The sequence below is a fragment of the Amia ocellicauda genome, chromosome 16 (genome assembly GCF_036373705.1).
Source record: "Amia ocellicauda isolate fAmiCal2 chromosome 16, fAmiCal2.hap1, whole genome shotgun sequence".
Classification (NCBI taxonomy): Eukaryota; Metazoa; Chordata; class Actinopteri; order Amiiformes; family Amiidae; genus Amia; species Amia ocellicauda.
This window is the reverse complement of record NC_089865.1, coordinates 27,652,522-27,933,265: the sequence shown is the minus strand read 5'-3', so window position 1 is coordinate 27,933,265 and position 280,744 is coordinate 27,652,522. Positions and strand designations below refer to the sequence as shown.

The 280,744-nt window shown below is 43.3% G+C and overlaps 1 protein-coding gene, 97 non-coding genes and 1 pseudogene across 98 annotated transcripts; 47 read left to right on the top strand and 52 right to left on the bottom strand.

The window, feature by feature from the left end:
* Window positions 1-61,562: 61,562 nt before the first annotated feature.
* On the bottom strand, window positions 61,563-61,634 carry trnap-ugg (transfer RNA proline (anticodon UGG)). Its single transcript has one exon. It is a non-coding gene; the product is annotated as a tRNA-Pro (tRNA).
* Window positions 61,635-63,005: 1,371 nt separating this feature from the next.
* On the top strand, window positions 63,006-63,100 carry trnai-uau (transfer RNA isoleucine (anticodon UAU)). The gene is made up of 2 exons: window positions 63,006-63,043; window positions 63,065-63,100. It is a non-coding gene; the product is annotated as a tRNA-Ile (tRNA).
* A 518-nt stretch (window positions 63,101-63,618) lies between these two features.
* trnaw-cca (transfer RNA tryptophan (anticodon CCA)) lies at window positions 63,619-63,690 on the bottom strand. The gene has a single exon. It is a non-coding gene; the product is annotated as a tRNA-Trp (tRNA).
* A 1,414-nt stretch (window positions 63,691-65,104) lies between these two features.
* On the top strand, window positions 65,105-65,199 carry trnai-uau (transfer RNA isoleucine (anticodon UAU)). The gene is made up of 2 exons: window positions 65,105-65,142; window positions 65,164-65,199. It is a non-coding gene; the product is annotated as a tRNA-Ile (tRNA).
* A 518-nt stretch (window positions 65,200-65,717) lies between these two features.
* trnaw-cca (transfer RNA tryptophan (anticodon CCA)) lies at window positions 65,718-65,789 on the bottom strand. Its single transcript has one exon. It is a non-coding gene; the product is annotated as a tRNA-Trp (tRNA).
* A 1,414-nt stretch (window positions 65,790-67,203) lies between these two features.
* Window positions 67,204-67,298, top strand: trnai-uau (transfer RNA isoleucine (anticodon UAU)). Its single transcript has 2 exons — window positions 67,204-67,241; window positions 67,263-67,298. It is a non-coding gene; the product is annotated as a tRNA-Ile (tRNA).
* A 2,004-nt stretch (window positions 67,299-69,302) lies between these two features.
* On the top strand, window positions 69,303-69,397 carry trnai-uau (transfer RNA isoleucine (anticodon UAU)). The gene is made up of 2 exons: window positions 69,303-69,340; window positions 69,362-69,397. It is a non-coding gene; the product is annotated as a tRNA-Ile (tRNA).
* Window positions 69,398-69,914: 517 nt separating this feature from the next.
* Window positions 69,915-69,986, bottom strand: trnaw-cca (transfer RNA tryptophan (anticodon CCA)). The gene has a single exon. It is a non-coding gene; the product is annotated as a tRNA-Trp (tRNA).
* Window positions 69,987-71,400: 1,414 nt separating this feature from the next.
* On the top strand, window positions 71,401-71,495 carry trnai-uau (transfer RNA isoleucine (anticodon UAU)). The gene is made up of 2 exons: window positions 71,401-71,438; window positions 71,460-71,495. It is a non-coding gene; the product is annotated as a tRNA-Ile (tRNA).
* Window positions 71,496-72,012: 517 nt separating this feature from the next.
* On the bottom strand, window positions 72,013-72,084 carry trnaw-cca (transfer RNA tryptophan (anticodon CCA)). Its single transcript has one exon. It is a non-coding gene; the product is annotated as a tRNA-Trp (tRNA).
* A 1,412-nt stretch (window positions 72,085-73,496) lies between these two features.
* On the top strand, window positions 73,497-73,591 carry trnai-uau (transfer RNA isoleucine (anticodon UAU)). Its single transcript has 2 exons — window positions 73,497-73,534; window positions 73,556-73,591. It is a non-coding gene; the product is annotated as a tRNA-Ile (tRNA).
* A 518-nt stretch (window positions 73,592-74,109) lies between these two features.
* On the bottom strand, window positions 74,110-74,181 carry trnaw-cca (transfer RNA tryptophan (anticodon CCA)). Its single transcript has one exon. It is a non-coding gene; the product is annotated as a tRNA-Trp (tRNA).
* A 1,414-nt stretch (window positions 74,182-75,595) lies between these two features.
* trnai-uau (transfer RNA isoleucine (anticodon UAU)) lies at window positions 75,596-75,690 on the top strand. Its single transcript has 2 exons — window positions 75,596-75,633; window positions 75,655-75,690. It is a non-coding gene; the product is annotated as a tRNA-Ile (tRNA).
* Window positions 75,691-76,208: 518 nt separating this feature from the next.
* On the bottom strand, window positions 76,209-76,280 carry trnaw-cca (transfer RNA tryptophan (anticodon CCA)). The gene has a single exon. It is a non-coding gene; the product is annotated as a tRNA-Trp (tRNA).
* A 1,401-nt stretch (window positions 76,281-77,681) lies between these two features.
* trnai-uau (transfer RNA isoleucine (anticodon UAU)) lies at window positions 77,682-77,776 on the top strand. Its single transcript has 2 exons — window positions 77,682-77,719; window positions 77,741-77,776. It is a non-coding gene; the product is annotated as a tRNA-Ile (tRNA).
* A 518-nt stretch (window positions 77,777-78,294) lies between these two features.
* On the bottom strand, window positions 78,295-78,366 carry trnaw-cca (transfer RNA tryptophan (anticodon CCA)). The gene has a single exon. It is a non-coding gene; the product is annotated as a tRNA-Trp (tRNA).
* Window positions 78,367-79,780: 1,414 nt separating this feature from the next.
* On the top strand, window positions 79,781-79,875 carry trnai-uau (transfer RNA isoleucine (anticodon UAU)). The gene is made up of 2 exons: window positions 79,781-79,818; window positions 79,840-79,875. It is a non-coding gene; the product is annotated as a tRNA-Ile (tRNA).
* A 518-nt stretch (window positions 79,876-80,393) lies between these two features.
* On the bottom strand, window positions 80,394-80,465 carry trnaw-cca (transfer RNA tryptophan (anticodon CCA)). Its single transcript has one exon. It is a non-coding gene; the product is annotated as a tRNA-Trp (tRNA).
* A 1,403-nt stretch (window positions 80,466-81,868) lies between these two features.
* On the top strand, window positions 81,869-81,963 carry trnai-uau (transfer RNA isoleucine (anticodon UAU)). Its single transcript has 2 exons — window positions 81,869-81,906; window positions 81,928-81,963. It is a non-coding gene; the product is annotated as a tRNA-Ile (tRNA).
* A 517-nt stretch (window positions 81,964-82,480) lies between these two features.
* trnaw-cca (transfer RNA tryptophan (anticodon CCA)) lies at window positions 82,481-82,552 on the bottom strand. The gene has a single exon. It is a non-coding gene; the product is annotated as a tRNA-Trp (tRNA).
* Window positions 82,553-83,966: 1,414 nt separating this feature from the next.
* On the top strand, window positions 83,967-84,061 carry trnai-uau (transfer RNA isoleucine (anticodon UAU)). The gene is made up of 2 exons: window positions 83,967-84,004; window positions 84,026-84,061. It is a non-coding gene; the product is annotated as a tRNA-Ile (tRNA).
* A 517-nt stretch (window positions 84,062-84,578) lies between these two features.
* On the bottom strand, window positions 84,579-84,650 carry trnaw-cca (transfer RNA tryptophan (anticodon CCA)). The gene has a single exon. It is a non-coding gene; the product is annotated as a tRNA-Trp (tRNA).
* A 2,027-nt stretch (window positions 84,651-86,677) lies between these two features.
* Window positions 86,678-86,749, bottom strand: trnaw-cca (transfer RNA tryptophan (anticodon CCA)). Its single transcript has one exon. It is a non-coding gene; the product is annotated as a tRNA-Trp (tRNA).
* A 1,414-nt stretch (window positions 86,750-88,163) lies between these two features.
* On the top strand, window positions 88,164-88,258 carry trnai-uau (transfer RNA isoleucine (anticodon UAU)). Its single transcript has 2 exons — window positions 88,164-88,201; window positions 88,223-88,258. It is a non-coding gene; the product is annotated as a tRNA-Ile (tRNA).
* A 518-nt stretch (window positions 88,259-88,776) lies between these two features.
* trnaw-cca (transfer RNA tryptophan (anticodon CCA)) lies at window positions 88,777-88,848 on the bottom strand. Its single transcript has one exon. It is a non-coding gene; the product is annotated as a tRNA-Trp (tRNA).
* A 1,414-nt stretch (window positions 88,849-90,262) lies between these two features.
* Window positions 90,263-90,357, top strand: trnai-uau (transfer RNA isoleucine (anticodon UAU)). Its single transcript has 2 exons — window positions 90,263-90,300; window positions 90,322-90,357. It is a non-coding gene; the product is annotated as a tRNA-Ile (tRNA).
* A 518-nt stretch (window positions 90,358-90,875) lies between these two features.
* On the bottom strand, window positions 90,876-90,947 carry trnaw-cca (transfer RNA tryptophan (anticodon CCA)). Its single transcript has one exon. It is a non-coding gene; the product is annotated as a tRNA-Trp (tRNA).
* Window positions 90,948-92,361: 1,414 nt separating this feature from the next.
* Window positions 92,362-92,456, top strand: trnai-uau (transfer RNA isoleucine (anticodon UAU)). The gene is made up of 2 exons: window positions 92,362-92,399; window positions 92,421-92,456. It is a non-coding gene; the product is annotated as a tRNA-Ile (tRNA).
* Window positions 92,457-92,974: 518 nt separating this feature from the next.
* Window positions 92,975-93,046, bottom strand: trnaw-cca (transfer RNA tryptophan (anticodon CCA)). Its single transcript has one exon. It is a non-coding gene; the product is annotated as a tRNA-Trp (tRNA).
* A 2,027-nt stretch (window positions 93,047-95,073) lies between these two features.
* On the bottom strand, window positions 95,074-95,145 carry trnaw-cca (transfer RNA tryptophan (anticodon CCA)). Its single transcript has one exon. It is a non-coding gene; the product is annotated as a tRNA-Trp (tRNA).
* Window positions 95,146-97,172: 2,027 nt separating this feature from the next.
* trnaw-cca (transfer RNA tryptophan (anticodon CCA)) lies at window positions 97,173-97,244 on the bottom strand. Its single transcript has one exon. It is a non-coding gene; the product is annotated as a tRNA-Trp (tRNA).
* A 1,414-nt stretch (window positions 97,245-98,658) lies between these two features.
* trnai-uau (transfer RNA isoleucine (anticodon UAU)) lies at window positions 98,659-98,753 on the top strand. Its single transcript has 2 exons — window positions 98,659-98,696; window positions 98,718-98,753. It is a non-coding gene; the product is annotated as a tRNA-Ile (tRNA).
* A 518-nt stretch (window positions 98,754-99,271) lies between these two features.
* trnaw-cca (transfer RNA tryptophan (anticodon CCA)) lies at window positions 99,272-99,343 on the bottom strand. The gene has a single exon. It is a non-coding gene; the product is annotated as a tRNA-Trp (tRNA).
* A 1,414-nt stretch (window positions 99,344-100,757) lies between these two features.
* Window positions 100,758-100,852, top strand: trnai-uau (transfer RNA isoleucine (anticodon UAU)). Its single transcript has 2 exons — window positions 100,758-100,795; window positions 100,817-100,852. It is a non-coding gene; the product is annotated as a tRNA-Ile (tRNA).
* Window positions 100,853-101,369: 517 nt separating this feature from the next.
* On the bottom strand, window positions 101,370-101,441 carry trnaw-cca (transfer RNA tryptophan (anticodon CCA)). The gene has a single exon. It is a non-coding gene; the product is annotated as a tRNA-Trp (tRNA).
* A 1,414-nt stretch (window positions 101,442-102,855) lies between these two features.
* On the top strand, window positions 102,856-102,950 carry trnai-uau (transfer RNA isoleucine (anticodon UAU)). Its single transcript has 2 exons — window positions 102,856-102,893; window positions 102,915-102,950. It is a non-coding gene; the product is annotated as a tRNA-Ile (tRNA).
* A 518-nt stretch (window positions 102,951-103,468) lies between these two features.
* trnaw-cca (transfer RNA tryptophan (anticodon CCA)) lies at window positions 103,469-103,540 on the bottom strand. Its single transcript has one exon. It is a non-coding gene; the product is annotated as a tRNA-Trp (tRNA).
* Window positions 103,541-104,954: 1,414 nt separating this feature from the next.
* On the top strand, window positions 104,955-105,049 carry trnai-uau (transfer RNA isoleucine (anticodon UAU)). The gene is made up of 2 exons: window positions 104,955-104,992; window positions 105,014-105,049. It is a non-coding gene; the product is annotated as a tRNA-Ile (tRNA).
* A 518-nt stretch (window positions 105,050-105,567) lies between these two features.
* trnaw-cca (transfer RNA tryptophan (anticodon CCA)) lies at window positions 105,568-105,639 on the bottom strand. Its single transcript has one exon. It is a non-coding gene; the product is annotated as a tRNA-Trp (tRNA).
* A 1,414-nt stretch (window positions 105,640-107,053) lies between these two features.
* On the top strand, window positions 107,054-107,148 carry trnai-uau (transfer RNA isoleucine (anticodon UAU)). The gene is made up of 2 exons: window positions 107,054-107,091; window positions 107,113-107,148. It is a non-coding gene; the product is annotated as a tRNA-Ile (tRNA).
* Window positions 107,149-107,666: 518 nt separating this feature from the next.
* trnaw-cca (transfer RNA tryptophan (anticodon CCA)) lies at window positions 107,667-107,738 on the bottom strand. The gene has a single exon. It is a non-coding gene; the product is annotated as a tRNA-Trp (tRNA).
* A 1,414-nt stretch (window positions 107,739-109,152) lies between these two features.
* On the top strand, window positions 109,153-109,247 carry trnai-uau (transfer RNA isoleucine (anticodon UAU)). Its single transcript has 2 exons — window positions 109,153-109,190; window positions 109,212-109,247. It is a non-coding gene; the product is annotated as a tRNA-Ile (tRNA).
* A 518-nt stretch (window positions 109,248-109,765) lies between these two features.
* trnaw-cca (transfer RNA tryptophan (anticodon CCA)) lies at window positions 109,766-109,837 on the bottom strand. The gene has a single exon. It is a non-coding gene; the product is annotated as a tRNA-Trp (tRNA).
* Window positions 109,838-111,864: 2,027 nt separating this feature from the next.
* Window positions 111,865-111,936, bottom strand: trnaw-cca (transfer RNA tryptophan (anticodon CCA)). Its single transcript has one exon. It is a non-coding gene; the product is annotated as a tRNA-Trp (tRNA).
* A 1,414-nt stretch (window positions 111,937-113,350) lies between these two features.
* Window positions 113,351-113,445, top strand: trnai-uau (transfer RNA isoleucine (anticodon UAU)). Its single transcript has 2 exons — window positions 113,351-113,388; window positions 113,410-113,445. It is a non-coding gene; the product is annotated as a tRNA-Ile (tRNA).
* Window positions 113,446-113,962: 517 nt separating this feature from the next.
* Window positions 113,963-114,034, bottom strand: trnaw-cca (transfer RNA tryptophan (anticodon CCA)). Its single transcript has one exon. It is a non-coding gene; the product is annotated as a tRNA-Trp (tRNA).
* A 1,414-nt stretch (window positions 114,035-115,448) lies between these two features.
* Window positions 115,449-115,543, top strand: trnai-uau (transfer RNA isoleucine (anticodon UAU)). The gene is made up of 2 exons: window positions 115,449-115,486; window positions 115,508-115,543. It is a non-coding gene; the product is annotated as a tRNA-Ile (tRNA).
* A 518-nt stretch (window positions 115,544-116,061) lies between these two features.
* trnaw-cca (transfer RNA tryptophan (anticodon CCA)) lies at window positions 116,062-116,133 on the bottom strand. Its single transcript has one exon. It is a non-coding gene; the product is annotated as a tRNA-Trp (tRNA).
* A 1,414-nt stretch (window positions 116,134-117,547) lies between these two features.
* trnai-uau (transfer RNA isoleucine (anticodon UAU)) lies at window positions 117,548-117,642 on the top strand. The gene is made up of 2 exons: window positions 117,548-117,585; window positions 117,607-117,642. It is a non-coding gene; the product is annotated as a tRNA-Ile (tRNA).
* A 517-nt stretch (window positions 117,643-118,159) lies between these two features.
* trnaw-cca (transfer RNA tryptophan (anticodon CCA)) lies at window positions 118,160-118,231 on the bottom strand. Its single transcript has one exon. It is a non-coding gene; the product is annotated as a tRNA-Trp (tRNA).
* A 1,414-nt stretch (window positions 118,232-119,645) lies between these two features.
* Window positions 119,646-119,740, top strand: trnai-uau (transfer RNA isoleucine (anticodon UAU)). Its single transcript has 2 exons — window positions 119,646-119,683; window positions 119,705-119,740. It is a non-coding gene; the product is annotated as a tRNA-Ile (tRNA).
* Window positions 119,741-120,258: 518 nt separating this feature from the next.
* trnaw-cca (transfer RNA tryptophan (anticodon CCA)) lies at window positions 120,259-120,330 on the bottom strand. The gene has a single exon. It is a non-coding gene; the product is annotated as a tRNA-Trp (tRNA).
* A 5,221-nt stretch (window positions 120,331-125,551) lies between these two features.
* trnai-uau (transfer RNA isoleucine (anticodon UAU)) lies at window positions 125,552-125,646 on the top strand. The gene is made up of 2 exons: window positions 125,552-125,589; window positions 125,611-125,646. It is a non-coding gene; the product is annotated as a tRNA-Ile (tRNA).
* A 518-nt stretch (window positions 125,647-126,164) lies between these two features.
* trnaw-cca (transfer RNA tryptophan (anticodon CCA)) lies at window positions 126,165-126,236 on the bottom strand. Its single transcript has one exon. It is a non-coding gene; the product is annotated as a tRNA-Trp (tRNA).
* A 1,414-nt stretch (window positions 126,237-127,650) lies between these two features.
* Window positions 127,651-127,745, top strand: trnai-uau (transfer RNA isoleucine (anticodon UAU)). The gene is made up of 2 exons: window positions 127,651-127,688; window positions 127,710-127,745. It is a non-coding gene; the product is annotated as a tRNA-Ile (tRNA).
* Window positions 127,746-128,263: 518 nt separating this feature from the next.
* Window positions 128,264-128,335, bottom strand: trnaw-cca (transfer RNA tryptophan (anticodon CCA)). Its single transcript has one exon. It is a non-coding gene; the product is annotated as a tRNA-Trp (tRNA).
* A 1,414-nt stretch (window positions 128,336-129,749) lies between these two features.
* Window positions 129,750-129,843, top strand: trnai-uau (transfer RNA isoleucine (anticodon UAU)). The gene is made up of 2 exons: window positions 129,750-129,787; window positions 129,808-129,843. It is a non-coding gene; the product is annotated as a tRNA-Ile (tRNA).
* A 518-nt stretch (window positions 129,844-130,361) lies between these two features.
* Window positions 130,362-130,433, bottom strand: trnaw-cca (transfer RNA tryptophan (anticodon CCA)). The gene has a single exon. It is a non-coding gene; the product is annotated as a tRNA-Trp (tRNA).
* A 1,414-nt stretch (window positions 130,434-131,847) lies between these two features.
* Window positions 131,848-131,942, top strand: trnai-uau (transfer RNA isoleucine (anticodon UAU)). Its single transcript has 2 exons — window positions 131,848-131,885; window positions 131,907-131,942. It is a non-coding gene; the product is annotated as a tRNA-Ile (tRNA).
* Window positions 131,943-132,434: 492 nt separating this feature from the next.
* On the bottom strand, window positions 132,435-132,506 carry trnaw-cca (transfer RNA tryptophan (anticodon CCA)). The gene has a single exon. It is a non-coding gene; the product is annotated as a tRNA-Trp (tRNA).
* A 1,416-nt stretch (window positions 132,507-133,922) lies between these two features.
* Window positions 133,923-134,017, top strand: trnai-uau (transfer RNA isoleucine (anticodon UAU)). The gene is made up of 2 exons: window positions 133,923-133,960; window positions 133,982-134,017. It is a non-coding gene; the product is annotated as a tRNA-Ile (tRNA).
* Window positions 134,018-134,535: 518 nt separating this feature from the next.
* Window positions 134,536-134,607, bottom strand: trnaw-cca (transfer RNA tryptophan (anticodon CCA)). Its single transcript has one exon. It is a non-coding gene; the product is annotated as a tRNA-Trp (tRNA).
* Window positions 134,608-136,021: 1,414 nt separating this feature from the next.
* Window positions 136,022-136,116, top strand: trnai-uau (transfer RNA isoleucine (anticodon UAU)). The gene is made up of 2 exons: window positions 136,022-136,059; window positions 136,081-136,116. It is a non-coding gene; the product is annotated as a tRNA-Ile (tRNA).
* Window positions 136,117-136,634: 518 nt separating this feature from the next.
* trnaw-cca (transfer RNA tryptophan (anticodon CCA)) lies at window positions 136,635-136,706 on the bottom strand. The gene has a single exon. It is a non-coding gene; the product is annotated as a tRNA-Trp (tRNA).
* A 1,414-nt stretch (window positions 136,707-138,120) lies between these two features.
* trnai-uau (transfer RNA isoleucine (anticodon UAU)) lies at window positions 138,121-138,215 on the top strand. Its single transcript has 2 exons — window positions 138,121-138,158; window positions 138,180-138,215. It is a non-coding gene; the product is annotated as a tRNA-Ile (tRNA).
* A 518-nt stretch (window positions 138,216-138,733) lies between these two features.
* trnaw-cca (transfer RNA tryptophan (anticodon CCA)) lies at window positions 138,734-138,805 on the bottom strand. Its single transcript has one exon. It is a non-coding gene; the product is annotated as a tRNA-Trp (tRNA).
* A 1,414-nt stretch (window positions 138,806-140,219) lies between these two features.
* trnai-uau (transfer RNA isoleucine (anticodon UAU)) lies at window positions 140,220-140,314 on the top strand. The gene is made up of 2 exons: window positions 140,220-140,257; window positions 140,279-140,314. It is a non-coding gene; the product is annotated as a tRNA-Ile (tRNA).
* Window positions 140,315-140,832: 518 nt separating this feature from the next.
* trnaw-cca (transfer RNA tryptophan (anticodon CCA)) lies at window positions 140,833-140,904 on the bottom strand. The gene has a single exon. It is a non-coding gene; the product is annotated as a tRNA-Trp (tRNA).
* Window positions 140,905-142,318: 1,414 nt separating this feature from the next.
* Window positions 142,319-142,413, top strand: trnai-uau (transfer RNA isoleucine (anticodon UAU)). The gene is made up of 2 exons: window positions 142,319-142,356; window positions 142,378-142,413. It is a non-coding gene; the product is annotated as a tRNA-Ile (tRNA).
* Window positions 142,414-142,905: 492 nt separating this feature from the next.
* trnaw-cca (transfer RNA tryptophan (anticodon CCA)) lies at window positions 142,906-142,977 on the bottom strand. The gene has a single exon. It is a non-coding gene; the product is annotated as a tRNA-Trp (tRNA).
* Window positions 142,978-144,393: 1,416 nt separating this feature from the next.
* trnai-uau (transfer RNA isoleucine (anticodon UAU)) lies at window positions 144,394-144,488 on the top strand. Its single transcript has 2 exons — window positions 144,394-144,431; window positions 144,453-144,488. It is a non-coding gene; the product is annotated as a tRNA-Ile (tRNA).
* A 518-nt stretch (window positions 144,489-145,006) lies between these two features.
* On the bottom strand, window positions 145,007-145,078 carry trnaw-cca (transfer RNA tryptophan (anticodon CCA)). Its single transcript has one exon. It is a non-coding gene; the product is annotated as a tRNA-Trp (tRNA).
* A 1,414-nt stretch (window positions 145,079-146,492) lies between these two features.
* On the top strand, window positions 146,493-146,587 carry trnai-uau (transfer RNA isoleucine (anticodon UAU)). Its single transcript has 2 exons — window positions 146,493-146,530; window positions 146,552-146,587. It is a non-coding gene; the product is annotated as a tRNA-Ile (tRNA).
* A 518-nt stretch (window positions 146,588-147,105) lies between these two features.
* Window positions 147,106-147,177, bottom strand: trnaw-cca (transfer RNA tryptophan (anticodon CCA)). The gene has a single exon. It is a non-coding gene; the product is annotated as a tRNA-Trp (tRNA).
* A 2,821-nt stretch (window positions 147,178-149,998) lies between these two features.
* On the bottom strand, window positions 149,999-150,070 carry trnaw-cca (transfer RNA tryptophan (anticodon CCA)). Its single transcript has one exon. It is a non-coding gene; the product is annotated as a tRNA-Trp (tRNA).
* Window positions 150,071-151,482: 1,412 nt separating this feature from the next.
* trnai-uau (transfer RNA isoleucine (anticodon UAU)) lies at window positions 151,483-151,577 on the top strand. Its single transcript has 2 exons — window positions 151,483-151,520; window positions 151,542-151,577. It is a non-coding gene; the product is annotated as a tRNA-Ile (tRNA).
* A 518-nt stretch (window positions 151,578-152,095) lies between these two features.
* Window positions 152,096-152,167, bottom strand: trnaw-cca (transfer RNA tryptophan (anticodon CCA)). Its single transcript has one exon. It is a non-coding gene; the product is annotated as a tRNA-Trp (tRNA).
* Window positions 152,168-153,581: 1,414 nt separating this feature from the next.
* On the top strand, window positions 153,582-153,676 carry trnai-uau (transfer RNA isoleucine (anticodon UAU)). The gene is made up of 2 exons: window positions 153,582-153,619; window positions 153,641-153,676. It is a non-coding gene; the product is annotated as a tRNA-Ile (tRNA).
* A 518-nt stretch (window positions 153,677-154,194) lies between these two features.
* trnaw-cca (transfer RNA tryptophan (anticodon CCA)) lies at window positions 154,195-154,266 on the bottom strand. The gene has a single exon. It is a non-coding gene; the product is annotated as a tRNA-Trp (tRNA).
* A 1,413-nt stretch (window positions 154,267-155,679) lies between these two features.
* Window positions 155,680-155,774, top strand: trnai-uau (transfer RNA isoleucine (anticodon UAU)). Its single transcript has 2 exons — window positions 155,680-155,717; window positions 155,739-155,774. It is a non-coding gene; the product is annotated as a tRNA-Ile (tRNA).
* Window positions 155,775-156,292: 518 nt separating this feature from the next.
* On the bottom strand, window positions 156,293-156,364 carry trnaw-cca (transfer RNA tryptophan (anticodon CCA)). Its single transcript has one exon. It is a non-coding gene; the product is annotated as a tRNA-Trp (tRNA).
* A 1,414-nt stretch (window positions 156,365-157,778) lies between these two features.
* trnai-uau (transfer RNA isoleucine (anticodon UAU)) lies at window positions 157,779-157,873 on the top strand. Its single transcript has 2 exons — window positions 157,779-157,816; window positions 157,838-157,873. It is a non-coding gene; the product is annotated as a tRNA-Ile (tRNA).
* Window positions 157,874-158,391: 518 nt separating this feature from the next.
* On the bottom strand, window positions 158,392-158,463 carry trnaw-cca (transfer RNA tryptophan (anticodon CCA)). Its single transcript has one exon. It is a non-coding gene; the product is annotated as a tRNA-Trp (tRNA).
* Window positions 158,464-159,877: 1,414 nt separating this feature from the next.
* On the top strand, window positions 159,878-159,972 carry trnai-uau (transfer RNA isoleucine (anticodon UAU)). The gene is made up of 2 exons: window positions 159,878-159,915; window positions 159,937-159,972. It is a non-coding gene; the product is annotated as a tRNA-Ile (tRNA).
* A 518-nt stretch (window positions 159,973-160,490) lies between these two features.
* Window positions 160,491-160,562, bottom strand: trnaw-cca (transfer RNA tryptophan (anticodon CCA)). Its single transcript has one exon. It is a non-coding gene; the product is annotated as a tRNA-Trp (tRNA).
* A 1,414-nt stretch (window positions 160,563-161,976) lies between these two features.
* Window positions 161,977-162,071, top strand: trnai-uau (transfer RNA isoleucine (anticodon UAU)). Its single transcript has 2 exons — window positions 161,977-162,014; window positions 162,036-162,071. It is a non-coding gene; the product is annotated as a tRNA-Ile (tRNA).
* A 518-nt stretch (window positions 162,072-162,589) lies between these two features.
* trnaw-cca (transfer RNA tryptophan (anticodon CCA)) lies at window positions 162,590-162,661 on the bottom strand. The gene has a single exon. It is a non-coding gene; the product is annotated as a tRNA-Trp (tRNA).
* A 1,414-nt stretch (window positions 162,662-164,075) lies between these two features.
* On the top strand, window positions 164,076-164,170 carry trnai-uau (transfer RNA isoleucine (anticodon UAU)). Its single transcript has 2 exons — window positions 164,076-164,113; window positions 164,135-164,170. It is a non-coding gene; the product is annotated as a tRNA-Ile (tRNA).
* Window positions 164,171-164,688: 518 nt separating this feature from the next.
* On the bottom strand, window positions 164,689-164,760 carry trnaw-cca (transfer RNA tryptophan (anticodon CCA)). The gene has a single exon. It is a non-coding gene; the product is annotated as a tRNA-Trp (tRNA).
* Window positions 164,761-166,174: 1,414 nt separating this feature from the next.
* trnai-uau (transfer RNA isoleucine (anticodon UAU)) lies at window positions 166,175-166,269 on the top strand. Its single transcript has 2 exons — window positions 166,175-166,212; window positions 166,234-166,269. It is a non-coding gene; the product is annotated as a tRNA-Ile (tRNA).
* Window positions 166,270-166,787: 518 nt separating this feature from the next.
* Window positions 166,788-166,859, bottom strand: trnaw-cca (transfer RNA tryptophan (anticodon CCA)). The gene has a single exon. It is a non-coding gene; the product is annotated as a tRNA-Trp (tRNA).
* Window positions 166,860-168,273: 1,414 nt separating this feature from the next.
* Window positions 168,274-168,368, top strand: trnai-uau (transfer RNA isoleucine (anticodon UAU)). The gene is made up of 2 exons: window positions 168,274-168,311; window positions 168,333-168,368. It is a non-coding gene; the product is annotated as a tRNA-Ile (tRNA).
* Window positions 168,369-168,860: 492 nt separating this feature from the next.
* trnaw-cca (transfer RNA tryptophan (anticodon CCA)) lies at window positions 168,861-168,932 on the bottom strand. Its single transcript has one exon. It is a non-coding gene; the product is annotated as a tRNA-Trp (tRNA).
* Window positions 168,933-170,346: 1,414 nt separating this feature from the next.
* On the top strand, window positions 170,347-170,441 carry trnai-uau (transfer RNA isoleucine (anticodon UAU)). Its single transcript has 2 exons — window positions 170,347-170,384; window positions 170,406-170,441. It is a non-coding gene; the product is annotated as a tRNA-Ile (tRNA).
* A 518-nt stretch (window positions 170,442-170,959) lies between these two features.
* Window positions 170,960-171,031, bottom strand: trnaw-cca (transfer RNA tryptophan (anticodon CCA)). Its single transcript has one exon. It is a non-coding gene; the product is annotated as a tRNA-Trp (tRNA).
* A 1,414-nt stretch (window positions 171,032-172,445) lies between these two features.
* Window positions 172,446-172,540, top strand: trnai-uau (transfer RNA isoleucine (anticodon UAU)). Its single transcript has 2 exons — window positions 172,446-172,483; window positions 172,505-172,540. It is a non-coding gene; the product is annotated as a tRNA-Ile (tRNA).
* Window positions 172,541-173,058: 518 nt separating this feature from the next.
* trnaw-cca (transfer RNA tryptophan (anticodon CCA)) lies at window positions 173,059-173,130 on the bottom strand. Its single transcript has one exon. It is a non-coding gene; the product is annotated as a tRNA-Trp (tRNA).
* Window positions 173,131-180,688: 7,558 nt separating this feature from the next.
* Window positions 180,689-193,396, top strand: LOC136711329 (GTPase IMAP family member 4-like). The gene is made up of 3 exons (XM_066687493.1): window positions 180,689-180,793; window positions 192,524-192,653; window positions 192,777-193,396. The coding sequence occupies exons 1-3, from the start codon at window positions 180,689-180,691 to the stop codon at window positions 193,394-193,396; spliced, it is 855 nt and encodes a 284-aa protein (XP_066543590.1).
* A 39,844-nt stretch (window positions 193,397-233,240) lies between these two features.
* LOC136711328 (NACHT, LRR and PYD domains-containing protein 12-like) lies at window positions 233,241-280,133 on the bottom strand (annotated as a pseudogene).
* Window positions 280,134-280,744: the final 611 nt, after the last annotated feature.

Below are 280,744 nucleotides of genomic sequence, written 5' to 3'. Positions count from 1 at the left end.
AATAATAATAATAATAATAATAATAATAATAATAATAATAATAATAATAATAGTAGCTGAAAAAACTTAACACTAAGATGACCTGAGATAATACAAATAGGAGAATAACATAACTGTAAATAACTATAAAATCTATATACAAATGTAGTGCCCTTGGTCTTTTCAAAAAGTTTGTATTGTGTCCTCTTCTTCCTCATCAACAGGATGGACTTATTTTTTCGTTCCTCCCAAAAGGAACTTTAATAATGCTCCTGTGGAAAAAATAAGAAAGCGTTGACTGTAAAGTAGCATGTTTTTATTGTCAATTTACCACAATCAAACAAATAAGTATAGCTAATGATTCTTGCAGAATATGAAGATTTTATTTTTATTTTAGCACAATATTAACAGAAAATTAAGCAGTTGAAAACATTTGTTTTTAAATAAATCTTGATGATGTGTAACGGTATTTTTACATAAATGCTGGGGTGCCAGGCAAGGATTAAACCTTACCAATATAAATTAAAATGTCTCTCATAAAATACAAATAATTACAGGGACTCAGCAGCAAACCTAGGTTTTTACCCACTGAACCACAACACCAGAAAAATAAATAGGACTACAGAGAGGAAAACAATTGTAAACATTTATTATTTTAATTAATCCCCGACAAGTTTTTGTTGTTATTTTCTTCCAAACATAACACAATTTCACAATTACCACTCGCATACACACACTTCCCCACATTGGTTTACATTGATCATCACAAATTACCATCCATCTAAAACGCATAAACATTATACTAAATCACTAATCATCAAACAGATGGTAAAAAAGTTAATATAATATAAATATATACATAAATAGTGAAGAAACCCTGGACGAAAACAGCAGCGCAGGAGCTGTGTTGCAAATAGACAAGAAGTCTTTATTGCAGAAAAACAGAGAGAGTCAGTCTCGAGTTCAAACAGCTTTCTTACAGTTCTTTTCCGGGTTTTGTTTTTTATTCAGTTGTATAGCTGAATAATGTCCAATCAGCAGAGGGCAGTGTCCCGGATGTGCATGTGGATTGGCTCAGTCCTCGCTCCTATACTTCCTCTTCATTCTTTGGAGTGTAGGGTTACCAAGCAGCGGGGGTGACATCAATGTTTCCTCCGCAAAGCATTCTGGGATGCGCAAAGGACTGTGGGGAGAGAGTGGTTCAACGTGTTTTACATATATATATATATATATATATATATATATATATATATATGGTATGGTCAGGTAAAAGTGCAATTGAATTATGTAAAGTGCATACGTGCTGTAAACTGCACAGCAATAGGGCAGTGATACATCAAAAAGAAACAAAACTGGGGAACAAAACAAAATCCCACAGACAGCAAGAGAACAGGCCAGCAGGCAGACAGATACAAAGAAAGGTTAATAGCAGCAGGAGCAAGTGAAGGAACAACAAGACCTTAACAATTTCATTTCAATCTATTTAAATAACATAAACAACTCCCAAACACAAGACTTACTGCTTAAAAATACAAAGTTCATTAGCAGCCGAATTATGAAGCCCTTTGTTTTCATCAGGGTTGGGAGGGTTACTTTTAAAAAGTATACAGTTACAGAATACTGATTGCCTTGTTTTGAAAAGTCAGTAATGTAATGAGAATACGTTTAGATTACTTTTGGAATACTTTTTTTCGTTATTAAAAAACAAAAGCTGCCGAGTTCAAGAAGTGAAACAAACCTCATCTTGATACCCTTACATTTTTTACAAACCGACATAAATCAGACATATCAATGATGTGTTAATTTCAAAGAAGGTGCGTCACGTTCAGTCATTTGAGTTGGTTTCAGTTTTGTGGTAATCACTGTCTGCTAATAAATAAATAAATAAATAAATAAATAACTACAGTTTATTTTGTTCTGTCTGTGAAGATACACGGATCAAGCAACTTGCTATAATAAAGAGGATTTAAACGCCACATATTGTTATCCATGTTATTGTTATCACCAGTTTCAATTCACCAGCACTGAAAACACAATTTGAAATCAATGCAATAGGGCATTATTTTTAAGTATCAACAAGTGAGTAATGGTATGCATCTTGTTTATGCAATTAACAGATTATTGACATTTTACCTTCTTTTAAGTGATATCTATCAGTTTGTTTAAGTTTAAAGGTTTGACATATGAGGATCCCCTGAACGCACACTCTGTAAAGAGCACCGCACCACACGCCACGGGTTAGGAGTTTATTCAGTTCATGTGATTTGTTTTGTTTTACACTATAAACATGTTGCATGTTGTTATTTTGGTATTACATTAAGTCTTTCACTGTTAAGGTCACAGAACCAGCTAGGATGCACAGGAACTATTTGTAATGTATGTGTATGTATATTAAATTAAGATTGGATAACGTATTACTGCAAATACAAACTATCAATGCCGTTTTGCTTATTATGCTTTCATAAAAATATGTAATTATTAAATCGTTTTTATTATAATTGTGATTAAAATTTGTATTTTCTACTCACATGTCAAGCATAATTGTATTACAGTTGCACACATTTAAAGAATAAAATGCTGAAGATGCTTTTTTAATTATTATTATTATTATTATTGTAAGTTTAGTCATTGGAAGCAGATGTTGTCCCGTGGTAGGCAAATCTTGTATTGCACTTTAATATTTGCTCAATTTTCTTTCTTTGGAAGTTAACAATTGCCTGCACTTGCACGAGTTCAATCCCTGCTCACACACAATGTTGCCACAGCGACTACAGTAGAGCTGTGTGTTACTGGCTGGGACATCGCTGACTATATAGCAGCTCCATTCTGCTGCTTGTTGTACAATGGCGCCGAATCAGTCGCTCTTTGGCCAGAGACCGTAAATAGAAACAATGTGGTACAAATACTACACGCGGGCCCCTTCAGATTACCTTACACTTACACTTAATTTAATGTAAATTATGCATAAGTAATCAGTAATCTCTTACTGTTTTTTTAAAAGTATCGGTAATCAGAATACTCATCTGACAGGAGTAGCTTAATGGGAATACAAGTATCAAAATAATGTAATCTGATTCCATAACACCGCTACTTGTATCCCGTTACTCCCCAACCCTGGTTTTCATCCAATGTGCATTTACAGTTTCCGTAGAAAAGGTAGCAGTTGCTCTTATTAGTGTAGGAAAATAAATGGTTAAAAAGTGTATTAGTCCCGCAGCAGATCTTTCACAATAAAAATAGTCCCAAATGAAAAAAAAAAAAAATCTACGATTGCTCTTCAGTGCTGACTGTACAAACCACGGACAAAACTGATCTCCCCCCCTCCGTGAGTTCTAATAAGTATATAAGCAAGCTTCCAATCACCAGATATCGAAGAACAACAAGAAACTCCATTACCAAAGGACAAAACAATTCAGAGTTATTCAAAAGGGAACAAAAAAAATAGACATAGTCTATCAAAGTCTTTCTCGGTCTCTTTGTCTTTTCAATGTAAACTCACTCTGGTCTCTCTAGCCATTGCTTAAATCCATGAAACAGCCCCGGATCCCGTAACTCAACCCCAAACAGGAACTCTGCAACAAGTTCTCGAAGATCTCGATTCAGAAAGTCTTGATGTTTTAATAAATAACAAACTTGAAAAGAAATTCTTTTGATAAATGCCCCAAGTCTTTCCCACTCCGTACAATTCACCCTCCATGACTCTTTAAATAACTTAGTGAAATGAAAGGATGCTGATCTCATAAGATACAGCCAAAATGTTGCAATGGACAAATTGTTTTAATTTATCATTACAGATATTGTTTTATTAGTACTTTCGATTGTCTCAGGACTTTAAACTTGAGTTTTCGTTTTTATCTGGTATCAAATATCAGAAGAAATTATAATTGTTGAATAAAGTTCTATTATCTAGTGACCCCCACACATACAACCCACAGCTGTCAAATCCTCTGAAAACAAGACCGGGTTGATGCGCAAGTTACCACAATACTTTAACTAATACGCATTCAGATTAGTGGTGAAGTTGATCTGCATGAATTAACCTTGAGGCTGTTTTGTTTTATACAGATATAGGTTTATTAAAAATCTAAATAGACAACAAGTATTTGCAAATATAGGGTAGACACAAGCAGGGTGGATAATATTAAAAGTAAGAGTGAGAGGAGATCTATCCAATACTCGAGTTTTGACTCGAGGCACAAAACATGTAAAATAACTATTATGATTACGCTAGCTGTTCCTACAATTTAGATCTCATACACAACTAGGATTTATGTAATTGTGGTTTACCTAATTCTTGATTAGTACACAGAATACACTAACTGTGTGGTTTACGGAGATTCAGTTATGCAGACGGTCGAAAGCGGGGATGGCTGGCAAACTGCGTCGACTTGAAGAAGGTTGCAAAGCTTTCAGGTTTCTGGTGGAGAAGTTCTGGTTCTGGATCCGTTCAGTCTTCCTGGATTTCGTCTCCTTAGTTTCTTCTCCCAGTTGTGCCACTCCAAATTGCTAGTTTTAACTTTCTGTTTTTATAAATTTTAGACAAAGAGATTCTAATCTATTTTTATTATTATTATTATTATTATTATTATTATTATTATTTCTTGGCAGACGCCCTTATCCAGTGCAAACAAAATGCAAAAATACAGTGAAGTACAAGGCATCAATCATTACAAATTCAATTTAGCTAAAACAGCAATTCAAAATAATACATTTGACAAATTCCAATTTACAATTTACACAAGTACTGTAAGTGAGGTCCTACATCCTGGACGGTGAAAGCTAAGTGCTGTCAAGATGTAGGGTCACAGACAAGGGCTACGGGAAAGGGAGCAAGGAGGAAAACAATCAAGAACGCGAGAAGCATAATAAAAACTGTGAAGTGCTATCTAGCTATCTTTCTTTCCAAACTTCTGATTGGTCAGGTTTGGGGTAATCAAATTGAAATTCGAATTGAAGCAGTCTTTGCCATTCCTCTCCCTTGATTCCTACAGAATGTGTACGGGGGAGTGATGGCTTTGAGGAATGTGAAAATAGTTCAGATGTTACCTAGAGTTTCTAACTCTGTATATTGTCAAGTTTTAGTTCTATCAATTACATTTTCAAGTTCCTCAAAGCATGACCTTACAGTTGATACCAAACAAGCCAGGTGTTCTTTCTCGGTAATGTAAAATTTGAGTCTTCTTGGAATTCCGGGGGGGGTCTGATGCCCATGTCAGTGTAGGATCAATTAGGATGTTTGATTAATTCTCTTACCAAATGTTAATGTTGCATTGTATGTGAAATATAAATGGTCCAATGGTTGTTTTAGCTAATGGTCTTTCTTTTAAGACCAAATATGGCTTGATCATGTTTTGGTTCTGAAGTTGAATTACTTAAGTGTCATTAACTTAGTTTTAAGTTACCTTTTATTGTTTGTTATCAAACTGAGGAAGAAGCTGGGTAACACTTCTGTTAGTTCATAAGGTCGTATGAATTACATATCCCCCCTTTCGGAAGGGAAAATAACGTTACCAGTAATGTTGTTTTTGCTTCAGTATACATATTTTGTATAGTGAGATAGAAAAGAGGTGTGTTCCTTGTTAGGGCTAGACTGAACATTATGCAATTTACAGATATGGCAGGATTAAATTAAGGAGATTACATCTTGACGCATGATACTGATACAGAAAAGAAAATAACAATAATAATAATAATAATAATAATAATAATAATAATAATAATAATAAATATAGCTGCAAGCAGCAATGCAGGGGGCCAAGTACACATCTACACAGTACCATTTATGAATTTATACACCTTATGCAATTTAAACATGCCTCAAATTTGATTGGCTCATGGCAACCATCTCGTTTCATCAATCATATGCCTTTAACAAATCTGATGAGGGATCTAGCCAAGGGCCTGTGTACAAAATTCCACATCAATCGTACCTGCGGTTTCAGAGAAGAAGACGTTTGAAAATTATCCAAAATGTGTCACTTAAACCAAACTGGCCACCAGCCCATCTGACATATGTATTCCATATTGCATATGGCATCACTCTACACAGCTGTGTATCACTGTATGTATTGTGTATTGTTTGTATAAGCTTTTGAAAATAATGGCAGAGAAATTATAATAATAATACTATTGAGGCTTCCTGGTGATTCCAGTCAAGAATTGTATGGTTTCAGACTCCTAATCATATAAATCAGATGAAGGCACATTTTGACAAAATCGGTTTTCATGGTCAAGTTCCCCCTCTTGTGGTCAAATATGTTAAAGTACAAGCCAGTATTAATCTCAAAAAATCAACTACCCTGATTTGATTTCAATGTATCATTTTTAATTTAATTTGTTATAATATAAATAGCTCTGGTATCATAATAAATTAGTAAACACTTTATTCTACAAGACTCGTTTGTGTACGTCAATCTAAAAACTTGTATAGCTTAGAACTGCTGCAGGTTTTCAATTAACAGTTAACTTCCAAACCACATTTAGTTGCTTACTTTCTGTTTCATTTGGTTGTCACATTGATTACTGATGTGCACGTTATATATAATTCCAGCTTGTAAAAACAATGTTTTTCATTAAGGGGCAAATATCTCCAATTATTAATATTACGCACCTCAATTAGTAGGTCCGTTTTTTCGAGTGTAGCTCGCACAGTAAACGTCTTATGTTCACCATATAACATGTCACCATAAGTTACGATTTCACGGAGAGAGAAGAGCAAAGTCCTGCCACCCCGTGTTGCATCAGTAACATTATATTAACAGGAAGTCATGCACTCGTTGTGATCTCAGTTTGAAATGACTTTCAATTGAAATCAACAACCCAACTCTACAGATTCAGCAACGTCATTGCTGTGGTACCACTGTTCATGTTCATGTATTTACTTTAATACCTTGCATTGCATTACAGTGTGTTGAGAATCATATTTAAGCATATTTTTTACTTTCACTTTCGGTTTCTCTGTCGTTTTCCTTCACAGTCTCTACAGTTGAAACAACCCTCACTACAAACACATCATCAGTTTACACTATTTGTATTTGCATGCAGAAGTGTCTCTGTGTTTAAAACAATAGTTTCCACTCTAATACTGTTGCAAGTGACTGATAGTGCTTTGTTGCTACGATGTACATGCCCACGATGGCCTCCTCGTTTCTTTTTCTCAGTGCTCTATGTGGTATATGCTGCTACCAGTGGTGACAGTGTGTCATTGCAGGCTTAAAATTGAACAAATTCAAAATCTTTTGTTCATTACTACCATGTTTTTTTATGTAGGAACTTTTCTTTTAGAATATGTATAGAACACAGTCCAAAGATATTGTATACCAAAGCACACATCAGCCAGTTTATGGGTTTATGAGAAATCGAGGCTGAAGTGTTTTCAGCATAATCCAAGATGGTTACCATACTGTGTGATTTATAAATTTTTGGAAATAGACAAATTAAGTATTAACATAAGCGCAGTAGGTACTATAAGTCTCATATCTTAACTCTTTACCATTCCTGAGAAAACGATGTTTGAAAACTGACATTTTTTGTTTGGACTACAATCAAGATGGCTGCCAAACCGTGTTACATGATTACATGCCATTTTGTGGTCGAGTGACCATGCCATAGACTCCTACATCCATGCCAAGTTTGGTGACTTTTTAGACATCGGTTCAAAAGTTATAGGCATTTGAACATATTCTGGTGGAAGAGAAGAAAAAATAAGTATAATAATAATGACCAGTGACCACCACATTGCTTATGGGATCAATCCTGTCAAGTAACAATCAGTCCAATACATTCTAACATAGTTCCATACTGCGCCATATGCATTTATTTGCAACTTGACAATCTCTGAAATTTGATTGGCTCATGGCGACCATCTTGTTTTCTCAATCAACTTGCCTTGAACAAATCTGACAGAGGAGCTAGCCAAGGTCACATGCAGAAAATTTCGTATCAATCGGACTAACCGTTTCTGAGAAGATCTTTGAAGATTCTTGGCCAATCCAATATGGCTGCCAAACCATGTGACTTATCGACTTGTCTTGAACAAATCTGAATATAGGCCATAACATAACTTCACACACCAAGTTTCACATCTGTCCCATCTGCGGTTTCGGGTAAGAAGATTTTTGTAGATTTTCCAAAATGTGTCACTTAAGCCACTATGGCCACCAGACAATGTGACATATGGCCTCCGTATTGCATACGGCATAGCACTACATAGCCATCTATCACTGTATTAAGTTTCATGAGTTTTCGTCCAGCGGTTTGGTTTTTATAGGCTTTTCAGAAAAACGGCGGAAAAATTATGTTAACTAGAAGTTGCATGCAACTTTTAAGGCTTCCATGTTGTATCAGTAGGTTTCAGATTTGAGCAGGCATTTTGTAGTTTAAATGCATGTGTTATTAAATGTGTAATTTTCAATTATAATCCAATGTAGTATAGATTTGAGGTTTTCAATATTTTGTCACTTGAAGTGTGTATTTCAATGTCAGTGAAGTATAATATTAATTTATTGATTGCATGCATCAATTTTGACAGGTACCATTGTATTTTTCACTTAATTCTAGCATATATGTGACGTTTTCATTGTGTCATTCAAGATGCAGACTGCAATTCCCAAGTTTGGCCTCATGATGGAGGTAGAGGTCTACATAAGGAATGTCATGATGTGGCTGACATTAGTTGGTGTACAACAGACAGGTTTTGTGTCCTTTCAGCTTGGCTTAATCAACTTTGGCAGATCTTTCTACTAGTTTAATTACTTACAATTTAAGTTCATTTTGCTATAGTTCTGAATATATTTGCTGTCAAAAGTGACATATTGTAACACAGTTTGGATAGTATTTGAATTGTGCTGATAGGTTTTTCTGGGGTCAATTTCATGCCTTTATACATATGTGTTTTTTGCATTCGGGCTTTGCACCAAAGCTTGAATAAGAAAACGCAACCTGGCGGACAAAGCGTGAGACCGAGCAACTTCTGATGAACAAGCGTAACAGTAGGGCATAAGTTATGCATGTGTATGAAGTGGCATATGCATGTGTCCGTTGGTTTTGGAGAAGAAGATTTTTGTAACATTTCACAATTTTGACACTCATCGCAACATGGCAGCGACACCATGTGACCGACACTTGTAGTTTTCACTGCGTTTGTAGGTATAAGTTGTATAAGTTTTGTGAGTTTTAATGCATGTATGAGCGTTTTAGGGGCATTAGAAGTTTTGGCGGAAGGAAAAATAATAATAATAATAATAATAAGGAACAATCAAGTCAAGCAGAAACACTGAGTAAAGTAATTTAAACTAGGCTGTTCATAATATAGGGACACTTAAAACCTGTTAACATGATGGGAAAACAAGTGAAATAACGGGAACTACTTTTTGTTTTGTACAATAAATGGAAAGCGCTACAAATGATTTAGGATTAATTCTGAAGGAAATAATTAATTTCCAAACGGCCTTGTTTGGTAGTTGATTGCACATTACTGTGTGACTTTTCTGTGTATAATAATTTTTTGTACTTTGTTAAATGAAATTGATTTACTGTTTAGGTGTGGGTGTGCGTCTGTAGGGTTCTTTAACACATGACGAGATTCATACTGTAAGCAACACTGAAGATGATGACAGTCTAGAAACTAATCCAGTAATCTAGTAGAAGAACGGGAACATGAAATAACCCCAAGTGAACAGGACAATGCAGATCTTGGGTCAATTACCACTGTGAAGTGCTAGTAATTGTTTTTATTTAATTTAATTTTTACCTTTTTGCTATTTCTGTTAAAATAAATGTGACCACTTAAAGCTATAAACTTCTGTATACAGGCACACATGCAGGAATATGTTAATCTAATAGTTGCTCATGAATTATAATAATATATCTGTTCAATACTATCATGTTTATTTTAGAGCTTTTACAAAACACTAAAAAGAAACAATATAATCACAATTCAAATATATTTGTAATACTATAAATATGGATTTAATTATAGCCTTAAGAAATGTTTAATTGTTAAAATATATAAATATGTTAATGGGTAAATAGGAATCAATCGTGATAGCTTTGAAAATGAGTGTGATGGTGCTATGATATGAGACGAGTATGATGGCATAGTGTAATTTTCCCATTTCTTGGGGAGAGCCACGAACTGTATAGAATGTAAATGTGCATATTTTTCAATTACAGGAACAGGACATTGAGAATCCTGGCAGAGAACCTTTTCATTCTCTCTGAATCTACACAAGAAAAGTACCTGCAAGAGGTTTGTGTATATTAGTGTGTCTCACCCTATAGTACCCACTGCATAGTGTGTTTTAAATCAGCAATATTTGTAATGGTAATGAAGGACACGTTCCTCTTTCTTCAAAAGAAAAGGATTTGTTTTGGGTCTAATGTAGATTTAAATATGTGGACTTGTATAAAAACACTGTACTGTAATCTCATTATAATAATGTAGCCTTACAGAACTGCACACAAAACCAAGCTTGAATGTGACTTTTTGTATCTCAGTACTGTGGATAATAGTATAGGATGAATATGTGCATGATATAAAATACATTTCCTAAAATATATAATAAATAATAACACTTTCCATGTTTCAGGATGATAAAGTGTATTTGTCTCAACAACAGAAAGGAAGCAGTCTCTGATGGACATTATTCATCTATTGGCTGGTAAAGACACTGTACAAAATCTTGGTACCACTTACAAAAACAGTTTGAAGGTTTAAAAGATTTTGTAGAAATACATCATGTTTGCAATTTCTGTGGATCTTACTTAGGTAAAGAAACCTCTGACAAGTGCACTTACTGTGAGAAAGAGTGGATAGAGCAAAGGAGTCTGAAAGAATTAAACTTTTTCTTTCATTTGCCTTTACATGCACAGATCAAAGCATTTTTAGAGGACCCTGAATTGTCACAAAAGGTAGTAAGAAATAGACATGGCTTCCAGTCACAGACATTCTGTGACATAACATCAGGTAAAAAGTATCAGGTTCGGTCATCACAAAGCACTGTGGAGACTCTGTCAATAATGTTCAGCTGTGATGGCTTGCCTGTGTTCAAGTCCTCATCTTTTTGAGTGCGACCTATACTGTGTGTAATTAATGAGTTTGTGAATGCTTACAACCACAGTTATCATAGAAGTATTAAAATGAGACATGTAGAGGTAGATATTTGGTCTATGGCCCATTTAAAGCCTCAAAGAAACAGATTTACAAGTTCAAAGTAGGCGATGTTGTTAGAGCTTCAAAGCTACGTAAAAGAGTTTCAAATTTTTGTAAAAGGTTATGAGCAAACTTTTTCAGATGAATATTTCACGATTACAGAACGTGTACCTAGAACCCCGCCGGTGTACAGGTTAAACGACTACGACAGGGAGTCTGTAGAAGGTACTTTTTATGAGGAGGAGTTACAAAATATTGTAGTGGGGAATGATAGAGTATTCAGAGTAGAAAAGATTTTGTGGAAAACTGAAAACAGGAAAAAATATGTGTTGGTAAAATTACATTATTAATGAGTGGGTTGGCCTGAAAAGTTTAATAGCTTCCCTTCCGTTTTGGTAAGGTTATAAGCAAACTACATTTTCGACCTGTGAAACATTGTGTACGATACATTATGTTGATCCTAAAGACTATGTGAACTATTACAAAATGCAGGCCGGTAACGGTTTGCCCGGGTTCGCTGGAGCTAATGTGATGTATGGGAGTGGAATAGGTGGACGCTGTCTTTTCAGGATGGCTATGCCTCTTCTCAGGAGAGGCTTTGATATAGCAAAACCGCATCTTAAATTGGCCACGAAACACATCGTAAGCGATGTGATCAGCAGCGCTATGACCAGATCTGCCAACAATGATAATCAGGAGGGTTCAGGTCTAATGGTCCTGGCCAGAGGCTCTCATAAAAGACAACGCCCTCCCGGAGAGTGGTAGCTAACAAAAGACAGAGACTTACTTATTCAGTGGCAGACCGTAGCAGAACTCGCAAGAGTAGGCAGCCGAAAAAGAAGAAGAAGACTGTTAAAATAAAACCTAAAAGAGTCAAGAACTTGTTCGGGATATATATTTTAATCATGTCTTTTATACATAACATGTCGGAAGAATGTGTGAAATCAGAACTGGATCTGTTTACGGTCCCTTACATGCAAACGAGTATCGATAAAAGTATCTATGTGGAGATTCCACCTCTTTCGGCCATTTCAGAAGCCGCCCCTCTGGAATTATTCATAGCTGGTAATGGTGAAGATTATTTAGATTTGAATAATACCCTTATTTTACTCACTTGTAAAATTGTGACTAAAGAAGGCCGGGCTATCGATAGGGAGGCCAAAGTGGGGGTTATCAACTACCCGGTGGCCACCATCTTCTCGCAAGTGGACGTAACCCTGGGGGATAGACTGATATGTCAAAGCAGTAATACATACCCCTATAGAGCGCTGATGGAGTGTATACTTAATTATAGCGAGGATACTCTAAACAAACAGTTCAGCCCCAGGCTGTTTGCCAAAGACACACCGGACGCCATGGATGTCAAGGATCCAGGTGGCACCAACGCGGGTCTGAAAAAAAGAGCAACATTTTCAACAGCAAGTAAAACAATTGAGCTTTTTGGCCATGTTCATTCTGACATATTTTTTCAAGAAAAGCTTATGCTTAAAGGGGTTGATATTAAGATAAAAATGATTCGGAACAAAAAAGAATTTTGTCTGATGAGCTATGATGATGATGATGAAAAATATAAACTCATTATTTTATCGGCCTCTCTGTTTGTTAAAAATGGTGTCCGTTTCACCGGCGGTTAAACTAGGCCACGCTCAGGCTCTAATGACCGCTAATGCCAAGTACCCAATTGAAAGAGTCTATTTGAAAGTGCATAGCATCACGGCAGGAACTCACGTTATGAATCAGGAAAACCTCTTCCTCGGACAGCTCCCAAAACACGTCATTACCGGGCTGGTGGACAATGATGCATTTACAGAGTCTTATGCCAAGAATCCATTTAATTTTAAACATTATAATGCAGAATTTATATCTATGTACGTTGATGGCACGCAGGTCCCCGGCAAACCTTTTCAACACGATTTTGAAAATGGTTGCGCGGTCCGCGAATATTAGTCTAGTTCTCGCTACAGGGAGACATCTGAAGGACCAGCCTCTGCTGATAAACCGCACTGAATACATCAACAGGTACACTTTGTACGCCTTCAACCTAACCCCAGATGAAGAGTGCGGGCAACATTTCTCGCTGGTGAAAACAGGAAACATGAGACTGGAAATACATTTTGAACAACCCCTAGCCGGTACTGTAAATATGGTTGTGTATGCCGTGTTTGACAATATTATAGAAGTGATTCAGAGAAGGAATGTACTCTATTATTATTATTATTATTATTATTATTATTATTATTATTATTATACAGATCTGAAAACTAGAAGGCTGGTTAAGAAAGGCATGGCTATGCTCAAGAGGGGTCTGATAAAACCACCTTTCTCTTCTTTTTAACAGATAACTTCTTGTTAGTGAGGACCTTGATAACAGACTTTAGTTTTTTTAGTTCACCCAGTTGAAAAGCTGTTAAGGGTATGTTGCTCCGTAGAAAGTTTAAGGCGATTTCACATAAAGTTTCTATCAGATCAGAAGGGGCAGCCAACAACACAGCTTTCCTCTGACGAGGATTACCCTCATATAATATCTTTAAAAGCGTTAGGTTTCTCCTTATCCTAGCCGATATTCTATTTTTTATTTCTTCTCTTTAGCACGTAGACTACAGGCCAATCTGGGGGCAGCAAACCTGCTCTGAGTCGATAGTCTTCGGGAGTTTGCACTTTTAAATTCACTAGCAAGTATCCGTAAGGTTTTTTAGTCACATATTTGAATGATTTCAAAAAGAATTTAGATTGTCTGGGGTACATTTGCCGGGCCAAAGTGTTCATCTGCAGCTTATCTCTAGGATTTTTGCAAATAATAATATAATTAGCAATTAAATTGATCATTCAACTCTTTTTACATTGAAAAAATACATTTTGAACTAGATAGATGATTTCTAGTGTGTTAATGGTGTGTATATTTTAGCCGTAGCTAGCCGTTTTCCATGAGATCGTCGATCACTATTAAATTACACTTGTTCCCGGGTAATGCAAAGCGACGCGGGGACACCTTCCACAAATTTAAGATTTTTAATTTTAACCATTAGCTCATCGTACAAAGGCTGCCAACATGAATAACACCAAACTATGTTATCAAGAGTGTTATAGCCGTTGCTGAATTCTCTAAAAGTCTATTAAGAAAAAAGCTTTTAACGGAATTGGAAGGGCCCAATATAATACATGAAAAGGGGTGTTGCAGTCTGTTATTGAACCCCCCGTCAATATCCATAGGGTAACGTATTATAGTCTGGCAAAATAACTCTTTTGTTGTACACTACCCGAAACCTTTTCTGTAGTGGCCTGTTTTCATTTCCTGTTATTATTTCGGACAATCTGATTTCCGGAAGTAATCACCTCTTGAGGTTGAACGCTTTGATCTACAACATAATTTTGAATCAAAGTCATTAGAGACTTGATATTTATCAGTTTCTTGTTAGTGTGATTCAAAGTTATACCTTTCACCTTCATACAGCTCTTTCCTGAAGCTGTTTTATAAGCGTAAGTCTTTGGACCCCCCGAAACAAACTCTATGATGTGATCTTGGGGGTCTAACTCATTTGTTAACTGCCCCAGATAATCTCCATGCGGCTGCATCCAATCGCCCGGTCTGCCGATAAAGACTACAGAGTCTGTATCATGATATAAAGTTCGCTCCTGCAGACGCTCCATTAAACTATACAATTCTAATTAAGCATAAGCCGTTGTAAAAACAGCTATAAAAACTTTGATATTTCCCGGCTTGGTAGGGAAATTTTTAGGGTGTCGCCACTGCACCTGAGCTACATTTAAAAATCTAAAGTGTGACACATCGTGCTCTTTGGAAAACAGAAATTGAAGAAACTGCATTGGTTCTTCAATCAAGGTTGTGTTTATTCTACTAGACCACTCTCCAAATTTACCCCACAGACTATTTAGAATCAGTTGTGATATCTGTCTCTTTGCTGGGTTTACAGTTATATTGCTCGGATCCAACCTGATTCCCTCTTTTTCAAGATATTTCTGAATGTAGCTCTCTTCACTGGTTTCATCAGTACACCATGAAGGGTAGCCGGAAGCCTCCTGCTTCCCTTTAAGATGCGTCATGATGTAATCAGCAAAAAATGTGTCAGATTTTTCAGAGAAATGCCAAACCTCGTACACTTTACCGACTCTGTAACCTTTCTCAATCACTTTATTAAGCTCCACGCTGCACCACACCCCTGTCAGTGACCTCTCATCATCCGCATGTGGGCATTCCACCGTCTGGTTTTCAGTTTCAACGCATGTTCTACATAGTGGAAACATCAATTTTCCTTTAGCTCTATAAGGCAAAACCGGTAAGAAAAGACCTCTGGGTAGATACATCGTTACTTTGATCAAGACAAAATTTTGCTGGAGATAAATGACGGTGGGATGGCCTACGGGGTACATTTTTGTCTTGTTGACAAAGGGGTACATGCTGGTGAAATCATAGTAATCTATTCTCTCCTCAGCCTTTGTCTCTTCATGTAAACAGATCGTGTTAGTGTGCCCTCCAAACAAACCGTCCCTCAGTTCGAGACATTCAGGAAAATCAAAGGTTTTCATGAACGTCCGAACACTACCGTCCTGCTTTTTCATAGCTGTCCATTCATGTTCCCACATCACTTTCAAAGTTAAACTGTAGGTGTTTTTTAGAGTCTCGATTCTTTGTAAGAAATCAAAGTGCATAACACTGCAGATTTGACGAGTGACAGGATTAAAAGTGTTCACGTCAAAGCACCAAGGACAACTGTGGTAAATACAACCGTCAAACTCATAAGCCGTACGCACACCATTTTCCTCTGAAAAATCATCCAGAAAGTAGGGTCCCATTGTAACCTCGCCATAATTCAAAGCATGTCTGATCAAGATGTTATGATTGTTGGACATGTATTCCAACCACTGGATGGAGGCCTTAGAAAAACTCTTTGGTCTGCGCCTGTAATTGTCCGGATTTGTAACGCCTATGATGTTTTTCTGCAAGAAATTGGCTTGAAACATTTTCATACTGAGAGAAGCTATTGTCGTACACTGTAAAGGGTCATGACCCTCCGCCTTTATGACTTCATGCCTGAACCTAACACATGCTTCTCTATGGATCACCACATCGTTTCTACAATAGGCGGCCATGTCCTTTCTGAAATCAAAAATGCCTTCCTTAACCATGTCATACCAATTGAAGAAGTCCTGCCTTTCCAGAGTCATCATGGTTTCATCATGGGTGCTGGGTAGGGTCCTCTATAATTCTGTGTTTCGACCGTGTTAAAAAAGTGTCAGAACCAACCCTTTTCTCGTGTTTCAAAACCCAGCGCTTTAGGTAAAGCGCTCAGTTTGAGCGAATCTATGTAACGCTGGTTGAAATCATGGTCTGTGAAACACATTATTTTATAACCTTGCGCTATGATGTGGTGGGTTACACAGTTTTCCACCAAATATTTCATCAAGAGTCATACCCCCTAGCATTATGTGCTATGAATGTGAAATCTCGATACTTTGGACAGCAATATTTTTTAAAGAAACCCTCAACACATGACTCACCAGCTCGTGATCCAACATGTCTATACAGTGAATATAATTCGCTATATGAATGCGTCCTTCCTGCCTACACTCAAAGTCATAAAATGAATGAAACAGTCTGTCTCTGGTGTTAAGTCAGCGTTACAGAGATGACACTTCAGAGCAGCACACTTGTGGGGTTTATCCTCACTGTGTACTAAGGTGTACTGTCTGTAACACTGGAACAGAATTTTGTTTTATTGCAAGGGCTGATGCTTTGACCCGTACCCCCTCTAGGTATTTTGTGTTTGGAAAAACAGAAAGCGGACCAACAGATCCTTAAACAATCCATACACCGCACTGCGGGAGCTTCACCCTTTCGACATTGCGGATGGTAACACACATTACAATACCCGATGCATGGATGGTTCTTCCGGTCGTTAAAGCCCTTGTAGCAAAAATCACAGACATATGAACAACCCAAAAAAGCCTTCAAATTTCTAATACCGTAGTACTGATTTTCGTGAAGGAAAAGAAACAACATCTGGGGGTGAAACTCTGAGTGAGTTTGAAATGGAACAAACACATAATTAATCTCACAACGGTACCAGACTATGATCTTAAGACCCATCACCTCCTCAAATTTGTGGATATCTGAAAAAGCCACCATCTCCTGTTCTGACAGGCCTGCTGCCTGATGCATTTGCAAAGCATCATGCAAAACCTGCTCTGCAGCTATGTTAGGTTTGAGCAGGCATATTATACTATACGCAAAGCATGTTTTGTTATCCGTATGAACTTCAGACACTATTTGCCCAGGTTTCTGAATTAAGACAACTTGACAATCTCCTACGAATCTCCCTCAGGGTTATGAACAACATTAATGACCAAGACCAGACTTTCATCGGCCAAGATAGAGGCTTGACTCTGAAGCAGGTTTTCAATTTTAGTTAGAAAAGCCTCAACATCTAACTCATCACCCCTCATTATGGTAAAAACACTACTAAATAATGAATCCTCTCTCAGCTCCAACTGCACCACATCCTGGGGTCTAACACGTTCAGTAATTCGGTCAAGCATATTTTGTATAATATCATGCATTGTAACAAATATCTCAGCATAATTGTCGCTGTTGAATAATTCTGCAAAGCTAAATCTGTGAAAAATTTCAAAATTATGGAAGGCTGGTCTGTCTACGTGCTTTACACCCCTGTCATTATTATCAACATTGACATTATGACATCCCCCACCACCACCACCGCAAGTATTTGTTCTGTCGTTACTCCCCCGAACATTGGCTGCTTCTTTGTTAATATTTTGAACATCGCTAAGCTCACGACTAAACCCATTGTCAACACCTGGAGCTTCACTGTTCTGACCCCCTCCATAACCCTTTTGTTGTACATTGTTTAAAGCACACTGAAGATCTTCAAAAGTGTCAACACAATTGTTATGTACACCGTGGTTAGAGGCATAGTCAGTACTATGATCTGTTGGAGCATGACTAGTAATAAGTTGGGATTGTTTTGTTAAATTGTTTGCGTTCGGAAGGGGTAGGTGGTCTAAGGAATCAACCATTTGTAAGAAATCAGAATTTACAGAGGGATACAAGTCTATAGCAGGCGCCGGTCGGTTGTTTATTTCATCCACCAATTCTAATAGCTCGGGGTTAATCGGTACATTTGCTATGGCCTCAGGATCGTTCGTGTCAGGATCATTCTCTCTAGATCTTTTGGACTCCTGCTCGTGAATGTCTGCATCATTGGTCCTTTTATTACTTTCAGACATGTTCAATCCCCGATCCTGTTTATATAGCTTGCTAAGGCATTCATTAAGATTGTTTGACCCTCAATTACCTGTGTTTGGTTATTCAACACTATATGTAGCAACTCAGGCAGGTCCGTAGTTGCCAACTCAACCTGTAGATTGATAGTCTCCCGCAAGGTTATAGTTAGATCTTCTTCTTCACTCGATACGACGCTGACTGGTGATGCAGGCGGTCCAGGCGGTGTTTGGATATGCATCGGGGAGTCCTGGCTCCTAACTTGCGGAGACACCCGGGCGGTTTCTAGGGGGGTGTTGTTGGTGAATAACTGGGGCTACCTTGCTGCGTAATCAGCCGCAGTAATGAACTGTCTGAAATAGACTCCGATGAACCTGAAACACATGAGAACGGATACGTTTAATAACACCCGGTAACACACACACACACACGAAAAAAAAAAATAATAAAAAAATAATAATAATAATAATAAATAACATACATAACATCCTTAATCAAACAATATATTATTATTATTGGATTTATGTTGACATATAGCGTTTAAATGTACTATTCTTAGTTATTCATACAATAATGTGTTATTATAGGCCATTCACAATAAAAATATATACAACTATGTTTAAAAGAATAACTACATCTAGATGGCTGTATTACAATAATAATAAACAACGTTAATAATTGCCTCAATAAAGCGGGTGCTACAAAAACCTTAAAAATAACGGTCTAAGTAAGTACAGTGTAAAATGACAACCACACGAACAATATTACCATTTAATAAATAATCATTTTAAATGTACGGTTGTAAAAACGTATAAACAATGCAAACAGACTGTTTAAATGCAGATGTCTTCTTAGATCTGGCATTCCTGATTCAAGTTCGTAAGCACTTTTGGTGTCTTAAATCGAAACATGTATAAATATGAGTTAATACCATAGGTTAATCTGGGCGCTGCAGCCAGGTTTCTTTCACTTTCAAACGTAGTCCACTACATCTCCCAGCATTCTGTTACTACATCCCTTTAAACACTACAGGTCCCAGCATGCCTCGGGCCCGACCTGCGTGCGCATCATTCTGCTCAGATGGCTCAGCGTAGGCCCTCAGCACAGCACGCCCGGACAACGCCAGACAATAGAAGCATTCATGCACACTGTGTACAATATAACTACGGCTCCATCTCTCGGAGTAATGAAATAAAAGTTTCACTCACCCTCAGAATGCGTTCTTTTCCAAAAATACTTGACACAGGCCGGTCTGGATATGTCATCAGATGAAAACAGAAAATAAAATAAAAATCCTATCGTATAGATCCATAATTTAACATCACACATCCTGGCGAGATATTACATGTATAAAATGAAAAGTATAACCTACTCGGCTCAGCGTATGATGTGCTGGGTCTCTCGTTATCTAATGTCGGGAACAAATCTGAAAGTAAATCTGAAAATAAAAAAAATATGTACATTCATAACGCATATAATTAATACGTTCGACACATTATTAAATTAATCTTACCTGTATTAACTGATTCGCTCGTGTAGAAATCGAGCACATTGTATGAGGCGCTCTGCAATCTTGCAGAAACACACGGGTGCTTGTTGGAAACATTGCGTTATGCCTAATATTTATAAATATTAAAAAAATATATCAATAAATAATACCTAGTGTAAAAGGCTCTTGAGACGTTTGAAAATCAATGATTCCTATAAGCAGAATTTAAACATTTAAATACATTTCAAATATATTTAAAAAATGTATAATATTAATTACATTTCAAATATTATATTTCTTAAATATGTATTTATATGTAACACATTGTATTATAACCTATTTAAACACTTTGCAATTATATTTATTGATTACTTTAATTATACTTACCATCAAAGTTTGAGAAGGTTAGTCTCCAATCCGCATGGTCGTGGCCGGACATCTTGATGGCTCTTATGTTATCTGGACCCATGCGAAACAGCTTGTATGACCAAATGGACTTAATCTCACGCACTGCACCACATTTAAACACTGTGCTTTGCACGTGCTTTTCCAGGTCCCCACTTGGCAAACCCTTTAAATCATGTTAGAATGGTGCCTAGACCCCCACAGTGAAGTTTTATGAAAAATACCAAGTGGGGACATGGGGGGTCCCCAGGTGTGTGACTTTATTGCTCAGTGCTGCCCCTGTAGGCTGGAGCTGGTATTTCAGTCACTAACACGCAAACCTAACACACTCTGCCTGGCAGCTGGGACTCTGTCACTGATGGCCTTGAAACCATGTAGGGCTGAAACTGACTGTCATTCAGAACATTGCACTGACATTTATATTGAGTAGGTACTTTAATCTTTATTATTAGTAGTAAATACATGCATATCATTATTATTAATTATAATTATAATAATTATAATAAATCATCATCATAATAATAATAACATTAATATCATGAACAACAACAACATTAAGAAAAAGGAGTTAAAAAAACTTGAAATTGCATTTGGATCCTAACCCCATTCATCCAGAGCCCATTTACAAACACTATAGTTACAGTAATATTTCAGATTACATGGTATTTATGAAATAAATTGTATATAATAATCTTAATTTCAATAATCTTAATAAGTAAATACATCCGACTCCCGACTGCCACACAAATAGGGTCCAAATCTCTTTCTACTATTGCGTGTTAATTTTTCTCATATTTAAAGTGTTCCATTATTCCGTGGGCTAATTTTGAAAAGGTTTACACACAGAGGTGTGTGATGTCATTGTGTACTATTCAAGTGGGGACTTGTGTCGCTCTGTGCTATTGCAGTGGGGACTCCACTGTAAGGGCTGCTATTAGAAGATGTTATGAGGCCTGTGAGGATGTGGACGATACAATATGATGATCTTTAACATGTTTTTCTTTGTTTTATACTCTGCTAAGTGGGGACTCCATTTAATTAAACTCCTCTGAGAAATATAAACACAATTGCGGATGGGAATACTTCCATAATATATTTCAAAATACATTTCTATTAATTCTGCTTCTGATGTGTTAAATGTTGTCTTGCGTTGTACTTACACACACACACTGGTGTGTGAGTGTCGGTCTGTGCTATCCAAGAGGGGACCCGTGTCATTGGTTACTATCCAACTGGGGACTCTATGATATCAATAGAAGAGATCTAACCAGTAGATCAATCAGAATAATACTAATATTTGGTTGATTTAAACCAGGAGTCTCCAACAGGTCGATTACCAGCAACCAGTAGCTCGTAATTTCAATATACTGCAGTGTTTACTTTTGAGAAGAGTGTGAGACATCTCAAATGAATACATAACAAAACACAAGTCACTACACATTTGAAACATTACTCAAATGTTATGTCAGATTGTTATGACCGTCTTCTTAAAGGGGAACTGAACCCCACATTATTGTGTTTAAATTCTGTTAGCTGTACATATTGCTATAAATATGGCAATGTCGAAAAATAATCTGAAGTGCATATATATTTAGGAAAACCATGACTTCCCAAAAGATCGCCAATTTGCCCGTCAATGGGCTGTAAATATGGGTCTTGACTGATCAACACATTTCTTGATTTTGTTTGGTCTGATAAAAAGTCCAACAAATTCAGGTTGTGTAGCAGGCACTTCACTAGCGGGCACTTCACCTCAGATATGTATCAATTGATTCACGAGACTATGTGCGCTGTGCGGTCTGTAACATACGTTATTATTTATTCCTCGCCAGAGGCACTAGTTATCCATTGGTGACTTGCAGGACAGGTGAGCAAAACAAAAGTGCTAAATACAGTACAAAATTACAAACTGGGCACTCAGTTTCTAAATGACAGAAGTGCAGGTAAAATATACAGTTGGTTATTGAAATCTTTGGGGAAGGGTCTCAGTGTTTTGGGAGATTGCCGGTGTGCGGCACAGTGGGGGGGGTGTGAGGCAGCCGGAGTCTCCGCCTGTCAGCATCAGTGACTGTTTTGCCATAGATTCCGGACATCAATTTCAATGGAAAGATACACTCACCTAAAGGATTATTAGGAACACCATACTAATACTGTGTTTGACCCCCTTTCACCTTCAGAACTGCCTTAATTCTACGTGGCATTGATTCAACAAGGTGCTGAAAGCATTCTTTAGAAATGTTGGCCCATATTGATAGGATAGCATCTTGCAGTTGATGGAGATTTGTGGGATGCACATCCAGGGCACGAAGCTCCCGTTCCACCACATCCCAAAGATGCTCTATTGGGTTGAGATCTGGTGACTGTGGGGGCCAGTTTAGTACAGTGAACTCATTGTCATGTTCAAGAAACCAATTTGAAATGATTCGACCTTTGTGACATGGTGCATTATCCTGCTGAAAGTAGCCATCAGAGGATGGGTACATGGTGGTCATAAAGGGATGGACATGGTCAGAAACAATGCTCAGAAACAATGCTCAGGTAGGCCGTGGCATTTAAACGATGCCCAATTGGCACTAAGGGGCCTAAAGTGTGCCAAGAAAACATCCCCCACACCATTACACCACCACCACCAGCCTGCACAGTGGTAACAAGGCATGATGGATCCATGTTCTCATTCTGTTTACGCCAAATTCTGACTCTACCATTTGAATGTCTCAACAGAAATCGAGACTCATCAGACCAGGCAACATTTTTCCAGTCCTAACTGTCCAATTTTGGTGAGCTTGTGCAAATTGTAGCCTCTTTTTCCTATTTGTAGTGGAGATGAGTGGTACCCGGTGGGGTCTTCTGCTGTTGTAGCCCATCCGCCTCAAGGTTGTATGTGTTGTGGCTTCACAAATGCTTTGCTGCATACCTCGGTTGTAACGAGTGGTTATTTCAGTCAAAGTTGCTCTTCTATCAGCTTGAATCAGTTGGCCCATTCTCCTCTGACCTCTAGCATCAACAAGGCATTTTCGCCCACAGGACTGCCGCATACTGGATGTTCTTCCCTTTTCACACCATTCTTTGTAAACCCTAGAAATGGTTGTGCGTGAAAATCCCAGTAACTGAGCAGATTGTGAAATACTCAGACCGGCCCGTCTGGCACCAACAACCATGCCACGCTCAAAATTGCTTAAATCACCTTTCTTTCCCATTCAGACATTCAGTTTGGAGTTCAGGAGATTGTCTTGACCAGGACCACACCCCTAAATGCATTGAAGCAACTGCCATGTGATTGGTTGATTAGATAATTGCATTAATGATAAATTGAACAGGTGTTCCTAATAATCCTTCAGGTGAGTGTATATATATATATATATATATATAATTTATTTAAAGAGAAACATTAGTGTTGAAATTTGTTTTACATTGTTTTGAATATTGGTATACCTGTACTGCTATACATTATATATTAAAATTATTTGTTTATTCACTTGTTTGTTTATGCATGTATGTAGTCTACGTATGTATAGCCTACTAAATACATTGGTAATGGTAAGAGATGTAAATAATAGTTATTTAACTGTAATAAACATTTATTTTTTGTGATTTCCCGCCCCCCCCCCCCCCCAGTGTTCAATCTTATTTCTATTTAATATACAATGTTATTACTGTTTAAATATATATTTTGAAACAATATTAATAATACATCTTTGAAGCACAGAGAATAACATATTTATTTAACTCCCCACCTGAGTGGAGTCCCTCTGAACAATAGAATGTAACAGCATTGATAGAAAGCATGACGTGGTTCTGTGGGCAGGGTCCAGTCATGTAATCGCAAGAAGTGTTGCTTTAGAATGTTTGTAATTGTCTTCCTGGGGGAAGGTGTGGGATACAGAAACCAGATGGCTTCCTTTGAGAAGTCTAGTCCCACGGTCGTCATTAACAACTGTCAATCAATCACTATGATGCAAGGGTGAAATTCCCACGGGGGATGGGGCGATGTGTCCCCTCCCATGTTAAAAGAAAGCGATTTTGTCCCGCCCAATATTTTAGCTTTTTTGGGGAAAAAAATTACTGCGCATTCCATTCCCGGTTTGCTCCGACAATCTGCTGAGCCGACAGAGCTAAAGTCCTAACTCCATTCCACTTTTTGTGACTCAAAATACATGCTGCCATTGAATCCACCCCATGTTTTTCCCAACGCCTTGCCCCCTACTACACACAAACAGACACACACACACATCCTCAGTCGAGAATCCACCAGAGGAGTTGTCATCAAAACTGAAAAGACCGCAAACCTAAACACTCCGCAAACCCAAACCTTTTACAATTGTTTGTAGAATTTGATCTCAGAGTTACATTAGTTAATCAACATGTCATGTTTTGTCTTCTTGTCTACTAGCATAAGATTACGTGTTATGTTTGAGCAGACATAGTAGCTATTCAATTTTTCTACAGCAAATACCCAAGCAAGAACAACAATTCAAAACATTAGCAGCTAATAACTAATAACTGTGAGACGAGCACAGTCTGTAAAGCAGTGGCCAAGTAGTTTGCATTCGTCTTGGAGGGGGTGGCAGTGAACTGACGACTATTTTTTTGTTTTTTTTTTACTGGTGTAGCCTAAAACAATTTTCGTAATCTAATTCTCAATCTATTGTATTTTGCAGTCGGAGATTGACATGAAAAAAAGAAAGGGTCATGATAGTCACAATTTCTTTGCTAAAAGAACAGTACGTTACAGAAGCAGGCAACATTCCTCTAATCATTGCATCTAATGTACTGCAAGATGGCATATATGTAAATATTGCTGAGGTAAAGGCTACTATGTCTGCCATTTTTTTTTTTTTTTTACAAATTTAGCAGATTGGTCCATCTGAGCCTGTGGCAGGGGCAAGCAGTATAGATGTTAGGGAGGAGACAGCACATGTTTATGTCAGGGACAGGGCAGATGCTGAGGTTAGTGGTGGTAAGGAACAAAACTGTTTTCAGCTTTTTCCCTAATGTGCTCCCTGTCTATTTTGAATTGACCAAATTCATTATATAATTTAGTGTATATTAGACATCATGAAGCAAAACCTCTTTCAATATGCTATCTGTAAGTTATTTTTCACTCCCAGTGGTAACTCCTGTGTTGCATATAATATTATACAATATATTCATTCGTTAATTTGAATATAAAGGTTCAGGTTTCAAACAATTTCTGAACCTGTATGTAGATTGTAGGGAATTAATTTATAAATTACATGCATTTATTTAATTTTAATTAATTAATGAGGGGGTGTGACAATAGTTCTATGCAACACATTGACATAATTTATGCCAGTATATTCACAAAGTATCACAAATTTTAGATTATCACAAACATCAACATTACTTTTACGTAATTTCCCGTAATTATGTAATTTACATAATTTCCCAGTTGTTGACTTCCCCAAACTCCTTAATAATAACAATGTAATGAAACCATTTCACATGCATGTAAATATTCTCACAGGCAAACCAAATTGTCCCCCCCCCAATCTGTGACTCACTATTTCACCCTTGCTGTGGGCTGTTTATCTGTTGGGTGATCCTCTTAGAGAGGAAGTTAGCCTGATAGATCCAATTTGCTCAGTCTGTGTACATGGTATTATTTCTAATGCTAGTATTAACATAAAACACTAACTGAATTTCAGAAATTCTATTATGCTGTTGTAGTATATAGCCTAGTTGAAAACTGTCAATATGAGAGATAAGGAATTGCATACTGATATAATTTGATTTCTTATGTTACAGTTAATGTTACTAATTATCTGATGTGCATAGACTGATACTGGTACAGTTTACCATTTTGAGTTCCACAGCATCCATCTATTTTCAAAACCACTTATCCATGTGGGTCGCGTGAGACACTGGAGCTGATCCCAGCAAGCACAGGGCACAAGGCAGGAATACACCCAGGATGGGACACCAGTCCATCGCTGGGCACACACACAGAACAATTTTAGTGCGGCCAATTAACCTAACCACCATGTCTTTGGATGTCTTTGAAGGAGTACATTGATTGTAAGGAACAACACATTTACTGGAACAAGCCTACTCAAGTTTAAAAACACCACACAGAGGCCTCCAATTATTTTCAATACAGCTTTATTCGGCTGTTGCTCTGTCTTTTTGGAAACAAAAAAATATGATATATGTCCAAAAATGAAAAATAAAACAAAAAAACATAATCATGGACAACAATATACATTTTACTATAGCCTACTCACAACCTATTCATATCCCTGCTTTATTAGGCTACATTCTTTTCAATACAGCTTTATTCACCTGTTGGTCGGGTTGAATAGCTTTAGCCGAGTCCTGCCTCGCATGGTTGTCAACCTCTGTGAATGTTGTTGCTGCCTGTTCCGCACTTTCGTGCCATGCTGCTGTCTGTTGTTCATCACTGTGCTCTGTCGCTGATGCTGCCTGTGCCTGTTCGTTGCAGTCATGTTCTGCCTCTGTTCTGTCATGCTCTCTCGCTGCCTCTGCCTGTTCATTGGCTTGCTCAGTGATGTTATCATCATCTTCGACCGCATCCTCACTAATGTTAAGCCTCTACTTCTGCTCCCCTGTAGGTTGCATCTCCCCTGTACTACTTTTCTTCTTAAAGAAAGAAGAGATATTCGTGGACTTTCTCTTCATTGTCTGCAAATTGACATAGCTACAGTGACTAATTGTAGCTAGTAAGCTAGCGCTAAATCAGCCCATAATGTGAGCCAGTTAGATGCTCCAGCAGTCCTAAGTTCATCAAGTGGTTTGAAAATCATTCTAGAAAGCTACGATAACTATAACTATAGTAAGCTAACACTCTCTATGCTGCAGAGTAACCTTAAGGCATAAACTAGCTAGCTAAGCCACCAATAGCTAGCTAACTAATGTTAGATAGCACTTTACAACATTTTATCATGCTTTTATCATTCTTCTTGTATCACTAATACTTGTATTACTCCCTTTCCTGTAGCCCTTGACTGTGACCTAACATCTTGTCTGCACTTAGCTTTTACTATCCAGGATGTAAGACCTCATTTATTGTATTCACTTGTGTAAATTGGAATTTGTAAAATGTATTATGTAAATCTGAATTTGTAATGTTTGATGCCTTGTACTAAACTGTATTTTTGCACTTTGTATTGCGCTTACGTTTTGTAAGTCACCCTGGATAAGGGCGTCTGCCAAGAAATAAATAATTATACATAACAATATCACTCTTTAAATTACAGGAATACTGTTAAATATAAACAAGCACCATAGTTAATTTAAACCATGGGTTATTATAATGTGTGTCATACTGGAAACAATATAATAGATAGAAACTTGCAAAGGTATTGTGAGCTGTCCCCCAAGAGGTGGAAACAGATTTAAGGTATAAAAACACTTTATTTACAAAAACTCAAAACAAAACCACCAGCACATGGGCCTGAAATACTAAAACACAGGTCCTGGATTTCCACAGTTTCATTAAAAGTCATAACATTTCAAAGTATTTTTTTAAAGCCCTTAAAATTCATTAAAATGAATGTTGTGTCACAGATGGTGACAGCTGGGTTTCACTAATTTATTATTTTTGTATTTATTTTCAATTTTTCACTTTCTTATATATTATACATATTGTTTCCTTATTGTACTGTATTGTTATTGTATGTATTTATTCACTTTACACTTGGTTTGTTTTGCTTTAATCACTTGATTGCTTAATTGCTTTATGATTTGCACATGTTTTTTTATTTTTTATTACCCAGCCAATCACTTGCCCTCCTTTGGGACATACCCCGCACTTTTCCTGGAATCCTCAACCGCACCCCGACCTCTAGGTGGATAAAAGGCTGGTTGGCCCAGCAGAGAGGAGAGGCAGACCAGAGAACAGACGAGGAGAAGAGAGCACAGAAGGGAACAGACCAGAAATGCGCAGCATCGCAATGGCGCGGTGGGAGGTGTTGGTTCTCTCTGGGCAGTAGAAGGGATTGGGCAGCGCATGAGGCAAGGGCAGAGAGAAGAGGCTATGGAAGGGGGTGGGTGACCAGGTGCCCCGCCTGGGGGCCGAGTGGATGGAAGACGGGTGAGCAGAGGTGGGTGTCTGCTCTGACCGCCGCGTGGGAGCTTACGCCAGTGCGGGCGGAAGTTTTGTTTTTTTGCCAATGCACATTTCTGTATTAATTCCAAAAATAAACTAATTATAGAATAATGAAAAACATGTCTTATGAATCACCATGGATTAGTGATTAGGGCTCTGGACTTATAATTGGAAAGTTGTGGGTTCAAATCCTAAGTGGTGTAGTGCTGTTGTACCCTTGAGCAAGGTACTTCACTTAGATTGCTCCAGGAAAATGCCCAGCTGTATAAATGGGTACAAATGTAAGTTGCCCTAGATAAGAGTGTCTGCTAAATGACAAATAATGTAATGTAATATAGGTTTCATATTATGCTTATATGTATTTATGTAAAATTAAGTACTTTGCTGCATGCGCTATGTTAATTTGCAAGTTATGCAAGCAATCTGTGGTTGCAAAAGGGGGAAACACAAGTAACCTCTATAGCCACTTAAAAAGCTACCATGTGGTTGAATATGGTGAAAGTATGAAGAAGCGCAAAACTCCAACATCCACTGGTGCCAGGCCGAAAACGACACCAAGTTTGAACCAAAGCACACTGGTTGCGACATTTTCAAGTGGATGTCCGTACGACAAGAAAAACAAAAGATGGCAGGACATTACGGATTCAATAACTGTACACATTGCTAAGGACATGGTCCCGTTCAGACAGTGGAGAAGGAGGGATTTAAAAACATGCTAAAAACTTTGGATCCCAGGTATGTACTGCCTAGCCGAAAATACTTTAGCGGACAGCCTTGCCAAATATGTACACTGAATGCTGTGAAAGAATAAAGAGGGAGATTCAAAACGTGACACACTTTGCCAGCACAACAGACACAACAGATGTTTGCAAACTGCTTTTTTCCCGGAGGACCATACAGGAGAGTTGCTTGCCCAAGGGCTGAGGGATGCTTTAGAGTTAGGGGACTGAAAGAAGAATGACTTGTGTGTTTTACAACTGACAATGCATCAAACATGGTAAAAGCCATGGAGCTGAACAGCTGGGCAAGACTGCAATGTTTTGGTCACCGTCTTCATCTGGCCATCAGAAAGATTAAATGGTTGTCAAAATATTTTTGCAAATATGCAGCTACTGTTAGTTATTTATTAAATATTAAACAATCTAGCCTAGCATTGCTGGCCAATTGTTGGATTCATAACTGGAGTGTACATCACATTAATTATTTTACTGTAAATAATGTATGTAGATCAATCACAATTACTGAAATTAAAACAAATAATGGAAATTGGTTAAAAAATGTCATGTCATATTTGTGTAATATACCTTTTATTTATTTATTTATTTATTTATTTATTTATTGGCATACACCCTTATCTAGTGGTTTACTTTTTGGTTCTCCTTTCTATTCTCTCATTTGAATATAAGAAAAAAAGCTGAGTTAATATAGTCAATTGTTTTGTTGGTATTTTTAGAGAGAAGCATTAAAGATCCCAGGATTGACCATGCAGTTGCTGTCTGCAAGAGAGTAGTCAGCGTCTTTTCTATGGCCTGGAAAAAGAAAAAAGCTATGAACTTGACTTGCCTGAACACTCACTTGTCACTGAAACTCCAAAAACGTGGGGCTCATGCCAGAAGATGATCCAGAGAGTGCTTGAACAGGAGAAGGCCATAACTCAGGTCCTGGCTACAGACAAGAAAACCAGATACCTTGTGCCTACATGGCAGGACAGTCCTTGAGTCAATCAACAAAGTCCTGGCTCCCCTGCAGGAGTTCACTGACGCCTTGTCTGGAGATTATGTAAGTGTCTCCTACCTGAAGCCTGTACTCCAGCTGTTCAACATCACTGTTTTGACTCTGGAAGAAAATGACCTACCCCTAACAAAAGGACATCAAGAAGACCATCCTTAATTATATTAACGAAAAATACTCAGATCCTACCACAGATGACCTGTTGGACACAGCGTAAAAGGAGGGACAGAGTCTCGGGTTCTGTCCACGTCCACGCAAAACAGGGGGCTCCGGGCAGTCAGGGTTCGGAGTGTCAGTCCTCCGTCTCGGCGGTTAGCTGCTCTGTCGGGGAAGGAGAGGGATTAAATAGGGAAGGCACAGCTGCCGCTGATGTCACAATCGCCTTGGTGCTCACTGCCCACAGCCGTGAGACAACGGCCTGTCACACAACCCCCCCCTAGTAAAGGACCACCTGAAAGGCGGGCCGGGAGAGAGAAGGGAGGGAGAAGAGGAAGGGACAGGGGAAGGGGAGGGAAAGGGCTGGTAGAGGAAGTCTGCATTGAGGTGCTGAGGGCCGGGGCATTGACGCACTCGGAAGTTGAAGTCCTGCAGGGCGAGGTACCAGTGGGTGATGTGGTGGTTGGAGTCTCTCATGCGGTGCAGCCACTGCAGGGGGGCATGGTCCATCTCCAGGGTGAAGGGGCGCCCCAGGAGGTAGTAACGGAGTGTCTCCACAGCCCACTTGATGGCGAGACACTCCTTCTCAATGGTGCTGTACTTACGCTCCTGGGGCGATTTTTTTATTTTTTATTCAAGTAAACAATCGCGTGTTCCTGACCTCCAACACTCTGGGACAGGACCGCGCCCACTCCAACTTCCAAGGCGTCGGTCTGGAGAATAAAAGGGAGAGAGAAGTCAGGGCATTTCAATACAGGGTGTTGGCAGAGGCGGTCCTTAATCGCCTGGAAAGCCACCTGGCACTGCTCCGTCCACTGGACCATATCTGGAGCACCTTTTCGTGTCAGTTCGGTCAGGGGGTAAGCCAGTGTGGCAAAGTCCGGCAGAAACCGGCGATAATACCCGGCAAACCCCAAAAACTGCCGAACTTCCTTTTTGGACTTAGGAGGCAGACAGGAGGCGATAGCGGTCACCTTGTCAATGACTGGCCGTACCTGCCCCCCTCCTAAGAGGTACCCCAGATACTTGGTCTCCCTCCTCCCAACTGTGCACTTGCCTGGTGTAGCGTTATGTTGGGTGTATTTTGATAAGAGCATTTTAGCTCTGAGCTGAAGCACTGATCTAAAGGAGACCTCTCCCCCCCAAAGTTATCAGATTTCCTTAACTCATCAGCTTGGAACTGGTTTACATCAAAGTGACAGTTTTGGGGAGGATGGCACCGAGAAGAGGCCAAATAGTTTGGAATCCTGCTATGAGATGTCTGGAGAAAGGGGCCTGTAGGTAATAAAAACTCTTTGAAGTGGACGAGAGCCGAAATCCCGACATAGAGCTACGAACCCGGGCCAACCGGCATTTCCAAAAGATGGCATGGATTGACATCAGTCATAAATCAAGCCCCCCTCCAATAGGACACTGGGGGCTGAAACCGAAATCCAATCTCAAAAACTCAAGAACCAATCACCTATTGATCTGACAGACTATAAAGAACAGCGCACGGTCTCTCTCTCTTTCTCTCTCTCTCACCTGAACCAGAAACTTGCTGCCACAGCTCAACCTGTAGCTCTGTTGCCCGAACCGGAACCAGAAACCAACCAAGTCTTTGCCGGCAACAGAAGAGTTAAACTGGGAGAAGGAGATTGAGCCGTACGAAGAATTCTTTTAAAGGACTTTATCAAATAAAGAACTTTACAGACTGCGCATGCCCGCCTGTGCCCACCTGATCAGTGGAGTTTTACAGCTGGACAATTGACTGTATACGAAAGTGTTCAGTCATTTAAATAGCTATTTGAGTCTTAAGAAACTTGACCCTTGGAACAAACAGGGCCCTGCTTTCCTCAAAGACTTTGTCTTCAAGTAACTACGGTGGAACCCTGCTTACAAAGAAGATTTTGTGCACAACCTTGGAGCCTTCAAACCAGTGGAAAATCTGTTTGGAAACGACTCTACATTCGCGAAACCCCAACTTCCAGGTGCATCGACTGAGTGGAAGTTCTTGGACAAAGCCGAACCGGACTTCCTTTGTTCCAAACCACACGGACCTCGTGCCGTGTGCTGTTATCTGAGCCCGAAGACAGAGAGGCCTCTCTGCGACGAAATTCAGATAAGTTTAACAGTTTGGAGTTTATGATTCATGACATTTGAGAAATCAATTAGAAATTTTAATCTGTGATTCATAACTCTAGAATGTGTAATATCATTTAGTTTTTTTAAATATAAATGTGTGTTGCATTAAACTGTTTTGTTGATAATTTTAGAAATAAAATCTGTCAACGCCGAGAAATATCTTCTCATTCCTGTTTAACTGTTTAGTTTGAAATTGACACACGTTAATAGACATTAGATTATAGGTGGCCCTGCCTATCCTTAATCATTGAATAATAATCAGTTAAGGGAAATTGTGGTAACAAGTAATGATAGGATCTTTCTCAGCACCTAAACGTAAATGAGACTGATATACACTCACCTAAAGGATTATTAGGAACACCTGTTCAATTTCTCATTAATGCAATTATCTAACCAACCAATCACATGGCAGTTGCTTCAATGCATTTAGGGGTGTGGTCCTGGTCAAGACAATCTCCTGAACTCCAAACTGAATGTCTGAATGGGAAAGAAAGGTGATTTAAGCAATTTTGAGCGTTGGTGCCAGACGGGCCAGTCTGAGTATTTCACAATCTGCTCAGTTACTGGGATTTTCACGCACAACCATTTCTAGGGTTTACAAAGAATGGTGTGAAAAGGGAAAAACATCCAGTATGCGGCAGTCCTGTGGGCGAAAATGCCTTGTTGATGCTAGAGGTCAGAGGAGAATGGGCCGACTGATTCAAGCTGATAGAAGAGCAACTTTGACTGAAATAACCACTCGTTACAACTGAGGTATGCAGCAAAGCATTTGTGAAGCCACAACACGTACAACCTTGAGGCGGATGGGCTACAACAGCAGAAGACCCCACCGGGTACCACTCATCTCCACTACAAATAGGAAAAAGAAGCTACAATTTGCACAAGCTCACCAAAATTGGACAGTTGAAGACTGGAAAAATGTTGCCTGGTCTGATGAGTCTCGATTTCTGTTGAGACATTCAGATGGTAGAGTCAGAATTTGGCGTAAACAGAATGAGAACATGGATCCATCATGCCTTGTTACCACTGTGCAGGCTGGTGGTGGTGGTGTAATGGTGTGGGGTATGTTTTCTTGGCACACTTTAGGCCCCTTAGTGCCAATTGGGCATCGTTTAAATGCCACGGCCTACCTGAGCATTGTTTCTGACCATGTCCATCCCTTTATGACCACCATGTACCCATCCTCTGATGGCTACTTCCAGCAGGATAATGCACCATGTCACAAAGGTCCAATCATTTCAAATTGGTTTCTTGAACATGACAATGAGTTCACTGTACTAAACTGGCCCCCACAGTCACCAGATCTCAACCCAATAGAGCATCTTTGGGATGTGGTGGAACGGGAGCTTCGTGCCCTGGATGTGCATCCCACAAATCTCCAACAACTGCAAGATGCTATCCTATCAATATGGGCCAACATTTCTAAAGAATGCTTTCAGCACCTTGTTGAATCAATGCCACGTAGAATTAAGGCAGTTCTGAAGGCGAAAGGGGGTCAAACACAGTATTAGTATGGTGTTCCTAATAATCCTTTAGGTGAGTGTATATATAACGAGAAGTTACCTGACATAAATACTAACCTGCGTAGTTATTTAATGTCTGACTAACAATACTAATGAGAGACTCACCTTCGTCTTACTAACCAGTATTGTAGTCAATGTGTTTATAACCTTTTTTGTTTAACGACTTGTGTGTTATCATATGTGATCCCATGGTCTTTGATTTGCTGATCTATAGTTGAATTTTAATTAGTTTTTCCCTTTTGTATAATTAGTGTAGTGCTACATTTAGTCTTTGTTTTTGAATAAATTTGACAATTTATATCTTTGGAATTGGTGTCTGCGTCCAATTATTACAGAAATTGAGTTCTACAAGATTCCAGGATTCGTGATAAGGTGATACTATAAATTCACTTCTTTAATTGAAATTTATAAGTGTACCTTACGCTACACCGGGTTTGCCGTGAGCCCCGCCTGCTGAAGGGATTGGAGCACAGCTGCGACCTGGACAAGGTGGCTATTCTAGTCCTTTCTGAAAATCACCACATCATCCAAGTATGCAGAGGCATATTGCTGGTGGGGTCGGAGCACACAGTCCATCAGCCATTGGAAAGTGGCCGGGGCTCCGTGCAGCCCGAAAGGCATAGTGCAGAACTGGTACAAACCCAGAGGAGTGGAGAAAGCGTTTTTCTCTCGGGACGCTGGACTGAGGGGGATCTGCCAGTATCCCTTGGTTAAGTCCAGTGTCGTGAAAAAGTGAGCAGCGCCTAGCCGGTCCAGCAACCCGTCCACACGGGGCATCGGATAGGCATCAAACCTAGACACTGCATTGAGCCTCCTATAATCAATGCAGAATCTAGTGCTGCCATCAGGCTTTGGCACCAAGACTATAGGGCTACACCACTCCAATTGTGATTTCTCAGTGACTCCCAGCTCCAACATCATCTGCACTTCTTCGTTGACAACCTGCTTTTTGTAATAGGGGGTGCAATAGGGTTTGGCACGCACACTGGTGTCCGGTGCCATGTGAATATGGTGTTCAATGAGAGGTGTGAGTCCGGGTCAGTGAGAAAAGACATGCTGGAAGCGGCGCAATAAAGAGCGAACCTGCTGTTTCTGGGTGTTTGTTAATTTAGGATCAATGCGAACCTTGGAAACAGCGGGTTCAGACTCTTCATTTTGGGAGGAACTAGAAGCACATAATGCTTCCTCCTTTCGCCACTTCTTCAGCATGTTAAGATGGTAGATCTGCTTTTCTCGGTCTGGGCGACACACCTCATAATCGACATCCCCTAAGTGGCATGTGACCACAAAGGGTCCCTGCCACTTAGCCAGCAGCTTAGATGTTGAAGTTGGGAGTAACACCAATACCTTGTCCCCCGGGGTGAACAATTGTAACCGGGCTCCCCTGTTGTACAAGCGCTGTTGTCGCTCCTGGGCCTGTAAGAGATGTGACTGTGCAAGTTTCCCCAGTGTCGATAATCGATCTCTCAGGTCCAGGACGTGCTGTACCATAGAGGTCTGGGAGGGGGCTGCAGCTTGTCTGTAGAGGAATCGCCTCTGGGTACCGAGTGGCATAATCCACTATGACCAGCACAAATCGATACCCCGTGGAGCTTTTCTCTAATGGACCGATCAAATCCATCCCAAGACGCTCAAATGGTATCTCCATGAGAGGCAGCGGTACCAGCGGAGCCCGCAGTACCGCACTGGCATTGGTCTTCTGGTCTACCTCTTTTTTGATGCCTGGCCAGAAGAATCGGTCCATTATCCAGTTTAAGGTCTTGTCACGACCCAGTTGACCCACCATAAGTATTTTGTGTGCAGAGAGAAACACAAAGCGCCTGTGCAAACGTGGTACCAGCAATTGTTTTGTGACCGGGTCCCCCCCTCGGTTTTTGGTTACTCTATACAGCAAGTCTTTTTCGATGTGGAACTGGGGATACGAGCGCGCCCTCTGTGCGTTCAGTATGCGACTGTCCACAACTGCGACCTGGTCATATAAGCGACCCAGGGCATCATCCCGGGACTGGTCCAGAGCGAAATCGGAAACCCGGGAGAAGACGGGTGAAGCCGTATAGCTCCTTTAGTGCCTCGCCTGCCGGTGCCCCGGGGAGCCAGGACATCCTGGACCAGCGTCTTGCTACAGCCGGAGTCCAGGAGGGCCTTGACTTCACGTCCCCCAATTCTTACCGGTACCGTGAAGTCTTTTGCTGAACCGGGGTGAGCGGAGGGGCGAGCAGCACAAACTGTGGAGCAATCAGTTTTCGCCAGGGAGCGCTCGGCCGGACTTTGTCCAGGCTGCCTGTGACGCCGGCCCGTCACCGTGGCTGTTCCAGGGGACTGCACACTACCTGGGGAGAGAGAAAAGGAGGGGGCTAAGGAGACAGCCCACCACTTGTAAAAGCCGGACACAAGGAGGGAGTCTCGGGTTCCGGTGGTGTCACTGGTGGCAATGTGGTGACATGCCGCAGAGCTGCACTTAAGCCAGATACAGTAGATAGGCTTGTTTTCAATGCCCATAACCTGTGAAACTAATATGATTGTCGGTTCTATACAAGGAGTTAACAACCTGGTTAAATGAAAGTGGGACATTTTTGTAATTAATAAGCCTAAGCCCCTATTTGAAGCTGTGATCTTGCCCTGGTTGACTTGAATATTTACATTTATTTTGTTGGAATTCTCAAAGTTATTCCGTTTGGTACCATTCAACAGCCTTTGCAATTTGCACATCATGTGAAATAGCTGAAGTTATTTGCATGTTATTTATTTTCAATGTGGTGCCATAACATGCCACAGCGCAGTACTGAAGCCATAAATAGTGGATAGGCTTGTTTTCCTTGACCATAACTGTCACATTAGTGTTCCTGTGTTTAATAAAAATGTAACCAATACCACTACCACACTACCACTAATTAAAATTAGAATTTGTTGCAATCCTTTATATAAAAAATAAACACCTTTAAATACCGTGATACCATCAGAAATTTGAAAAAGAGAGCCACCGCCTGTGTCTCCTGGAGTTTTTCCCTGCTGCCTCCCCCGAGAACTGCACGTTTTGCACAGAAAAATTAACTGCTAGTTTTGCAAGCCTTGGGGCATGTGCATTGTATCTTTATGGACCATATAGTGATTAGTTTTAGCTTATTTTTAGGGTTTTTAGTTAGGATCCTTAGAGTTTCTTTTCTCATTTGTTAAGATTAGGGTAGGGTTTTTAAAGTTATGGCCCGGGCCAGTAAGCCATTTTAAACAGGTTTTAGTTATTAGTAATTGTCCCTTTATTTATTGTATTGTTGTCTTTTATGGATCTGCCTCTGTTTTTATAAATACAATTATGTATTGATTATACCTGGTGTCCTGCTGATGTGCCAAGTTCTAAATGTCCTGTGCAGGGAGGGTGCGGAATGAGATCAGAGTGGCGTAGTCAAAAAATTTAAAATTAGGTGGTGTGTGATTCGACACCTGCCTTATCAGCTGAGAGTCCCAAGGCTGAGAGAGGTCCTTTGGATTGGCTAGATATTAATAGTGACTGTTGAACCCGTCTCAGAAATAATTGGAAAAGTTGTTGAGATAAAGCAAACAGAACTTTATTAACAAGCTAGCTTGGAAGCACAATGTCAGGTAATTCCTTCAGTGAGAACTTAGTTTTTACAAACATGAGTGCAGCTTTATAGGAAGATGATGTAGAACAGGAGTGGGGAACCTTTTTCCTATCAAGGGCTATTTGAGTGTTCACAAATGTATTCATGGACCAAATTAATACATCTACATCAAATACAGATGAAACTTACATTCTAATGCAAGAACAAATCACTTTTTTCTAAACGCACACACTGGAGTCAAAACATAAATATCTATATATATATAACTTTAATATCAAGCTAGCTTGGAAGCACCACGTCAGAAAATTCCTTCAGTGAAAACTTAGTTTTTACAAACATGAGTGGCGCTTTATAGGAAGATAACGTAGAATGTTGTGGCCGTTCATCCAATCAGAAGGTACAAGGCCGAGTCCGGTTACGATCCGTCTTCCCACAGAAAGGTGATGAATCCAAAAAAAAAAAACAGATGTCTGTCTTTGATGTGCACCAGGAAGATGGGATCCCACGGTCATCATTTAACAACTGTCAATCGCTCATTACCAAAACAGTTCCTGCCTATCTGGAGAAACGATTAAGTCCACAAACAGATTTTCAACAAACGGCTGTAGGCTATTTCAGCAATGTGTGATCTTTTATTACTAACAAATGAACCTTGACCTTTTGCTTAGCCTGCTAAAGCTAATTTGTTCAGTCTGTATACAAACTATTTCTAATGCTAGTATTAATATACAACATTGTATAATTATCACAAAACACTTTCTTCAACTTTCCTGTACAGTCTGCACATACAATAAGCAAAAAGCTCAAAAACGTCATACAATAAGATAATGAAACAAGTATAAACATATTGGAATAATGCTCAAAAGCAATATTTTATAGTTCAAAAATAACTATTGCATTTATCAAAACATAATTGTACACTAAAGTAAACATTTTCAACACTGTGTAAACTTTGTTTTAAACATACAAAGCTACAGTGAATAAAATCAGTGTATTTCAATAAACTATTTACTATATATTTAGCCTGACAGCTCGGTACAGTCCACACAGGACACGTTTCTGCACTATCCCTGCATGAGCTCGTACCTCACACCGCATTTTGACAGCCCTCTCCAGGTGACACTTTTACTCCACAAATATATAGCATTGCAATAAATGCTCCTCAGCGGATAATCCCCATGAATCATTATTTTGCGTGCAATGTGCTGCGCTATTGCACTCTGTGCTATGTGTAGTAGCAATCGCGTATTGATCAGTAGAGTAAAAGCACTCGGTGCCATTTGGACCTGGCGTTTCACTCGTAATGTTTTCACAACACTGGCACAAACCCACAAATGATCTGTCATTCCCAGTATTACTGATGCCCCTGAATCAGTTATGTTCATATGCACGGCATGTCCAAAACGAGCTCCCTTCAATCTCCATTTCCAATCCATGTTTATTTGTGGGTAATCACTGTATCCTGTAATCACTTGAGCGCCAGACTGACTCTATTATAAAGGGCAGGCAGGATTATGGCTTATATTTGAGTTGTTATGTATTTTAATGACCGGTGAAAATAACCCGATTTTGGCTATTCTAAGTAAATGTGTTTATAACTTATTTTCATGTTTATGCAGTTAAAACGCAGTAGAGATGTTTATTACATAAGCTCGGTGCGTCTAGTGTTAAGTGTATGTCACAGATTTTTTTTTTTTTTTTCAAATGGTCTCTAGGGCCGGAGCAAACAGCCTCAGGGGCTGAAAACGGCCCGGAGGCTGGACGTTCCCCACCCCTGCCGTAGAATGTTGTGGCCGTTCATCCAATCAAAAGCTTCAAAAGGCGCAAGCTCTGCAAAGTTTGTAGGACACTCTTCTGGAGGGGTGGATTCATCATGGAAGCAGATGTCTTCCTGTTATGGCATACAAACTGCCCACTCACACTTTTCTTTAACAATGGACAATGAGGTTATCAATCAATATAATGTAACATCTTCAGCCTTAAGAGAAGAACAGGAAATCTACAAACCGATACTAAGTAAAATGGCAGAAATATGTGGGCTATACATCCATGGGTTGTTCTCTTATCATAGATAAAGTGGAAGCGGAGAGAATTTCAAGAGGATGCATCTTTAACAACCGCTTTCTTGGTTTTGCTAGCTGGATAAATCCAATTCACTATTATTTCTAATGCTAACATTAGTATAAAACATTATACAGTTAATATGAAACACTTTCTTCAACTTTCCAATACAGGTTCTTCAGTGAGGCTCTGTGACTGGGTCAAAAAAAAATATATATATTTAGAGGGCTGATGACAGATTTATAGTAACGTTCTTTACTTTGGTCAATACTATCTCCCTGTTCTGCAGTTGTGCAAATGCCAGTAAACAAACCCCACTTTGTTCTTTTCAGCAGAATGTCAGCCACGCAGCTAAAATCTGATGCGTCTATTGCAAATTGTTTCCCCATAAATTAATAATTTGTAATTGATTAATACTTATCTAATGCAACAAGTTTGAAATAAATATTAGCCTATGTAAAAAAATAAGGCTGTCAGCTTGATTAAAATAATTGATCTGTTATTCAGTGGACATTAGTTGATTAATCTGTAGATTAATTGGACACTTAATATTATGTGTAAAAGTCTTTATTTGGTTGTGCCAGACAGTTGTAACTGTTGTCTGGGGTGCCAGGCAAATACCAATCTTTCCCATTTATTTTAATTTAAACGGTCACTAGGACACAGTAGTGAAAACCATTGCAACTATACCCATAAAGCCAGGGCGCTGAGGTGAAACTCGCATTAGCAATAATAAACCAGTAATTTGGTTATGTTGTATTTCCAAACATCAACACAGAGCCAGATATTAGTCAAACAGAACATACATCGACCATCATCCGAACAAACGTTCAGGTGCTTGATAAATAGCAGTGTTGCGGTCAGGTCAGATGTTATAAAGCAGGGAACACGTAGGACCAAATAGACAGTGCTCAGAATGAAAGTAATTTAATTCAGTTTCCTATGTAAAAAAAAAACAAAACAAAAAACGCACAGAATGATTTTAACAAACCTATCCCTTCCCAAGAGAAAACAAAAAAAAAAACCTAAAAGCAGGAAAACCAGAGCTACCCTGGTTAATTGACAACAATGCACTCAATGGCATGGCTCTATACTGACCACCTCCTTGGAAGAACCTACCTCCCAACAGGTAAACCATGCCCCTTTGTTTATATATTTTCCTTTTTTTAATACAACTAATTACTACCATTAATAGCATTTTTAAAAGGTGTTTAACTACAACACACTGCATCACACCAAACCAGACATGAGTAGTGTGGTTTTATTGGAGATGGGTTCACTCCATCACAAGCAGCAATACTTAAGACAACAATTAACATATACATACAAGTCAGGATACGTTCAAGTAATTTACAAATTGCCAGGAACAGTACCATTCCATTAAAACTAGCCAAGTATTAAAAGTATTCCACAAGTCCAGTATATGAATGAAAGCACACAATTCAAGCACAATTCCCCAATTGCTTCTTACAGTCCAAGTTATTACTGCCAGTAACCCCACAAAAGAAAGAAATCCGTCAATGCTGAACGCGACAGGACATGCTTCGCCTGTTCGTCACCTGATGCCTGATCCGCCCGTCTCTCGACAACTTACATTCCCTTTACTTCACTGCAGTTCTTACAAAAACCCCTCAGAGCCTGCTAAGCTACAAAACAAATAAAACCTATCAAAAGAAAGAAACGCAGCTTGCGTTAAACACACGCGCCCTGCCCGGAACTTGCCAAAACCCTGACCTATCTGTTACTGAACTCCCAGTGGTTACGTCACTTCCCCTCTTTCTCTTCCTTCCTTTTATACACTGCCGTCAAGATCTTAAAGGCACAGGATGGCTTCGCTACACAGTAATACTTGAATACATTCTAGGCATTGATATTACAGTATATTAACACTGAACGGGAATGGTAAAAAAAATTACTGTATATTAAAAAAATATATATATGAATTATAATCGTCAAACTACATTATAATTGCTACAGCAAATCATGTTTTGCTCACAAATGATATTGTAACTACTCACACTGCCTTCTAAGAAAAGCATCACTTGCAAATTAAACAGAAAATCTTTATTTTGTCTTCAATGTTTACTTCCAAATCCAGTTTGAATCCAAAGCTAAACTGTAGTTTTACCCTTTGTGCACGGATACAGTACTGTAGCTCTCGTGATGTAATATCTTCTGTGATTTGCCTTTACAATGTAACACTAGAAATGTTGAGCTGGTCAGTTTGACTGATTTTAATTTGAATTACTCTGTGTTCCTGAATACATTATGCATACCCATTTAATGACTTTTACTAAATGTATTAAATATGCCAACGTCTGCTTTTTAGCTGCATAAATGCAAATCAAGTTCAAGTCGCGATCTCTACCTCACCTGCTTTAAAAACCACACGCATCGTATAGCATTTCAAGTGTCTTCTTACAACTGTAGTCAAATTGAGTGGACACTGAGAGTGATTATGATACAAATAAACACTTGTTTCATTCGTTTTGACTGTGCAGTGTATGTGTTTAGAAAAAGCACTTTGATGTAATTTATACCAATCATTTTCATGTTTTATCTTCATATTTCTATTTAAATAATCCATATTCCATTTTATGCAAGTTATATTCGATCATTTGCTTTTCATTATAATACCACAGCGTTTTAAGAGCTATCGGTTAAAGTGAGTGTGTTTTGGCTCTTGTAGGTAGTTTGAAATGTTATTTGCTTCTAGTGTAATGTATAATTGCCAGTCATTTTAATGAAAAAACAAACAAATAAAAACTGCTCGATTACAGAAAATATTGATCGTCAATCTTTAATTAGTTGATTTAATAGACCCAATTAATTGAGGCAGCCCTAGTAAAAATACGGTATGGAAATGGCAGTAAGCACCGTGACAGACTCTCGTATTACTGTCTACCGATATTGTCACAACTTTTAATTTAACTATAAAGGACTATTTGTTAATAAAGGAATATTTTGCAATATGTTTTTCTTTTGCAATTATTATAAATTGAATTTTCATTAAATTGCCTAATAGTTTAGCAAAGTGAGATGCAACGAAAATGCCTTAATATTTGCATCCTAGTGGCAATGTTTTCTGTTCATAACAGTGAAATACAAAATGTATTAGACCTATCTAGCTAATTTATACAATCTACGATTTACTTTTCCGCGTTTCCAAACCACACTCAACACAGATGTCTACGTTCGGAAACATACCTGTGCTTTCGAGTTCCATATATTATATACCATATTCCATTCACATATATGTATTTTATAATATATGGTAAAAATATACTTTTACATATCAATTATTGCCGCTTTAGTATATGTAATTTTATAATGAAATATATGGTAAAATATTCTAATTTATATAAGAATAATAAAAAAGTATATTATATAATTTTGGCCCACCTATATCAAAAAACCAAACACCAGTTTCTTCAGAAAAAGAACAAAGGTTCTCTTTGGTGTTCACATATGAAGGTAATTGTGTTTCAACAATAACAAAATCAAACACGAAAAGTGGAAAAAAATATTACTCTGCAAAAGGGTGAAGAGGAAAAATCCTCTCCTTGGAGAATGTCTAGGTCAATTGGTAAGATTTGTATGACACTGTTTTTTTTTCCATTCAATAAAGGAACAGCAATGTATTTACTAAGATTCCTTATAAGAATAATGGCAGATCCTCCTACAGTTGGGATATCAATATGAATAACTTAAAAACTGATATCTAAAAGTAAGAACAGAAAAAGAAAAATGCCACAGGTAAAAGATAAGGTTACTTTGGTGGCTTGTATAAATAGGTTGGATTCAGGCCACATGTGATGCTTTAAGTCAATGGTGTCCAGCTCCAGGCCTTGTGGGCCACAATGTTAAATTATAGTGATTGATTCCCTCATTGTCCATTGTTAAAACTGTGAGATTGGGCAGTTTATAAGCCACAACAGGAAAACACCTGCTTCCATGATGACACCCCTCCTCAGGAAGACAACCACAAACATTCAGAAACCTGATCTCAAGACAACACTCTGGGAAATCTGTGACTGTCCCTGCCCACAGACCCACATGTCATGCATTGTATAAAAGCTGTCCACTTCTGTTGTTCAAAGAGTCCCTACTGAGGTGGAGGCCTGGCATGTTCCAGGCCTGGCATGTTAAATAAATACATGTTATCATCTGTGCATCAAGACTGGATTCTTCACTTTATCAAATAATTTGGTCAATTAACTTACTGAAAGCTGGGTTGTTTCGAAAATCAGAAGACACTGATTTTCGGATTCTGCTTTCCACCTAGCCCTTAGCCCCTCTGTCTCCTCTGTCAGGCCAGTGACTGCTGGGGCTTCTCTCCCACCGCTGGCTGTGATAATCGGGACAGAGAGGGAGGCCCGTGGAGAGGTGTCCCCGGGCCCCCTCCCCCTCCTCTCCCTCACCATCAGTCTCCCCTCCACCGAGACACCGGCACAGGGGTCCGAGCACTGCAGACAGGGGGCAAGATGCTGCTATCCTGGCTCTCAACACCAGGATGGACCAGATCTGCGCCCTACTGGCTGCGCAGGCGGCCCAAGCACCCCCCTCCTCCTCCTCCACCACCTGTCATTCAGACAGTGTCCATGGAGTCTGAGGAGAGCCTGGCTGTCCACTCTGCGGAGGAGGACAGTCAGCAGGCGACCTGGGGAGATGACATCATCTCCATCAGCCCTCATGGGGGATCTAATCTGGAAGTGGATCTGAGGGAGGATGTAGTATCCCCCCCTCCTCCCCCTACAGGTTAGGATCTCATCCCTGCTGCGACAGGCCATCAGGCTGAGCTCTGGGCAGTCGCCCAGCGGGCTGTGGAGTCCCTCCAGCTTCCCTGGCCAGTGGACCCCGCCCCCCCACCCTCCAGGTTTGAGAGAGGGGAGCGGTCGCAGCAGCCCACACGGGCCCTCCCGCTACTGCCTGACCTCCTAGAGGAGCTACAATCCTCCTGGGACCACCCGTCGACGGCCCCCACCCAAGCACGGGCAGGCGAGGTCTACGCCAGGATCCAGGGTGCACAGGAAGCAGGCCTGCTGGCACGCCGTCAACTCTGGCTTTCCCAAGCGAGGCGAATCCCGGACACAGGCAGAACTCGGCTGATGGATGCCCCCATCTCGCCCGGGTTCACATTTGGACTGTCCGTGGAGGGCATGTTGGCACGCTCCCTTCAGGTGAGAGAGCAGTCGCTACAGCTAGCCTGTGTACCCCCAAGCAGCACCTCTGGGCCAGGCCCGCAAACAAACTGCAAGGCCTAGAAGGCCAGCCCCCTGGCAGCAGCAGCCCCACCCTCCTGCTGACCTGCGCCAGTGACTCACCAGCAGGCAGGCACCTATCCAGGCCTGCCGCAGTAGAGCCAGACCTAATGCCAGGAACCGTGGCAAGAGGACGGGCAGCGGACCTCCGCCCCATCCACCTCCCGCGCCGCGACCCTGAAGCATTCTGGCAGCCTCTGGCCCACCCATACACCCCCCAGCAACTCTCCAATTGGCACCTCCGCACCCAGGACTCCTGGATGCTCCAAATTATAACAGTTGGATACTCCCTACAGTTCCAGACCCATCCACCCCCCTTCAGAGGTGTGGTGTGAACGCGAGTGAGGGACCCGTTGCAGTGTGCGGCGCGATCTGCGAAGTGCCCACTCCGGGCCAGCACGAGAGATTCTATTCCCCATACTTCCTTGTGCCCAAGAAAGATGACGGTTTCCGCCCCATCTTGGATCTGAGGTACCTGAATCGTTGCCTCAAGGTGTTGCGTTTCAAGATGCTCACCCTGCGTGCCATGTCTCAGGCTATCAAGCCTGGAGACTGGTTCACCTTGGTTGATTTGAAAGATGCCTACTTTCACATCCCCATCGCACAGGCGCACAGGAAGTTTCTCCACTTCGACTTTGAAGGCCAAGTGTTCGAGTTCACTGTTCTCTCATTCGGCCTGTCTCTAGCCCCTCGCACTTTCTCCAAGTGCATGGATGCCTAAATTATCTAGACAACTGGCTGGTCTGTTCGAACTCCAGGGAGGAGGCTCAGAGTCACACGAGCCTGATCCTTGACCGCCTCTCAGAGTTGGGCCTTCAGGTCAACAGAGAGAATAGCTGTCTTGTGCCAACTTAGCAGGAATATAGCATGGACCAAAACAGAAGAAGAAGCTATGTAACATGTGGTACAGAAGAAAGAAAATAACACCAAGGACTGAAAGGTTTTGGAGAAAAAGTTATATAAACTAGATTCTGATTTTCATAAGAACTAGACTTAAATGTGAGGTCTTAAAAATGTGAGTAATACCTTTCACATTTTGTTTTGTACTTTACAATGCAGGGATAGTGTTTTTTTTGTTTTTGTTTGTTTGTTTGTTTTAAATAAGGCTTCAAAAATATAAAGGTGTACTTAAATCTTGAATATCAGGCTGTTCAAGCTTTATGATAAATAAATAATAATAAATACATGATTTACTACTTAATTGTAGGTATAACCATTTATGTGATTTACCAGGATTTTATTTATTTATTTTAAACTTGCCACACAATGACTATTGCACCTAGCCTTAAGGTAATAGTTTAATACTGAATGCTTGCTTTTTAAAACTTCTGTGTAAGCATAATTCAGGTTGAACTACATAATACCATGTTGACATTGATTAACATACATACTGATTAATTATAACTAAATTTAACTTTACTAATTTCCTAGGGACAGGAATACAGTACCATGGTAATTGTGTGGTAAATAAAGATCATTTTAATTTCTGAAACATATTGTAATTCTGTAAAATGTCCTTCACAAACGTTGTTTATTTTTTTCTTCAACAGGAAAGCTGAATGTGCAGAACAGGGAAAAGATCCCCTGCAATGTACAGTGAGGGAAACAAGTATTTGATCCCTGCTGATTTTGTATGTTTGCCCACTGACAAAGAAATGATCAGTCTATAATTTTAATGCGTTGAAATGCGTTTTTCTGGATTTTTTTGTTGTTATTCTGTCCCTCACTGCTAAAATACACCTACCATTAAAATTATAGACTGATCATTTCTTTGTCAGTGGGAAAACGTACAAAATCACCAGGGGATCAAATACTTTTTTTTCCCTCACTGTATATATATCTTCTGTGGAAGGGACAGGACTAAAAAATGATCGGTCCAAATGCAATGATGGGATGTCCTTCCTGTCTGTCAATCTATATTTGCATACCATACTTGTTCACGCAGACAATCACACGTCATCAGCGCGGGTTCCTTGATGCTGTGCAGAGTGAGCGCGAGAATGGAAGGCGAGCCGCAGCTGCCTTATGTTCCTCCTGAACCACCAGTAAAAGGAAATAAAAAAAAGCCTGTGTTAGAAACTTCTACAACGAAAAAACGTCTGGATCAAGAGCGTACTAAAACCAGAATTAACATTGGCGTTGCTTTTCCATGCTGGAGGCAACTGCAGGACTCAAAGGGTCTGAAATTACGCAATGGTTGCTGTTTTTCTTTTGGACAGGTAATTACATGGTTTGATTGGTTTTTGATATATTTTGTTAATGTAATAAAGTATTTAGCTCATGTAGTTTGTGTACCTTTACAAATTATCTCAACGCTAACAGCAGCTACGGTGTAAAATTAAACTATTTTAATGTTTTCAAAGTTATGAAAACACTGCAACATCCACACCTTTGGTGCATGGATTCATAAGGCCACCACCAACAACTGTTTCGACTATTTTATCAGACATGAGACATGAGGTAATCTGAAACCATTGCGATCGATTCCACCAACACGTCTCTCCTCCTGGTGCTTATGCTGCCTTCACATGCTATCGGAATTATGGTAAATACGAGTTTCCGACTGGGAAGTTAAACATGAACACCCCCTCAAGTCATAATTACCAGTGGGAAACTCTGAGATAATTTTGATACCCGAGTTTCAACTTTCAACATGGCGGAGAAGAGGACAGGTTCAGTAATGTAAGGTATGTAATTATTTATTTTTAACATTGCAACTATTATTATCTGTTGTTTGTGTACATGATTTTAATCTGTAATCTATATACATTTAACTTGATATAGAACAATGTTATTAATCGTTCTATCCATAGCAAATGCATTAGTGCAGTTCAAGGTTATTAACGGATGTTAGCTAGCGTTAACCTTGTACACAGTGTCACTGAAATACAACATTAATTTATTTTGTTGCTAGTTTATGCAAGTGAGTCCATGATTTTCTGGGACCAGGAAATGACACAGCCTGTCACCCAAACCCTGTACCTACCAGCAGAAAGGAGATGCAACCTGTAGAACCGTCTCAGAAATAAGTGGAGAAGTCGTGGAGATTTAATCGAGCCGCTCGGAAGCCCCACGTCAGGAATAATTCCTTCAGTGAGACTTAATGTTTACAAACATGAGTGCAGCTTTATAGGAAAAATTACGTAACATCTTATGGCCGTTCATCCAATCAGAATATATAGGTCTGGGTCCCTTTACGATCTGTCCTCCCGTGAAGAGGTGATGGATCCAAAGCAGATGTCCGTCTTTGATGTGCACTAGGAAGATGCGATCCCACGGTCGTCATTTACCTAGTGTCAATCGTTCTTTAACAGAAACAATTCCTGCCTATCTGGAGAAACGATTAAGTCATAAACAAATTCTCAGCAGACATCTGTAGGCTATTTCGGCACTGTGTGATCTTTCATTACTGACAGGAGATTCTAACAAACCAACCTTGTTGACCCTTTACTTGTCCTGCTAAATCTAATCTGCTCAGTCTGTATACAAACTACTTCTAATGCTAGTATTAATATAAAACATTATATATTTATCACAAAACATCCTATACAGAGTCTTCACAACCCTTTATGCTGATGCAGACTTCTCCACTTCTCTCCACATTGCAAATTGCACATTGTAAATGTATTTTGGTGGCAAGTCTGCCTATTTTGATCATTTATAAACATGATAGTGAGTAGCCAAGTTGAGAACCATTCTAATGGTCTTCCAATTTTCATGTGAATTTTAATTAAACATTTGGATCATGTTTTAAATTTTTTAGCATTTGTCTACACCAAATAAAAATTGCAAAAACATGCCTGAATGTCATCTTTTAAATGTTTCATCAAAATTACATCAATGATGTAATTCATAAGCATTACACCATTGTTGTTGATTTACAAACATTTCTGCAAGAAACAAAAACACATCTACTTCACCCAGAATAACAGTCCTTTCTTTTGTCCATCCAGGTGAGAGCAGTAGTAGAAAAGAGTGTACCCTGCTTCAAAACCAAGCTTTCAGTAGAGATCAGATTCTCTTCTTAATTTACCTCATGCGGCAGCATTTGATGAAGGATCATTCAGATCTCCTTCAAGACCTAGCTGAACTAAATTCCAGAGTAAAAATGGCTAGAGGGCAAAATAAATTGTTTTGGCAGGAAATTGCAACAAAGTTGAGCAAACAGTTCCAGCAGAAATTTGATATGGAGAAAGTCACTGGAAAGTGGTCAACGCTGCAGGCTGCCTATAAGAAGGCCAAGGATAACAATGCTTCAACAGGGAAAGGCTCAATGAAGTTCCAGTCCTACAAAGAAATGAATGAAATTATTGGGGGGAATCATGATATTGATTTCCCTGTTGTAGGCACTGCAAAGGGAGTAGTAGTTTGGCGCCCAGAGGTCATATATCAATGCACCTCTACAACAGCAGCCCTATTTTCAGACCTCTCTGCTGATCAGAGAATCAGAGAGTCCCTCAAGTCCCTCACCTTTGTCGCTACCAACCACTGACAACCACCCTCAGCCTCAAGCGCAAAAGGAAGGCCCCAGAAGACAAAGCACAATTAATAGGTTTTCTCAGAGAGTGTGAGGAAGCAACTCAGCAGAGGCATGATCAAATCATGGCTCAAATAAAATTAACACATGCCCTCTTCAAAGGGCTGATGCAGTCATTCCAAAACAAATGAATATGTGGAAATACTGAAATATCAGTTCTCAAGTTTATGAAAGAGATGTTTTTAATATAAAGACTATCTTTTTATTATAGACTTTGTTTTTTTAATAAAGAGACTTGAAATAATACTGAGACTTTATAAAGATGTTGCAAAGATGTTTTTTATACAATTGTAATACAATTGTTCTAGGTTTTTATACCAGACACTTCACTGTTGAAATGTTATTGTCATGGGAGACTTTGTTCAGTTACAAGGTTTGCATTAAAAGTGAAAAAATCTTCGACTTTATTTTTTGACCTTATCAGATCTTATCTGACTTTATAACCTTTATATTACAACATTTAAAAAAAACAAAAACAATGGCACATATGTCTGTACAACATATAATGTTTGTTAAAAGAAAAAACTGCAGAAAGCCATTCTGAGCAAATGTGAGGTAAGGAACACATACAGCAGTTGTACAACATACAGTCTAACTTTTAAGATTATCCACATGGAACAAAATTATTATGTGCATAATGGTTGTTGTATAGTCGAAGTAGAATAAAAGAATATGTAATCACAAAATGATCAATTGCAAACCAAACTTAAACATATCAAATACATTACAATCCATTAAGATAATCAAACAAATTGAGGTATGAGTATAATTTGCTTCTGTCTGTGTAGTAGAAAATTGAGACTTCAGTCATTCTCATCCTCTTCCCTTGGGCACCCAGGTGGATGCTCTTCACACGTATTGTCGTACCCCTCAATGCACACGTATAATGCATGAGCAGCCACAATGATTTTCACAACTATGTCCACCCAAGAGTTTTGATGTTTTCTCCATTTACATTTCAGCCGGCCAAATGCCTGCTCAACTACTACCCTATCTCTGCTGATCAATGCACAAGTCATCATCCCTCAAGGTACCATTGTCACGTTTTGGTATGACTATGAAAAGGAAGCTGTTGCTGATGTAGGCACTGTCTCCAAGCAGTTGGTAATCCCCCAGCTTCCGTCTCCATGTAGCATGGAATGCTGATACCCTGAGCATATGGGCATCGTGCACTCCTGGAGGCCCAGCAAAGATGTCTATGAACCTTCCCAAGTCATCAACAATGCCCTGTAGCAGCACAGAGTAGTAGGCCTTGTGATTCATATAATCACCCTGCCTGACAGGTGGTCGCTGTATTCTGAAGTGACAACCATTGATGGCACCAACTATGCCATCAATGCCACACACTTGTTTGAACAGGGCTGCCTGGGCAACTTTCTGACATTCATTAGGCCAGGTGATGAACTGCTCAGCAATGGCACATGTGTGGTTAATCATTTCAGTCACTACATTATGAGCTGCTCCTTGACTAACATTACATTTATCAGAAAGCTCCTGAAAGGAGTTCTGGTTTGCCACATACCACAGAAGCATTACCTCTTTCTTCGCTAATGGAATCCTTGCAGGACCTCCTTGTGGATGGTCATTGGTCACCCCATGTTCTCTCAGTTTCCTGGAAAAGAAGTGGAACTGCTCTCTGGTCAATTGCAGGTGACTCTTGAATGTGATGTCCTCCATGTCTAAAATCGTCATCCAGGCTGTTCCAGTTTTTAATACAGGTAGTTGGACACACTCCTGGCTACTTAGTCTGAGTATGACAGCCCTACAGAAAACATAATCCAAGTTAGGTTATGCCCATAGGGTACACAAACAAACATGTGAAATGACAATGCTGCACCCCTTCTATAGGTTAGGTTACAAAAATACACGTGTGCTTAGCATAAGTAAAACATCCATCCATGTGGGTCACTGGAGCCGATCCTGGCAAGCATAGGGCACAAAGCAGGAACACACCCAGGATGGGACACCAGTCCATCCCTGGGCACACACACACACAGGGCAATTTAGTGTGGCAAATTAACCTAACCTGCATGTCTGTGGACAGTGGGAGGAAACTGGACTACCCAGAGGAAACCCACGCAGACACGGGGAGAACATATAAACTCCACACAGACAGACACCCTAAGCTGAGACTCAAACACAGGACCCCTGGAGTTCTTAGGCAACAGCGCAAACCACCGTGCCACCATGCCACCCGTTAAGTAAAACAGTTCACGGTAAAACTTTGTTTATTAAATATTAACATTATATCAGACATGGAATGCCAACCGCTGCCTTTCATACACTGATACATTAGCTGATAACGTTAGCTGATTTATGAGTTGATTCATTCTCTTTAAAAAAAAATCCTGGGCACTGGTTTAGATTAGGCTATTCAGTCTAAGATATTTACATTCATTACTTACCTTTTGCATTTTGTTGCATCCATTTCCTCCTCTAGCAGGTGTATAATGCAATAAAAAAAGGATTTCCCCAATACGATGGTGACAAATCTTGCGTCCGCCATTTTTAATATTGCTCAATACAACAGAAGCCCTTGAACATGATGTACTCGTAATCTCGACTTCACAAGTGGGAAATCGGATCTTCCGACTAGCACGTGAAGGCAGCATTAGACTCTGCTCTGTGTGTGTGTTCATGTGTGATAGAGGAGGCATGGCTTTGGAGACACCTCTGAAGTGAGGGCGGGCTCTATGCTTTCAAAGCTAGTTTGCTAATTGCTAGCCTCTCTGGATTACACACCCTAGCTTTAATTGTAAGTCACCCTGGACAAGGTAAGCGGTTTTGTAAGAGCCATAGTTCAAGAAAAATTGTATTTTATAAATCAGTATTATTATATAGGTGTATACTGGTGAATGTTAAAAATGTATACTGTATATTTAGATAATTTAGGAACCATGTCATTTGAGCATGTCATTGACAGCAAAACAGAGAGTAGTCAAGACAAGTTGTACTACTTGGAACAGTACACCAGTGGAGAACCACAGGACCTTGTCCACAGCTGTGAACACATGGCTCCAGACAGAGGTTATAGAGAAGTAAGGCAGCTACTTCAGAAGCATTATGGTGATGAGCTGAAGATAGCCAGTGCTTATATTGATAAAGCCTTAAAGTGGCATCAGATCAAGTCAGATGATGGGAAAGCGTTGCACACATATGCGCTCTTCCTGATTGGATGTCGCAACACTATGGAGGATATCGAGTACATGGATGAAATGGACAATCCAACAAACATGCGAATTGTCTTCTCAAAACTTCCGTACAAGATGAGAGAGAAGTAGAGAGCGACAGCCTTTGATAATCAAGACAGACGGGGAAGAAGAGCCAGGTTTACGGACTTGGTGAGCTTCATCGAAAGGCAAGCTAAAGTTGCTATGGACCCGCTGTTTGGAGACATACAGGATTCCAGCAGAGCTAGTGAAGGAAAAGGGAAAGAAAAGACTGCTGACATAAAAACTTTAAAGAAAAAGAAGGGAAGCTGTTTTGTCACCAGCATCACTCCAGCTGGAGAAGAAAAAACACAAGAATCACCTTCAAAAAAGAGTAGCCAAGCTAAGCCTGTGAATGCTTTCCAGAAACCTTGTTTATTCTGCCAGAAGAATCATGCACTTGACTCTTGCAGTAATGTCAGAGAACAGCCACAGAAAGACAGAATTGAGTTTCTGAAAAAGAATGGTCTTTGTTTTGGATGTCTTAGACAAGGGCACCTTAGCAAGGATTGCAAGAAGAGAATGACATGTCAAGAGTGTTCTCTGAGGCACCAAAGCATGTTGCATGTCATTAAAGAAGACAGTGTCATCTCCAAGAAGAGTGAAGAGAACAACATTGAAGAGAAGACAGTCTCAAGCGCTCTTGTGTCACTCGAACATGAAATATGTGGATATAATGGGGCCGGAGAAGGTGAATGCATTCTCGCCATTGTGCCAGTGAAGATTAAGTCCAAGAGAAGTGAGAAGACTGTGGAAACATTAATGAGACAGCTGAACGTCAGGGGCAGGAAGATTGAATACCTTCTTCGAACAATGGGCCAGAAGAAGCCAATACACAGCTACATCCTGTCACATCTGGAAGTGTGTGGACTTGAAGGGAGACTACATTAAGCTACCAAAGGTCTTCACACACAGTGAAATTCCTGTGAAGAAAGAAAACATACCACTGCAGAAGGATATTGAGAGATGGGCTTAACTGAAACAAGTACACCTTCCACACATAGTAGCTGAGGTTGGCCTGCTTATAGGAACCTATGCACACAAGGCTATGGAACCGTGGCAGGTGATAAACAGTGAAGGAGACGGGCCCTACGCAATCAAGACCGCCCTCGGCTGGGTAGTGAATGGACCTGTGAGAAGAGAAGATGACGTTAAGTCAGTCCAAGGAAGACGGTGAAGCTACATGGCTAACCGTATCTCTTTCTCAAACATTGAAGAGCTGTTAATTTAGCAGTACAGCAAAGACTTCTCAGAACGCAGCACTGAAGAGAAACCAGAGATGTCACAAGAAGATCACCAATTCATGAGATCTGTGACAAACTCGGCAGAGCTTGTTAATGGGCACTACTGTATTGGCTTGCCATTGAGAAGTGAGACAGTAAAGATGCCGAACAACCGCTGCATTGCAGAGCAACGTGTTATCAGTCTCAAGAGAAAGTTCATCAAGAACTCAGAATTTCATGAGGACTACAAAGGTTTCATGAAGAACATCATAACTAAAGGTTACACTGTGAAAGTACCCCAAGAACAATTGAAACGAGAAGACAGAAGAGTGTGATATATTCCTCACCATGGAGTTTACCATCAGAAGAAATAGAAGATCCGTGTAGTCTTCAATTGCACTGCAACCTATCAGGGAACCTCGCTGAACGATCTCACCAACACACTCATTGGTGTGCTGACCAGATTCAGAGAAGAGCCTGTGGCTATGATGGCGGACATTGAGTCGATGTTTTACCAGGTCAAAGTTCCGGATGAAGATGCTGATCTACTACATTTCCTGTGGTGGCCGGATGGCGACCTGAGTCAAGCCATAGTGGAGTACAGAATGGTTGTGCACCTGTTTGGAACCACATCATCCCCCAGTTGTGCATCCTATGCACTGAGAAGAACAGCTAGGGATGGAAGAGACAAGACAACACCAGAAGTGGTTGGCACAGTGTTCAGAAACTTCTATGTTGATGATTGTTTGAAGTCTGTGTCATCAGAGGACCATGCAGTTGCTTTGGCAAGGGATCTTAGAACTTTGTGTTTCAGTGGAGGATTCCATTTGATAAAGTGGATGAGCAACAGCAGAATTGTCTTATTATCCATCCCAGAAAAGAAAGAGCCACAGAAGTCAAAGATCTAGGCCTGAGCCACAACAGTCTTCCCATGGAGAGAGCTCTTGGTGTACAGTGGTGTACCGAAACGGATATGTTTAAGTTCAAGATGCACATACAGGATAAACCAATCACAAGACGAGGAATTCTCTACATTGTCAGTTCTATTTATGACCCTCTTGGTTTTTGACTAATACCATGGAGTGTGGCGCTGACGTGTCTTTCCAGAACGGTAACCCCTCCCCGAGTGAGACAGCAGGGAGAGCATGGTCCGGCAGGACCACAAACAACTCAAAAGAGTTGAGAATACTCTGGCTGAGAGCGGCGCGCAGCAAGGCTCCGAAAACCAAAGCGGAGCGGGACACTGGAGAACATGCTATCAGCAGCTCTGGCACCGCACATCGCTGTTCTTCCTCCCTCTGAGGGAGAGAACAACAAGCGACAATCATACCCCTACGCCAACGAGCCAACTGAAGGAGCGGCTTCACAACCTCTCCTTGGCAAGGGCGTACCTGTTTGAGGCAGACCGGGAAACCTACGCTCTTTGACTAATACCATGGACTGTGGCGCTGACGTGTCTTTCCAGAACGGTAACCCCTCCCCGAGTGAGACAGCAGGGAGAGCATGGTCCGGCAGGACCGCAAACAACTCAAAAGAGTTGAGAATACCCTGGCCGAGAGCGGCGCATAGCGAGGCACAGAAAACCAAAACGGAGCGGGACACCGGAGAACATGCTATCAGCAGCTCTGGCACCGCACATAGCTGTTCTACCTCCCTCTGAGGGAGAGAACAACAAGCGACAATCATACCCCTATGCCAACGAGCCAACTGAAGGAGCGGCTTCACAACCTCTCCTTGGCAAGGGCGTACCTGCTTGAGGCAGACCGGGAAACCTACGCTCTTTGACTAATACCATGGACTGTGGCTCTGACGTGTCTTTCCAGAACGGTAACCCCTCCCCGAATGAGACAGCAGGGAGAGCATGGTCCGGCAGGACCGCAAACAACTCAAAAGAGTTGAGAATACCCTGGCCTAGAGCGGCGCGCAGCGAGGCACCGAAAACCAAAACGGAGCGGGACACTGGAGAACATGCTATCAGCAGCTCTGGCACCGCACATAGCTGTTCTACCTCCCTCTGAGGGAGAGAACAACAAGCGACAATCATACCCCTACGCCAACGAGCCAACTGACGGAGCGGCTTCAGAACCTCTCCTTGGCAAGGGCGTACCTGCTTGAGGCAGACCGGGAAACCTACGCTCTTTGACAAATACCATGGACTGTGGCGCTGACGTGTCTTTCCAGAACGGTGTAGCGTAAGGTACACTTATAAAATTCAATTAAAGAAGTGAATTTATTGTATCACCTTATCACGAATCCTGGAATCTTGTAGAACTCAATTTCTGTAATAATTGGATGCAGACACCAATTTCAAAGATATAAATTGTCAAATTTATTCAAAAACAAAGACTAAATGTAGCACTACACTAATTATAGAAAAGGGAAAAATTTATTAAAATTCCACTCAAGATCAACAAATTAAAGACAAATCACTTCCGTGACCAAATCAAAGACCATGGAATCGCATATGATAACACACAAATCGTTCAACAAAAAAGGTTATAAACATATTGACTACAATACCGGTTAGTAAGACGAAGGTGAGTCTCTCATTAGTATTGTTAGTCAGACATTAAATAACTACGCAGGTTAGTATTTATGTCAGGTAACTTCTCGTTATATATATATCAGTCTCATTTACGTTTAGGTGCCGAGAAAGATCCTATCATTACTTGTTACCACAATTTCCCTTAACTGATTATTATTCAATGATTAAGGATAGGCAGGGCCACCAATAATCTAATGTCTATTAACTTATGTCAATTTCAGACTAAACAGTTAAACAGGAATGAGAAGATATTTCTCGTCGTTGACAGATTTTATTTCAAAAATTATCAACAAAACAGTTTAATGCAACACACATTTATATTTAAGAAAACTAAATGATATTACACATTCTAGACTTATGAATCACAGATTAACATTTCTAATTGATTTCTCAAATGTCATGAATCACAAACTCCAAACTGTTAAACTTATCTGAACTTCGTCGCAGAGAGGCCTCTCTGGCTTCAGACTCAGATAACAGCACACGGCACGAGGTCCGTGTGGTTGGAACAAAGGCAGTCCGGTTCGGCTTTGTCCAAGAACTTCCACTCAGTCGATGCACCAGGAAGTTGGGGTTTCGTGAATGTAGAGTCTTTTCCATACAGATTTTCCACTGGTTTGAAGGCTCCAAGGTTGTGCACAAAATCTTCTTTGCAAGCAGGGTTTCCACCATAGTTACTTGAAGACAAAGTCTTTGAGGAAAGCAGGTCCCTGTTTGTTCCAAGGGTCAAGTTTCTTAAGACTCAATAGCTATTTCAATGACTGACACTTTCGTATACAGTCGACTTAGTCAATTGTCCAGCTGTAAAACTCCACTGATCAGGTGGGCACAGGCGGGCATGCGCTGTCTGTAAAGTTCTTTATTTAATAAAGTCCTTTAAAAGAATTCTTCGTACGGCTCAATCTCCTTCTCCCAGTTTAACTCTTCTGTTGCTGGCAAAGACTTGGTTGGTTTCTGGTTCCGGTTCGGGCAACAGAGCTACAGGTTGAGCTGTGGCAGCGAGTTTCTGGTTCAGGTGAGAGAGAGAGAGAGAAAGGCCGTGCGCTGTTCTTTATAGTCTGTCAGATCAATAGGTGATTGGTTCTTGAGTTTTTGAGATTGGATTTCGGTTTCAGCCCCCAGTGTCCTATTGGAGGGGGCTTGATTTATGACTGATGTCAATCCATGCCATCTTTTGGAAATGCCGGTTGGCCCGGGTTCGTCGGGATTTCGGCTCTCGTCCACTTCAAAGAGTTTTTATCACCTACAGGCCCCTTTCTCCAGACATCTCATAGCAGGATTCCAAACTATTTGGCCTCTTCTCGGTGCCATCCTCCCCAAAACTGTCACTTCGACGCAAACCAGTTCCAAGCTGATGAGCTAAGGAAATCTGATAAATTTGGGGGGGAGAGGTCTTCTTTAGATCAGTGCTTCAGCTCAGAGCCCAAATGCTCTTATCAAAATACACCCAACATAACGCTACAACGGTAACCCCTCCCTGAGTGAGACAGCAGGGAGAGCATGGTCCGGCAGGACCGCAAACAACTCAAAAGAGTTGAGAATACCCTGGCCGAGAGCGGCGCGCAGCGAGTCACCGGAGAACATGCTATCAGCAGCTCTGGCACCGCACACAGCTGTTCTACCTCCCTCTGAGGGAGAGATCAACAAGCAACAATCATACCCCCACACCAACAAGCCAACCGAAGGAGCGACGTTACAAGTCCTCCATGGCAAGGGCATACCTGCTTGAGGCAGACTTGGAAACTGTTAAGGTACAACCACTTCACCAGAAGGAAGCCCTTCAGGTTCCCTGGACTAGGATAACCCAGCGCCATCAGTGCAGGATGGTGGATCCTCCGCAGGAGACGAGCTCGGTTTATTTCTGACACAGCACACAGTTTTATACATGTCAGAAGTCCGTTTCAGGGCAGGACATATTACAGATTTAGTTGCTAGGCAGACATGGAATGTGTCCAATATTATAACCCCTAAAACACTCGACAGTTTCGGTTGACATATCTGCACGGTTTGCCTTACTTTTGTTTCTAGTTTTCTAAAACCTAATCTAATCTATGATTGTTTCACTTCCTTTCCATTCTTACTTGTCTCCTTTAAAAATATTTTATATTACTTGAGCTCACTAATTCTATATGTGTAATCTTATACTTCTGTGGTACTTCTTACCCTTTTACCCGCATCCTAAACCCATATTCTACTTTAACTTGTATATCAGGTATTATATGCTATAACAATAACTAAACATTTTTTTTTTACATTTTGTTTACATTCTCCTGCTTTCACAAGCTGTTGGGGCTGCACCAGGCTCCCTTCTAGACTTTCATTTCCTTTAATTTGACATTACAGAGCTTGTCCATAACATGATGTTTAACAAACAAATTCTGGTTCTTCTTGTGAGGACACCATGACTATTTATTTATTACTATTATTGGCATTTTGTTTATTCATTGTAAATTTTGTATTACATTTTTCTTATAATAGAATCATATTATTTCATTCTTATTTCTGATGCCTGAGGCACTCTGTATAGAGTCAAACATCCTTGTGGTCAGAGCCTCATAATTCGGTATAAATCTGTTGTTACATTTTTAATTATAAATATAAATATAAGATAATTCAGATATCCAATCTGTGGCATGTGGTATTGACCCTGCAGTGTCTCAAACAGCCCTTACAACTTATTTATGATGGTATTTATTTATTCATGAAGTTTCTTATTATTTAGATTAAATGTCAAATAATCCCACTTGATTATTTTACTACCTCAGTTTTTCTTGATCCATTGTGATCAAGGTCATCTCAAAATTCGTATTATTCTGACAAAGACTTATGGAAACTTTGTCAGTTTTATCTTATGTTTCCTTGATTCCACCAATCCTGGTACTCCAACAGAGACAATTATTATTATATATTTTTTTCCATTTGTCTTTGGGACATTTGACTTAGACCAGATTGTATTTTGCAGTTTTCTTTTTTCTAATGAATGGATAAGTTAGCTAGCTTTAGTTTCTCATTTCTTATTCACATTCATATTCAACTCCAGCACCCCATCATTTTTAGGAAGAGAGTCATTCATTGTGGATCTGGGCCAGCTTTTCTGCCAGCAAAAGTGCATATTCTGCCCGGAGCACTGATAAATCAGAGGAGAGCGCAGGTGGTCTCCCCTGCATCCTAACCCAAGGTGTGGGAAAGGGAATCCCAAACACAGCCTCATAGGCCAATATCCCAGTAGTCTTACTGGGAGTCAGGCGTATTCCAGCCAACACCAGTGGCAACATCACATCCCAGTCCTTAATTTGAGTTCCAGATATTGCTTTAGTCAATTTTCTTTTTAATAGTTTGGTTCACTCGTTCCACCACCCCAGAAGACTGTGGGTGGTAGGGAATGTGGAATTCCTAGGATTCAAAGATTTGAACAAAACAGTATCACCAGTTACATAGGGGTGTGTTGGTAAACCATCTTATTTTCTTTAGCCATAAGTCAGGCTTTTGTCTTTATTACACGTGCAAAAATCCTATCTCGTAGTACCATTAATCATTCCCACCGATACTCAGGTACTGCTTATTCACTTCCAATCATAACAGTCTCGACACATAAAGATAAACAAGAAGAGTGACATACTTACAAACACATAGATTTCCTGCTTCAGATGCCACACATCAGCACAGCGCAATATTACAGTACCATATGTTGGTACTCCATGCTCCGAAGAGCCCTCTAGTCCATGTATTCAGTTGCTCTCAGTTACAGCACTAAAGCACAGAGTCTACTTACTCATCTATTACCTAAATGTAACAGCCCTCTAGTCCAATATACATCAGTTAGTCAGCAGCTCTTAGTTACAGCACTAGGGCATTTAGAGTCTACTGCCTAACTGGAACAGCCCTCTAGTCCATCATGTTTTGGATACAAGTAGTGAGCAGTTCTTAGGGTACAGCACAAAGGTGAAAAGAGAATACTCACCAAATGTATCCCGGACGAGCCCCCAAATTGTTAAGGTACAGTCACTTCACCAGAAGTAAACCCTTCATGTTCCCTGGACTAGGATAACCCCTGGACTAGGATAACCCAGCGCCGTCAGTGCAGGATGGTGGATCCTCCGCAGGAGACGAGCTCGGGAAGAAAAAAGTCACCGACACAATGCCAGATCGTTTGTCTTCAGTTTATTTCTGCCACAGTACACAGTTTTATACATGTCAGAAGTCCGTTTCGGGGCAGGACATATTAAAGATTGAGTTGCTAGGCAGACATGGAATGTGTCCAATATTATAACCCCTAACACACTCGACAGTTTCGGTTGACATATCTGCAGGGTTTGCCTAGCAGTAGATGACGTGGGACTCTATCTTATTTCTGGTTTGTCTGAAGAGCAGCATGTATATTGTTAATGTTGTCAGCTCTGTTCCTCAAAATATAATATAAATATAGGGAGATTGTGGTTTGACATTTCCAAAATAGAGGTGAGGGGATGGCCGTGAGTTCAAGTGTCCTAGACTTTCACAGAAATAGTTATGCGCGAGTATGTTATTTATGTTATTTCTGCAATAATGACAAATTTCAGCCCCCCTTGCCACGGCAACATTTCCAGTGAGATATGACAATGTTAACTCTGCAACTTCTGTAAAAGGCTAATCCTACAATAAGAATACAATACAATTAGTTACATGGTTACAGTAGGTAAAATAATCAGTATGCCTACCAGACTTAATTATCCCCAACAGTTAGTATATCAATATGTTATATAAAAATCATTGTACTCTGTTCTCCCAACATGCAGAGTATTATACAGTAGGTGTATACAATACATAGGGGGCAATTTTACCCCAACAGAAACCTACGCTCTTTGACAAGTACCATGGACTGTGGTGCTGACGTGTATATCCAGAACGGTAACCGCTCCCACAGTGAGACAGCACGGAGAGCATGGTCTAGCAGGACCGCAAACAACTCAAAAGAATGCCTCTCCTTTGGTGCAGCTCAGGTGTACACGTTCAGCAAAGGTCTCCATAACAAGCCGGAAAACCAAATTTCTTCCCTCTCCTCCACAATACACTACATGTGCTCCTCCTCCTCAACATCAACAACAACAACAATAACAACAAAAACCTTGTATAATAATATAATTTGTTTCAAAGAGAAGAAAACACTGGAAAACAGCATCTGAGGTCAAAAGCCCTGCATTTACGCAGACTTCCACAGAGAGCGACCTGCCCAGGGACCCCAGAACAGAGAAGGAGCAGGCAAGACGGGCTTGTCCGGGAGTTGAACCCGGGACCTCTCGCACCCAAAGCGAGAATCATACCCCTAGATCAACGAGCCACGGGAAGCCTGTCCGCACCTCTCAGGAGTTGAAAATCTCCTGGATCTCTCAAGAGTTGAGAATACCCTGGCCGAGAGCGCCGCGCAGAAAGCCACCGAAAGCCAAAACGGAGCGGGACACTGGAGAACATGTTATCAGCAGCTCTGGCACCATACATAGCTGTTCTACCACCCTCTGAGGGAGAGAACAACAAGCGACAATCATACCCCTACGCCAACGAGCCAACTGAAGGAGTGGCTTCACAACCTCTCCTTGGCAAGGGCGTACCTGCTTGAGGCAGACCGGGAAACCTACGCTCTTTGACTAATACCATGGACTGTGGCGCTGACGTGTCTTTCCAGAACGGTAACCCCTCCCCGAATGAGACAGCAGGGAGAGCATGGTCCGGCAGGACCGCAAACAACTCAAAAGAGTTGAGAATACCCTGGCCGAGAGCGGCGCGCAGCGAGGCACCGAAAATCAAAACGGAGCGGGACACCAGAGAACATGCTATCAGCAGCTCTGGCACCGCACATAGCTGTTTTACCTCCCTCTGAGGGAGAGAGGGAAACAACCCCAAGGAGACTCCTGTTGCCAGCCACGACACCACAAAGCTTCGCGCCCTGGGGCTCAAACTGTCATTTCTACACTCTCAAAGCACTGGGAAGTCCGTTTCATTGATTTTCATGTCATAACTTTAAACCCACGCATGACCCAATGTCCGGATGAAGCTGGTTCAGTTACTTCCACGTTTTGCCTCTTTTGTAAAATGCAAAGTGAATCGAATGAAAATGAAAAGATTGTTTGAACGTTTCATCTGTGTTGCTGAGGAATTCAAGAAGCAGCAAGATTGGACTCGCAGCGATGGAGATGGAGGTTTTGGAATCACTGTCACTCCAGTGGAAAGCCTGAAAAGCGCTACTTTGCAGCAGTGCCAGTCGTGTAGTGGTATCATACAAGATTCCCATTCTTGTGACTCGCGTTCGATTCCCGGCTGACGCACCCGACATGCTGCGCTTCCCCTCTTGTTTCCCCACACTGGTACTTGAATCGTGTGGTTAGGTCCATACCTTACTCATAAATTGAGTATGGAAAGATGGCCTGGATTTTGAACAGTCTATGTATGGCTTCGTGTCAAGGTGAAGAGCTGACTTGTGAATTTCTGTGACTGTTCATCCCATTAACTTTCATCCATTTTCTAGCACACAGTTTCTCAGGAAAGTCAATCTTGTCCACATATCTTTCCTTCACAAATTGGGCTAATGTGGAACACTAGGAACACTGGCATTCGAAATGGTAATCATGGATGCATGTCAATCTACCAACTTCTCTTGGCTTTCTTCTGACTCAGTGGGACGCGGCTATACATCCTTTCTTGGACCAGTTTTCTGGCTCTAGTGGCGCAATCGGTTAGCGCACGGTACTTATAGAGCAGTACGCAGCCTGTGTCATGCTGAGGTTGTGAGTTCAAGCCTCACCTAGAGCAGTTAGCTTTTCTGCCTGGTGTTCAATTCCATGTAATGCTACCCCAGGAAAGGTAATGGTATTGTGAAATGAAAAAGCTGCTATGTTGCATGGAGAAGCTCCCTCCGCAGTCATGAACAAGAAAGTGCATCCAACGGTTGCTTTCGCAAACATCTATGCTTTGCCAAATGGAAAAATTATGTCATTCTGGCACGCAATGCTGGCTTCACATTCATGTGGAATTTGACTTTGGTTGGCAGATCAACGGCAGCGTTGGTGGTATAGTGGCAAGCATAGCTGCCTTCCCAGCAGTTGACCTGGCTTCCATTCCCGGCCAATGCACAACCTTTAGTTGCACATTCGCAGCGGACAGGTGGCAGCAATAGTTCAAAGTGCATGGCTACGTAGATCCCTTTGTTCCTTATGGCAAGTGTGAGTCTGGCAAAATCAGTGACATTTAGGTGCTTTGTGAATTTACGTTGCCGCTTGTGGACTTTTTATTGGAACTCTGGCGTTGGGCCTTCCCGTTGTACAAAACACTGACCCCGACGTGAATCAAACACGCACCCTTCTGATCTGGAGTCAGACGCGCTACCGTTGCGCCACGAGGTCTCAGGGCGAAAGAGTGTCCCGTAAAACAGTGGTGTTCAAAGTATGTTGATGTCCAAAGTTTGTGTGTGTTCTGTTGGGTTAGGCAGTGGAATGCTTTGATTACTACTACTAGCGAGATAGTCGCTCTATCCACGAAGCAACACTTAGCATAGCAGAGCCTATAGCTCGCTGTTAGTCCGTGTACCTCATAGGTATCACACCTGGCATCAGTGCCCAATAATTCCCTTGCTTTGACAACTGTCTGTCTATGACTTCACCTACAGACGTGGACAAGACGTGGGTTTTAGATCGTATGTGCGTCAACATGAAGTTCGAGAGGTTCACGGTGCCGTAAACAAAACGCTCTAGCCTTTCGAGGGCACTCCAATTGGACCAGCTGTGGGTGCTTGCCATCTCGTCGTTTCTTTCACTTCTCACTTTGCATGCATACACATTTCTCTGAGAATGACGGCACAGAGTGCGTATAAGCCCTAAACGAGAACGAGTGATTAATCCCAGGCTCCCGATTTCTTCACTACTTCCTAAGTTAAAAGACGGCCTGGAGATGCCAAGGATTGAACGCGGGGACTTCATACATGCACTCTACCACTGAGTTACATCCCCACCGGCGAGAGGCTGCTCGCAAACCTTGTATCTCCTTCCAAAAAAAACACTCAAACTGTCATTTCTACACTCTCAAAGCACTGGGAAGTCCGTTTCATTGATTTTCATGTCGTAACTTTAAACCCACGCATGACCCAATGTCCGGATGAAGCTGGTTCAGTTACTTCCACGTTTTGCCTCTTTTGTAAAATGCAAAGTGAATCGAATGAAAATGAAAAGATTGTTTAAACGTTTCATCTGTGTTGCTGAGGAATTCAAGAAGCAGCAAGATTGGACTCACAGCGATTGAGATGGAGGTTTTGGAATCACTGTCACTCCAGTGGAAAGCCTGAAATGCGCTACTTTGCAGCAGTGCCAGTCGTGTAGTGGTATCATACAAGATTCCCATTCTTGTGACTCGCGTTCGATTCCCGGCTGGTGCACCCGACATGCTGCGCTTCCCCTCTTGTTTCCCCACACTGGTACTTGAATCGTGTGGTTAGGTCCATATCTTACTCATAAATTGAGTATGGAAAGATGGCCTGGATTTTGAAAAGTCTATGTATGGCTTCGTGTCAAGGTGAAAAGCTGACTTGTGAATTTCTGTGACTGTTCATCCCATTAACTTTCATCCATTTTCTAGCACACAGTTTCTCAGGAAAGTCAATCTTGTCCACATATCTTTCCTTCACAAATTGGGCTAATGTGGAACACTAGGAACACTGACATTCGAAATTGTAAACATGGATGCATGTCAATCTACCAACTTCCCTTGGCTTGCTTGTGACTCAGTGGGACGCGGCTATACAACCTTTCTTGGACCAGTTTTCTGGCTCTAGTGGCGCAATCGGTTAGCGCACGGTACTTATAGAGCAGTATGCAGCCTGTGTCATGCTGAGGTTGTGAGTTCAAGCCTCACCTAGAGCAGTTAGCTTTTCTGCCTGGTGTTCAATTCCATGTAATGCTACCCCAGGAAAGGTAATGGTATTGTGAAATGAAAAAGCTGCTATGTTGCATGGAGAAGCTCCCTCCGCAGTCATGAACAGGAAAGTGCATCCAACGGTTGCTTTCGCAAACATCTATGCTTTGCCAAATGGAAAAATGATGTCATTCTGGCACGCAATGCTGGCTTCACATTCATGTGGAATTTGACTTTGGTTGGCAGATCAACGGCAGCGTTGGTGGTATAGTGGCAAGCATAGCTGCCTTCCCAGCAGTTGACCTGGCTTCAATTCCCGGCCAATGCAAAACCTTTAGTTGCACATTCGCAGCGGACAGGTGGCAGCAATAGTTCAAAGTGCATGGCTACGTAGATCCCTTTGTTCCTTATGGCAAGTGTGAGTCTGGCAAAATCAGTGACATTTAGGTGCTTTGTGAATTTACGTTGCCGCTTGTGGACTTTTTATTGGAACTCTGGCGTTGGGCCTTCCCGTTGTACAAAACACTGACCCCGACGTGAATCAAACACGCACCCTTCTGATCTGGAGTCAGACGCACTACCGTTGCGCCACGAGGTCTCAGGGCGAAAGAGTGTCCCGTAAAACAGTGGTGTTCAAAGTATGTTGATGTCCAAAGTTTGTGTGTGTTCTGTTGGGTTAGGCAGTGGAATGCTTTGATTACTACTACTAGCGAGATAGTCGCTCTATCCACGAAGCAACACTTAGCATAGCAGAGCCTATAGCTCGCTGTTAGTCCGTGTACCTCATAGGTATCACACCTGGCATCAGTGCCCAATAATTCCCTTGCTTTGACAACTGTCTGTCTATGACTTCACCTACAGACGTGGACAAGACGTGGGTTTTAGATCGTATGTGCGTCAACATGAAGTTCGAGAGGTTCACGGTGCCGTAAACAAAACGCTCTAGCCTTTCGAGGGCACTCCAATTGGACCAGCTGTGGGTGCTTGCCATCTCGTCGTTTCTTTCACTTCTCACTTTGCATGCATACACATTTCTCTGAGAATGACGGCACAGAGTGCGTATAAGCCCTAAACGAGAACGAGTGATTAATCCCAGGCTCCCGATTTCTTCACTACTTCCTAAGTTTAAAGACGGCCTGGAGATGCCAAGGATTGAACGCGGGGACTTCATACATGCACTCTACCACTGAGTTACATCCCCACCGGCGAGAGGCTGCTCGCAAACCTTGTATCTCCTTCCAAAAAAAACACTCAAACTGTCATTTCTACACTCTGAAAGCACTGGGAAGTCCGTTTCATTGATTTTCATGTCGTAACTTTCAACCCACGCATGACCCAATGTCCGGATGAAGCTGGTTCAGTTACTTCCACGTTTTGCCTCTTTTGTAAAATGCAAAGTGAATCGAATGAAAATGAAAAGATTGTTTGAACGTTTCATCTGTGTTGCTGAGGAATTCAAGAAGCAGCAAGATTGGACTCACAGCGATTGAGATGGAGGTTTTGGAATCACTGTCACTCCAGTGGAAAGCCTGAAATGCGCTACTTTGCAGCAGTGCCAGTCGTGTAGTGGTATCATACAAGATTCCCATTCTTGTGACTCGCGTTCGATTCCCGGCTGGTGCACCCGACATGCTGCGCTTCCCCTCTTGTTTCCCCACACTGGTACTTGAATCGTGTGGTTAGGTCCATATCTTACTCATAAATTGAGTATGGAAAGATGGCCTGGATTTTGAAAAGTCTATGTATGGCTTCGTGTCAAGGTGAAAAGCTGACTTGTGAATTTCTGTGACTGTTCATCCCATTAACTTTCATCCATTTTCTAGCACACAGTTTCTCAGGAAAGTCAATCTTGTCCACATATCTTTCCTTCACAAATTGGGCTAATGTGGAACACTAGGAACACTGACATTCGAAATTGTAAACATGGATGCATGTCAATCTACCAACTTCCCTTGGCTTTCTTGTGACTCAGTGGGACGCGGCTATACAACCTTTCTTGGACCAGTTTTCTGGCTCTAGTGGCGCAATCGGTTAGCGCACGGTACTTATAGAGCAGTACGCAGCCTGTGTCATGCTGAGGTTGTGAGTTCAAGCCTCACCTAGAGCAGTTAGCTTTTCTGCCTGGTGTTCAATTCCATGTAATGCTACCCCAGGAAAGGTAATGGTATTGTGAAATGAAAAAGCTGCTATGTTGCATGGAGAAGCTCCCTCCGCAGTCATGAACAGGAAAGTGCATCCAACGGTTGCTTTCGCAAACATCTATGCTTTGCCAAATGGAAAAATGATGTCATTCTGGCACGCAATGCTGGCTTCACATTCATGTGGAATTTGACTTTGGTTGGCAGATCAACGGCAGCGTTGGTGGTATAGTGGCAAACATAGCTGCCTTCCCAGCAGTTGACCTGGCTTCGATTCCCGGCCAATGCAAAACCTTTAGTTGCACATTCGCAGCGGACAGGTGGCAGCAATAGTTCAATGTGCATGGCAACGTAGATCCCTTTGTTCCTAATGGCAAGTGTGAGTCTGGCAAAATCAGTGACATTTAGGTGCTTTGTGAATTTACGTTGCCGCTTGTGGACTTTTTATTGGAACTCTGGCGTTGGGCCTTCCCGTTGTACAAAACACTGAACCCGACGTGAATTGACCATGCACCCTTCTGATCTGGAGTCAGACGCGCTACCGTTGCGCCACGAGGTCTCAGGGTGAAAGAGTGTCCCGTGAAACAGTGGTGTTCAAAGTATGTTGATGTCCAAAGTTTGTGTGTGTTCTGTTGGGTTAGGCAGTGGAATGCTTTGATTACTACTACTAGCGAGATAGTCGCTCTATCCACGAAGCAACACTCAGCATAGCAGAGCCTATAGCTCGCTGTTAGTCCGTGTACCTCATAGGTATCACACCTGGCATCAGTGCCCAATAATTCCCTTGCTTTGACAACTGTCTGTCTATGACTTCACCTACAGACGTGGACAAGACGTGGGTTTTAGATCGTATGTGTGTCAACATGAAGTTCGAGAGGTTCACGGTGCCGTAAACAAAACGCTCTAGCCTTTCGAGGGCACTCCAATTGGACCAGCTGTGGGTGCTTGCCATCTCGTCGTTTCTTTCACTTTTCACTTTGCATGCATACACATTTCTCTGAGAATGACGGCACAGACTGCGTATAAGCCCTAAACGAGAACGAGTGATTAATCCCAGGCTCCCGATTTCTTCACTACTTCCTAAGTTAAAAGACGGCCTGGAGATGCCAAGGATTGAACGCGGGGACCTCATACATGCACTCTACCACTGAGTTATGTCCCCACCGGCGAAAGGCTGCTCGCAAACCTTGTATCTCCTTCCAAAAAAAACACTCAAACTGTCATTTCTACACTCTGAAAGCACTGGGAAGTCCGTTTCATTGATTTTCATGTCGTAACTTTCAACCCACACATGACCCAATGTCCGGATGAAGCTGGTTCAGTTACTTCCACGTTTTGCCTCTTTTGTAAAATGCAAAGTGAATCGAATGAAAATGAAAAGATTGTTTGAACGTTTCATCTGTGTTGCTGAGGAATTCAAGAAGCAGCAAGATTGGACTCACAGCGATTGAGATGGAGGTTTTGGAATCACTGTCACTCCAGTGGAAAGCCTGAAATGCGCTACTTTGCAGCAGTGCCAGTCGTGTAGTGGTATCATACAAGATTCCCATTCTTGTGACTCGCGTTAGATTCCCGGCTGGTGCACCCGACATGCTGCGCTTCCCCTCTTGTTTCCCCACACTGGTACTTGAATCGTGTGGTTAGGTCCATATCTTACTCATAAATTGAGTATGGAAAGATGGCCTGGATTTTGAAAAGTCTATGTATGGCTTCGTGTCAAGGTGAAAAGCTGACTTGTGAATTTCTGTGACTGTTCATCCCATTAACTTTCATCCATTTTCCAGCACACAGTTTCTCAGGAAAGTCAATCTTGTCCACATATCTTTCCTTCACAAATTGGGCTAATGTGGAACACTAGGAACACTGACATTCGAAATTGTAAACATGGATGCATGTCAATCTACCAACTTCCCTTGGCTTTCTTGTGACTCAGTGGGACGCGGCTATACAACCTTTCTTGGACGAGTTTTCTGGCTCTAGTGGCGCAATCGGTTAGCGCACGGTACTTATAGAGCAGTACGCAGCCTGTGTCATGCTGAGGTTGTGAGTTCAAGCCTCACCTAGAGCAGTTAGCTTTTCTGCCTGGTGTTCAATTCCATGTAATGCTACCCCAGGAAAGGTAATGTTATTGTGAAATGAAAAAGCTGCTATGTTGCATGGAGAAGCTCCCTCTGCAGTCATGAACAGGAAAGTGCATCCAACGGTTGCTTTCGCAAACATCTATGCTTTGCCAAATGGAAAAATGATGTCATTCTGGCACGCAATGCTGGCTTCACATTCATGTGGAATTTGACTTTGTTGGCTAATCAACGGCAGTGTTGGTGGTATAGTGGCAAGCATAGCTGCCTTCCCAGCAGTTGACCTGGCTTCAATTCCCGGCCAATGCAAAACCTTTAGTTGCACATTCGCAGCGGACAGGTGGCAGCAATAGTTCAAAGTGCATGGCTACGTAGATCCCTTTGTTCCTAATGGAAAGTGTGAGTCTGGCAAAATCAGTGACATTTAGGTGCTTTGTGAATTTACGTTGCCGCTTGTGGACTTTTTATTGGAACTCTGGCGTTGGGCCTTCCCGTTGTACAAAACACTGACCCCGACGTGAATCGAACACGCACCCTTCTGATCTGGAGTCAGACGCGCTACCGTTGCGCCACGAGGTCTCAGGGTGAAAGAGTGTCCCGTGAAACAGTGGTGTTCAAAGTATGTTGATGTCCAAAGTTTGTGTGTGTTCTGTTGGGTTAGGCAGTGGAATGCTTTGATTACTACTACTAGCGAGATAGTCGCTCTATCCACGAAGCAACACTCAGCATAGCAGAGCCTATAGCTCGCTGTTAGTCCGTGTACCTCATAGGTATCACACCTGGCATCAGTGCCCAATAATTCCCTTGCTTTGACAACTGTCTGTCTATGACTTCACCTACAGACGTGGACAAGACGTGGGTTTTAGATCGTATGTGCGTCAACATGAAGTTCGAGAGGTTCACGGTGCCGTAAACAAAACGCTCTAGCCTTTCGAGGGCACTCCAATTGGACCAGCTGTGGGTGCTTGCCATCTCGTCGTTTCTTTCACTTTTCACTTTGCATGCATACACATTTCTCTGAGAATGACGGCACAGAGTGCGTATAAGCCCTAAACGAGAACGAGTGATTAATCCCAGGCTCCCGATTTCTTCACTACTTCCTAAGTTAAAAGACGGCCTGGAGATGCCAAGGATTGAACGCGGGGACCTCATACATGCACTCTACCACTGAGTTACATCCCCACCGGCGAGAGGCTGCTCGCAAACCTTGTATCTCCTTCCAAAAAAAACACTCAAACTGTCATTTCTACACTCTGAAAGCACTGGGAAGTCCGTTTCATTGATTTTCATGTCGTAACTTTCAACCCACGCATGACCCAATGTCCGGATGAAGCTGGTTCAGTTACTTCCACGTTTTGCCTCTTTTGTAAAATGCAAAGTGAATCGAATGAAATTGAAAAGATTGTTTGAACGTTTCATCTGTGTTGCTGAGGAATTCAAGAAGCAGCAAGATTGGACTCACAGCGATTGAGATGGAGGTTTTGGAATCACTGTCACTCCAGTGGAAAGCCTGAAATGCGCTACTTTGCAGCAGTGCCAGTCGTGTAGTGGTATCATACAAGATTCCCATTCTTGTGACTCGCGTTCGATTCCCGGCTGGTGCACCCGACATGCTGCGCTTCCCCTCTTGTTTCCCCACACTGGTACTTGAATCGTGTGGTTAGGTCCATATCTTACTCATAAATTGAGTATGGAAAGATGGCCTGGATTTTGAAAAGTCTATGTATGGCTTTGTGTCAAGGTGAAAAGCTGACTTGTGAATTTCTGTGACTGTTCATCCCATTAACTTTCATCCATTTTCTAGCACACAGTTTCTCAGGAAAGTCAATCTTGTCCACATATCTTTCCTTCACAAATTGGGCTAATGTGGAACACTAGGAACACTGACATTCGAAATTGTAAACATGGATGCATGTCAATCTACCAACTTCCCTTGGCTTTCTTGTGACTCAGTGGGACGCGGCTATACAACCTTTCTTGGACAAGTTTTCTGGCTCTAGTGGCGCAATCGGTTAGCGCACGGTACTTATAGAGCAGTACGCAGCCTGTGTCATGCTGAGGTTGTGAGTTCAAGCCTCACCTAGAGCAGTTAGCTTTTCTGCCTGGTGTTCAATTCCATGTAATGCTACCCCAGGAAAGGTAATGGTATTGTGAAATGAAAAAGCTGCTATGTTGCATGGAGAAGCTCCCTCCGCAGTCATGAACAGGAAAGTGCATCCAACGGTTGCTTTCGCAAACATCTATGCTTTGCCAAATGGAAAAATGATGTCATTCTGGCACGCAATGCTGGCTTCACATTCATGTGGAATTTGACTTTGTTGGCTAATCAACGGCAGTGTTGGTGGTATAGTGGCAAGCATAGCTGCCTTCCCAGCAGTTGACCTGGCTTCAATTCCCGGCCAATGCAAAACCTTTAGTTGCACATTCGCAGCGGACAGGTGGCAGCAATAGTTCAAAGTGCATGGCTACGTAGATCCCTTTGTTCCTAATGGAAAGTGTGAGTCTGGCAAAATCAGTGACATTTAGGTGCTTTGTGAATTTACGTTGCCGCTTGTGGACTTTTTATTGGAACTCTGGCGTTGGGCCTTCCCGTTGTACAAAACACTGACCCCGACGTGAATCGAACACGCACCCTTCTGATCTGGAGTCAGACGCGCTACCATTGCGCCACGAGGTCTCAGGGCGAAAGAGTGTCCCGTGAAACAGTGGTGTTCAAAGTATGTTGATGTCCAAAGTTTGTGTGTGTTCTGTTGGGTTAGGCAGTGGAATGCTTTGATTACTACTACTAGCGAGATAGTCGCTCTATCCACGAAGCAACACTCAGCATAGCAGAGCCTATAGCTCGCTGTTAGTCCGTGTACCTCATAGGTATCACACCTGGCATCAGTGCCCAATAATTCCCTTGCTTTGACAACTGTCTGTCTATGACTTCACCTACAGACGTGGACAAGACGTGGGTTTTAGATCGTATGTGCGTCAACATGAAGTTCGAGAGGTTCACGGTGCCGTAAACAAAACGCTCTAGCCTTTCGAGGGCACTCCAATTGGACCAGCTGTGGGTGCTTGCCATCTCGTCGTATCTTTCACTTTTCACTTTGCATGCATACACATGTCTCTGAGAATGACGGCACAGAGTGCGTATAAGCCCTAAACGAGAACGAGTGATTAATCCCAAGCTCCCGATTTCTTCACTACTTCCTAAGTTAAAAGACGGCCTGGAGATGTCAAGGATTGAACGCGGGGACCTCATATATGCACTCTACCACAGAGCTACATCCCCACCGGTGAGAGGCTGCTCGCAAACCTTGTATCTCCTTCCAATAAAAACACTCAAACTGTCATTTCTACACTCTGAAAGCACTGGGAAGTCCGTTTCATTGATTTTCATGTCGTAACTTTAAACCCACGCATCACCCAATGTCTGGATGAAGCTGGTTCAGTTACTTCCACGTTTTGCCTCTTTTGTAAAATGCAAAGTGAATCGAATGAAAATGAAAAGATTGTTTGAACGTTTCATCTGTGTTGCTGAGGAATTCAAGAAGCAGCAAGATTGGACTCACAGCGATGGAGATGGAGGTTTTGGAATCACTGTCACTCCAGTGGAAAGCCTAAAAAGCGCTACTTTGCAGCAGTGCCAGTCGTGTAGTGGTATCATACAAGATTCCCATTCTTGTGACTCGCGTTCGATTCCCAGCTGGTGCACCCGACATGCTGCGCTTCCCCTCGTTTCCCCACACTGGTACTTGAATCGTGTGGTTAGGTCCATACCTTACTCATAAATTGAGTATGGAAAGATGGCCTGGATTTTGAACAGTATATGTATGGCTTCGTGTCAAGGTGAAGAGCTGACTTGTGAATTTCTGTGACTGTCCATCCCATTAACTTTCATCCATTTTCTAGCACACAGTTTCTCAGGAAAGTCAATCTTGTCCACATATCTTTCCTTCACAAATTGGGCTAATGTGGAACACTAGGAACACTGGCATTCGAAATGGTAATCATGGATGCATGTCAATCTACCAACTTCTCTTGGCTTTCCTCTGACTCAGTGGGACGCAACTATACATCCTTTCTTGGGCTAGTTTTCCGGCTCTAGTGGCGCAATCGGTTAGCGCACGGTACTTATAGAGCAGTACGCAGCCCGTGTCATGCCGAGGTTGTGAGTTCAAGCCTCACCTAGAGCAGTTAGCTTTTCTGCCTGGTGTTCAATTCCATGTAATGCTACCCCAGGAAAGGTAATGGTATTGTGAAATGAAAAAGCTGCTATGTTGCATGGAGAAGCTCCCTCCGCAGTCACGAACAGGAAAGTGCATCCAACGGTTGCTTTCGCAAACATCTATGCTTTGCCAAATGGAAAAATGATGTCATTCTGGCACGCAATGCTGGCTTCACATTCATGTGGAATTTGACTTTGGTTGGCAGATCAACGGCAGCGTTGGTGGTATAGTGGCAAGCATAGCTGCCTTCCCAGCAGTTGACCTGGCTTTGATTCCCGGCCAATGCAAAACCTTTAGTTGCACATTCGCTGCGCACAGGTGGCAGCAATAGTTCAAAGTGCATGGCTACGTAGATCCCTTTGTTCCTAATGGCAAGTGTGAGTCTGGCAAAATCAGTGACATTTAGGTGCTTTGTGAATTTACGTTGCCGCTTGTGGACTTTTTATTGGAACTCTGGCGTTGGGCCTTCCCGTTGTACAAAACACTGACCCCGACGTGAATCGAACACGCACCCTTCTGATCTGGAGTCAGACGCGCTACCGTTGCGCCACAAGGTCTCAGGGCGAAAGAGTGTACCGTGAAACAGTGGTGTTCAAAGTATGTTGATGTCCAAAGTTTGTGTGTGTTCTGTTGGGTTAGGCAGTGGAATGCTTTGATTACTACTACTAGCGAGATAGTCGCTCTATCCACGAAGCAACACTCAGCATAGCAGAGCCTATAGCTCGCTGTTAGTCCGTGTACCTCATAGGTATCACACCTGGCATCAGTGCCCAATAATTCCGTTGCTTTGACAACTGTGTGTCTATGACTTCACCTACAGACGTGGACAAGACGTGGGTTTTAGATCGTATGTGCGTCAACATGAAGTTCGAGAGGTTCACGGTGCCGTAAACAAAACGCTCTAGCCTTTCGAGGGCACTCCAATTGGACCAGCTGTGGGTGCTTGCCATCTCGTCGTATCTTTCACTTTTCACTTTGCATGCATACACATGTCTCTGAGAATGACGGCACAGAGTGCGTATAAGCCCTAAACGAGAACGAGTGATTAATCCCAGGCTCCCGATTTCTTCACTACTTCCTAAGTTAAAAGACGGCCTGGAGATGCCAAGGATTGAACGCGGGGACCTCATACATGCACTCTACCACAGAGCTACATCCCCACCGGCGAGAGGCTGCTCGCAAACCTTGTATCTCCTTCCAAAAAAAACACTCAAACTGTCATTTCTACACTCTCAAAGCACTGGGAAGTCCGTTTCATTGATTTTCATGTCGTAACTTTAAACCCACGCATGACCCAATGTCCGGATGAAGCTGGTTCAGTTACTTCCACGTTTTGCCTCTTTTGTAAAATGCAAAGTGAATCGAATGAAAATGAAAAGATTGTTTGAACGTTTCATCTGTGTTGCTGAGGAATTCAAGAAGCAGCAAGATTGGACTCGCAGCGATGGAGATGGAGGTTTTGGAATCACTGTCACTCCAGTGGAAAGCCTGAAAAGCGCTACTTTGCAGCAGTGCCAGTCGTGTAGTGGTATCGTACAAGATTCCCATTCTTGTGACTCGCGTTCGATTCCCAGCTGGTGCACCCGACATGCTGCGCTTCCCCTCTTGTTTCCCCACACTGGTACTTGAATCGTGTGGTTAGGTCCATACCTTACTCATAAATTGAGTATGGAAAGATGGCCTGGATTTTGAACAGTCTATGAATGGCTTCGTGTCAAGGTGAAGAGCTGACTTGTGAATTTCTGTGACTGTTCATCCCATTAACTTTCATCCATTTTCTAGCACACAGTTTCTCAGGAAAGTCAATCTTGTCCACATATCTTTCCTTCACAAATTGGGCTAATGTGGAACACAAGGAACACTGGCATTCGACATGGTAAACATGGATGCATGTCAATCTACCAACTTCCCTTGGCTTTCTTGTGACTCAGTGGGACGCGACTATACATCCTTTCTTGGACCAGTTTTCTGGCTCTAGTGGCGCAATCGGTTAGCGCACGGTACTTATAGAGCAGTACGCAGCCCGTGTCATGCCGAGGTTGTGAGTTCAAGCCTCACCTAGAGCAGTTAGCTTTTCTGTCTGGTGTTCAATTCCATGTAATGCTACCCCAGGAAAGGTAATGGTATTGTGAAATGAAAAAGCTGCTATGTTGCATGGAGAAGCTCCCTCCGCAGTCATGAACAGGAATGTGCATCCAACGGTTGCTTTCGCAAACATCTATGCTTTGCCAAATGGAAAAATGATGTCATTCTGGCACGCAATGCTGGCTTCACATTCATGTGGAATTTGACTTTGGTTGGCAGATCAACGGCAGCGTTGGTGGTATAGTGGCAAGCATAGCTGCCTTCCCAGCAGTTGACCTGGCTTCGATTCCCGGCCAATGCAAAACCTTTAGTTGCACATTCGCAGCGGACAGGTGGCAGCAATAGTTCAAAGTGCATGGCTACGTAGATCCCTTTGTTCCTAATGGCAAGTGTGAGTCTGGCAAAATCAGTGACATTAAGCTGCTTTGTGAATTTACGTTGCCGCTTGTGGACTTTTTATTGGAACTCTGGCGTTGAGCCATCCCGTTGTACAAAACACTGACCCCGAAGTGAATCAAACACGCACCCTTCTGATCTGGAGTCAGACGCGCTACCGTTGCGCCACGAGGTCTCAGGGTGAAAGAGTGTCCCGTGAAACAGTGGTGTTCAAAGTATGTTGATGTCCAAAGTTTGTGTGTGTTCTGTTGGGTTAGGCAGTGGAATGCTTTGATTACTACTACTAGCGAGATAGTCGCTCTATCCACGAAGCAACACTCAGCATAGCAGAGCCTATAGCTCGCTGTTAGTCCGTGTACCTCATAGGTATCACACCTGGCATCAGTGCCCAATAATTCCCTTGCTTTGACAACTGTCTGTCTATGACTTCACCTACAGACGTGGATTTTAGATCGTATGTGCGTCAACATGAAGTTCGAGAGGTTCACGGTGCCGTAAACAAACCGCTCTAGCCTTTCGAGGGCACTCCAATTGGACCAGCTGTGGGTGCTTGCCATCTCGTCGTTTCTTTCACTTTTCACTTTGCATGCATACACATTTCTCTGAGAATGACGGCACAGAGTGCGTATAAGCCCTAAACGAGAACGAGTGATTAATCCCAAGCTCCCGATTTCTTCACTACTTCCTAAGTTAAAAGACGGCCTGGAGATGCCAAGGATTGAACGCGGGGACCTCATACATGCACTCTACCACAGAGCTACATCCCCACCGGTGAGAGGCTGCTCGCAAACCTTGTATCTCCTTCCAATAAAAACACTCAAACTGTCATTTCTACACTCTGAAAGCACTGGGAAGTCCGTTTCATTGATTTTCATGTCGTAACTTTAAACCCACGCATGACCCAATGTCTGGATGAAGCTGGTTCAGTTACTTCCACGTTTTGCCTCTTTTGTAAAATGCAAAGTGAATCGAATGAAAATGAAAAGATTGTTTGAACGTTTCATCTGTGTTGCTGAGGAATTCAAGAAGCAGCAAGATTGGACTCACAGCGATGGAGATGGAGGTTTTGGAATCACTGTCACTCCAGTGGAAAGCCTAAAAAGCGCTACTTTGCAGCAGTGCCAGTCGTGTAGTGGTATCATACAAGATTCCCATTCTTGTGACTCGCGTTCGATTCCCAGCTGGTGCACCCGACATGCTGCGCTTCCCCTCGTTTCCCCACACTGGTACTTGAATCGTGTGGTTAGGTCCATACCTTACTCATAAATTGAGTATGGAAAGATGGCCTGGATTTTGAACAGTATATGTATGGCTTCGTGTCAAGGTGAAGAGCTGACTTGTGAATTTCTGTGACTGTCCATCCCATTAACTTTCATCCATTTTCTAGCACACAGTTTCTCAGGAAAGTCAATCTTGTCCACATATCTTTCCTTCACAAATTGGGCTAATGTGGAACACTAGGAACACTGGCATTCGAAATGGTAATCATGGATGCATGTCAATCTACCAACTTCTCTTGGCTTTCCTCTGACTCAGTGGGACGCAACTATACATCCTTTCTTGGGCTAGTTTTCCGGCTCTAGTGGCGCAATCGGTTAGCGCACGGTACTTATAGAGCAGTACGCAGCCCGTGTCATGCCGAGGTTGTGAGTTCAAGCCTCACCTAGAGCAGTTAGCTTTTCTGCCTGGTGTTCAATTCCATGTAATGCTACCCCAGGAAAGGTAATGGTATTGTGAAATGAAAAAGCTGCTATGTTGCATGGAGAAGCTCCCTCCGCAGTCACGAACAGGAAAGTGCATCCAACGGTTGCTTTCGCAAACATCTATGCTTTGCCAAATGGAAAAATGATGTCATTCTGGCACGCAATGCTGGCTTCACATTCATGTGGAATTTGACTTTGGTTGGCAGATCAACGGCAGCGTTGGTGGTATAGTGGCAAGCATAGCTGCCTTCCCAGCAGTTGACCTGGCTTCGATTCCCGGCCAATGCAAAACCTTTAGTTGCACATTCGCTGCGCACAGGTGGCAGCAATAGTTCAAAGTGCATGGCTACGTAGATCCCTTTGTTCCTAATGGCAAGTGTGAGTCTGGCAAAATCAGTGACATTTAGGTGCTTTGTGAATTTACGTTGCCGCTTGTGGACTTTTTATTGGAACTCTGGCGTTGGGCCTTCCCGTTGTACAAAACACTGACCCCGACGTGAATCGAACACGCACCCTTCTGATCTGGAGTCAGACGCGCTACCGTTGCGCCACGAGGTCTCAGGGCGAAAGAGTGTACCGTGAAACAGTGGTGTTCAAAGTATGTTGATGTCCAAAGTTTGTGTGTGTTCTGTTGGGTTAGGCAGTGGAATGCTTTGATTACTACTACTAGCGAGATAGTCGCTCTATCCACGAAGCAACACTCAGCATAGCAGAGCCTATAGCTCGCTGTTAGTCCGTGTACCTCATAGGTATCACACCTGGCATCAGTGCCCAATAATTCCGTTGCTTTGACAACTGTGTGTCTATGACTTCACCTACAGACGTGGACAAGACGTGGGTTTTAGATCGTATGTGCGTCAACATGAAGTTCGAGAGGTTCACGGTGCCGTAAACAAAACGCTCTAGCCTTTCGAGGGCACTCCAATTGGACCAGCTGTGGGTGCTTGCCATCTCGTCGTATCTTTCACTTTTCACTTTGCATGCATACACATGTCTCTGAGAATGACGGCACAGAGTGCGTATAAGCCCTAAACGAGAACGAGTGATTAATCCCAGGCTCCCGATTTCTTCACTACTTCCTAAGTTAAAAGACGGCCTGGAGATGCCAAGGATTGAACGCGGGGACCTCATACATGCACTCTACCACAGAGCTACATCCCCACCGGCGAGAGGCTGCTCGCAAACCTTGTATCTCCTTCCAAAAAAAACACTCAAACTGTCATTTCTACACTCTCAAAGCACTGGGAAGTCCGTTTCATTGATTTTCATGTCGTAACTTTAAACCCACGCATGACCCAATGTCCGGATGAAGCTGGTTCAGTTACTTCCACGTTTTGCCTCTTTTGTAAAATGCAAAGTGAATCGAATGAAAATGAAAAGATTGTTTGAACGTTTCATCTGTGTTGCTGAGGAATTCAAGAAGCAGCAAGATTGGACTCGCAGCGATGGAGATGGAGGTTTTGGAATCACTGTCACTCCAGTGGAAAGCCTGAAAAGCGCTACTTTGCAGCAGTGCCAGTCGTGTAGTGGTATCGTACAAGATTCCCATTCTTGTGACTCGCGTTCGATTCCCAGCTGGTGCACCCTACATGCTGCGCTTCCCCTCTTGTTTCCCCACACTGGTACTTGAATCGTGTGGTTAGGTCCATACCTTACTCATAAATTGAGTATGGAAAGATGGCCTGGATTTTGAACAGTCTATGAATGGCTTCGTGTCAAGGTGAAGAGCTGACTTGTGAATTTCTGTGACTGTTCATCCCATTAACTTTCATCCATTTTCTAGCACACAGTTTCTCAGGAAAGTCAATCTTGTCCACATATCTTTCCTTCACAAATTGGGCTAATGTGGAACACAAGGAACACTGGCATTCGACATGGTAAACATGGATGCATGTCAATCTACCAACTTCCCTTGGCTTTCTTGTGACTCAGTGGGACGCGACTATACATCCTTTCTTGGACCAGTTTTCTGGCTCTAGTGGCGCAATCGGTTAGCGCACGGTACTTATAGAGCAGTACGCAGCCCGTGTCATGCCGAGGTTGTGAGTTCAAGCCTCACCTAGAGCAGTTAGCTTTTCTGTCTGGTGTTCAATTCCATGTAATGCTACCCCAGGAAAGGTAATGGTATTGTGAAATGAAAAAGCTGCTATGTTGCATGGAGAAGCTCCCTCCGCAGTCATGAACAGGAAAGTGCATCCAACGGTTGCTTTCGCAAACATCTATGCTTTGCCAAATGGAAAAATGATGTCATTCTGGCACGCAATGCTGGCTTCACATTCATGTGGAATTTGACTTTGGTTGGCAGATCAACGGCAGCGTTGGTGGTATAGTGGCAAGCATAGCTGCCTTCCCAGCAGTTGACCTGGCTTCGATTCCCCGCCAATGCAAAACCTTTAGTTGCACATTCGCAGCGGACAGGTGGCAGCAATAGTTCAAAGTGCATGGCTACGTAGATCCCTTTGTTCCTAATGGCAAGTGTGAGTCTGGCAAAATCAGTGACATTAAGCTGCTTTGTGAATTTACGTTGCCGCTTGTGGACTTTTTATTGGAACTCTGGCGTTGAGCCATCCCGTTGTACAAAACACTGACCCCGAAGTGAATCAAACACGCACCCTTCTGATCTGGAGTCAGACGCGCTACCGTTGCGCCACGAGGTCTCAGGGTGAAAGAGTGTCCCGTGAAACAGTGGTGTTCAAAGTATGTTGATGTCCAAAGTTTGTGTGTGTTCTGTTGGGTTAGGCAGTGGAATGCTTTGATTACTACTACTAGCGAGATAGTCGCTCTATCCACGAAGCAACACTCAGCATAGCAGAGCCTATAGCTCGCTGTTAGTCCGTGTACCTCATAGGTATCACACCTGGCATCAGTGCCCAATAATTCCCTTGCTTTGACAACTGTCTGTCTATGACTTCACCTACAGACGTGGATTTTAGATCGTATGTGCGTCAACATGAAGTTCGAGAGGTTCACGGTGCCGTAAACAAACCGCTCTAGCCTTTCGAGGGCACTCCAATTGGACCAGCTGTGGGTGCTTGCCATCTCGTCGTTTCTTTCACTTTTCACTTTGCATGCATACACATTTCTCTGAGAATGACGGCACAGAGTGCGTATAAGCCCTAAACGAGAACGAGTGATTAATCCCAAGCTCCCGATTTCTTCACTACTTCCTAAGTTAAAAGACGGCCTGGAGATGCCAAGGATTGAACGCGGGGACCTCATACATGCACTCTACCACAGAGCTACATCCCCACCGGTGAGAGGCTGCTCGCAAACCTTGTATCTCCTTCCAATAAAAACACTCAAACTGTCATTTCTACACTCTGAAAGCACTGGGAAGTCCGTTTCATTGATTTTCATGTCGTAACTTTAAACCCACGCATGACCCAATGTCTGGATGAAGCTGGTTCAGTTACTTCCACGTTTTGCCTCTTTTGTAAAATGCAAAGTGAATCGAATGAAAATGAAAAGATTGTTTGAACGTTTCATCTGTGTTGCTGAGGAATTCAAGAAGCAGCAAGATTGGACTCACAGCGATGGAGATGGAGGTTTTGGAATCACTGTCACTCCAGTGGAAAGCCTAAAAAGCGCTACTTTGCAGCAGTGCCAGTCGTGTAGTGGTATCATACAAGATTCCCATTCTTGTGACTCGCGTTCGATTCCCAGCTGGTGCACCCGACATGCTGCGCTTCCCCTCTTGTTTCCCCACACTGGTACTTGAATCGTGTGGTTAGGTCCATACCTTACTCATAAATTGAGTATGGAAAGATGGCCTGGATTTTGAACAGTCTATGTATGGCTTCGTGTCAAGGTGAAGAGCTGACTTGTGAATTTCTGTGACTGGTCATCCCATTAACTTTCATCCATTTTCTAGCACACAGTTTCTCAGGAAAGTCAATGTTGTCCACATATCTTTCCTTCACAAATTGGGCTAATGTGGAACACTAGGAACACTGTAATTCGAAATGGTAAACATGGATGCATGTCAATCTACCAACTTCTCTTGGCTTTCTTGTGACTCAGTGGGTCGCGGCTATACATCCTTTCTTGAACAAGTTTTCTGGCTCTAGTGGCGCAATCGGTTAGCGCACAGTACTTATAGAGCAGTACGCAGCCCGTGTCATGCCGAGGTTGTGAGTTCAAGCCTCACCTAGAGCAGTTATCTTTTCTGCCTGGTGTTCAATTCCATGTAATGCTACCCCAGGAAAGGTAATGGTATTGTGAAATGAAAAAGCTGCTATGTTGCATGGAGAAGCTCCCTCCGCAGTCATGAACAGGAAAGTGCATCCAACGGTTGCTTTCGCAAACATCTATGCTTTGCCAAGTGGGAAAATGAAGTGATTCTGGCACGCAATGCTGGCTTCACATTCATGTGGAATTTGACTTTGTTGGCTAATCAACGGCAGTGTTGGTGGTATAGTGGCAAGCATAGCTGCCTTCCCAGCAGTTGACCTGGCTTCGATTCCCGGCCAATGCAAAACCTTTAGTTGCACATTCGCAGCGGACAGGTGGCAGCAATAGTTCAAAGTGCATGGCTACGTAGATCCCTTTGTTCCTAATGGCAAGTGTGAGTCTGGCAAAATCAGTGACATTAAGCTGCTTTGTGAATTTACGTTGCCGCTTGTGGACTTTTTATTGGAACTCTGGCGTTGAGCCATCCCGTTGTACAAAACACTGACCCCGACGTGAATCGAACACGCACCCTTCTGATCTGGAGTCAGACACGCTACCGTTGCGCCACGAGGTCTCAGGGTGAAAGAGTGTCCCGTGAAACAGTGGTGTTCAAAGTATGTTGATGTCCAATGTTTGTGTGTGTTCTGTTGGGTTAGGCAGTGGAATGCTTTGATTACTACTACTAGCGAGATAGTCTCTCTATCCACGAAGCAACACTCAGCATAGCAGAGCCTATAGCTCGCTGTTAGTCCGTGTACCTCATAGGTATCACACCTGGCATCAGTGCCCAATAATTCCCTTGCTTTGACAACTGTCTGTCTATGACTTCACCTACAGACGTGGACAAGACGTGGGTTTTAGATCGTATGTGCGTCAACATGAAGTTCGAGAGGTTCACGGTGCCGTAAACAAACCGCTCTAGCCTTTCGAGGGCACTCCAATTGGACCAGCTGTGGGTGCTTGCCATCTCGTCGTTTCTTTCACTTTTCACTTTGCATGCATACACATTTCTCTGAGAATGACGGCACAGAGTGCGTATAAGCCCTAAACGAGAACGAGTGATTAATCCCAAGCTCCCGATTTCTTCACTACTTCCTAAGTTAAAAGACGGCCTGGAGATGCCAAGGATTGAACGCGGGGACCTCATACATGCACTCTACCACAGAGCTACATCCCCACCGGTGAGAGGCTGCTCGCAAACCTTGTATCTCCTTCCAATAAAAACACTCAAACTGTCATTTCTACACTCTGAAAGCACTGGGAAGTCCGTTTCATTGATTTTCATGTCGTAACTTTAAACCCACGCATGACCCAATGTCTGGATGAAGCTGGTTCAGTTACTTCCACGTTTTGCCTCTTTTGTAAAATGCAAAGTGAATCGAATGAAAATGAAAAGATTGTTTGAACGTTTCATCTGTGTTGCTGAGGAATTCAAGAAGCAGCAAGATTGGACTCACAGCGATGGAGATGGAGGTTTTGGAATCACTGTCACTCCAGTGGAAAGCCTAAAAAGCGCTACTTTGCAGCAGTGCCAGTCGTGTAGTGGTATCATACAAGATTCCCATTCTTGTGACTCGCGTTCGATTCCCAGCTGGTGCACCCGACATGCTGCGCTTCCCCTCTTGTTTCCCCACACTGGTACTTGAATCGTGTGGTTAGGTCCATACCTTACTCATAAATTGAGTATGGAAAGATGGCCTGGATTTTGAACAGTCTATGTATGGCTTCGTGTCAAGGTGAAGAGCTGACTTGTGAATTTCTGTGACTGTTCATCCCATTAACTTTCATCCATTTTCTAGCACACAGTTTCTCAGGAAAGTCAATCTTGTCCACATATCTTTCCTTCACAAATTGGGCTAATGTGGAACACTAGGAACACTGTAATTCGAAATGGTAAACATGGATGCATGTCAATCTACCAACTTCTCTTGGCTTTCTTGTGACTCAGTGGGTCGCGGCTATACATCCTTTCTTGAACAAGTTTTCTGGCTCTAGTGGCGCAATCGGTTAGCGCACGGTACTTATAGAGCAGTACGCAGCCCGTGTCATGCTGAGGTTGTGAGTTCAAGCCTCACCTAGAGCAGTTATCTTTTCTGCCTGGTGTTCAATTCCATGTAATGCTACCCCAGGAAAGGTAATGGTATTGTGAAATGAAAAAGCTGCTATGTTGCATGGAGAAGCTCCCTCCGCAGTCATGAACAGGAAAGTGCATCCAACGGTTGCTTTCGCAAACATCTATGCTTTGCCAAGTGGGAAAATGAAGTGATTCTGGCACGCAATGCTGGCTTCACATTCATGTGGAATTTGACTTTGTTGGCTAATCAACGGCAGTGTTGGTGGTATAGTGGCAAGCATAGCTGCCTTCCCAGCAGTTGACCTGGCTTCGATTCCCGGCCAATGCAAAACCTTTAGTTGCACATTCGCAGCGGACAGGTGGCAGCAATAGTTCAAAGTGCATGGCTACGTAGATCCCTTTGTTCCTAATGGCAAGTGTGAGTCTGGCAAAATCAGTGACATTAAGCTGCTTTGTGAATTTACGTTGCCGCTTGTGGACTTTTTATTGGAACTCTGGCGTTGAGCCATCCCGTTGTACAAAACACTGACCCCGACGTGACTCGAACACGCACCCTTCTGATCTGGAGTCAGACACGCTACCGTTGCGCCACGAGGTCTCAGGGTGATAGAGTGTCCCGTGAAACAGTGGTGTTCAAAGTATGTTGATGTCCAATGTTTGTGTGTGTTCTGTTGGGTTAGGCAGTGGAATGCTTTGATTACTACTACTAGCGAGATAGTCTCTCTATCCACGAAGCAACACTCAGCATAGCAGAGCCTATAGCTCGCTGTTAGTCCGTGTACCTCATAGGTATCACACCTGGCATCAGTGCCCAATAATTCCCTTGCTTTGACAACTGTCTGTCTATGACTTCACCTACAGACGTGGACAAGACGTGGGTTTTAGATCTTATGTGCGTCAACATGAAGTTCGAGAGGTTCACGGTGCCGTAAACAAAACGCTCTAGCCTTTCGAGGGCACTCCAATTGGACCAGCTGTGGGTGCTTGCCATGTCGTCGTTTCTTTCACTTTTCACTTTGCATGCATACACATGTCTCTGAGAATGACGGCACAGAGTGCGTATAAGCCCTAAACGAGAACGAGTGATTAATCCCAGGCTCCCGATTTCTTCACTACTTCCTAAGTTAAAAGACGGCCTGGAGATGCCAAGGATTGAACGCGGGGACCTCATACATGCACTCTACCACAGAGCTACATCCCCACCGGTGAGAGGCTGCTCGCAAACCTTGTATCTCCTTCCAATAAAAACACTCAAACTGTCATTTCTACACTCTGAAAGCACTGGGAAGTCCGTTTCATTGATTTTCATGTCGTAACTTTAAACCCACGCATGACCCAATGTCTGGATGAAGCTGGTTCAGTTACTTCCACGTTTTGCCTCTTTTGTAAAATGCAAAGTGAATCGAATGAAAATGAAAAGATTGTTTGAACGTTTCATCTGTGTTGATGAGGAATTCAAGAAGCAGCAAGATTGGACTCACAGCGATGGAGATGGAGGTTTTGGAATCACTGTCACTCCAGTGGAAAGCCTAAAAAGCGCTACTTTGCAGCAGTGCCAGTCGTGTAGTGGTATCATACAAGATTCCCATTCTTGTGACTCGCGTTCGATTCCCAGCTGGTGCACCCGACATGCTGCGCTTCCCCTCTTGTTTCCCCACACTGGTACTTGAATCGTGTGGTTAGGTCCATACCTTACTCATAAATTGAGTATGGAAAGATGGCCTGGATTTTGAACAGTATATGTATGGCTTCGTGTCAAGGTGAAGAGCTGACTTGTGAATTTCTGTGACTGTTCATCCCATTAACTTTCATCCATTTTCTAGCACACAGTTTCTCAGGAAAGTCAATCTTGTCCACATATCTTTCCTTCACAAATTGGGCTAATGTGGAACACTAGGAACACTGGCATTCGAAATGGTAATCATGGATGCATGTCAATCTACCAACTTCTCTTGGCTTTCTTCTGACTCAGTGGGACGCAACTATACATCCTTTCTTGGACCAGTTTTCTGGCTCTAGTGGCGCAATCGGTTAGCGCACGGTACTTATAGAGCAGTACGCAGCCCGTGTCATGCTGAGGTTGTGAGTTCATGCCTCACTCACAGCAGTTAGCTTTTCTGCCTGGTGTTCAATTCCATGTAATGCTACCCCAGGAAAGGTAATGGTATTGTGAAATGAAAAAGCTGCTATGTTGCATGGAGAAGCTCCCTCCGCAGTCATGAACAGGAAAGTGCATCCAACGGTTGCTTTCGCAAACATCTATGCTTTGCCAAATGGAAAAATGATGTCATTCTGGCACGCAATGCTGGCTTCACATTCATGTGGAATTTGACTTAGGTTGGCAGATCAAGGGCAGCGTTGGTGGTATAGTGGCCAGCATAGCTGCCTTCCCAGCAGTTGACCTGGCTTCGATTCCCGGCCAATGCAAAACCTTTAGTTGCACATTCGCAGCGGACAGGTGGCAGCAATAGTTCAAAGTGCATGGTTACGTAGATCCCTTTGTTCCTAATGGCAAGTGTGAGTCTGGCAAAATCAGTGACATTTAGGTGCTTTGTGAATTTACGTTGCTGCTTGTGGACTTTTTATTGGAACTCTGGCGTTGGGCCTTCCCGTTGTACAAAACACTGACCCCGACGTGAATCGAACACGCACCCTTCTGATCTGGAGTCAGACGCGCTACCGTTGCGCCACAAGGTCTCAGGGCGAAAGAGTGTACCGTGAAACAGTGGTGTTCAAAGTATGTTGATGTCCAAAGTTTGTGTGTGTTCTGTTGGGTTAGGCAGTGGAATGCTTTGATTACTACTACTAGCGAGATAGTCGCTCTATCCACGAAGCAACACTCAGCATAGCAGAGCCTATAGCTCGCTGTTAGTCCGTGTACCTCATAGGTATCACACCTGGCATCAGTGCCCAATAATTCCCTTGCTTTGACAACTGTCTGTCTATGACTTCACCTACAGACGTGGACAAGACGTGGGTTTTAGATCGTATGTGCGTCAACATGAAGTTCGAGAGGTTCACGGTGCCGTAAACAAAACGCTCTAGCCTTTCGAGGGCACTCCAATTGGACCAGCTGTGGGTGCTTGCCATCTCGTCGTATCTTTCACTTTTCACTTTGCATGCATACACATGTCTCTGAGAATGACGGCACAGAGTGCGTATAAGCCCTAAACGAGAACGAGTGATTAATCCCAGGCTCCCGATTTCTTCACTACTTCCTAAGTTAAAAGACGGCCTGGAGATGCCAAGGATTGAACGCGGGGACCTCATACATGCACTCTACCACAGAGCTACATCCCCACCGGCGAGAGGCTGCTCGCAAACCTTGTATCTCCTTCCAAAAAAAACACTCAAACTGTCATTTCTACACTCTCAAAGCACTGGGAAGACCGTTTCATTGATTTTCATGTCGTAACTTTAAACCCACGCATGACCCAATGTCCGGATGAAGCTGGTTCAGTTACTTCCACGTTTTGCCTCTTTTGTAAAATGCAAAGTGAATCGAATGAAAATGAAAAGATTGTTTGAACGTTTCATCTGTGTTGCTGAGGAATTCAAGAAGCAGCAAGATTGGACTCGCAGCAATGGAGATGGAGGTTTTGGAATCACTGTCACTCCAGTGGAAAGCCTGAAAAGCACTACTTTGCAGCAGTGCCAGTCGTGTAGTGGTATCGTACAAGATTCCCATTCTTGTGACTCGCGTTCGATTCCCGGCTGGTGCACCCGACATGCTGCGCTTCCCCTCTTGTTTCCCCACACTGGTACTTGAATCGTGTGGTTAGGTCCATATCTTACTCATAAATTGAGTATGGAAAGATGGCCTGGATTTTGAAAAGTCTATGTATGGCTTCGTGTCAAGGTGAAAAGCTGACTTGTGAATTTCTGTGACTGTTCATCCCATTAACTTTCATCCATTTTCTAGCACACAGTTTCTCAGGAAAGTCAATCTTGTCCACATATCTTTCCTTCACAAATTGGGCTAATGTGGAACACTAGGAACACTGACATTCGAAATTGTAAACATGGATGCATGTCAATCTACCAACTTCCCTTGGCTTTCTTGTGACTCAGTGGGACGCGGCTATACAACCTTTCTTGGACCAGTTTTCTGGCTCTAGTGGCGCAATCGGTTAGCGCACGGTACTTATAGAGCAGTACGCAGCCTGTGTCATGCCGAGGTTGTGAGTTCAAGCCTCACCTAGAGCAGTTAGCTTTTCTGCCTGGTGTTCAATTCCATGTAATGCTACCCCAGGAAAGGTAATGGTATTGTGAAATGAAAAAGCTGCTATGTTGCATGGAGAAGCTCCCTCCGCAGTCATGAACAGGAAAGTGCATCCAACGGTTGCTTTCACAAACATCTATGCTTTGCCAAATGGAAAAATGATGTCATTCTGGCACGCAATGCTGGCTTCACATTCATGTGGAATTTGACTTTGGTTGGCAGATCAACGGCAGCGTTGGTGGTATAGTGGCAAGCATAGCTGCCTTCCCAGCAGTTGACCTGGCTTCGATTCCCGGCCAATGCAAAACCTTTAGTTGCACATTCGCAGCGGACAGGTGGCAGCAATAGTTCAAAGTGCATGGTTACGTAGATCCCTTTGTTCCTAATGGCAAGTGTGAGTCTGGCAAAATCAGTGACATTTAGGTGCTTTGTGAATTTACGTTGCTGCTTGTGGACTTTTTATTGGAACTCTGGCGTTGGGCCTTCCCGTTGTACAAAACACTGACCCCGACGTGAATCGAACACGCACCCTTCTGATCTGGAGTCAGACGCGCTACCGTTGCGCCACAAGGTCTCAGGGCGAAAGAGTGTACCGTGAAACAGTGGTGTTCAAAGTATGTTGATGTCCAAAGTTTGTGTGTGTTCTGTTGGGTTAGGCAGTGGAATGCTTTGATTACTACTACTAGCGAGATAGTCGCTCTATCCACGAAGCAACACTCAGCATAGCAGAGCCTATAGCTCGCTGTTAGTCCGTGTACCTCATAGGTATCACACCTGGCATCAGTGCCCAATAATTCCCTTGCTTTGACAACTGTCTGTCTATGACTTCACCTACAGACGTGGACAAGACGTGGGTTTTAGATCGTATGTGCGTCAACATGAAGTTCGAGAGGTTCACGGTGCCGTAAACAAAACGCTCTAGCCTTTCGAGGGCACTCCAATTGGACCAGCTGTGGGTGCTTGCCATCTCGTCGTATCTTTCACTTTTCACTTTGCATGCATACACATGTCTCTGAGAATGACGGCACAGAGTGCGTATAAGCCCTAAACGAGAACGAGTGATTAATCCCAGGCTCCCGATTTCTTCACTACTTCCTAAGTTAAAAGACGGCCTGGAGATGCCAAGGATTGAACGCGGGGACCTCATACATGCACTCTACCACAGAGCTACATCCCCACCGGCGAGAGGCTGCTCGCAAACCTTGTATCTCCTTCCAAAAAAAACACTCAAACTGTCATTTCTACACTCTCAAAGCACTGGGAAGACCGTTTCATTGATTTTCATGTCGTAACTTTAAACCCACGCATGACCCAATGTCCGGATGAAGCTGGTTCAGTTACTTCCACGTTTTGCCTCTTTTGTAAAATGCAAAGTGAATCGAATGAAAATGAAAAGATTGTTTGAACGTTTCATCTGTGTTGCTGAGGAATTCAAGAAGCAGCAAGATTGGACTCGCAGCAATGGAGATGGAGGTTTTGGAATCACTGTCACTCCAGTGGAAAGCCTGAAAAGCACTACTTTGCAGCAGTGCCAGTCGTGTAGTGGTATCGTACAAGATTCCCATTCTTGTGACTCGCGTTCGATTCCCAGCTGGTGCACCCTACATGCTGCGCTTCCCCTCTTGTTTCCCCACACTGGTACTTGAATCGTGTGGTTAGGTCCATACCTTACTCATAAATTGAGTATGGAAAGATGGCCTGGATTTTGAACAGTCTATGAATGGCTTCGTGTCAAGGTGAAGAGCTGACTTGTGAATTTCTGTGACTGTTCATCCCATTAACTTTCATCCATTTTCTAGCACACAGTTTCTCAGGAAAGTCAATCTTGTCCACATATCTTTCCTTCACAAATTGGGCTAATGTGGAACACTAGGAACACTGTAATTCGAAATGGTAAACATGGATGCATGTCAATCTACCAACTTCTCTTGGCTTTCTTGTGACTCAGTGGGACGCGGCTATACATCCTTTCTTGAACAAGTTTTCTGGCTCTAGTGGCGCAATCGGATAACGCACGGTACTTATAGAGCAGTACGCAGCCCGTGTCATGCCGAGGTTGTGAGTTCAAGCCTCACCTAGAGCAGTTAGCTTTTCTGCCTGGTGTTCAATTCCATGTAATGCTACCCCAGGAAAGGTAATGGTATTGTGAAATGAAAAAGCTGCTATGTTGCATGGAGAAGCTCCCTCCGCAGTCATGAACAGGAAAGTGCATCCAACGGTTGCTTTCGCAAACATCTATGCTTTGCCAAATGGAAAAATGATGTCATTCTGGCACGCAATGCTGGCTTCACATTCATGTGGAATTTGACTTTGGTTGGCAGATCAACGGCAGCGTTGGTGGTATAGTGGCAAGCATAGCTGCCTTCCCAGCAGTTGACCTGGCTTCGATTCCCGGCCAATGCAAAACCTTTAGTTGCACATTCGCAGCGGACAGGTGGCAGCAATAGTTCAAAGTGCATGGCTACGTAGATCCCTTTGTTCCTAATGGAAAGTGTGAGTCTGGCAAAATCAGTGACATTTAGGTGCTTTGTGAATTTACGTTGCCGCTTGTGGACTTTTTATTGGAACTCTGGCGTTGGGCCTTCCCGTTGTACAAAACACTGACCCCGACGTGAATCGAACACGCACCCTTCTGATCTGGAGTCAGACGCGCTACCGTTGCGCCACGAGGTCTCAGGGCGAAAGAGTGTCCCGTGATACAGTGGTGTTCAAAGTATGTTGATGTCCAAAGTTTGTGTGTGTTCTGTTGGGTTAGGCAGTGGAATGCTTTGATTACTACTACTAGCGAGATAGTCGCTCTATCCACGAAGCAACACTCAGCATAGCAGAGCCTATAGCTCGCTGTTAGTCCGTGTACCTCATAGGTATCACACCTGGCATCAGTGCCCAATAATTCCCTTGCTTTGACAACTGTCTGTCTATGACTTCACCTACAGACGTGGACAAGACGTGGGTTTTAGATCGTATGTGCGTCAACATGAAGTTCGAGAGGTTCACGGTGCCGTAAACAAAACGCTCTAGCCTTTCGAGGGCACTCCAATTGGACCAGCTGTGGGTGCTTGCCATCTCGTCGTTTCTTTCACTTTTCACTTTGCATGCATACACATGTCTCTGAGAATGACGGCACAGAGTGCGTATAAGCCCTGAACGAGAACGAGTGATTAATCCCAGGCTCCCGATTTCTTCACTACTTCCTAAGTTAAAAGACGGCCTGGAGATGCCAAGGATTGAACGCGGGGACCTCATACATGCACTCTACCACAGAGCTACATCCCCACCGGTGAGAGGCTGCTCGCAAACCTTGTATCTCCTTCCAATAAAAACACTCAAACTGTCATTTCTACACTCTGAAAGCACTGGGAAGTCCGTTTCATTGATTTTCATGTCGTAACTTTAAACCCACGCATGACCCAATGTCTGGATGAAGCTGGTTCAGTTACTTCCACGTTTTGCCTCTTTTGTAAAATGCAAAGTGAATCGAATGAAAATGAAAAGATTGTTTGAACGTTTCATCTGTGTTGCTGAGGAATTCAAGAAGCAGCAAGATTGGACTCACAGCGATGGAGATGGAGGTTTTGGAATCACTGTCACTCCAGTGGAAAGCCTAAAAAGCGCTACTTTGCAGCAGTGCCAGTCGTGTAGTGGTATCATACAAGATTCCCATTCTTGTGACTCGCGTTCGATTCCCAGCTGGTGCACCCGACATGCTGCGCTTCCCCTCTTGTTTCCCCACACTGGTACTTGAATCGTGTGGTTAGGTCCATACCTTACTCATAAATTGAGTATGGAAAGATGGCCTGGATTTTGAACAGTATATGTATGGCTTCGTGTCAAGGTGAAGAGCTGACTTGTGAATTTCTGTGACTGTTCATCCCATTAACTTTCATCCATTTTCTAGCACACAGTTTCTCAGGAAAGTCAATCTTGTCCACATATCTTTCCTTCACAAATTGGGCTAATGTGGAACACTAGGAACACTGGCATTCGAAATGGTAATCATGGATGCATGTCAATCTACCAACTTCTCTTGGCTTTCTTCTGACTCAGTGGGACGCAACTATACATCCTTTCTTGGGCCAGCTTTCTGGCTCTAGTGGCGCAATCGGTTAGCGCACGGTACTTATAGAGCAGTACGCAGCCCGTGTCATGCCGAGGTTGTGAGTTCAAGCCTCACCTAGAGCAGTTAGCTTTTCTGCCTGGTGTTCAATTCCATGTAATGCTACCCCAGGAAAGGTAATGGTATTGTGAAATGAAAAAGCTGCTATGTTGCATGGAGAAGCTCCCTCCGCAGTCATGAACAGGAAAGTGCATCCAACGGTTGCTTTCGCAAACATCTATGCTTTGCCAAATGGAAAAATGATGTCATTCTGGCACGCAATGCTGGCTTCACATTCATGTGGAATTTGACTTTGGTTGGCAGATCAACGGCAGCGTTGGTGGTATAGTGGCAAGCATAGCTGCCTTCCCAGCAGTTGACCTGGCTTCGATTCCCGGCCAATGCAAAACCTTTAGTTGCACATTCGCAGCGGACAGGTGGCAGCAATAGTTCAAAGTGCATGGCTACGTAGATCCCTTTGTTCCTAATGGAAAGTGTGAGTCTGGCAAAATCAGTGACATTTAGGTGCTTTGTGAATTTACGTTGCCGCTTGTGGACTTTTTATTGGAACTTTGGCGTTGGGCCTTCCCGTTGTACAAAACACTGACCCCGACGTGAATCGAACACGCACCCTTCTGATCTGGAGTCAGACGCGCTACCGTTGCGCCACGAGGTCTCAGGGCGAAAGAGTGTCCCGTGAAACAGTGGTGTTCAAAGTATGTTGATGTCCAAAGTTTGTGTGTGTTCTGTTGGGTTAGGCAGTGGAATGCTTTGATTACTACTACTAGCGAGATAGTCGCTCTATCCACGAAGCAACACTCAGCATAGCAGAGCCTATAGCTCGCTGTTAGTCCGTGTACCTCATAGGTATCACACCTGGCATCAGTGCCCAATAATTCCCTTGCTTTGACAACTGTCTGTCTATGACTTCACCTACAGACGTGGACAAGACGTGGGTTTTAGATCGTATGTGCGTCAACATGAAGTTCGAGAGGTTCACGGTGCCGTAAACAAAACGCTCTAGCCTTTCGAGGGCACTCCAATTGGACCAGCTGTGGGTGCTTGCCATCTCGTCGTTTCTTTCACTTTTCACTTTGCATGCATACACATGTCTCTGAGAATGACGGCACAGAGTGCGTATAAGCCCTGAACGAGAACGAGTGATTAATCCCAGGCTCCCGATTTCTTCACTACTTCCTAAGTTAAAAGACGGCCTGGAGATGCCAAGGATTGAACGCGGGGACCTCATACATGCACTCTACCACAGAGCTACATCCCCACCGGTGAGAGGCTGCTCGCAAACCTTGTATCTCCTTCCAATAAAAACACTCAAACTGTCATTTCTACACTCTGAAAGCACTGGGAAGTCCGTTTCATTGATTTTCATGTCGTAACTTTAAACCCACGCATGACCCAATGTCTGGATGAAGCTGGTTCAGTTACTTCCACGTTTTGCCTCTTTTGTAAAATGCAAAGTGAATCGAATGAAAATGAAAAGATTGTTTGAACGTTTCATCTGTGTTGCTGAGGAATTCAAGAAGCAGCAAGATTGGACTCACAGCGATGGAGATGGAGGTTTTGGAATCACTGTCACTCCAGTGGAAAGCCTAAAAAGCGCTACTTTGCAGCAGTGCCAGTCGTGTAGTGGTATCATACAAGATTCCCATTCTTGTGACTCGCGTTCGATTCCCAGCTGGTGCACCCGACATGCTGCGCTTCCCCTCTTGTTTCCCCACACTGGTACTTGAATCGTGTGGTTAGGTCCATACCTTACTCATAAATTGAGTATGGAAAGATGGCCTGGATTTTGAACAGTATATGTATGGCTTCGTGTCAAGGTGAAGAGCTGACTTGTGAATTTCTGTGACTGTTCATCCCATTAACTTTCATCCATTTTCTAGCACACAGTTTCTCAGGAAAGTCAATCTTGTCCACATATCTTTCCTTCACAAATTGGGCTAATGTGGAACACTAGGAACACTGGCATTCGAAATGGTAATCATGGATGCATGTCAATCTACCAACTTCTCTTGGCTTTCTTCTGACTCAGTGGGACGCAACTATACATCCTTTCTTGGGCCAGCTTTCTGGCTCTAGTGGCGCAATCGGTTAGCGCATGGTACTTATAGAGCAGTACGCAGCCCGTGTCATGCTGAGGTTGTGAGTTCATGCCTCACTCACAGCAGTTAGCTTTTCTGCCTGGTGTTCAATTCCATGTAATGCTACCCCAGGAAAGGTAATGGTATTGTGAAATGAAAAAGCTGCTATGTTGCATGGAGAAGCTCCCTCCGCAGTCATGAACAGGAAAGTGCATCCAACGGTTGCTTTCGCAAACATCTATGCTTTGCCAAATGGAAAAATGATGTCATTCTGGCACGCAATGCTGGCTTCACATTCATGTGGAATTTGATTTTGGTTGGCAGATCAACGGCAGCGTTGGTGGTATAGTGGCAAGCATAGCTGCCTTCCCAGCAGTTGACCTGGCTTCGATTCCCGGCCAATGCAAAACCTTTAGTTGCACATTCGCAGCGGACAGGTGGCAGCAATAGTTCAAAGTGCATGGCTACGTAGATCCCTTTGTTCCTAATGGCAAGTGTGAGTCTGGCAAAATCAGTGACATTTAGGTGCTTTGTGAATTTACGATGCCGCTTGTGGACTTTTTATTGGAACTCTGGCGTTGGGCCTTCCCGTTGTACAAAACACTGACCCCGACGTGAATCGAACACGCACCCTTCTGATCTGGAGTCAGACGCGCTACCGTTGCGCCACGAGGTCTCAGGGTGAGAGAGTGTCCCGTGAAGCAGTGGTGTTCAAAGTATGTTGATGTCCAAAGTTTGTGTGTGTTCTGTTGGGTTAGGCAGTGGAATGCTTTGATTACTACTACTAGCGAGATAGTCGCTCTATCCACGAAGCAACACTCAGCATAGCAGAGCCTATAGCTCGCTGTTAGTCCGTGTACCTCATAGGTATCACACCTGGCATCAGTGCCCAATAATTCCCTTGCTTTGACAACTGTCTGTCTATGACTTCACCTACAGACGTGGACAAGACGTGGGTTTTAGATCGTATGTGTTTCAACATGAAGTTCGAGAGGTTCACGGTGCCGTAAACAAAACGCTCTAGCCTTTCGAGGGCACTCCAATTGGACCAGCTGTGGGTGCTTGCCATCTCGTCATTTCTTTCACTTTTCACTTTGCATGCATACACATGTCTCTGAGAATGACGGCACAGACTGCGTATAAGCCCTAAACGAGAACGAGTGATTAATCCCAGGCTCCCGATTTCTTCACTACTTCCTAAGTTAAAAGACGGCCTGGAGATGCCAAGGATTGAACGCGGGGACCTCATACATGCACTCTACCACAGAGCTACATCCCCACCGGTGAGAGGCTGCTCGCAAACCTTGTATCTCCTTCCAAAAAAAACACTCAAACTGTTATTTCTACACTCTCAAAGCACTGGGAAGTCCGTTTCATTGATTTTCATGTCGTAACTTTAAACCCACGCATGACCCAATGTCCGGATGAAGCTGGTTCAGTTACTTCCACGTTTTGCCTCTTTTGTAAAATGCAAAGTGAATCGAATGAAAATGAAAAGATTGTTTGAACGTTTCATCTGTGTTGCTGAGGAATTCAAGAAGCAGCAAGATTGGACTCGCAGCGATGGAGATGGAGGTTTTGGAATCACTGTCACTCCAGTGGAAAGCCTGAAAAGCGCTACTTTGCAGCAGTGCCAGTCGTGTAGTGGTATCATACAAGATTCCCATTCTTGTGACTCGCGTTCGATTCCCGGCTGACGCACCCGACATGCTGCGCTTCCCCTCTTGTTTCCCCACACTGGTACTTGAATCGTGTGGTTAGGTCCATACCTTACTCATAAATTGAGTATGGAAAGATGGCCTGGATTTTGAACAGTCTATGTATGGCTTCGTGTCAAGGTGAAGAGCTGACTTGTGAATTTCTGTGACTGTTCATCCCATTAACTTTCATCCATTTTCTAGCACACAGTTTCTCAGGAAAGTCAATCTTGTCCACATATCTTTCCTTCACAAATTGGGCTAATGTGGAACACTAGGAACACTGGCATTCGACATGGTAAACATGGATGCATGTCAATCTACCAACTTCCCTTGGCTTTCTTGTGACTCAGTGGGATGCGGCTATACATCCTTTCTTGGACGAGTTTTCTGGATCTAATGGCGCAATCGGTTAGCGCAAGTTACTTATAGAGCAGTACGCAGCCCGTGTCATGCCGAGGTTGTGAGTTCAAGCCTCACCTAGAGCAGTTAGATTTTCTGCCTGGTGTTCAATTCCATGTAATGCTACCCCAGGAAAGGTAATGGTATTGTGAAATGAAAAAGCTGCTATGTTGCATGGAGAAGCTCCCTCCGCAGTCATGAACAGGAAAGTGCATCCAACGGTTGCTTTCGCAAACATCTATGCTTTGCCAAATTGAAAAATGATGTCATTCTGGCACGCAATGCTGGCTTCACATTCATGTGGAATTTGGCTTTGGTTGGCAGATCAACGGCAGCGTTGGTGGTATAGTGGCAAGCATAGCTGCCTTCCCAGCAGTTGACCTGGCTTCGATTCCCGGCCAATGCAAAACCTTTAGTTGCACATTCGCAGTGGACAGGTGGCAGCAATAGTTCAAAGTGCATGGCTACGTAGATCCCTTTGTTCCTAATGGCAAGTGTGAGTCTGGCAAAATCAGTGACATTTAGGTGCTTTGTGAATTTACGTTGCCGTTTGTGGACTTTTTATTGGAACTCTGGCGTTGGGCCTTCCCGTTGTACAAAACACTGACCCCGACGTGAATCGAACACGCACCCTTCTGATCTGGAGTCAGACGCGCTACCGTTGCGCCACGAGGTCTCAGGGCGAAAGAGTGTCCCATGAAACAGTGGTGTTCAAAGTATGTTGATGTCCAAAGTTTGTGTGTGTTCTGTTGGGTTAGGCAGTGGAATGCTTTGATTACTACTACTAGCGAGATAGTCGCTCTATCCACGAAGCAACACTCAGCATAGCAGTGCCTATAGCTCGCTGTTAGTCCGTGTACCTCATAGGTATCACACCTGGCATCAGTGCCCAATAATTCCCTTGCTTTGACAACTGTCTGTCTATGACTTCACCTACAGACGTGGACAAGACGTGGGTTTTAGATCGTATGTGCGTCAACATGAAGTTCGAGAGGTTCACGGTGCCGTAAACAAAACGCTCTAGCCTTTCGAGGGCACTCCAATTGGACCAGCTGTGGGTGCTTGCCATCTCGTCGTTTCTTTCACTTTTCACTTTGCATGCATACACATGTCTCTGAGAATGACGGCACAGAGTGCGTATAAGCCCTAAACGAGAACGAGTGATTAATCCCAGGCTCCCGATTTCTTCACTACTTCCTAAGTTAAAAGACGGCCTGGAGATGCCAAGGATTGAACGCGGGGACCTCATACATGCACTCTACCACAGAGCTACATCCCCACCGGCGAGAGGCTGCTCGCAAACCTTGTATCTCCTTCCAAAAAAAACACTCAAACTGTCATTTCTACACTCTCAAAGCACTGGGAAGTCCGTTTCATTGATTTTCATGTCGTAACTTTAAACCCACGCATGACCCAATGTCCGGATGAAGCTGGTTCAGTTACTTCCACGTTTTGCCTCTTTTGTAAAATGCAAAGTGAATCGAATGAAAATGAAAAGATTGTTTGAACGTTTCATCTGTGTTGCTGAGGAATTCAAGAAGCAGCAAGATTGGACTCGCAGCGATGGAGATGGAGGTTTTGGAATCACTGTCACTCCAGTGGAAAGCCTGAAAAGCACTACTTTGCAGCAGTGCCAGTCGTGTAGTGGTATCATACAAGATTCCCATTCTTGTGACTCGCGTTCGATTCCCAGCTGGTGCACCCTACATGCTGCGCTTCCCCTCTTGTTTCCCCACACTGGTACTTGAATCGTGTGGTTAGGTCCATACCTTACTCATAAATTGAGTATGGAAAGATGGCCTGGATTTTGAACAGTCTATGAATGGCTTCGTGTCAAGGTGAAGAGCTGACTTGTGAATTTCTGTGACTGTTCATCCCATTACCTTTCATCCATTTTCTAGCACACAGTTTCTCAGGAAAGTCAATCTTGTCCACATATCTTTCCTTCACAAATTGGGCTAATGTGGAACACTAGGAACACTGGCATTCGACATGGTAAACATGGATGCATGTCAATCTACCAACTTCCCTTGGCTTTCTTGTGACTCAGTGGGACGCGACTATACATCCTTTCTTGAACCAGTTTTCTGGCTCTAGTGGCGCAATCGGTTAGCGCACGGTACTTATAGAGCAGTACGCAGCCCGTGTCATGCCGAGGTTGTGAGTTCAAGCCTCACCTAGAGCAGTTAGCTTTTCTGCCTGGTGTTCAATTCCATGTAATGCTACCCCAGGAAAGGTAATGGTATTGTGAAATGAAAAAGCTGCTATGTTGCATGGAGAAGCTCCCTCCTCAGTCATGATCAGGAAAGTGCATCCAACGGTTGCTTTCGCAAACATCTATGCTTTGCCAAATGGAAAAATGATGTCATTCTGGCACGCAATGCTGGCTTCACATTCATGTGGAATTTGACTTTGGTTGGCAGATCAACGGCAGCGTTGGTGGTATAGTGGCAAGCATAGCTGCTTTCCCAGCAGTTGACCTGGCTTCGATTCCCGGCCAATGCAAAACCTTTAATTGCACATTCGCAGTGGACAGGTGGCAGCAATAGTTCAAAGTGCATGGCTACGTAGATCCCTTTATTCCTAATGGCAAGTGTGAGTCTGGCAAAATCAGTGACATTTAGGTGCTTTGTGAATTTACGTTGCCGCTTGTGGACTTTTTATTGGAACTCTGGCGTTGGGCCTTCCCGTTGTACAAAACACTGACCCCGACGTGAATCGAACACGCACCCTTCTGATCTGGAGTCAGACGCGCTACCGTTGCGCCACGAGGTCTCAGGGCGAAAGAGTGTCCCATGAAACAGTGGTGTTCAAAGTATGTTGATGTCCAAAGTTTGTGTGTGTTCTGTTGGGTTAGGCAGTGGAATGCTTTGATTACTACTACTAGCGAGATAGTCGCTCTATCCACGAAGCAACACTCAGCATAGCAGTGCCTATAGCTCGCTGTTAGTCCGTGTACCTCATAGGTATCACACCTGGCATCAGTGCCCAATAATTCCCTTGCTTTGACAACTGTCTGTCTATGACTTCACCTACAGACGTGGACAAGACGTGGGTTTTAGATCGTATGTGCGTCAACATGAAGTTCGAGAGGTTCACGGTGCCGTAAACAAAACGCTCTAGCCTTTCGAGGGCACTCCAATTGGACCAGCTGTGGGTGCTTGCCATCTCGTCGTTTCTTTCACTTTTCACTTTGCATGCATACACATGTCTCTGAGAATGACGGCACAGAGTGCGTATAAGCCCTAAACGAGAACGAGTGATTAATCCCAGGCTCCCGATTTCTTCACTACTTCCTAAGTTAAAAGACGGCCTGGAGATGCCAAGGATTGAACGCGGGGACCTCATACATGCACTCTACCACAGAGCTACATCCCCACCGGCGAGAGGCTGCTCGCAAACCTTGTATCTCCTTCCAAAAAAAACACTCAAACTGTCATTTCTACACTCTCAAAGCACTGGGAAGTCCGTTTCATTGATTTTCATGTCGTAACTTTAAACCCACGCATGACCCAATGTCCGGATGAAGCTGGTTCAGTTACTTCCACGTTTTGCCTCTTTTGTAAAATGCAAAGTGAATCGAATGAAAATGAAAAGATTGTTTGAACGTTTCATCTGTGTTGCTGAGGAATTCAAGAAGCAGCAAGATTGGACTCGCAGCGATGGAGATGGAGGTTTTGGAATCACTGTCACTCCAGTGGAAAGCCTGAAAAGCGCTACTTTGCAGCAGTGCCAGTCGTGTAGTGGTATCATACAAGATTCCCATTCTTGTGACTCGCGTTCGATTCCCGGCTGGTGCACCCGACATGCTGCGCTTCCCCTCTTGTTTCCCCACACTGGTACTTGAATCGTGTGGTTAGGTCCATACCTTACTCATAAATTGAGTATGGAAAGATGGCCTGGATTTTGAACAGTCTATGTATGGCTTCGTGTCAAGGTGAAGAGCTGACTTGTGAATTTCTGTGACTGTTCATCCCATTAACTTTCATCCATTTTCTAGCACACAGTTTCTCAGGAAAGTCAATCTTGTCCACATATCTTTCCTTCACAAATTGGGCTAATGTGGAACACTAGGAACACTGTAATTCGAAATGGTAAACATGGATGCATGTCAATCTACCAACTTCTCTTGGCTTTCTTGTGACTCAGTAAGACGCGGCTATACATCCTTTCTTGAACAAGTTTTCTGGCTCTAGTGGCGCAATCGGTTAGCGCACGGTACTTATAGAGCAGTACGCAGCCCGTGTCATGCCGAGGTTGTGAGTTCAAGCCTCACCTAGAGCAGTTATCTTTTCTGCCTGGTGTTCAATTCCATGTAATGCTTCCCCAGGAAAGGTAATGGTATTGTGAAATGAAAAAGCTGCTATGTTGCATGGAGAAGCTCCCTCCGCAGTCATGAACAGGAAAGTGCATCCAACGGTTGCTTTCGCAAACATCTATGCTTTGCCAAGTGGGAAAATGAAGTCATTCTGGCACGCAATGCTGGCTTCACATTCATGTGGAATTTGACTTTGTTGGCAGATCAACGGCAGTGTTGGTGGTATAGTGGCAAGCATAGCTGCCTTCCCAGGAGTTGACCTGGCTTCGATTCCCGGCCAATGCAAAACCTTTAGTTGCACATTCGCAGCGGACAGGTGGCAGCAATAGTTCAAAGTGCATGGCTACGTAGATCCCTTTGTTCCTAATGGCAAGTGTGAGTCTGGCAAAATCAGTGACATTAAGCTGCTTTGTGAATTTACGTTGCCGCTTGTGGACTTTTTATTGGAACTCTGGCGTTGAGCCATCCCGTTGTACAAAACACTGACCCCGACGTGAATCAAACACACACCCTTCTGATCTGGAGTCAGACACGCTACCGTTGCGCCACGAGGTCTCAGGGTGAAAGAGTGTCCCGTGAAACAGTGGTGTTCAAAGTATGTTGATGTCCAAAGTTTGTGTGTGTTCTGTTGGGTTAGGCAGTGGAATGCTTTGATTACTACTACTAGCGAGATAGTCGCTCTATCCACGAAGCAACACTCAGCATAGCAGAGCCTATAGCTCGCTGTTAGTCCGTGTACCTCATAGGTATCACACCTGGCATCAGTGCCCAATAATTCCCTTGCTTTGACAACTGTCTGTCTATGACTTCACCTACAGACGTGGACAAGACGTGGGTTTTAGATCGTATGTGCGTCAACATGAAGTTCGAGAGGTTCACGGTGCCGTAAACAAAACGCTCTAGCCTTTCGAGGGCACTCCAATTGGACCAGCTGTGGGTGCTTGCCATCTCGTCGTATCTTTCACTTTTCACTTTGCATGCATACACATGTCTCTGAGAATGACGGCACAGAGTGCGTATAAGCCCTAAACGAGAACGAGTGATTAATCCCAGGCTCCCGATTTCTTCACTACTTCCTAAGTTAAAAGACGGCCTGGAGATGCCAAGGATTGAACGCGGGGACCTCATACATGCACTCTACCACAGAGCTACATCCCCACCGGCGAGAGGCTGCTCGCAAACCTTGTATCTCCTTCCAAAAAAAACACTCAAACTGTCATTTCTACACTCTCAAAGCACTGGGAAGTCCGTTTCATTGATTTTCATGTCGTAACTTTAAACCCACGCATGACCCAATGTCCGGATGAAGCTGGTTCAGTTACTTCCACGTTTTGCCTCTTTTGTAAAATGCAAAGTGAATCGAATGAAAATGAAAAGATTGTTTGAACGTTTCATCTGTGTTGCTGAGGAATTCAAGAAGCAGCAAGATTGGACTCGCAGCGATGGAGATGGAGGTTTTGGAATCACTGTCACTCCAGTGGAAAGCCTGAAAAGCACTACTTTGCAGCAGTGCCAGTCGTGTAGTGGTATCATACAAGATTCCCATTCTTGTGACTCGCGTTCGATTCCCAGCTGGTGCACCCTACATGCTGCGCTTCCCCTCTTGTTTCCCCACACTGGTACTTGAATCGTGTGGTTAGGTCCATACCTTACTCATAAATTGAGTATGGAAAGATGGCCTGGATTTTGAACAGTCTATGAATGGCTTCGTGTCAAGGTGAAGAGCTGACTTGTGAATTTCTGTGACTGTTCATCCCATTACCTTTCATCCATTTTCTAGCACACAGTTTCTCAGGAAAGTCAATCTTGTCCACATATCTTTCCTTCACAAATTGGGCTAATGTGGAACACTAGGAACACTGGCATTCGACATGGTAAACATGGATGCATGTCAATCTACCAACTTCCCTTGGCTTTCTTGTGACTCAGTGGGACGCGACTATACATCCTTTCTTGAACCAGTTTTCTGGCTCTAGTGGCGCAATCGGTTAGCGCACGGTACTTATAGAGCAGTACGCAGCCCGTGTCATGCCGAGGTTGTGAGTTCAAGCCTCACCTAGAGCAGTTAGCTTTTCTGCCTGGTGTTCAATTCCATGTAATGCTACCCCAGGAAAGGTAATGGTATTGTGAAATGAAAAAGCTGCTATGTTGCATGGAGAAGCTCCCTCCTCAGTCATGATCAGGAAAGTGCATCCAACGGTTGCTTTCGCAAACATCTATGCTTTGCCAAATGGAAAAATGATGTCATTCTGGCACGCAATGCTGGCTTCACATTCATGTGGAATTTGACTTTGGTTGGCAGATCAACGGCAGCGTTGGTGGTATAGTGGCAAGCATAGCTGCCTTCCCAGCAGTTGACCTGGCTTCGATTCCCGGCCAATGCAAAACCTTTAGTTGCACATTCGCAGCGGACAGGTGGCAGCAATAGTTCAAAGTGCATGGTTACGTAGATCCCTTTGTTCCTAATGGCAAGTGTGAGTCTGGCAAAATCAGTGACATTTAGGTGCTTTGTGAATTTACGTTGCTGCTTGTGGACTTTTTATTGGAACTCTGGCGTTGGGCCTTCCCGTTGTACAAAACACTGACCCCGACGTGAATCGAACACGCACCCTTCTGATCTGGAGTCAGACGCGCTACCGTTGCGCCACAAGGTCTCAGGGCGAAAGAGTGTACCGTGAAACAGTGGTGTTCAAAGTATGTTGATGTCCAAAGTTTGTGTGTGTTCTGTTGGGTTAGGCAGTGGAATGCTTTGATTACTACTACTAGCGAGATAGTCGCTCTATCCACGAAGCAACACTCAGCATAGCAGAGCCTATAGCTCGCTGTTAGTCCGTGTACCTCATAGGTATCACACCTGGCATCAGTGCCCAATAATTCCCTTGCTTTGACAACTGTCTGTCTATGACTTCACCTACAGACGTGGACAAGACGTGGGTTTTAGATCGTATGTGCGTCAACATGAAGTTCGAGAGGTTCACGGTGCCGTAAACAAAACGCTCTAGCCTTTCGAGGGCACTCCAATTGGACCAGCTGTGGGTGCTTGCCATCTCGTCGTATCTTTCACTTTTCACTTTGCATGCATACACATGTCTCTGAGAATGACGGCACAGAGTGCGTATAAGCCCTAAACGAGAACGAGTGATTAATCCCAGGCTCCCGATTTCTTCACTACTTCCTAAGTTAAAAGACGGCCTGGAGATGCCAAGGATTGAACGCGGGGACCTCATACATGCACTCTACCACAGAGCTACATCCCCACCGGCGAGAGGCTGCTCGCAAACCTTGTATCTCCTTCCAAAAAAAACACTCAAACTGTCATTTCTACACTCTCAAAGCACTGGGAAGACCGTTTCATTGATTTTCATGTCGTAACTTTAAACCCACGCATGACCCAATGTCCGGATGAAGCTGGTTCAGTTACTTCCACGTTTTGCCTCTTTTGTAAAATGCAAAGTGAATCGAATGAAAATGAAAAGATTGTTTGAACGTTTCATCTGTGTTGCTGAGGAATTCAAGAAGCAGCAAGATTGGACTCGCAGCAATGGAGATGGAGGTTTTGGAATCACTGTCACTCCAGTGGAAAGCCTGAAAAGCACTACTTTGCAGCAGTGCCAGTCGTGTAGTGGTATCGTACAAGATTCCCATTCTTGTGACTCGCGTTCGATTCCCAGCTGGTGCACCCTACATGCTGCGCTTCCCCTCTTGTTTCCCCACACTGGTACTTGAATCGTGTGGTTAGGTCCATACCTTACTCATAAATTGAGTATGGAAAGATGGCCTGGATTTTGAACAGTCTATGAATGGCTTCGTGTCAAGGTGAAGAGCTGACTTGTGAATTTCTGTGACTGTTCATCCCATTAACTTTCATCCATTTTCTAGCACACAGTTTCTCAGGAAAGTCAATCTTGTCCACATATCTTTCCTTCACAAATTGGGCTAATGTGGAACACAAGGAACACTGGCATTCGACATGGTAAACATGGATGCATGTCAATCTACCAACTTCCCTTGGCTTTCTTGTGACTCAGTGGGACGCGACTATACATCCTTTCTTGGACCAGTTTTCTGGCTCTAGTGGCGCAATCGGTTAGCGCACGGTACTTATAGAGCAGTACGCAGCCTGTGTCATGCCGAGGTTGTGAGTTCAAGCCTCACCTAGAGCAGTTAGCTTTTCTGCCTGGTGTTCAATTCCATGTAATGCTACCCCAGGAAAGGTAATGGTATTGTGAAATGAAAAAGCTGCTATGTTGCATGGAGAAGCTCCCTCCGCAGTCATGAACAGGAAAGTGCATCCAACGGTTGCTTTCACAAACATCTATGCTTTGCCAAATGGAAAAATGATGTCATTCTGGCACGCAATGCTGGCTTCACATTCATGTGGAATTTGACTTTGGTTGGCAGATCAACGGCAGCGTTGGTGGTATAGTGGCAAGCATAGCTGCCTTCCCAGCAGTTGACCTGGCTTCGATTCCCGGCCAATGCAAAACCTTTAGTTGCACATTCGCAGCGGACAGGTGGCAGCAATAGTTCAAAGTGCATGGTTACGTAGATCCCTTTGTTCCTAATGGCAAGTGTGAGTCTGGCAAAATCAGTGACATTTAGGTGCTTTGTGAATTTACGTTGCTGCTTGTGGACTTTTTATTGGAACTCTGGCGTTGGGCCTTCCCGTTGTACAAAACACTGACCCCGACGTGAATCGAACACGCACCCTTCTGATCTGGAGTCAGACGCGCTACCGTTGCGCCACAAGGTCTCAGGGCGAAAGAGTGTACCGTGAAACAGTGGTGTTCAAAGTATGTTGATGTCCAAAGTTTGTGTGTGTTCTGTTGGGTTAGGCAGTGGAATGCTTTGATTACTACTACTAGCGAGATAGTCGCTCTATCCACGAAGCAACACTCAGCATAGCAGAGCCTATAGCTCGCTGTTAGTCCGTGTACCTCATAGGTATCACACCTGGCATCAGTGCCCAATAATTCCCTTGCTTTGACAACTGTCTGTCTATGACTTCACCTACAGACGTGGACAAGACGTGGGTTTTAGATCGTATGTGCGTCAACATGAAGTTCGAGAGGTTCACGGTGCCGTAAACAAAACGCTCTAGCCTTTCGAGGGCACTCCAATTGGACCAGCTGTGGGTGCTTGCCATCTCGTCGTATCTTTCACTTTTCACTTTGCATGCATACACATGTCTCTGAGAATGACGGCACAGAGTGCGTATAAGCCCTAAACGAGAACGAGTGATTAATCCCAGGCTCCCGATTTCTTCACTACTTCCTAAGTTAAAAGACGGCCTGGAGATGCCAAGGATTGAACGCGGGGACCTCATACATGCACTCTACCACAGAGCTACATCCCCACCGGCGAGAGGCTGCTCGCAAACCTTGTATCTCCTTCCAAAAAAAACACTCAAACTGTCATTTCTACACTCTCAAAGCACTGGGAAGACCGTTTCATTGATTTTCATGTCGTAACTTTAAACCCACGCATGACCCAATGTCCGGATGAAGCTGGTTCAGTTACTTCCACGTTTTGCCTCTTTTGTAAAATGCAAAGTGAATCGAATGAAAATGAAAAGATTGTTTGAACGTTTCATCTGTGTTGCTGAGGAATTCAAGAAGCAGCAAGATTGGACTCGCAGCAATGGAGATGGAGGTTTTGGAATCACTGTCACTCCAGTGGAAAGCCTGAAAAGCACTACTTTGCAGCAGTGCCAGTCGTGTAGTGGTATCGTACAAGATTCCCATTCTTGTGACTCGCGTTCGATTCCCAGCTGGTGCACCCTACATGCTGCGCTTCCCCTCTTGTTTCCCCACACTGGTACTTGAATCGTGTGGTTAGGTCCATACCTTACTCATAAATTGAGTATGGAAAGATGGCCTGGATTTTGAACAGTCTATGAATGGCTTCGTGTCAAGGTGAAGAGCTGACTTGTGAATTTCTGTGACTGTTCATCCCATTAACTTTCATCCATTTTCTAGCACACAGTTTCTCAGGAAAGTCAATCTTGTCCACATATCTTTCCTTCACAAATTGGGCTAATGTGGAACACTAGGAACACTGTAATTCGAAATGGTAAACATGGATGCATGTCAATCTACCAACTTCTCTTGGCTTTCTTGTGACTCAGTGGGACGCGGCTATACATCCTTTCTTGAACAAGTTTTCTGGCTCTAGTGGCGCAATCGGATAGCGCACGGTACTTATAGAGCAGTACGCAGCCCGTGTCATGCCGAGGTTGTGAGTTCAAGCCTCACCTAGAGCAGTTAGCTTTTCTGCCTGGTGTTCAATTCCATGTAATGCTACCCCAGGAAAGGTAATGGTATTGTGAAATGAAAAAGCTGCTATGTTGCATGGAGAAGCTCCCTCCGCAGTCATGAACAGGAAAGTGCATCCAACGGTTGCTTTCGCAAACATCTATGCTTTGCCAAATGGAAAAATGATGTCATTCTGGCACGCAATGCTGGCTTCACATTCATGTGGAATTTGACTTTGGTTGGCAGATCAACGGCAGCGTTGGTGGTATAGTGGCAAGCATAGCTGCCTTCCCAGCAGTTGACCTGGCTTCGATTCCCGGCCAATGCAAAACCTTTAGTTGCACATTCGCAGCGGACAGGTGGCAGCAATAGTTCAAAGTGCATGGCTACGTAGATCCCTTTGTTCCTAATGGAAAGTGTGAGTCTGGCAAAATCAGTGACATTTAGGTGCTTTGTGAATTTACGTTGCCGCTTGTGGACTTTTTATTGGAACTCTGGCGTTGGGCCTTCCCGTTGTACAAAACACTGACCCCGACGTGAATCGAACACGCACCCTTCTGACCTGGAGTCAGACGCGCTACCGTTGCGCCACGAGGTCTCAGGGCGAAAGAGTGTCCCGTGATACAGTGGTGTTCAAAGTATGTTGATGTCCAAAGTTTGTGTGTGTTCTGTTGGGTTAGGCAGTGGAATGCTTTGATTACTACTACTAGCGAGATAGTCGCTCTATCCACGAAGCAACACTCAGCATAGCAGAGCCTATAGCTCGCTGTTAGTCCGTGTACCTCATAGGTATCACACCTGGCATCAGTGCCCAATAATTCCCTTGCTTTGACAACTGTCTGTCTATGACTTCACCTACAGACGTGGACAAGACGTGGGTTTTAGATCGTATGTGCGTCAACATGAAGTTCGAGAGGTTCACGGTGCCGTAAACAAAACGCTCTAGCCTTTCGAGGGCACTCCAATTGGACCAGCTGTGGGTGCTTGCCATCTCGTCGTTTCTTTCACTTTTCACTTTGCATGCATACACATGTCTCTGAGAATGACGGCACAGAGTGCGTATAAGCCCTGAACGAGAACGAGTGATTAATCCCAGGCTCCCGATTTCTTCACTACTTCCTAAGTTAAAAGACGGCCTGGAGATGCCAAGGATTGAACGCGGGGACCTCATACATGCACTCTACCACAGAGCTACATCCCCACCGGTGAGAGGCTGCTCGCAAACCTTGTATCTCCTTCCAATAAAAACACTCAAACTGTCATTTCTACACTCTGAAAGCACTGGGAAGTCCGTTTCATTGATTTTCATGTCGTAACTTTAAACCCACGCATGACCCAATGTCTGGATGAAGCTGGTTCAGTTACTTCCACGTTTTGCCTCTTTTGTAAAATGCAAAGTGAATCGAATGAAAATGAAAAGATTGTTTGAACGTTTCATCTGTGTTGCTGAGGAATTCAAGAAGCAGCAAGATTGGACTCACAGCGATGGAGATGGAGGTTTTGGAATCACTGTCACTCCAGTGGAAAGCCTAAAAAGCGCTACTTTGCAGCAGTGCCAGTCGTGTAGTGGTATCATACAAGATTCCCATTCTTGTGACTCGCGTTCGATTCCCAGCTGGTGCACCCGACATGCTGCGCTTCCCCTCTTGTTTCCCCACACTGGTACTTGAATCGTGTGGTTAGGTCCATACCTTACTCATAAATTGAGTATGGAAAGATGGCCTGGATTTTGAACAGTATATGTATGGCTTCGTGTCAAGGTGAAGAGCTGACTTGTGAATTTCTGTGACTGTTCATCCCATTAACTTTCATCCATTTTCTAGCACACAGTTTCTCAGGAAAGTCAATCTTGTCCACATATCTTTCCTTCACAAATTGGGCTAATGTGGAACACTAGGAACACTGGCATTCGAAATGGTAATCATGGATGCATGTCAATCTACCAACTTCTCTTGGCTTTCTTCTGACTCAGTGGGACGCAACTATACATCCTTTCTTGGGCCAGCTTTCTGGCTCTAGTGGCGCAATCGGTTAGCGCACGGTACTTATAGAGCAGTACGCAGCCCGTGTCATGCTGAGGTTGTGAGTTCAAGCCTCACCTAGAGCAGTTAGCTTTTCTGCCTGGTGTTCAATTCCATGTAATGCTACCCCAGGAAAGGTAATGGTATTGTGAAATGAAAAAGCTGCTATGTTGCATGGAGAAGCTCCCTCCGCAGTCATGAACAGGAAAGTGCATCCAACGGTTGCTTTCGCAAACATCTATGCTTTGCCAAATGGAAAAATGATGTCATTCTGGCACGCAATGCTGGCTTCACATTCATGTGGAATTTGACTTTGGTTGGCAGATCAACGGCAGCGTTGGTGGTATAGTGGCAAGCATAGCTGCCTTCCCAGCAGTTGACCTGGCTTCGATTCCCGGCCAATGCAAAACCTTTAGTTGCACATTCGCAGCGGACAGGTGGCAGCAATAGTTCAAAGTGCATGGCTACGTAGATCCCTTTGTTCCTAATGGAAAGTGTGAGTCTGGCAAAATCAGTGACATTTAGGTGCTTTGTGAATTTACGTTGCCGCTTGTGGACTTTTTATTGGAACTTTGGCGTTGGGCCTTCCCGTTGTACAAAACACTGACCCCGACGTGAATCGAACACGCACCCTTCTGATCTGGAGTCAGACGCGCTACCGTTGCGCCACGAGGTCTCAGGGCGAAAGAGTGTCCCGTGAAACAGTGGTGTTCAAAGTATGTTGATGTCCAAAGTTTGTGTGTGTTCTGTTGGGTTAGGCAGTGGAATGCTTTGATTACTACTACTAGCGAGATAGTCGCTCTATCCACGAAGCAACACTCAGCATAGCAGAGCCTATAGCTCGCTGTTAGTCCGTGTACCTCATAGGTATCACACCTGGCATCAGTGCCCAATAATTCCCTTGCTTTGACAACTGTCTGTCTATGACTTCACCTACAGACGTGGACAAGACGTGGGTTTTAGATCGTATGTGCGTCAACATGAAGTTCGAGAGGTTCACGGTGCCGTAAACAAAACGCTCTAGCCTTTCGAGGGCACTCCAATTGGACCAGCTGTGGGTGCTTGCCATCTCGTCGTTTCTTTCACTTTTCACTTTGCATGCATACACATGTCTCTGAGAATGACGGCACAGAGTGCGTATAAGCCCTGAACGAGAACGAGTGATTAATCCCAGGCTCCCGATTTCTTCACTACTTCCTAAGTTAAAAGACGGCCTGGAGATGCCAAGGATTGAACGCGGGGACCTCATACATGCACTCTACCACAGAGCTACATCCCCACCGGTGAGAGGCTGCTCGCAAACCTTGTATCTCCTTCCAATAAAAACACTCAAACTGTCATTTCTACACTCTGAAAGCACTGGGAAGTCCGTTTCATTGATTTTCATGTCGTAACTTTAAACCCACGCATGACCCAATGTCTGGATGAAGCTGGTTCAGTTACTTCCACGTTTTGCCTCTTTTGTAAAATGCAAAGTGAATCGAATGAAAATGAAAAGATTGTTTGAACGTTTCATCTGTGTTGCTGAGGAATTCAAGAAGCAGCAAGATTGGACTCACAGCGATGGAGATGGAGGTTTTGGAATCACTGTCACTCCAGTGGAAAGCCTAAAAAGCGCTACTTTGCAGCAGTGCCAGTCGTGTAGTGGTATCATACAAGATTCCCATTCTTGTGACTCGCGTTCGATTCCCAGCTGGTGCACCCGACATGCTGCGCTTCCCCTCTTGTTTCCCCACACTGGTACTTGAATCGTGTGGTTAGGTCCATACCTTACTCATAAATTGAGTATGGAAAGATGGCCTGGATTTTGAACAGTATATGTATGGCTTCGTGTCAAGGTGAAGAGCTGACTTGTGAATTTCTGTGACTGTTCATCCCATTAACTTTCATCCATTTTCTAGCACACAGTTTCTCAGGAAAGTCAATCTTGTCCACATATCTTTCCTTCACAAATTGGGCTAATGTGGAACACTAGGAACACTGGCATTCGAAATGGTAATCATGGATGCATGTCAATCTACCAACTTCTCTTGGCTTTCTTCTGACTCAGTGGGACGCAACTATACATCCTTTCTTGGGCCAGCTTTCTGGCTCTAGTGGCGCAATCGGTTAGCGCATGGTACTTATAGAGCAGTACGCAGCCCGTGTCATGCTGAGGTTGTGAGTTCATGCCTCACTCACAGCAGTTAGCTTTTCTGCCTGGTGTTCAATTCCATGTAATGCTACCCCAGGAAAGGTAATGGTATTGTGAAATGAAAAAGCTGCTATGTTGCATGGAGAAGCTCCCTCCGCAGTCATGAACAGGAAAGTGCATCCAACGGTTGCTTTCGCAAACATCTATGCTTTGCCAAATTGAAAAATGATGTCATTCTGGCACGCAATGCTGGCTTCACATTCATGTGGAATTTGGCTTTGGTTGGCAGATCAACGGCAGCGTTGGTGGTATAGTGGCAAGCATAGCTGCCTTCCCAGCAGTTGACCTGGCTTCGATTCCCGGCCAATGCAAAACCTTTAGTTGCACATTCGCAGTGGACAGGTGGCAGCAATAGTTCAAAGTGCATGGCTACGTAGATCCCTTTGTTCCTAATGGCAAGTGTGAGTCTGGCAAAATCAGTGACATTTAGGTGCTTTGTGAATTTACGTTGCCGCCTGTGGACTTTTTATTGGAACTCTGGCGTTGGGCCTTCCCGTTGTACAAAACACTGACCCCGACGTGAATCGAACACGCACCCTTCTGATCTGGAGTCAGACGCGCTACCGTTGCGCCACGAGGTCTCAGGGCGAAAGAGTGTCCCATGAAACAGTGGTGTTCAAAGTATGTTGATGTCCAAAGTTTGTGTGTGTTCTGTTGGGTTAGGCAGTGGAATGCTTTGATTACTACTACTAGCGAGATAGTCGCTCTATCCACGAAGCAACACTCAGCATAGCAGTGCCTATAGCTCGCTGTTAGTCCGTGTACCTCATAGGTATCACACCTGGCATCAGTGCCCAATAATTCCCTTGCTTTGACAACTGTCTGTCTATGACTTCACCTACAGACGTGGACAAGACGTGGGTTTTAGATCGTATGTGCGTCAACATGAAGTTCGAGAGGTTCACGGTGCCGTAAACAAAACGCTCTAGCCTTTCGAGGGCACTCCAATTGGACCAGCTGTGGGTGCTTGCCATCTCGTCGTTTCTTTCACTTTTCACTTTGCATGCATACACATGTCTCTGAGAATGACGGCACAGAGTGCGTATAAGCCCTAAACGAGAACGAGTGATTAATCCCAGGCTCCCGATTTCTTCACTACTTCCTAAGTTAAAAGACGGCCTGGAGATGCCAAGGATTGAACGCGGGGACCTCATACATGCACTCTACCACAGAGCTACATCCCCACCGGCGAGAGGCTGCTCTCAAACCTTGTATCTCCTTCCAAAAAAAACACTCAAACTGTCATTTCTACACTCTCAAAGCACTGGGAAGTCCGTTTCATTGATTTTCATGTCGTAACTTTAAACCCACGCATGACCCAATGTCCGGATGAAGCTGGTTCAGTTACTTCCACGTTTTGCCTCTTTTGTAAAATGCAAAGTGAATCGAATGAAAATGAAAAGATTGTTTGAACGTTTCATCTGTGTTGCTGAGGAATTCAAGAAGCAGCAAGATTGGACTCGCAGCGATGGAGATGGAGGTTTTGGAATCACTGTCACTCCAGTGGAAAGCCTGAAAAGCGCTACTTTGCAGCAGTGCCAGTCGTGTAGTGGTATCATACAAGATTCCCATTCTTGTGACTCGCGTTCGATTCCCGGCTGGTGCACCCGACATGCTGCGCTTCCCCTCTTGTTTCCCCACACTGGTACTTGAATCGTGTGGTTAGGTCCATACCTTACTCATAAATTGAGTATGGAAAGATGGCCTGGATTTTGAACAGTCTATGTATGGCTTCGTGTCAAGGTGAAGAGCTGACTTGTGAATTTCTGTGACTGTTCATCCCATTAACTTTCATCCATTTTCTAGCACACAGTTTCTCAGGAAAGTCAATCTTGTCCACATATCTTTCCTTCACAAATTGGGCTAATGTGGAACACTAGGAACACTGTAATTCGAAATGGTAAACATGGATGCATGTCAATCTACCAACTTCTCTTGGCTTTCTTGTGACTCAGTGGGACGCGGCTATACATCCTTTCTTGAACAAGTTTTCTGGCTCTAGTGGCGCAATCGGTTAGCGCACGGTACTTATAGAGCAGTACGCAGCCCGTGTCATGCCGAGGTTGTGAGTTCAAGCCTCACCTAGAGCAGTTATCTTTTCTGCCTGGTGTTCAATTCCATGTAATGCTTCCCCAGGAAAGGTAATGGTATTGTGAAATGAAAAAGCTGCTATGTTGCATGGAGAAGCTCCCTCCGCAGTCATGAACAGGAAAGTGCATCCAACGGTTGCTTTCGCAAACATCTATGCTTTGCCAAGTGGGAAAATGAAGTCATTCTGGCACGCAATGCTGGCTTCACATTCATGTGGAATTTGACTTTGTTGGCAGATCAACGGCAGTGTTGGTGGTATAGTGGCAAGCATAGCTGCCTTCCCAGGAGTTGACCTGGCTTCGATTCCCGGCCAATGCAAAACCTTTAGTTGCACATTCGCAGCGGACAGGTGGCAGCAATAGTTCAAAGTGCATGGCTACGTAGATCCCTTTGTTCCTAATGGCAAGTGTGAGTCTGGCAAAATCAGTGACATTAAGCTGCTTTGTGAATTTACGTTGCCGCTTGTGGACTTTTTATTGGAACTCTGGCGTTGAGCCATCCCGTTGTACAAAACACTGACCCCGACGTGAATCAAACACACACCCTTCTGATCTGGAGTCAGACACGCTACCGTTGCGCCACGAGGTCTCAGGGTGAAAGAGTGTCCCGTGAAACAGTGGTGTTCAAAGTATGTTGATGTCCAAAGTTTGTGTGTGTTCTGTTGGGTTAGGCAGTGGAATGCTTTGATTACTACTACTAGCGAGATAGTCGCTCTATCCACGAAGCAACACTCAGCATAGCAGAGCCTATAGCTCGCTGTTAGTCCGTGTACCTCATAGGTATCACACCTGGCATCAGTGCCCAATAATTCCCTTGCTTTGACAACTGTCTGTCTATGACTTCACCTACAGACGTGGACAAGACGTGGGTTTTAGATCGTATGTGCGTCAACATGAAGTTCGAGAGGTTCACGGTGCCGTAAACAAAACGCTCTAGCCTTTCGAGGGCACTCCAATTGGACCAGCTGTGGGTGCTTGCCATCTCGTCGTATCTTTCACTTTTCACTTTGCATGCATACACATGTCTCTGAGAATGACGGCACAGAGTGCGTATAAGCCCTAAACGAGAACGAGTGATTAATCCCAGGCTCCCGATTTCTTCACTACTTCCTAAGTTAAAAGACGGCCTGGAGATGCCAAGGATTGAACGCGGGGACCTCATACATGCACTCTACCACAGAGCTACATCCCCACCGGCGAGAGGCTGCTCGCAAACCTTGTATCTCCTTCCAAAAAAAACACTCAAACTGTCATTTCTACACTCTCAAAGCACTGGGAAGTCCGTTTCATTGATTTTCATGTCGTAACTTTAAACCCACGCATGACCCAATGTCCGGATGAAGCTGGTTCAGTTACTTCCACGTTTTGCCTCTTTTGTAAAATGCAAAGTGAATCGAATGAAAATGAAAAGATTGTTTGAACGTTTCATCTGTGTTGCTGAGGAATTCAAGAAGCAGCAAGATTGGACTCGCAGCGATGGAGATGGAGGTTTTGGAATCACTGTCACTCCAGTGGAAAGCCTGAAAAGCACTACTTTGCAGCAGTGCCAGTCGTGTAGTGGTATCATACAAGATTCCCATTCTTGTGACTCGCGTTCGATTCCCAGCTGGTGCACCCTACATGCTGCGCTTCCCCTCTTGTTTCCCCACACTGGTACTTGAATCGTGTGGTTAGGTCCATACCTTACTCATAAATTGAGTATGGAAAGATGGCCTGGATTTTGAACAGTCTATGAATGGCTTCGTGTCAAGGTGAAGAGCTGACTTGTGAATTTCTGTGACTGTTCATCCCATTACCTTTCATCCATTTTCTAGCACACAGTTTCTCAGGAAAGTCAATCTTGTCCACATATCTTTCCTTCACAAATTGGGCTAATGTGGAACACTAGGAACACTGGCATTCGACATGGTAAACATGGATGCATGTCAATCTACCAACTTCTCTTGGCTTTCTTGTGACTCAGTGGGACGCGACTATACATCCTTTCTTGAACCAGTTTTCTGGCTCTAGTGGCGCAATCGGTTAGCGCACGGTACTTATAGAGCAGTACGCAGCCCGTGTCATGCCGAGGTTGTGAGTTCAAGCCTCACCTAGAGCAGTTAGCTTTTCTGCCTGGTGTTCAATTCCATGTAATGCTACCCCAGGAAAGGTAATGGTATTGTGAAATGAAAAAGCTGCTATGTTGCATGGAGAAGCTCCCTCCTCAGTCATGATCAGGAAAGTGCATCCAACGGTTGCTTTCGCAAACATCTATGCTTTGCCAAATGGAAAAATGATGTCATTCTGGCACGCAATGCTGGCTTCACATTCATGTGGAATTTGACTTTGGTTGGCAGATCAACGGCAGCGTTGGTGGTATAGTGGCAAGCATAGCTGCTTTCCCAGCAGTTGACCTGGCTTCGATTCCCGGCCAATGCAAAACCTTTAGTTGCACATTCGCAGTGGACAGGTGGCAGCAATAGTTCAAAGTGCATGGCTACGTAGATCCCTTTATTCCTAATGGCAAGTGTGAGTCTGGCAAAATCAGTGACATTTAGGTGCTTTGTGAATTTACGTTGCCGCTTGTGGACTTTTTATTGGAACTCTGGCGTTGGGCCTTCCCGTTGTACAAAACACTGACCCCGACGTGAATCGAACACGCACCCTTCTGATCTGGAGTCAGACGCGCTACCGTTGCGCCACGAGGTCTCAGGGCGAAAGAGTGTCCCATGAAACAGTGGTGTTCAAAGTATGTTGATGTCCAAAGTTTGTGTGTGTTCTGTTGGGTTAGGCAGTGGAATGCTTTGATTACTACTACTAGCGAGATAGTCGCTCTATCCACGAAGCAACACTCAGCATAGCAGTGCCTATAGCTCGCTGTTAGTCCGTGTACCTCATAGGTATCACACCTGGCATCAGTGCCCAATAATTCCCTTGCTTTGACAACTGTCTGTCTATGACTTCACCTACAGACGTGGACAAGACGTGGGTTTTAGATCGTATGTGCGTCAACATGAAGTTCGAGAGGTTCACGGTGCCGTAAACAAAACGCTCTAGCCTTTCGAGGGCACTCCAATTGGACCAGCTGTGGGTGCTTGCCATCTCGTCGTTTCTTTCACTTTTCACTTTGCATGCATACACATGTCTCTGAGAATGACGGCACAGAGTGCGTATAAGCCCTAAACGAGAACGAGTGATTAATCCCAGGCTCCCGATTTCTTCACTACTTCCTAAGTTAAAAGACGGCCTGGAGATGCCAAGGATTGAACGCGGGGACCTCATACATGCACTCTACCACAGAGCTACATCCCCACCGGCGAGAGGCTGCTCGCAAACCTTGTATCTCCTTCCAAAAAAAACACTCAAACTGTCATTTCTACACTCTCAAAGCACTGGGAAGTCCGTTTCATTGATTTTCATGTCGTAACTTTAAACCCACGCATGACCCAATGTCCGGATGAAGCTGGTTCAGTTACTTCCACGTTTTGCCTCTTTTGTAAAATGCAAAGTGAATCGAATGAAAATGAAAAGATTGTTTGAACGTTTCATCTGTGTTGCTGAGGAATTCAAGAAGCAGCAAGATTGGACTCGCAGCGATGGAGATGGAGGTTTTGGAATCACTGTCACTCCAGTGGAAAGCCTGAAAAGCGCTACTTTGCAGCAGTGCCAGTCGTGTAGTGGTATCATACAAGATTCCCATTCTTGTGACTCGCGTTCGATTCCCGGCTGGTGCACCCGACATGCTGCGCTTCCCCTCTTGTTTCCCCACACTGGTACTTGAATCGTGTGGTTAGGTCCATACCTTACTCATAAATTGAGTATGGAAAGATGGCCTGGATTTTGAACAGTCTATGTATGGCTTCGTGTCAAGGTGAAGAGCTGACTTGTGAATTTCTGTGACTGTTCATCCCATTAACTTTCATCCATTTTCTAGCACACAGTTTCTCAGGAAAGTCAATCTTGTCCACATATCTTTCCTTCACAAATTGGGCTAATGTGGAACACTAGGAACACTGTAATTCGAAATGGTAAACATGGATGCATGTCAATCTACCAACTTCTCTTGGCTTTCTTGTGACTCAGTGGGACGCGGCTATACATCCTTTCTTGAACAAGTTTTCTGGCTCTAGTGGCGCAATCGGTTAGCGCACGGTACTTATAGAGCAGTACGCAGCCCGTGTCATGCTGAGGTTGTGAGTTCAAGCCTCACCTAGAGCAGTTATCTTTTCTGCCTGGTGTTCAATTCCATGTAATGCTTCCCCAGGAAAGGTAATGGTATTGTGAAATGAAAAAGCTGCTATGTTGCATGGAGAAGCTCCCTCCGCAGTCATGAACAGGAAAGTGCATCCAACGGTTGCTTTCGCAAACATCTATGCTTTGCCAAGTGGGAAAATGAAGTCATTCTGGCACGCAATGCTGGCTTCACATTCATGTGGAATTTGACTTTGTTGGCAGATCAACGGCAGTGTTGGTGGTATAGTGGCAAGCATAGCTGCCTTCCCAGGAGTTGACCTGGCTTCGATTCCCGGCCAATGCAAAACCTTTAGTTGCACATTCGCAGCGGACAGGTGGCAGCAATAGTTCAAAGTGCATGGCTACGTAGATCCCTTTGTTCCTAATGGCAAGTGTGAGTCTGGCAAAATCAGTGACATTAAGCTGCTTTGTGAATTTACGTTGCCGCTTGTGGACTTTTTATTGGAACTCTGGCGTTGAGCCATCCCGTTGTACAAAACACTGACCCCGACGTGAATCAAACACACACCCTTCTGATCTGGAGTCAGACACGCAACCGTTGCGCCACGAGGTCTCAGGGTGAAAGAGTGTCCCGTGAAACAGTGGTGTTCAAAGTATGTTGATGTCCAAAGTTTGTGTGTGTTCTGTTGGGTTAGGCAGTGGAATGCTTTGATTACTACTACTAGCGAGATAGTCGCTCTATCCACGAAGCAACACTCAGCATAGCAGAGCCTATAGCTCGCTGTTAGTCCGTGTACCTCATAGGTATCACACCTGGCATCAGTGCCCAATAATTCCCTTGCTTTGACAACTGTCTGTCTATGACTTCACCTACAGACGTGGACAAGACGTGGGTTTTAGATCGTATGTGCGTCAACATGAAGTTCGAGAGGTTCACGGTGCCGTAAACAAAACGCTCTAGCCTTTCGAGGGCACTCCAATTGGACCAGCTGTGGGTGCTTGCCATCTCGTCGTATCTTTCACTTTTCACTTTGCATGCATACACATGTCTCTGAGAATGACGGCACAGAGTGCGTATAAGCCCTAAACGAGAACGAGTGATTAATCCCAGGCTCCCGATTTCTTCACTACTTCCTAAGTTAAAAGACGGCCTGGAGATGCCAAGGATTGAACGCGGGGACCTCATACATGCACTCTACCACAGAGCTACATCCCCACCGGCGAGAGGCTGCTCGCAAACCTTGTATCTCCTTCCAAAAAAAACACTCAAACTGTCATTTCTACACTCTCAAAGCACTGGGAAGTCCGTTTCATTGATTTTCATGTCGTAACTTTAAACCCACGCATGACCCAATGTCCGGATGAAGCTGGTTCAGTTACTTCCACGTTTTGCCTCTTTTGTAAAATGCAAAGTGAATCGAATGAAAATGAAAAGATTGTTTGAACGTTTCATCTGTGTTGCTGAGGAATTCAAGAAGCAGCAAGATTGGACTCGCAGCGATGGAGATGGAGGTTTTGGAATCACTGTCACTCCAGTGGAAAGCCTGAAAAGCACTACTTTGCAGCAGTGCCAGTCGTGTAGTGGTATCATACAAGATTCCCATTCTTGTGACTCGCGTTCGATTCCCAGCTGGTGCACCCTACATGCTGCGCTTCCCCTCTTGTTTCCCCACACTGGTACTTGAATCGTGTGGTTAGGTCCATACCTTACTCATAAATTGAGTATGGAAAGATGGCCTGGATTTTGAACAGTCTATGAATGGCTTCGTGTCAAGGTGAAGAGCTGACTTGTGAATTTCTGTGACTGTTCATCCCATTACCTTTCATCCATTTTCTAGCACACAGTTTCTCAGGAAAGTCAATCTTGTCCACATATCTTTCCTTCACAAATTGGGCTAATGTGGAACACTAGGAACACTGGCATTCGACATGGTAAACATGGATGCATGTCAATCTACCAACTTCCCTTGGCTTTCTTGTGACTCAGTGGGACGCGACTATACATCCTTTCTTGAACCAGTTTTCTGGCTCTAGTGGCGCAATCGGTTAGCGCACGGTACTTATAGAGCAGTACGCAGCCTGTGTCATGCCGAGGTTGTGAGTTCAAGCCTCACCTAGAGCAGTTAGCTTTTCTGCCTGGTGTTCAATTCCATGTAATGCTACCCCAGGAAAGGTAATGGTATTGTGAAATGAAAAAGCTGCTATGTTGCATGGAGAAGCTCCCTCCTCAGTCATGATCAGGAAAGTGCATCCAACGGTTGCTTTCGCAAACATCTATGCTTTGCCAAATGGAAAAATGATGTCATTCTGGCACGCAATGCTGGCTTCACATTCATGTGGAATTTGACTTTGGTTGGCAGATCAACGGCAGCGTTGGTGGTATAGTGGCAAGCATAGCTGCCTTCCCAGCAGTTGACCTGGCTTCGATTCCCGGCCAATGCAAAACCTTTAGTTGCACATTCGCAGTGGACAGGTGGCAGCAATAGTTCAAAGTGCATGGCTACGTAGATCCCTTTGTTCCTAATGGCAAGTGTGAGTCTGGCAAAATCAGTGACATTTAGGTGCTTTGTGAATTTACGTTGCCGCTTGTGGACTTTTTATTGGAACTCTGGCGTTGGGCCTTCCCGTTGTACAAAACACTGACCCCGACGTGAATCGAACACGCACCCTTCTGATCTGGAGTCAGACGCGCTACCATTGCGCCACGAGGTCTCAGGGCGAAAGAGTGTCCCGTGAAACAGTGGTGTTCAAAGTATGTTGATGTCCAAAGTTTGTGTGTGTTCTGTTGGGTTAGGCAGTGGAATGCTTTGATTACTACTACTAGCGAGATAGTCGCTCTATCCACGAAGCAACACTCAGCATAGCAGAGCCTATAGCTCGCTGTTAGTCCGTGTACCTCATAGGTATCACACCTGGCATCAGTGCCCAATAATTCCCTTGCTTTGACAACTGTCTGTCTATGACTTCACCTACAGACGTGGACAAGACGTGGGTTTTAGATCGTATGTGTTTCAACATGAAGTTCGAGAGGTTCACGGTGCCGTAAACAAAACGCTCTAGCCTTTCGAGGGCACTCCAATTGGACCAGCTGTGGGTGCTTGCCATCTCGTCGTTTCTTTCACTTTTCACTTTGCATGCATACACATGTCTCTGAGAATGACGGCACAGAGTGCGTATAAGCCCTAAACGAGAACGAGTGATTAATCCCAGGCTCCCGATTTCTTCACTACTTCCTAAGTTAAAAGACGGCCTGGAGATGCCAAGGATTGAACGCGGGGACCTCATACATGCACTCTACCACAGAGCTACATCCCCACCGGCGAGAGGCTGCTCGCAAACCTTGTATCTCCTTCCAAAAAAAACACTCAAACTGTCATTTCTACACTCTCAAAGCACTGGGAAGTCCGTTTCATTGATTTTCATGTCGTAACTTTAAACCCACGCATGACCCAATGTCCGGATGAAGCTGGTTCAGTTACTTCCACGTTTTGCCTCTTTTGTAAAATGCAAAGTGAATCGAATGAAAATGAAAAGATTGTTTGAACGTTTCATCTGTGTTGCTGAGGAATTCAAGAAGCAGCAAGATTGGACTCGCAGCGATGGAGATGGAGGTTTTGGAATCACTGTCACTCCAGTGGAAAGCCTGAAAAGCGCTACTTTGCAGCAGTGCCAGTCGTGTAGTGGTATCATACAAGATTCCCATTCTTGTGACTCGCGTTCGATTCCCGGCTGACGCACCCGACATGCTGCGCTTCCCCTCTTGTTTCCCCACACTGGTACTTGAATCGTGTGGTTAGGTCCATACCTTACTCATAAATTGAGTATGGAAAGATGGCCTGGATTTTGAACAGTCTATGTATGGCTTCGTGTCAAGGTGAAGAGCTGACTTGTGAATTTCTGTGACTGTTCATCCCATTAACTTTCATCCATTTTCTAGCACACAGTTTCTCAGGAAAGTCAATGTTGTCCACATATCTTTCCTTCACAAATTGGGCTAATGTGGAACACTAGGAACACTGGCAAAAGTTTGTGTCCAAAGTTTGTGTGTGTTCTGTTGGGTTAGGCAGTGGAATGCTTTGATTACTACTACTAGCGAGATAGTCGCTCTATCCACGAAGCAACACTCAGCATAGCAGAGCCTATAGCTCGCTGTTAGTCCGTGTACCTCATAGGTATCACACCTGGCATCAGTGCCCAATAATTCCCTTGCTTTGACAACTGTCTGTCTATGACTTCACCTACAGACGTGGACAAGACGTGGGTTTTAGATCGTATGTGTTTCAACATGAAGTTCGAGAGGTTCACGGTGCCGTAAACAAAACGCTCTAGCCTTTCGAGGGCACTCCAATTGGACCAGCTGTGGGTGCTTGCCATCACGTCGTTTCTTTCACTTTTCACTTTGCATGCATACACATGTCTCTGAGAATGACGGCACAGAGTGCGTATAAGCCCTAAACGAGAACGAGTGATTAATCCCAGGCTCCCGATTTCTTCACTACTTCCTAAGTTAAAAGACGGCCTGGAGATGCCAAGGATTGAACGCGGGGACCTCATACATGCACTCTACCACAGAGCTACATCCCCACCGGCGAGAGGCTGCTCGCAAACCTTGTATCTCCTTCCAAAAAAAACACTCAAACTGTCATTTCTACACTCTCAAAGCACTGGGAAGTCCGTTTCATTGATTTTCATGTCGTAACTTTAAACCCACGCATGACCCAATGTCCGGATGAAGCTGGTTCAGTTACTTCCACGTTTTGCCTCTTTTGTAAAATGCAAAGTGAATCGAATGAAAATGAAAAGATTGTTTGAACGTTTCATCTGTGTTGCTGAGGAATTCAAGAAGCAGCAAGATTGGACTCGCAGCGATGGAGATGGAGGTTTTGGAATCACTGTCACTCCAGTGGAAAGCCTGAAAAGCGCTACTTTGCAGCAGTGCCAGTCGTGTAGTGGTATCATACAAGATTCCCATTCTTGTGACTCGCGTTCGATTCCCGGCTGACGCACCCGACATGCTGCGCTTCCCCTCTTGTTTCCCCACACTGGTACTTGAATCGTGTGGTTAGGTCCATACCTTACTCATAAATTGAGTATGGAAAGATGACCTGGATTTTGAACAGTCTATGTATGGCTTCGTGTCAAGGTGAAGAGCTGACTTGTGAATTTCTGTGACTGTTCATCCCATTAACTTTCATCCATTTTCTAGCACACAGTTTCTCAGGAAAGTCAATCTTGTCCACATATCTTTCCTTCACAAATTGGGCTAATGTGGAACACTAGGAACACTGGCAAAAGTTTGTGTCCAAAGTTTGTGTGTGTTCTGTTGGGTTAGGCAGTGGAATGCTTTGATTACTACTACTAGCGAGATAGTCGCTCTATCCACGAAGCAACACTCAGCATAGCAGAGCCTATAGCTCGCTGTTAGTCCGTGTACCTCATAGGTATCACACCTGGCATCAGTGCCCAATAATTCCCTTGCTTTGACAACTGTCTGTCTATGACTTCACCTACAGACGTTGACAAGACGTGGGATTTAGATCGTATGTGCGTCAACATGAAGTTCGAGAGGTTCATGGTGCCGTAAACAAAACGCTCTAGCCTTTCGAGGGCACTCCAATTGGACCAGCTGTGGGTGCTTGCCATCTCGTCGTATCTTTCACTTTTCACTTTGCATGCATACACATGTCTCTGAGAATGACGGCACAGACTGCGTATAAGCCCTAAACGAGAACGAGTGATTAATCCCAGGCTCCCGATTTCTTCACTACTTCCTAAGTTAAAAGACGGCCTGGAGATGCCAAGGATTGAACGCGGGGACTTCATACATGCACTCTACCACTGAGTTACATCCCCACCGGCGAGAGGCTGCTCGCAAACCTTGTATCTCCTTCCAAAAAAAACACTCAAACTGTCATTTCTACACTCTCAAAGCACTGGGAAGTCCGTTTCATTGATTTTCATGTCGTAACTTTAAACCCACGCATGACCCAATGTCCGGATGAAGCTGGTTCAGTTACTTCCACGTTTTGCCTCTTTTGTAAAATGCAAAGTGAATCGAATGAAAATGAAAAGATTGTTTGAACGTTTCATCTGTGTTGCTGAGGAATTCAAGAAGCAGCAAGATTGGACTCGCAGCGATGGAGATGGAGGTTTTGGAATCACTGTCACTCCAGTGGAAAGCCTGAAAAGCGCTACTTTGCAGCAGTGCCAGTCGTGTAGTGGTATCATACAAGATTCCCATTCTTGTGACTCGCGTTCGATTCCCGGCTGACGCACCCGACATGCTGCGCTTCCCCTCTTGTTTCCCCACACTGGTACTTGAATCGTGTGGTTAGGTCCATACCTTACTCATAAATTGAGTATGGAAAGATGACCTGGATTTTGAACAGTCTATGTATGGCTTCGTGTCAAGGTGAAGAGCTGACTTGTGAATTTCTGTGACTGTTCATCCCATTAACTTTCATCCATTTTCTAGCACACAGTTTCTCAGGAAAGTCAATCTTGTCCACATATCTTTCCTTCACAAATTGGGCTAATGTGGAACACTAGGAACACTGGCAAAAGTTTGTGTCCAAAGTTTGTGTGTGTTCTGTTGGGTTAGGCAGTGGAATGCTTTGATTACTACTACTAGCGAGATAGTCGCTCTATCCACGAAGCAACACTCAGCATAGCAGAGCCTATAGCTCGCTGTTAGTCCGTGTACCTCATAGGTATCACACCTGGCATCAGTGCCCAATAATTCCCTTGCTTTGACAACTGTCTGTCTATGACTTCACCTACAGACGTGGACAAGACGTGGGTTTTAGATCGTATGTGCGTCAACATGAAGTTCGAGAGGTTCACGGTGCCGTAAACAAAACGCTCTAGCCTTTCGAGCGCACTCCAATTGGACCAGCTGTGGGTGCTTGCCATCTCGTCGTTTCTTTCATTTTTCACTTTGCATGCATACACATGTCTCTGAGAATGACGGCACAGAGTGCGTATAAGCCCTAAACGAGAACGAGTGATTAATCCCAGGCTCCCGATTTCTTCACTACTTCCTAAGTTAAAAGACGGCCTGGAGATGCCAAGGATTGAACGCGGGGACCTCATACATGCACTCTACCACAGAGCTACATCCCCACCAGCGAGAGGCTGCTCGCAAACCTTGTATCTCCTTCCAAAAAAAACACTCAAACTTTCATTTCTACACTCTCAAAGCACTGGGAAGTCCGTTTCATTGATTTTCATGTCGTAACTTTAAACCCACGCATGACCCAATGTCCGGATGAAGCTGGTTCAGTTACTTCCACGTTTTGCCTCTTTTGTAAAATGCAAAGTGAATCGAATGAAAATGAAAAGATTGTTTAAACGTTTCATCTGTGTTGCTGAGGAACTCAAGAAGCAGCAAGATTGGACTTGCAGCGATGGAGATGGAGGTTTTGGAATCACTGTCACTCCAGTGGAAAGCCTGAAAAGCGCTACTTTGCAGCAGTGCCAGTCGTGTAGTGGTATCATACAAGATTCCCATTCTTGTGACTCGCGTTCGATTCCCGGCTGGTGCACCCGACATGCTGCGCTTCCCCTCTTGTTTCCCCACACTGGTACTTGAATCGTGTGGTTAGGTCCATATCTTACTCATAAATTGAGTATGGAAAGATGGCCTGGATTTTGAAAAGTCTATGTATGGCTTCGTGTCAAGGTGAAAAGCTGACTTGTGAATTTCTGTGACTGTTCATCCCATTAACTTTCATCCATTTTCTAGCACACAGTTTCTCAGGAAAGTCAATCTTGTCCACATATCTTTCCTTCACAAATTGGGCTAATGTGGAACACTAGGAACACTGACATTCGAAATTGTAAACATGGATGCATGTCAATCTACCAACTTCCCTTGGCTTTCTTGTGACTCAGTGGGACGCGGCTATACAACCTTTCTTGGACCAGTTTTCTGGCTCTAGTGGCGCAATCGGTTAGCGCACGGTACTTATAGAGCAGTACGCAGCCTGTGTCATGCCGAGGTTGTGAGTTCAAGCCTCACCTAGAGCAGTTAGCTTTTCTGCCTGGTGTTCAATTCCATGTAATGCTACCCCAGGAAAGGTAATGGTATTGTGAAATGAAAAAGCTGCTATGTTGCATGGAGAAGCTCCCTCCGCAGTCATGAACAGGAAAGTGCATCCAACGGTTGCTTTCGCAAAGATCTATGCTTTGCCAAATGGAAAAATGATGTCATTCTGGCACGCAATGCTGGCTTCACATTCATGTGGAATTTGACTTTGGTTGGCAGATCAACGGCAGCGTTGGTGGTATAGTGGCAAGCATAGCTGCCTTCCCAGCAGTTGACCTGACTTCGATTCCCGGCCAATGCAAAACCTTTAGTTGCACATTCGCAGCGGACAGGTGGCAGCAATAGTTCAAAGTGCATGGCTACGTAGATCCCTTTGTTCCTTATGGCAAGTGTGAGTCTGGCAAAATCAGTGACATTTAGGTGCTTTGTGAATTTACGTTGCCGCTTGTGGACTTTTTATTGGAACTCTGGCGTTGGGCCTTCCCGTTGTACAAAACACTGACCCCGACATGAATCAAACACGCACCCTTCTGATCTGGAGTCAGACGCGCTACCGTTGCGCCACGAGGTCTCAGGGCGAAAGAGTGTCCCGTAAAACAGTGGTGTTCAAAGTATGTTGATGTCCAAAGTTTGTGTGTGTTCTGTTGGGTTAGGCAGTGGAATGCTTTGATTACTACTACTAGCGAGATAGTCGCTCTATCCACGAAGCAACACTCAGCATAGCAGAGCCTATAGCTCGCTGTTAGTCCGTGTACCTCATAGGTATCACACCTGGCATCAGTGCCCAATAATTCCCTTGCTTTGACAACTGTCTGTCTATGACTTCACCTACAGACGTGGACAAGACGTGGGTTTTAGATCGTATGTGCGTCAACATGAAGTTCGAGAGGTTCACGGTGCCGTAAACAAAACGCTCTAGCCTTTCGAGGGCACTCCAATTGGACCAGCTGTGGGTGCTTGCCATCTCGTCGTTTCTTTCACTTCTCACTTTGCATGCATACACATTTCTCTGAGAATGACGGCACAGAGTGCGTATAAGCCCTAAACGAGAACGAGTGATTAATCCCAGGCTCCCGATTTCTTCACTACTTCCTAAGTTAAAAGACGGCCTGGAGATGCCAAGGATTGAACGCGGGGACTTCATACATGCACTCTACCACTGAGTTACATCCCCACCGGCGAGAGGCTGCTCGCAAACCTTGTATCTCCTTCCAAAAAAAACACTCAAACTGTCATTTCTACACTCTGAAAGCACTGGGAAGTCCGTTTCATTGATTTTCATGTCGTAACTTTAAACCCACGCATGACCCAATGTCCGGATGAAGCTGGTTCAGTTACTTCCACGTTTTGCCTCTTTTGTAAAATGCAAAGTGAATCGAATGAAAATGAAAAGATTGTTTGAACGTTTCATCTGTGTTGCTGAGGAATTCAAGAAGCAGCAAGATTGGACTCACAGCGATTGAGATGGAGGTTTTGGAATCACTGTCACTCCAGTGGAAAGCCTGAAAAGCGCTACTTTGCAGCAGTGCTAGTCGTGTAGTGGTATCATACAAGATTCCCATTCTTGTGACTCGCGTTCGATTCCCGGCTGGTGCACCCGACATGCTGCGCTTCCCCTCTTGTTTCCCCACACTGGTACTTGAATCGTGTGGTTAGGTCCATATCTTACTCATAAATTGAGTATGGAAAGATGGCCTGGATTTTGAAAAGTCTATGTATGGCTTCGTGTCAAGGTGAAGAGCTGACTTGTGAATTTCTGTGACTGTTCATCCCATTAACTTTCATCCATTTTCTAGCACACAGTTTCTCAGGAAAGTCAATCTTGTCCACATATCTTTCCTTCACAAATTGGGCTAATGTGGAACACTAGGAACACTGGCATTCGACATGGTAAACATGGATGCATGTCAATCTACCAACTTCCCTTGGCTTTCTTGTGACTCAGTGGGACGCGGCTATACATCCTCTCTTGGACCAGTTTTCTGGCTCTAGTGGCGCAATCGGTTAGCGCACGGAACTTATAGAGCAGTATGCAGCCTGTGTCATGCCGAGGTTGTGAGTTCAAGCCTCACCTAGAGCAGTTAGCTTTTCTGCCTGGTGTTCAATTCCATGTAATGCTACCCCAGGAAAGGTAATGGTATTGTGAAATGAAAAAGCTGCTATGTTGCATGGAGAAGCTCCCTCCGCAGTCATGAACAGGAAAGTGCATCCAACGGTTGCTTTCGCAAACATCTATGCTTTGCCAAATGGAAAAATGATGTCATTCTGGCACGCAATGCTGGCTTCACATTCATGTGGAATTTGACTTTGGTTGGCAGATCAACGGCAGCGTTGGTGGTATAGTGGCAAGCATAGCTGCCTTCCCAGCAGTTGACCTGACTTCGATTCCCGGCCAATGCAAAACCTTTAGTTGCACATTCGCAGCGGACAGGTGGCAGCAATAGTTCAAAGTGCATGGCTACGTAGATCCCTTTGTTCCTAATGGCAAGTGTGAGTCTGGCAAAATCAGTGACATTTAGGTGCTTTGTGAATTTACCTTGCCGCTTGTGGACTTTTTATTGGAACTCTGGCGTTGGGCCTTCCCGTTGTACAAAACACTGAACCCGACGTGAATCGACCACGCACCCTTCTGATCTGGAGTCAGACGCGCTACCGTTGCGCCACGAGGTCTCAGGGTGAAAGAGTGTCCCGTGAAACAGTGGTGTTCAAAGTATGTTGATGTCCAAAGTTTGTGTGTGTTCTGTTGGGTTAGGCAGTGGAATGCTTTGATTACTACTACTAGCGAGATAGTCGCTCTATCCACGAAGCAACACTCAGCATAGCAGAGCCTATAGCTCGCTGTTAGTCCGTGTACCTCATAGGTATCACACCTGGCATCAGTGCCCAATAATTCCCTTGCTTTGACAACTGTCTGTCTATGACTTCACCTACAGACGTGGACAAGCGGTGGGTTTTAGATCGTATGTGTGTCAACATGAAGTTCGAGAGGTTCACGGTGCCGTAAACAAAACGCTCTAGCCTTTCGAGGGCACTCCAATTGGACCAGCTGTGGGTGCTTGCCATCTCGTCGTTTCTTTCACTTTTCACTTTGCATGCATACACATTTCTCTGAGAATGACGGCACAGAGTGCGTATAAGCCCTAAACGAGAACGAGTGATTAATCCCAGGCTCCCGATTTCTTCACTACTTCCTAAGTTAAAAGACGGCCTGGAGATGCCAAGGATTGAACGCGGGGACCTCATACATGCACTCTACCACTGAGTTACATCCCCACCGGCGAGAGGCTGCTCGCAAACCTTGTATCTCCTTCCAAAAAAAACACTCAAACTGTCATTTCTACACTCTGAAAGCACTGGGAAGTCCGTTTCATTGATTTTCATGTCGTAACTTTCAACCCACGCATGACCCAATGTCCGGATGAAGCTGGTTCAGTTACTTCCACGTTTTGCCTCTTTTGTAAAATGCAAAGTGAATCGAATGAAAATGAAAAGATTGTTTGAACGTTTCATCTGTGTTGCTGAGGAATTCAAGAAGCAGCAAGATTGGACTCACAGCGATTGAGATGGAGGTTTTGGAATCACTGTCACTCCAGTGGAAAGCCTGAAATGCGCTACTTTGCAGCAGTGCCAGTCGTGTAGTGGTATCATACAAGATTCCCATTCTTGTGACTCGCGTTCGATTCCCGGCTGGTGCACCCGACATGCTGCGCTTCCCCTCTTGTTTCCCCACACTGGTACTTGAATCGTGTGGTTAGGTCCATATCTTACTCATAAATTGAGTATGGAAAGATGGCCTGGATTTTGAAAAGTCTATGTATGGCTTCGTGTCAAGGTGAAGAGCTGACTTGTGAATTTCTGTGACTGTTCATCCCATTAACTTTCATCCATTTTCTAGCACACAGTTTCTCAGGAAAGTCAATCTTGTCCACATATCTTTCCTTCACAAATTGGGCTAATGTGGAACACTAGGAACACTGGCATTCGACATGGTAAACATGGATGCATGTCAATCTACCAACTTCCCTTGGCTTTCTTGTGACTCAGTGGGACGCGGCTATACATCCTTTCTTGGACCAGTTTTCTGGCTCTAGTGGCGCAATCGGTTAGCGCACGGTACTTATAGAGCAGTACGCATCCGTGTCATGCCGAGGTTGTGAGTTCAAGCCTCACCTAGAGCAGTTAGCTTTTCTGCCTGGTGTTCAATTCCATGTTATGCTACCCCAGGAAAGGTAATGGTATTGTGAAATGAAAAAGCTGCTATGTTGCATGGAGAAGCTCCCTCCGCAGTCATGAACATGAAAGTGCATCCAACGGTTGCTTTCGCAAACATCTATGCTTTGCCAAATGGAAAAATGATGTCATTCTGGCACGCAATGCTGGCTTCACATTCATGTGGAATTTGACTTTGGTTGGCAGATCAACGGCAGCGTCGGTGGTATAGTGGCAAGCATAGCTGCCTTCCCAGCAGTTGACCTGGCTTCGATTCCCGGCCAATGCAAAACCTTTAGTTGCACATTCGCAGCGGACAGGTGGCAGCAATAGTTCAAAGTGCATGGCTACGTAGATCCCTTTGTTCCTAATGGCAAGTGTGAGTCTGGCAAAATCAGTGACATTTAGGTGCTTTGTGAATTTACGTTGCCGCTTGTGGACTTTTTATTGGAACTCTGGCGTTGGGCCTTCCCGTTGTACAAAACACTGACCCCAACGTGAATCGAACACGCACCCTTCTGATCTGGAGTCAGACGCGCTACCGTTGCGCCACGAGGTCTCAGGGCGAAAGAGTGTCCCGTGAAACAGTGGTGTTCAAAGTATGTTGATGTCCAAAGTTTGTGTGTGTTCTGTTGGGTTAGGCAGTGGAATGCTTTGATTACTACTACTAGCGAGATAGTCGCTCTATCCACGAAGCAACACTCAGCATAGCAGAGCCTATAGCTCGCTGTTAGTCCGTGTACCTCATAGGTATCACACCTGGCATCAGTGCCCAATAATTCCCTTGCTTTGACAACTGTCTGTCTATGACTTCACCTACAGACGTGGACAAGACGTGGGTTTTAGATCGTATGTGCGTCAACATGAAGTTCGAGAGGTTCACGGTGCCGTAAACAAAACGCTCTAGCCTTTCGAGGGTACTCCAATTGGACCAGCTGTGGATGCTTGCCATCTCGTCGTTTCTTTCACTTTTCACTTTGCATGCATACACATGTCTCTGAGAATGACGGCACAGACTGCGTATAAGCCCTAAACGAGAACGAGTGATTAATCCCAGGCTCCCGATTTCTTCACTACTTCCTAATTTAAAAGACGGCCTGGAGATGCCAAGGATTGAACGCGGGGACCTCATACATGCACTCTACCACAGAGCTACATCCCCACCGGCGAGAGGCTGCTCGCAAACCTTGTATCTCCTTCCAAAAAAAACACTCAAACTGTCATTTCTACACTCTCAAAGCACTGGGAAGTCCGTTTCATTGATTTTCATGTCGTAACTTTAAACCCACGCATGACCCAATGTCCGGATGAAGCTGGTTCAGTTACTTCCACGTTTTGCCTCTTTTGTAAAATGCAAAGTGAATCGAATGAAAATGAAAAGATTATTTGAACGTTTCATCTGTGTTGCTGAGGAATTCAAGAAGCAGCAAGATTGGACTCGCAGCGATGGAGATGGAGGTTTTGGAATCACTGTCACTCCAGTGGAAAGCCTGAAAAGCACTACTTTGCAGCAGTGCCAGTCGTGTAGTGGTATCATACAAGATTCCCATTCTTGTGACTCGCGTTCGATTCCCAGCTGGTGCACCCGACATGCTGCGCTTCCCCTCTTGTTTCCCCACACTGGTACTTGAATCGTGTGGTTAGGTCCATACCTTACTCATAAATTGAGTATGGAAAGATGGCCTGGATTTTGAACAGTCTATGTATGGCTTCGTGTCAAGGTGAAGAGCTGACTTGTGAATTTCTGTGACTGTTCATCCCATTAACTTTCATCCATTTTCTAGCACACAGTTTCTCAGGAAAGTCAATCTTGTCCACATATCTTTCCTTCACAAATTGGGCTAATGTGGAACACAAGGAACACTGGCATTCGACATGGTAAACATGGATGCATGTCAATCTACCAACTTCCCTTGGCTTTCTTGTGACTCAGTGGGACGCGACTATACATCCTTTCTTGGACCAGTTTTCTGGCTCTAGTGGCGCAATCGGTTAGCGCACGGTACTTATAGAGCAGTACGCAGCCCGTGTCATGCCGAGGTTGTGAGTTCAAGCCTCACCTAGAGCAGTTAGATTTTCTGCCTGGTGTTCAATTCCATGTAATGCTACCCCAGGAAAGGTAATGGTATTGTGAAATGAAAAAGCTGCTATGTTGCATGGAGAAGCTCCCTCCGCAGTCATGAACAGGAAAGTGCATCCAACGGTTGCTTTCGCAAACATCTATGCTTTGCCAAATGGAAAAATGATGTCATTCTGGCACGCAATGCTGGCTTCACATTCATGTGGAATTTGACTTTGGTTGGCAGATCAACGGCAGCGTTGGTGGTATAGTGGCAAGCATAGCTGCCTTCCCAGCAGTTGACCTGGCTTCGATTCCCGGCCAATGCAAAACCTTTAGTTGCACATTCGCAGCGGACAGGTGGCAGCAATAGTTCAAAGTGCATGGCTACGTGTGAGTCTGGCAAAATCAGTGACATTTAGGTGCTTTGTGAATTTACGTTGCCGCTTGTGGACTTTTTATTGGAACTCTGGCGTTGGGCCTTCCCGTTGTACAAAACACTGACCCCGACGTGAATCGAACACGCACCCTTCTGATCTGGAGTCAGACGCGCTACCGTTGCGCCACGAGGTCTCAGGGCGAAAGAGTGTCCCGTGAAACAGTGGTGTTCAAAGTATGTTGATGTCCAAAGTTTGTGTGTGTTCTGTTGGGTTAGGCAGTGGAATGCTTTGATTACTACTACTAGCGAGATAGTCGCTCTATCCACGAAGCAACACTCAGCATAGCAGAGCCTATAGCTCGCTGTTAGTCCGTGTACCTCATAGGTATCACACCTGGCATCAGTGCCCAATAATTCCCTTGCTTTGACAACTGTCTGTCTATGACTTCACCTACAGACGTGGACAAGACGTGGGTTTTAGATCGTATGTGCGTCAACATGAAGTTCGAGAGGTTCACGGTGCCGTAAACAAAACGCTCTAGCCTTTCGAGGGCACTCCAATTGGACCAGCTGTGGGTGCTTGCCATCTAGTCGTTTCTACCACTTTTCACTTTGCATGCATACACATGTCTCTGAGAATGACGGCACAGAGTGCGTATAAGCCCTAAACGAGAACGAGTGATTAATCCCAGGCTCCCGATTTCTTCACTACTTCCTAATTTAAAAGACGGCCTGGAGATGCCAAGGATTGAACGCGGGGACTTCATACATGCACTCTACCACTGAGTTACATCCCCACCGGCGAGAGGCTGCTCGCAAACCTTGTATCTCCTTCCAAAAAAAACACTCAAACTGTCATTTCTACACTCTGAAAGCACTGGGAAGTCCGTTTCATTGATTTTCATGTCGTAACTTTAAACCCACGCATGACCCAATGTCCGGATGAAGCTGGTTCAGTTACTTCCACGTTTTTCCTCTTTTGTAAAATGCAAAGTGAATCGAATGAAAATGAAAAGATTGTTTGAACGTTTCATCTGTGTTGCTGAGGAATTCAAGAAGCAGCAAGATTGGACTCGCAGCGATTGAGATGGAGGTTTTGGAATCACTGTCACTCCAGTGGAAAGCCTGAAAAGCGCTACTTTGCAGCAGTGCCAGTCGTGTAGTGGTATCATACAAGATTCCCATTCTTGTGACTCGCGTTTGATTCCCGGCTGGTGCACCCGACATGCTGCGCTTCCCCTCTTGTTTCCCCACACACCCCTACTTGAATCGTGTGGTTAGGTCCAAATCTTACTCATAAATTGAGTATGGAAAGATGGCCTGGATTTTGAAAAGTCTATGTATGGCTTCGTGTCAAGGTGAAGAGCTGACTTGTGAATTTCTGTGACTGTTCATCCCATTAACTTTCATCCATTTTCTAGCACACAGTTTCTCAGGAAAGTCAATCTTGTCCACATATCTTTCCTTCACAAATTGGGCTAATGTGGAACACTAGGAACACTGGCATTCGACATGGTAAACATGGATGCATGTCAATCTACCAACTTCCCTTGGCTTTCTTGTGACTCAGTGGGACGCGGCTATACATCCTTTCTTGAGCAAGTTTTCTGGCTCTAGTGGCGCAATCGGTTAGCGCACGGTACTTATAGAGCAGTACGCAGCCCGTGTCATGCCGAGGTTGTGAGTTCAAGCCTCACCTAGAGCAGTTATCTTTTCTGCCTGGTGTTCAATTCCATGTAATGCTTCCCCAAGAAAGGTAATGGTATTGTGAAATGAAAAAGCTGCTATGTTTCATGGAGAAGCTCCCTCCGCAGTCATGAACAGGAAAGTGCATCCAACGGTTGCTTTCGCAAACATCTATGCTTTGCCAAGTGGGAAAATGAAGTCATTCTGGCACGCAATGCTGGCTTCACATTCATGTGGAATTTGACTTTGGTTGGCAGATCAACGGCAGTGTTGGTGGTATAGTGGCAAGCATAGCTGCCTTCCCAGCAGTTGACCTGGCTTCGATTCCCGGCCAATGCAAAACCTTTAGTTGCACATTCGCAGCGGACAGGTGGCAGCAATAGTTCAAAGTGCATGGCTACGTAGATCCCTTTGTTCCTAATGGCAAGTGTGAGTCTGGCAAAATCAGTGACATTTAGGTGCTTTGTGAATTTACGTTGCCGCTTGTGGACTTTTTATTGGAACTCTGGCGTTGGGCCTTCCCGTTGTACAAAACACTGACCCCGACGTGAATCGAACACGCACCCTTCTGATCTGGAGTCAGACGCGCTACCGTTGCGCCACGAGGTCTCAGGGTGAAAGAGTGTCCCGTGAAACAGTGGTGTTCAAAGTATGTTGATGTCCAAAGTTTGTGTGTGTTCTGTTGGGTTAGGCAGTGGAATGCTTTGATTACTACTACTAGCGAGATAGTCGCTCTATCCACGAAGCAACACTCAGCATAGCAGAGCCTATAGCTCGCTGTTAGTCCGTGTACCTCATAGGTATCACACCTGGCATCAGTGCCCAATAATTCCCTTGCTTTGACAACTGTCTGTCTATGACTTCACCTACAGACGTGGACAAGACGTGGGTTTTAGATCGTGTGTGCGTCAACATGAAGTTCGAGAGGTTCACGGTGCCGTAAACAAAACGCTCTAGCCTTTCGAGGGCACTCCAATTGGACCAGCTGTGGGTGCTTGCCATCTCGTCGTTTCTTTCACTTTTCACTTTGCATGCATACACATGTCTCTGAGAATGACGGCACAGAGTGCGTATAAGCCCTAAACGACAACGAGTGATTAATCCCAGGCTCCCGATTTCTTCACTACTTCCTAAGTTAAAAGACGGCCTGGAGATGCCAAGGATTGAACGCGGGGACCTCATACATGCACTCTACCACAGAGCTACATCCCCACCGGCGAGAGGCTGCTCGCAAACCTTGTATCTCCTTCCAAAAAAAACACTCAAACTGTCATTTCTACACTCTCAAAGCACTGGGAAGTCCGTTTCATTGATTTTCATGTCGTAACTTTAAACCCACGCATGACCCAATGTCCGGATGAAGCTGGTTCAGTTACTTCCACGTTTTGCCTCTTTTGTAAAATGCAAAGTGAATCGAATGAAAATGAAAAGATTGTTTGAACGTTTCATCTGTGTTGCTGAGGAATTCAAGAAGCAGCAAGATTGGACTCGCAGCGATGGAGATGGAGGTTTTGGAATCACTGTCACTCCAGTGGAAAGCCTGAAAAGCGCTACTTTGCAGCAGTGCCAGTCGTGTAGTGGTATCATACAAGATTCCCATTCTTCTGACTCGCGTTCGATTCCCGGCTGGTGCACCCGACATGCTGCGCTTCCCCTCTTGTTTCCCCACACTGGTACTTGAATCGTGTGGTTAGGTCCATATCTTACTCATAAATTGAGTATGGAAAGATGGCCTGGATTTTGAAAAGTCTATGTATGGCTTCGTGTCAAGGTGAAAAGCTGACTTGTGAATTTCTGTGACTGTTCATCCCATTAACTTTCATCCATTTTCTAGCACACAGTTTCTCAGGAAAGTCAATCTTGTCCACATATCTTTCCTTCACAAATTGGGCTAATGTGGAACACTAGGAACACTGACATTCGAAATTGTAAACATGGATGCATGTCAATCTACCAACTTCCCTTGGCTTTCTTGTGACTCAGTGGGACGCGGCTATACATCCTTTCTTGGACCAGTTTTCTGGCTCTAGTGGCGCAATCGGTTAGCGCACGGTACTTATAGAGCAGTACGCAGCCTGTGTCATGCCGAGGTTGTGAGTTCAAGCCTCACCTAGAGCAGTTAGCTTTTCTGCCTGGTGTTCAATTCCATGTAATGCTACCCCAGGAAAGGTAATGGTATTGTGAAATGAAAAAGCTGCTATGTTGCATGGAGAAGCTCCCTCCGCAGTCATGAACAGGAAAGTGCATCCAACGGTTGCTTTCGCAAACATCTATGCTTTGCCAAATGGAAAAATGATGTCATTCTGGCACGCAATGCTGGCTTCACATTCATGTGGAATTTGACTTTGGTTGGCAGATCAACGGCAGCGTTGGTGGTATAGTGGCAAGCATAGCTGCCTTCCCAGCAGTTGACCTGACTTCGATTCCCGGCCAATGCAAAACCTTTAGTTGCACATTCGCAGCGGACAGGTGGCAGCAATAGTTCAAAGTGCATGGCTACGTAGATCCCTTTGTTCCTAATGGCAAGTGTGAGTCTGGCAAAATCAGTGACATTTAGGTGCTTTGTGAATTTACCTTGCCGCTTGTGGACTTTTTATTGGAACTCTGGCGTTGGGCCTTCCCGTTGTACAAAACACTGAACCCGACGTGAATCGACCACGCACCCTTCTGATCTGGAGTCAGACGCGCTACCGTTGCGCCACGAGGTCTCAGGGTGAAAGAGTGTCCCGTGAAACAGTGGTGTTCAAAGTATGTTGATGTCCAAAGTTTGTGTGTGTTCTGTTGGGTTAGGCAGTGGAATGCTTTGATTACTACTACTAGCGAGATAGTCGCTCTATCCACGAAGCAACACTCAGCATAGCAGAGCCTATAGCTCGCTGTTAGTCCGTGTACCTCATAGGTATCACACCTGGCATCAGTGCCCAATAATTCCCTTGCTTTGACAACTGTCTGTCTATGACTTCACCTACAGACGTGGACAAGACGTGGGTTTTAGATCGTATGTGTGTCAACATGAAGTTCGAGAGGTTCACGGTGCCGTAAACAAAACGCTCTAGCCTTTCGAGGGCACTCCAATTGGACCAGCTGTGGGTGCTTGCCATCTCGTCGTTTCTTTCACTTTTCACTTTGCATGCATACACATTTCTCTGAGAATGATGGCACAGAGTGCGTATAAGCCCTAAACGAGAACGAGTGATTAATCCCAGGCTCCCGATTTCTTCACTACTTCCTAAGTTAAAAGACGGCCTGGAGATGCCAAGGATTGAACGCGGGGACCTCATACATGCACTCTACCACTGAGTTACATCCCCACCGGCGAGAGGCTGCTCGCAAACCTTGTATCTCCTTCCAAAAAAAACACTCAAACTGTCATTTCTACACTCTGAAAGCACTGGGAAGTCCGTTTCATTGATTTTCATGTCGTAACTTTCAACCCACGCATGACCCAATGTCCGGATGAAGCTGGTTCAGTTACTTCCACGTTTTGCCTCTTTTGTAAAATGCAAAGTGAATCGAATGAAAATGAAAAGATTGTTTGAACGTTTCATCTGTGTTGCTGAGGAATTCAAGAAGCAGCAAGATTGGACTCACAGCGATTGAGATGGAGGTTTTGGAATCACTGTCACTCCAGTGGAAAGCCTGAAATGCGCTACTTTGCAGCAGTGCCAGTCGTGTAGTGGTATCATACAAGATTCCCATTCTTGTGACTCGCGTTCGATTCCCGGCTGGTGCACCCGACATGCTGCGCTTCCCCTCTTGTTTCCCCACACTGGTACTTGAATCGTGTGGTTAGGTCCATATCTTACTCATAAATTGAGTATGGAAAGATGGCCTGGATTTTGAAAAGTCTATGTATGGCTTCGTGTCAAGGTGAAAAGCTGACTTGTGAATTTCTGTGACTGTTCATCCCATTAACTTTCATCCATTTTCTAGCACACAGTTTCTCAGGAAAGTCAATCTTGTCCACATATCTTTCCTTCACAAATTGGGCTAATGTGGAACACTAGGAACACTGACATTCGAAATTGTAAACATGGATGCATGTCAATCTACCAACTTCCCTTGGCTTTCTTGTGACTCAGTGGGACGCGGCTATACATCCTTTCTTGGACCAGTTTTCTGGCTCTAGTGGCGCAATCGGTTAGCGCACGGTACTTATAGAGCAGTACGCAGCCTGTGTCATGCCGAGGTTGTGAGTTCAAGCCTCACCTAGAGCAGTTAGCTTTTCTGCCTGGTGTTCAATTCCATGTAATGCTACCCCAGGAAAGGTAATGGTATTGTGAAATGAAAAAGCTGCTATGTTGCATGGAGAAGCTCCCTCCGCAGTCATGAACAGGAAAGTGCATCCAACGGTTGCTTTCGCAAACATCTATGCTTTGCCAAATGGAAAAATGATGTCATTCTGGCACGCAATGCTGGCTTCACATTCATGTGGAATTTGACTTTGGTTGGCAGATCAACGGCAGCGTTGGTGGTATAGTGGCAAGCATAGCTGCCTTCCCAGCAGTTGACCTGACTTCGATTCCCGGCCAATGCAAAACCTTTAGTTGCACATTCGCAGCGGACAGGTGGCAGCAATAGTTCAAAGTGCATGGCTACGTAGATCCCTTTGTTCCTAATGGCAAGTGTGAGTCTGGCAAAATCAGTGACATTTAGGTGCTTTGTGAATTTACCTTGCCGCTTGTGGACTTTTTATTGGAACTCTGGCGTTGGGCCTTCCCGTTGTACAAAACACTGAACCCGACGTGAATCGACCACGCACCCTTCTGATCTGGAGTCAGACGCGCTACCGTTGCGCCACGAGGTCTCAGGGTGAAAGAGTGTCCCGTGAAACAGTGGTGTTCAAAGTATGTTGATGTCCAAAGTTTGTGTGTGTTCTGTTGGGTTAGGCAGTGGAATGCTTTGATTACTACTACTAGCGAGATAGTCGCTCTATCCACGAAGCAACACTCAGCATAGCAGAGCCTATAGCTCGCTGTTAGTCCGTGTACCTCATAGGTATCACACCTGGCATCAGTGCCCAATAATTCCCTTGCTTTGACAACTGTCTGTCTATGACTTCACCTACAGACGTGGACAAGCGGTGGGTTTTAGATCGTATGTGTGTCAACATGAAGTTCGAGAGGTTCACGGTGCCGTAAACAAAACGCTCTAGCCTTTCGAGGGCACTCCAATTGGACCAGCTGTGGGTGCTTGCCATCTCGTCGTTTCTTTCACTTTTCACTTTGCATGCATACACATTTCTCTGAGAATGACGGCACAGAGTGCGTATAAGCCCTAAACGAGAACGAGTGATTAATCCCAGGCTCCCGATTTCTTCACTACTTCCTAAGTTAAAAGACGGCCTGGAGATGCCAAGGATTGAACGCGGGGACCTCATACATGCACTCTACCACTGAGTTACATCCCCACCGGCGAGAGGCTGCTCGCAAACCTTGTATCTCCTTCCAAAAAAAACACTCAAACTGTCATTTCTACACTCTGAAAGCACTGGGAAGTCCGTTTCATTGATTTTCATGTCGTAACTTTCAACCCACGCATGACCCAATGTCCGGATGAAGCTGGTTCAGTTACTTCCACGTTTTGCCTCTTTTGTAAAATGCAAAGTGAATCGAATGAAAATGAAAAGATTGTTTGAACGTTTCATCTGTGTTGCTGAGGAATTCAAGAAGCAGCAAGATTGGACTCACAGCGATTGAGATGGAGGTTTTGGAATCACTGTCACTCCAGTGGAAAGCCTGAAATGCGCTACTTTGCAGCAGTTCCAGTCGTGTAGTGGTATCATACAAGATTCCCATTCTTGTGACTCGCGTTCGATTCCCGGCTGGTGCACCCGACATGCTGCGCTTCCCCTCTTGTTTCCCCACACTGGTACTTGAATCGTGTGGTTAGGTCCATATCTTACTCATAAATTGAGTATGGAAAGATGGCCTGGATTTTGAAAAGTCTATGTATGGCTTCGTGTCAAGGTGAAAAGCTGACTTGTGAATTTCTGTGACTGTTCATCCCATTAACTTTCATCCATTTTCTAGCACACAGTTTCTCAGGAAAGTCAATCTTGTCCACATATCTTTCCTTCACAAATTGGGCTAATGTGGAACACTAGGAACACTGACATTCGAAATTGTAAACATGGATGCATGTCAATCTACCAACTTCCCTTGGCTTTCTTGTGACTCAGTGGGACGCGGCAATACATCCTTTCTTGGACGAGTTTTCTGGCTCTAGTGGCGCAATCGGTTAGCGCACGGTACTTATAGAGCAGTACGCAGCCTGTGTCATGCCGAGGTTGTGAGTTCAAGCCTCACCTAGAGCAGTTAGCTTTTCTGCCTGGTGTTCAATTTCATGTAATGCTACCCCAGGAAAGGTAATGGTATTGTGAAATGAAAAAGCTGCTATGTTGCATGGAGAAGCTCCCTCCGCAGTCATGAACAGGAAAGTGCATCCAACGGTTGCTTTCGCAAACATCTATGCTTTGCCAAATGGAAAAATGATGTCATTCTGGCACGCAATGCTGGCTTCACATTCATGTGGAATTTGACTTTGGTTGGCAGATCAACGGCAGCGTTGGTGGTATAGTGGCAAGCATAGCTGCCTTCCCAGCAGTTGACCTGACTTCGATTCCCGGCCAATGCAAAACCTTTAGTTGCACATTCGCAGCGGACAGGTGGCAGCAATAGTTCAAAGTGCATGGCTACGTAGATCCCTTTGTTCCTAATGGCAAGTGTGAGTCTGGCAAAATCAGTGACATTTAGGTGCTTTGTGAATTTACCTTGCCGCTTGTGGACTTTTTATTGGAACTCTGGCGTTGGGCCTTCCCGTTGTACAAAACACTGAACCCGACGTGAATCGACCACGCACCCTTCTGATCTGGAGTCAGACGCGCTACCGTTGCGCCACGAGGTCTCAGGGTGAAAGAGTGTCCCGTGAAACAGTGGTGTTCAAAGTATGTTGATGTCCAAAGTTTGTGTGTGTTCTGTTGGGTTAGGCAGTGGAATGCTTTGATTTCTACTACTAGCGAGATAGTCGCTCTATCCACGAAGCAACACTCAGCATAGCAGAGCCTATAGCTCGCTGTTAGTCCGTGTACCTCATAGGTATCACACCTGGCATCAGTGCCCAATAATTCCCTTGCTTTGACAACTGTCTGTCTATGACTTCACCTACAGACGTGGACAAGACGTGGGTTTTAGATCGTATGTGCGTCAACATGAAGTTCGAGAGGTTCACGGTGCCGTAAACAAAACGCTCTAGCCTTTCGAGGGTACTCCAATTGGACCAGCTGTGGATGCTTGCCATCTCGTCGTTTCTTTCACTTTTCACTTTGCATGCATACACATGTCTCTGAGAATGACGGCACAGACTGCGTATAAGCCCTAAACGAGAACGAGTGATTAATCCCAGGCTCCCGATTTCTTCACTACTTCCTAATTTAAAAGACGGCCTGGAGATGCCAAGGATTGAACGCGGGGACCTCATACATGCACTCTACCACAGAGCTACATCCCCACCGGCGAGAGGCTGCTCGCAAACCTTGTATCTCCTTCCAAAAAAAACACTCAAACTGTCATTTCTACACTCTCAAAGCACTGGGAAGTCCGTTTCATTGATTTTCATGTCGTAACTTTAAACCCACGCATGACCCAATGTCCGGATGAAGCTGGTTCAGTTACTTCCACGTTTTGCCTCTTTTGTAAAATGCAAAGTGAATCGAATGAAAATGAAAAGATTATTTGAACGTTTCATCTGTGTTGCTGAGGAATTCAAGAAGCAGCAAGATTGGACTCGCAGCGATGGAGATGGAGGTTTTGGAATCACTGTCACTCCAGTGGAAAGCCTGAAAAGCACTACTTTGCAGCAGTGCCAGTCGTGTAGTGGTATCATACAAGATTCCCATTCTTGTGACTCGCGTTCGATTCCCAGCTGGTGCACCCGACATGCTGCGCTTCCCCTCTTGTTTCCCCACACTGGTACTTGAATCGTGTGGTTAGGTCCATACCTTACTCATAAATTGAGTATGGAAAGATGGCCTGGATTTTGAACAGTCTATGTATGGCTTCGTGTCAAGGTGAAGAGCTGACTTGTGAATTTCTGTGACTGTTCATCCCATTAACTTTCATCCATTTTCTAGCACACAGTTTCTCAGGAAAGTCAATCTTGTCCACATATCTTTCCTTCACAAATTGGGCTAATGTGGAACACAAGGAACACTGGCATTCGACATGGTAAACATGGATGCATGTCAATCTACCAACTTCCCTTGGCTTTCTTGTGACTCAGTGGGACGCGACTATACATCCTTTCTTGGACCAGTTTTCTGGCTCTAGTGGCACAATCGGTTAGCGCACGGTACTTATAGAGCAGTACGCAGCCCGTGTCATGCCGAGGTTGTGAGTTCAAGCCTCACCTAGAGCAGTTAGATTTTCTGCCTGGTGTTCAATTCCATGTAATGCTACCCCAGGAAAGGTAATGGTATTGTGAAATGAAAAAGCTGCTATGTTGCATGGAGAAGCTCCCTCCGCAGTCATGAACAGGAAAGTGCATCCAACGGTTGCTTTCGCAAACATCTATGCTTTGCCAAATGGAAAAATGATGTCATTCTGGCACGCAATGCTGGCTTCACATTCATGTGGAATTTGACTTTGGTTGGCAGATCAACGGCAGCGTTGGTGGTATAGTGGCAAGCATAGCTGCCTTCCCAGCAGTTGACCTGGCTTCGATTCCCGGCCAATGCAAAACCTTTAGTTGCACATTCGCAGCGGACAGGTGGCAGCAATAGTTCAAAGTGCATGGCTACGTGTGAGTCTGGCAAAATCAGTGACATTTAGGTGCTTTGTGAATTTACGTTGCCGCTTGTGGACTTTTTATTGGAACTCTGGCGTTGGGCCTTCCCGTTGTACAAAACACTGACCCCGACGTGAATCGAACACGCACCCTTCTGATCTGGAGTCAGACGCGCTACCGTTGCGCCACGAGGTCTCAGGGAGAAAGAGTGTCCCGTGAAACAGTGGTGTTGAAAGTATGTTGATGTCCAAAGTTTGTGTGTGTTCTGTTGGGTTAGGCAGTGGAATGCTTTGATTACTACTACTAGCGAGATAGTCGCTCTATCCACGAAGCAACACTCAGCATAGCAGAGCCTATAGCTCGCTGTTAGTCCGTGTACCTCATAGGTATCACACCTGGCATCAGTGCCCAATAATTCCCTTGCTTTGACAACTGTCTGTCTATGACTTCACCTACAGACGTGGACAAGACGTGGGTTTTAGATCGTATGTGTGTCAACATGAAGTTCGAGAGGTTCACGGTGCCGTAAACAAAACGCTCTAGCCTTTCGAGGGCACTCCAATTGGACCAGCTGTGGGTGCTTGCCATCTCGTCGTTTCTTTCACTTTTCACTTTGCATGCATACACATTTCTCTGAGAATGACGGCATAGACTGCGTATAAGCCCTAAACGAGAACGAGTGATTAATCCCAGGCTCCCGATTTCTTCACTACTTCCTAAGTTAAAAGACGGCCTGGAGATGCCAAGGATTGAACGCGGGGACTTCATACATGCACTCTACCACTGAGTTACATCCCCACCGGCGAGAGGCTGCTCGCAAACCTTGTATCTCCTTCCAAAAAAAACACTCAAACTGTCATTTCTACACTCTGAAAGCACTGGGAAGTCCGTTTCATTGATTTTCATGTCGTAACTTTAAACCCACGCATGACCCAATGTCCGGATGAAGCTGGTTCAGTTACTTCCATGTTTTGCCTCTTTTGTAAAATGCAAAGTGAATCGAATGAAAATGAAAAGATTGTTTGAACGTTTCATCTGTGTTGCTGAGGAATTCAAGAAGCAGCAAGATTGGACTCACAGCGATTGAGATGGAGGTTTTGGAATCACTGTCACTCCAGTGGAAAGCCTGAAAAGCGCTACGTTGCAGCAGTGCCAGTCGTGTAGTGGTATCATACAAGATTCCCATTCTTGTGACTCGCGTTTGATTCCCGGCTGGTGCACCCGACATGCTGCGCTTCCCCTCTTGTTTCCCCACACACCCCTACTTGAATCGTGTGGTTAGGTCCAAATCTTACTCATAAATTGAGTATGGAAAGATGGCCTGGATTTTGAAAAGTCTATGTATGGCTTCGTGTCAAGGTGAAGAGCTGACTTGTGAATTTCTGTGACTGTTCATCCCATTAACTTTCATCCATTTTCTAGCACACAGTTTCTCAGGAAAGTCAATCTTGTCCACATATCTTTCCTTCACAAATTGGGCTAATGTGGAACACTAGGAACACTGGCATTCGACATGGTAAACATGGATGCATGTCAATCTACCAACTTCCCTTGGCTTTCTTGTGACTCAGTGGGACGCGGCTATACATCCTTTCTTGGACCAGTTTTCTGGCTCTAGTGGCGCAATCGGTTAGCGCACGGTACTTATAGAGCAGTACGCAGCCCGTGTCATGCCGAGGTTGTGAGTTCAAGCCTCACCCAGAGCAGTTAGCTTTTCTGCCTGGTGTTCAATTCCATGTAATGCTACCCCAGGAAAGGTAATGGTATTGTGAAATGAAAAAGCTGCTATGTTGCATGGAGAAGCTCCCTCCGCAGTCATGAACAGGAAAGTGCATCCAACGGTTGCTTTCACAAACATCTATGCTTTGCCAAATGGAAAAATGATGTCATTCTGGCACGCAATGCTGGCTTCACATTCATGTGGAATTTGACTTTGGTTGGCAGATCAACGGCAACGTTGGTGGTATAGTGGCAAGCATAGCTGCCTTCCCAGCAGTTGACCTGGCTTTGATTCCCGGCCAATGCAAAACCTTTCGTTGCACATTCGCAGCGGACAGGTGGCAGCAATAGTTCAATGTGCATGGCTACGTAGATCCCTTTGTTCCTAATGGCAAGTGTGAGTCTGGCAAAATCATTGACATTTAGGTGCTTTGTGAATTTACGTTGCCGCTTGTGGACTTTTTATTGGAACTCTGGCGTTGGGCCTTCCCGTTGTACAAAACACTGACCCCGACGTGAATCGAACACGCACCCTTCTGATCTGGAGTCAGACGCGCTACCGTTGCGCCACGAGGTCTCAGGGTGAAAGAGTGTCCCGTGAAACAGTGGTGTTGAAAGTATGTTGATGTCCAAAGTTTGTGTGTGTTCTGTTGGGTTAGGCAGTGGAATGCTTTGATTACTACTACTAGCGAGATAGTCGCTCTATCCACGAAGCAACACTCAGCATAGCAGAGCCTATAGCTCGCTGTTAGTCCGTGTACCTCATAGGTATCACACCTGGCATCAGTGCCCAATAATTCCCTTGCTTTGACAACTGTCTGTCTATGACTTCACCTACAGACGTGGACAAGACGTGGGTTTTAGATCGTGTGTGCGTCAACATGAAGTTCGAGAGGTTCACGGTGCCGTAAACAAAACGCTCTAGCCTTTCGAGGGCACTCCAATTGGACCAGCTGTGGGTGCTTGCCATCTCGTCGTTTCTTTCACTTTTCACTTTGCATGCATACACATGTCTCTGAGAATGACGGCACAGAGTGCGTATAAGCCCTAAACGAGAACGAGTGATTAATCCCAGGCTCCCGATTTCTTCACTACTTCCTAAGTTAAAAGACGGCCTGGAGATGCCAAGGATTGAACGCGGGGACCTCATACATGCACTCTACCACAGAGCTACATCCCCACCGGCGAGAGGCTGCTCGCAAACCTTGTATCTCCTTCCAAAAAAAACACTCAAACTGTCATTTCTACACTCTCAAAGCACTGGGAAGTCCGTTTCATTGATTTTCATGTCGTAACTTTAAACCCACGCATGACCCAATGTCCGGATGAAGCTGGTTCAGTTACTTCCACGTTTTGCCTCTTTTGTAAAATGCAAAGTGAATCGAATGAAAATGAAAAGATTGTTTGAACGTTTCATCTGTGTTGCTGAGGAATTCAAGAAGCAGCAAGATTGGACTCGCAGCGATGGAGATGGAGGTTTTGGAATCACTGTCACTCCAGTGGAAAGCCTGAAAAGCGCTACTTTGCAGCAGTGCCAGTCGTGTAGTGGTATCATACAAGATTCCCATTCTTGTGACTCGCGTTCGATTCCCGGCTGGTGCACCCGACATGCTGCGCTTCCCCTCTTGTTTCCCCACACTGGTACTTGAATCGTGTGGTTAGGTCCATACCTTACTCATAAATTGAGTATGGAAAGATGGCCTGGATTTTGAACAGTCTATGTATGGCTTCGTGTCAAGGTGAAGAGCTGACTTGTGAATTTCTGTGACTGTTCATCCCATTAACTTTCATCCATTTTCTAGCACACAGTTTCTCAGGAAAGTCAATCTTGTCCACATATCTTTCCTTCACAAATTGGGCTAATGTGGAACACTAGGAACACTGTAATTCGAAATGGTAAACATGGATGCATGTCAATCTACCAACTTCTCTTGGCTTTCTTGTGACTCAGTGGGACGCGGCTATACATCCTTTCTTGAGCAAGTTTTCTGGCTCTAGTGGCGCAATCGGTTAGCGCACGGTACTTATAGAGCAGTACGCAGCCCGTGTCATGCCGAGGTTGTGAGTTCAAGCCTCACCTAGAGCAGTTATCTTTTCTGCCTGGTGTTCAATTCCATGTAATGCTTCCCCAGGAAAGGTAATGGTATTGTGAAATGAAAAAGCTGCTATGTTGCATGGAGAAGCTCCCTCCGCAGTCATGAACAGGAAAGTGCATCCAACGGTTGCTTTCGCAAACATCTATGCTTTGCCAAGTGGGAAAATGAAGTCATTCTGGCACGCAATGCTGGCTTCACATTCATGTGGAATTTGACTTTGGTTGGCAGATCAACGGCAGTGTTGGTGTTATAGTGGCAAGCATAGCTGCCTTCCCAGCAGTTGACCTGGCTTCGATTCCCGGCCAATGCAAAACCTTTAGTTGCACATTCGCAGCGGACAGGTGGCAGCAATAGTTCAAAGTGCATGGCTACGTAGATCCCTTTGTTCCTAATGGCAAGTGTGAGTCTGGCAAAATCAGTGACATTTAGGTGCTTTGTGAATTTACGTTGCCGCTTGTGGACTTTTTATTGGAACTCTGGCGTTGGGCCTTCCCGTTGTACAAAACACTGACCCCGACGTGAATCGAACACGCACCCTTCTGATCTGGAGTCAGACGCGCTACCGTTGCGCCACGAGGTCTCAGGGCGAAAGAGTGTCCCGTGAAACAGTGGTGTTCAAAGTATGTTGATGTCCAAAGTTTGTGTGTGTTCTGTTGGGTTAGGCAGTGGAATGCTTTGATTACTACTACTAGCGAGATAGTCGCTCTATCCACGAAGCAACACTCAGCATAGCAGAGCCTATAGCTCGCTGTTAGTCCGTGTACCTCATAGGTATCACACCTGGCATCAGTGCCCAATAATTCCCTTGCTTTGACAACTGTCTGTCTATGACTTCACCTACAGACGTGGACAAGACGTGGGTTTTAGATCGTATGTGCGTCAACATGAAGTTCGAGAGGTTCACGGTGCCGTAAACAAAACGCTCTAGCCTTTCGAGGGCACTCCAATTGGACCAGCTGTGGGTGCTTGCCATCTCGTCGTTTCTTTCACTTTTCACTTTGCATGCATACACATGTCTCTGAGAATGACGGCACAGAGTGCGTATAAGCCCTAAACGAGAACGAGTGATTAATCCCAGGCTCCCGATTTCTTCACTACTTCCTAATTTAAAAGACGGCCTGGAGATGCCAAGGATTGAACGCGGGGACCTCATACATGCACTCTACCACAGAGCTACATCCCCACCGGCGAGAGGCTGCTCGCAAACCTTGTATCTCCTTCCAAAAAAAACACTCAAACTGTCATTTCTACACTCTCAAAGCACTGGGAAGTCCGTTTCATTGATTTTCATGTCGTAACTTTAAACCCACGCATGACCCAATGTCCGGATGAAGCTGGTTCAGTTACTTCCACGTTTTGCCTCTTTTGTAAAATGCAAAGTGAATCGACTGAAAATGAAAAGATTGTTTGAACGTTTCATCTGTATTGCTGAGGATTTCAAGAAGCAGCAAGATTGGACTCGCAGCGATGGAGATGGAGGTTTTGGAATCACTGTCACTCCAGTGGAAAGCCTGAAAAGCGCTACTTTGCAGCAGTGCCAGTTGTGTAGTGGTATCGTACAAGATTCCCATTCTTGTGACTCGCGTTCGATTCCCGGCTGGTGCACCCGACATGCTGCGCTTCCCCTCTTGTTTCCCCACACTGGTACTTGAATCGTGTGGTTAGGTCCATACCTTACTCATAAATTGAGTATGGAAAGATGGCCTGGATTTTGAACAGTCTATGTATGGCTTCGTGTCAAGGTGAAGAGCTGACTTGTGAATTTCTGTGACTGTTCATCCCATTAACTTTCATCCATTTTCTAGCACACAGTTTCTCAGGAAAGTCAATCTTGTCCACATATCTTTCCTTCACAAATTGGGCTAATGTGGAACACTAGGAACACTGGCAAAAGTTTGTGTCCAAAGTTTGTGTGTGTTCTGTTGGGTTAGGCAGTGGAATGCTTTGATTACTACTACTAGCGAGATAGTCGCTCTATCCACGAAGCAACACTCAGCATAGCAGAGCCTATAGCTCGCTGTTAGTCCGTGTACCTCATAGGTATCACACCTGGCATCAGTGCCCAATAATTCCCTTGCTTTGACAACTGTCTGTCTATGACTTCACCTACAGACGTGGACAAGACGTGGGTTTTAGATCGTATGTGCGTCAACATGAAGTTCGAGAGGTTCACGGTGCCGTAAACAAAACGCTCTAGCCTTTCGAGGGCACTCCAATTGGACCAGCTGTGGGTGCTTGCCATCTCGTCGTCTCTTTCATTTTTCACTTTGCATGCATACACATGTCTCTGAGAATGACGGCACAGAGTGCGTATAAGCCCTAAACGAGAACGAGTGATTAATCCCAGGATCACGATTTCGTCACAACTTCCTAAGTTAAAAGACGGCCTGGAGATGCCAAGGATTGAACGCGGGGACCTCATACATGCACTCTACCACAGAGCTACATCCCCACCGGCGAGAGGCTGCTCGCAAACCTTGTATCTCCTTCCAAAAAAAACACTCAAACTGTCATTTCTACACTCTCAAAGCACTGGGAAGTCCGTTTCATTGATTTTCATGTCGTAACTTTAAACCCACGCATGACCCAATGTCCGGATGAAGCTGGTTCAGTTACTTCCACGTTTTGCCTCTTTTGTAAAATGCAAAGTGAATCGAATGAAAATGAAAAGATTGTTTGAACGTTTCATCTGTGTTGCTGAGGAATTCAAGAAGCTGCAAGATTGGACTCGCAGCGATGGAGATGGAGGTTTTGGAATCACTGTCACTCCAGTGGAAAGCCTGAAAAGCGCTACTTTGCAGCAGTGCCAGTCGTGTAGTGGTATCATACAAGATTCCCATTCTTGTGACTCGCGTTCGATTCCCGGCTGGTGCACCCGACATGCTGCGCTTCCCCTCTTGTATCCCCACACTGGTACTTGAATCGTGTGGTTAGGTCTATACCTTACTCATAAATTGAGTATGGAAAGATGGCCTGGATTTTGAACAGTCTATGTATGGCTTCGTGTCAAGGTGAAGAGCTGACTTGTGAATTTCTGTGACTGTTCATCCCATTAACTTTCATCCATTTTCTAGCACACAGTTTCTCAGGAAAGTCAATCTTGTCCACATATCTTTCCTTCACAAATTGGGCTAATGTGGAACACTAGGAACACTGGCATTCGAAATGGTAATTATGGATGCATGTCAATCTACCAACTTCTCAAACCTTTAGTTGCACATTCGCAGCGGACAGGTGGCAGCAATAGTTCAAAGTGCATGGCTACGTAGATCCCTTTGTTCCTAATGGCAAGTGTGAGTCTGGCAAAATCAGTGACATTTAGGTGCTTTGTGAATTTACGTTGCCACTTGTGGACTTTTTATTGGAACTCTGGCTTTGGGCCTTCCCGTTGTACAAAACACTGACCCCGACGTGAATCGAACACGCACCCTTCTGATCTGGAGTCAGACGCGCTACCGTTGCGCCACGAGGTCGCAGGGCGAAAGAGTGTCCCGTGAAACAGTGGTGTTCAAAGTATGTTGATGTCCAAAGTTTGTGTGTGTTCTGTTGGGTTAGGCAGTGGAATGTTTTGATTACTACTACTAGCGAGATAGTCGCTCTATCCACGAAGCAACACTCAGCATAGCAGAGCCTATAGCTCGCTGTTAGTCCGTGTACCTTATAGGTATCACACCTGGCATCAGTGCCCAATAATTCCCTTGCTTTGACAACTGTCTGTCTATGACTTCACCTACAGACGTGGACAAGACGTGGGTTTTAGATCGTATGTGCGTCAACATGAAGTTCGAGAGGTTCACGGTGCCGTAAACAAAACGCTCTAGCCTTTCGAGGGCACTCCAATTGGACCAGCTGTGGGTGCTTGCCATCTCGTCGTTTCTTTCACTTTTCACTTTGCATGCATACACATGTCTCTGAGAATGACGGCACAGAGTGCGTATAAGCCCTAAACGAGAACGAGTGATTAATCCCAGGCTCCCGATTTCTTCACTACTTCCTAAGTTAAAAGACGGCCTGGAGTTGCCAAGGATTGAACGCGGGGACCTCATACATGCACTCTACCACAGAGCTACATCCCCACCGGCGAGAGTTTGCTCGCAAACCTTGTATCTCCTTCCAAAAAAAACACTCAAACTGTCATTTCTACACTCTCAAAGCACTGGGAAGTCCGTTTCATTGATTTTCATGTCGTAACTTTCAACCCACGCATGACCCAATGTCCGGATGAAGCTGGTTCAGTTACTTCCACGTTTTGCCTCTTTTGTAAAATGCAAAGTGAATCGAATGAAAATGAAAAGATTGTTTGAACGTTTCATCTGTGTTGCTGAGGAATTCAAGAAGCAGCAAGATTGGACTCGCAGCGATGGAGATGGAGGTTTTGGAATCACTGTCACTCCAGTGGAAAGCCTGAAAAGCGCTACTTTGCAGCAGTGCCAGTCGTGTAGTGGTATCATACAAGATTCCCATTCTTGTGACTCGCGTTCGATTCCCGGCTGGTGCACCCGACATGCTGCGCTTCCCCTCGTGTTTCCCCACACTGGTACTTGAATCGTGTGGTTAGGTCCATACCTTACTCATAAATTGAGTATGGAAAGATGGCCTGGATTTTGAACAGTCTATGTATGGCTTCGTGTCAAGGTGAAGAGCTGACTTGTGAATTTCTGTGACTGTTCATCCCATTAACTTTCATCCATTTTCTAGCACAGTTTCTCAGGAAAGTCAATCTTGTCCACATATCTTTCCTTCACAAATTGGGCTAATGTGGAACACTAGGAACACTGGCATTCGACATGGTAAACATGGATGCATGTCAATCTACCAACTTCCCTTGGCTTTCTTGTGACTCAGTGGGACGCGGCTATACATCCTTTCTTGAACCAGTTTTCTGGCTCTAGTGGCGCAATCGGTTAGCGCACGGTACTTATAGAGCAGTACGCAGCCCGTGTCATGCCGAGGTTGTGAGTTCAAGCCTCACCTAGAGCAGTTAGCTTTTCTGCCTGGTGTTCAATTCCATGTAATGCTACCCCAGGAAAGGTAATGGTATTGTGAAATGAAAAAGCTGCTATGTTGCATGGAGAAGCTCCCTCCGCAGTCATGAACAGGAAAGTGCATCCAACGGTTGCTTTCGCAAACATCTATGCTTTGCCAAATGGAAAAATGATGTCATTCTGGCACGCAATGCTGGCTTCACATTCATGTGGAATTTGACTTTGGTTGGCAGATCAACGGCAGCGTTGGTGGTATAGTGGCAAGCATAGCTGCCTTCCCAGCAGTTGACCTGGCTTCGATTCCCGGCCAATGCAAAACCTTTAGTTGCACATTCGCAGCAGACAGGTGGCAGCAATAGTTCAAAGTGCATGGCTACGTAGATCCCTTTGTTCCTAATGGCAAGTGTGAGTCTGGCAAAATCAGTGTCATTTAGGTGCTTTGTGAATTTACGTTGCCGCTTGTGGACTTTTTATTGGAACTCTGGCGTTGGGCCTTCCCGTTGTACAAAACACTGACCCCGACGTGAATCGAACACGCACCCTTCTGATCTGGAGTCAGACGCGCTACCGTTGCGCCACGAGGTCTCAGGACGAAAGAGTGTCCCGTGAAACAGTGGTGTTCAAAGTATGTTGATGTCCAAAGTTTGTGTGTGTTCTGTTGGGTTAGGCAGTGGAATGCTTTGATTACTACTACTAGCGAGATAGTCGCTCTATCCAAGATGCAACACTCAGCATAGCAGAGCCTATAGCTCGCTGTTAGTCCGTGTACCTCATAGGTATCACACCTGGCATCAGTGCCCAATAATTCCCTTGCTTTGACAACTGTCTGTCTATGACTTCACCTACAGACGTGGACAAGACGTGGGTTTTAGATCGTATGTGCGTCAACATGAAGTTCGAGAGGTTCACGGTGCCGTAAACAAAACGCTCTAGCCTTTCGAGGGCACTCCAATTGGACCAGCTGTGGGTGCTTGCCATCTCGTCGTTTCTTTCACTTTTCACTTTGCATGCATACACATGTCTCTGAGAATGACGGCACAGAGTGCGTATAAGCCCTAAACGAGAACGAGTGATTAATCCCAGGCTCCCGATTTCTTCACTACTTCCTAAGTTAAAAGACGGCCTGGAGATGCCAAGGATTGAACGCGGGGACCTCATACATGCACTCTACCACAGAGCTACATCCCCACCGGCGAGAGGCTGCTCGCAAACCTTGTATCTCCTTCCAAAAAAAACACTCAAACTGTCATTTCTACACTCTCAAAGCACTGGGAAGTCCGTTTCATTGATTTTCATGTCGTAACTTTAAACCCACGCATGACCCAATGTCCGGATGAAGCTGGTTCAGTTACTTCCACGTTTTGCCTCTTTTGTAAAATGCAAAGTGAATCGAATGAAAATGAAAAGATTGTTTGAACGTTTCATCTGTGTTGCTGAGGAATTCAAGAAGCAGCAAGATTGGACTCGCAGCGATGGAGATGGAGGTTTTGGAATCACTGTCACTCCAGTGGAAAGCCTGAAAAGCGCTACTTTGCAGCAGTGCCAGTCGTGTAGTGGTATCATACAAGATTCCCATTCTTGTGACTCGCGTTCGATTCCCGGCTGGTGCACCCGACATGCTGCGCTTCCCCTCTTGTTTCACCACACTGGTACTTGAATCGTGTGGTTAGGTCCATACCTTACTCATAAATTGAGTATGGAAAGATGGCCTGGATTTTGAACAGTCTATGTATGGCTTCGTGTCAAGGTGAAGAGCTGACTTGTGAATTTCTGTGACTGTTCATCCCATTAACTTTCATCCATTTTCTAGCACACAGTTTCTCAGGAAAGTCAATCTTGTCCACATATCTTTCCTTCACAAATTGGGCTAATGTGGAACACTAGGAACACTGGCATTCGACATGGTAAACATGGATGCATGTCAATCTACCAACTTCCCTTGGCTTTCTTGTGACTCAGTGGGACGCGGCTATACATCCTTTCTTGGACCAGTTTTCTGGCTCTAGTGGCGCAATCGGTTAGCGCACGGTACTTATAGAGCAGTACGCAGCCTGTGTCATGCCGAGGTTGTGAGTTCAAGCCTCACCTAGAGCAGTTAGCTTTTCTGCCTGGTGTTCAATTCCATGTAATGCTACCCCAGGAAAGGTAATGGTATTGTGAAATGAAAAAGCTGCTATGTTGCATGGAGAAGCTCCCTCCGCAGTCATGAACAGGAAAGTGCATCCAACGGTTGCTTTCGCAAACATCTATGCTTTGCCAAATGGAAAAATGATGTCATTCTGGAACGCAATGCTGGCTTCACATTCATGTGGAATTTGACTTTGGTTGGCAGATCAACGGCAGCGTTGGTGGTATAGTGGCAAGCATAGCTGCCTTCCCAGCAGTTGACCTGGCTTTGATTCCCGGCCAATGCAAAACCTTTAGTTGCACATTCGCTGCGCACAGGTGGCAGCAATAGTTCAAAGTGCATGGCTACGTAGATCCCTTTGTTCCTAATGGCAAGTGTGAGTCTGGCAAAATCAGTGACATTTAGGTGCTTTGTGAATTTACGTTGCCGCTTGTGGACTTTTTATTGGAACTCTGGCGTTGGGCCTTCCCGTTGTACAAAACACTGACCCCGACGTGAATCGAACACGCACCCTTCTGATCTGGAGTCAGACGCGCTACCGTTGCGCCACGAGGTCTCAGAGCAAAAGAGTGTCCCGTAAAACAGTGGTGTTCAAAGTATGTTGATGTCCAAAGTTTGTGTGTGTTCTGTTGGGTTAGGCAGTGGAATGCTTTGATTACTACTACTAGCGAGATAGTCGCTCTATCCACGAAGCAACACTCAGCATAGCAGAGCCTATAGCTCGCTGTTAGTCCGTGTACCTCATAGGTATCACACCTGGCATCAGTGCCCAATAATTCCCTTGCTTTGACAACTGTCTGTCTATGACTTCACCTACAGACGTGGACAAGACGTGGGTTTTAGATCGTATGTGCGTCAACATGAAGTTCGAGAGGTTCACGGTGCCGTAAACAAAACGCTCTAGCCTTTCGAGGGCACTCCAATTGGACCAGCTGTGGGTGCTTGCCATCTCGTCGTTTCTTTCACTTTTCACTTTGCATGCATACACATGTCTCTGAGAATGACGGCACAGAGTGCGTATAAGCCCTAAACGAGAACGAGTGATTAATCCCAGGCTCCCGATTTCTTCACTACTTCCTATGTTAAAAGACGGCCTGGAGATGCCAAAATTGAACGCGGGGACCTCATACATGCACTCTACCACAGAGCTACATCCCCACCGGCGAGAGGCTGCTCGCAAACCTTGTATCTCCTTCCAAAAAAAACACTCAAACTGTCATTTCTACACTCTCAAAGCACTGGGAAGTCCGTTTCATTGATTTTCATGTCGTAACTTTAAACCCACGCATGACCCAATGTCCGGATGAAGCTGGTTCAGTTACTTCCACGTTTTGCCTCTTTTGTAAAATGCAAAGTGAATCGAATGAAAATGAAAAGATTGTTTGAACGTTTCATCTGTGTTGCTGAGGAATTCAAGAAGCAGCAAGATTGGACTCGCAGCGATGGAGATGGAGGTTTTGGAATCACTGTCACTCCAGTGGAAAGCCTGAAAAGCGCTACTTTGCAGCAGTGCCAGTCGTGTAGTGGTATCATACAAGATTCCCATTCTTGTGACTCGCGTTCGATTCCCGGCTGGTGCACCCGACATGCTGCGCTTCCCCTCTTGTTTCACCACACTGGTACTTGAATCGTGTGGTTAGGTCCATACCTTACTCATAAATTGAGTATGGAAAGATGGCCTGGATTTTGAACAGTCTATGTATGGCTTCGTGTCAAGGTGAAGAGCTGACTTGTGAATTTCTGTGACTGTTCATCCCATTAACTTTCATCCATTTTCTAGCACACAGTTTCTCAGGAAAGTCAATCTTGTCCACATATCTTTCCTTCACAAATTGGGCTAATGTGGAACACTAGGAACACTGGCATTCGACATGGTAAACATGGATGCATGTCAATCTACCAACTTCCCTTGGCTTTCTTGTGACTCAGTGGGACGCGGCTATACATCCTTTCTTGGACCAGTTTTCTGGCTCTAGTGGCGCAATCGGTTAGCGCACGGTACTTATAGAGCAGTACGCAGCTCTTGTCATGCTGAGGTTGTGAGTTCAAGCCTCACCTAGAGCAGTTAGCTTTTCTGCCTGGTGTTCAATTCCATGTAATGCTACCCCAGGAAAGGTAATGGTATTGTGAAATGAAAAAGCTGCTATGTTGCATGGAGAAGCTCCCTCCGCAGTCATGAACAGGAAAGTGCATCCAACGGTTGCTTTCGCAAACATCTATGCTTTGCCAAATGGAAAAATGATGTCATTCTGGCACGCAATGCTGGCTTCACATTCATGTGGAATTTGACTTTGGTTGGCAGATCAACGGCAGCGTTGGTGGTATAGTGGCAAGCATAGCTGCCTTCCCAGCAGTTGACCTGGCTTCGATTCCCGGCCAATGCAAAACCTTTAGTTGCACATTCGCAGCAGACAGGTGGCAGCAATAGTTCAAAGTGCATGGCTACGTAGATCCCTTTGTTCCTAATGGCAAGTGTGAGTCTGGCAAAATCAGTGTCATTTAGGTGCTTTGTGAATTTACGTTGCCGCTTGTGGACTTTTTATTGGAACTCTGGCGTTGGGCCTTCCCGTTGTACAAAACACTGACCCCGACGTGAATCGAACACGCACCCTTCTGATCTGGAGTCAGACGCGCTACCGTTGCGCCACGAGGTCTCAGGACGAAAGAGTGTCCCGTGAAACAGTGGTGTTCAAAGTATGTTGATGTCCAAAGTTTGTGTGTGTTCTGTTGGGTTAGGCAGTGGAATGCTTTGATTACTACTACTAGCGAGATAGTCGCTCTATCCAAGATGCAACACTCAGCATAGCAGAGCCTATAGCTCGCTGTTAGTCCGTGTACCTCATAGGTATCACACCTGGCATCAGTGCCCAATAATTCCCTTGCTTTGACAACTGTCTGTCTATGACTTCACCTACAGACGTGGACAAGACGTGGGTTTTAGATCGTATGTGCGTCAACATGAAGTTCGAGAGGTTCACGGTGCCGTAAACAAAACGCTCTAGCCTTTCGAGGGCACTCCAATTGGACCAGCTGTGGGTGCTTGCCATCTCGTCGTTTCTTTCACTTTTCACTTTGCATGCATACACATGTCTCTGAGAATGACGGCACAGAGTGCGTATAAGCCCTAAACGAGAACGAGTGATTAATCCCAGGCTCCCGATTTCTTCACTACTTCCTAAGTTAAAAGACGGCCTGGAGATGCCAAGGATTGAACGCGGGGACCTCATACATGCACTCTACCACAGAGCTACATCCCCACCGGCGAGAGGCTGCTCGCAAACCTTGTATCTCCTTCCAAAAAAAACACTCAAACTGTCATTTCTACACTCTCAAAGCACTGGGAAGTCCGTTTCATTGATTTTCATGTCGTAACTTTAAACCCACGCATGACCCAATGTCCGGATGAAGCTGGTTCAGTTACTTCCACGTTTTGCCTCTTTTGTAAAATGCAAAGTGAATCGAATGAAAATGAAAAGATTGTTTGAACGTTTCATCTGTGTTGCTGAGGAATTCAAGAAGCAGCAAGATTGGACTCGCAGCGATGGAGATGGAGGTTTTGGAATCACTGTCACTCCAGTGGAAAGCCTGAAAAGCGCTACTTTGCAGCAGTGCCAGTCGTGTAGTGGTATCATACAAGATTCCCATTCTTGTGACTCGCGTTTGATTCCCGGCTGGTGCACCCGACATGCTGCGCTTCCCCTCTTGTTTCACCACACTGGTACTTGAATCGTGTGGTTAGGTCCATACCTTACTCATAAATTGAGTATGGAAAGATGGCCTGGATTTTGAACAGTCTATGTATGGCTTCGTGTCAAGGTGAAGAGCTGACTTGTGAATTTCTGTGACTGTTCATCCCATTAACTTTCATCCATTTTCTAGCACACAGTTTCTCAGGAAAGTCAATCTTGTCCACATATCTTTCCTTCACAAATTGGGCTAATGTGGAACACTAGGAACACTGGCATTCGACATGGTAAACATGGATGCATGTCAATCTACCAACTTCCCTTGGCTTTCTTGTGACTCAGTGGGACGCGGCTATACATCCTTTCTTGGACCAGTTTTCTGGCTCTAGTGGCGCAATCGGTTAGCGCACGGTACTTATAGAGCAGTACGCAGCCCGTGTCATGCCGAGGTTGTGAGTTCAAGCCTCACCTAGAGCAGTTAGCTTTTCTGCCTGGTGTTCAATTCCATGTAATGCTACCCCAGGAAAGGTAATGGTATTGTGAAATGAAAAAGCTGCTATGTTGCATGGAGAAGCTCCCTCCGCAGTCATGAACAGGAAAGTGCATCCAACGGTTGCTTTCACAAACATCTATGCTTTGCCAAATGGAAAAATGATGTCATTCTGGCACGCAATGCTGGCTTCACATTCATGTGGAATTTGACTTTGGTTGGCAGATCAACGGCAACGTTGGTGGTATAGTGGCAAGCATAGCTGCCTTCCCAGCAGTTGACCTGGCTTCGATTCCCGGCCAATGCAAAACCTTTCGTTGCACATTCGCAGCGGACAGGTGGCAGCAATAGTTCAATGTGCATGGCTACGTAGATCCCTTTGTTCCTAATGGCAAGTGTGAGTCTGGCAAAATCATTGACATTTAGGTGCTTTGTGAATCTACGTTGCCGCTTGTGGACTTTTTATTGGAACTCTGGCGTTGGGCCTTCCCGTTGTACAAAACCATGACCCCGACGTGAATCGAACACGCACCCTTCTGATCTGGAGTCAGACGCGCTACCGTTGCACCACGAGGTCTCAGGGCGAAAGAGTGTCCCGTGAAACAGTGGTGTTCAAAGTATGTTGATGTCCAAAGTTTGTGTGTGTTCTGTTGGGTTAGGCAGTGGAATGCTTTGATTACTACTACTAGCGAGATAGTCGCTCTATCCACGAAGCAACACTCAGCATAGCAGAGCCTATAGCTCGCTGTTAGTCCGTGTACCTCATAGGTATCACACCTGGCATCAGTGCCCAATAATTCCCTTGCTTTGACAACTGTCTGTCTATGACTTCACCTACAGACGTGGACAAGACGTGGGTTTTAGATCGTATGTGCGTCAACATGAAGTTCGAGAGGTTCACGGTGCCGTAAACAAAACGCTCTAGCCTTTCGAGGGCACTCCAATTGGACCAGCTGTGGGTGCTTGCCATCTCGTCGTTTCTTTCACTTTTCACTTTGCATGCATACACATGTCTCTGAGAATGACGGCACAGAGTGCGTATAAGCCCTAAACGAGAACGAGTGATTAATCCCAGGCTCCCGATTTCTTCACTACTTCCTAAGTTAAAAGACGGCCTGGAGATGCCAAGGATTGAACGCGGGGACCTCATACATGCACTCTACCACAGAGCTACATCCCCACCGGCGAGAGGCTGCTCGCAAACCTTGTATCTCCTTCCAAAAAAAACACTCAAACTGTCATTTCTACACTCTCAAAGCACTGGGAAGTCCGTTTCATTGATTTTCATGTCGTAACTTTAAACCCACGCATGACCCAATGTCCGGATGAAGCTGGTTCAGTTACTTCCACGTTTTGCCTCTTTTGTAAAATGCAAAGTGAATCGAATGAAAATGAAAAGATTGTTTGAACGTTTCATCTGTGTTGCTGAGGAATTCAAGAAGCAGCAAGATTGGACTCGCAGCGATGGAGATGGAGGTTTTGGAATCACTGTCACTCCAGTGGAAAGCCTGAAAAGCGCTACTTTGCAGCAGTGCCAGTCGTGTAGTGGTATCATACAAGATTCCCATTCTTGTGACTCGCGTTCGATTCCCGGCTGGTGCACCCGACATGCTGCGCTTCCCCTCTTGTTTCCCCACACTGGTACTTGAATCGTGTGGTTAGGTCCATACCTTACTCATAAATTGAGTATGGAAAGATGGCCTGGATTTTGAACAGTCTATGTATGGCTTCGTGTCAAGGTGAAGAGCTGACTTGTGAATTTCTGTGACTGTTCATCCCATTAACTTTCATCCATTTTCTAGTACACAGTTTCTCAGGAAAGTCAATCTTGTCCACATATCTTTCCTTCACAAATTGGGCTAATGTGGAACACTAGGAACACTGTAATTCGAAATTGTAAACATGGATGCATGTCAATCTACCAACTTCCCTTGGCTTTCTTGTGACTCAGTGGGACGCGGCTATACATCCTTTCTTGGACCAGTTTTCTGGCTCTAGTGGCGCAATCGGTTAGCGCACGGTACTTATAGAGCAGTACGCAGCCTGTGTCATGCCGAGGTTGTGAGTTCAAGCCTCACCTAGAGCAGTTAGCTTTTCTGCCTGGTGTTCAATTCCATGTAATGCTACCCCAGGAAAGGTAATGGTATTGTGAAATGAAAAAGCTGCTATGTTGCATGGAGAAGCTCCCTCCGCAGTCATGAACAGGAAAGTGCATCCAACGGTTGCTTTCGCAAACATCTATGCTTTGCCAAATGGAAAAATGATGTCATTCTGGCACACAATGCTGGCTTCACATTCATGTGGAATTTGACTTTGGTTGGCAGATCAACGGCAGCGTTGGTGGTATAGTGGCAAGCATAGCTGCCTTCCCAGCAGTTGACCTGACTTCAATTCCCGGCCAATGCAAAACCTTTAGTTGCACATTCGCAGCGGACAGGTGGCAGCAATAGTTCAAAGTGCATGGCTACGTAGATCCCTTTGTTCCTAATGGCAAGTGTGAGTCTGGCAAAATCAGTGACATTTAGGTGCTTTGTGAATTTACCTTGCCGCTTGTGGACTTTTTATTGGAACTCTGGCGTTGGGCCTTCCCGTTGTACAAAACACTGAACCCGACGTGAATCGACCACGCACCCTTCTGATCTGGAGTCAGACGCGCTACCGTTGCGCCACGAGGTCTCAGGGTGAAAGAGTGTCCCGTGAAACAGTGGTGTTCAAAGTATGTTGATGTCCAAAGTTTGTGTGTGTTCTGTTGGGTTAGGCAGTGGAATGCTTTGATTACTACTACTAGCGAGATAGTCGCTCTATCCACGAAGCAACACTCAGCATAGCAGAGCCTATAGCTCGCTGTTAGTCCGTGTACCTCATAGGTATCACACCTGGCATCAGTGCCCAATAATTCCCTTGCTTTGACAACTGTCTGTCTATGACTTCACCTACAGACGTGGACAAGCGGTGGGTTTTAGATCGTATGTGTGTCAACATGAAGTTCGAGAGGTTCACGGTGCCGTAAACAAAACGCTCTAGCCTTTCGAGGGCACTCCAATTGGACCAGCTGTGGGTGCTTGCCATCTCGTCGTTTCTTTCACTTTTCACTTTGCATGCATACACATTTCTCTGAGAATGACGGCACAGAGTGCGTATAAGCCCTAAACGAGAACGAGTGATTAATCCCAGGCTCCCGATTTCTTCACTACTTCCTAAGTTAAAAGACGGCCTGGAGATGCCAAGGATTGAACGCGGGGACCTCATACATGCACTCTACCACTGAGTTACATCCCCACCGGCGAGAGGCTGCTCGCAAACCTTGTATCTCCTTCCAAAAAAAACACTCAAACTGTCATTTCTACACTCTGAAAGCACTGGGAAGTCCGTTTCATTGATTTTCATGTCGTAACTTTCAACCCACGCATGACCCAATGTCCGGATGAAGCTGGTTCAGTTACTTCCACGTTTTGCCTCTTTTGTAAAATGCAAAGTGAATCGAATGAAAATGAAAAGATTGTTTGAACGTTTCATCTGTGTTGCTGAGGAATTCAAGAAGCAGCAAGATTGGACTCACAGCGATTGAGATGGAGGTTTTGGAATCACTGTCACTCCAGTGGAAAGCCTGAAATGCGCTACTTTGCAGCAGTGCCAGTCGTGTAGTGGTATCATACAAGATTCCCATTCTTGTGACTCGCGTTCGATTCCCGGCTGGTGCACCCGACATGCTGCGCTTCCCCTCTTGTTTCCCCACACTGGTACTTGAATCGTGTGGTTAGGTCCATATCTTACTCATAAATTGAGTATGGAAAGATGGCCTGGATTTTGAAAAGTCTATGTATGGCTTCGTGTCAAGGTGAAAAGCTGACTTGTGAATTTCTGTGACTGTTCATCCCATTAACTTTCATCCATTTTCTAGCACACAGTTTCTCAGGAAAGTCAATCTTGTCCACATATCTTTCCTTCACAAATTGGGCTAATGTGGAACACTAGGAACACTGACATTCGAAATTGTAAACATGGATGCATGTCAATCTACCAACTTCCCTTGGCTTTCTTGTGACTCAGTGGGACGCGGCTATACATCCTTTCTTGGACGAGTTTTCTGGCTCTAGTGGCGCAATCGGTTAGCGCACGGTACTTATAGAGCAGTACGCAGCCTGTGTCATGCCGAGGTTGTGAGTTCAAGCCTCACCTAGAGCAGTTAGCTTTTCTGCCTGGTGTTCAATTCCATGTAATGCTACCCCAGGAAAGGTAATGGTATTGTGAAATGAAAAAGCTGCTATGTTGCATGGAGAAGCTCCCTCCGCAGTCATGAACAGGAAAGTGCATCCAACGGTTGCTTTCGCAAACATCTATGCTTTGCCAAATGGAAAAATGATGTCATTCTGGCACGCAATGCTGGCTTCACATTCATGTGGAATTTGACTTTGGTTGGCAGATCAACGGCAGCGTTGGTGGTATAGTGGCAAGCATAGCTGCCTTCCCAGCAGTTGACCTGACTTCGATTCCCGGCCAATGCAAAACCTTTAGTTGCACATTCGCAGCGGACAGGTGGCAGCAATAGTTCAAAGTGCATGGCTACGTAGATCCCTTTGTTCCTAATGGCAAGTGTGAGTCTGGCAAAATCAGTGACATTTAGGTGCTTTGTGAATTTACCTTGCCGCTTGTGGACTTTTTATTGGAACTCTGGCGTTGGGCCTTCCCGTTGTACAAAACACTGAACCCGACGTGAATCGACCACGCACCCTTCTGATCTGGAGTCAGACGCGCTACCGTTGCGCCACGAGGTCTCAGGGTGAAAGAGTGTCCCGTGAAACAGTGGTGTTCAAAGTATGTTGATGTCCAAAGTTTGTGTGTGTTCTGTTGGGTTAGGCAGTGGAATGCTTTGATTACTACTACTAGCGAGATAGTCGCTCTATCCACGAAGCAACACTCAGCATAGCAGAGCCTATAGCTCGCTGTTAGTCCGTGTACCTCATAGGTATCACACCTGGCATCAGTGCCCAATAATTCCCTTGCTTTGACAACTGTCTGTCTATGACTTCACCTACAGACGTGGACAAGCGGTGGGTTTTAGATCGTATGTGTGTCAACATGAAGTTCGAGAGGTTCACGGTGCCGTAAACAAAACGCTCTAGCCTTTCGAGGGCACTCCAATTGGACCAGCTGTGGGTGCTTGCCATCTCGTCGTTTCTTTCACTTTTCACTTTGCATGCATACACATTTCTCTGAGAATGACGGCACAGAGTGCGTATAAGCCCTAAACGAGAACGAGTGATTAATCCCAGGCTCCCGATTTCTTCACTACTTCCTAAGTTAAAAGACGGCCTGGAGATGCCAAGGATTGAACGCGGGGACCTCATACATGCACTCTACCACTGAGTTACATCCCCACCGGCGAGAGGCTGCTCGCAAACCTTGTATCTCCTTCCAAAAAAAACACTCAAACTGTCATTTCTACACTCTGAAAGCACTGGGAAGTCCGTTTCATTGATTTTCATGTCGTAACTTTCAACCCACGCATGACCCAATGTCCGGATGAAGCTGGTTCAGTTACTTCCACGTTTTGCCTCTTTTGTAAAATGCAAAGTGAATCGAATGAAAATGAAAAGATTGTTTGAACGTTTCATCTGTGTTGCTGAGGAATTCAAGAAGCAGCAAGATTGGACTCACAGCGATTGAGATGGAGGTTTTGGAATCACTGTCACTCCAGTGGAAAGCCTGAAATGCGCTACTTTGCAGCAGTGCCAGTCGTGTAGTGGTATCATACAAGATTCCCATTCTTGTGACTCGCGTTCGATTCCCGGCTGGTGCACCCGACATGCTGCGCTTCCCCTCTTGTTTCCCCACACTGGTACTTGAATCGTGTGGTTAGGTCCATATCTTACTCATAAATTGAGTATGGAAAGATGGCCTGGATTTTGAAAAGTCTATGTATGGCTTCGTGTCAAGGTGAAAAGCTGACTTGTGAATTTCTGTGACTGTTCATCCCATTAACTTTCATCCATTTTCTAGCACACAGTTTCTCAGGAAAGTCAATCTTGTCCACATATCTTTCCTTCACAAATTGGGCTAATGTGGAACACTAGGAACACTGACATTCGAAATTGTAAACATGGATGCATGTCAATCTACCAACTTCCCTTGGCTTTCTTGTGACTCAGTGGGACGCGGCAATACATCCTTTCTTGGACGAGTTTTCTGGCTCTAGTGGCGCAATCGGTTAGCGCACGGTACTTATAGAGCAGTACGCAGCCTGTGTCATGCCGAGGTTGTGAGTTCAAGCCTCACCTAGAGCAGTTAGCTTTTCTGCCTGGTGTTCAATTTCATGTAATGCTACCCCAGGAAAGGTAATGGTATTGTGAAATGAAAAAGCTGCTATGTTGCATGGAGAAGCTCCCTCCGCAGTCATGAACAGGAAAGTGCATCCAACGGTTGCTTTCGCAAACATCTATGCTTTGCCAAATGGAAAAATGATGTCATTCTGGCACGCAATGCTGGCTTCACATTCATGTGGAATTTGACTTTGGTTGGCAGATCAACGGCAGCGTTGGTGGTATAGTGGCAAGCATAGCTGCCTTCCCAGCAGTTGACCTGACTTCGATTCCCGGCCAATGCAAAACCTTTAGTTGCACATTCGCAGCGGACAGGTGGCAGCAATAGTTCAAAGTGCATGGCTACGTAGATCCCTTTGTTCCTAATGGCAAGTGTGAGTCTGGCAAAATCAGTGACATTTAGGTGCTTTGTGAATTTACCTTGCCGCTTGTGGACTTTTTATTGGAACTCTGGCGTTGGGCCTTCCCGTTGTACAAAACACTGAACCCGACGTGAATCGACCACGCACCCTTCTGATCTGGAGTCAGACGCGCTACCGTTGCGCCACGAGGTCTCAGGGTGAAAGAGTGTCCCGTGAAACAGTGGTGTTCAAAGTATGTTGATGTCCAAAGTTTGTGTGTGTTCTGTTGGGTTAGGCAGTGGAATGCTTTGATTACTACTACTAGCGAGATAGTCGCTCTATCCACGAAGCAACACTCAGCATAGCAGAGCCTATAGCTCGCTGTTAGTCCGTGTACCTCATAGGTATCACACCTGGCATCAGTGCCCAATAATTCCCTTGCTTTGACAACTGTCTGTCTATGACTTCACCTACAGACGTGGACAAGACGTGGGTTTTAGATCGTATGTGCGTCAACATGAAGTTCGAGAGGTTCACGGTGCCGTAAACAAAACGCTCTAGCCTTTCGAGGGCACTCCAATTGGACCAGCTGTGGGTGCTTGCCATCTCGTCGTTTCTTTCACTTTTCACTTTGCATGCATACACATTTCTCTGAGAATGACGGCACAGAGTGCGTATAAGCCCTAAACGAGAACGAGTGATTAATCCCAGGCTCCCGATTTCTTCACTACTTCCTAAGTTAAAAGACGGCCTGGAGATGCCAAGGATTGAACGCGGGGACCTCATACATGCACTCTACCACTGAGTTACATCCCCACCGGCGAGAGGCTGCTAAAAAACCTTGTATCTCCTTCCAAAAAAAACACTCAAACTGTCATTTCTACACTCTGAAAGCACTGGGAAGTCCGTTTCATTGATTTTCATGTCGTAACTTTAAACCCACGCATGACCCAAAGTCCGGATGAAGCTGGTTCAGTTACTTCCACGTTTTTCCTCTTTTGTAAAATGCAAAGTGAATCGAATGAAAATGAAAAGATTGTTTGAACGTTTCATCTGTGTTGCTGAGGAATTCAAGAAGCAGCAAGATTGGACTCACAGCGATTGAGATGGAGGTTTTGGAATCACTGTCACTCCAGTGGAAAGCCTGAAAAGCGCTACTTTGCAGCAGTGCCAGTCGTGTAGTGGTATCATACAAGATTCCCATTCTTGTGACTCGCGTTCGATTCCCGGCTGGTGCACCCGACATGCTGCGCTTCCCCTCTTGTTTCCCCACACTGGTACTTGAATCGTGTGGTTAGGTCCATATCTTACTCATAAATTGAGTATGGAAAGATGGCCTGGATTTTGAAAAGTCTATGTATGGCTTCGTGTCAAGGTGAAGAGCTGACTTGTGAATTTCTGTGACTGTTCATCCCATTAACTTTCATCCATTTTCTAGCACACAGTTTCTCAGGAAAGTCAATCTTGTCCACATATCTTTCCTTCACAAATTGGGCTAATGTGGAACACTAGGAACACTGGCATTCGACATGGTAAACATGGATGCATGTCAATCTACCAACTTCCCTTGGCTTTCTTGTGACTCAGTGGGACGCGGCTATACATCCTTTCTTGCACCAGTTTTCTGGCTCTAGTGGCGCAATCGGTTAGCGCACGGTACTTATAGAGCAGTACGCAGCCCGTGTCATGCCGAGGTTGTGAGTTCAAGCCTCACCTAGAGCAGTTAGCTTTTCTGCCTGGTGTTCAATTCCATGTTATGCTACCCCAGGAAAGGTAATGGTATTGTGAAATGAAAAAGCTGCTATGTTGCATGGAGAAGCTCCCTCCGCAGTCATGAACATGAAAGTGCATCCAACGGTTGCTTTCGCAAACATCTATGCTTTGCCAAATGGAAAAATGATGTCATTCTGGCACGCAATGCTGGCTTCACATTCATGTGGAATTTGACTTTGGTTGGCAGATCAACGGCAGCGTCGGTGGTATAGTGGCAAGCATAGCTGCCTTCCCAGCAGTTGACCTGGCTTCGATTCCCGGCCAATGCAAAACCTTTAGTTGCACATTCGCAGCGGACAGGTGGCAGCAATAGTTCAAAGTGCATGGCTACGTAGATCCCTTTGTTCCTAATGGCAAGTGTGAGTCTGGCAAAATCAGTGACATTTAGGTGCTTTGTGAATTTACGTTGCCGCTTGTGGACTTTTTATTGGAACTCTGGCGTTGGGCCTTCCCGTTGTACAAAACACTGACCCCGACGTGAATCGAACACGCACCCTTCTGATCTGGAGTCAGACGCGCTACCGTTGCGCCACGAGGTCTCAGGGCGAAAGAGTGTCCCGTGAAACAGTGGTGTTCAAAGTATGTTGATGTCCAAAGTTTGTGTGTGTTCTGTTGGGTTAGGCAGTGGAATGCTTTGATTACTACTACTAGCGAGATAGTCGCTCTATCCACGAAGCAACACTCAGCATAGCAGAGCCTATAGCTCGCTGTTAGTCCGTGTACCTCATAGGTATCACACCTGGCATCAGTGCCCAATAATTCCCTTGCTTTGACAACTGTCTGTCTATGACTTCACCTACAGACGTGGACAAGACGTGGGTTTTAGATCGTATGTGCGTCAACATGAAGTTCGAGAGGTTCACGGTGCCGTAAACAAAACGCTCTAGCCTTTCGAGGGTACTCCAATTGGACCAGCTGTGGATGCTTGCCATCTCGTCGTTTCTTTCACTTTTCACTTTGCATGCATACACATGTCTCTGAGAATGACGGCACAGACTGCGTATAAGCCCTAAACGAGAACGAGTGATTAATCCCAGGCTCCCGATTTCTTCACTACTTCCTAATTTAAAAGACGGCCTGGAGATGCCAAGGATTGAACGCGGGGACCTCATACATGCACTCTACCACAGAGCTACATCCCCACCGGCGAGAGGCTGCTCGCAAACCTTGTATCTCCTTCCAAAAAAAACACTCAAACTGTCATTTCTACACTCTCAAAGCACTGGGAAGTCCGTTTCATTGATTTTCATGTCGTAACTTTAAACCCACGCATGACCCAATGTCCGGATGAAGCTGGTTCAGTTACTTCCACGTTTTGCCTCTTTTGTAAAATGCAAAGTGAATCGAATGAAAATGAAAAGATTATTTGAACGTTTCATCTGTGTTGCTGAGGAATTCAAGAAGCAGCAAGATTGGACTCGCAGCGATGGAGATGGAGGTTTTGGAATCACTGTCACTCCAGTGGAAAGCCTGAAAAGCACTACTTTGCAGCAGTGCCAGTCGTGTAGTGGTATCATACAAGATTCCCATTCTTGTGACTCGCGTTCGATTCCCAGCTGGTGCACCCGACATGCTGCGCTTCCCCTCTTGTTTCCCCACACTGGTACTTGAATCGTGTGGTTAGGTCCATACCTTACTCATAAATTGAGTATGGAAAGATGGCCTGGATTTTGAACAGTCTATGTATGGCTTCGTGTCAAGGTGAAGAGCTGACTTGTGAATTTCTGTGACTGTTCATCCCATTAACTTTCATCCATTTTCTAGCACACAGTTTCTCAGGAAAGTCAATCTTGTCCACATATCTTTCCTTCACAAATTGGGCTAATGTGGAACACTAGGAACACTGGCATTCGACATGGTAAACATGGATGCATGTCAATCTACCAACTTCCCTTGGCTTTCTTGTGACTCAGTGGGACGCGGCTATACATCCTTTCTTGGACCAGTTTTCTGGCTCTAGTGGCGCAATCGGTTAGCGCACGGTACTTATAGAGCAGTACGCAGCCCGTGTCATGCCGAGGTTGTGAGTTCAAGCCTCACCTAGAGCAGTTAGATTTTCTGCCTGGTGTTCAATTCCATGTAATGCTACCCCAGGAAAGGTAATGGTATTGTGAAATGAAAAAGCTGCTATGTTGCATGGAGAAGCTCCCTCCGCAGTCATGAACAGGAAAGTGCATCCAACGGTTGCTTTCGCAAACATCTATGCTTTGCCAAATGGAAAAATGATGTCATTCTGGCACGCAATGCTGGCTTCACATTCATGTGGAATTTGACTTTGGTTGGCAGATCAACGGCAGCGTTGGTGGTATAGTGGCAAGCATAGCTGCCTTCCCAGCAGTTGACCTGGCTTCGATTCCCGGCCAATGCAAAACCTTTAGTTGCACATTCGCAGCGGACAGGTGGCAGCAATAGTTCAAAGTGCATGGCTACGTGTGAGTCTGGCAAAATCAGTGACATTTAGGTGCTTTGTGAATTTACGTTGCCGCTTGTGGACTTTTTATTGGAACTCTGGCGTTGGGCCTTCCCGTTGTACAAAACACTGACCCCGACGTGAATCGAACACGCACCCTTCTGATCTGGAGTCAGACGCGCTACCGTTGCGCCACGAGGTCTCAGGGTGAAAGAGTGTCCCGTGAAACAGTGGTGTTCAAAGTATGTTGATGTCCAAAGTTTGTGTGTGTTCTGTTGGGTTAGGCAGTGGAATGCTTTGATTACTACTACTAGCGAGATAGTCGCTCTATCCACGAAGCAACACTCAGCATAGCAGAGCCTATAGCTCGCTGTTAGTCCGTGTACCTCATAGGTATCACACCTGGCATCAGTGCCCAATAATTCCCTTGCTTTGACAACTGTCTGTCTATGACTTCACCTACAGACGTGGACAAGACGTGGGTTTTAGATCGTGTGTGCGTCAACATGAAGTTCGAGAGGTTCACGGTGCCGTAAACAAAACGCTCTAGCCTTTCGAGGGCACTCCAATTGGACCAGCTGTGGGTGCTTGCCATCTCGTCGTTTCTTTCACTTTTCACTTTGCATGCATACACATGTCTCTGAGAATGACGGCACAGAGTGCGTATAAGCCCTAAACGAGAACGAGTGATTAATCCCAGGCTCCCGATTTCTTCACTACTTCCTAAGTTAAAAGACGGCCTGGAGATGCCAAGGATTGAACGCGGGGACCTCATACATGCACTCTACCACAGAGCTACATCCCCACCGGCGAGAGGCTGCTCGCAAACCTTGTATCTCCTTCCAAAAAAAACACTCAAACTGTCATTTCTACACTCTCAAAGCACTGGGAAGTCCGTTTCATTGATTTTCATGTCGTAACTTTAAACCCACGCATGACCCAATGTCCGGATGAAGCTGGTTCAGTTACTTCCACGTTTTGCCTCTTTTGTAAAATGCAAAGTGAATCGAATGAAAATGAAAAGATTGTTTGAACGTTTCATCTGTGTTGCTGAGGAATTCAAGAAGCAGCAAGATTGGACTCGCAGCGATGGAGATGGAGGTTTTGGAATCACTGTCACTCCAGTGGAAAGCCTGAAAAGCGCTACTTTGCAGCAGTGCCAGTCGTGTAGTGGTATCATACAAGATTCCCATTCTTGTGACTCGCGTTCGATTCCCGGCTGGTGCACCCGACATGCTGCGCTTCCCCTCTTGTTTCCCCACACTGGTACTTGAATCGTGTGGTTAGGTCCATACCTTACTCATAAATTGAGTATGGAAAGATGGCCTGGATTTTGAACAGTCTATGTATGGCTTCGTGTCAAGGTGAAGAGCTGACTTGTGAATTTCTGTGACTGTTCATCCCATTAACTTTCATCCATTTTCTAGCACACAGTTTCTCAGGAAAGTCAATCTTGTCCACATATCTTTCCTTCACAAATTGGGCTAATGTGGAACACTAGGAACACTGTAATTCGAAATGGTAAACATGGATGCATGTCAATCTACCAACTTCTCTTGGCTTTCTTGTGACTCAGTGGGACGCGGCTATACATCCTTTCTTGAGCAAGTTTTCTGGCTCTAGTGGCGCAATCGGTTAGCGCACGGTACTTATAGAGCAGTACGCAGCCCGTGTCATGCCGAGGTTGTGAGTTCAAGCCTCACCTAGAGCAGTTATCTTTTCTGCCTGGTGTTCAATTCCATGTAATGCTTCCCCAGGAAAGGTAATGGTATTGTGAAATGAAAAAGCTGCTATGTTGCATGGAGAAGCTCCCTCCGCAGTCATGAACAGGAAAGTGCATCCAACGGTTGCTTTCGCAAACATCTATGCTTTGCCAAGTGGGAAAATGAAGTCATTCTGGCACGCAATGCTGGCTTCACATTCATGTGGAATTTGACTTTGGTTGGCAGATCAACGGCAGCGTTGGTGTTATAGTGGCAAGCATAGCTGCCTTCCCAGCAGTTGACCTGGCTTCGATTCCCGGCCAATGCAAAACCTTTAGTTGCACATTCGCAGCGGACAGGTGGCAGCAATAGTTCAAAGTGCATGGCTACGTAGATCCCTTTGTTCCTAATGGCAAGTGTGAGTCTGGCAAAATCAGTGACATTTAGGTGCTTTGTGAATTTACGTTGCCGCTTGTGGACTTTTTATTGGAACTCTGGCGTTGGGCCTTCCCGTTGTACAAAACACTGACCCCGACGTGAATCGAACACGCACCCTTCTGATCTGGAGTCAGACGCGCTACCGTTGCGCCACGAGGTCTCAGGGCGAAAGAGTGTCCCGTGAAACAGTGGTGTTCAAAGTATGTTGATGTCCAAAGTTTGTGTGTGTTCTGTTGGGTTAGGCAGTGGAATGCTTTGATTACTACTACTAGCGAGATAGTCGCTCTATCCAAGATGCAACACTCAGCATAGCAGAGCCTATAGCTCGCTGTTAGTCCGTGTACCTCATAGGTATCACACCTGGCATCAGTGCCCAATAATTCCCTTGCTTTGACAACTGTCTGTCTATGACTTCACCTACAGACGTGGACAAGACGTGGGTTTTAGATCGTATGTGCGTCAACATGAAGTTCGAGAGGTTCACGGTGCCGTAAACAAAACGCTCTAGCCTTTCGAGGGCACTCCAATTGGACCAGCTGTGGGTGCTTGCCATCTCGTCGTTTCTTTCACTTTTCACTTTGCATGCATACACATGTCTCTGAGAATGACGGCACAGAGTGCGTATAAGCCCTAAACGAGAACGAGTGATTAATCCCAGGCTCCCGATTTCTTCACTACTTCCTAAGTTAAAAGACGGCCTGGAGATGCCAAGGATTGAACGCGGGGACCTCATACATGCACTCTACCACAGAGCTACATCCCCACCAGCGAGAGGCTGCTCGCAAACCTTGTATCTCCTTCCAAAAAAAACACTCAAACTGTCATTTCTACACTCTCAAAGCACTGGGAAGTCCGTTTCATTGATTTTCATGTCGTAACTTTAAACCCACGCATGACCCAATGTCCGGATGAAGCTGGTTCAGTTACTTCCACGTTTTGCCTCTTTTGTAAAATGCAAAGTGAATCGAATGAAAATGAAAAGATTGTTTGAACGTTTCATCTGTGTTGCTGAGGAATTCAAGAAGCAGCAAGATTGGACTCGCAGCGATGGAGATGGAGGTTTTGGAATCACTGTCACTCCAGTGGAAAGCCTGAAAAGCGCTACTTTGCAGCAGTGCCAGTTGTGTAGTGGTATCATACAAGATTCCCATTCTTGTGACTCGCGTTCGATTCCCGGCTGGTGCACCCGACATGCTGCGCTTCCCCTCTTGTTTCACCACACTGGTACTTGAATCGTGTGGTTAGGTCCATACCTTACTCATAAATTGAGTATGGAAAGATGGCCTGGATTTTGAACAGTCTATGTATGGCTTCGTGTCAAGGTGAAGAGCTGACTTGTGAATTTCTGTGACTGTTCATCCCATTAACTTTCATCCGTTTTCTAGCACACAGTTTCTCAGGAAAGTCAATCTTGTCCACATATCTTTCCTTCACAAATTGGGCTAATGTGGAACACTAGGAACACTGGCATTCGACATGGTAAACATGGATGCATGTCAATCTACCAACTTCCCTTGGCTTTCTTGTGACTCAGTGGGACGCGGCTATACATCCTTTCTTGGACCAGTTTTCTGGCTCTAGTGGCGCAATCGGTTAGCGCACGGTACTTATAGAGCAGTACGCAGCCCGTGTCATGCCGAGGTTGTGAGTTCAAGCCTCACCTAGAGCAGTTAGCTTTTCTGCCTGGTGTTCAATTCCATGTAATGCTACCCCAGGAAAGGTAATGGTATTGTGAAATGAAAAAGCTGCTATGTTGCATGGAGAAGCTCCCTCCGCAGTCATGAACAGGAAAGTGCATCCAACGGTTGCTTTCGCAAACATCTATGCTTTGCCAAATGGAAAAATGATGTCATTCTGGAACGCAATGCTGGCTTCACATTCATGTGGAATTTGACTTTGGTTGGCAGATCAACGGCAGCGTTGGTGGTATAGTGGCAAGCATAGCTGCCTTCCCAGCAGTTGACCTGGCTTTGATTCCCGGCCAATGCAAAACCTTTAGTTGCACATTCGCTGCGCACAGGTGGCAGCAATAGTTCAAAGTGCATGGCTACGTAGATCCCTTTGTTCCTAATGGCAAGTGTGAGTCTGGCAAAATCAGTGACATTTAGGTGCTTTGTGAATTTACGTTGCCGCTTGTGGACTTTTTATTGGAACTCTGGCGTTGGGCCTTCCCGTTGTACAAAACACTGACCCCGACGTGAATCGAACACGCACCCTTCTGATCTGGAGTCAGACGCGCTACCGTTGCGCCACGAGGTCTCAGGGCAAAAGAGTGTCCCGTAAAACAGTGGTGTTCAAAGTATGTTGATGTCCAAAGTTTGTGTGTGTTCTGTTGGGTTAGGCAGTGGAATGCTTTGATTACTACTACTAGCGAGATAGTCGCTCTATCCACGAAGCAACACTCAGCATAGCAGAGCCTATAGCTCGCTGTTAGTCCGTGTACCTCATAGGTATCACACCTGGCATCAGTGCCCAATAATTCCCTTGCTTTGACAACTGTCTGTCTATGACTTCACCTACAGACGTGGACAAGACGTGGGTTTTAGATCGTATGTGCGTCAACATGAAGTTCGAGAGGTTCACGGTGCCGTAAACAAAACGCTCTAGCCTTTCGAGGGCACTCCAATTGGACCAGCTGTGGGTGCTTGCCATCTCGTCGTTTCTTTCACTTTTCACTTTGCATGCATACACATGTCTCTGAGAATGACGGCACAGAGTGCGTATAAGCCCTAAACGAGAACGAGTGATTAATCCCAGGCTCCCGATTTCTTCACTACTTCCTATGTTAAAAGACGGCCTGGAGATGCCAAAATTGAACGCGGGGACCTCATACATGCACTCTACCACAGAGCTACATCCCCACCGGCGAGAGGCTGCTCGCAAACCTTGTATCTCCTTCCAAAAAAAACACTCAAACTGTCATTTCTACACTCTCAAAGCACTGGGAAGTCCGTTTCATTGATTTTCATGTCGTAACTTTAAACCCACGCATGACCCAATGTCCGGATGAAGCTGGTTCAGTTACTTCCACGTTTTGCCTCTTTTGTAAAATGCAAAGTGAATCGAATGAAAATGAAAAGATTGTTTGAACGTTTCATCTGTGTTGCTGCGGAATTCAAGAAGCAACAAGATTGGACTCACAGCGATGGCACCGAAAACCAAAACAGAGCGGTACACCGGAGAACATGCTATCAGCAGCTCTGGCACCGCACATAGCCCAACCCAGGGCTTAGTTATGGAGACGGTGTGCGACTCCGTATCCTGGCCTGTTCCCTTTTACTGTCTGGGGTCGGCTTTGCAGCCCACCGAGATGCAGTTTTTAGGGCCTCTATTTGTTGCCTGAGATACTCATTTTCAACGTCACGTGATCTGAGTTCTCCCCTAAGCTCCTGATTACTCTCTTTGTTTCTTCACTGTCCCTTTTAAAATGTCTGACCTCGCCTTCAAGTATCTCCATTTTTAAAGTACCCTTATATTTCTCCATGACGGTTTTGTGAAGACGCGCTTCCAAAACATCACGATCCTTGACAGCTATCCTCTTATTTTCCGCTGCTTTATCCCTGTCATTTTGCAGATCTTTTACTTGACTCACAATTGTTTTAAATTATTCTTGACATTCTCTTAATTCATTTCTTAATTGCTCCCTTTGTTCAATTAAATCCTCTCTTTCAGCATCCAGTATAATTACTTGATTTCCACAAGCCTCTAGTCTTCCTTCGAGTTCTAAAGCCATTCCATGCAGTTCGGCTCTTTCGTCTTTCACTTTCGCATACTTTTCTCCTAGCTTTTTCAATTTTTCAAATTTACTTATGCTCAAATCCACTAGCCTTGAGCTCGCAAGCGCTAAGCTAGACATAACCTTCACAACATCTATCGCCTCTTCTTTTTCGAGTTGTGTCGTAGTGTCATTCAACAACTGAGTTCGACGCGACTCTACTTCATCGAAGTCCAAACCGCCTAGGCTTTCAATGTATTCGGAGATCTCAATCCCTGATACTTTCATAATCAATGCTTCACATGGGGACATTTGGGTCGTCATTGTTTTTGGTTATTCAGTAACAACCCAACCAAACAGTAAGAGATTAATCACTTAATGACTCTAATGCCAAAACTTAGAATATCAACAATTTACCACAAGTAACTAAATAGACTTAACCTTTTGTGACTTTGGAAAACATACACATACCACGTGGGCAGTTCTAGAGTGCCCTCTAGAGTACAAACAGTGTATCGTGCCTACAAAAGTTTTCTTGTTTCAAAACATTGGAATCTGGATTTCTGGACAAAGCTATCCAATAAATATTACAGAAACTAGTTCATTTCAGTCTAAGATTCCTCACACGTTGCACCAATTATGTAGCGTAAGGTACACTTATACAATTCAATTAAAGAAGTGAATTTATAGTATCACCTTATCACGAATCCTGGAATCTTGTAGAACTCAATTTCTGTAATAATTGGACGCAGACACCAATTCCAAAGATATAAATTGTCAAATTTATTCAAAACAAAGACTAAATGTAGCACTACACTAATTATACAAACGGGAAAAATTAATTAAAATTCAACTCTAGATCAACAAATCAAAGACAAATCACTTCCGTGACCAAATCAAAGACCATGGGATCGCATATGATAACACACAAATCGTTCAACAAAAAAGGTTATAAACACATTGACTACAAAACCGGTTAGTAAGACGAAGGTGAGTCTCTCATTAGTATTGTTAGTCAGACATTAAATAACTACGCAGGTTAGTATTTATGTCAGGTAACTTCTCGTTATATATATATCAGTCTCATTTACGTTTAGGTGCCGAGAAAGATCCTATCATTACTTGTTACCACAATTTCCCTTAACTGATTATTATTCAATGTTTAAGGATAGGCAGGGCCACCAATAATCTAATGTCTATTAACTTGTGTCAATTTCAGACTAAACAGTTAAACAGGAATGAGAAGATTTTTCTCGGCGTTGACAGATTTTATTTCTAAAATTATCAACAAAACAGTTTAATGCAACACACATTTATATTTAAGAAAACTAAATGATATTACACATTCTAGACTTATGAATCACAGATTAACATTTCTAATTGATTTCTCAAATGTCATGAATCACAAACTCCAAACTGTTAAACTTATCTGAACTTCGTCGCAGAGAGGCCTCTCTGGCTTCGGGCTCAGATAACAGCACACGGCACGAGGTCCGTGTGGTTGGAACAAAGGCAGTCCGGTTCGGCTTTGTCCAAGAACTTCCACTCAGTCGATGCACCTGGAAATTGGGGTTTCGCGAATGTAGAGTCTTTTCCAAACAGATTTTCCACTGGTTTGAAGGCTCCAAGGTTGTGCACAAAATCTTCTTTGTAAGCAGGGTTTCCACCGTAGTTACTTGAAGACAAAGTCTTTGAGGAAAGCAGGTCCCTGTTTGTTCCAAGGGTCAAGTTTCTTAAGACTCAATAGCTATTTAAATGACTGACACTTTCGTATACAGTCGACTTAGTCAATTGTCCAGCTGTAAAACTCCACTGATCAGGTGGGCACAGGCGGGCATGCGCAGTCTGTAAAGTTCTTTATTTAATAAAGTCCTTTAAAAGAATTCTTCGTACGGCTCAATCTCCTTCTCCCAGTTTAACTCTTCTGTTGCTGGCAAAGATTTGGTTGGTTTCTGGTTCCGGTTTGGGCAACAGAGCTACAGGTTGAGCTGTGGCAGCGAGTTTCTGGTTCAGGTGAGAGAGAAAGAGAGAGAGAGACAGGCCGTGCGCTGTTCTTTATAGTCTGTCAGATCAATAGGTGATTGGTTCTTGAGTTTTTGAGATTGGATTTCGGTTTCAGCCCCCAGTGTCCTATTGGAGTGGGCTTGATTTATGACTGATGTCAATGCATGCCATCTTTTGGAAATGCCAGTTGGCCCGGGTTCGTAGCTCTATGTCGGGATTTCGGCTCTCGTCCACTTCAAAGAGTTTTTATCACCTACAGGCCCCTTTCTCCAGACATCTCATAGCAGGATTCCAAACTATTTGGCCTCTTCTCGGTGCCATCCTCACCAAAACTGTCACTTTGACGCAAACTAGTTCCAAGCTGATGAGCTAAGGAAATCTGATAACTTTGGGGGGGAGAGGTCTTCTTTAGATCAGTGCTTCAGCTCAGAGCCCAAATGCTCTTATCAAAATACACCCAACATAACGCTACAACGGTAACCCCTCCCCGAGTGAGACAGCAGGGAGAGCATGGTCCGGCAGGACCGCAAACAACTCAAAAGAGTTGAGAATACCCTGGCCGAGAGCGGCACGCAGCGAGGCACCGAAAACCAAATCTGAGCGGGACACCGGAGAACATGCTATCAGCAGCTCTGGCACCGCACATAGCTGTTCTACCTCCCTCTGAGGGAGATATCAACAAGCGACAATCATACCCCTACGCCAACAAGCCAACCGAAGGAGCGACGTTACAAGTCCTCCATGGCAAGGGCGTACCTGCTTGAAGCAGACTGGGAAACTGTTAAGGTACAACCACTTCACCAGAAGTAAGCCCTTCAGGTTCCCTGGACTAGGATAACCCAGCACCGTCAGTGCAGGATGGTGGATCCTCCGCAGGAGATGAGCTCGGTTTATTTCTGCTACAGCACACAGTTTTATACATGTCAGAAGTCCGTTTCAGGGCAGGACATATTACAGATTTAGTTGCTAGGCAGACATGGAATGTGTCCAATATTATAACCCCTAACACACTCGACAGTTTCGGTTGACATATCTGCACGGTTTGCCTAGCAGTAGATGACGTGGGACTCTATCTTATTTCTGGTTTGTCTGAAGAGCAGCATGTATATTGTTTATGTTGTCAGCTCTGAGCTGTTCCTCAAAATATAATATAAATATAGGGAGATTGTGGTTTGACATTTCCAAAATAGAGGTGAGGGGATGGCCGTGAGTTCAAGTGTCTAGACTTTCACGGAAATAGTTATGCGCGAGTATGTTATTTATGTTATTTCTGCAATAATGACAAATTTCAGCCCCCCTTGCCACGGCAACGTTTCCAGTGAGATATGACAATGTTAACTCTGCAACTTCTGTTAAAGGCTAATCCTACAATAAGAATACAATACAATGAGTTACATGGTTACAGTAGGTTAAATAATCAGTATGCCTACCAGACTTAACTATCCCCAACAGTTAGTATATCAATATGTTATAGAAAAATCATTGTACTCTGTTCTTCCAACATGCAGAGTATTATACAGTGGGTATATACAATACATAGGGGGCAATTTACCCCAACAGTTGCCCTCTTTAATGAAACATGAACATGTTACATTAATTCTGTAAATTTGCGTTAGATATAAAAAGACATTTTGGACATGTTAATCACAAAGTAAGCCCTCTTGATCAGATGCTGTAAACACAGCAGTTTCCACCACCTCTGAGGCTTTATTTCCTTGTCATACATTTGATCTTTTAGAGGCACAGTTCTCATTCCATGGTCCCAGTCGGTAATTTGAAGAAACTACTTCTTCTTGAAGTAGTATTGTCCTTAAGGGTATCCCAAAATTTGTTAATGTCTCTGGTGATTGTTCCTTCATTGTGGTCCATCGGCGCTCATCAAGTGGCCGGCAAGACCGAGACGATTTCCAGTGTTCATTACGTGTTATTTCTTCATTGTTTCAGCAGTTGAGCCCGGTGGGCATCGAAGCGCTTAGGGTTCAGAGTGTCTATGGATGAAGACACCAAGTGAGCCAAACACGCACATATACAGGGACCAAGGCACAATAAGAGCAAAATTATAATTATGCAGGGTACAGCAACACTTGATCAACACAAAACAAACAGAGAAAAATGAATATTCCAAGAATAAAAGCAGTCCTCGGGCCTATAAGAGCACCAAGGTTTCCTAGGGAGCCACTTATCCAGCTCCACAGAGACCACTCCGGGGTCTGGTGAATTTTAGTTACTTAGTTACTTCTCTACGAATGTGATCTGTAAGATCATGAATCTCTTCAGAGTTGTCAGGTATATAGGTACAAATTCTTTACCAATGAGCGCACACACCCTCCACTTGCTATCAGAGAGAAATCTTTTAAAACAACTTAGTGCATATGGCAACCATTTCAGCTGTTACGTTATCAACAGAGTCAGCAGTTTTATCATACATCTTCAACTGTGAGAGGGACGGGGATCATGATATATTCAAGTCTTTTAGTAAACTGATAGGACAGTTGGAGATCGGTGTTCTCTCTCGTCAGGGAGGTGGAGCAGCTGTTATTTGTCCGCTGTTATTTGCCCGCCGTGGGACAGTGGTTGAGTTGCTGGCATTCAATCGAGCTGGATCGCTCCAGTAGAGCTGTCAGTGCAATGATCAGAAGGGTGAGGCCGACCCCAGCCATCATCAGGATTCAGTGCTGTTTCTCGATTGGGGTTATAGGTGTTTGTTCTGGTCAGGTGGCTTTGTCGTTTCACCGTTCATTCTACCAGTGAAGCTTATATTGAGAGACCTATGTAGAGAGAAGCGAGGCTGGGACGAAGACATCCAAGATGCCTGAAGACCTGAAGCAGCTTTTCAGCTTTAATGTTAGCAGATGTATCAAGCCTACAAGTTTTGGCACCACAAAGACGGCACAGCTACATCACTTTTCTGATGCCAGTGAGGACGGCTATGGAACAGCAACCTACCTCCTGCTGATGAATAAAAAAGGCAAGAAGCATTGTTCCTTTCTGATGGGAAAATACAGAGTAGCGCCACTGAAACAGTTCACTATTCCCAGAATGGAGTTGACAGCAGCAGTCTTTGCAGTCAAAGTTGACAAAATGCTGAGGCAAGAGCTACAAGTTCCATTTGAAGAGTCTACCTTCTGGACAGATTGTACTGCAGTTTTGAAGTACATAGAGAATGAAACCACACGTTTCAAGACTTTTGTGGTCAACAGAATTGCTATTATCTGTGAGGCTACAGAACCAAACCAGTGGAGGTATGTCAACACCTCAGTGAACCCAGCAGATCAGGCCTTCAAAGGTTTGAAAGCTGAACACTTCATTAACAGTGAAAACTTGATACAGGGACCGAGTTTCCTGTTGAAAGAAGAAAGTGAATGGCCAAAAAGACCAGATCAACTGAGTCAAGTTCCAGAGGATGACGTCGGGATCAAAAAATCTGTCACAATCAATCTCATTAATAAAGAGGAGAATTCTGATGCACTAAACAAACTAATCAATTACTACTCAAAATGGCATCAGCTGAAGAAAGCAGTTGCATGGTTTCTCCAACTGAAAGAAATGTTGTCTCACCTGAGTGGTAAAAGAAAAGAGTTTCAAGTTACAATCAGTCAGTCTGAGAGTGACCCTGACAAACAGAAAGCTTTGCTCCAGCAGCAAATGCAGAAATATAAAGTAACACTAGATAAGAAGCCGCTTACAGTGGAAAACTTGGCCCAAGCTGCAACTGAGCTAATCTGCTTCAGCCAGAGACTAAAGTATCCAGAAGAAATCAAAGTCTTGCAGAAAAAGAACACGCATGTTAAGAGAAGTAGCCATATCTACAAGTTGGATCCTATTCTGCAAGATGGAATACTGAGAGTAGGTGGATGGCTAAGTGGATCTGCTATGCCAGAAGAGACTAAACACCCAGTTATTCTGTCTAAAGATCTTTGTGTTCCCACTCTCATTCTTCAACATATCCACAGAGAAGTTGGACATAGTGGACGGAATCATATGCTCACAAAGCTACGGCAGAAGTACTGGATTCCTCAAGCTAATTCGGCAGTGAGAAGAATTCACTCAGAATGCATAGTCTACAAAAGACTTCATGCCAGAGCTGGAAAGCAGAAAATGGCAGACCTGCCAGAGGACCGTCTGTTACCAGACAAACCCCCCTTTACAAATATCGGAGTAGATTACTTTGGACCCTTCGAAGTCAAGAGAGGACGCAGCCTGGTGAAGAGATACGGTGTTCTTTTCACCTGTCTGACTATTAGAGCAGTTCACCTTGAAGTTGCTCACTCTTTAGATACTGATTATTTTATTAACGCTCTGCATCACTTCATCAGCAGAAGAGGACAGGTGACCATCATGCGTTCTGACAATGGCACTAATTTTGTCGGAGCAGAGAGGGAGCTGCATGAAGCTATTGAGGATTTGAATCAGACCAAGATACATGAAGTCATGACACAAAAAGGAGTGAAGTGGATTTTCAACCCACCCACTGCTTCTCACCATGGAGGAGTATGGGAAAGACAAATTCGCACTGTAAGGAAGATATTAGGTTCAGTGCTCAAGCAACAAACATTGGATGACGAGAATCTTCAGACGATCCTGTGTGAAGTTGAATCCATCATCAATGATTGACCGATCACTAAGACATCAGATGACCCCAATGACCTTGAAGCTTTGACACCTAATCATCTGTTGTTACTGAAAACACAACCAGTTATTCCTCCAGGTGTGATTAAGAAGGAAGATCAATACATGCAACATAGATGGAGACAAGTTCAATACATCGCTGATCTATTCTGGACAAGATGAACACGTGAATACTTACCTATTCTACAAGAATGTCAGAAATGGTCCAGACCACAGAGGAACCTCGAGCCAGGAGACATTGTTCTGATTGTGGACGATTCCGCTCCTTGGAATTCTTGGATGATGGGAAAAGTCATCAAAACCATGCCAGACTCTAGCGGTACAGTCTGCCGCGTCACTGTGAAAACTAAGCTCAGCAACCTGGAGAGACCAATCACTAAACTCTGTCTGCTACAAGAGGCAGCATGATCACTGAAAAAAAAGAAAAAAAAGACATTGAAGAGATGTTGTCAACAAGTGAAAAAGGAAAACAAGGACTATTAGTTATTAGTTTAAGTTTTTGTATTGTTGTTTATGTCTCTAGTCTGAGTTTTGAGTATAATTGTTATGCTTCCCGCCTAACCAATTAGGGGCCGGAAATGTAAGAGCCATAATTCAAGAAAAAAATTATTTTCTAAATCAGTATTATTATATAGGTGTATACTGGTGAATGTTAAAAATGTATACTGTATATTTAGATAATTTAGGAACACTCTATTAAATGCTCCATTAGTTTAGTCTGCCTGACGTCATATGCCTTGTCATCAGTGTTGAATTATTAGGAAAGAAGGAGTCTATGGAACAATACAGTTTTTGACCATGTGAAAACATTTTTTTTATATTGTCTTTATTTTCAAGTAAACAGTCAAACGAAGAACCTTGTAGATTATTTTTTATTCGCGTCAGACTCATTGCTTCACATAGACAACTGTGATTGCATTTTGTAAGAAAGCTGCTCCACTACAGGTTTACAAACAACTAATAACCATTATTAGATTAACAATACTTTTATAAAGGAAACAAACAGCTCCGTTGCGACTATAGGATTAGATGCATTATAATCAGAAAGACAAAATTATTAGACTTGCATAATTATAAACAGAAGACCAAATACACTATAGATGACTCGTTTTATGTTTGCACTCGCATAATGTGCGGCTCCTTTTTAAAACAGTTGTGTGACTTAAATGAAAAACAAAGTTGGATAAAACGCAATAGTTTTACATATGAACAACACACATATCATTGTCAAGGCAGAAACACTGCATTTACATGTAAAAATAATTACAATCAGTGTATAGGTTACATAAACATGAACAAAACGAATAATAAAATAAACTTCACACAATAAACTGTGTAAACTGGTGTATACATCAGAATACACATATCTTAACAGATGTATAAAACATAAATAACCAGTTAAAACTGAAATATGGCATTATGCATGTGAAAGCACTTAAAAATTACTCAATGCTGAAAATGCGCATTTCAACACAAGAATGCCTTACACTAATACAAAAATGATTAGCATTCATGATCAACACGATTATAACTTTCGCAATACATTCATTACAAAGCCCAGATTTTCGGCAGTATTATATTCAGTATAGACCACATCAACTGGAAGTTTGACAGTTGGAGAAGTATTTATAATTTATTAATCTTGAGGAGTTTACAGCTGAAACACCATGTATGTATTTAACTCAAATATTTAGTAACATGTAAGAACACACATACGCAGAAACAGCTCTGGAAAAAATTAAGAAACCGCTAAACATTGATTTCTGAACTTGGAGTGGTCTCAATTTTTCCAGACCTGTATTTTGAATTGCATTTAAGTGGCGGTTCTAGTGTTAAAAAAAGCTAAAAGTAGGAGGGTTTTGATTTAACTCTTCTATTGGCGTTATTGCATTTGCTATGAACCAACAAGTCTTGTAGATTTTTACTCGTTTGATAGGCAGGTATAATTTTGTTGAGTTTTTTTTGTTGCTGGTTCTCCTGTTTTTTCTGTTTTTTTTTTTTTTTTCGATGTGATTGTTGGAAAATTGGAATTAGGTGGTTATTAAGGGGCTGAATTGTTTTGTTATCTTTAGTTTTCAAAATTATAAGTATCTTTTATGTTGTTCTTAGTGATGTATTTGTGATCCTGCAACCTTTGTAAAATGCTTTTGATTTAAACTTCTGAGTCTAGGTAAACAGGGTGTTCAAGTAGCTTATAGCGTTCTGTATTGTGTAATTATCTATTGGTTATGAGATCTAAAATATTAGGATCTAGTTGTGTGTTTGGTTCCCAATTAGATTTTGTTAAAAAAAGGAATAGTTTCTTCTCTTCATTTTCAAAAAAATCAGCAATTTTTTATGGTAGATCTGGACATCTGCTTTCAAGCCAATTGAATAGGATATTTCGGGGGTTGGTATAAATGATAACCCCTTACTCAAAAGATTAACTTGATACAAATTTAACTTATAATTTTTAGAAAGATTTAAAATATGGGATTAGTCTGTTTAAAGTTTGGTGCAAATGTTTCAATATTTTATTTGCAGTTTCAAATGTCCAATGTATCTGATCTGATCATGTTTGAAAGTGTCTTGGATCAATAGTGTTGCTATAGGAAAGAGTGCTTTGTTGACTAATAGGTTCTAAGTTTTCAGAAACGTGTATAACTGGTATTTTAATTTGTGCATTGGGAAATGTATCAATGGCTTTTTTATACATTTTTGGCAAATGTTTAAGAGCCGTTTCTCTTACTTTTTGGTCCCTATTATTTATGCCAAATGATAAAACCACATGTTGTGTATCAGTATTTACTTGCATTTGTTCAAGGAGATTAGTCACATGAGAAAATGTGGCTCCAGGAAAGCACTCAATATGTAATTGGGGATTTGTGTGTTGCACAAATACACTAAGATTAGAATCCCCCAGGAAGAGTACAGGTTTGGAGTAGGGGTGTAAGATAATATCGCTTCACGTGACTATCGAGATATTATGTTTGGCGAGACTGCATCGATTCTCAAAAACAAAACACTATATTGATATATATATTTTTTTCATACAAGATTCATGTCAGTGGTTTTTTTTTGGGTTTATACCCCGACCGCTAGATACTAGCAGTCTTATGATAATACTATTGATGTTGATACAGAACAATGGAAAAATAACTACTTTTATCTGTCTTCACAGGGGACAACAATTAATATTTCTCACATTCATCCCACAGGTCCCCTACACAAATGCCATGACACACCAAATGACACATTGTCCCCTCTCGCATTGGCCTCCGCTCTTAGTGGAGCAGCCCAGATACCGTCCTCATGACCACTGATACCAGTGTCTGTGTGGATGGACAGGAAGGGGGGCGGGGCAGAGTGCGAATTATACAATGACAATCAGGGGGGTCAGCAGTGTAAAGCAGTGGTGGGCAACCTAAATTAATCAGTGGGCCGCAAGTGCTAGCTGGGGGTGAGTTGTGCTGACGGTGTTTCGTTTAGGGATGCGGGGTATTCCGACAGTGTTTCCATCACGCAAGCGCTAGGGCTGCACGGTTAATCGAATTTTGATCGAAATTGTGATATGGACATGTGCAATATCCATATCACAATGGTCTGCGATTTTCACCCTTGCACCCTCCATTAATACAACCAAAGCTAAACCCTATTACGGTGCCTGCATCCAATGAAATGCGGTAGACTCGGTTCGCACTCTAGTGGCTGACCAATCACGAGCCGACTCTTTTACTCACTACATGCCAGCCACGTACACTTCGACAAATGTACATGCTGTTGCTGTGAGGAAAGAAAATACTTCCGAATGGAAAAATTAGTGCTGCTGAGGAGAGCGTTAATTTAGTGCCAAAGAAGGGTGCATCTTCTGTAGTATGGGAGTATTTTGGATTCAAATCAATGGATGTCACTCAAAGAAACGTGTTGTGCAAAACATGCCATCGTGCTGTGGCGACAACCAGAGGAAATACGACGGATTTGTTTAATCATTTGAAAAACAACCATCGTACAATTGCATGGTTAAAAAAGTGACAGACAGCAGTAAAGCACATCAGTCAGTGCCAGCCAAACAGAAATTACTAAGTGATGCATTTTCAAGTGTCACGCCTTATGAATAAACATCCAAAAGACACGAAGAAATAACAGCAGCTATAACACATATATAATCACATAGCCAATTACATGGTACCTATTTACACAGTAGGCAAGGAAGGTTTCAAGAAGCTGATTAACAAACTGGACAGAAGATACAATATTCTATCACATAATTATTTCTCTCAAGTCGCAATCCCTAACTTATAAGACAAAACAAAACAACAGGTTGAAACAGAACTTCAACAAGTTGGTTATTACGCTACAACTACAGACATTTGGTCTAGTGGAACAACCGAACCCTACATTAGTTTCACTGCGCATTTTATTGATGAAGAGTTTCAACTTCAAAGTCGTTGCCTCCAAACCTCATACTTTCCCGAGGATCATACGGGAGAAAATATTGCTATGGGTTTGAGAGAGGCTTTAACCAAGTGGGTCCTGAATGAAGAGAAACAAGTCTGCATAACTACTGACAACAGTACAAACGTAGTAAAGGCAATCAAATTGAATGGGTGGACGAGACTACAATGTTTTGGACACAGGCTACACCTTGCCATCTGTAAGTGTTTTAAAAGCAGTTTGAATTATTATTTCACGGTGGCTTTCCTTTGCAGAACATGTAATCGATCTAAACATTGTATTGAAATTTTACATTATACTTTTTTACATGTTTGAACAACTTAAGATTATTACAGCTGTATACTTTTAAGACCCAGTTTAAAACAGGAAGCACATTTATGTGTATTAGTTTGCCTAGTAACATTTTTTCAATTAGGCTATTCTACCAAAAAAGGTTTTCTTTTTTAAAAATAATAATAACCAGGAGTTTGTAAAGATAATTATGTTCAATAAAACAATGTTGGAAAATAAGACTAATTTTGTTTTTATGCCGTTTTCATTAATTTTGTATGATCTTATTGTAGAAGGGTGTTTATCAACTCTGTTTTCATAAACGTTGTACCTAAATGTGTAAAAACCGCAATTCATTATCGTAATTATTATTATTATTATTATTATTATTATTATTATTATTATTATTATTTCTTGGCAGATGCCCTTATCCAGGGCGACTTACAACATAAGTGCAAAACAAAGTGCAAAAATAGTTAAGTACAAGGCATCAATCATTACAAATTCAATTTAACTAAAACATAGTAATTCAATATACATTTTACAAATTCCAATTTACAATTTACACAAGTACAGTAAGTGAGGTCCTACATCCTGGACAGTAAAAGCTAAGTGCTGTCAAGATGTAGGGTCACAGTCAAGAGCTACGGGAAAGGGAGCAAGAAGGAAAACAATCAAAAGCACAAGGAGCATAATCAAACTGTGAAGTGCTATCTAGCAGGGATAGAGGACTAATATTACAAGTACTGTCGGAAAAGATGCGTCTTGAGTAAGCGCCGAAATGAGATCAAGGACTCTGCTGTTTTGACTTCGGTGGGCAGGAGCGGCTCTGGAGGAAGGAGAGTGGAGAGGAGGCAGAGTTAGTCTTCTGGCACTGGAGGAGCGCAGTGGTCTGGAGGGGATGTATGGAGAGACGAGTGACTGAAGGTAGCTTGGTGCAGTGTGGTCAAGACAGCGGTAGGTGAGGGTCAAAGTCTTGAACTGAATGTGTGCCGCTATTGGGAGCCAGTGGAGGGAGCAGAGCAGTGGAGTAGCGTGTGTGAATCGTGGCAGAGAGAGCATTGGACTCAAGCAGAACCATATTATGGTGAAAGTAATATTACATTATTTGTCATTTAGCTGATGCCCTTATCCAGAGCAACTTACATTTGTACCCATTTATACAGCTGGACATTTTACTGGAGCAATCTAAGTGAAGTACCTTGCTCAAGGGTACAGCACTGCCCCACCCAGGATTTGGGCCCACAACCTTCCAGTTATGAGTCCTTAGCCACTACTCCACAGTAGAAAGATAGATATAGAAACTAACTCTGTTTATTCCAACAGGAGGGTGGCAATATCCAGGTGTCTCAATTATTTAAATTATAGAAGGTATATAACTCCATAATTCCTTTTCAGGTGCTGAAAATAACATAATTGTATATTTCAGGAAAATAGGAGAAAGGTCTGAAGAAAACGTTAAAAGCAAAATCTGATACATTGATAAAGGAATTGCTATTTATGAAAAAAATGAAAGTGAAAATATAGGTCCATAAATATTTGAACAGTGACAGAATTGTCATCATTTTGGAAACAATCAATATGTGCTTTAAGTGTAGACTTTCATCTTTAATTTGAGGGTAGTTACATCTTGACTGTTTCCTTTCAAATCCATTGTGGTGGCGTACAAACCCAAAATGACAATTGTGTCTCTGTCCAATTATTTATGGTCCTAAGTGTATATGAAAAGCTCAATAAATAATAAGCACGTTGTAAAAGAGTAAATATCAATCCTTCTTGAATAATTTAAAAAATGTATAGAAATCTATAGGTTTGGTGAAAGGACACAGTTCTGAGCAGTAGATGTTTGACTAGGCCCCCACCACGGCCTGATGTATGGACCATTGGAGAAGTGGATTCAAGGTAGAGCTGCTGCAGAGAGAGGCACTTAAGACAGGGCCAGGAGGGCATCATTGAAGAGAGAGGGACAAGCCCCTCAGCAGTGTTACTGGGTCACTCAGCTCTGCCCGGTTGAATGTTTACCACAGTAATTTCACAATGTTCCTATGGTTTTAGCATGGTTATACCACGTGTTTGCTGCTTTGCTATGGCTTTTCATGGTAACACAATATCACATCATGGTTTATATCACAGTTAAATTCTTTATGAATGGATTCAACACAAGTTTACAAAAAAGAAAAACAGCAATCCATGTACATACTACATTACCATTCTAGTCACAGCCACAAGCAAAGCAATTACCTGTATTACACAATATTATCAAATACAGTAAAGTGCTGTATTCCATAAGATCTAAAAATATTAAAAGGTTTATGCTCAACACACTTAGAACATTGAACAGAATTAAATATATTCTAAAGAGAAAATACATTATTAATCCAGCTAGGAGAGAAATCAGCAGCATAAACTACAACAGCTACACCTGCTATTATTTCTTCTGTAGTGGTCCATAACTGCTACTACTACTAATAATTCTGTAGTAGAACAGTACTGGTACTACTAACAATACGTCTGTAATAAGTAAGTTAACAGCAGATAAACTACCCTAAATAATCAGCTCCGCTCTCGTTAACAGCAATGTTGGACTGTGGACAGGGAGCAGCAGCAGCAGGTCTGCACATCTGGAGGAAACAATTAAATGCCTGCCTCACAGCTGATATCTGAACTCCTCTGGGTTGCTGCAGGGATGTATTACTGAGCCTCTGGAGATCTGGAGCCACATTGAGGACCACCTAAGGACAGTGTGTTTGAAGGGTAGGGTGAACCCCATAAAAACAGAGAGAGAAGAGACATTTGTTCTCTGGAGGGAAAACAGAACAATAGTGAGAAAAAATACATAAAAGACATAAAGAAAAGATTGATTGAGAGATTGCAAGCATTGGCAATTCCTCTTCCCTTGTTGGTGGGTTATTGGTCTATGTTTCTGTATTCTTAATCAGTAAATTAAATAGACATAAATATATATATAGACAGGTGACAAATTAAAGCAAAACCAATATAAAGTGTCTCAGGAAGGTGTTGGGCCACCAAGAGCTGCCAGAACAGCTTCAGTGCTCTTGGCACAGATTCTACGAGTCTCTGGACTCTACTGGAGGGATGGAACACCATTCTTCCAAAAGATATTCCCTCATTTGGGGTTTTGATGATTGTGGTGAAGAGCGCTTTTTAAATACATTGGTCCAAAATCTCCCATAGGTGTTCAATTGGGTTGAGATCTGGTGACTGCAAAGGCCATAGCATATGATTCACATCATTTCCATACTCATCAAACCATTCAGTGAGCCCTTGTGCCCTGTGGATGGGGGCATTGTCATCCTGGAAGAGATCACTCCCATCAGGATAGAAATGTTTCACTATAGCATAAAGGTGATCACTCAGATTAACTTTGTAATGATTTGCAGTGACCCTTCCCTCTAAGGGGACAAGTGAACCCACACCATGCAAGGAAAATGCCCCCCACAGCATAACAGAGCCTCCGGACCCCTCACTGTAGGGGTCAAGCAGTCAGGCCTTTACCATTCTCTTGGTGTTGCCACACATGCACTCGCCCACTTGGTGAGAACATTAGCCAGTTGAGCGTCTTTGTGACTGAAGCTCCTGCCATTCGTGCCCCAATAATGACCCCTCTTTCAAAGTCAATTTTAATTCCTTTTCTTTTTCCATCTTGATCCAAAATCGAGGTCAACTGGGCCTGCTCAGCATTTTTATACATTCCACAGAGCATGATAGGATGTTAATTGCTCAATTGTATCTTGCAGTACACCTGTTTGGATGTTCCTCCACTCATTTATTCAGGTTTTTCCTTTAATTTATCACCCGTCTGTATATATATATATATATATATATATATATATATATATATATATATATATATACAGTGAGGGAAAAAAGTATTTGATCCCCTGCTGATTTTGTACGTTTGCCCACTGACAAAGAAATGATCAGTCTATAATTTTAATGGTAGGTGTATTTTAACAGTGAGAGACACAATAACAACAAAAAAATCCAGAAAAACACATTTCAAAAAAGTTATAAATTGATTTGCAAGTTAATGAGGGAAATACATATTTGATCCCCTATCAATCAGCAAGATTTCTGGCTCCCAGGTGTCTTTTATACAGGTAACAAGCTGAGATTAGGAGCACACCTGTCCACAGAAGCAATCAATCAATCAGATTCCAAACTCTCCACCATGGCCAAGACCAAAGAGCTGTCCAAGGATGTCAGGGACAAGATTGTAGACCTACACAAGGCTGGAATGGGCTACAAGACCATCGCCAAGCAGCTTGGTGAGAAGGTGACAACAGTTGGTGCGATTATTTGCAAATGGAAGAAACACAAAATAACTGTCAGTCTCCCTCGGTCTGGGGCTCCATGCAAGATCTCACCTTATTGAGTTTCAATGATCATGAGAACAGTGAGGAATCAGCCCAGAACTACACGGGAGGATCTTGTTAATGATCTCAAGGCAGCTGGGACCATAGTCACCAAGAAAATAATTGGTAACACACTACGCCTTGAAGAACTGAAATCCTGCAGCGCCTGCAAGGCCCTCCTGCTCAAGAAAGCACATGTACAGGCCCATCTGAAGTTTTCCAACATCTGAATGATTCAGAGGAGAACTGGGTGAAAGTGTTGTGGTCAGATGAGACCAAAATCAAGCTCTTTGGCATCAACTCAACTCGCCGTGTTTGGAGGAGGAGGAATGACCCCAAGAACACCATCCCCACCGTCAAACATGGAGTTGGAAACATTATGCTTTGGGGGGGGGTTTCTGCTAAGGGGACAGGACAACTGCACCGCATCAAAGGGACGATGGACGGGGCCATGTACCATCAAATCTTGGGTGAGAACCTCCTTCCCTCAGCCAGGGCATTGAAAATGGGTCGTGGATGGGTATTACATCTGCAAAGAGGAGTGGGACAAAATCCCTCCTGGGATGTTTGCAAACCTGGTGGCCAACTGCAAGAAACGTCTGACCTCTGTGATTGCCAACTAGGGATTTGCCACCAAGAACTAAGTCGAAGGGGTCAAATACTTATTTCCCTCATTAACATGCAAATCAATTTATAACTCTTTTGAAATGCGTTTTTCTGGATTTTTTTGTTGTTATTCTGTCTCTCACTGCTAAAATACACCTACCATTAAAATTATAGACTGAACATTTCTTTGTCAGTGGGTAAACGTACAAAATCAGCAGGGGATCAAATACTTTTTTCCCTCACTGTATAATAATAATAATTCTTCTCTCTGTAAACACAGTCGGGCTTTTAAATGTATCCCAATCAGAGCAGTTTAAGATTTAGATGAACAGATTTACTTCCATAAAAAAAAATGAAATTGTTTCCACTGATTTACAACACTAGTCAACAACAACAGTCAAACATACATCATCAAAACATGTAATGGATCAGTCTAGCTGAAATTGTATATATATATATATATATATATATATACACATACACACACACACACACACACACACATCAGCCGTAACATTAGGACCACCTGCCTAATATTGTGTAAGTCCCCCTTTTGACGCCAAAACAGCCTTGACCCGTCATGGCATGGACTCCACTAGACCTCTGAAGGTGTGCTGTGGTATCTGGCACCAAGATGTTAGCAGCAGATCCTTTAAGTTGCGAGATGGGGCCTCCATGGATCAGACTTGTTTGTCCAGCACATCCCACAGATGCTCGATTGGATTGAGACCAGGCCACCTTCTTCCATTGCTCCGTGGTCCAGTTCTGATTCTCATATGCCCATTGTAGGCGCTTTTGGCAGTGGACAGGGGTCAGCATGGGCACCCTGACTGGTCTGTGGCTACGCAGACCCATACGCAACAAACTGCAATGCACTGTGTGTTCTGATACCTTTCTATCAGAACCAGCATTAACTTTTTCAGCAATTTGAGATACAGTAGCTCGTCTGTTGGATCAGACCACACGGGCCAGCCTTCGCTCCCCATATGCATCAATGAGCCTTGGCCGCCCATGACCCTGTCACCGGTTCACCGCTTTTCCTTCCTTGAACCACTTTTGATAGGTACTAACCACTGCAGACCGGGAACACCCCACAAGAGCTGCAGTTTTGGAGATGCTCTGAGCCAGTCGTCTAGTCATCACAATTTGGCCCTTGTCAAAGTCGCTCAGATCTTTACGCTTGCCCATTTTTCCTGCTTCTAGAACATCAACTTTGAGGACACAATGTTCACTTGCTGCCTAATATATCCCACCCACTGACAGGTGCCATGATAACGAGATTATCAGTGTTATTCACTTCACCTCTCAGTGCTCATAATGTTATGGCTGATATATATGGTGTATATATATAATGTCAGGTCTGCTCTCCGTACTTCCCCGATCATCCTCATCACCTGAATACTAACCAGTCTCCCTCTCTCAATAAGCAATCATCCAATTAACATTACTACATACCATGTGCACTTGTCCCAACAACCCTCTGCACTCATTGGATCTACCTTTCCCTACCAGCACCACTGACTCTGATTTAATTTCTAAAGAAGGATAAAACCTGTATTTCTTCTTTCTGATGGAGGAGAGACAGACTGCTTCCTATGTGCCAAACTGTCTCTCATAGCTGAGGATTGTGCTGCTGGGGGGGAGAGTGGATGGTAAGAGTTCATCAGGAAACACCATCCTGGGAAGAGAGGAGTTTAAGACCGGGAGAGGGACCGAGACTGTAATTGAGGAGTGCAAGAAGAGCCAAGGTGAAGTAGCTGGGAGGAAGGTCACTGTGGTCGACACACCGGGCTGGGCTTGGAATTCTGTATGGGACACTCCAGAGTGTGTTGAACAGGAGATTGTGCACAGTGTGTCTCTGTGTCCCCCAGGACCTCATGCTATCCTCCTGGTGTTTCCTGTGGGTTTTATCAAGGAGACACATAGGAAATCAGTGGAGGAACACATGAAGCTTCTCAGTCAGAAAGTCTGGAGAAACACAATATTGCTGTTTACCTGGGGGGACCTACTGGGAGACACAACCATTGAGCAGCACATTGAAAAATGGGAGGCCCTCCAGTGGCTTGTAGAGAAATGTGGGAATAGGTATCATGTTCTCAGAGGTGATTGCACTCAGGTCACAGAGCTCCTGGAGAAAATAGAGGAGATGGTGGAAGTAAATGACGAGAACTACTTCAGTATTGAGATATACCAATATTGGGAAAAACAGATCAGGAAGGAAGTGAAGGAGATACTGAAGGAAAAAAAGCAACAGATCTTACGAGAGCAGGAGGAGTTGAAGACAAAGCACCAGATTGAGCTGAAGGAGAGGGAGAGAATGAGAGAGGAAATACAGAAACTAAATGGGAAGATAAGGAAGCTGCAAGAGAGAGTAGAGGAGATGCAGGATAGGCTGGGTAATGAGAATGATGAACAGAGCAGGAGAGAGCTAGAGGGAGAGCTGAGGAAAGAGCAGCAGAAGAGAGATAGGCTGGAGAGGAAGAGGAAGTAGCAAGAGAAAAAACTGAGGGAGCTAGAGGAGAGACAGAGAGCAGAGATAAGGGCAGTCAGGCAGCGCTACAGGGTGAAGGCCAGGGAAGAGGTAGAGAGATGCAGGGAGCGGGTGCAGCACTATATTAAGTCTGCAGCAGTAGCACTGGGCACAGCGATAGGGGCCATAGCAGGAGCACTAAGAGAACCATTAGGAGCGGCAGCAGGAACTGTTGTAGGAGCTGTAGCAGGAGCTCATGTAGGAGCTGTAGTGGGAGGACAGCAGCTGTGAGAGCTCATTCCTACACACTCTGTGTAAAATGGACACAGCTGTACAGACCTCTACAAAGACATCCCCCCATGTCAAGTGGACACAGTGGAAGTTAAAGATCCCCCCTGTAAGAATATGGGCATTGTATTTTTTTTCAGATACACTGATTGGCAAAGAATGGCCCTGGACCAACCCCCACCCCCCCAATGGCTTTAGGATTAATTGACCAAGCCAACCCCTCTTGCTTTATTATGCTGTAAATTGGCAAATTGGAGGTAAATGTGTTTGTTTGGGTTATTTGAAAATAAATCTTCAATGCTAATTGGGTACTTTGGTATGAGGCCTTACAGTATAAAAGACGAGGTTTAGAGGAAGTCACACTACTGATCAATCTGATGCTTAGACTAGTAAGTAAATGTGTTCATGATACCAGGAATCTTAGTATATAACAAGGGGTTAATAGTATATTACTGCTATTGTATCTTGGTAAGAACATTAAATGATTATCCTTTGAGTTTGAGGAGTGTTGGTTTCTCAAAGTGTATCACGTACAAATCTAATAAGAAATCATTTTCGTGGTTAATATTATTTCTTACACCCCTCTCTGTGTATTGTTTTATGTGTAGTGGTCTCAGCCCACTGCACGTTTTTCCACATTGCTTACTTTGATTATATACACGTATTTCACATTTGCATGGTTTAATTTGTGTTCTCCCCGCCAGTGCAGTGTTTAATTGAATAATTGAATAGAGTATTTAAAGCCCCTGTGTCCAGTTACAGGGTGGCCACTCCCGGGACAGTGCAGGTGAGAGGACGGACAGAGCAGAGGCAGTGGGGAGCGAGTTGCAAGTACGGAAAAAGGAAAACATGTTCTAGTTTTAATAATCCTCATTGCTGACTTTGTATTTTAATTGATTTTAAAGAACATAATAAACCATCTATATTAAAAAAACATCTGGCTGCTCTTTCCCACAAAGCCACTCCCCGCAGTGGGGTTGTTTCCCAACACACAAACCACACAATTTTCTCAGATGAAAAATAATGTATTGTCAATACTGTCTTTTTTGTTTAATGCAGCAGTCCAGAAGACTTCCCATGTAGTGCTGAAGTAAGGTCTGTTACCACGATCCTTTGCGAGAAGTGGTGTAGAAAATGGATGGATGGGTAAAGTCTCTGCACTATGGCATGGGAGACCTGGGTTTGCATTCCGCTGTAGCCATTCATGAGCGAGTGCTGTGAGAATAAAAGTCTCATTATAACTTAGAATCCTCATAGCTTATTAAACAGGAATATACAAGAGGGCATTTTTTTCATGTTATACTGATATATTTTTGTATCATTGTGCTATTTTTGTTTCAGTATTTAGTATTGTTATGCTATTAAGTGTATGTTTGTATACACAGCTCTGAAGTCACATGGAATAAGACGAAAGTCTGAACATAGACTAAATGGTCAGATTCCAAGTCTGCATGACGTGAACTCACCCCATGTAAACAAGTCGATAGAATGATGCCTGGTAGTTCTATAGTTTCTATAGGAAGCCTGATTACTTACAACCATGTAGCCAGAGTTATCGATAAAAAGGGGTGAGATTTAAAAAATGAAAAGAATGCCATGGGCAACTGTAGGGTTTAATTAAAGGCTGTTTCGGAATCAGTGTAGGACATTAAGAAGTATTCAATCTAAATCAAACGAGACAGTAAGTGATCAGGTTTTAGTTATTAGCTACTGAATTGATACATACTTTATCTGTTATGTATGATGTAATTAATAGCTCTATTGGGGTTTATGTAACTTGTAAGTTAGTACTGTATCTGTTATGTATTATTTATTATAGCGCTATTTGTTCTTAGCACTGCTTAAGTAGTGATTTCCAAAACAAAACTTGTTGATGACAATCTTTTGTCATGACCTTATTGTTTGTGATGAAAAGTGTGTGGCAAATTCACGGGATACCTTGGGCCCCATTTAAGAATTGTTTTTAAAACGAATAGTGTACATTGTTAAAGCCAGACAGTCATGTTGGTATTTTTGGCACAGAACCTCCACTGAAAAACAACAACAACAACATTGAAACTAAAATAAATATTTTAAATAATTATATGTAATCTAAAAATTGTATTTCAAATGCTCCTTTTAAAGTTGGGATTTTAAGTCAGAAACTGTAACAATGAAACAATTTGCACATCCTTCTTTTAAATCTTTATTTTATTCAGTTCGTGTTGTGTATGTATTAATATTTATTAATACTACCTTTATATTGTTTTTGTGTAGTAACTAGGTCTACTGTTTGGTTGAACAATACAACTAAAGACTCCTCCTTTTTCAGAACAAAGCCCCCTGAATTCCGCGAATCTGTCAGTGTTCCGCAACTTGGATTTCATAGTGCCCTACACACCCCATCTACACATCTATCTATTTACAAATGGTAATTTCATTCAGCCTCATGACACATTCGAGCCTCCGTAACTCTGCCAGCTTCAGTCAGTGAAAGGCATCAAAGTGAAGAAGTTCTAGAAGGTAAGAAAATGTCTTTCATTCTCTCATGGCAGACAGTGATGTGTAAGGTGACACTAAAATGGAGGGGCCCCTAAACTGAGCTTTGATTGGGGCCACAAAATTGACAAACCCGCCCCTGCCCAGGTGCTACATATGATTTTGCTTGATGCTGACCAAGTTCACCCCAATTCTTTCTTGTAATATGACTAATGACTAATGGATATCTCCATGCTGGCAATAGTTTCTTGTTAAATAACTTGGTAATAGTAGCTTGACCATTGGCTTGAAATATCCTCTTTAGACGGTTGGTGTCATGCATTTACGCCACACTTCTCCAGATTACCACCAGAGGTCATCATCCTCAGAATTCTGAACAAAACTCCAAACATCAAATTTCTCACGACCATGTGCACATGTTCCAACATTCCCCGTCTCTCATTGGTCCAGCCCTTCCATCCACTGATTACTGCCTTCCTTTTTAGCCTTCTTGTGTACCAGTCCCTTGCTTTTGTCCTTTGACCTTCGACCCTTGTATTCTCCTGACCAGTCTGTATGCCCAATCTCTTGACGATCTGCCAGTTCCCTTGAGCATACTGCTTTACCCCTTTTGTTCCTGTTTGCCAGCCCTTGAATTCTTGTCCGACCTGACCTCTTTCCTGCACTCTGCACCTGAGTTCATTACCCCTGGCATTCTCTACATGACAGCTGGGCCCTCTTTTTTATATAGATTGAATATATTAACTAAGTATACATGTAATTGGTTTTAGTAGGGAAAATGTGTTTTCCTGCATGATATTAAAAAAATACATCAGACCAATGAAACATAGGATTTCCAGGTGCAAATCACTCCTTTACCTTCCCTTTCTTGCAATGCAATGTGTAATTTCTAATATGATAATATAGAACAAACACCCATAAAAGTACTCAAAGTAACGTACTGTAATGAGATTAAAAGGAAAACCTGCATTTAAAGCCAGATTAAATAGTCAACTCTTAGTTTAGCTGTGTGTATGTGTTTTCAGATTTACAGATCACAAGATTTTAAATGACCCTTTGCAAATTGTACTGGAATTATCAAGTTACTTCTTTTTACCATATGATCGCGCACTGTAACATACATTACACTAGTTTGTATGAATTGGCTATTGCACAGTAGTGAGTAAGATTAAGTGATTTAATGTTAGTATTCTGCAGTTAAATGTCAGAATACACAAAGTGATTGCTACAGATTGCAGATTACTTTATTTTCCACTGTGGATAAATCTTCTCTGTTCAAAGAAAAGAGAAAAAAATAACTATCTTCACAGTGTTTCACCAAGCCGTGGTCACAGTAACACATCATGGTTTTTCCATGGATGTTCCAATCCCCGACTGTGCATCCCATGATTATCTCTTTCAAATGTTTTGTCGGCTATCTACAACTCCTAATTTGCATCCGGTCCCACCCCGCATTGTTCCAAAAAAAGAACCACAAAATGAAAGCATGTCACCGCACCATGACCATCCAACATTCCCCAGGTTTCTACCCCTTCTCCAACTTAAAATCCATTAGTCCCTCCAGTCAGTGACTCCAGTGCTGTCCTTGCCACTACATTCACACAAGAATAATCAGGTAAACCTCAGGTAATTTGTTTAGCTTCACTTTTACTTATGTCATTGTTAAGTTCGGTCAATTGTGGTGTTCTGTCTGTACATTTAAAGTCCAGTGACCCCCATCTGACCAAATGTTTAACACTGTCTGAATTTAACATTGTTTTCAGTTTTTACTGACAGGAATTAGACATTTCTGAATTTCCGATTTGTCTCTCAAGCATGTAAATTATGCAGGGCAATATGCAGGTCTTTTAATCAAACACCAGACTTCTTCCATAAAACTGTTTTGTTCAGCTCACAAGCACAACCCTACCTTCTGGTACCAAATAAAAAATCTAATCACCACGGCCAACAGGTATTCACAAACACACCCACAATTTCAATGAACATTTATGTAAGTACCCTCATTGTACATACTTGCACATTTGCAGCTACTGTGGGGATAGCTGTGGAAGAAACTCAGACTTCAATCAGGTTGGAACGTTCATTGCAATGCCTTTTTTACACACAGCATGGGGAGGAACAGGGAATCAAAGAGATTCCAAAGTTGCTCTGACTCCATACAGAAAGTCAGAGGCTTTTATACACACACAAGTCAAAGATCTGGTTATAATTAACAAGTCATTACAATGTTATCTTAAAAGCTAGCAAAACATTGTTAAAAAAAGAAGATATATCATTATAGGTAACAGTTCACAGGTCAAACATGGTTTAGGGAGCAGACACTCAAATCATACTGTTTGACGTCGTCTACAAGATGCTCATCATAAATAACAAACAGAGGTCAAACTACCTTCTGGCCTGACACTTGGCTTGACCTTATCTTTCTTAAGTATACACGTAGTAAGCCTTGTAAGAAAGGAATTTCTAACTTTCCTTCCACATAGCCATGCTGTTACCACCCCTCATCTCAAAAAATTCTGCCAATTGTTTTAAATAAATCCTAAATAGCGTCTATAAACTCCAACACATGTTACAAAATGATCCCACTATCTTAGCAACAACCCTAATCACACTTTGTAGACCACTCTGTATCAAAGTTTTCATGCAGAAGTAATCATCCCTCATACACGGTTTTTGACCGTCACCACATCCCCCACCCCCCCGTTCTCACGGTTTTTGACCATCGCTCCCCCCCTTTCCTGCTCTAATGGTATTTGACCGTTGCCACGCTACCACCAGACCCACCCCCCCCCACCCCCGTCGCCGCCACCCACTCTCACATCTAGCCTGCCTTGTCACCCATCCGCTCTCATATACACTTTGCATTCCAACACCTTCTGATTTACAAATTAAGCACTGCAGCCTCCCAAATGTGATCTCCTCTTTCTGTCTAAAATGCACAACATGTATAATACCCCAGGGCATGTCTTTCATTAAACATTTACTTAATTTCAGGAAAACAGTAGAAAACCTATAACAGTGGTTCCCAAACTGTGGGGCACAAGACCATTTATGGGGGGGGGCGTGGGTAAAGAGCTGAATGGGTAAAAAGTCTAGACGAGACACACGAAATCCACAAGGGGATCCGACAACTGTTCATTGAAATCCCTGTTGAAATCACATTAGATAAACTGATTCCTTTTGCATAGACCTATCTCTGGTGAAATGACTTTTCCCACATTTTCCCACACATTAAAAATAAACTATGGTCATGAAAATCGGTGTAAATCGGTTCTTGGTTTTTGGGTTATGCCATATCCAGTCATGGCCAATCAGAATATAGGATTGAAGTTCACCGTCTGTGGGCTACTTATTGGTAATTTCACACACAGCAGTTTGTGAGATGATAATTACGATAAAATAAATAGATATCAGATCTAAAACTGTACTCTGACATGCATACCTTTAATTTCAAACACCCACCCATGCTTGCAATAATACACCTTTTTGTCCACATTCTTCCATGACTCAATACATCACATCCAGCCACGGATGACTTTGAGTGAACCCCTCTTTCTGACAGCGTCTTAGCACTCCATGTCCAGGTCCTGGTTTAGCACTCATCTCATTCACTTTCTACAGAGATGTAATCGCTTACCTCTTCGCTACATGACGTACTCGTTCCGAATCAGCACCGCTACAACAGCTGCTCTGAATAACGTCATCAAAATCCTACGACCCTGGACTCTTCCACCTATGAACTTTACTTAAGCCATCAAAGATGTTATTGTCACGAGAGATGACAGGCTGATTATATAATTATTTATTTGGTTGTGGTATAATTTCTGGGTTAATTTTGACCTTATTATTGGTTTTGTATTGTAACTTGGGATTTTGCTTTAACTGTGCAAGTCTGAAGTCTTTCATGTGTATTCTGATATTTAATTGTATAATTTTGTGTGTGTTTCTTTTACTAATTAAACCTTGATTCCCCCTGGAGCACACCTTCAACTCATGAGGTCATTGCCTGACAACTGGCTTCCCCCAGCCTAGTATTTCACCTGGTTGCAATTTCCCTATATAAAGTTGGGGTTTTATATCAAGTTGCAGTAGGAGTACAGAGCTGGTAAGGGAAGGAGCGTGCACTGTAAATAAGGAACAGGAAGCCCCCAGATTAATGCAGCATGAATGGACTTTAGACATCCATACAAAGCTAAGTATTGTATTGCTAGCTGCGTTCAGATGTTTTTTTTACCTTTAAATAAGGATTCATGTATTTATGTAAGGGACCCAGAGTGATGTGCAAAGCAGTTATTGACATCAGCTCTTGCTGTTTCAGTTTCGATGTTTGGCACGGTATCTGAAACAGATACAAGTATTTTGAAATTTGTGGGGAAATGGGTGAAAATAAATTAAGTAAAGCACTTGTTCCCTGGGAATAAAATACAATACTACAGTACAGCATAACTTAGTCCATTAAATGTTTGATTTCTGCTGCAACAAATCTGCCCAGATGCTGCTGGAAGGAGGTGGAGTTGCATAAACAGATACCAGGAGGTATTTTGTATAGGACAAGTGGTTTGCCTGGACTGGGGGCTGGACTTTTTGGCAGGGACAGTGGACAATGGGATAAGCATAGGCTCATTTTCCTTGTAATTGTTCAGCATAAGCTATGGGAGTAAATGTTGAATTGGTTTAGTTTGGAATAATTTTAGAGGTTTCAGGTTTCACTTTTTAAGCGTTTCCTTATTTTTTTCGATTTATTACAGGTTGCTGCAGCAACCTGGAAAATAGGGAAACAAAATCTAAGAATTGTTTATGTGTGTTGTCCATTGTGGGGGCTTGCCGAAGCTGGGATGGGGAACTTGAGGGTTGAGGGTCCCCTCCTCAAAAATCAAAGAACTGGTATTTTCTAGGTATTAGTATAAGGTGAGGCCAACTGTGATGCATTTTTTTTTTTGGCATAACAGCAGAATACTGGACCCACCCACAGGACCATTTCATTAGGGGATGGTTCTGCCTCTCAACAAGTAAGCCCTGTGGCTCTTGGAGGGCTGAATTTCAGGCAGATTTGCAGCAGGAGCTCCGAGATCAGAATAAAGCACAGGGGATGACATGGAGGAAGGAGGCCCCTCGAGCTGCACAAAGCCGGGAAACACATGACTTAAGAGGAGAGGTTGAAGATGGCAAGTATCGGCATTCAGCTAGCTTCCACTGGGATGACTCAGTGCGGCCTATTTGCATCCACTGGAGGGCGGTGGAGTTGCTTCAGTGTGGTGAAGCTGGCCAAATTGGCCGCAATTGCCCCTTGAATCAAAGAAGGGAGCCTCCTTTAAACTCCTACCAGGGGCCCAGAGGGAGGTAAAGGAGGTTGGGATAAAGCTGACATTAATTGGCAAGTATCTGGGAGTTGTGGTGTCTGTGGAAGGGGTTGACCTGGGACTGTATCCAATAACTATTTTCAGAATCCTTCTTTCAGAAGGACCTAGGACCAGTAGCAATGAGGAATTGGGAAGAGATCCCCTGACACTAAAGGCTGCCAATGGCTTACAGATGCCATATTTAGGGATTTTTAAATTGATTGAGTAACTATCCCCAAGAAAGGGGTGGTAATTAAGGGTCAAGGCATTCTAGGAATTAATGTTATAGGTGCGACTGGAAGAGGTTGTTCGAGGGGCAGGATCGGCGTTGGGCAAAGATCTGGGGAGGAGCCCGATCTAAGGGGTGAGGGTCCTGGGATCAGGCCTTTGCCATGGAATGTATGTGAGGGATGGTCTGAATAAAGTGTCAGCCTAGTATTCAGAGCCTGGCCAACAGTGCATGAATTTCCGTATGTCAGAGAAAGAAAGTGTCATGATCTGTGACAAGGATAAAGCAAGGACAGGTGCTTGTAAAGATGTTGAATCTCTGCCCATACCCACTGGATATTCCCCATCACCAATCATTAGCAGTTATGTGTATTTAGCCCCAATGCGTTTACTCAGAACACAATCCAATTTTACGGTTCTGCAATCCGGACTTTATTGAAGTAAATGTAAGCCAAATGGAGTGGGCAAAGGGGGATGGATTGACATTGGACCAGCAGAGACACCTTAAGAAGTTGTTGTGTTAGGAGAGTCTTTGCTATTCATGATTAGGATTTTGGCAAGACAGATGCAGTCTACCATTATATTCTTACAGGGACTGCTCCATACTTCCCGGAGCACTATTGCCCAGTGTTTCCTACAATATATCAGAAGCTACGGGGGCTCCTGCAACAGATGAAAGACCAGGGTGTTTTTCAGAGTTGTAGTCCTTGGGCAGCACAAGTGGTCCTAGAGAGGAAGATGGGTCATGGAGATTCATTGTGGATTACCAGTAAGGATGCCTACCCCCTTCCCACGACTGAAGAATCCCTCACAAGTCTGACCAGGGCTGACTGGTACTCTCCAGCATAAAAGATGATGGCCTTTGCTACAATTCTTGGCCTCTTTGAGATATGCAATGCAGCAGCTACACAAGTGCAGCGAGGTCAGGAGCGAGTAATTGAATATGAAAGCCACAGTCTGCACCACCCAGACTGTAAGGACCAGAACTATAGCTCCTGGTGTAAAATCCTTTATAGTCTTTACAGATAACAATCCCCTAGTGTATTTGGACACTTCCCGGCTGGGAGCTGTTGCGAATTGCAATTATGAGATCAAGCTCTGGCCTAGGCGAAGTAATATTAATGCGAACATTCTTTCTAGGTTGCCTGGGGAACAAGAGAGGACTGGTTCTGTTTTTGTGCAGTCTTCCTCTCCCAGTAGAAGGTCGAAGGAGTGGCCAAGTCTGTGTCTGAGTGTAGGGGTCCTGAGGCCATGCCGCCCAGGTTCCCAGGGGGAGGATCAAGTGCTACAGATTATAGTGCCAAGGGGAAGAGGAGTAACCCAGATGATGATGTGGAAAATGATAGGAAAAAAGGTTATCCAGATTATGATTCTTCAGACTCCAACCCCTCCTAGGTGACATCCAGACTTGCATGCAAAGCATTCTATCAACCAACCAGTTAGTTCAATAGATGAGAGGATGATTGCATCAAAGACAAGATCCTATATGAAACAATACATGAAGTACAAGCCAGCAAAATGGGGATACAAACTATTTGTCCTTCCTGACTCCAGTAATGTATTTACATCTTCAGCATTTACACCAGGAAACATGAAAGTGAAACAAGAAAGGGTTTGAGTTATGAGTCTGTCTTTTCACTCATGTAAACATCCTATTTGGGAAAAGGTTACAAACTTTATTGTGATAATTTCTACACAAGTTCAGTAGTTTTTGAAGACCTACATTAAAAACACTTTGCAGCCTGTGATAAGAGAAACCTGAAAAGGATTCCCGAAGACTAAGGTAAATGCTTTTGTAACCAGGTTGAAATTATTATTTTTTTTTGTTGTTGAAACTTCACCAAATCCTGATAAATATTGAATAATATGTGTTTTATTAAGTTCATAACATGTTTTGTACGGTTTAGAGTATATTCAAACTGAAGTGTTAATACCTGTACTGTTGCTTTAAGAGGTCTCAGTATTACGACGTCAACTCTGCGCCTCTCTCAGTTCGCGCTTTGCTCACTGAGAGGAGGTAATGATTTTTCCGCTGGTTATCATTAAGAGTTTATTTCGTTTTGTAGATAATATAATATAACCATATGCAGTTATAAAGTGAATGCTAGTCTTAAGAGTGTAAACATGCAGCCGTGTTGTCAAAATGTAAGCCCTGTAAATACACTTTTACAAGTTATACGGGAGACACATGTTTTTCAGTGCTACGGGGTTTCCTGTGTGTTTATTTGCTAATAGGAGACTGACGAACTACGTGTGTGGAAGAGACTGCAGGTTAAAGAATATTTTTCTGTTTCTTTACTGATTTGTACAGGTATGTTTATTCAGTTAGTTCATTATTTACACAAATATTTTACTGGTTGTGTTTAACATTCTGAAAACCATATGTAATCAAATGTATTGGAAATGTATTTTATTTCATTTTATTTTTAAAGTCATCTAAATCACTCTTGTGTTAACGTAGGAACTATGTTAACTTAGATTGCCTATGTAAGTGTAAATTAGCGGAGTTCGCGCTTTGCTCACTGAGAGGAGATACCACCGCCATACGGCTTGCATTAAAGGAGCAACCAGTAGCTGTTTATAGTCCGGGTCCTTCCTTCCGTCAGCACAGTCACAATCACAGAACACAACGCAGATCACGTAGACGTCAACGGATGTGCATTTAGCCAGATATACGGCAGACCACGCACACCCGTTACAATGGTGCCGTGACCTTTCAAGGATTGGTCTAAAGATCGACGTCAGCTCGTTCACCGAGGGAGGCTGTTATCACTTTGGGTACTCAGGTATTTCTCTGGACTGTGCCAAGTATTTCACTGGACTTTTTTTTTTTTTTATAGTTAAACCCACGAATTGGGCTATTTCAGCGAAGACCGGACATAAAAAGGAGAAAAAAAAAATATTGGCCAATATAACAACATCTATGAGACTGAATGATATGATTGTTCAACTTTGTTATTTGATGCTCTTTGATTTTTGCCACATTGTTGCTGATTCTATTTGATTTTGTTTTTCTCAGTTTCATTTGTGTGCAGAGTGACTGAAACATGGCAGAAGGTAAAACATATTCAGTTGAGAGTGAAGGTGATGATGCCGAACGTGCTTCCTTTGAGTGCCAGTTTGGTGTGGGTAGGGGGTTTCTCCATCGACCTCTAGAGACCAGAACACCAGGGCCTAGTGTTGCAGAGTTAGGCTCTCCACGATTTGCCTCTACCCGCTATGTAGATCATGTCAGGTCAAGGCAGGGTGAGCAGAGCCCAGACTTAGGTTCATTAATTACACAGTTAGCTGAACAGCTAGGCAAGTCAATTACAGCTCAGCTACAATCTGACAGGGCCTCACATAGCACCACAACACCCACCCCTATACAGCCTACAGAGACGACGCTACCTAATGTTAGTGTCATCATGCGGTCAGATGCAAGGGAGCCACCTATATTCAGAGGTGACGGCTCAGACAAGTTTACAGTTCACGAATGGGAAAATCTAATGTCTTTGTACTTAACGAAGCGAGCAGTCCCAGTCTCTGAGCATTCGCAAGAAATCCTGGCAAGGCTTATGGGCAAAGCAGGGGATGTGGTAAGGATAAAGCTGCGGAATGACAAATCTATTGACCACACTGCCAATCCTCACATAATCTTTGACATTCTGAAACAATACTTTAGCGAACTAACGTACTCAAGCATGCCTCTAGCGGATTTCTATAATACACTGCCCATGCCAGGTGAAGACGCTATGGAGTATTGGATCAGGCTGAATAAGACAGTGGATGTAGCAGTTGAGTGCCTAAAGAGACAGGGCCGTAGCATCGATGACCCAGGCCATGAAGTCAGCATGATGTTTATTAAACACTGTCCTGATGAGTCTCTCGCAGGTGTTTTCAAGTTCAAGTCTGCAGAGAAATGGTCGGCCTGTGAAATCCAAGAGAGGCTTGATGAGCACATGCAGGGTGAGAAGGCTCGAGCTGCAGCTGTTAAGCCACCTGAGTCAAGCACAGCAGTGCACAAAGTTCACTCCCAGTGTCAGGTGCCTGTGACTGACTCACATGTTCCGCACATCGCTGTTCCTGTAACTTCCCCGAATATTGCTGGTGTCGACAATGATTGCATGAAGAGCTTGGTAAGCTTGTTAGACCGACTAGTCACACAACAGACACAAGTGCCAGCTAAATTCGTCACTCAAGCGGCTGTGCCACATTTCTCCCAGAGGGCATGTAGGGTCTGTGGGACTCCTGATCATTCAACACTGTCTCACTGCAGACGGGAAAACAGATGTCTGAAGTGTTTATCCCCTGGTCACTGGAAAAGGGACTGTCAGCGGACCAACCAACGCAACCGCTTTCAGCCTGGCGACGGTGCTGGTGGGCAAAATCAGCAGTTAAACTAGGAGACCCACACCCGGGGAGGGGCGGTGTGGGTAACGTAGATGAATCCCTCTTTGACACCTGCGACCTGGCAAACCTATATGCGGATAGTTGCGCTGCTGCACCTAAGGGGTCTCGTGTAGTCATCCAAGCTGCTCAGAAGATCCAAGCCTTTGGCGAGCTGTTCTACACACCTGTCCTTGTCAATCACAATGTGCAACTTACAGGCATGTTAGACTCTGGCTCGATGGCATGTAGCATCAGTGAACACGCAGTTGAGAGACTCAGCTCTGCCGGTGTCTTACCTGAGAAACAGCACCCTGAAGAGAACATTGTCCTGATTGGCTGTGGTGGCTTGCAGGCTCGACCTGAGGGCTTTTATGACTTGGAGATGCAGATTTACGGTGTTCGCATTGTTGTACCCACCTTGGTTGTGCCCGGTCAGCATGACGATCTCATCTTGGGTTCCAATGTCATTAAACATCTGATACGGGTCCTGAAAAGTGACGACGGTTACTGGGATATTGCATCCAGACATGACCATCAGTCTGAACCTGAGGTTGATCGCTTCTTGTCGATGTTCACCAATGTCGAACGCTGGAGAGGGATTGCAGCCCCGGAAAAAATAGGCACTGTCAAGCTCACCCAGGCGGTGACACTCCTACCCAGACATGAACACTTGGTTTGGGGCAGACTCCCTGCTAATGTACCTATGTCACCTGGCAGCACAGTTGTTGTAGAACCGACCAGTTCGAAGGCCGTGCCACGAGGTGTGCTCGTAGGTCGTCTTGTCACACCTCTCTGGGGTGATGGGTGGGTGCCAATGACAGTTGTGAACCCTTCTGAGAAAGCGATCACCCTAAAGAGGAATTGCAAATTGGCGGATGTATCTCCATGCTTGGCAATCGAAGACCTAGATGCTTTCCAGGGTCTACAGGTTGCAGAGAAACCAAAGGACACAGAGCAACAACAATCACAGGCATTTAAGCAACGGCCTAATAGAGATAAACAACCAGATGCAGAGAATCCAGGAACTAACATCTCTTTCAGTGCCTGTCCTGATACTCCGCTGACAAAGAGTTTGGTTGAGTTAGGCCTTGGCGACATTGACATAAGCTCATGTCAGGTTAGTGAAGCCTGTAGGTCTCAGCTAACGCAGCTGCTAACCGAATACCAGGACATCTTCTCCAAGCACCCACTGGACTGTGGTGAAGTCCAGGGGTATACGCACCGCATTCATCTCATTGATGATCGGCCTTTTCGCTTACCATACAGGAGAGTTCCCCCAGCCCATTACCAGAAATTGAGGCAGGTTCTCACTGATATGGAGGAGAGAGGGATTATCAGGAAGTCGTCAAGTGAATATGCTTCGCCACTGGTGATGGTGTGGAAGAAGGACGGTGGGTTGCGTATTTGCACCGACTTCAGGTGGTTGAATGCCAGGTCTTTAAAGGACGCCCATCCATTGCCACACCAGTCTGACTGCTTGGCTGCCCTTGGTGGCAACTGCCTCTTCAGTACAATGGACCTCACCTCTGGCTTTTTCAACATTCCGATGCACGAAGACGACAAGAAATACACAGCTTTCACGACTCCCCTTGGACTGCATGAATACAACCGCATGCCACAGGGGCTGTGTAACAGTCCGGCATCCTTCATGAGGATGATGACTGGGATCTTTGGGGACATGAACTTCACGAAACTCCTGTGTTATCTTGATGATCTTTTAGTCTTCGCACCATCAGAGGAAGAGGCTCTGTCCAGGCTCCACACAGTGTTTCAGAGGTTACGGGAGAACAACTTAAAACTGGCCCCTAAGAAGTGCCATCTGTTGCAAAAACAAGTCGGCTTCCTTGGTCATGTCATCAACGGTGGGGGTGTGTCCGTTGACCCCACCAAGGTGGAGGTAATTTCTAAAATGAAAGTTCAAGATCTGATGGAGAATGATGAGTGCACGCCCTCTGTTCGGAGGATTAAATCATTCCTTGGCATGGTGTTTTATTATCAGCACTTCATCCCAAACTGTTCCTCCATTGCAAAACCTTTGTTTGCACTAACGGCAGGGCAAAAGAGACGAGGAAAGTTGGCGAAGGACAGGAAGTCTCTCGGTGTTTATCGCAAGCTTACTCCTGCAGATTGGTCTGTGGAATGTGAGGTCGCCTTTGACCAGTTGAAAACCATGCTGTTGGAATGTGTCGTACTTGCCCACCCAGACTTCGATGAACCATTTATCTTGTCAGTTGACGCGTCATTGGACGGGCTTGGTGCGGTGCTGTCTCAAGTGCCCCAAGGGGAATCCAAGGCCAGACCTATTGCTTTTGCGAGCAAGACACTCAGTGCATCACAGCGGAAATATCCTGCCCATAGACTGGAGTTCATGGCTTTGAAGTGGAGTGTATGCGATAAGTTTAGCCACTGGCTGAAGGGGCATAGCTTCACTGTTTGGACGGATAATAATCCACTTACTTACCTTCTAACTAAGCCAAAGCTTGACGCGTGTGAAATCCGCTGGGTGTCTAAACTTGCATCGTACAACTTTGATCTTAAACACCTGCCTGGAAGGAGAAATGTGGTGGCCGATGCCCTGAGCCGTGACCCTTTTTCAAAATCCATTGGACGGAGGCTGCTGAAGGAGCCGTATTCCAATCTGATTCAGGTAGCCAATGCCGTGGAGGAGGATTCTGTGCAGGATGTTTTCAGGGTCAGCTGCCAGTCCCAGACCCACAGATCTATAAACAACTCTGTGTGTAATGCGGCCGAGATCAGAGCTCTTTGTCAGGCACACTGTGACTGGGTGGATGCGGCAGAGTTCAGAGCACTCTGTTTAGCCCAACACGTTCAGCAGCTATCAAGTGGTCTGGATCTTTTGCCAGTGCTCTCTGCCCAGGAGCTACAGTTGAGTCAGCAGCAAGACATTGTCATCTCTCAGGTTTTACCCTTCATTGCCACCAGGAGGCGACCATCTAGGCGAGAAAGGCATGGTACTGACTCAAATGTACTCAGGTTGTTCAAACAATGGGACAAGCTGGAAGTCCGTGATGGTGTTTTGTATAGGGTGACAAGGGACCCTGTTTCCAAGCAGAAAAGATCCCAGTACGTGTTGCCTCAGGGTCTAAAGGATAAAGCGTTGTCAGGCATCCACGATTTGGCAGGTCATCAGGGTCAAGATCGTACTCTTTCACTTGCGAGACAGCGCTTTTATTGGCCTGATATGGAGAAAGATGTACGGGCGTATGTCAGATGTTGCCAAAGATGTGTGGTTGGAAAAACACCGGAACCTGCTGCTCGTGCACCCCTGGAAAGCATCAAGAGCTCTGCTCCAATGGAGTTGGTGTGCATGGATTTTTGGTCGGCAGAAGACAGCAAGCAGCGATCTGTGGACGTTCTAGTTGTCACCGACCACTTCACCAAACTCGCTCATGCATTCCCATGTCCCAATCAAACAGCAAAGCAGGTCGCAAAGAAGCTCTGGGATAATGTGTTCTGCGTTTATGGTTTCCCTGAAAGGATACATACTGATCAGGGCGCCAATTTCAAGAGCAGTTTGATTGCAGAGCTACTCCGGCTGGCTGGTGTTGCGAAATCCCATACAACAGCCTACCACCCAATGGGCAATGGGGGGACAGAGCGATTCAACCGCACTTTGGGCAGTATGCTCCGTACTCTTCCCCTCAAAGAAAAGCACCAGTGGCCTCAACAGATCCAGACCCTCACGTTCGCTTATAACGCCACTGTTCATGAGACTACAGGCTACGCGCCCTTTTTCCTCATGTTTGGGCGTGTCCCTAGACTGCCAGTTGACGTCATGTTCAAACAGGGGTTGAATGACCCTGGAGTCGTTGACTATGACTCGTATGGCAAGTCTCTGCTTTCCTCCCTGCAAAGTGCTATGGAGATCGCCCAGAAACACTCATCAGCCGAGCAGCAACACCAGGCCCAGCAATACAACAGACGTGTCAAGGGTACTTCCCTGTCTGTAGGTGATCGTGTTCTGGTGGCAAATAAGACAGAACGTGGGAAGAGAAAGTTGGCCGACAAGTGGGAGGATGGGGTATACACAGTTGTGGGTGCGAATCCCAGCATCCATGTCTACAAAATACAAGATACAAATGGACACACAAGAGTTGTGCATAGGAATCTGTTACTTGAGGTCAACTTCCTGCCACTCCCTGGGATGTGTCAAGATGAATCTGAACATGCTGGTGACGTGTCATTGGAAAGTGAGGAGTCTGATCAGGAAGATTGCGACTCTGGTGATGAAACAGCTATTATGGTCGGAGTGATGCCTCAGGAAGACACTGCACAGGATTTGTCATGCTCTGGGGATGAGACGGAGCCTGCAGTCTTGTCGCCTGGAGACTGTCCCGAGTCTAAGTTGTCTGAATCACAAGAACTAGTCCCACCCGGTCTAGTTCCTAGTCCTGCTAGGGTCATTGTTGACAGTCCATCCACTGCACCTGCACCACATGTTGACACCTCAGTTCGCACTGACTCACACTCACACAGTGGATCGAATAGCCACATTAGGACACGTGCAGGGAGACTGGTGAAGTCAGTTAACAGATTGATAGAATCAATGATTCAGAAACCATTCCAAAAGGGTCCAAATATTTTATTTAGTGACTATTGAGCTTTAACATATGTTTAAAATGCGTATGCGCTGAGATTTTTGGTTTAGTGCAAAATTTGAGTGATATTATGTGTACAAATGTCTACAGGATAATATTTTCTGAGGTCAAGTGTTGTGTGGCGTACTAGGCGTCACATTAATCTAGGGGAATTTAGAGACCTGATCAACCTCTTTCTTTCATGAACCTTGTATTTGAGGTAACTTTTAAGTTAACTGTGGACTAGGTCTACCTTTTCACTTGTGCCAGTTTGTGTCAGTAGTAGACATTTCCTCCTGTAAGACATTCCTCAATCAGGATGTTGGTGAATTTCAGGAGGGGTGAATGTAACCAGGTTGAAATTATTATTTTTTTTTGTTGTTGAAACTTCACCAAATCCTGATAAATATTGAATAATATGTGTTTTATTAAGTTCATAACATGTTTTGTACGGTTTAGAGTATATTCAAACTGAAGTGTTAATACCTGTACTGTTGCTTTAAGAGGTCTCAGTATTACGACGTCAACTCTGCGCCTCTCTCAGTTCGCGCTTTGCTCACTGAGAGGAGGTAATGATTTTTCCGCTGGTTATCATTAAGAGTTTATTTCGTTTTGTAGATAATATAATATAACCATATGCAGTTATAAAGTGAATGCTAGTCTTAAGAGTGTAAACATGCAGCCGTGTTGTCAAAATGTAAGCCCTGTAAATACACTTTTACAAGTTATACGGGAGACACATGTTTTTCAGTGCTACGGGGTTTCCTGTGTGTTTATTTGCTAATAGGAGACTGACGAACTACGTGTGTGGAAGAGACTGCAGGTTAAAGAATATTTTTCTGTTTCTTTACTGATTTGTACAGGTATGTTTATTCAGTTAGTTCATTATTTACACAAATATTTTACTGGTTGTGTTTAACATTCTGAAAACCATATGTAATCAAATGTATTGGAAATGTATTTTATTTCATTTTATTTTTAAAGTCATCTAAATCACTCTTGTGTTAACGTAGGAACTATGTTAACTTAGATTGCCTATGTAAGTGTAAATTAGCGGAGTTCGCGCTTTGCTCACTGAGAGGAGATACCACCGCCATACGGCTTGCATTAAAGGAGCAACCAGTAGCTGTTTATAGTCCGGGTCCTTCCTTCCGTCAGCACAGTCACAATCACAGAACACAACGCAGATCACGTAGACGTCAACGGATGTGCATTTAGCCAGATATACGGCAGACCACGCACACCCGTTACACTTTGACAAAGAAATCTGAAAGAGGCAGCTTCAGGTGGAGGGGGTTGGCAGAGAACAAGTATATCAATACCCACTGCTATAAAGGACTACAACAAATGCATGGCTGGGGTGGATTTGGCAGACCAGATGATCACCTACTATAATGTGTCATATATTAAAAAATGGTACAATACTTGACATTCAAGTTGCACAAAGCATTTGATCAACTTCATGGAATAACACCAGAAAGGCAGAAGGACTTCCCTGCACCACTACAGGAACTGTGTGAAGAGGAAACCCCTGGGTGTACAGAAACTGCATATTCTTGAACTGATTAAAGATGTGGAGTCTGGTGCTATGAAAGCCACTGAGGGCAGAAGACACTGTGCTCTATGCAAAAAGAAAACCCAATGATGCTGACTGTAGCCCCATTCACACAAACTTATGCCACCTATTTGCTGGCTTATGATGCGACCCCACACAATGCTTATTTTTACATGACCATGAACCGAGAGCCAAGTCTCATACTTGATTCACTGGTTCAAATGATCTGTGACCACTGGGTCCAGTGACCATACCTCAAAAACACACAAACATACAACCTGATGACCTGGTCACAGTCCAAAAACACACCCTAGATTGACTTATAATTTATGTTTCCCTCCTGACTATTTGTTCTTGGTCCTGAATATGAACCTAAACAGTGCCCTGCTTAGAACCAATAAGAGAATAAACACAATGGAAGGAAACTAGGAAATGTTCGAACTATAACAAAACACGTGCAGAACATCAGTCCATGTTCCTTCACCCGAATCCACAGGCTTTCTATTGCATGTCGTTCCCAAGAATACAGTGCTAATTCTGGCTTTCTCTTTTTTTGTGTGTGAAAGGGTACAAGCTGGCATTTTGTTGGCTTTCAAAGCCAGTGTGAATGGAGGTGCAATCGAAAAAAGGCAGGCAAACGTTGCTTGCATTTTGCTCGCATTTCAGTGCGAATGGGGCTTGTGTTGTGTCACTGTGCCTCATCATAGATGGGAACTGTTTAAAGGCTGATATCCTTTCGTCTGACTCAAGTTTTACTTTTGTATAGTTGTTTGTTAGTCTAAACACAGAAAAGCTTCAAAATTAATTACATTAAATTAATTACAGTAATGTATGATTGTCAAATTATTAAAACAATATAGTTGTAGCTAGTTTTACAGTGAGGGGAAAAAGTATTTGATCCCCTGCTGATTTTGTACGTTTGCCCACTGAAAAAGAAATGATCAGTCTATCATTTTAATGGTAGGTGTATTTTAACAGTGAGAGACAGAATAACAACAACAAAATCCAGAAAAACGCATTTCAAAAAAGTTATGAATTGATTTGCACGTTAATGAGGGAAATACGTATTTGATCCCCTATCAATCAGCAAGATTTCTGGCTCCCAGGTGTCTTTTATACATGTAACAAGCTGAGATTAGGAGCACTCTCTTAAAGGGAGTGCTCCTAATCTCAGCTCGTTACCTGTATAAAAGACACCTGTCCACAGATGCAATCAATCAATCAGATTCTAAACACTCCACCATGGCCAAGACCAAAGAGCTGTCCAAGGATGTCAGGGACAAGATTGTAGACCTACACAAGGCTGGAATGGGCTACAAGACCATCGCCAAGCAGCTTGGTGAGAAGGTGACAACAGTTGGTGCGATTATTCGCAAATGGAAGAAACACAAAATAACTGTCAGTCTCCCTCGGTCTGGGGCTCCATGCAAGATCTCACCTTGTGGAGTTTCAATGATCATGAGAACGGTGAGGAATCAGCCCAGAACTACACGGGAGGATCTTGTTAATGATCTCAAGGCAGCTGGGATCATAGTCACCAAGAGAACAATTGGTAACACACTACGCCGTGAAGGACTGAAATCCTTCAGCATCCGCAAGGTCCCCCTGCTCAAGAAAGCACATGTACAGGCCCGTCTAAAGTTTGCCAATGAACATCTGAATGATTCAGAGGAGAATTGGGTGAACGTGTTGTGGTCAGATGAGACCAAAATCGAGCTCTTTGGCATCAACTCAACTCGCCGTGTTTGGAAGAGGAGGAATGACGCCAAGAACACCCCCACCGTCAAACATGGAGGTGGAAACATTATGCTTTGGGGGTGTTTTTCTGCTAAGGGGACAGGACAACTTCACCGCATCAAAGGGACGATGGACGGGGCCATGTACCATCAAATCTTGGGTGAGAACCTCCTTTCCTCAGCCAGGGCATTGAAAATGGGTCGTGGATGGGTATTCCAGCATGACAATGACCCAAAACACATAGCCAAGGCAACAAAGGAGTGGCTCAAGAAGAAGCACATTAAGGTCCTGGAGTGGCCTAGCCAGTCTCCAGACCTTAATCCCATAGAAAATCTGTGGAGGGAGCTGAAGGTTCGAGTTGCCAAAAGTCAGCCTCGAAACCTTAATGACTTGGAGAGGATCTGCAAAGAGGAGTGGGACAAAATCCCTCCTGAGATGTGTGCACACCTGGTGGCCAACTACAAGAAACGTCTGACCTCTGTGATTGCCAACAAGGGTTTTGCCACCAAGTATACTTTTTTCCCTCACTGTATATGCCTATTATTTAGTTGGACAAATGTGTTTTGTGGACTACTGTAGTTACTGTATTACCTTCATATATATTTGTTATGCGTTTTGCTGCCATTTCTTATATACACTTAACATGTAAAATGTAAATATCCTGTGTTTTATCTATACAAAACGAACCGAGCTCTCTTGATCTGAGCGATCTGAGTCCTGAGAAAACATGGAAGTTTCCAAACGAACTGAGCACATTTGTACACAAGGCAAGTGTGAACAGCCAGCACAATGATACATTGTTTCAAAGCAAACAAACCGAACCCAGTGTGAATAGGAGGTCAGAGGTAACCCATAGTCTTACACCTTGTTTACATTGTTCAGAAAGTCTATGATGAGAGTTGGTTGAGTAGTGTGGTCTGCAAGGATGAACCATTTTAGTATTTGGTGTAGAGGTGGACATTAATAAAGTAAAAGTCATTACTGTATAATTTGTATTTTAGCTATTATTAATTTCTTGGCATACACTCTTATACAGGGCAACTTACAAAATACAAAAGTGCAATAATACAATGCAAAATTCAAGTAAAATAAAATACAAGTATAGTTTAAAATGTACAGAAGTGCAGAAGTTATCGTCATGTATGTAACTGTGGTTACATACATGATGTTGATTCTGTTTGCCCCAGCAGGCTCCATCTGCTGGGCTGGCTCCTGCTCCATCTCTCCCTCTTCCCACCTCCTCCTCCTCACTGGACCACAGATTGTGGTCCTTTGACCTGGCGTCCATTATATAAAACTTATCACTGGTGTTCTGTGAGTGGCACATGTGCCTCAGGACCTTCGCCCTCTCCTTCTGAGAGGGAGCAGTTCCTGCAGCTGGCCCGAGTGTACCCAGTGGCACCTCAGGTTCAGCAACGCAGGCCATCTGCGGCAGCTTGCCGGCGGGGAGGCCCCCCGACCGCGGCTCCCAGGCCACAGCCCAGGCCACAGCCCAGGCCACAGGCCGGACCACAGTCCAGGTCACAGCCTGCCGATCTCCGCCAGCGCCTCACTGGTAGGCAGGCGCCCCCCCAGTCACACCGCCCTGGCCCCCGGCGGCCCACGGCAGCTCATGGTAGGAGGGGACCCGGCCCGACCCCACCTCCTCCACCACCCAAGCCCCACCCCTGAGGCGTTCCAGCAGCCTCTGACCCACCCTTACACCCCCCAGCAACTCTCCAATTGGCAACTCTGCACCCAAGACTCTTGGGTGCTCCAAATTATATCAGTTGGCTACTCCCTGCAATTGCAGACCAGGGCGTGGTGTGGACACGAGTGAGGGACCCGTTGCAGTGTCCTGGAGAAGCGAGCAATCCGCGAAGTGGATCCGCCACCTCAAGGTGCTGCGCTTCAAGATGCTCAACCTGCACACCATGTCCCAGGCCATCAAGCCCGGCGACTGGTTCACTATGGTGGATCTGAAAGATGCTTACTTTCACATCCCCATTGCGCAGGCGCACAGGAAGTTTCTCCGCTTCGCCTTCGAGGGCCGAGTGTTCGAGTTTGCTGTTCTCCTCTTCGGACTGTCGCTAGCGCCACGCACTTTTTCCAAGTGCATGGACGTCATGCTACCCCTCTTGCGTTGCCAGGAGGTCCGCATCCTCAATTATCTAGACCACTGGCTGGTTTGTTCTCGGACCTTATTTTAGGCCGCCTCTCCGAATTGGGCCTTCGGGTCAATCGAGACAAGAGCCACCTGACGCCAACTCAGCATGCACAGTTCCTCGGACTGTGCCTCAATTCCGTTGCCATGCTCGCCACGCTGGCGCCAGAGAGAGTTACCTCAATACACACGAGTCTCTCCCTCTTCCGACTGAGAGCTCGTGTCAGGGTGTCCTAGCGGACATCTGCATCACAGACCCTCCCCCTTGGCCTCCTCCAGTTGAGGCCATTACAGTGGTGCTTCGGGTCTCTCAGGATGCACTCTCCGGCGTGACACGGCGTGCTTGATCACAGCGAGGGTGCATCCTGAGAGACCCGAAGCACCACTGCAACGGCCTCAACTGGAGGAGGCTGAGGGGGGCGGGGTCTGTGATGCAGCCGCTAGGACACCCTGACACGAGCTCTCAGAGGACCATAGTCACGCTCTACCGGGGACTGTCTGCAATCAGCATACACAAAGCGGGGCTACAGAGGTCAACTCTTATGCCCTCCGCTTACAATAGCAAGGCTGGCTGCTCTACTAGTGCATCTAGGAGCGAGGTCGTATATCAACTTTCACAAAATATGGCGTGGGCAATCAAGCAACTTGTGCACCTTCCGCACATTAATGTGGCAGTGAACCCCTGATCCTGCAGGAGCGGGGGCCACAGACCCACTGAACAACGCATAGCTGGCTAGTTCACTGAGTAGCCACACCTGGACATAACACTATACACAGCGTAGCAGCAGGAACATTCATGCTGCCTCCACGTAGCACAGGAAAATCACGTTCACTGAACGGTACAGAGTATCCAGCTCCACTGTGCTGTCATAAACACATCGTGGGGTGCAGGAAGCAAATCATGCACCACCACGTGACATGGGAGCAGTTGTCACCTATTAGCGCCTCTGATGCAGGACAACAGCTGGCTGTACAATGACCATCAAACCATAACATTGCGGTGTGCAGGAAACCATTCATGCACTCTTCGCATAACATGGGAGCATTTATCCGCTTGCTCCACTAGTCCAGCTAGGAGCGAGGCCACACCAGCTCTACAGCAGCAGTCCCCTTGCTCCATGGCATACACAGCCAGAACGGGCCACAGACCTGTTGACCAAGGAACTATATACATAGCGAGGCAGTGAAACTCGAGCGCCATCAGCTGCTGCACAGGTCAGACGGAGCCACAGTCCTGCTGTTTAAAACATTTTATATATATATGCAGAGCGGGGTATAGGCCAGACGCATGCACCACCGCGACACAATGCATAATGAACAAACTATATACAGGGAGGCCTCGTAAGGCAACATGCCTGTAGGCCGCATGACAGACTCTTTGAACACATCAACAGGGCTGTCAGTAAATCCAGGAGCAGCTCGCATGGGTGCTCGACTGGAAGGCATAGTCCCATGGAAGGGAAGACACGGTTCACTAGCTCCCTCAGGATGCACTTACAGGGGCAGACTGGGAGAGAAAAAGGCAGGAGCCAGAGCCCGTAGGCTACTGGTGCTCGACTGCAGCCAACACCGGGTTCCCAATGGAAGGGACCAGTCCCGTCACGTCCAACCTGTAGAACCGAGCAAATGTAAGCGGCGAGCCCCAAGCTGCAGCCGCACAAATGTCTGCCAAGGGGGCGCCTTGAAAAAGGCCCCAAGATGTGGCACGCCTCGAGTCGAGTGGGTCCTGGTGGACTCGTAGGCCATGGTAATGGTGTCCACAATCCAATGCGAGAGGCGTTGCTTTGAAAGCGCCTGGCCCTATGTCCACACTCCATAAGACACAAACAGCTGCGTCGATCCCTAGGGTTCCTGATAGCACCTCTCTGATAGGGGGCGGGGCCTGTGATGCAGTGACTGGTTCCGTGGCCTGAGACAGCTGGGCCAGATAAAGGGCCAGCAGGCTTTCAGTGTTACAATGGGGTTAATGCTTTCAGCTTTCGGGTTAAGGAGACCAGCGCAGCGAAGGTGGAGTTCACTCGGGGGGAAGTCCACCAGGCCCGCATCAGTCGCACCCTGGGTTTTGGCATAGGCCTCCCCCGCCGGACGGTCCCAGGTGGCTCTCAGGTCATCCAGGAGGTCCGGCAGCAGTGGGAGGGCCCGTGTGGGCTGCTGCGGCCGGTACTCCCTCTCGAACCTGGAGCATGGGGGGGTCGGGTCAGAGGGCCAGGGGATCTGCAAGCAGTCCACGGCCCTCTGGATCACCACCCAAAACTCCCGGTCCTGACTTACAGGAACAGGGGAAGTGTTGTTGCTCAATGGAGTGGGGTGGGACGAGGCCGGTTCCCCCTCCATGAGCTCCGCCTCTGACTTCAAACCCATGTGTGGGCTGAGTAATAAGCGGTCCTCCTCCCAGATTACCTGTCTGCTGTCCTTGTCCATAGACAGGGCAGAGAGGCTCCCCTCAGTGTCCCGTGGTACATGGGGGGGTCAGGGTCTGGGCTGCTGTTTGCGCTGCCTGTGCAGACAGGAGGGCGCAGATGTGGTCCATCCTGCTATTCAGGGCAAGGATGGCCTCATCTCTGACTTTCTGTGAAGCCGGTTCTCCATCACCGAAGGAGTGGCGGAGAGGGGGTTAACGACGACTCAGAAGAGGGGGAGGGAGATGGTGGACGTCGCTCAGCTGGTCTTCCCTGTCGTTCACGTGCTTGTGCGGGGGCGCACATGCACACGGCCATAGCAGCGCGCCCTGCGGGCACTGCAGGCAGGAGAGGCGCGGCTGCCATGGTGGGGCGAAGCTGCGGTGTCAGGTGCAGTAGCGGCAGCCAGTGCGGCAGCCGGCGCGGCAGCCGGCGCAGCAGCGGAAGCAGGAGGAGACGCAAGCGCGGAGGGCGCGGCTGTCTCCATCACTGCAGCTCTGGAGGATAAAATGGAGGGGCTCGAGGAGAGGCAAAGATCCTGCGCCCCCGAGTCCCCCCCGTCACTCGCTCACCATAGCAGACCCGGAAGTTGCAGCCAAATTGCGCCCACTGTCGGTGCCCAGACAGACGGGGCATAAGATTTCCCCACTCCAGGCAGGCAAGGTGCGCAAGTGGCACAGTGGCGGGGACGAGCGGAGCTCATCGCCGAGTGCCGAGCACACGCGCACGTGCACAGGGAAACACAGAGGCGCCGGTCAGTGTTTTCACCGTGGGCACACAACAACTGAAATGCCTCTGCAACAAGTGGAGCACCTAGCAGGCCCGCCGCTGTAAGTGCGTCTCCACCCGCCAACACTTATATACACGGGGCCGCTGCGCCACCAACCACACGCAACCTTGCTGTTGCCGGACTGAACACACTGTATACCAAGCACCAGGAGCTGGATACAAGCGCCGCGTAGGCCCGTAGGCTTAACCACACCGTGTGTGCCGGGGTTTCCGGGGACACCGGGTGATGCGGAGTCCGGGGACTGAGGGGGCCGAGGGTAGTAGACCACCAGCCGTAGCGGGATCTAAAACCAAGGCCTACACACACAGACTGGGAGGGCTAGCAGTGCTCGTTCTCAGTGAACTGAGAGAGCAAGATCTCCTACTGCTGCAGCTGCACTTAGCCAGTATTTTAGATGTTGAAGTTGGGAGTAACAACACCAATACCTTTACCCCCGGGGTGAACGATTGTAACCCCTGTTGTACAAGCGCTGTTGCCGCTCCTGGGCCTGTAAGAGATTCGACTGTGTGAGTTTCCCGAGTGCCGATAGTCGATCTCTCAGGTCCAGAATGTGCTGCACCATAGAGGTGCAAGATTTCTGGCTCCCAGGTGTCTTTTATACAGGTAACGAGCTGAGATTAGGAGCACTCTCTTAAAAGGAGTGCTCCTAATCTCAGCTCGTTACCCGTATAATAAACACCTGTCCACAGAAGCAATCAATCAATCAGATTCCAAACTCTCCACCATGGCCAAGAACAAAAGAGCTGTCCAAGGATGTCAGGGACAAGATTGTAGACCTACACAAGGCTGGAATGGGCTACAAGACCATCGCCAAGCAGCTTGGTGAGAAGGTGACAACAGTTGGTGCGATTATTCGCAAATGGAAGAAACACAAAATAACTGTCAGTCTCCCTCGGTCTGGGGCTCCTTTCTGCTAAGGGGACAGGAAAACTGCACCGCATTAAAGGGATGATGGACGGGGCCATGTACTGTCAAATCTTGGGTGAGAACCTCCTTCCCTCAGCCAGAGCATTGAAAATGGGTCGTGGATGGGTATTCCAGCATGACAGTGACCCAAAACACACAGCCGGACATTGGGGCATCCATGGGTTTAAAGTTATGAAATGAATATGCTTTGAAAATATGAAATGAAAATCATAAAGTGCTTTGAGATTCTAGAAATGACAGTGCATGCTATGCATGTATGAGGTCCTGAGTTCAATCCTTGGCATCTCCATGCTGTCCTCTAACGGAGCGAGCCTGCACGCTATTTCAATGGACGGACTTAGGAAGTACTGAAGAAATTGGGAGCCTTGGATTAATCACTTACTCTTGTTTAGGACTGATAGGCACTCTGTGCCAACATTCTCAGAGACACACCCTGTATATGCATCCAACATGAAAAGAAGCAGGACTCATGTAGACAGAAGCACAGAATTAACCCTGAATGCAAGAATGTTACAACTGTGTTATATATTTACAGTGAATCCCTACCACCTCTAAACTAGTGACTAGTTCATGGGAACACATTTAAAGGTTGCATTTCACCCCAACACATACAGGTGTGATCCTGGGAGGGAGGTTCTAGAGAATCGTCTTTCTAAAATCCAGCTGGGTCTTAATATAATATAATGTGCATTGAGAGTACTGCTGTTTCTCTTGTGTGAATGAGTGTCTTTAATGAGAACTGGATTGACCTGGATGAGGCTAGAAGCAGTGTTAGAGAGGAAGAGGGATGTGGAGGACAGGCTTGTCTTGCATGGCATGGTTGAAGGAACACAACCGTGATTCAGGAAGGGTTTCAGGCCAAGATTGGAAGATATTTCATAAGAAAGTTTACAAACGAGAGGGGGCCATTCGACCCATCGTGCTCATTTGGTGTTCATTAATATCTAAGTGATCCAAGGATCCTATCCAGACTATTTTTAAATGTTCCCAAACTTTCAGCTTCAACCACATCGCTGGGTAGTTTATTCCAGGTTGTGACTACTCTCTGTGTAAAGAAGTGTCTCCTGTTTTCCGTTTTGAATGCCTTGAAGCCCAATTTCCATTTGTGTCCCTGGGTGCGTGTGTCCCTGCTGATCTGGAAAAGCTCCTCTGGTTTGATGTGGTCGATGCCTTTCATGATTTTGAAGACTTGGATCAAGTCCCCACGTAGTCTCCTCTGTTCCAGGGTGAAAAGGTTCAGTTCCTCAGTCTCTCAGTAGGACTTTCCCTTCAGACCTGGAATAAGTCTGGTTGCTCTCCTCTGAACTGCCTTTAAAGCAGCAATATCCTTCTTGAAGTGTGGTGCCCAGAACTGTACACAGTATTCCAGATGAGGTCTAACTAGTGCATTGTACAGTCTTAACATACTTCCCTTGTTTTAAATTCTACACTTTTGACAATATACCCTAGCATTCTGTTTGCCTTTTTTATTGCTTCCCCACATTGCTTGGATGGAGAAAGTGAGGAGTCCACATAGACTCCTAGGTCTTTCTCATGCGATACTTCATCTAGTTCTATTCCTCCCATAGTGTAATTATAGTGGACATTTTTGTTACCTGCATGTATTACCTTGCACTTGTCCACATTGAATTTCATCTGCCAGGTGTCAGCCCACAACTGAATATTATCTAAGTCCCTCTGAATAGCCTGTGCTGCCAAGATTGTATCTGCTGAACCATCTATTTTAGTATCATCTGCAAATTTGACAAGTTTGCTAACTATCCCAGAGTCCAGATCATTAATATAGATTAGAAAAAGCAAAGGCCCTAGTACTGATCCCTGCGGAACTCCACTGATAACTTCACTCCAGCTAGAGGCAACTCCTCTATTTGACACCCTCTGTTTCCTATACATCAACCAGTTCATAATCCGTCTACTTACATCACCCTGAATGCCTACAGCTTCCAATCTGAGGATCAGTCTTTGGTGTGGAACCTTATCAAAAGCTTTCTGGAAATCTAAGTATATCATATCATATGCTTTCACGTGATCTACAGCTGCAGTTGCATGTTCAAAATGTTTTAATAAATTAGTAAGACATGATCTGCCTCGTCTAAACCCATGTTGACTATCTCCAAGAATATGGTTTTCATTGAGATGCTCCTCTATTTTCTGTCTAATCATTATTTCCAACATTTTACAGGTGATGCAGGTGAGACTGATTGGTATGTAATTTCCTGGTTCAGTTTTGTCCCAATTCTTGTGGATTGGTATGACATTTGCTGTCTTCCAGTCAGTGGGCACATCCCCTGTTTTAAGTGTCATTTGGAATAATCAAGTTAGCGGCCTATAAATAATTCCCCTCATTTCTTTAAGTACTGTTGGAAATATCCCATCTGCCCCAGGTGATTTGTTTGTTTTTAATTCTGCTAGTCCCTTTAGTACCTCCTACTCATTTATCCAGATCTCTCTTAGGGTTTGACTGGACTGATTGTCAACCTGTGGCATGTGTTCTGTTTTTTCTTTTGTAAAAACCTCTGTGAAATACTCATTTAGAATATTTGCTACATCTTGTTTGTTTTCCAAGATACCTCCATTTTTGCCCTTTTTGTTTCTATTATTGTTTCATGGATTTTAAGAAAAAACAGCGAACAGTCTAATTTCATTTGAAAGCTGTTAGTGAGGTCTGGGGTTGGAAAATGAAGCATATGAACATGTAAGAAGTGATGTTAGCTGTTTACTGGCCTCTGTCAATTATTACTTTAGTTTCTTCACGTGAAGACCTGCAAACCCATGAAGACCATGAAGGTTAAAAAAAAAAAAAACTCTAGTATAATTTTGTTATTATAATATCACTATTTTGAAATATGTAAAATAATAAATACAGAAGTTATGTCATTCTTTCTTCATTTAATTATAAGACAAAAACAAGCAAACCAGCTAGCTAAGCTCTGTGTTAAAACATTCAGAGACTTACAGTCTTAAGATATTAGTAATACAACAAAGAGCACTGGCTTCTAAATTTACTCTACCTCCCTCCTCTTCAAATGAAACCCACTCTGTTTTCATGTGGGTGCATTAGGCTGTTGGACCGGTCCACATATACATGTTCAACAGGTAAAGCCCAACTCTCACAATTTTATAATAATGTATATTATGTGTATTTAATGTATACAGTATAATTGTAAGTACCACCTTAACAATTGTATAAACACTCCTAATATATGGACTCCTTTTCCAATGTAGCCATTAAGGCATTAAGCATACATTATTAATTGTACAAAAGGGTGGAGAATAAATAATACATATTACTTTATTGACACTTTCATTATTATTAAGAAATATATATTTTTTGTTTTCCATATATGAAATGCAAACTTCAATAGGGTTTGATTGATTAACAGACATAATTTTTTCCCCAAAAAACAGAAAATACATGATGTGCTTTTTAATGTTTACTGTTTTCTGTGATGGTGATGTTGGTGATATAATGCTAACTATTGTCACACATATGTCAGAACATACCAATAAATCATGCAAAATATAATATCTCTATACAAACATAGGAAAACATGTTCGACTGCATGACAGTGTACACTAATGGTAGTTTGTTTCGTTATTTAATTTGATTTTAAAGGTAGTAATGTCAAACTTTAAAAAATGAAAAATGAAATAAGTTTTGAGCAATCAATCAATTGCAGAACTGCACACCCAGACTTTTGGTAGATATACATTTAAATCACAATGTAATGTCATGCTTTTTTTCAAATTAATTTTAGTTGATTTAACATTGTTGCAGTATATGTCAAGACCCCACACAATGCCTCTCATTACAGGACAATGAACCGAGAGCCGAGTCTCATACTGGGTTCACTGGTTCAAGTGATCTCTGACCGCTCTGTGATATCCCCATGGTACATACTGTAATGACCCCATATACGTATTGAAATGTGTACATTTTTGAATGCGCTTCTATTAGTAATTTGTGACACCTTTACCTGGCCCGCCCTTTTTTCTGTACAGTGCTTTGTGGAATAGTGAGTAGATGGACAGAGGAGCTAAGATTAATACGGATATAGCATTGTCTGTCCATTTGTGCAATGTAATATCTCAGTGTATTACAACTGGACAAAGAATATTAATAGCAAAGGTGTGTGACCTTGGCATCCTGCCAAAAAAAAAAAAAAACAGCTTTATTGCCTCGAAATAAGTTTGGTTAATTTTTATTTTCGCAACCTCCTCTTATGGAGCCCGAACTCCACAAATGGCACCCGAACGACTTGAATTCTCTCAGAAAATAAGCAAAGAAAAAGACTGTATTCTGCGACTACATTTACTTTTTTCTCTTCACTGGAATTGTGGAGGAGAAAAAACTGAGCATTATAACGTTTCAGCATTGTCCGAGTTAAACTACGATATTATTTTGTCTTAAGTGAAATTGGAAGATATAACAAAATAGTAGGCTAATATTTACTAGCGTTGCTTTTGTCTTTGGTGAAGATTTTTTTTTCTCTCCTCTGGGACTTTGCTTGAAACGAAAGTAAAAAGTAAATTAACAATCCAGGACATTAAGGATACAGACTGTACAGTGCCTGCCTGACTCTGTGGTTATGGCCGTTGCTCCCAATTCCAAGAGCAGAAGACGCAGCATCTTTTCAAGAATGCCTGTCACTTGGTCGAATTAAGTGGTCAAATCTTACAATACAAATAATTACAATAATAATTAAAACAAATAATAAAAATAACAATTAAACACAAATAATAATAATAATTAAAATAAAAAATAAAAGTTAACGGAATACATGCCAATACCCTGTTGTTAAGATGCATTTATATGTATTAATCTTTTTAATTTTTGCAATGTAACAATAACTTGTTTATTACTGTTGATCATCTGGTCTATATAATACTTGTTTTTTTGTTCTGAGTACTAGTGAATGTTGATGGGATAATCATTGCAATTGTTAAAGATTGTTATTGACGTTCACCTGTGACTATGGAGAGACATTATGGTGGCAATCAGGCATTTAGTGATGATGACTTGGATTGCTCCAGGACTGCAGACTCCACTGTTAATTAGTTGGAATGAGGGAACTGCATTCCCTACAGCTTCAAGTTGCTTCATTGCAGACTAGCTTTACAATGTAATCTTTTGCGACACTTGGAGATGAGGTCAGGTTTGTCTCCACCGTCACCCACTTCATTTATCCCACCAGTAACAAACTCCAGCTACACACATTCCAAGTGCCAGTCAGGAAAGTGTTTGTGCAGCTCTGAGTTCTTTCCTACACCAGTCTAAAATGGAACCTGAGATGTTTGATGGTGATGTTACTGTCCAACCAGATGAATGGCTCCAATCTGTGATTTCATACAAGAATTCTATGGGCCTATCTGATGCACAGCTTTTCATGGAGATGCCCAGCACTGGCAGAGCCAGAGGGGTGTCTGGGGTGGTACTGGAACTTTGGCTCCATTAACAGACAGTTAATCAGATAAGAGAGATTGGTTCCCAATTTAGCCTAACATTATGTTTACATCTGTGCTAGTAATATATGCATATACAGTGCAGTGTCGTAAGTTACAGTATACAAATGTTTAGCTAATGTGGGGTAACTAGTAGGCTACAGCTGTCAGTGTTCAACAAGTTAACATTTAGCAATATGAAATCCATTAACTCAGTTAGATTTTCGTACTTGAACTCAAAACGAACAATTGTTATTATAAATCTGTTAACATTACTCAAAAGATTACCACAATTCGCAGATAGCCTCTTTGGTATCGTAAAGGTGTAAGAAATTATAGCTAACTAAGTTACTTACTGCAGAGTAGGGATAGCCATGATCTAACTAGTAACTTAGGCTGGTAGTTGATTTTAAGGTACAGTTATGATAATGGGGATTTGTAATTAAGATTGAGATTGCACTAAAATGTGGATAATTGGATGCTTAGATGTAACCATAGACTTATTTTTGCATAGGGTCAATTAAACATGAAAAGAAAGGGAGAGATATCAGACTTATTTTTAAAGAAGCACAAACAGGCAGATCAGGTGCAAACAGACCCCAGCCCTTGCATCACCACCAGACCCCACAGCAGCTCCCTACCTGAGGCTAGTCAGAGTCAGTGTGGTCAGACTTCACAAGGACCCAGTCTACCACCACCAGGTCAGAGCATCTACCAGGCAGTCAGTCACATGCCCAGTTCAGAATTTAAGTTGAGCTTCAGCTTGTAATAGATGATTTTGTCAGATTAAGCCTCACTTTAAAATGTTGGTTGCTGATTCATGTGTGTTCTTGTTTTGATGGCTGTGGCATTTTTATTGTAATTACACACTAATGGTTCTTGTGTTATTTTAATGTAATAGATGTATCAAGGGATGACACAGAGACCTCTGGCTCCGAGCAAGACAGTGGGCCAGAGCTGCAAGGAGATGTCATCGAGCCCCTCCCAACTGCAACAAGCACCAGATATGCTGTTCCAAAAGGACCCAATGGTAGGCCAGGCCTATACTTTAAACTACACATTTTAGTTAGCAGCTGTTAGTATCTAATCTTGTGGATCCCTTAATTATACATTTCCATAGAGATTTAATGTGTATTTCAGACATTTCAAGATCCAGAGAAGAGGGTCCTGTACAGCCGTGTTTGAAAACATTTCCCAGAGCTCACCATGGTACTAGGAAAAGGGCTTTCAACAGCTCCTGGTATAAGGACAATTCATGGCTTGAATATTCTGTAAATCAAGATTTGACTTGTTTCGCCTGTAGGCATTTTTCTCTGCCCAATACACCTGAATCTGCCTTCACATCACAGTGAGGTTTTTGTAACTGGAAAAAGGCACTGTTTAAAGATTCTGGGTTTAAGCTCCCTTCGAAGGCAGAGCATCATATCAATGCTATGTATGCTTGGAATCAGCATAAAAGTGCTATTGACAGCAACTCATCAATGTTAGATGTCATAAATGAGGACTGGAAAAAGAAAGTGGAGGAAAACTGTACTTACATTAAAACAATTGCAGATGTGTTCCTATTAACTGCCACTCAAAATATAGTGCAGAGAGGTCATCGAGAGTCTGATGACTCACAACAAGGGAAATTTTTGACAATCTTAGAAGAAATAGCAAAGCATGACCCTCTCACAGAGAAAAGGATGAATGCATGTGGCAATACTAAGTACACAAGCCACCAAATACAGAACGAAGTTCTTGAGGGCTTAGGTGAGATGGTACAAAGTGAAACAATAAGAGAAGTAAAAGAAAGTGAAGTTTTTAGAGTAATTGCAGATGAAACCAAAGATTTAAAGAAAAAATAACAAATGTCTTTAGTTGTGAGGTACTATTACAGCGGGGCCATCCACGAAAGCTTTTTATACATTCAGTCAGCTGAAAGCTTAGATGCAGAAGTTCTCACAAAAATGAAAATTGGTTGCCTTGAAAAACATGGTCTGGACTACAGAAATAATCTTGTGGGGCAAGGCTATGACGGTTCATCCGTCATGAGCGGAAAGCACTGTGGTGCATCTGTGCGGATTAAAAACAGTGCAAGATTTCCATTTTATGTGCACTGTAATGCACATTGTTTGAATTTGGTTATTGACAATGCTGTAAAATCAGTGCCTGAGGCAGTTAACTTTTTGCTCTCCTGCAGAAGCTTTAAAACTTCGTATCTAGCTTGTATGTTCATCTCATGTGGCTTGCAGTTCAGAAAGAGCTGTATCCACAGCAGCAGCCCAGGGAACTACAGAGACTTACGGATGTAAGGTGGGCATGCAGATACATGGCATGCCGTAATCTGAGGGACAGGCTTCCAGCGGTTCTGAGAGAGCTACAGGATATCGCACTTGATTATAGTGGTGAAATATCAGTGGAGGCAAGGGGCCTTCTTTCTCAGATAGATTTACATTTCATAGGGCTTTTGGTTACCTTTTTGTAACTCTCTTGATCTAGCAAAGGCTGTGGATCTTGTAGGTGCCCTTACAGACACATTACAGGACTACAGAAGTGAGGGTTACTTTGGAGAACTATGGAAAGAGGTTGAAGAGATTGCAGACCACTGCAAAATAAGTGTACAAACAGAATGTAAAAGACAACCTAAAACAAGCTTAAGTTTTCACGACTCATTGATGATGAGCACTGTAGGATAGAAAATGTGTGACCAAAGTGATGGTGAGCGCTTCCAAAGAGCTATCTTTTATCAGGTGCTTGACAGTCCTACAGCTGAGCTGCAGAGACATTTTTCAAAGAAGAATTGCGAGATAATGCAAGGGGTCCAGTCTCTCAACCCAAAGAGTACAACATTCTTGAATGAGGAGCCTATGTTTGCCTTTTGCTCAGACCTTTGAGTCAGATTTAGAGGACCTCAAACATGAGGTTTATCAAACCAAGCGGCTTCTTGATAGGAGAGAGAAAAGTGGAAGGGACAGACCGTCTGCTCTCCTTGACTATGTTGTGTTTCTAGAACCTTATAAAGAGGTCTTCCATGAGCTATTTCGACTTTGTAAGATTTCTGTTTTTACACCAGTCAGCAGTGCTTCTTGCGAGAGAAGCTTCTCAGTTTTAAAACTGATTAAAACCCACCTTAGGACAACAATGGTTGATGACAGGTTAAGTCACCTCGGATTTCTCAGTGTTGAGTCAAGGAGGGCACACTCCCTCAACATGGATTACTTTGTGAAACATTTTTCCAGTTCTCACCAGAAGAACAGAATTATGCTGTTTTAAATCTACCTACAATAATTTGGCACTTAGGTGGTCCCTCTGGTCATGATTAAAACCTGCTGTAAATCATACGACCTTATTTTGGCAAATATATACAGAAATGCATATACCTTCCTAACTGAGAAATTTAGGCTTGTGTTAAAGGACTTAAGGAGACAGCTTTGTGTTTTACGACAGGCCTATGCTCACCAAAGTACGACAGATAACACATCCATGCTGGAAGACCTCCCCAACTGACAAATGGGATGCCATACCCCATCTCCACAGAGACCAGCACCACATTGCAATTGAAGATTTATTTTGTGAAACACAGACATTCAAGGTACTTTATATATTCCATAGACCAGGGCAACAATGGACTTTTGCACTGATATTGTAAGTCGCCCTGGATAAGGGCATCTGCCAAGAAATAAAAATAATAATAATAATAATAATAATAATAATAATAATAATAATAATAATTATAACAAACCCAAATACAAACTACATGCTGCTAACAGAAGTGTTACCCAGCTTCTTCCTCAGTTTGATAACAAACAATAAAAGGTGACTTAAAACTAAGTTAATGACACTTAAGTAATTCTACCTCAGAACCAAAACATGCTCAAGCCATGTTTAGTCTTAAAAGAAAGACCATTAGCTAAAACAACCATTGGACCATTTATATTTCACATGCAATGCAAAATTAACATTTGGTTAGAGAATTATTCACACATCCTAATTGATCCTCCACTGACATGGGCATCAGACCAGCCCCCCCATATATCGTATTTTTGATATCAAGAATTGTATTTTTGATATCAGAAATTGTATTCTTGATATCAGAAATTGTATTTTGGATATCAAAAAAGCATACTAATTAACACCCGGTTCCTATTTTTGATATCAAAAACTATAACATGGAAAGCAGCCGAAACCAGATGCTAATTAGTATGCATTTTTTATATCAAAAATATAACCGGATGTTAATTAATATGCATTTTTGATATCAAAAATACAACCGGATGCTATTTAGTATTTTACTAAACTAAATATTTTACATGTTTTGTGCCTCGAGTCAAATTTCGAGTATTGGATAGATCTCTCACTCTCACTTTTAATATTATCCACCCTGCTTGTCTCTATCCTATCTTTAAAAATACATGTAGTCTATTTACATTTTTAATATGTATAAAACGAAACAGCCTCAAGGTTAATTCATGCAGATCAACCTCAGCGCTAATCTGAATTCGTATTAGTAAAGTACTGTGATAAGTTGCGCATCAACCCAGCCTTGTTTTCAGAGGATCTGACCACTGTGGGTTGTATGTGTGGGGGTCACTAGATAATAGGACTTTATTCAGCAATTATTATTTCTGCTGATATTTGATACCAGATAAAAATGAAAACTCCAGTTTAAAATCCTAGCCCAATCGAAAGTACTTACTAATAAAACAATAACTGTAATGATAAATTAAAACAATTTGTCAATTGCAACATTTTGGCTGTATCTTATGAGATCAGCATCCTTTCATTTCATGAAACTATTTACACTGCACTGTGTACTAGCTAGTACACTGACATTCTAAAATGGTAAATCCAAAGGGTATCATAAGAACATAAGAAAGTTTACAATCGAGAGGAGGCCATTCGACCCATTGTGCTTGTTTGGTGTTAATTAATAACTGAGTGATCCAAGGATCCTATCCAGTCTGATTTTAAATGTTCCCAGATGTTCAGCTTCAACCACATTGCTGGGTAGTTTATTCCAGATTGTGACTACTCTCTGTGTGAAAAAGTGTCTCCTGTTTTCCATTTTGAATGCCTTGAAGCCCAATTTCCATTTGCGTGTGTCCCTGCTGATCTGCAAAAGCTCCTCTGGTTTGATGTGGTCGATGCCTTTCATGATTTTGAAGAATTTAATCAAGTCCCCACGTAGTCTCCTCTGTTCCAGGGTGAAAAGGTTCAGCTCCCTCAGTTTCTCAGTAGGACTTTCATTTCAGACCTGGAATAAGTCTGGTTGCTCTCCTCTGAACTGCCTCTAGAGCAGCGATATCTTTCTTGAAGTGTGGAGCCCAGAACTGTCCACAGTATCCAGATGAGCTCTAACTAGTGCATTGTACAGTCTTAACATTACTGCCCTTGTTCTCAATTCTACACTTTTGACAATATACCCTAGCATTCTGTTTTACTTTTGTATTGCTTCCCCACATTTTGTGGATGCAGAAAGTGAGGAGTCCACATAGACTCCTAGGTCTTTCTCATGCGTTACTTCATCTAGTTCTATTCCTCCCATAGTGTAATTATAGTGGACATTTTTGTTACCTGCATTTAATACCTTGCACTTGTCCACATTGAATTTCATCTGCCAGGTGTCGCCCACAACTGAATATTATCTAAGTCCCTTTGAATAACCCGTGCTGTCGAGATTGTATCTGCTGAGCCACCTATTTTAGTATCATCTGCAAATCTGCAAAAAGTTGCTAACTATCCCAGAGTCCAGATCATTAATATAGATTATCATGTCACACAGATTTAATTTGGTCTTGATCAGGCCAATTCCAAAACTTTTCTTTGCTATTAATTAACATAATATATATGAGCATAAATATGATACTGTTTTGTAATATTAATGGGCACCAATTTTTTTTTTTTTCATGTCCATTTCTGCTTGATACCTGGTATGTCAAATTGCAGTGTGTTTTTTTATAAATTTACTTTTTTGTAAATAAACTATGCAATTTATGTAACACACAAATGCTATCTTATCTCCTTGGTGCTTGAGCTTTATTTTCTGAAAAAATGTTGGATGTTCAACACTTATAGACACAGATTATATATTCATGAAAACAGAGTGACCCAAGTCTCTCCAGTATGTGAGTACAGTACAGTGTGTGTGTGTGTGTGTGTGTGTGTGTGTGTGTGTGTGTGTGTGTGTGTGTGTGAGAGAGAGAGAGAGAGAGAGAGAGAGAGAGAGAGAAAGAAATTGAGCTGCAGTTCCGAGGCAGAGACACTGACTATTCATAATATGTTAAAGAATTCTAGTGAAGTAACCCTTTTGCCACATTGAAGAACTCCAGGTTAAGTGAATTATCACTTCTACCTCTAATAAGCAATCATAGGATTCATTCATGCTCCTTAGATGCCAGGTTAGGGTTACACACTAATTTTCTGTCATGGTCTATAGACCCCCTGAAGTAGCCTTGGCCACCGCATATATAAAACTCTAGTTCCGCCACTGATGCCCAGACTTTTGGGGAAAGAACCTAAGAAATAGTTTACAGCTATGAAACCCCATTTGTCTTCTTGGTCTCAATTTTCTGAGCTGGTTCACCATGTTTTCTTACCTACTGATAATTAATGCTCTGTAAATGTAAGCAATAAACACTTTATTAACCCCTTCCTTCCCAATTAATAGTTGATTTATCAAATACTTTTTATTGTAGATGTGGAATAATTTGGGATAGGAGCATCAATAATAGTATGTAAAAGTATGCAGCTTAGTAATTGCAGGTACATTCATATTTGTAGTGATAGTATGTAAGTTAGTATAAGTAAATGTAAGTTGTTGTTAATTTTACTACTACTACTACTACTACTACTACTACTAATAGTAATAATAATAATAATAATAATAATTAGTAGTAGCAGTAGTAGTAGTAGTAGTAGCAGTAGCTGTTAGAAAAAGAGATTTAATAGAGGCCAGTTTAAATGTATTAACAGGTAGTGTCGGTACTTGGAGGTTGAATGGCGCATGAGCTTCACATGATTCGTATAGGAAATGGTGCCACATGTACCTAGAGAGCCTAAAACTATTTTAAGAAAATGTAAAATGTGCTTTAAACATACCATTACTTTTCAAAGTGCATACGTTCACAGTTATAGGCACTTCCTAATACTATGAATAAAGGATTGATATGTTCTAACATAAACAATATGATTACAACATGCATATAATCACTTATTGTGAATATCATTTATAAAAGAAAAGACAGGCATCTATCAGTACTACATTCAAAAGAGTAAGCATTTAAAGTTATATTAAGTATCATATTAAGCTCTATTAACATTCAGCGCAATGGGTTATAATCAGTGGTGTTTCCAGACAATGTGAAACGGGGTGGGCCAGGGGGGTCCAGTACATATTCTTGGGGTGGCACAGCGTTTGGGGTGTTGGGAAGGGGGGTGTTGATGAAATGCAGCCAATGTGGGGGCACTATAATATGTATTGTAGCAGGTTGGGGGGCCTGTCACAAAAAGGGCTTGTATGTAGGCGGGGTCTGGTCTTGAAACTCACAGTAGGGAGGCAGGCAGAGGATACAAAACACGCTTGCTGTAGTTTTATTTATTTATTTATTTAGTTTTATTGCTCCCCTCAATGGCAGGCACAGTGTCAAAGCTAACAAAACAAAACCTACTAACTAAACATAAATGGTCCCTAACTACAAACAAAACACTAATAACAATAATAACAGTAAATGCCTGGGTCGGCAGACAGAAGTATAACAGGGTAAGGCAGGTTCCTAATAAAAGTCCGTAATTAAAGTTCGTTACCAGTGGGAGGTTGTCAGACAGTCCGGGGTTCAAGAGGGAGAATGGTCCAGGTCCAGAAAAAGGGTTTCAAGCCAGTGAATCCGTCAAATATACACGTCACCCTTCTTTCTCCTGCTTTTCCACTCTCTTCTATTCTCTTCTCTTCTCTTGTGGGGTGTTCCCAGTCTGCAGAGGTCAGTACCTATCAAAAGTGGTCCAAGGAGGGAAAAGCGGTGAACCGGCAACAGGGTCATGGACGGCCAAGGCTCATTGATGCACGTGGGAACCGAAGGCTGGCCCGTGTGGTCCGATCCAACAGACGAGCTACTGTAGCTCAAATTGCTGAAAAAGTGAATGCTGGTTCTGATAGAAAGGTGTCAGAACACACAGTGCATCGCAGTTTGTTGAGTATGGGGCTGCGTAGCCACAGACCAGTCAGGGTGCCCATGCTGACCCCTGTCCACTGCCGAAAGTGCCTACAATGGGCAAGTGAGCATCAGAACTGGACCACGGAGCAATGGAAGAAGGCGGCCTGGTCTGATGAATCACGAGTTCAAGGTGTTGACTTGGCCTCCAAATTCCCCAGATCTCAATCCAATTGAGCATCTGTGGGATGTGCTGGACAAAGAAGTCTGATCCATAGAGGCCCGACCTCACAACTTACAAGACTTAAAGGATCTGCTGCTAACATCTTGGTGCCAGATACCACAGCACACCTTCAGAGGTCTAGTGGAGTCCATTACAAAGTTTGTAATCAAAGTTCGTTACTGGTGGGAGGTTGTCAGACAGTCCGGAGTTCAAGAGGGGGCGTGGTCCAGGTCCAGAAAAAGGGTCTCAAGCCAGTAAATTCGTCAACTATCAACTTCACGCTTCTTTCTCCTGCTCTTCTGCTCTTCCACTCTTTCGCTCTCTTCTCTCTCTGACTTCTTCTCACCCTCCTGTGCACCTTGCTACCCCAGCAAAGAATGCACACCCTGGTTCGTTTCCTGCTTCATTTTATAGGGGAAATGGTGTGCGGGGCTATGGCCATCAGGGGCCCTGCTGGCTTCTGGGGTTTGGAGTCTTGGAGGAGAGGTTTTGTAGTCTCCTCCACTGAAAGACCTGCCCTGACCCCAGCCTTGCCTCTCACACTGCCACATATCCTCCACCTCAAGAGTGAAGCCAGGGGCACACACGATGACGGCCACACCAAGGCCAAGCCCCCCTCCAAGACACAAGGGGCGGGCGGGCCGAAGAGCCAGATGGGGTCTCCATCTGCTGGGTCATCCTCACGGTGGATGTGCCATTCCCTCATGTCCTGTCCTTCTCCGTTTCACGCCCATCTGATTCTCGAGGTGGACTGGCATGTCCCCAGTTTCACTGGAGGTGTCTCCCCTGTTGCTGCCTGGTCCCTCCAAGAACCAGGCTTGTCTGGCGGAGACCTCTCCGCTGCCACAGTATCACTTGGCTCCCCCCCAGTCTCTGGTCCAGCCTGGAGACACACCATCTCCTTTGCTGCGGCCAGTAACTCAGGTCAAGGACAGGAACTCTGGTTGTCCAGGAGACCTGATGGAGGAAGCACAACACAAGAGTCTCACCCTCTGGTTTCTGTGACTCCTCTGTCTTCTGGGTTCCCGACTGAGTTAACTGCAGCTTCTGCGGCTGCTGTTCCTGTTGCGGCTGCTCCGACTGCTCTGGCTGCTCCAGCTGCTCTCCAGATTCAGGGCCTGGTATAATGCAGGGGAAAACAGGTGGTGCCTTCTCCTGGGTTATAGGCACCTCCTGTTCTGGTGTGGCCTCTGAGGAGACAGACAGCAACTCCCTCCTGAAGTCATCTTCTCCTGGTAGCTCCTCAGTGCTCAGGGGCAGACTCTCTTCTGCCAGACACGGTGGCAGATACTCTCACCCTTGGAGTGGGACGAGCAAGGCAGCACCTCTTCCTCATCTTCAGGACTCTTGGGTTCCTCCCTCCGGGGCTCTGAACACTCGGGCTCCTCTCTCTCAGACACTGGACACTCGGGTTCCTCCCTCCGGGGCTCTGAACACTCGGGTTCCTCCCTCTCGGACACGGGACACTCAGGTTCCTCCCTCCAGGGTTCTGAACACTCTCGCTCCTCCCTCTCGGACACTGGACACTCGGGTTCCTCCCTCCGGGGTTCTGAACACTTAGGTTCCTCCCTCTCGGAGACAGGACACTTGATTTCCTCCCTCTCAGACACGGGACACTCGGGTTCCTCCCTCTCAGACACTGGATACTCGGGTTTCTCACTCCGGGGGTCCGGCGGCAGGAACACCTCGGCCCTCTGTGGCTCCGGCAGCAGGAACACTTCAGCCCTCTGTGGCTCTGGGTCTTGGCAGGAACTTGGCAGGGAGAGCATATTTTTACTGACATTTTGTAGCGCAAAGTTGTGACAAGTGAATAATATAGAATAATAACACTACAATAATCCGCATTAAAGCCCCGTATACACAAATGTAATATAGTATAATTATTATTAGTAGTAGAAGTGGTAGTATTAGTATAATACAGTATTATATGTGAAAATCAAATAATATACAATGTGAGGACTGCAATGGGTTATCCCAGTACTGAGCAAGGCACAGGAGAACAGCAGAGACAGGGAGGTAGAATCGAACTCTGAGAACCATGACCACTGATTGGGATGTAACCAATGCTGATTGGCTACTGACCTTCAGCTTTGAAGGTCCCTGAGCGAGAATATGTTCCACCATTGAAGTCGATGGGATTTGTGGGGTTTTTAATCGATCATAACTGAGTAAATATCGATCCTAGCCATACAAAAAGCAGAAGCAACCTGAACGGTATCAGGATGAATAAGTGTGTGAAGTATGGTATGTGTAGGGTAAGAACTGTAGAAGTAACAGTCTGGATGAACGGAAGAATAAGAATAATACAGATTTTGTAAGAGAACAATGCTCTGCATGTTTTCACATGCAGACTAATAAAACTCCCAAACCAGGGCAGCACTTCACTCCATCAGGGCATGTTCCAGCAGGACTTTAAGTAGTTAAGACAATTAATCACTGAGAGCTTGGTTACAATGGAAACCAGAAAAACCTTTATCTCTTTAGGACAAGGGTGAGACTCCCCTGGCCTATAGTAACTCTATGTTTCTGGACTTGCCATTTTCACTACACCCAGAATGCCACACTGCCTTTTCAGAGCTGTGCCGTAGGAGTAGGATGGTACCGGGCTTGGCCCAGAGGTGATCCAGCTCAAACACTGACTGTACTGTGCTCACTGATGTGTGCTGCCACATAACGCAGTGTGATCTGCAATTAACGTTTTAAGAATACAAACCAATGAATCTTTCAGAAAAATATGGTGATGGGGCAATCGAACGTGCATAAAATGTTATTTTTTAATGATTTTCTTGACTTTTCTACATTGATTTCCAGCAAAGCAGCACCAGAGTCAGCACTCCCAATCTCTGATTTCTGGTACATAGAATGAGCTGGACATGAAAAGCTCACTCCTCAGAATATGTTTCTACTTAAATTAACTTAATTAGCATAATTCATACAGATTTTAGAACCTTACAAAGCAAACAATAATAAAAAAAGAATTGTCCTTTCACAATGTTGGATTACACATTGATTCTCTGATGTATATTTATATGCAAATAAAACAACTGACAGGGATAATTCCCCATTTATCTTCAGTTTATTTGAGAGTCCTTGTAGTAAGGAAAAGTATCTGATGGAATTTGGGATAGAAAATGTTATTAAATGAAAGTATCAAATGCATTTGTACCAGTTTCACTACGTGGTTTCTCTGATTTTTCTCCTTTCTCCTTTTCACAGTAAATATAGAGAGAATAAAAGCAGATCTTTAAGTTATATTGTATTCTGAGTCACTCATTATTCCAAATTAGATTTAGTAAATAATATTACCTTTATCACACACACAGACAGACACAGAAAAACACAGATACACACAGATACACACACACACCACTCTCACATGCATACGGGGTAATATAAAGCGACCAGTCAACTTAAGCAGACATTATTTTTGGGATGTGGGAGGAAGCTGGAGAACCTGGAGAAACACACACAACCACTGGGAAAATGTTTTAAATGATACAAAATTAAAAAAAAAATGGATGAGGTAGGAAGGGTGAGAAAGAGAGAGAGAGAGAAAAGAAAGAGGGGGGGTGAGAGAAGGGGTCACAGTTCTGTGTGAAGGTCCTCCTCTGTCTGATCACTGGAGCAGAGAAGACAGACAGGAGTTCCAGACAGAGGCTCTTACAGGACACACCAGGCTACTCTAGCTGGCACAGGGACACACTGGAGTCATAGTCAACCCTAAACCCTGGGTAGAGGGGCTCAGTGAATGTGTTGTGGAAGGTGTGCAGGAGGGTCAGTGTGCCAGAGGAGACGCTGTAAAACGACAGAGTGCCGGCTGGCCAGTCCAGATACACTCCTACTCTGTGGGGAGGGGGGACAGGTATGGCAGTGTAATTGTTTTTGTGCCAGGCTGAGCAACTGGAACCCCTGCAAAGCAAACTCCAGGACACTTTATTGCGTCCAAGGCCACAGCGATCTCCCAGTCCTTTCCTGGCGATTCCTTTATATGTGACTCCTATAGCAGCTCCACCCCCACTCCACTCAGCCTCCCAGTAAGAGTGGCTAGTCAGAGCCTCGCTGCACAGCACTTGGTCCCAGTAGTGAAATCTCTCTGGGTGATCAGGGTGTGGCTGCTCCTCTCTGCTCCGTGTGACTTTTCTGTTCCCCTCAGACAGAGACAGCCATCTGCATGCTGTATTGAGGTCCAGTGTGAGTTGACAGGCATCTGTTTACAAGAGGAAGAAGAGAAAACATATTCATTAGAATCAACTAAATAACAATGAGGAGTATAATAATAATAATAATAATAATAATAATAATAATAATAATAATAATAATAATAATAATAATAAGTATAACTAAATATTAATAGGATACAAAAGTCATAAACTCTAACTAAAAGAAAACTCATAACTAAAAAAAATGTGGGCGTAGTAGACACTCTTCTTGACATTCAGTTTCATGACAGCAGTTTCCTGGCTTCCTCCAGCTAGACAACAAGTGAATACTAAAGACAGTTCTAGGTGAGCATAGAGAGACAACTATATAATCACCCCAAAACAAAATGAGAGATACTATTGTGGTGAATCTGGGGATTTTGGTTTCTTTTTGTGCTTAGTATTTCTATTGCATGTTTTTATTATTTTAAATGAATATGGGCTACTGAATTATTTTGTCTCTTCTGTCAGTTCTTTCATTCCAATCCTTACTGAGGCTGAAAACAGCTAATGTACACTCAGCACTGTAAAACTGTCTGTAAATGTTCTGTTTGTAGGATTGTATTTGATGTTACCTTTTGCTCTGTTCTTAATTGTACTGTAAATGTTATGAAAACGTATAAGACCCAAAGCTCTTTTGAATTGCATTGGGACAGTGGGGAGGTATGGGATATCTCTATTTGTTTTGGTCACATTTGCCGTGTAGTCATGCCAATTACACATGAGAGAGGAAGGAAGAAACATGAGAGTGAGAAACTGGGAGAAAGAAGAGAGACAGAGGGAGAGAGATGAGTGGGGAGAGAAGACAGAGAGGAAAGGAAGGCAGATGGAGAGGGGGAAGGGGCAATGGGAGGGGAGGTATAGATAAGGAGTGGAGTAAGAGGAAGAGATGGGCGAAGAGAGTAGTAGGCGGAAGGGTAGAGAAAGTGGCAAGGAAGAGAGGATAGAATGCAGAATGAGAAAAATGTGAGCTTTGGAGGGAGGGATGAGAAGAGCGAAAAGTTGCAGGGATAGGAAGAGAGGGGAAAAAAGGAGAAGGAGGCAAGTAGGAAATAGTAACACAATGAGTAATATAGTCAGTAAAATAATTGAAAAGTAATACACAGGTATTACACACAGCATCTGTAAAGATTTCTGACACTGGCTTTTTGGTGGTATTTTGTTGCCAGCAAGGTCTGTGTGAAAGGGTTTATACCGGCATTTTGACACCAGCAATTTTCCATCTCAGGACCTAGTCTAAAATCTAGCAACGAGTCTGTGTGAATGGAGCAGGAAAACGAATGCCGGCATATTACGCGTCACGTCCTTATGTTGTCGACACGTTGTCAGCTAACTGACGTAACCAATCAGAATAGGGGCACATTTTCGTGTTTTGACCACAACCCAACCTGGTTAAGCAACCTTTGACCAAGAACTTGTGATCGTGACCTCAACAAAAAACGGACAGGTCGCTAAAAAGAGGTTGAAAATAATGTAGTTGCTGTAAATTGAGTGAGTGTTATTGATGAACTAACAGGTTGGTAATGTATGTAATGCTAACTATTGTCACACATATGTCAGAAGTTATATACCATTAAATCATGCAGAATATCTCTCTATATATAGGAAAACGTGTTAGACTGCATTACAGTGTACCCAACTGAAGTTTGTTTTGAGCTATTTAATTTTCTTGCAGTAATGTCAAACTTTTAAAAATGAAAAATAAAATAGGTTGTTTCGAGCATTCAATCAATTGCAGATCTGCACACCCACACTTTTGGTATAGATATACAGTAGATTAACACACAATATAATGTCATGTTTTTTATTTGGGGCTGTAGACTGCATGTGATCAGCGATGGAGACAGACAGATGAAAGAGAGAGATGGCAGAGGAGCTGGGGTGCTGAGAGAGGAGGAAAGAGAAGATCGAGAACAGATGGTGAGTGAAAATTCTATTACTTTTCATCCCACTCTATTCTCAATCTCTCTATGAAAACACATAGTTTGGAATTAATTGGATTCCTCAGTCCAAACAGACTTACATGTCAGGGGTCCTGGTTTGACCCTGATCTCCCCACTGTGGTCGACCCTGTAAGAAACCATAACAAGGACCAGTGACACTCCTGCACACAGCCTGTCTATGAAGTGTGATGTAATTCATGAGCCTCCCTCTCCAGAGGGAGTCATTTCCCGGGCCGTTTCCCTGGTGTACTAAATGAATCAGTAAATCCGTGAACATCATTCCACTTTCTAGTCCATCTGAGTCAGCTTGGATTAGCCTGATTTTACAGTATGTCAATGTACAATCCTGTTTACTCTCAGTTGTGGCTGAATGTGCATTGAATCAGATCAAAAAAATAAATCCTCATAATGTACTCAAAACTCCCCTTCACAAATAAGGAAATTCAGAGGAGTTAAGTTCAGTATCACATTTTCCCATTACGAAGTGTAGGACACTCTTGGGAGACAGAGACGGCTGGCATCTATGTGCCTGTGACCAACACGGGACAGATAGTGTCTTCAGTGTGTCTGAAGTATAACTCACCAGGTCAGTGACTGAGCTGGGGGCAGGACTGGTGGACTAGAAGAGGAGTTTATTTCCTCTGAGTTACTTGGCCTGAGGAAGTGAACCCAGCCTGAGCCTGATGAGCCTACAGATATACATTTCTGCCTATGTTGTGGTGCAGTGGTAGGAGGAACCTGGTCAGCCATCTTACCCCCTCCTACCACTACACTGCAGTATTCATGTGCTGTGTTACAGAGGAACAGTGACACAGGGCTGTTCTCGTTTTACTTTGAGGAAAGTGGACTATTTTTTACTATTATAAGAGTGCACTATAAGACGGCTAATGTCCTTATACCTTATGTCATTGAACAGTTGTTAACGGAGAAATACTAAATGTGTTCCTGGATGGACTGGCCTCATCTCTTCACCTCTCTACTTCTTAGACAAACACTGGTCTCCTGTGAGACTAGAAATGGTATTAAATCCAAGCTGTGATTTTGTATAATCTCCAGATGTGCTAGTTTTCTTTGGTCAATATGATGGCTTTATCAGACTATAGCAGCCTGCTCTAATACTCACACTTGCAGTCTGATTGTTAAGAGGATAGGGAATTATATGAGACAAGTACAGAGCAGTGACAGACAACAGGTCTGAGCAGTACTGATGTGAGTAGAGGGAGAGAAGGTTAGAGCAGGAGAGAGGAGCCAAGCTGAGAAACCACTGTCTCTCCTTGTGAGTTACTGCATATTGACACAAACACACACCCTGCACTTACAGCAGTTTCTCCAGTTTACAGTTGGGATCCTCCAGTAGAGCAGAGAGCAGCACCACTCCTGAGTCCCCTGGGTAATTGTAGCTCAGATCCAGCTCTGTCAGAGATGAGGGGTTTGAGCGCAGAGCTGAGGCCAGGGCTGTGCAGCCTTCCTCTGAGACTCGACAGAGAGACAGCCTGCAGGGAGAAGGAGACACTCTCTCACTCTCTCAGCTCTGCAGTGACCACAGATCACTCAGGCAGTCTGGCAGGTGGAAAGACTTATGATTTATCTCAGCAGATAATTTCATGATCAGTCTATTTACTGAGTACTCTTTGTGGATCTGTCTTCACACTCAGCCTAGTCTGGCTGTTCTTACATTAGGTTCAATAGCCTAGCTACACTGTTCCTAACTGGAACTATCACTACAGTCACCCTGCCAGGTTTGAGGATCAAGGGGAAATGCTATTAAGGCTCATTTGTGTTTGCAAATCTCACTCTTTCATTGGCCAAACACATTAACGAAAATCAAACTACTCTGAGGGTAAGTGGACAAAATGTATTTGCATACAGTACTTCAGTTAAACAGCAGCAATATTGTGAATTAATTAAATATTATAATTTATTCTTATAATATATGACCAGAAACATGATGAATGAAACAAAAATTGTGTCAGTCTCTTCTCACTGCAGAATAGCACTGCAATGCAGCATCACACACTGCTGTGGCTCTACAGGTTGTGGTTGAAGCGACAATTTGGGAACATTCAAAAATAGACTGGATAGGAACCTTGGATCACTAACTTATTAATGGACAACAACTGAGCACAATGGGTCGAATGGCCTCCTCTCGATTGTAAACTTTCTTATGTTCTTATGTGCAGTGTTCATTGATGTACCTGTAGCTTCAGCTGAGCTCAATTAGCTTAAAAATATTGCATACGAAGTGCGACACGCATAGATGAGATCCGTCAACTTCGAGGCCAGATACTTATACTTATGCTTAAAACAATAGGTTGTGAATGCAACCCAGGTTATCTAAAAAAATAAATCATTGCCGAAAAGGGGAGGGGTTACTGTATAAGCTATACGTCGCAAGGGAGGAGGGCAGCGGACTGATGAGAAAGCCTGCCCTGAAGCAGAACCTGCTAGGGCCCCTCAAGGACACATCTGGGCTGCCCAGGAGCAAATACCTCAGTCATGCTCTACTGGGAAGTAATTCAGAGAGGGGAAGGTCAACAGCACCTACTCCCTCACCCAAGGTTAGTTACAACAAAATCTATACACAAAGCAGTGGCAACAAGAGGCCAGCTCTTGTGCCCCTCCGCTTAACACAGGAGCTGTCACTACCTGCGCAACTATCCCAGCTAGAAACAGGGCAATAAGTTAATTGTGCGTAACAAACTAACTATATACAAAGCGGGGGCAACAGGAGGCCAGCTCATGCGCCCCTATGCTTAACACAGGAGCGGTCACTACCTGTGCAACTACCATAGCTAGACATGGGGCAACACAAGCTCTACTGTGTACCAATGGAATATAGATACATATGCATACAACGGGCTAGACAGGGCGCACCTGAATAGCCACTGCTGGACAATGAATTAACTATATGCAGGGTGGCCCAGCAAGGCACCTGCGTGGCCACTTGAACAGGGTCTGGAGACAGTGCTCTACAGGAAACTATTCACAAAAACCAGGAACAGCTCTAGTGGGTGCCTGACTGGAGGGCATAGTCTGGTGGAAGGGAAAACCGTTCTTTCAAGCTCCACCCGAGGCTGAACCTACCAGAATTCACTGACATAGGAGGGCAAACATGTAGATAGTAGATCAGGAACTACTGAGGCTCAACTGACACCAAAACCAGGTTCCCAATATAGTAGGCTGGTCCTGTCACATCCAACCTATAGAAGATACACACCTCTTGTGTAAGAATGCACATGTAGACATTGTGGCCACCCCCAGGGTTCCGGAGTGGTCTCAGATAGAGAACATAGAGGGCATTGGGTGGGCTCTCTTCTGGACTACCAGTAGAGGAGGCGCCATACTGAAGCCAGTGTCCACAGTAGCTGGCGATATGCCAGGCAGCAGCCTGGGTGACCGGAGACCTCCCTGCCTGTAGATATAGGCAATAACCATTGTGTTGTCCGTCCTGACTAGAGCTGGCAGTAAAAGCTGGAGTCTGAGAAATGCTGCTCAAGTTGTAGAGTGTTCATGTGGAGGATGCGTGGCATTCTGCTTGGAGACGCAGGATCTCAAAGACCTGGTCTACCCTGGTGGTGAGAAAGTCCAGTACTACGTGGCGCAATCTGCGCTGTTCCCTGTGGCCCATGTGTCGGAGGCGAGGGTGAAGAGGAGGGGGTCTGGGGCAGTTGGAATGGGAGTGGAAGAACTCTGTAACACAGAGGTGCTCAGGGAGAGGCAGAAGCCTTGAGTCACCAAGGGTCCACCGTCACTGGTGGAGGCACACTCCGGGCTCCTGGCTCAAGGGTGAAAAGGTTCAGTTCACTGGAATAAGTCTGGTTGCTCTCCTCTGAACTGCATCTAGAGCAGCGATATCTTTCTTGAAGTGTGCAGCCCAGAACTGTAGACAGTATCCAGATGAGCTCTTAACATTACTGCCCTTGTTCTCAATTCTACACTTTTGACAATATACCCTAGCATTCTGTTTGCCTTTTTTATTGCTTCCCCACATTTTGTGGATGCAGAAAGTGAGGAGTCCACATAGACTCCTAGGTCTTTCTCATGCGTTACTTCTTCTAGTCCTATTCCTCCCATAGTGTAATTATAGTGGACATTTTTGTTACCTGCATGTAATACCTTGCACTTGTCCACATTGAAGGGCCACACTTACAAATAGCAGAGACTCTGGCTGTGGGACTCCAGCGAGAAGAAGACTACGAGGAGATGCCGCACTTCGACACCAGGCAGCTATAACTATCTATCCGATTCCTGTCCCACTCTCTCCTGCCTCTTCCTTGCAACCACCTCCCTAATCCCTCTAACCTCATCACTCTGCCTCTCCCCTCCTCCTCCCTCCCCTCTATTCCCCTCACAGGAGGTCTGTAAAATTGCCAATCAGCTTCCAACAAGGCCGACTTCATTTCCACTTTCAACTCCCACCTTTCTCTGGATTTCCTTGCTCTCACCGAGACATGGATCTCCCCTGATCTGCCCTATCCTCTCTATTTGTTCTGTCCTACTCCCTTCGTCCTACCAGGGCAGCAAGGAGGGACAGGGCTGCTGCTCTCCCCTTCTCTCCTCTTCTCTGTCCCCCCTTTCTCTCCTTGATCTCAACTATCAGCTTTGAATTCCATGCAGAAGAACTAACCTCTCCCTCTCACCTCTTCCTTTTAGTTATCTACTGCCCTCCTGCTCCATTCGTTGCCTTCCTGGACAAACTCGACTTCCTCCTCTCCTCCCTCCCCTCACTCTCCTCACCTACCATCTTCATGGGAGACTTCAACATCCACCTCTCCAACCCCTCCCACTCTGCTGGAATTCTTCCCCTCCTCCACCTCCTCCTCCTTAAATTTTTCTCTCTCCACATCTCCCCCAATCACAGGGTAGGGGGCCAGCTTGAGGCTGCTCCCCTTCTATGCTCTCTGTGACACCCCTGGACATCTTGACCACCACTTCAACTCTTTCTCCCTTTCTCACCTCTTTTCTTACCTCTCTCCTCTTAGGTCACAAATTCATGACGTGTGCCCTGGACCCTCTCCCCACTCGCCTCCTCCAAGTGCCTGCTCTTGATCTACTCCCCTTCATCTCCTCACTCCTCAATTCCTTACTCCTCTCTGGCTGTTTCCCCTCTGCTTTTAAACAAGCTGCTGTGATCTCACTCCTCAAGAAACCTACCCTTGACCCTACCTCTACTCAGAACTATCACCCTGTCTACCTACTCCCCTTCCTCTCATGGACCCTCGAGTGAGCTGTCCACCGTCAGCTCTCTGCATTTCTTGCCCATCACTCACTCCTTGATCTTCTGCAATCCGGCTTCCGCACAGCTCACTCCACTGAGACTGCTCTCCTGGCAGTTACTGACTCCCTCAGCTGTGCTCAGGTGGCCTCCCTCTCCTCAGTCCTCATCCATCTCTCTGCAGCATTTGACACTGTCGATCACTCCATCCTCTTCTCCTGCCTCGCTGACTTTGCTCTGAAACTGCTCTCGCCTGGTTCTCCTCCTACCTCAATGACCGGACCTACCAAGTGACATGGCGAGTTTCCTCATTCACTCCCCAACCTCTCCTCACAGACGTACCCTAAGGTTCCATCCTGGACCCCTCCTGTTCTCTCTCTACACTTGCTCCCTGGGCCCCCTCATCGCATCCCATGGTTTCTCTTACCATGAAGATGATGCCAGATCTTCCTGTTTTTTCCCTCCTCTGACCCTCTCATCCCCTCAAGCTCAACCTCTCCAAATCTGATCTCCTCTTTTTCCCCCCTCTTCCTCACCTTCTGCTAACCTGTCCATCTCAATCCCCTTGGAATCTACGACATTCACTGACCCTCACCTTCTGCTGTCTGGACATGACCCTTGTCTCTCCATACATCCCCTCCAGACCCCTGCGCTCTTCCTTTGCCAGAAGACTAACTCCTCCTCCACTCCCCTTCCTCAAGAGCCGCTCCTCCTCATCCCTGGCCCCTAAGTGGTGGAACGACCTTCCCATTGAAGTCAAAACAGCAGAGTCCCTGACCTCCTTCTGGCGATTACTCAAGAAACATATTTTCAGACTGAACTTCTAATTTAGTAATTTATTCTTCTGTAAAATTGCACTTATACAAAGTTTTGTCATACTTCTTGCTTTGCATTACTAGTACTGTTTTTTTTTCTCCCTATGCCGCCTTTCAGTTAGCTCTTAACATTGACTTAACATCTTGTCTGCACTTATCAGCTTTTAAAATCTAGGATGTAAGACTTACATATTATTTACAGTATATCTCCTATACACTTGTGTACATTGGAATTTGTAAATTGCATCATGTTTTGAACTGTACTGTATTATTGCACTTTGTATTGCTCTTGTTTTGTAAGTTGCCCTGGATAAGGGTGTATGCTAATATATAAATAATAATAATAATCTTGATGATTCCAAGTCGAAATGGCAAAGAGGAAGTCCCTGTGTGCAAGTCACATTATATACAAGCAGGAAGCTAGAAGTTGCTGTTTGAGAGACACACACATGGGCCTGTCGGCAGCTTGGATAGAAAAATGTTTTGATGAGGTTCCATGGAAATGAGGTAAACCCCTCCCCCTTTGGGCAATGCTTTCGATTTGAAAGATAACATTACTTTCATTCCCTCCATCATAGGTGTATGTTTTCTACACAGTTTTGGTACACTGCAAGAAATGCACCTCCAAATTTAAGTTAAATTTGAGAGAAAATTACTTAAGTGAAATTATCTGCCAGTGCAGTGAGAAAATGTCACTTTTTTTAAATAAGAAGAAATGCCCAACCAACTAGAAAACCCCAAAATCTTGGAATAAGTAAGAAGGGACCGATTTTAAGCATTTCTACATTTCAAGATTTAGTGAGAAGATGCCAATTAAAAAAAAAAAAAACATGAATTAATCTCTTGAATTCCCAGACACCATTCTCCAAAAAGCCTCTCTCATTTTTAAGTAGCTTATTATACCTGTACAATGTCCTATTTTAAGGTGTTATATCCAAGTGAAATTTCATGATAAACTTTCTCAAAACAAGCTAAATAAACTTACTATTAGTATCAAAAGTCTAATTGACATTTGTGACAGTTTTCTGTCACATTCAGGTAGGAACGGTTGTGTGAAAAACTGTGATTTTGGTGCCTCCTGCTATTCTTGGCCTCATCTAGCACATAAAGCATTTAATTCACAGGACTGAAATGAGACTATAAAAATCTTAATTTTCAGACCCACTAATCATATTTGCTGAAAATGTTTAGTTTATATTTGTATAACTAAGTTATTATTGACGGTATCCATCATAACTTTGTACTTGGAAACTACATTACTAATTGTCTTTATGAATTCATTTTGGAACCATATTTTTATTTGCAGACTGATCAAGGTGCCACTGAAAACTATCTCAGATCCTTATCAGGGCAAATTTGATAGATCTTCAGAGATGGCTTCATAGGCAATCATTTGGGGGGGATTCAGCTTTTTAATATTGAGACAAGACAATATAAGTATGTGAGTGGTTGATGATTTTGTTTTCTCAGGTGTTTCAAAATCTGGATGACATTTAGCACATTTTGTGTCCTTGACAATGATTTTATTCTGGAAATCATAGATTGATTTTCATGTGTAGATTTTGAAAATCCATTTAGTAATTTAAAATGTATTTTATTTTTGCAAATTTTCATTTTTTTCTTTGTGCACTCAAATAACAAAACAAAACAAACAAACAAACAAAATCTGCAAGCTTAAACCCCTCATTTGGGCGACTGGTAGAACTAATTAATGAGAAGTGCCACTTTGTGAAACCAACACACAAGTGAATGTTGGATCAATATGTTCCATACAGATGTGAAAGAGTATGATTTGTTATTTGTTTAATCAGATTCTCTTAATCTATTATTAGAATTTAGATGAAGATCAGATCACATTTTAGGTCAAATTAATGCAGGGATACAGAACATTATAATGGGTTCACAAATGTTTTCTGAGCACTGTATTTAGTTTATTTATTTGCTCCTTATGTGCTGATCTACATTATGAGCTCAGTGTTTCTCACCCTAGTCTCTGTAGTTTACAGTTGGGATCCTCCAGCCCAGCAGAGAGCAGCTTCACTCCTGAATCCCCCAGGTCATTGTCTCTCAGCTCCAGCTCTCTCAACTGAGAGTGGTCTGGCCTGAGAGCTGAGGCCAGAACTGCACACGACCCCTCTGTGAGATTACAGCTGCCCAGCCTGTATAGAGAGATAAAAAAAAGTATGAAGAACTGCATTTTTCTCCCTGTGTGAACAAGGTCACTATCTCACAGTCTTAGTCTCACAGTACTGTGCTACAGATACCTAACAAACAGAGTCTGATAAGACAGATAAGAAAGGGATTTGGGCATCATACATGATAAAAGCCCCCCTTATATTAAACATTACGTATGCCTTCATTTTTCCCTGATTTAGCCATATATGGGTCTTCTTGAGTAGTTGTCAGGCAGAAACCGAGCCAGACTGTACTTTATAACTTCTTTATAACTTCTCTAAGACTGTTTTTGAGATTTCCTCTCGAACACTTCTTCTGTGCGGCTGCTCGTAATAAATTCCTCTTGATTGAAAATACATCTCTCGATTATTTGGACTCTTCAAGGAGATACAGACGTGGCCAAATGGCATTACAATATGTGTCTATATGTGAATTCCTACAAGAGAAGTTTAAAAATGTTAAACTTAAAATGGTAAAGACAGAGTGGGATCCTGACTGGACCCCCAGGTAAAAACAAGATAAAAACCGACATTTCTATAATTCTTTGTCTGAATAATAAGAATTTAGAGAAGAAATTGATCACTATGGATCAAGAAAACATAAAGGTAGTGAAATAATTGAAAAAGATAATTTTACATCTTATTTTAAATAATAACAAGCTTCATAAATAAATAAATAAATAAATAACATAATAAATAAATAAATTATAAGAGCTGTTTGAGAAACTGCAGGGTCCACAAAACACGCCACTAATCTAATATCTGAATTATCTTTGGATTTCAATGTGTATGTGCTTTGTGAGTTTATGTATTTATATAGTCTGAAGGTTATGTAAGGTAAATGTCTGTTTTGTATGCACTGTATTTTTAATATTGTGCATAGTCCAGAAAAAGTAACCAATAATTTCAGAATTATATTTTAATTATGCAGTTATTGATGTTTTAACAACAGATTAATGAGGATCTAAACATTTAACTGTACAGAGTGCATACGACATCAGAAATAAGTAAGAAAATATTTTAAGAATAATGTTAAAGTAATACAAATACAATGAATATATTAATAATAATAATAATAATAATAATAATAATAATAATAATAATAAATAGTCATGATGTCCACTAAGACTCAGAAGGACAAAGATTTGTTTGTTAAAAATCATATTATGGACAAATCCCTGGCCCCTAAGTGGTGGAACGACCTTCCCACTGAAGTCAAAACAGCAGAGTCCCTGACCTCCTTCTGGCGATTACTCAAGAAACATATTTTCAGACTGAACTTCTAATTTAGTAATTTATTCTTCTGTAAAATTGCACTTATACAAAGTTTTGTCATACTTCTTGCTTTGCATTACTAGTACTGTTTTTTTTTCTCCCTATGCCGCCTTTCAGTTAGCTCTTAACATTGACTTAACATCTTGTCTGCACTTATCAGCTTTTAAAATCTAGGATGTAAGACTTACATATTATTTACAGTATATCTCCTATACACTTGTGAACTTTGGAATTTGTAAATTGCATCATGTTTTGAACTGTACTGTATTATTGCACTTTGTATTGCTCTTGTTTTGTAAGTTGCCCTGGATAAGGGTGTATGCTAATATATAAATAATAATAATAATCTTGATGATTCCAAGTCGAAATGGCAAAGAGGAAGTCCCTGTGTGCAAGTCACATTATATACAAGCAGGAAGCTAGAAGTTGCTGTTTGAGAGACACACACATGGGCCTGTCGGCAGCTTGGATAGAAAAATGTTTTGATGAGGTTCCATGGAAATGAGGTAAACCCCTCCCCCTTTGGGCAATGCTTTCGATTTGAAAGATAACATTACTTTCATTCCCTCCATCATAGGTGTATGTTTTCTACACAGTTTTGGTACACTGCAAGAAATGCACCTCCAAATTTAAGTAAAATTTGAGAGAAAATTACTTAAGTGAAATTATCTGCCAGTGCAGTGAGAAAATGTCACTTTTTTTAAATAAGAAGAAATGCCCAACCAACTAGAAAACCCCAAAATCTTGAAATAAGTAAGAAGGGACCGATTTTAAGCATTTCTACATTTCAAGATTTAGTGAGAAGATGCCAATTAAAAAAAAAAAAAAACATGAATTAATCTCTTGAATTCCCAGACATCATTCTCCAAAAAGCCTCTCTCATTTTTAAGTAGCTTATTATACCTGTACAATGTCCTATTTTAAGGTGTTATATCCAAGTAAAATTTCATGATAAACTTTCTCAAAACAAGCTAAATAAACTTACTATTAGTATCAAGAGTCTAATTGACATTTGTGACAGTTTTCTGTCACATTCAGGTAGGAACGGTTGTGTGAAAAACTGTGATTTTGGTGCCTCCTGCTATTCTTGGCCTCATCTAGCACATAAAGCATTTAATTCACAGGACTGAAATGAGACTATAAAAATCTTAATTTTCAGACCCACTAATCATATTTGCTGAAAATGTTTAGTTTATATTTGTATAACTAAGTTATTATTGACGGTATCCATCATAACTTTGTACTTGGAAACTACATTACTAATTGTCTTTATGAATTCATTTTGGAACCATATTTTTATTTGCAGACTGATCAAGGTGCCACTGAAATCCTTATCAGGGCAAATTTGATAGATCTTCAGAGATGGCTTCATAGGCAATCATTTGGGGGGGATTCAGCTTTTTAATATTGAGACAAGACAATATAAGTATGTGAGTGGTTGATGATTTTGTTTTCTCAGGTGTTTCAAAATCTGGATGACATTTAGCACATTTTGTGTCCTTGACAATGATTTTATTCTGGAAATCATAGATTGATTTTCATGTGTAGATTTTGAAAATCCATTTAGTAATTTAAAATGTATTTTATTTTTGCAAATTTTCATTTTTTTCTTTGTGCACTCAAATAACAAAACAAAACAAACAAACAAACAAAATCTGCAAGCTTAAACCCCTCATTTGGGCGACTGGTAGAACTAATTAATGAGAAGTGCCACTTTGTGAAACCAACACACAAGTGAATGTTGGATCAATATGTTCCATACAGACGTGAAAGAGTATGATTTGTTATTTGTTTAATCAGATTCTCTTAATCTATTATTAGAATTTAGATGAAGATCAGATCACATTTTAGGTCAAATTAATGCAGGTATACAGAACATTATAATGGGTTCACAAATGTTTTCTGAGCACTGTATTTAGTTTATTTATTTGCTCCTTATGTGCTGATCTACATTATGAGCTCAGTGTTTCTCACCCTAGTCTCTGTAGTTTACAGTTGGGATCCTCCAGCCCAGCAGAGAGCAGCTTCACTCCTGAATCCCCCAGGTCATTGTCTCTCAGCTCCAGCTCTCTCAAATGAGAGTGGTCTGGCCTGAGAGCTGAGGCCAGAACTGCACACGACCCCTCTGTGAGATTACAGCTGCCCAGCCTGTATAGAGAGATAAAAAAAAGTATGAAGAACTGCATTTTTCTCCCTGTGTGAACAAGGTCACTATCTCACAGTCTTAGTCTCACAGTACTGTGCTACAGATACCTAAAATAACAGAGTCTGATAAGACAGATACGAAAGGGATTTGGGCATCATACATGATAAAAGCCCCCCTTATATTAAACATTACGTATGCCTTCATTTTTCCCTGATTTAGCCATATATGGGTCTTCTTGAGTAGTTGTCAGGCAGAAACCGAGCCAGACTGTACTTTATAACTTCTTTAAAACTTCTCTAAGACTGTTTTTGAGATTTCCTCTCGAACACTTCTTCTGTGCGGCTGCTCGTAATAAATTCCTCTTGATTGAAAATACATCTCTCGATTATTTGGACTCTTCAAGGAGATACAGACGTGGCCAAAGTATTGGTACCCTTCCACTTTAAAAATAAAAAAACTCACAATTTTCTCTGAACTAAGTAGAAATTGACAAAAGTACACCTGTAGTGCATTTCCTCCTTTTCTTCACCTTCCTAACTGAGAAATGTAGGCTTGTGTTAAAGGTCTTAAGGAGATAGCTTTGAAGTTCTGTGTTTTACGACAAAGTACGACAGATAACACATCCATGCTGGAAGACCCCCCCAACTGACAAATTGGCTGCCATGCCCGTCTCTACAGAGACTAGCATCACATTCCAATTGAAGATTTATTTTGTGAGACACAGACATTCAAGGTACTTTATATATTCCATAGACCAGAGCAACAAACCCAAATACAAACTACTTGCTGCTAACAGAAGTGTTACCCAGTTTCTTCCTCAGTTTGATAACAAACAATAAAAGATGACTTAAACCTAACTTAATGACACTTAAGTAATTCTACCTGAGGAACCCGGGATAATGTTTTATATAAAATGTATAATGTTTGAAATACTAATATGTCAGTAGAGCCAATTGTATTAATTGTCAAGCATGCAAATGTTAGCAAGGCTGTTTGTTAAAAGTCTGCTTGTGGACTTAAATTGCTTCCCCAGTTTGGCAGGAACTGTCTTTGTTAATGATTGATTGACAGTTGTTAAATAAAGACCTGTGGGATCAAACCTCCCCAGTGTATATCAAAGAAAGACATCTGTTCTTTGGATCTCACACTTCTCCCCATGAAGACAACCATGAACATTACAAGGGTCAGAAATCTGACCTCAAGACAACACTCTGGGAAACCTGTGACTGACCCTGCCCACAGACCCACATGTCATGCATTGTATAAAAAGCTGTTCACTTCTGCTGTTCAGAGAGAGACTGCTGAGGTGCAGAGCTTCCATGTCAGGGCCTTCCAGGCCTGCATGCAAAATAAATACATGTTATCATCTGTGCATCGAGACTGGGTTCTTCACTTGGTGTCACGAACAAGGATCTGAACTTGCCTCCACTCCCGGGACCAAAATGGGTGAGTATTTTTATTCTACCACCCTGTATATTTAGATTTGGTCTCAGGATTTTTCGAGGCTCTCAGAGTGTAATTTAAAATTGAACCTGTGAAGGAGATGCACAGATGATAAATGGTAAATGTGTGACTGTACAGTTTGTTTGTTATGTGTGTTTTTTGTTATTGACTGCGCAGCGGAGGTTCTCAGTGAGGAGAACTCCAGGTTAGACAGATCTGCAGGGATTAATGTCAAGGGTACTGAACGGCATGGCAAGGCCTACTGAGCACTATGTTACACTACTGTGTAAGTCCAATGATTTGCCCCATCTTTGGCAAGATAGGATTGGCATAATGGCATTACAAGACGTGTCTATATGTGAATTCCTACAAGAGAAGTTTAAAAATGTTAAACTTAAAATGGTAAAGACAGAGTGGGATCCTGACTGGACCCCCAGGTAAAAACAAGATAAAAACCGACATTTCTATAATTCTTTGTCTGAATAATAAGAATTTAGAGAAGAAATTGATCACTATGGATCAAGAAAACATAAAGGTAGTGAAATAATTGAAAAAGATAATTTTACATCTTATTTTAAATAATAACAAGCTTCATAAATAAATAAATAAATAAATAACATAATAAATAAATAAATTATAAGAGCTGTTTGAGAAACTGCAGGGTCCACAAAACACGCCACTAATCTAATATCTGAATTATCTTTGGATTTCAATGTGTATGTGCTTTGTGAGTTTATGTATTTATATAGTCTGAAGGTTATGTAAGGTAAATGTCTGTTTTGTATGCACTGTATTTTTAATATTGTGCATAGTCCAGAAAAAGTAACCAATAATTTCAGAATTATATTTTAATTATGCAGTTATTGATGTTTTAACAACAGATTAATGAGGATCTAAACATTTAACTGTACAGAGTGCATACGACATCAGAAATAAGTAAGAAATTATTTTAAGAATAATGTTAAAGTAATACAAATACAATTAATATATTATTAATAATAATAATAATAATAATAATAATAATAATAATAATAATAATAATAATAAATAGTCAAGATGTCCACTAAGACTCAGAAGGACAAGGATTTGTTTGTTAAAAATCATATTATGGACAAATTCTGTAAAGTTAAATTAAACGAAAGGCTGAAATCCACAGGAGCAGCACTCTGGTGCAGCCCTGACAGCCTGATGTAAAATCCAGGCAGGAGAACGCAAACAGTATAGTGACATATTATAGTCTTATTTTCAGAAAGTGTTTGGTTACTGGTGCCTAGCATAAAATACCTGAAATAAAAGTTAATTAGACCTTGGATTTAAGATGAGTGAAGTAGGGTAAGAGGACACTTTTTAATTTTAAGGATACTATAAAAATATAAAATTACAAGCATTGAATAAGTGAGCTAAATTAATATAGAATAATTTAAAGGAGAATAGGAAAAATACTACTACAATGAGTTTTACAAACTAGAAATAAAAAATAAAATGTTGAAAATTGAATTAGAGGACATTTTTGAAATGGGAATCTGAGGAAACAGCAAAATGTGTTGAAGATATGAATACAATAGATACAGATACTCCAGGAAATTAAAAATGTGGTCATTTGGTAGCTATGAGTTCCACAATTAAGTTTATTTGAAATCACTAGAAATAGATCCCTAAATAGATCACTGTGTAGGTAAGAAATTAACTATTGATCAGTTCAATCTGGCTTTGGGAACAGTTCTTCTGAATTATTATTATTATTATTATTATTATTTTTATTTCTTGGCAGACGCCCTTATCCAGGGCGACTTACAACACAAGTGCAAACAAAGTGCAAAAATACAGTGAAGTACAAGGCATCAATCATTACAAATTCAACTTAGCTAAAACATAGCAATTCAAAATAATATATTTTACAAATTCCAATTTACAATTTACACAAGTACAATAAGAGACTTCCTACATCCTGGACGGTGAAAGCTAAGTGCTGTCAAGATGTAGGGTTACAGACGAGGGCTACGGGAAAGGGAGCAAGGAGGAAAACAATCAAGAACGCGAGGAGCATAATAAGCTGAAGTGCTATCTAACAGGGATAGAGGACTAATATTAGTGCTGCCACTTTTAGCATGATAGTTTTTGATGGCGATTGAATGGAATATAAGGGAAAATAAGGAAGTTATTGAAGGTATAACTTAATGTAAAATAAATAAATAATTGAATGAGATATAGCTTAAAGTCTAAAGTCATGGGGGAGTAGGGGTGTGAAACTGTCAGTGGCCTCAGTTCCCCCACTCGCCTGCCAGCCAAGCAGCTTGAGAGAAAAAGACAGAGAGAGAGATAAGAGAGCTGCCTTGTAACTAAATGCAAGTGTTCTACTACAAACCAAGCAAGTGTCAACAAACAGTAATGTCCTGGGATATCAAGAATAACTACATTACTAATGCTAATTATATTGATGTTGATACAGAGGAATAGAAACATAACTACTATTATCTGTCTTCACAGGAACCAGCAACAATGAATATCTCTCACATTTATTTCACAGGTTCCCTGTCCACATGCCATGACACAGCAAAGTACATATTCTCCCCTCTCGCATTGGCCTCCGCTCTTAGTGCTGCGGCCCATAATCCGTCCTCATGGCCACTGATGCCAGTGTGTGTGGACGGACAGGAGGGAGGGGGGTGCTGGAAGCATACGATGCTTACCGTACTATTGTAAAAGTAATAAAATAAACTAACTCTGCTGATTCCAACTGACAACAGGAGGGTGGCGATGTCCAGGAATAGACAGACAGAGCATTAACGATTCATTACTCCACAGGTGCTGAAAATAACATAATTGTATCTTTCAGGAAAAATTGAGAAAAGGCCTAAAGAAATCTCAGAAAAAATACAATATATTGAAAAGGGAATTGCTGTGTATGCAAACAAATAGTTATGGAAATAGATTAAAAAGATACATGAATAATCATACATCTCCCACCTCTTTTAAATCAAAGCGCAATTGAAGGATACAGAGTCTGGTGGGACTATGGGCATTTCATTAACTATCCCTTCCATAGTTTAATAGAGTGACTTCTGGATTGAAAGAACTGTGCTGTTTGGCTGTATGACTGAAATGTGAAATTATATGTAATGTTTCAATGTAACTGTAAGTGGGTACACAATGAATGATGGTACTATGGTATATTGTATTGTTGTATATGGGAATTGTGTGAAAAACGAGTTCTAAAATTGTATCTGGTAACAAAGCCAATGCTTTGTAATGAACGATTAATACATATATGCTTTATTTAAAAAGGTTTATAGCATAATAAGTCTATTTGGCGATAGAATTGGCCAATTTGGTTCTAACTTTTGGGAAATTATAGATAATAATGTTTATACAAAGATGTGTACACCAGTCATCATAAGGTTTAGTTTTGTAGAATAAGTATGGAATTATGTAATCTATTATTAAAGATTAAGTTTTAGTCAAAGAAAAAAATATATATGTGTGTATATTGGGACAATGAATGTCCATTAATGGGTAAAATACAAATCAAGATAATGGCAATATTGGAAGGAAATATTAGAGAAATAAATAATAATGCAAATAGGAATAATAGGAATTGTTCCTAATGAAACTATGGAAATAATTTCAAATGATGGTTTATTGGTAAAAAAAGAATTGAAAAACAAAGATTAATAATTGCCATCATTTACAGTGCATGCGGAAAGTATTCACAGCGCTTCATTTTTTCCACATTTTGTTATGTTACAGCCTTATTCCAAAATGGATTAAATTCATTATTTTCCTCAAAATTCTACAAACAATACCCCATAATGACAACATGAAAGAAGTTTCTTTGAAATCTTTGCAAATGTATTAAAAATAAAAAATAAAAAAAGCACATGTACATAAGTATTCACAGCCTTTGCTCAATACTTTGTTGAAGCACCTTTGGCACCAATTACAGCCTCAAGTCTTTTTGAGTGTGATGCTACAAGCTTGGCACGCCTATTTTTGGGCAGTTTCTCCCATTCTTCTTTGCAGGACCTCTCAAGCTCCATCAGGTTGGATGGGGAGTGTAGGTGCACAGCCATTTTCAAATCTCTCCAGAGATGTTCAATCGTGTTCAAGTCTGGGTTCTGGCTGGGCCACTCAAGGACTTTCACAGAGTTGTCCTGTAGCCACTCCTTTGTTATCTTGGCTGTGTGCTTAGGGTTGTTGTCCTGTTGGAAGATGAACCTTCGCCCCAGTCTGAGGTCCAGAGCGCTCTGGAGCAGGTTTTCATCAAGGATGTCTCTGTACATTGCCTGCATTCATCTTTCCCTCGATCCTGACTAGTCTCCCAGTTCCTGCCGCTGAAAAACATCCCCACAGCATGATGCTGCTACCACCATGCTTCACTGTAGGGATGGTATTGGCCAGGTGATGAGAGGTGCCTGGTTTCCTCCAGACATGATGCTTGCCATTCAGGCCAAAGAGTTCAATCTTTGTTTCATCAGACCAGAGAATTTAGTTTCTCATGGTCAGAGAGTCCTTCAGGTGCCTGTCGAGGCGGGCTGTCATGTGCCTTTTACTGAGGAGTGGCTTCCGTCTGGCCACTCTACCATACAAGCCTGATTGGTGGAGTGCTGCAGAGATGGTTGTTCTTCTGGAAGGTTCTCCTCTCTCCACAGAGACACGCTGGAGCTCTGTCAGAGTGACCATCAGGTTCTTGGTCACCTCCCTGACTAAGGCCCGTCTCCCCCGATCGCTCAGTTTGGCCGGGCGGCCAGCTCTAGGAAAAGTCCTGGTGGTTCCAAACTTCTTCCATTTACGGATGATGGAGGCCACTGTGCTCATTGGGACCTTCAATGCTGCAGACATTTTTCTGTACCCTTCCCCAGATCTGTGCCTCGATAAAATCCTGTCTCGGAGGGCTACAGACAATTCCTTGGACTTCATGGCTTGGTTTGTGCTCTGACATGCACTGTTAACTGTGGGACCTTATATAGACAGGTGTGTGCCTTTCCAAATCATGTCCAATCAACTGAATTTGCCACAGGTGGACTCCAATCAAGTTGTAGAAACATCTCAAGGATGATCAGTGGAAACAGGATGCACCTGAGCTCAATTTTGAGTGTCATGGCAAAGGCTGTTTTTTGTTTTTTATTTTTAATAAATTTGCAAAGATTTCAAACAAACTTCTTTCACGTTGTCATTATGGGGTATTGTTTGTAGAATTATGAGGAAAATAATTAATTTAATCCATTTTGGAATAAGGCTGTAACATAACAAAATGTGGAAAAAGTGAAGCGCTGTGAATACCTTCCGGATGCACTGTACCTAACTATTAACTATGTTGTTGAAAGAGCTGCTGTAATGGTCTCAAAGATTTAAGTTAGATAAAAAGGAAAGAGATAAGCACATTGTTTTGATAGTTTGACAGCTCCACACAAAAAAGAGTATCTACACTAGGAAGTAAATCTGATTCAGTAAATACAGGAGATATGATGCTGCTGACAACAGCTGAGTGCTAAACTGAAATAATTTGTGATAAACTAGAACCAAGATTATTATTGTTTTTAATTGTCCCTATATTGGAAACCTTATAGATTGTGTGAATGTCAACTACTGCACATGTGATAGAGATGCCTTTTATAAGGAGGATCTCTGATGTTGTGTGAACCACACATTGTGTCTTCAGATGACCGATATATTCCACATGGGAGATATGCACATAATTAATCATATCCTGGAGGAATCGATGTTTGACTAGTAATGGCAGAGGTGCATATGGAGAAAACGCTGGTGTTCTCATTGAGGGGCCTGTAGGTGATAAAAACTCTTTGAAGTGGATGAGAGCCGAAATCCCGACATAGAGCTACGAACCCGGGCCAACCGGCATTTCCAAAAGATGGCATGGATTGACATCAGTCATAAATCAAGCCCCCCTCCAATAGGACACTGGGGGCTGAAACCGAAATCCAATCTCATAAACTCAAGAACCAATCACCTATTGATCTCACAGACTATAAGGAACAGCACACGGCCTTTTTCTCTCTCTCTCTCTCTCTCAACTGAACCAGAAACTCGCTGCCACAGCTCAACCTGTAGCTCTGTTGCCAGAACCGGAACCAGAAACCAACCAAGTCTTTGCCGGCAACAGAAGAGTTAAACTGGGAGAAGGAGATTGAGCCGTACAAAGAATTATTTTAAAGGACTTTATTAAATAAAGAATTTTACAAACTGCGCATGCCCGCCTGTGCCCACCTGATCAGTGGAGTTTTACAGCTGGACAATTGACTAAGTCGACTGTATACGAAAGTGTCAGTCATTTAAATAGCTATTTGAGTCTTAAGAAACTTGACCCTTGGAACAAACAGGGCCCTGCTTTCCTCAAAGACTTTGTCTTCAAGTAACTACGGTGGAACCCTGCTTGCCAAGAAGATTTTGTGCACAACCTTGGAGCCTTCAAACCAGTGGAAAATCTGTTTGGAAAAGACTCTACATTCGCGAAACCCCAACTTCCAGGTGCATCAACTGAGTGGAAATTCTTGGACAAAGCCGAACCGGACTGCCTTTGTTCCCAACCACACGGACCTCGTGCCGTGTGCTGTTATCTGAGCCCGAAGCCAGAGAGGCCTCTCTGCGACGAAGTTCAGATAAGTTTAACAGTTTGGAGTTCATGATTCATGACATTTGAGAAATCAATTAGAAATGTTAATCTGTGATTCATAACTTTAGAATGTGTAATATCATTTAGTTTTCTTAAGTATAAATGTGTTGCATTAAACTGTTTTGTTGATAATTTTATAAATAAAATCTGTCAACGCCGAGAAAGATCTTCTCATTCCTGTTTAACTGTTTAGTCTGAAATTGACACAAGTTAATAGACAACAGATTATAGGTGGCCCTGCCTATCCTTAATCATTGAATAATAATCAGTTAAGGGAAATTGTGGTAACAAGTAATGATAGGATCTTTCTCGGCACCTAAACGTAAATGAGACTGATATATATATAACGAGAAGTTACCTGACATTAAATACTAACCTGCGTAGTTATTTAATGTCTGACTAACAATACTAATGAGAGACTCACCTTCGTCTTACTAACCGGTATTGTAGTCAATGTGTTTATAACCTTATTTGTTTAACGATTTGTGTGATATCATATGCGATCCCATGGTCTTTGATTTGGTCACGGAAGTGATTTGTCTTTGATTTGTTGATCTAGAGTTGAATTTTAATTAGTTTTTCCCTTTTGTATAATTAGTGTAGTGCTACATTTAGTCTTTGTTTTGAATAAATTTGACAATTTATATCTTTGGAATTGGTGTCTGCGTCCAATTATTACAGAAATTGAGTTCTACAAGATTCCAGGATTCGTGATAAGGTGATACTACAAATTCACTTCTTTAGTTGAATTTTATAAGTGTACCTTACGCTACACTGACCAATCAGAAGTTTGAAAGGAAAGAGATTAGAATCTTTTTTTCATTTTTTATACATTTTAGACAGTTAAAACTAGCAATTTGGAGAGGCACAATTGGGAGTGGTACAATTTGGAGTGGAGTGGAACATCCTGGGAGAAGAAATCAAGGAAACGAAATCCAGGAAGACTGAACGGAACCAGAACCAGAACTTCTCCACCAAAAACCTGAAAGCTTTGTGAAGATCTAAATTTTATATTTCTAGATACATTTCACATTCCTAGAGTTTTAAAGCTGTTAAAGCTCTGTTACTCTTCGGACCTAGTTAAAGCTGACACAACCTCCCTCAAACAGTATAGATTTCAAATATAGATACCTCATCTCTAAGGCTCTGTATTCTGTCATTTCACTACATCTTGTTGTTTAACAAAACTTGCTGTGTTGGCATCCTTGACCAAGAGGTTATTAATTCATAAAGTCTATGTAGTAAGTAATTTAAATATCTCTTGTTAATTAGTTACAATTTGCTTAGTAAGCTTGTTTACACCAATCAAGAAGGAAAGAACTGTCTTCTCTGCCTTGAACACAACCCATAAAATACCAAATGTAACTTAGAATTGTTGAGACTGTCTGAGGAAACTTCTCAGGTCAGGCTCCCCTGCAGCTGCCGGAATAAAGAATCCACCTTCTACTACACACCAAGTCTCTTGCTATTTTCTGCAACTCTTCACTTTGCAACCATCCTTAAGTCGATGCAGTCTGCCGCTTTCAACCTTCTGCATAACTGAATCTCAGTAAACCACACAGGTAGTATATTTTGTGTACTAGTCAAGAATTAGGTAAACCACAATTTCATAAAACCTAGTTGTGTATGGGATCTAAATTGTAGGAATGGGTAGCATAATCATAATACTTGTTTGATATTTTACATGTTTTGTGCCTCGAGTCAAAACTCGAGTATTGGATAGATCTCCTCTCACTCTTACTTTTAATATTATCCACCCTGCTTGTCTCTATCCTATCTTTGCAAATACATGTTGTCTATTTACATTTTTTTTAAACTATATCTGTATAAAACGAAACAGCCTCAAGATTAATTCATGCAGATCAACCTCACCGCTAATCTGAATTCATATTAGTTAAAGTATTGTGGTAACTTGCGTATCAACCAGATACCAAGTTCAGAGAACTTGACCGCTGTGTGTTGTATGTGTGGGGGTCACTAGAAAATAGGAAGTTATTCAGCAATTATTATTTCTTCTGATAATTGATACCCGATAAAAACGAAAACTCCAGTTTTAAATCCTAGGCCAATCGAAAGTACTTACTAATAAAACAATAAATTTCATGATAAATTAAAACAATTTGTCCATTGCAACATTTTGGCTGTATCTAATCAGATCAGCATCCTTTCATTTCATTAAACTATTTACAACACAGTGACACAAAAAAGCAGAGTGAGTACTTTTCTCCATTTAAACTGGATGTATGAGTGATTTTGCGACTGAAGTCACCTGTGATATTAATTTAAAGAATAGTCTGCTTGAAGTATCACTACAATACAATTATTTCATATAACTTCTAAAGGGTATCAATAATATTGTCCAAGCCATTTTAGAATGTCTTTATAGAATAAGCATGCTGACTGCAGGAATGACGCTTTCTAACAGTTTGTGCAGAAATTCTTTGGTGATGCAACCCCACAGCTTCATCAGCTGTCCAGGTGGCTGCTCTTAGACAATCCCGCAGGTGAAGAAGCTGGATGTGGAGGTTCTGGGCTGGTGTGGTTATGTGTGGTCTGTGGTTGTGAGGCCGGTTAGACGTACTGCCAAATTCTCTAAAACGACTTTGGCGGCGGCTTATGGTGGAGAAATTAACATTCAATTCCCTGGCAGCAGCTCTGGTGGATATTACTGCAGTTAGCATGCCAATCGCACACTCCCTCAAAACTTGAGACATCTGTGGCATTGTGTTGTGTGACAAAACTGCACATTTTAGAGTGACCTTTTATTTCCCCCCCGCACAGGTGGACCTGTGTAATGATCATGCTGCTTGATCTGCCACACCTGTCAGGTGGATGGATTATGCTGGCAAAGGAGAAATACTCACTAACAGGGATGTTAACAAATCTGTGCACAAAACTTGAGAGAAATAAGCTTTTTGTGCGCATGAAAAATATCGGGGATCTTTTATTTCAGCTCATGAAACAACACGCTGTGTTTACATTTTTGTTCAGTATAAATAAATACGGTAATCTGTTTAACTAGTTGAATTCCTAAATCAACCTATTCTGTCCATCTGTAGGGTGAGGAGGAATCAATATATCAGACTAGGAAAGAGAGGTAAGGTACCGCAAGTTTGACCAAGACTGAGGAGAGTAGCAGGAGAGATAGTGATAGGGCAGGGAAGTGGAGTTGAATCAGAAGCCACAGCCACTCTCCCTGTTAATGACCAAGTATTCAAACAATCACACATCCTCTACTTACAGCAGTTTCTCCAGTTTACAGTTGGGATCCTCCAGTGCAGCTAAGAACTTTATCGCCCCTGTGATCCCTGGGTGATTGGAGCTCAGATCCAGCTCTTTCAGTGTTGAGTGGTTTGAACGGAGAGTTTTGGCCAGGGCTTCAAAACCTTCTTCTGTGATTGTACAGCTTGACAGCCTGGAGAGAGAAGCAGATCAAATGTGTCATATATATATACATATATACATATACATATATATATATATATATATATATATACACTCACCTAAAGGATTATTAGGAACACCATACTAATACTGTGTTTGACCCCCTTTCGCCTTCAGAACTGCCTTAATTCTACGTGGCATTGATTCAACAAGGTGCTGAAAGCATTCTTTAGAAATGTTGGCCCATATTGATAGGATAGCATCTTGCAGTTGATGGAGATTTGTGGGATGCACATCCAGGGCACGAAGCTCCCGTTCCACCACATCCCAAAGATGCTCTATTGGGTTGAGATCTGGTTACTGTGGGGCCAGTTTAGTACAGTGAACTCATTGTCATGTTCAAGAAACCAATTTGAAATGATTCGACCTTTGTGACATGGTGCATTATCCTGCTGGTTGTAGCCATCAGAGGATGGGTACATGGTGGTCATAAAGGGATGGACATGGTCAGAAACAATGCTCAGGTAGGCCGTGGCATTTAAATGATGCCCAATTGGCACTAAGGGGCCTAAAGTGTGCCAAGAAAACATCCCCCACACCATTACACCACCACCACCAGCCTGCACAGTGGTAACAAGGCATGATGGATCCATGTTCTCAATCTGTTTACGCCAAATTCTGACTCTACCATCTGAATGTCTCAACAGAAATCCAGACTCATCAGACCAGGCAACATTTTTCCAGTCTTCAACTGTCCAATTTTGGTGAGCTTGTGCAAATTGTAGCCTCTTTTTCCTATTTGTAGTGGAGATGAGTGGTACCCGGTGGGGTCTTCTGCTGTTGTAGCCCATCCGCCTCAAGGTTGTACGTGTTGTGGCTTCACAAATGCTTTGCTGCATACCTCGGTTGTAACGAGTGGTTATTTCAGTCAAAGTTGCTCTTCTATCAGCTTGAATCAGTCGGCCCATTCTCCTCTGACCTCTAGCATCAACAAGGCATTTTCGCCCACAGGACTGCCGCATACTGGATGTTTTTCCCTTTTCACACCATTCTTTGTAAACCCTAGAAATGGTTGTGCGTGAAAATCCCAGTAACTGAGCAGATTGTGAAATACTCAGACCGGCCCGTCTGGCACCAACAACCATGCCACGCTCAAAATTGCTTAAATCACCTTTCTTTCCCATTCAGACATTCAGTTTGGAGTTCAGGAGATTGTCTTGACCAGGACCACACCCCTAAATGCATTGAAGCAACTGCCATGTGATTGGTTGGTTAGATAATTGCATTAATGAGAAATTGAACAGGTGTTCCTAATAATCCTTTAGGTGAGTGTATATATATATATGTATATGTAACGATAATGATCGCAGGCCCCCTTGGCGGTTGATGTTCGACACCACGGACATTTTGTCTATCCACACCAACACATGGAGGACAACATCCCCCAAGGTGTTGGTGGTGAGCATTTTTGGTGATGTTGTGTGTCAGGTGGGAGGGCTGACACCACCAACAGAGTGCCCTCCAACAAACCAGAACTCGGTCATAGCAACTGTGCTGCTAATGCAGCGTCAATGCATTGAACCATGCCTGCAATAGTGGGAATCAGGCACAGCGGCAGGCGTGTCTCATTCATATGGGCAGGTGGGGCAGAGGCCCTCTAAAAAATGTATCCACCCCAAATCAAAGTTCATCCTCATAAACTCATTATCCAAATCAATACATCATAAATTAGATTTCAGAGTTAAAATCCAGCTATTGCACAATCTTTGGGCATGGGAGCTCTCTGCTCCACTCCAGTAGACAGGTTTATTATGGTGCCTAGTGGTCAAAAGAGCATCTGCCACTCACACTCCACAACTCTGACCCCTCCACCGGTGTCTGTATCAGTCCTCACGGTTAGACACTTGTCAAATGGCAATCAATGCAACTGCGCTACTGTGTGTAACGATGGGTTGCGAATGCAACCAAGGTTATCTGAGAAAGGAAGCACTGCCCAAGGGGGAGGGGTTTCAGCACACATCCGCTGCAACGTATCAAAGACATTTGTATATCAAAGCTGCCATTGGCCCCTGTGCCCATCACTCAAACAGCACCCTTCCACTTCCAGTTTGAATAAAAGGTGACATCTGCACAGAGACTTCCTCCTTTTGATGGGAGCTTGTACTCTCGCGCGGCCTTGCAACCCCTGGCCAGTGCTTCCTTTCTCAGATAACAGTGGTTGTATTCGTAACATATCGTTACCAATGGAAAAAAGGGTCCATGATGTGGCAATGCCTTGAGTTGAGTGGGCCACAAGGTGTTCAGGCATCAGGGTCCCAGTGGACTCGTAGGCCATAGTTATAGTGTCCACAATCCTGTGTCTGTGTTCCATAGCTGTGCTGCTTGTGCTGCCTGCGCGGCCAGGAGAGCGCAGTTCTGGTCCATCCAGCTATTCAGGGCTAGTATGGCCATATCTCTCTGCCTGTCTATGGAGCCGGACCTGCGGCGCGCGCCACGGGCACGGCAGGCAAGGCTGGAACAGCAGGCAAGGCTGGAACAGCAGGCGAGGGGGGCGTTGCTGCCTTCGAGGCTGCGGGCCTGGAGGAGGAGACTCAGGGAGAGGCGGAGGTCCAGGCTTCCTGAGCCCCTACTGTCGCTCGCTGGAGTGGGGGATAATTGGACCTGGCGGCGGTCATGGCCATGCCCTGCAGAGGACAGAGAAAGGAGCAGATTGCAGCAGCACAGTGGCTGGGGCAAGTGGCCACAAACACTCGCTCTACCAGAATGTTGAACTGATCAGAATTACTTGCTTGTTGCACATTCATTCAGCAACCATATTAATTTTAGCAAAGGTGTAGGCATAATTAACACATTTATTTCAATTTAGCCGCTAATTTTAAATCCCGTTCTGTCCGGGATTGCAGGGTCAGTTCGGGAAATCTGTACAAACTAGCTCGTATCTCGTTTCTTCACTGTACAGTGAGGGAAAAAAGTATTTGATCCCCTTCTGATTTTGTACGTTTGCCCACTGACAAAGAAATGATCAGTCTGTAATTTGAATGGTAGGTGTATTGTAACAGTGAGAGACAGAATAACAAAAAAATCCAGAAAAACGCATTTCAAAAAGATATAAATTGATTTGCATGTTAATGAGGAAAATAAGTATTTGACCCCTTCGACTTAGTACTTGGTGGCAAAACCCTTGTTGGCAATCACAGAGGTCAGACGTTTCTTGTAGTTGGCCACCAGGGTTGGACACATCTCAGGAGGGATTTTGTCCCACTCCTCTTTGCAGATCCTCTCCAAGTCATTAAGGTTTCGAGGCTGACGTTTGGCAACTCGAACCTTCAGCTCCCTCCACAGATTTTCTATGGGATTAAGGTCTGGAGACTGGCCAGGCCACTCCAGGACCTTAATGTGCTTCTTGTTGAGCCACTCCTTTGTTGCCTTGGCTGTGTGTTTTGGGTCATTGTCATGCTGGAATACCCATCCACGACCCATTTTCAATGCCCTGGCTGAGGGAAGGAGGTTCTCACCCAAGATTTGACGGTACATGGCCCCGTCCATCGTCCCTTTGATGCAGTGCAGTTGTCCTATCCCCTTAGCAGAAAAACACCCCCAAAGCATAATGTTTGCACCTCCATGTTTGACAGTGGGGATGGTGTTCTTGGGGTCATTCCTCCTCCTCCAAACACGGCGAGTTGAGTTGATGCCAAAGAGCTCGATTTTGGTCTCATCTGACCACAACACTTTCACCCAGTTCTCCTCTGAATCATTCAGATGTTCATTGGCAAACTTCAGATGAGCCTGTACATGTGCTTTCTTGAGCAGGGGGACCTTGCAGGCGCTGCAGGATTTCAGTCCTTCACGGCGTAGTGTGTTACCAATTGTTTTCTTGGTGACTATGGTCCCAGCTGCCTTGAGATCATTAACAAGATCCTCCCGTGTAGTTCTGGGCTGATTCCTCACCATTCTCATGATCATTGAAACTCCACGAGGTGAGATCTTGCATGGAGCCCCAGACCGAGGGAGACTGACAGTTATTTTGTGTTTCTTCCATTTGCGAATAATCGCACCAACTGTTGTCACCTTCTCACCAAGCTGCTTGGCGATGGTCTTGTAGCCCATTCCAGCCTTGTGTAGGTCTACAATCTTGTCCCTGACATCCTTGGACAGCTCTTTGGTCTTGGCCATGGTGGAGAGTTTGGAATCTGATTGATTGATTGCTTCTGTGGACAGGTGTCTTTTATACAGGTAACAAGCTGAGATTAGGAGCACTCCCTTTAAGAGAGTGCTCCTAATCTCAGCTCGTTACCTGTATAAAAGACACCTGGGAGCCAGAAATCTTGCTGATTGATAGGGGATCAAATACTTATTTCCCTCATTAACATGCAAATCAATTTATATCTTTTTGAAATGCGTTTTTCTGGATTTTTTTGTTATTCTGTCTCTCACTGTTAAAATACACCTACCATTCAAATTATAGACTGATCATTTCTTTGTCAGTGGGCAAACGTACAAAATCAGAAGGGGATCAAATACTTTTTTCCCTCACTGTAAGTGTAAATTTTGTATGGCCTTAATAATGCAGAGACGCTGTTGTTACATACCTGGATGTAACCATATATGATACACCTATTTACCATGGTACCTCTCCCCTGGGTGCGTTATTATTATTGTTTGGTAATGGGTTTTCGTTAGGGCTACTGCAGCAAAACAGCCTGAGAGACAGTGAGCTTGTACTGGTGTGACGTTCGAGTGATCTGGACTTTTCACAGAGGTGTCACTTCAGACTTGTTTTGTGTACACTTAGCATTAAAACCTACACATATTAAACCTTTAAAGCGTGGTAATTCTGCTGCAGAAAGTTTTTTTTATTTGTAACTTTCTCCTGAACATTGCAGTGACGAGAGTTGGGGTCAGTGGGGTGGCCAAGCTTCATTGCGAGGTGGCCGTGGTCCCGCCCTGGAATCGCCATTGCACGGGGGCCCTGTAACACCAACCGCATGTATCCTTGCTGCCAGACAGAACACTGTGTATCCAGACACCGAAGTGTGGGATACAAGTGCCGCGTAAGCCCGTAAGCTTAACCACACTGTGTGTGCCGAGGTTTCTGGGGTGACATGGGTCAGGGTGATGGCGGTAGTAGGCCACCAGCAGAAGTGGGACGTGAAATTACACATCCTTAAAGTCACGAACCCTGGCACATTCTTGGACCAGCACAAAAACATTTATATAGAGGTTGTTATGCAGATTCCCTCACACTTTACAATATACAAATGATGAATACTTACCAATTCACGTGGTCAATTGAAATGTACCTATTTATACATATTTCATGGTTACTTCTAAGATTGTTCTATTCAAGTTTGTTACAGGGGAAGGAACAACTGTTACAATGGAGCCATCAGGATGTAGCATTATGATGGGTGTATTTCGATAAGAGCATTTTAGCTCTGAGCTGAAGCACTGATCTAAAGAAGACCTCTCCCCCCAAAGTTATCAGATTTCCTTAACTCATCAGCTTGGAACTGGTTTACATCAAAGTGACAGTTTTGGGAGGATGGCACCGAGAATAGGCCAAATAGTTTGGAATCCTGCTGTGAGATGTCTGGAGAAAGGGGCCTGTAGGAAATAAAAAACTCTTTGAAGTGGATGAGAAGCGAAATCCCGACACAGAGCTACGAACCCGGGCCAACCGGCATTTCCAAAAGACGGCATGGATTGACATCAGTCATAAATCAAGCCCCCCTCCAATAGGACACTGGGGGCTGAAACCGAAATCCAATCTCAAAAATTCAAGAACCAATCACCTATTGATCTGACAGGTGTATAAAGAACAGAGCACGGTCTCTCTCGCTCTCTCTCTCTCACCTGAACCAGAAACTCGCTGCCACAGCTCAACCTGTAGCCCTGTTGCCCGAACCGGAACCAGAAACCAACCAAGTCTTTGCCGGCAACAGAAGAGTTAAACTGGGAAAAGGAGATTGAGCCTTACGAAGAATTCTTTTAAAGGACTTTATTAAATAAAGAACTTTACAGACTGCGCATGCCCGCCTGTGCCCACCTGATCAGTGGAGTTTTACAGCTGGACAATTGACTAAGTCGACTGAATACGAAAGTGTCAGTCATTTAAATAGCTATTTGAGTCTTAAGAAACTTGACCCTTGGAACCAAACAGGGCCCTGCTTTCCTCAAAGACTTTGTCTTCAAATAAGTACGGTGAGAGACCCTGCTTGCCAAGAAGATTTTGTGCACAACCTTGGAGCCTTCAAACCAGTGGAACATCTGTTTGGAAAAGACTCTGTTTCGCGAAACCCCAACTTCCAGGTGCATCGACTGAGTGGAAGTTCTTGGACAAAACCGAACCGGACTGCCTTTGTTCCAAACCACACGGACCTCGTGCCGTGTGCTGTTATCTGAGCCCGAAGCCAGAGAGGCCTCTCTGTGACGAAGTTAAGATAAGTTTAACAGTTTGGAGTTCATGATTCATGACATTTGAGAAATCAATTAGAAATGTTAATCTGTGATTCATAACTCTAGAATGTGTAATATCATTTAGTTTTCTTCAATATAAATGTGTGTTGCATTAAACTGTTTTGTTGATAATTTTAGAAATAAAATCTGTCAACGCCGAGAAATATCTTCTCATTCCTGTTTAACTGTTTAGTCTGAAATTTAAGTTAACAGACACCAGATTATAGGTGGCCCTGCCTATTCTTAATCATTGAATAATAATCAGTTAAGGGAAATTGTGGTAACAAGTAATGATAGGATCTTTCTCGGCACCTAAACGTAAATGAGACTGATATATATATAACGAGAAGTTACCTGACATAAATACTAACCTGCGTAGTTATTTAATGTCCGACTAAAAATACTAATGAGAGACTCACCTTCGTCTTACTAACCGGTATTGTAGTCAATGTGTATATAACCTTTTCTGTCTAACGATTTGTGTGTTATCATATGCGATCCCATGGTCTTTGATTTGGTCACGGAAGTGATTTGTCTTTGATTTGTTGATCTAGAGTTGAATTTTAATTAGTTTTTCCCTTTTGTATAATTAGTGTAGTGCTACATTTAGTCTTTGTTTTTGAATACATTTGACAATTTATATCTTTGGAATTGGTGTCTGCGTCCAATTATTACAGAAATTGAGTTCTACAAGATTCCAGGATTCGTGATAAGGTGATACTATAAATTCACTTCTTTAATTGAAATTTATAAATGTACCTTACGCTACAAGGATGTGCTGTGGGAGGCATGGCTCCACAGGGAACACCATAATCAGTTCTAGGGGAGGATCCTGAGATTTGAAAAGAGCTTCAACACTTTTATCAAATAATAGAATATTTGTAATCCAGTTCTGGCTGGCTCATTTTAGAATCCTGCAGTACTCACCTCAGGTTCTCTATTTTACAGTTGGGATTGTTTTGTGCACCAGAAAGCAGTTTCACTGCTAAGACGTTCAGGTTATTGTAGCTCAGATCCAGCTCTTTCAGGGCTGAGGAGTCTGAGTAGAGAGCTAAGCCCAGAGCTAGGCAGCACCCGTCATTGATATTACAGTGGTCAAGCCTGAAAAATAATTTTAAAAATACAAATGAATCTTCATATATCATCTGACACTGTCCTCTGCACAACATAATTGTATCACATTGTCCGACTAATCTGAAAAAAGAAACGTATCACAATCCACAGCATAATTTAGCATATTTTTCATGCATTCATAATTTATTGTGTAAAAGATTTGTGCAGAATTGACCACTTTTTTATTTGCATATGAGTTCTTGTGTTCTGCTTGAAATAAACAAGAACCGCAACTAAGGTCTACACCAAATCAAAATATGACAAACACACATTTTTTTTTTAAATAGTAGAAAGTAACCTTTTACAATAAATTACACCTCGAATGGGTGCAGGTGCGTTCCTAGCCCCCCCGCGTTTAGACAAAATCGCGTTTAGCTAAGACTACTCTTATAAACACTGCCAATTGCACCTTAATTACTCCCCAGTAAAATATATTGTTTGTTTACATATGCATTAATGTATAGGTACTGTAATTTGCTTATAAATGTACATTATAGGGCACTAAAAAGTACAGCCGATGAAATGAAATGAAATGAAATGATGACGACAGTCGCTATACACAGCTGAGGCACAGCTTTTCATCTAATGTTAAAGCAGATTGTGCTTTCTTTTTCTCTGCGCCAGTAGCAGTAGTTTTCTTGCATTTAGGAGCCATGTTGCACAAAAAACGACATTTTGTGGCAACACTTACAGACAGAGTGAAGTACGTATGCTGTGACACAGCGGGATACTGTGGGAGAACTAAAAATTGCCCACTTAGTTTAAACATACAATTTTTGTTTTCTTAATTTGTATACATTTTAATATATTTTTATGAAGATGCCCAAGAAACCTGTACAAGTTTCTAAGTCAAGCTTAGACTTGGTCTTGACATATGTTCTTTCTATCTGTTCTCAGAAGTCATGCCTGCGAGTCCTGGAATGAATGTGGTTTCTCATCTCTGGACATTTTGTAATAATTGAATACCAGTGTGGAGTTGCCCCAGGATCATGAGTCAGATGCCCATGTATAACAGTGTGGGAGTGTACAATGAAATAAAAAAAAACTGAAATGAAAGAAAACTATTCAAACAGTTAACCACCTCACTCAAGAGTTATGGGCCAGTTGTACAGACCTCGATTAGCACCAGTCTTGAGTTGTGTGTGATTAGTGCTAATCTAGGTCTGTGAACCCAGTCCTCTGTGTTAGAGTGCAATTTATTGCCCTACATGATGGTCTGAGTATCAAATTTCAAACTAACTCATTTACATTTATAAAAAACCAAGCCTTGCAAGGTGAAATCTAAGTTTGGTGAATGATGATGTGTAATCCAAGAATTATTGACAGACATAATTATTGTTAAATCACTACACTTTCACTTTTTTGTATACAATAATAATAATAATCATAATAATATTTTTGAATTATTATTACTTTGCTAAAATCAATGTAAAAAGCACCTGGTTAATTGAGCTGTATCAATGTCCATTTTAGTGGAAATGAGGACATTGTACCCTCATAAAACATTACCTTAGTTTAATAATATTGTGTTGTGGCCTCTGCCTCTAACAGTAACGGTAAACTCTTTTGTATATATGCAGTGATGGCACTCTTCCACAAATCTTTACAGAAGTGACTATACAGCTGTGCCACAATAGGCCTGTACAAAATGGGTGTAGGTTTAGGGGGGATGGGGGGACTTGTCCCCCCCAATATTGAAAGAGTGTCAGTTTGTTCATAGACGTTATTTATGAGGTGTAGGGGTAAGATCCCCCCACACACACTCTTTGACATTTCCCTACCTCTTTGACTGCCACCCTGCTCTCCGCAGCATACCACCCTACTCAAAAATACAGCAGCACCCATACACCCCCTGCCAGACTCAAAATGAATGTTTCCCCCCCTTCAGAAACGAAAGTTAAGCTACTGACTAGGTCAGAAAGGACAACATAATTCAACTGGTCCAAAGTGATCTGTGAGGTTATGACACATTAATACCAACACTTCCAAAGTTATTCTACAAATCTCTGGTAGCATTTTCAGATTGACAGCTATGGTGGTGAACACTGGTGTGTGATCCATCAGTCATTAAAAGACATCAGGCTGTGTTAAGCCTTCATCATAATAGTAGTATGGCTTCACCTTCTGCTAGGCTAAATGTCCATGTTTAGTGAATTGAGATGCATTAATAATTTTGTGTATTTTAGTGTCACATTGCTCCCCTACTCTTATTGATTAAATATTACAAACTTTCTATAAAATGTAATATATGGTTTGTGAGTTGAACCACACCTTTGCCTTTATTTATTATTAAAAAAATATTTTTAGCACCAGTAAACTCTTGTATTAACACCCCTCTATAATAACTTTACAGTTACTGCACAGTTGTTGCACAATAAGCTTTTTACCTTGTCTCTGAAAATAATCCCTATGAAATATGGTAGGAATTACTCAACTTCAACTAGGTCAAAACAGGGCAAATGATTCAGCAATCTGTGAGGTTACCAATCATTAATACAGGTACTTACAGAGCTCTTCTAGACTGATTGATAACTGGCATCAGCCTCAGACAACTTTTCACAGATCTGCCATACTTCTTCAAGTCAAACTCATCTAATGACTCTTCTGACGTCAGCAGCACAAACACCAGTGCTGACCACTGTTCAAATGAGAGATTTTCCCCTGAATGGCTACTTGAGTTCAGGAACCTCTTGACTTCCAATATCATAGAAGTGTCATTCAGTTCATTCAAACAGTGGAACAGATTGATGCATTTCACTGAAGAGGAATTATCCCTAATTATCTGTTTAATGTAGTCAATTGTTTTCTGAATGCTCTTTGAGCTACTGTGTGTCTCTGTCAGGAGGCCTTGTAAGAGACTCTGATTAGTGTCCATTGAGATGCCGAGAAGGAAGCGGAGAAAAAGGTCCAGGTGTCCATTATCACTCAGCACAGCTTTAGTCACTGCACTCTTGAGCAAGTCAAACAAATACTTTCTTTTAAAAACCTGGTCAAATTTTCTTCTTTTGTATGGAATTAGATTATTTACATTGTTATTTGTATATGAAAGAAAAACATACAAAGCAGCAAAATACTCTTGAATGCTCAGATGTACAAAGCAATATACTTTTTGCTTTATTATTGAGGTTTCTTCCTTAAATATCTCTGTGCACACTCCAGAGTACACCAAAGCTTGACGGACATTGATGCCCCTCTCTTTTAAGTCTTTTTCATAAAATATTAGATTCCCGTTTTCAAGGTGTTTAAAGGCCAGCTTCCCGAGTTTCATAATATTTTCCTTCTCTAATGCTAACACATTTTGTGCATTTGACTCATTTCCATGAAGATACTTCTGATTCTTTGTATTTGTCAGAATCAGCAGGAAGTATGTGTACATTCCAGTCAGAGTTTTTGGGATGACTCCACTGCTCGCCTCACCCAACATTCGCTCCAGAACAGTGGCTGAAATCCAGCAGAAGACTGGTATGTGGCACATGATGTGGAGGCTCCGTGATGATTTGATGTGTTGGATAATGGCGCTGGCCAGGTTCTGATCACTGACTCTCTTCCTAAAGTACTCCTCTTTCTGCTCATCATTGAACCCTCGTACTTCCATCACTTGGTCAATGCACTCAGCAGGGATCTGACCAGCCGCTGCTGGCCGGGAGGTTATCCAGAGGAGAGCAGAGGGAAGCAGATTTCCCCTGATGATGTTTGTCAGCAAAACATCCATAGTCATTGACTGTGTCTCATCACGCCAGATCTCACTGTTCTGAAAATCCAAGGAAAGACGACTTTCATCCAGACCATCAAAGATTAACAAAACTTTGTAATCACCACATTCAATATTACCGAATTCTCTCAGTTCTGGGTGGTAACGGTAAAGACATTCTAGCACATTGTATTTTTCGTCTTTCATCAAATTCAGCTCACGAAAAGGAAGAAAGAATATAAAGTGAATGTCCTGATTAGCTTCTCCAGTTGCCCAGTCCAGAATGAATTTTTGCACAGACACTGTTTTTCCAATGCCTGCAATTCCCTTTGTCAGCACAGTTCTGATTATTTTGTCTTGGCCAGGCAAGGGTTTGAAAATGTCACTGCATTTGATTGCAGTTTCTTGTGAGGTTGTCTTCTTGATTGTCATCTCAATCTTCCTCACCTCGTGTTCATTATTGACCCCTCCATTGTCACCCTCTGTGATGTAGAGTTCTGTGTAAATATTATTGAGGAAGGTTTTCTTTCCTTTCTCTGCTGTCCCTTCAAATATACATTCAAACTTAGTTTTCAGTTTGGACTTATGTTGCTCTTGGGCTCTTTTCAGTGATGCATCTTAAAAACAGGGGAAAAAGGGGAAAAAAAATATTAACTCGGGAGTGATTTTTAACAACATGCTGCTTTACATATGATGGTTGGGTGGATGCAAATTAAGTGTACTATTAAATTAAGAAATAAAAATACAGGGTTTATCAAAAGTAGATACATGGGAAAATGAAGATCTGAACTTTGCTCTGAAACCACAAAAAAGAATAGGAACATTATCATCATAATGCTTTGGTTGCTAAAAATAATCATGAATAAACAATTAGCACAACATAAGCACAACTATGCATGCATACTTACCCAAACACACAAACCAAACACAACACTTTCAAATCTCTCTCTTATTGCACAGCCTTGTAGTTTGAATTCTTCCAGTTATATAAAAAAAGGTCACTGATCATCAACTATCTCATCTAATGGACCAAAGCACAGGCTTAATATCACAATCTGAATATTTCTTAATTTGAAACAAATAAAAGCATTGTGATTGTAAATGGATTGTTTTCATTACAGGGTCACCAGTGTAACAACATGAATCTGTATATGTTAACCAATATGCATCATATGCTGCATGCTGGAAATCTACCTACTTAGCTGCAAATGAATAATGGTCTAATTTTCTAACTATCTAACTAAATTAATAAAATGTAATATATTACATCTCACTTCATTAACATATTTCCCCTAATACATGTGCAAGAATGTATTATGTATTCACATTGAACATGCATATTGCATTAGGTCTGTGGTGAGAAAGTCCAGTCTAAGTATACCTGGCCATTAGGGGGGTATACATTACACATATGTTGTTATTGTTTGTGTGTGGTGCTCTTTGTTGAGGCAACTTTACACCGTCATGCTGGATCTCTGAATTGCTTTATTGTAATAAACCTGGCTTCTGCCATCTAGCAGCTCATTTAGGAATTGCTCATCTTTCCTCAATACTACAGAATCATATTAGCGCTACAGAGATAGATATTTTATTGTGTAATTTTGCAATAATTATTGAGTATGCTTCCAGATTCAGATCATTCTTTAGTATAGGAGGAACTTTCGTCAGTAGGGAGTTGGAAGAGGAACTGCTCTACAGCACGGTAAGCTTCATTCTGATCTAATAATAATGTGCAAAATACCTAACGTACCTAATGCAAATTAAATGTATGAAACACCATGGCAAGTGAGACCTAACATAGCAAGATGTGTGGCATGCACAGTTGGGGTTAGATGCCTGTGCCCATATTGTTGTATTCAAAGAACATTATCCAAACATAATGTATTTTAAACATTTTAAAAGCTGTAATAAGTTTCTGATAGCCTGCTTTCTCCTTTTCCTATTTTGCAGATTCTCTTAGCAGCTGATGACCTCATCAAGACGTATTCTCAGCTGTGGTTGGGGCAGAAATATTTTGTGTCTTGCTTTACTCATAACCACAGCATAATTCTGAGTTGTCGGACTTTGCAAAGAAACCTGAAGAGGTTACACATTTATCATTGAAAAAACAAGACGTTTTTAGGTTTTTGCTTATTCAGAGCAAGAGTGATTTATATATACTTTCTCGTAAAAAATAAGTATCTTACAAAACACTATATGTCTGAGCTTTTCTATACATGTATACATTATTTTCAGAGGGATACATTAATTATCTAAAGCTGACACACCAAATCTTGGCCATGAGAAGTCAGTCCTACAGTTTTAGGGAAATTTTTCAGAACATGCATTTTACTCTGACTACACTGTTTTTACGATGTGTGCTGATCTTTTTTTTTTTTTTTTTTTTACAGAAGAATTGTGAAAACCCCTCAGCAAATCCTTGAGGATAATCAATAGGTTAATGCATAAATACAGTAATATTTTCGACCAACTAGGATAAATAATTAGTTCAATTAAGTAATTACATTTTTCACATTTGGTCGATGTGTCTCCACAGGACCAGAGTGAGATTCACTTGTTTAAAATAAGTACCAACTGACCGTTACATTTTCCTAAGGGGGGAAAAACAGTATTCTAATCTCAGAACTGCATTATTGCTACTGCTAATGTTTTTCTTCACATATTTAACACATCTTTTAGAACTGTATATGCTTTACCAGCATGAACAATTTTCTCAAATAGTTCAGTTTGTACCCACTGTGTAATGCTGGGGGGGTCCTAGGGGCTGGTGAACACAGGGGATGGACTGAGAAATCCAAGAATCGGGGTCTACAGAGAAAGCACAGGTCTGGAACAATGGTAAGCTAAACTCAGGAAATAAGGCTCCGACCTGTCACTCAAGAGCAAGCAATGCTTCACATGGGAGACAGGGTACAAAGGGGTATAAATACTCTGCAATGAGAGGTAAGGAACAGCTGTGTGCAGGGAAATGAGGATTAACTAATTGAGCAGAACTTATAAAAACAAGACTAGAATTCGGGAGACTGGGGATGAGTGAGTGGGAGACCTAACACACTGTTAACAAAAAACATCACGTCAACAATATTATATTAGTATTTTGGTTAGTCAAGTCTAGTCTGTATTCAGTAGAATCTGCATTTCTTTATGCCCTTCACACAGCAATTCAAGTCCAGTATTTGTTGCAAGTGTAAGAATTGATATTATTGATCAGGAACTATATTGAACTTATCTAAATTAATTCAGTTCAGCTCATACAGGGCCTGTGTGTATCTGCCTTTCTTTATGTGTCTTGAGAAGTCTGTAGCAGACAGAGACACTCAGTTTTCAAAATATTTGATTTCCCTTGCCTTGACACTTTCAGATAATGAGGTAAACATGGCTATATTGATAACGAACCTTCCTGTTGCTTCTGAGAGTCGCCCACAAGGTTACAGAAGTGGTACGGTGGAAAAGTACCAAAGGGTTTGACATATCTACTAATTTGCTATATTGTTTATTATTCAGTAGCCATTACAACCTGTTATATTTGCATATTCATTAGTATTTAATGCATATTCATTGATTCTTCCTAATTATTCCCATATATAGACTTTTCTTTGCTTTCGAGGTCTTGACCTATAAATAACCACACATATTTTTCGCCTTCACTCAGTCCAGAGATCCTCCATATCTCTGTCACTTGTTTGTCTATATTATTTTATTACCATTATACAATAAACAACTTATTGATTCTCCATGGTCCTGTGGATTCGTTACACGTCACATGTATTACACAAGTAAATCAATTAACAATATTTGAATAGTACTGAAATCATCTTATCACTTCCTCTTATCTCATTTTAACCCTCTCTGAGCTTCTCCTAAGCATACTTATCTCATATTAACGCAATAATTATTGCAAAATTATGCAATATTATCTCATATTAATGCAACTTTTTTTTTTTCTCTGTGACGCTAATAAGCTTCCGTACAATACACCCCTGAGATAAGGACAACAGCCAGAATCATGTGGACTGGAAAGCTCCACAGACATGATGGACCTTAATGTGATGGCTTAGTTGTGGGATCAGATATTTGTGAGTGTGCAGGCGAGGCTAAGAGGGACCTCTATGGTGTTGTCTTTAGGCCAGAGTACACTGCTCACGAAATGGAGTTGTTAGACTCAGGTATTAGACCTGAGTGTTGCAAGAAAATGAATTCAAAATATTGCGGCAATACATTATATTTGGTGGGAACTTTGAAAGTTATTAAATGAAGAAAACAGTTATTCTAGCCTCTAAAAACATATCCGAAAAACTGCATTTCTTTCCCTGTGTGTCTGGTCACTGTCTCACTGTGCTACGGTACTGTGCTATACTTCAACCTTGATACCTAGAAGAACAGGGTCTGATAACCAGTTTTCACCAGCAATTTGGGCTTTATACATTGTACAAACCCCTTATATTAAACATTACGTATGCCTTAATTCACCCCAGTTGGACTATATATGGGTCTTTCTGAGGAGTTGTCAGGCAGAAACCGAACTTACACTCATCACGGGACAGACATGTGGGCCGTGTTATCTTTCTCTCCTGTCTGGTCGGCATAAAAGTGCCTGTAGTTTGTAATTGCTCTAAGACTGTTCTTGAGATTGCCTCTTGAGCCTCTTCCTTGCAGCTGCTTGTAATGAAAACCTTTTGATTGGATCTCTCTCTGGATTTGTGCGACTCTTCAATATCAAAAGATGAAGACTCCAAATACATTGTCAGCTTGTGCAAGAGATGCTCAGTGGATACACACTGAGAGAGAATTGTGATGTTTTATAATTGTATTTTTACATAAATATATTACTGCTGTTAGGGAATGTTTGTGCCGTGTTTGCCTTAATTACTCACTCAGAAATGGTTTTAAAGCTATGTTTATAGTTTTCCCTGAAAATAAATAAAATGAACAATGAAAAACAAATATGAATGTGGAACTGACTTGTTAGTTGTGTCTGTTGAGTCAAGCATGTTGCTTCCAATCCAGAGTCAAGGGAACCTGTAAGGAGAGTAAGGTGGTAATGTTAATGGCGGCCACTCCGGTACTTTTGTGTGTGTGTGGGAGGGTTAAAAGGATATCGAAACAGTGCAGAACTGAATTGACTCTATAGTAATAACATGATTCTTAGAAAAGAGAATCCAAGATTAATGGAAAAGGAAAATGGAAAATGTGCAGAGCCAGTAGCAAACTGGCCATGCGGAGCACCGAGAGAATTCCTGTGGGCCACGGGCATGGTTTTAAAAATAAATAAATACAAAAATAATAATATTTGTTGATATATACTTTACTCTAAGTTAACAATGGCTACACTTCGAACAAAAAAAATGTACTTACGCTTCTCAATTTCTCTTTCCAGATTCTCAACAAGGTCATTCTTGTTTATTTTCCCCAGGATATGCACTGTAATCTTCAGAGCCCCCGCTCTGCCATAGCACTGCTTCAGCTTGTCAATGATGTCCGTTACATCCTGGTTCTCCAGCTGCCCTTTTGGAATGTGTGGAAAGCCTTCTAGCACATCTTGACTCAGATACCACTTAAACAGTTTCAGCTCCTTCACCTCTAACTCAGACAGAGTTTGTAGGAGAAATGATGAAGCATCTGACATTATGGACAGCTTAGACAATAGAACAGATAATAGAAAAAAATGGTTAGTGATGCAACATGGGGGTTACTTTTTAATAATATGCATGTGTCCTTTATTTTATTAAGATTTGCTTTTTCACTTCACTGTTAATTTATTAATATCAATATCCTTCCCTTCCCTGTTTATGTGACTTGCATTTTGTATCGCTTACGTTTTATTCTATAGAACAAAACCATTGTATCCATGTTTGGATGGCGTGTTGTTCTATTTTTAAACGTCTGTGTTGTGTTTAGTTTCCATGTGTTTTTTGCATTTCTTACAACTGTAAGATTAGTTAGGAAATGGTCTGTGTAGTTGCTAGGTAACAGGAGGGTCAAACTACATTACGGCTTCCATGCATAAGGGCAATGTTAAGTGTATGAGTGATGCTAGTTTTAACCACCAAGATACCAAGAAGAATGTACTCTATATACAGCATGGATAGTTTTGTGGTTCTGGTATTATAGCAGCTAACCTAAATCACCCAGAAGCCCTATTCAACTTTAAATAAATGATCAATAGTTTACAACATCGATTTGTGATTTGGTGTGACGTTTAAATGTGAAGAGGTTTGGCTTCACTCGCTTGTCTGA

Excerpts from the sequence above, each read along its gene's own strand:
- LOC136711329 (XM_066687493.1), top strand. The coding sequence starts at position 180,689 with ATGGCAGACCTGCCAGAGGACCGTCTGTTACCAGACAAACCCCCCTTT. Across the intron at positions 180,794-192,523 it reads TCAAGAGAGGACGCAGCCTG|CTGAGGATTGTGCTGCTGGG; the intron begins GTGAAGAGATAC and ends TGTCTCTCATAG. Across the intron at positions 192,654-192,776 it reads GGAGTGCAAGAAGAGCCAAG|GACCTCATGCTATCCTCCTG; the intron begins GTGAAGTAGCTG and ends TGTGTCCCCCAG.